Source organism: Dromaius novaehollandiae, chromosome Z (assembly GCF_036370855.1).
Source record: "Dromaius novaehollandiae isolate bDroNov1 chromosome Z, bDroNov1.hap1, whole genome shotgun sequence".
Taxonomy (NCBI): Eukaryota; Metazoa; Chordata; class Aves; order Casuariiformes; family Dromaiidae; genus Dromaius; species Dromaius novaehollandiae.
The window spans coordinates 24,070,533-24,314,916 of NC_088132.1; the positions used below are offsets into that span (position 1 = coordinate 24,070,533).

General features: G+C 38.5%; 3 protein-coding genes and 1 long non-coding RNA gene across 9 annotated transcripts; 2 read left to right on the plus strand and 2 right to left on the minus strand.

The window, feature by feature from the left end:
- The first annotated feature begins 13,799 nt into the window (after nt 1-13,799).
- ENTREP1 (endosomal transmembrane epsin interactor 1) lies at nt 13,800-43,524 on the plus strand. 3 transcript variants are annotated; one of them, XM_064501318.1, is made up of 11 exons: nt 13,800-13,870; nt 17,466-17,522; nt 27,252-27,362; nt 29,129-29,257; nt 30,058-30,165; nt 30,291-30,424; nt 35,330-35,459; nt 36,107-36,182; nt 38,924-39,064; nt 40,839-41,128; nt 42,214-43,524. In XM_064501318.1, the coding sequence occupies exons 2-11, from the start codon at nt 17,511-17,513 to the stop codon at nt 42,418-42,420; spliced, it is 1,338 nt and encodes a 445-aa protein (XP_064357388.1). In that variant the 5' UTR covers nt 13,800-13,870; nt 17,466-17,510; the 3' UTR covers nt 42,421-43,524. The 3 variants fall into 3 exon arrangements, with proteins under 3 accessions (XP_064357388.1, XP_064357387.1, XP_025953676.2); XM_064501317.1 differs by lacking the exon at nt 13,800-13,870 and adding an exon at nt 13,921-14,103; XM_026097891.2 differs by lacking the exon at nt 13,800-13,870 and adding an exon at nt 14,199-14,953.
- A 4,926-nt stretch (nt 43,525-48,450) lies between these two features.
- On the minus strand, nt 48,451-147,754 carry APBA1 (amyloid beta precursor protein binding family A member 1). Of its 4 annotated transcripts, none has more exons than XM_064502453.1 (14): nt 147,472-147,754; nt 146,264-146,449; nt 88,022-89,220; nt 76,219-76,320; nt 72,624-72,663; nt 69,488-69,633; nt 64,249-64,281; nt 63,051-63,137; nt 62,288-62,473; nt 58,258-58,437; nt 57,247-57,459; nt 53,286-53,405; nt 52,492-52,632; nt 48,451-52,120 (listed from the first exon to the last, which is right to left on the minus strand). In XM_064502453.1, the coding sequence occupies exons 3-14, from the start codon at nt 89,165-89,167 to the stop codon at nt 52,049-52,051; spliced, it is 2,466 nt and encodes an 821-aa protein (XP_064358523.1). In that variant the 5' UTR covers nt 89,168-89,220; nt 146,264-146,449; nt 147,472-147,754; the 3' UTR covers nt 48,451-52,048. The 4 variants fall into 4 exon arrangements, with proteins under 4 accessions (XP_064358523.1, XP_064358522.1, XP_064358521.1 ...); XM_064502452.1 differs by having other exon boundaries at nt 146,264-146,485; XM_064502451.1 differs by lacking the exon at nt 146,264-146,449.
- A 10,262-nt stretch (nt 147,755-158,016) lies between these two features.
- Nucleotides 158,017-201,541, minus strand: PTAR1 (protein prenyltransferase alpha subunit repeat containing 1). Its single transcript, XM_026097803.2, has 7 exons — nt 201,319-201,541; nt 193,558-193,727; nt 184,667-184,733; nt 179,433-179,537; nt 175,415-175,628; nt 169,911-170,227; nt 158,017-168,481 (listed from the first exon to the last, which is right to left on the minus strand). Exons 1-7 carry the CDS (start codon nt 201,402-201,404, stop codon nt 168,133-168,135), a joined length of 1,308 nt encoding a protein of 435 aa, XP_025953588.1. The 5' UTR covers nt 201,405-201,541; the 3' UTR covers nt 158,017-168,132.
- Nucleotides 201,542-205,468: 3,927 nt separating this feature from the next.
- Nucleotides 205,469-220,421, plus strand: LOC135325142 (uncharacterized). Its single transcript, XR_010386328.1, has 4 exons — nt 205,469-205,564; nt 206,072-206,284; nt 206,624-206,789; nt 220,365-220,421. It is a non-coding gene; the product is annotated as an uncharacterized LOC135325142 (long non-coding RNA).
- The last annotated feature ends 23,963 nt before the right edge of the window (nt 220,422-244,384 follow it).

Sequence of the window (244,384 nt, forward strand, 5' to 3'; positions counted from 1 at the left end):
GAGTCCTGAGGGAAAACAAATCTCTGCTAGCATCCACAGAGGAGACTTTGGTCTTTGAAAGGTCAGTACATGTTGTTTTCCCTCTGCCACCCTGTAATGCTGAAGGCAAAATAGATCTTCTTTGTTGTCCTATTTTATTGGGTTTTGTACTAGATAACAATTATAATTTGTATCTTATCTTTAATGGAGTCAAACTTCTGCTTATGAGCCTAAGGTAGCAGTTCCTCTGTCCTATTTGTTTTTGTGCTATTTGGTAGCCTAATGTCACTGTTGCCATAAAAAAACAATAGAATTGCACTTGCTTAAGCAAGTGCATTGTATTTGCTTTATTAGTTTCCCTGGACATGGATGTAGGCTGGAATTTTACCAGTGGATTTCAACCCCATTTAATTCCAGGATGTGGAATTTAGTGCAGAAGTGCTCCAATAGTATCCTGTCAGTAAGTTAGCCCAAGTGTACTCAGCTAGGGAAAAGCAATAGAGTTTTACAAGTATTGTGGTGAACATTATTATGAGCCTCAGTGTAGAAGGGTCTAGTAGTCAGGCATTTAATTTCTGTTCATACCTCCTATCTTTTGGTGTAGTCAAAATCTACCTGGGAAGTCTAAGCACTCTCAGAGTATAAACACTTATTTCTTCTTTTCAGGGATATTTTTATCTCACCAGATGCTCTAAAATATCAGACGTTTAACCAAATTACAATGATAGGTGATGAACTGGCACATGGGAACTGGAACATGGAAAAAGGGAATAGGAACATGATCTTCCTTACTTCCTTCAAGATAAGAAACTGGTGATTTCAGAGAAACTTGACTTTATTTCACTGTTCTACTTGACTCTATCACCACCTCTCTACTAGTTAGGTTATTGCATTGCTGGATTGCTGACTTTCTTAAATACTCCTTTCTTTTTTTCCATCTGACTTAAAATTTGCATATTTGCACACCCTGTAATTGCTTAACTACTATCTTTTTCTGGTTAGAAAAAGGAAGGATGTGTTGACTTCTGAGATAATTATCAGGAAGATATGAAGAAGAGTCATAAGCAGAAATATAAACTCTGTGCATGCAACGATTTTTTCTTCAAACAAGTTTTTAGGTTTTTGCCATTAAGTCCATAATCACACATCTTTGCTTTAGGCATCTGTCAGCAGAATGGATGTTGCATTTTATCTGTGGCTTGATATTTTTTCTGGCTTCAAAAAAATCATGATTTTTTTTAAATAGTCTATTGTACTGGTCTGGAAGATTGTACTCCAGCTCTGTGATCTTCCCAGGACTGTGTCGTCCTTGGAGGCATTCTGGTAGGTTGTGGTTCTCTTTTCCCCTCTTATGCTGTTATTGGATGAAAGTAGTACTGAGGTTTAAGTTCAAGATGCTGCTTTGTCTGTTCTCTGCCTCTCTCTCTTTCTGCCTCCTGCTGTCTGTCTCTGCCTCTCTGTCTCACATAACATGTGGAGGACTACAGAGAAAATGTATCCTTAAACTGTCACATTTGCAGCATGCAGATAAAGATTCCAAAACTTTCTACAGCTCCTCAACTCATTTACTTGGGCTAGAAAGAGAATTAACAAACGATAATAAATCTTGATTAAAAAAACTCACTACAGCAGTGGACTCCAGGGCCTCTGATGTCTCAAAGATATTAAAACGCATAGGACAAAACACAGCTCCATCTGCTTTTCAAGGCAGTGGAAAGTCTAAGCTTGATTCTACTTTAACAACTGGACACTATTTTTCAGGCAAAATAGAGACTTTCCTTTAAATTTTGGGGGGGGCTTCTTGTAATGCCTAAGAAGAAGGGACAAGTTTTTGGTATTAAAGTTTGCCTAGTATGACACTACTATTAAAAAAAAAAAAGTTTGCCCTATTTCAATTTGACATACTTGGTATAATGCTTATATGATGATTAAAAGAACTAAAATGTCTGGCGCCACCACATAGCCACACTTACTTTCAGATTACCATGTGGAACTCAGAGACTAGTCATGCAAGCAGTATATCTAGGCTGCCTTAGAAGGTTCAGGTGCAGGTTAGGAGAGATCACTGTAGATAGTGTAGATTTTTTTTTTTTTCAGAAAACTGCAGAAGTAAAGTAATCCCAAGTCTCATAGGATTGTTTTTTTTTAAAAAAAAGAAGTGGAGGAGAGGATACAGCTTAGTCAGTGGGAGTTGAATTCTGCCTGATACAGTTTTTACTTTTGGTAAGGCCTTGTTTTATTTCATGATAGACAAACACAGGGACTTTTTCCATTGCAAGAGCTTTGCAGTAGCTTCAGATGTGTATTCTGATGAATTATAGCTGCTATAAAGGTTAATTTCATAATGCCTAGGCTGTATCTCAGAACCTCAAAAACAAATCCTTTTAGGGTGCCTACATTGCAGTAGCTGAGGAACACTAGGTGTAGCTCATTTTAGAGTATATGGGTGCTCTAGAAATTGCCTGGAAATCCCAGTGGATGCCTATAAAACTTCAAGGTAAAGTTACTGCAGTATTACAGCAGTAATAACTTGTTCTATGCAAAGCCCATTTGTAGGATTATGATCTGTGCTTTTAAAACTCACGTTTGAAGTATAAAAGTTCTAAAAAGTGACTAGCCGACTTAATTACTTCTATTTTAGAGGACTGTGGGAAGGATCTTGCCCTTGGTTTCTTGATTCAAGATAGCCTCAATTGAAAATGAAAGTCATTTATGATACATCTACATTAGCCACTAATGTGCTCCAATAGGAACAAACCTAGAGAGTCAAAGAGCTGATCCTGGGGACCTGATGACCATACTCTGTGCATTTCAGCAATGTTACTTTGGACTAGTCCTAGTCTGGTCCCATGAACTGAAGGCCTGTTAGCAGCTGTAGCATATTTTTTTACAGTTTAGTATCATCTGAATGGAAATCCAGTTCATTCACTCTGCGATGCCTCTATTACAGCAGTCAAAGTACAGTAAATTGGGTGATTAAGAGATTCACTTGAAAACTACAGTGATATGGATGAAGTGTGGGTTTTCTGTCTTTGAAATTGGACCTAATTAAAGGATCTCCTACAGATAAGAGATTTCTGGATAAATTTCTAGACAAATATTTCTAGTGCTTACAGAAGTCACTTCTCACTGCTGTATCTATTTATTTACTACATTTAGGAGCCAAATGACAATGGTATCGTGTGAAGATATGTTCATTTTCCAAGTGTGGTTTCATACTGCCTCAGAGCTCTGCCTTCCCAGAAAAATATGGAGGACTTCAGGACATCAGATAGCCACACCAAAGCCTGGAACAGCCAGGCTTTGTACAGGCAGAGAAACATGAGTACAGAAGTTGAGTTGACTTGTGCATGTTTACACGAGCTAGGAAAAAGAAGCTAGATAGCTGATGTCAAGTATCTCTTCCAAGTGGCTGGAAAATGCTGATATTCTATATATCTAATGCAAGTTATTTTGTTTCAGTTTTAAAACATATGGTTCTGCTTCTAAAGAAATATTGCCTGAGATCATGGGCTCCTTTAAGCTGGCCTATGTTTATGTTTAACTTGAAGACGGAACTTTGGAGAATGTATTGATATTTTCTATTACGTGTTGCTGAGCCTGTCATTGGAGAGATTGCTCTTGCTTTAGCAATATTTGGTATGCTTTTAATTGATATTAAGGGTATTAAATTGCCTCAAAGGTACAGTATTATTGGTTACAGGGAGCAAACTGAATGAGCTTTTTATAGTTTGTTCAAAGTCATGAATCTGGATGTAAAGTTTGGTATTCTCCACTTCGTATTCCACTTGGAACCAGATGTTTAACTTACACTGTACGTAAGACTGTATTTTTCAGAATATGTATTTTTAATTATTAAACAACACCTGACAGATGCTTGAACACACACAATCTTACAAATATTAAAACAGAGGAAGTATCTGTAAAAAGTGTTTCTTGCTTATGCCTCTAAGGATGAAAATGTTTTGTTTTTATCCCTGAATGATGTGTAATTATGCAAGTCCATGCTCTGCTTTTATAACCTAGTCATTTTCCTTCCTGTGAACATTTTACTTCCAAATATAAATATTTTTCAGTTAGGTGGTGTTTTTTGAAAGTGTAGATTTGCTACAATTTCTATTGCATTACATTTCTGGAATACCCTATGTTTAACTTCAGCTACCTCACCAAGCAAAACCTTGTATTTTGAAATTCTCAAAAGGGTAAGAGTCTTCTTTTATCTATTTTTTCAGGTTAACTTTGCTTCTTTTAAACTCTTTGTGAATATAGCTTACAGGTTGTCCAGTTTTCCAAAGTTTCAGAGAGCCAAAAATAAGGCTCTTGATGTAATAAGACCATCTGAAGGCTTTGTCACAAATACTAGTTAGTGACTTTATATGCACTGTTACTGTGACATGGTATATCAAAACTGTATGAATCACACTTTGTTATTGTAACCTTTTCCCCTGCTACCTGTAACTCAGAATAGTCACTGCAACTATCTAGATTTCATTGTAAACTCTTTGGGACAGAATATTATCTTTATATTTTCTGAAGTGCTAGTGTGCTGTCTAGATAAATAACTAGTATCACCCATCAGTTTTGACATTCTGTCTACCCTGTGTCAGCAAGACAGCTCAGCTTCCTCTCACAGGGAAACACTATTCTGCATGCAATCATTCCAACTGTATACATTTTTGCTTACTTAGTTAATGCTTGAACAATAGTCTCTCAATAAAGCAGTGCTGAAATGTCGCCCTTCACTAGTCACCAACAAATTACTGTTACATCAAAGCCTGGGATTATCCATACTCAAACATAATGCAGCAGCTGATATCTGTTACAATTTCTTCCACTAGTGAACATCCATCTGCACGCATATAAATCTTTATTTCAACATGGAATGTCCTTTATCTTACGGAAGCAATATGTCCTGGTCATCTGAACAGTGTAGCTGCGCAGTCTGATTCTCCAGAGATTATAGCTCAGAGAAATATGTTTGGATAGAGATTATATCGCACAGCATTATCTCACCTTGTACTGAATCACCTAAGTAACAGTAGCTGCAGCAAATCAATGACAGTTCTTTGACCAACTGCTTAGGAAGTAGAAATTTATGGTAAGAAATTGCTGTTTCCTCAAGCTCATTAAAAAACAATTCCATAATACAGAAGTTCTGACGATGCACAAATCTGCATCTGATCCATACATCATACAGACCGACAATATTATGGGGTATAAAAACAGAATAGGAAACAATCTTGAAACTCTTACAATTCTTTGAGATGTACCTTTGCACTGTTCTGTTCAGTTCTGGTCTTCCCATCACAGGAAGTTAAGCTAAACAAAGGGCTGAAGAAATGGATGATCCAGATGATAAAAGGCATTTAAATGCTTTGTTGGAGCAAGAGGTAGAAGTTTCTGGACTGTGCTTTGTTTTTGTCACTTGGTAGAACAGCACTTTCTTGCTTTCCCTGATAGTGAAATCATTATCACAGGAGTGAGAGAGAAATGGGAGTGTGTGAGGCAGGTACGCCCCAGAGCTTCTGCAGTGCCAGGAGCCATAGTAGATTGCTCTCTGAGGTAAGAAAGAAAGGACCTCTCCTCTGTATTTTTAGCCCAGCACTGCTGCTATTCAGAATTGTAGAACCGAGGGATCAAAGTGATTCTGTTGGCAGAAAAAAAGGAGATTGGGACAGAAAGGTTTAACTAACCAAACTCATTCCTGTGATTGTGGAAGTCCTTTCTTCTCTTTCTGTCCAAGTAGAACTAGAATTCATGGGTTCTGCTAGCAAAATTGATCTTTTTAAGTATAACTTTTTCTTTTTTTCCTCTCTTTAATGGAGGAAGTCTGGCTATAGCTCTTAGGCTGCATTTGCAAAGCACTTCTCCTTAGTCTCTGAATATGGATAAAGTGCTCCCAGTGTCTTCATGTAGCACTGTACAGACATTGTTGGAGACTGGTTTAATTTTTTAAGTTGCACTGAGTAGATGTGTAGGGCCGGCCTAATTACGCGAAAGCTGCTATCTCTCCCAAGTCTTCAATGCCTAAATCTGGTAGCTCTGCCAAATTTAGACTGGTGGCTGTGTGTGCCCCTTTTCGTTTCCCACACTAGTCAAACTCAGACAGCATCTACCCACTGATGGCAGATTTCCATGCCAGCATTCCCTGAAATTTAGCAATGACCTATGCAGCATGTACCCAATCAAGGGAGCAGTATCTAATTTGACTGTAAGACCTTGCAATATCAGGAAACAAGCTAATTCCCTCTCTGTCCTGGGGCCAATGTGAGAATGTTCTACAATATCCTCTGATCACTGTGAACACTTTAATTGCCTCTAAGCCCTTAGTGCTTTTAAAGGAGGGAACAGGTTTAAATCTTGTCCTGAACCATGAGAATAAGATGACTGTGTTTACTTTGACTTTCAAAAACTGAAATTCAATAAAACTAGATATTTTTAATGCTATAGTAAAGGATACTTAGGTAATCCTTTATTAAGCAATGGGCCCCTGTGCAATAAGTATGAAAGAAACTAGGTGAAGGACTACTTTAAAGAACAGCTAAAATTTGGTGAGTGACTCCTCCTTTGCTTCCTCACTGACAAGGATTTTGTTAAGTTTTTTTTATAGGTCTGCTGACTTCAAGGTCTTTAATCCTGGTAACTAATAAACAAGGTTTTGTTTTGAAAGCATGTTGCTGAGCTATGACTGCTGGATTGCTTGACTGACTTCCCCAATCACCCCCAAAAAAGAAGGATGGGAGGAGAGAGAGATACTGCTGAATGTAGACGTCTGGGGTTTTTTTTGGGGGGGGGGCGGGGGAGGGAATAGCCTTTTTTTTTTTTTTTTTTTTTTTTTTTTGGTAGAGGCCTGAGTAAAGCTAGGGATTCCCAAGTCAAAATGAAAGAGTGAGATATAAAAGGTACCTTTTGGCTTCAAGGGATGCCTAAGGGAGACTGCAAAGGCCAAGGTCCTGAAAGAACTTTCTGCAGAAATCCTGTAGCAGCTAACCTCTACTTTAGCTTCTAGCAAGCTGCAGTTAACTGAGGCAGCAGGAAGAAACAACTGCTCAAGTATTCAAAAGGGTATCTGCCTATTTAAAGATACAGCTATGCTGCTGATTTTGCTGCTTGCTGTTTGAGTTTTCGTACTTCCACATTTCAGATACCTGGGGTCTCTTCCTCTGCATGTGGTGCTGCAAATAAATTTTTCTCTGTCTTCATCATGTTTTACTGAAGCCAGATTCAGTTTTCCTGGCCTAATAATATAACAAACACCTCTATGTTTACTGTTACTGCATCCCAGTGTAATCCTCAGCAGAGACCCAGGGAAGCCACAATGCTGAAAACTGGATATTACAGTGTAATTTTAAAAGTAGCTAATATTTTAATGTGTATAAAATATTTAAACATTTCAAACAGATTTGAAAGAACTTCAGGATACATTCTTCAAGGGTAGGGAAGCAGAACTGTTTAAACTTTAACACAGCTTTTCATGTGACTGTTAACATTCTGTTCGATACTTAAGTGTGTCCATTAAGGACAGCATCTCAACTTTTTGGATATTATTAAAGGAATTGTTCTTTATGACTACCAGTAATATAAAATAGTCACTTAACTCTAAAAATTGCAGTTTCAGCAAATTGTGTCCTAATGTGGCTTACTCACAGACACCTGGGTCCATACTGGGTTAAAAAAAAAAACTGCTGTATTTTTTCCTTACCTATTCAGACACTTGAAAGCATAAAATTGCTTGAACTCAAACATATTTTATAACTTTGTGGTTATTTCTGAAAAATAGATGGGGCCTTAAAGACCATGCACTGAGCAAAAAGAGAAGGAGCAACTGCAGGGCACATTACAACTTTTAAAAGGTCAATGTTATCTGCATAACCAAAAAGTGGAGGCAGAGAAGACAAATTCTTGCTCAGATGCAATGTTTAGAGAAAAACAAAAATCTGTATAGAAATTCCTCAAAAGAAATTTCAGAGGTCTCTTACAGCATGAAGGCTTCCTTCCACTCCAGTTCTTTCAATTTAAAAAAAATTAGTAGTTTTTATATAACATGAAGGTGAATTAAAGATGTATTCTTCAATGAATTTTAACAACTGTATGTTTAAGGGGAACTAAACATTAATGTCATTGACTGTTAAAAGTATTGTAAAAGCTGACTCAAAGTTTTACACTATATGATATCTAAAGTTGGTAACTTAAATAACAACAACAGAGTCTAGGCACTGTGAATGCAGTGAGTTATTACTAGTGATTGTGTTAGAAATGCTACCTCTGTTAGAGCAAGTCTTCAATCTTCTGAAAACTTAAAACAGAAAAGGAGGAAAGAATAACACTGAAGAGGCAAATTTTGCCAGGAGCCAACAGAAACCTGTAGTGAAGGCACCTCAACAATGCAGCAGTTAACAAATGTCAAAGGAGAACAGGCTGGCATAAATCTCTAATGACTTCACCACAGTATAAAAATAGGGATGAGAAAAGGATGCTGCTTCTGTCAACTACAGATTTCACCAGTTTATTTGCAGCAATTGTATAAACAGCAATATGTTTTTTTTCCCATCGAGAACAATAATTTTAGTTCTTCAACTTCAATTTTTTCTTTGATACATATTTTTCCAATTGTAAGTATGAGGTTTTCCCACTTAGTATATATTCTGTTTCCATTTATTTGCCACCACTATGACTGTTTATACATGAGTGAACACATAACAAGCTGGCTTTTCAAATTGTTGCTCCAGTGTCTTTGGTCTTTTTTTTCTGTATGTGTTTTTACACAGGAGAGATATCATATTCAAAGCACTTCACAAACATTTCTGCTGGCTCCTTAGAACGTGAACAACAGTATCTCCCTATTCACTTCCTAGACCATAATGCTCTGTGTGAGAGAGAAGTGATTACAGTCACTGTTCCACAGATGGGGAAACTATTTAAGGAGGGTGCTGTTGTTTATACAAAAGCCAAAGTTTATACAAAAGAAGGAGACTTGGAAGCGCATGACTCTCACCCTTTTGTTCATTCCTGTGACGCTGCTGTTGAGCAATTAAATGCTCAGAATTGTAGCTGCTAACTTAGGATGGATAATAAAAGCTCTACAGGAGAGTGGACAAGTAGGCAAAGCCTTTTAAATTTTCTTCAGAAATAGCAGACTCAAAGAGTAACTTTGTTACAGGTGTTCCAGTAGAAAAGTTATTTGCTTTAAATAAATGAAAGAAGCAACATTAGCCCATAATGTCTAATGCCATTGGTCTTTCAAATGTTTGTTCCTAGTTTTAAGAAGTGCTGCTGCTATTTGATCATTGAAGGTAAGAGTTTAGAAGGTGCCACTACAGATGAGATCTGATGCAGTGGAGACTGTCTTTTAATAGCAACCACAGCCAGATGCTTCAAATGGATCCATAACAAACCTCACAGCAGGTAAATAAAGGAGAGTTTGCTATTATTCCTCTAAATTGCTTACAATTGTTCACAATTAGAGATGGGGTTTGGACACTAAAGAAAGATACTTTCTCTCTTCCAAAGCATTTAGCACAAAAAGCACAGCTGTTCCCATGGCTAAAACTTGAAAATAGGTGCTGCGTTTGAGTGGAAGACGAGCATTTCAGTTTGGGAAACATGTAGGATGTTCCTTCAGTGATCTCCAACACAGTGAGAACCTCCCAGGAAAAGCAGCTGCATTCCAAGATAACAATAATGCTAAGATTTCTTTTTTTTGAAATAACAGTCAATAAACATCTTGAGGTAAAAACATCTGTGAAAGTAAAATAAAGAAGCAGAAGGGAAATCAAATTTTAGAGCGTTAAAAAGGAGGAGGAATATGGGGAGGGAGGAAGAAAAGAAAAATCAGAAAATGTTTTTCACACAGTTGATGATTTTCTGTTGTCAGTTAGTTTATATTTGAGCTTGTATCATCATTAGGAATACTTCTATAGAGCTCTCATGTACTGATTAGTTATATAGCTAAAGTCTCATTTCTATAGCTGATACTTGCTTTCCAGGACAAAAGTGAGTGAAGTAACAAAATGATGAATAGAAGCTGTTTAACTTGTACTTTTTTTTCCTGTTAGTTGCTCAAATGCTACAGCAGTAAGCATGGATATTCTAGATCTGGGTTACAAAGCTAGTTTCCATGCCAAATGACTCTCAGTTCGGTGCTTGTAAGATCACAGGATAATGGGGCCTGGCAGGGATCGCAGGAGGCCTCCAGGCCAACCCACGCCCAGAGCAGGCTCAGCCACGGGGCAGACCAGGTCGCTCAGGGCTGCACCCAGACAGGGCTCAACTGCCTCCAAGGGGGAGGCCAGTACCACCTCTGGCCCAGCCCCGCTGCAGGGCTGTCCCCAGGGGAAACATCATTTCTCCCTATACTGAGCTCTTTCACTTCCCCGGCAGTGCCTCCCGGCCCTGCCCACGGCGCCCCACAGCCACCACTGTTCCCGCTCCTGCCCCACCGCCACCTCCCCCAGCACCTCGCACCCCGGCACTGGCTGGCCTGGCCACGGCTGTGCCCTCATCCTTGTCCTCACCACGTCTCACCACGGCCCTGTTGGCCTCTTTCTCCTGCCCAGTCAGGGCCCTCTTAGCAGCACCTGCCCTCCCACATAGCCACTGGTTCCCCCAGATTCAGGGTCCTTTATAATGGGATGGAGCGTCCTCCGTCCCCTCCTCAGAGCTGCTGACCATGACAAGTTCTGGGATAGACTGCTGCAGGACCCCACTTGTAGAGTACAATCCATTGACCATGACCCTCTGAGCCCAACCCTCCAACTAGTTGTCCTCCCATTCAGACTGCAAGGCTCAAACTTGAATACAAGAACACTCTCCCCACTTCTACAAATCCACAAATCCAACTATTTTATTGTAGAAAATGATGAAGTTGGTCAGGAATGATTTACCCTTGCTAAATCCACAGGGACTGTTCCTGATGCTATCTTCTCTTGCATGCACCAAAACACAGGCTCCAAGAGGACTTGCTCCCTGATTTTCCCAGAGACCAAAATGATGCTGACTGTCCTACAGTTCCCCAAGTTGCCTTTTTTTTGAAGATGGGTGCAACACTTGTCTATCTCCAGTCATGGGGGGCTTCACCTGGTATCCACAACCTGTCAAACCTGATATATAATGGCCTTGCAAGGACATTTGCCAGATCCCTCAGAAGCCTTGCATGCAGCCCATCAGGTCTCAGAGACTTTTGCAGGTTGAAAGCTTGTAAGCAATCCTTGACTCAATCCTCATCCTGGCTGCTGTCTCCTGTCTTCCTTGAGCCCTGTCACTAAGCACAGAGGCCTGGCAGACCTTGCTGGTGTGACAGAGAAGGCAGCAAGCACCTCAGCCTCATCTGCATCTGCTGTCACTAAACCACCTGCCCCATCCAGCAATGGGCACACATTTTCCTTGCTCAGCTTTTTACTACTAATATAGTAGTAGATGCTCTTCTTGCCATTGGCATTCCTTGCAAGTTTCAACACCAGCTAAGCTTGAGCTTACCTGACACCATCCCTACTTGCCTGGACAGGGTTACAATTCTTGTAGCCTGTCCCTGATTCCTGGTCTTGGAGACAGTCCTTTGTACACTGGACATCTGCCTCCTGATATTTCTCCTTGGTTTCCTGAGTATCAGGACAGACCTGGAGGATGTTATTCTTAAAAGCTGACCTGCTTTCCTGAGCTCCTTCGGCCTTCAGAGCTGTCTCCCATGGAATCCCATCTACCAGTTCCTTGAATAACCTGAAACCTGCTCTCCTGAAGTCCAGGATGTGGACTCTACTGCTCTTCTGCCTCCCTCACTCCCCTCAGGACCTTGACTTCCACTATTTTCTGGTCACTACAGCCAAGGCTGCCACTGATTATCACATCCCCAAGCAGTCCTTTCTTATTAATGAATATCAGATCCAGCTGTGCATCACCACCTATGCACCACCCCTAGCTGTCCAATCCAGTACCTGTAAGGAAAGAAGTTATCCTTGATTTCCTCCAGAAGATCTCCTGGGCTGCTTGTGTCCTGCCATGTTACCCTTCCAAGATATGTCAGGGTTCTTTCCGCCATGAGAATGGAGGTCTGTGATAGAGAGACTTCATTGAATTGGTCAAAGATCTTGTCCTCTTCCTCACCCTGAGCAGTGGTCTGTAACACACTCCCGTTACAATGGCATGGTTAGTAGCCTCTCCTCTGACTGTTACCTACAAGTTTTCACCCATCCCATAAAGGAGTCCCAAACATCCTTCACATAGATGACAGCTGCCTCCTTTTTTACCGTGTGTCTCTCCTGAAGGGCTTGTACCCACCCACTGTAGCACTTAGTCATGCAAGCTGTCCCGCCACATCTCACCAATAAGCCAAGGTATTACAGGTTTTACAAATATAGCCACCATGCAAAATGAGTCTGTTTCTGTCCAGTCCTCATCTTCTCTGAAGTTTCAGGTACGTGGGGTGACATGGAGCATGTGGTGAAAAAGGACTTTGATGATTTTTGTCTTCCAGATTAAGGCAAGCTGGTAAAAAGCTACAGAGAAAGTGATGTGCATGTCTGGAAGACAGAGCTCAGAAGATGAGGTAGAACATTGTGGGCTTGCATTTCTGACACATGAAGTAACTTGTTGGTTTAGACAGGAAATAACTTTTTGTTCTAAGTGGTTTTTTTTCAGTTTGTAATAATTAAACTTAAAAAGAAAAGCATGTTCAAAGAAATTGGAAGTAAAGGGCAAGAGTCACAAGATGAAATGCAGATACCTTTTTTTACTTGCTATAACCCAGAAAGGAACCTGCTCTGTGAATAGGGTTGAAATCTGTTTTCTGACGCAGCATCTTTCATCTTTGGCTGCACTCTATAGATTTGGCGTGCAAAGATCAGAGGCATCTGCTCCACAGCCTTAAAATATATGGATGTGTCATTTTCCAGTGGCTTGATATTGGTGATGTTTTCTGTTGTGCTCTCTACATTGCTCCTCATGAGCTCTTTGTACCTTTCTCTTTCGTCTGTATAAGGGTTTGATTGTAGGAGCTCTATGAATCACACTCTTGCTATTCAGTCATAGCAATGTGTAATTGAAGTGGTTAAAGTAGTTGAAGTCTGAACACAACATAAAGAGACTTTCTGCTGTGATCTAAACGCTTCTTGTGGTGTCGGTAGTGCAATAAATCTGGGGTCAGATGGAGCTTTTAGTGTATTTACAGTATCTGCAATTGTATTTTAATTTCACTGCATAAAAGGCAAAATCTCAGAAAACGGCTTGTAAGTTAGCACTAAATTGTTATCTCTGCAATAGTTAAATAGTGGAAGTACATACAGTCAAACGCAGTGGCAGTAGCACTCGCCAAGACCTCTTACACAGTCTCGCACATGAAAATCTTTTGCTTCAAATCCTCATCCGCAAGCCCTAGCATAAGTCTGATCTGTGAGAATTTGATTGTAAGACAGTGGTCCAGGATGGCAGGTGATCTTTCTTTGTAAGGAATGCTCTAAATCCTGAATTTTCAGGTAGAAAATCAACAGAGGTGCCCAAAGTATTTGATTCCAAGAGCAGTATCTCTAACACCGAATCTTTTCCTTTCTTTGGATCAGACCTTACATATTATTGCAGCACAGTTCCAAAAACACATTGTGAGGGCTGGACCTGCACCTTCCTCTGTAGAGAGGTGAGCCAATATGTGCTAGTGGCACCTTTAATGCAGTTTATGTTCCTGTAGTACTGAAAGCTGTTTTTCATATCTGAGAGTCTCTGTTTTTCCAAGGCATGCTCAGACATGCCCAACAGGTAGAGCAGTGCGCTGGCTGAACTGGAAAAGCAGTGCACACGGCTGAATGACACTCCTGTGCCTCCTCGCCGGGAACATCTCTGCCAGCGCAACAGAAGCACAGGCCACTGCCACAACACGTCCTTCCCTGGGGAAAAAGCGGGGGAGGTAAAAAAGAAACTCTGCGACTGCTGCACCTGAAATTGCTGTGCCCTGATCGTTGTTCAGACAACATGGCACAGTGCTTGTGCCTGGACACAGACACACACAGACGCACCATTTTCTCTGCCAAACCTCCTCCTCCTGTCAGGAAAGGTGCCAACAACGCGAAATGCAATCCAGCGACTTCCCCCTCCCTCCTGCCAGGAAGAGTTATTTTAAAACTTCAGGCTTACTCTTTGGTAACAACAGTGACCAACGGAAAAAGGGCACCAGAGGAGGGGTGGGAGGGCACAAGCAAGAGGGCTGGGGGGAAGGAGGGAAAAAAAAAGAGGGGAGGCGGGCGGGACAGCACGATAGGTGCCCACAGGCCCGTGGGGGCCGGGCGGCCGCCGGGGACACCCCCGCGGCCTGGCCGAGGGCCGGCCGTGCCCCCCGGGCCGTGCCGGGCTCCAGCCGCCGCCGCTGTGGGGGCGGCGGGGCTGCGCAGGGCCGGGCCGGGCCGGGCCGGGGGGGCGCCCGCCGGGGCGGTCTGAGCGCGGGACGCGGCGGGCGCTGGGCGGTGAGAGGAGGGGCGGCGCCGCGGCCGTTGGCGGCGGCCGTTGAGGCGCGGGCTGCGGCCGTTGGCGGCGGCGGTTGCCCGTGAGGCGCGAGCGGCGCAGGGAGCCGGCGCCGACCGCCGCCCCCATGTCGCTGCCGGTGGTGCTGCCGGGCTCCTGCTGCCCCGTGACGGGGCTCGCCGCCGTCCCCCAGGCGACAGCGGCCGCCGCCACCGCGGTGGCGCAGCCGCCGGGCTCGCTGGCCGCCGCCGACCCCTCGCTGCCGCCTCTTCGCGCCCGCTGCTGCCGCGCGGGCTTCCCGCAGCAGCGGCCGCGCCCGCCCGCGCTCTCCCCTCTCTCCGCCCGCCGCGCCGCCGCCGCGGGGCCGGGGCCGGGCCCGGGGTCCGGAGCGCTGCCCGCCCGCCCGCTGCTCTCCCTGGGGCTGCTGCAGCTCATCCTGGGCTGCTGCATGGTGGCGCTGAGCTTCGGGGCGCTGTCGCTGAGCGGCTCGGCGCAGGTGAAGAACGCCTGTCCCTTCTGGGCCGGCTCCTCGGTGAGTGCGGGCGCGGGCGGCTCCGCGGGACAGCGGCGCGGTGCCGGCCCGCTGCTGGCGGTGCCCCTGCGTCCGCCCGTACGCGCTTTTGTGGAAGTAAACAAGCTTTTCGTTACGTGGAAGTGATAGGTACGCTTCTGCTAACGGTCTTCCTACGGTGGCAGCGTAAACCCCACAGGGCGATAGGCAAACGTCGAGGCAGCTAGCGTGGCAACATGTTTTCTGATGTGCGCTTTTTCCTAGGAAATCGTACTCTAGTACTACGTGCGATCGGAAGGAGATTTTCTCCGGCAGCGGTGCATGTGCACATGTTGAATATTCTTTCCGTATACTTTATACAGTTAATAAGAGATAAAATAGTAATAGTCCGAGAAAAAAAACATGGGTGGGAGTATGACAGTTTCGTAAAGAGCAGCGAGGGAAGTTACTCCGTCGCCTGTTGGATTCTGCTTTGAACTGCGCCTTTATAAACAGAGAATACATAACAGCTTGTATCACGGTGCTAAGCAGAAGCAAAATTAATAGGAACAGAGCACAGCTGGTTCCTTCAGGATTCACGTGCGGGCGTACGAAAATACAGCAAAATGATTAAAGTCTGTGGGCCCTTGAACAATGAGCAAGTAATGTTCAGTAGCCGATATGGTCGGCTCCTGCTGGTGATCTGGACAGTATCAGCGTAGCCCTCAGTTTTAATTTTTATATTACGTTTCCAGTGTTGATCACAACGTATGAAAATGTGCTCAATGATCTGTGGTTTGGGGATCAAGTCATTTTATACCCATTTATATGTATAATGAAATACTCGTCCTGGAAAGTATACACAGCCTTAATGGGAGAAACAACCAAACCTTCCAAGTGTATATGTTGGGTGTCTCTCTTGTCAGTTTTCATCTTACTGTTACTCTAGACTAAAGTCAAGTTTATTTAAATATGTATAACCTATGGACCTTAGAGGCCTGTACATAAAGCCATGTTTATGCTTTTAAAATGTTTTAGAATTTCTCTTGCAAAATATAAATAATCAATTTCTTTCTTAATGAGAAAATATCTTTACTTTTTTAGTAGCAGCTCTGAAATAGTAATGTATTTGATCAGGAAAAATTACCAAAAATGCATTTTCAGGTGCAAAAGCAAGAGTGAAAAATTTTAGCCCAGAAACATCTTGTAAAGGTACAGGCAATTAAAAGTTGAAATTGAGAATGTGTCTGTTTTTTTGTTTTAGATACAACATCCTGATTGTGATGCACTGATAAAGTGCAGAGCAGGAAAACTGTGAGGAAGGCTTTCTTTTCTTATATTTTAAAGCTTTAACAGGCATAATCAAATCAGTCTTGCTGTCCTTGAGGCAAAATACCATTTCACATCAGTATTGATGTACTTTATTATAAAATCATGTGACTATTTTGCACTTACAGAATTAAAAAAAATATTCTGTTATGAAACTGAAAAGTTATGTATATGGTTTTGCAACACCAGTGGTGATATCAGTAGGTGTTTTGGCCAAGTCATATACGCATGTTATGCTAGACCAGTTAATTACGTCAAGTTAATGTAGTTATAGAAGGGATTTGTTGAAAATGCTAGTGGGCGACTTCCCATTCTAGTGTTCTTGTTTCTTTTTAAGGTAGGAGTTTGCTGTGGATCGATTTAGTCACAAAGCCCCCCATACCAGGAGTATTCCTCCTTGTTTGCAGAGCTTGCTGAAAAACTGACATGTCTTTCTTTTGGGTTCCCATCCTTCCAGTGAGAGGGTGCTTAGATATGTAATTTGCTTCACTTCTCAGTACTACTTTTTCCTTCTTTCCTTGTTTTGCCCTCCAAAGTAAAGTGCTAGTTTACAGTTATGTGATTCAGCAAGTTTGGTCTGACAGCTAACTGCTGCTGAAGGGGATGCTTCTACTTTGTCCTCTCTCCTTACATTAATACTGGCACTCACCAGGCTTCATAGTGAGTCAGTGCACAGAGATTTTTTTTTTTTTTGAAAACTCTTCAATTTTTTTTGGTAGGGTTCCTTCTCTGGGGTTTATTTCACTGAAATGGTCAGAGGAGGGCCTGAGTCTGCACAAGGCAAGTGGCAGGAATGTGTAGTTGGAGACTTGAATGATGTGGTTGAAGTGGGTGCCCAGGAGTGGAGAAGGGATAGCCACTTGTTAGATTTGCTTAGCTGTGTTAAAAGAAACATGTCCTCAGCTGAAAGGCTTATTTCTCGGGTAATTAATGATGTGGGAATTGCTGGCATAGCTTTTCATCTGCATGCACATTTACTGGAATGAAAATAATAACAGAACAGTATATTAAAAAGTTAGTACCAATTATGTTGTTTGATAGGATGCTCTTAGAAGTGAAGAATCTTATCAGTAGAGGCTCTGATTCACTGCTTTAAAGTTCACTTTCCAGCATTGCTTTAGCACTCTGAATTACTTTTTATCATAGGAGTGATAAACGCCACATAACGGGAATTTTGTGTACAGTTGTTTGCTTTGTCATAATGGTATGGTTTTTGATGTTGCAGGTAATCTTATCAGGAATCATAGGCTTAACGACATGGAAGAGACCAATGATACTTTTGGTAAGTATGGATTAAAATTTGCTGTAAGGGAATTGCCAGAAGATGCTCTTGATTTAATAGAGTCATTAGCAAAAAGCTAACTTTTTTTCTCCTTGGAGACTGTAGAGTCGTGATTGTTGAAAGAGAAGTCAAAAACCAAGAAAGGCTATATTCTTGTCTGTAAGGACATGGTCTCTGTTAAGGGCAAAGGAGAACTGCATCTGGAGGAAGTGCTTTTTTTTTTTTGAGCACTTTTTGTGTTTGTGTAGGTATAAGAAAATGTTCATTTAGAATAAATAATTCAGCTCTGTGAGACAGTGCTGCTCAAGCTTAAATGAGGAAATTGGTTTGAAAGCTTAGCTCAGTTGCACTGTATTGGTGCCTGACAGCAGATCTGAGAGCTAACCTTAGCAGTGCTGTATTACAGTATCCAATGCTGTTCTTTCAAATACGTTTGACATTACATTGTTCCAAGAGAAGCGAACTGATGTGTGGGGTATGTAAGCTGTTTCTATTTGTAAGTGATATCTAGAGCTGTGTGGCTTTCGATGTCTCAGAGATGGGATTTGAAAAAAGGATTTGAAGTTTTTTTGCCATACTGTCTCTTCTCAGACTTTTTCCACAACAAAGTAATTGTTTTATTTTTGTGATGCTTCCTGGTGATCTGTGAAGTATTGTAGTTCTGTTACAGCTCCATGTGGTCATCAGTGGGAAAAGTACAAAGGATCAGAGATGTGAGCTCTGGATGAGTTGCTCTTTCTCAACTCAGTTGATACTCATTGATGGTGCATTGGTTAGCATAGGCAGGAGCAAAACAAGTTTTTTACTGGCTCTGTGGATAAATAGAGCAGGTTGGTGTCTGGGGCTCTCAATCTGATAGTTTTTAAAAGCACCATATTTTCATGAAAATAAATATAAATGCCATCTGTCTTGAAGTGTCTGAGCCCTGTAAGGTGCTCAGTGTTTCTGTATTATTTATATTTTAAACTGTTCCTACAGCATTTTATTGCCATAGTGTCCTTTTGTCTCTTCTCTTTCTCTCCTTTGTGTTCTCTTTTATATTAACTTTAAAACTTTGTATAAGCTTTGTGGATCCTTTCTAGTTTTACCTAAATACTAAAGAACAAACTCTTCCTGATCCTTTCATTTATATCCAAATGATCTTTAGGACAGTTGGTTTATATTTCCTGAAAAGGTTGTGCAGCAGTTCGGGAGGTTTTTGAGACCAGATAAAGCCCTGAGCGACCTGGTCTGAATTCAATGTTGACTCTGCTTTGAGTAGGAGGTTGGACTAGAGACCTCCTGAGGTTCCTTCCAACCACAGTTATTCTGATTGTGTGATTTTTGTTAATTGAGCGTGTATTTTTTTCTTGTTTGTATGTGTATTTTAGAGAGGTTTGATTGTTGAGAGTCAGATTATGTAAACCAAAAGTGCAGAAAAGGAAATGAGCATCTGTAAAAGTGATTAAACAGTTTATAGGGCTGCAGTAAAGTAACGCTCAAAGGGAGTCATGAATAGAACCAACTACAGATTATCAAGAAAAGATCATTAGTGTCTATAAATGTATTGATTTGGTCTTAGATTTCTAATATATCCACCTTCTAGTAACTTGAACTTTTTTTCTTGGGAGCTCTGACCTTGTAAGTTGTAAAAACAGGTTTCTTAAAGGCCTGAATAATAATCCTGCTTATACAGCAAGGCTTAGAGTTACAAAATTCATTACTAAAAACCAGAAACATATTTAGCGTTGATACATGCTCCTTTTTCAAGCTATGACTGCACCTCCCCTTTTTACTCCTTATGCAAGGCTCCTTTGCACTTACTCCTTGTAAGTACACTTCTAATGAATTCCTTTCCTGAGACTTTTGCACTGATTCTTTTTCCCTAGCCTGTTCAAAAATAGCATAACACCTCCCTGTTATGAAGGAAGCAGAGATCACACAGCTGTCTTCCTGAAATGCCTTAATTCAAGCAGTGGCCAGGTGTACTGAATGCTTTTGTGTAGCAAATAAACTTTGCAGAAAGGATTGATTTCATATGAAGGTGGTTTTACAAGATTGCTACAGAATCTAGATATTTAGCATATGGGGTACCTGTGCTCTTGCCGTTCCAGAAGTCTGAGGGGTCAGGATTATCCCAAGCCCTTGTTATGAATTACTATGGTTTGTACTGCTAGCATTTTGCCATCTGTATGCGTTGACTTTGGGCTATGTTTAACAGTTACAGCATAAATTTGTGGGATCAATGATGGTTGTTATTCTTTTTCCTATATACTTATGTCTTAATCTTCAGATGCTCTCGTATTATTAAACAAAGGCCTCTTCTCATCTTTCTTTTTAAGCAGAGCTGTTTTCAGTTGCTCAGTTCAGTTTCTTTTGCACTCTAAGTGCCCTTTAGAATTTTTCATGTGCATCTAACCCTCCAAAATAGCTTTTTTCAGCCCGAATTAGGCAATTAGATACAGTTTTTAATTTACCTTGATGTATACTAACAGCTCTCAGATGTAGCAATTAGACTATAAATAAGTGTAGACATTTGGGTTCCATCCTTTTGACCTCTCTCCTTTCAGGAGTTGGGTTTCACCACCATCACAGTGGCCCTGAGTGCTGCAGAATCTGGCCACGAGGAGGCGCTGTTCCTCAGAGTAGTCTGTGGTAGGTTTTAGTCTTCTGCACATGATAATGGTATTTAGTATGTTTTCTTCTAGTATCTTATTTTTTCTTTTAATTGTCAGTTTGCAGTACTTAGAGAATTTTATAAAATAATTCACATTTTTCTTCACCTCATTTAAAAAATTCTAGTTCTTTCTAAAAGAAACCTGTTTGATACTCTGATTCAGGATTTCAGAGCCCTGTCATCTCTGAACCGTATTGGAATACAGCTATTTGCCTACAACTCCTTTTCACTGCTGCAGTATAGTTCCTCCCATAAAATGATGGACTCTGCTTACAGAATGCTTCTCTCCATCTACACCCTTTAGGCAGTAATTTCTCATTGCCTTGGCTTATTCTTTGTGAACAGCCAAACTGTCCCATGGCTCAGACAGTCTTCTTGCAGGCCGGAGGAGATTAAAGGATACCTGAAACTATTTTTGAGGGTCATTAACCTGTCAAGCATGGTGTAAAAAAGCTGCAGCCAGCCTGAGGAAAAGAAGGGTGGGGGGAGGAGATGACATGGAGAGAAGGGGAAGACAGCTGTCACTTTCAATCTGAATCCTTGCAATAAAAACAGTTGGGTTATTTTTCCCATGACAGTAAGTCACTGATGGTGCTCAGGGCAGGGGGAGGCACAGGACTGCATTATCATGAGAGAAGGACTGGGAAGTGGCTGCAATATCGAAGGCAAATAGGACTTGTTAGTCTTCTCTACTGGAGGGGAGAAAGAAGGGGAGAACAGTTAAATACAGCTGGTGACGGCCTTCAGTACCACCAGCCACAAGAGCAGAGAACAGTCTTGAAGGGGGTGCACTGTTGTAAGACCTGCTGTTAATAAATAAAATTTGAGGGCCATGTTTGTTCTTTTGTGCCACCCAGGCTATAGTGCAATGTGGGAAGATAGTGAGTAAATAATAAGTCCTGGAAACAGAGCACTGCAAGACAAAACTCAATTGTAATCAGATAATTGTAATCAGGTCTTTTGAAGGACATTCTTCGCCTTCAGTCATCTCCTGAGAAACCTCAGCACTCTGAAATCTTACCTTGCTTTTAGTTGTTGGAGGTTTTCTGATCAGGGTATCACTTGTCAAGCTACTTTGGAAGTCAGATTGTAACATTTGTGTTCTGAAGCTGATTTTTCTTCCAGTGGAGAAGTTTCCTCCTGTATATGCCTCTCTGAGTGTGTTTATGGGGGAAAGGGAAACTTTTTTTTTCCTCCAAAGTTGTTTGGATATTGGTTCCAAACAGTTTTGGGCTAGATGGTGTTCTCTGCTTTTATAGAAGCTGGTTCCTTCCTGTCTGCTTCTGGACTTTCTCCTGTCACAGGATCTTAGATTTTATTTTTAATTGAAGAAACCTAGCTTCTTGTTTGTTTTATTGCTTATGCACCAAGGGTAATTCACATCTTTGAATTTTGCTATAATAGCCAGTCCCCTTACTTTTATCTTGATTTGTACTAAGTCAATACACTGTGAGTTTATTTTGCATTTTCGGGTGGTACCTGGAGCCATACAGACTCTGGCGAATGCAGAGGCATTTTGCTAGTGAAGCGTCCATTCCTTCTCAGTCATGTATGAATTGGTTGCAGTCCTGCTGAGTGTGCTTGTTAGGAGGCTTCCTTGTCTTTTTCACTAACGGAGCCTTCAAATTAGGCATTTCTCTGGTGACTGTTTAAAAATTTGGTTCTGCTGCTAAAGAGAAAATCAACTAAAGGGAAAATCAGCTATGACCAGATATATGAGGGGGCATGAAAGCTGAAAGGAGTGCTACTATGCAGGAAGGCAGAACCAAGCTGTTTGTCTGGAAAGAGTATAACTGTGGTAACTGCAAGGATTGGGGAGCAGTTCAGTACGCACAAATGCATACTCTTGTATCTGCAGTCAAGAAATTAACAGTGCAGGTGCAGATGGGGTGAATGGAACTCTGACACTGAGCTATATCGAATGCTTTATGGTTCCACTATTAGAAAGCAGGTAAGCTTTTATAGTTATAGTCATTACATGTATCGTCAGCTTTCACATAAAAACAATGGTTTTTTTTTGCTAATGTTGCATGTTCATCCAAGCAGTTCAGTCTGGATTCTCCTCGTGTTTTACAGTGTGGTCAGTAACAGTAGGGCTTTGAAATTTTTATTTAAAATTTTTTTAATGAAAAGTGTTAATATTTTTGTTTTTATGACAAAAATTTTGAGACCTTCATTGGAAAACAGAACAGTTTTTGGAATTAAGGTTTCTTTTATTTGAAAGAGCTTTTGGAGAATAATTTTAATGTAAACCTTTTCTTTAACTGAAAAATTTTATTAGAAGAAAAATGTTTCCTAGCAGCTTTTATATAAAAATTTTTAAGGTGAGTTACTACCTTCATGATACCTGCACCTTAGCTACTTTGCATGGATTTAATCAAGATATAAGGTTTAGACCTAAATACATAGTTCTGGTGCTAGTGAAGTGAACTTCCATAAATTTTAGCTCTGCAGGCTCTTCACTGCTATCAAGAATATAAAGCAGTGTGAACAGGACCTGCAGATCTTCGCCCTAATACTGCAAAACTCACCCTACCAACATGCTTCATAGTAAGCAAAGTCATTTAGCTTCAGTGAGAATTACTGTAGTGGTGCATGTTTCTCTGGATTTTTAAAAGGAGGATAGCTCAATGTTAACGTCTTCATTCAGATACAGATCTCCAACCATTAACGTAAGGAGCTATATTCGTGCAAAGATTTTGAAGTCAGTCTTAAAAAATACAAGGAAATACACTTTAAAAAGTGTGAGACACTATAAAAAGCCTTATCTGTAGCCTAACTCAGGTTTCTTCTGATATTTATATCTTTTATCATCTTATCCTAATTCATTTGAGGAGTTCTAATGCTGCATTTAAAGTATGAGGTGTTTTTTGTTAAATAAATGAATTTGTCTTCTACTTTGATGTGACACTTTTTTTTGAGAGAGAGTTGTATTGGAGATCTCTGTGAGCCACAATAAATGGCTTTCACAACTGATAGAAAATTAGCAGGGTCACATAATTAATGCTTAGCTAGCTATTCCTGCTGTGTATCTGGAGGAAAATTAATACATTGATTTATTTTTTCCTAAAAGGATGCTTATAAAATATATATGTAGAGCATAAAAAGACACATAAGTTAACGAATATGGAGCAAGTGGTTTTTCTTTCGCATGCTATTTAGGTGCCTGTTTGGGCAACAGTCCTGTAATAGTGTGCATGTATTAAAGTCAGAACAATTCCTCTGTGGCATAATAGTCTGCCCATGCAGAATGATTTACAGGGTTAGGGCCTTAATCTTCTAAGTCTGGCCTGCCTCTGCTACCAATGGAGCTAATGGCAAAACTCCCATCAGCTTCAGCAGCAGTATTGGCTTGATTGGCTGAAAGCATTTAGACAGAACCCTCAAAGTGCATGATGATGATCTTCCTGGAAAAAAATTATCCAAGCAAGGCATTAATAAATAATGTGGCTAACATCAGAATACACTTTGCTTTTCTGTAGTTTAATTCATATAAGTGTTCCTCAAGACTTTCTGCAGCTGTCCACAGTGCGTGTATATCTAATGCTGGAAAGATTAAGGGCAATGGGCCAAACTGATGCCATAATTTGACTTGTTTCTATTTTTGTCACGGCAGTGTGGACTAGTTACCTCTGGTTTTGCTTTTAAAATAGCATGTTTGCCATTGTCAGTGTCTTCCATACACTGACTTTTTTATATTAAGCTGATGATACTTTTTTCTCTGGTTTACATATGGGTGGAATCTACTTTCGCTGTGATAGAAAGTGTTCTTACTTGTTTTTACCTGTAGGTGGATAGTCATGGAGAAGGCATTTAAATTTGCATCCGCAGGAGAATATATCTTCTGAAATAAAGCCATGAGAAAAGCATGATGTGTAAACCATGACTTTGCAGGAGTAGCTTCCAAAGGCATTGTGTCATATAGAAATTTGCAATTTCCTTCTCTTTGGATAATTGTCACTGGGTTGTATGGTAAGGTTTATAACCTTTCTTTCCTTGAGCACTGAGACTGTTAGTTCGTCTAGCTACTGCAGAGACTTTTGCTTTCTTTTTACTTTTTTGGCCAAATAGTTCATAAATATTTTATTTTAAACAATTAAAGGATACATTGCTAGAAAATAGCAAACCATAATCTGAATATCCTGGCCTATGTTGAAAGATTCTCCAACCTATCTTTGCCTTTTGTCATTGTCATAACCCAGTCCAATAGGTCATATGTCTAACAAAAGCATAATTTCAAAGTAAGATCTTTGTCACGGTTTCCTGGAACTGATGAAATGAGTGATGCAGGAGTCATTATGGTCTCTGAAGCTTAAGTCCTACCTGCTATTCTGTCAGCACTTCTGCTGTTGTACCTAAAGTAATGATTAATCTCAAGGAAGGGTATTTATCCTTGGAAAGGTACTTCTCAAAGGTACTTCTCAAAGACATGTTCACTGCTTTAAAGGTTGTGTTGTAGTCCATCAGTGATAAGATGCTTTGACTGTGTCATTGGAATACTTGTGAAAGGGATGGCCAAAAATACTAACCACTAAGGGAGCAGAAGCAAAAAACATTTTTACTCTTTACAAATTGTGCTAAACAGTTAGTTCTGTTTGCTAAACAGTTATTTGCTTGCATTAGTGAATGTGATAGTTCTGATCATGCTAGTGCCTGTGTTTCAGATTGTATATAGAAGGCTTGTTTTTAGTTTCTTCATCTCCATTGGGATTTTCTGAGTAATAGGTTCTGCAGGTTCAAATAGACCATACATATAAGAGAACGCAGAGGTTCTTTTGTACACTAGAATTTATTACAACATCAGCAATGTACAAATTATCATCCTGCTTTTGCATCTGTGTAAGAATAATACTACTCTTCTTGCTTTTTCTTCTTTAGTTTTAATATGTTTCTTTAGGAAATCTGTATGTTTTTTATCTAAGATTTTGTACACCATTAGGAGTGCTGGAATTTTTTTCTTTTTATAGAGGGGTATACTGGACTGCTCTTGTTTCTATAACAGTTTCTGTACCAAAAGAGGAAAACTAATACATGAATTTGCTTCTGCCTTTTTTTCGTTCAGTCCACCTTGGCTTATGATTTTGACAAAGTAACTTCAGTACTCAGGACGTCATTTTCTTCATCATTTGAAAGAAAACTTCTCGTTTTCCTTCATCTAGTTTCTTGAGATTTGCATTATGAAGATGTTTTACATTGAAGTGACTTCTAGTTCATTTACAAAGCTGACTAGTTTCAGGTTAGTAACGTCTTGTGTTGAACAGAGAGGAAAAGTATCCCTTGCATGAGATTTTCATGTCCATCTATTCATCAATTTTCTCAGAGTAATTTTGATCAGAAAGGTAACTGAGATACTCTAGATAAGGTCATCAGAAGCGGTATTGATCCATCCAGCGCTGAGCAACAAGTTAATTTCAAAAAATGATTTAATTCTGTGTATGAAAAACAAATGGCTTTTAAAATCCATACTAATGTTAAAAATTGTTATTTATGGTTTTGTGATATTTATAAAGCTACATGAAAATACTGTTTCTCAGTGTATCTAATACAAAAGAACCCTCATCCTCCTCAGGGAGGTACTGCTAGCTCCGTTAATTATTGTTTTTTGAGGTTAAAGCCTACTTTGTGTGATAGTATCATAGTCACTCTTCTGCAATGGCTACTCATAATGGGATGTTATAATTTAAGGAATGGGCTTGCACAGTAATGCTCTTTGGCTCTCAACCATTCAGGATTGATTTTTTTTTCCTGAACTTAAGTAAACAGGATCATAATTGGTACAACAGCTCTGATTTATTTATAGACCAGATATTTAAGCAGTTAAGCATGATAGCTCAGCCAAATTAATTTGAAAAGCTATTGCTGTCTTCGTGTTTACGAACCTCTTGCTGATGAATCTTTTGTAAAATTACCTGGAGCAGAGCTGAGCCTGTCCCTCATGCAGTCCTTCTCTTCCTCAGCTTTTTGTGTTCTCTTGCATTTTTAATTTTGATACAAAGGAACCAGAGTGAACAGATGGCTATTAACAAGGATTCTTTTGGACATGAAGACCTGAAATTTGCTTTGTGGGATTGTGTGCTTGAAATTTAAATGGATCAGGACAGGAACCTGTTATTTATTTATCTCAAAGTAGTACTCTCACCTGTATTGCTTCCTCAATTTTCTCATGAAGTATAGAAAAATTTTGCACATAAGAATTAGGACTGTAAAAGTTCTTGCATGTGTTTAAAATCCTTATTCTCAGTCTCATGTAAGCACAACTGCAGATTGTAAGGCCCTACATAAAGACAGGGCTTTTTTATCTGCTGATTCTGCTTGTCCTATTTCAAGTACTTCGTTACTTCTGACATTGTAGTTCTTTCAGATGTTTATAAAACTTAAGGTATTGTCTGATTTATGAATGGAGATGTTTTGTTTTTAGTAGTCAGGAGGAAATACAGTCTTGTAATTAAAGTCTCTGTCCTCACTGTATTGTGACAAATATTTTTCATTTATTTGTGCTGAGAATAGTTCTGAAAATTCTATACAGAACAAATATTGTCCTAAGGTGTTTCCTCTTAGGTTTCTTACTGATCCAAATGTGTTGCAAGACATACTCAATGGAATGGTATGACATACAATGGAACTCAAAGTTTGCAAATCATGTTTTGCACCTGTTGACATATCTTCCCATTCATTACAGTGCTGGCATTATAGGACAGCTGGATGATTTGGACAATGCTTTGGAAACCTCTCGGTAGAAAAAACATTCTTAGAATATTCAGAAATTTTGAGGTGGCCTGGAAGAGCAAAAAAAAGAAAACAAAACCTTTTTGGGGGGGATGGGAAGGGGACACTTCAGAAAACCTATACTTTTCAATGGTTGAATGTATTTTCTTCCTGCATGTCCTGCAAGAGGAGAGAGAGACAGTAAAAGTGTTAACAGTAACAATTTACTGAGTTAAGGGAGTTTTGAAAATCACACAGAACGGGAGTGTTGTCCCTGACACAGGAATGTGATTTGCATTGTTATAGGTTCCTTGAATCTGTTTCATCATCCTGTTCCCACTGCTGTTAACTTTATTTTGCTGTTTCAGGTTAACCTGTTTGTTCTGCTGTCTGTCATCTGTGTTCTTCTGAACCTGGCTGGATTTATATTAGGATGTCAAGGCGCTCAGTTTGTGTCCAGTGTACCCAGATGTGATTTGGTGAGCAGACATGGTAACTCATGTGTAGTTCTTGACAATATGCCACAAAAGTTCACCACGCTAGGATCACAGAAGGTGCTATATGCAGAGAAAAAAGTAGTACATGTCAAGAGATTGAAATACAGCTACAGCGTGGTGGGGAGAAAAGAAAACTTGCTGATTCGACTCTTGATTCACTTAAAATTGTGAACAGACTCACTGAAATCCATAACAATAATTTTATTATCTATCTTTGTAAATACTTGCTTTTTTGGATTGGGGCTTTCGTAAGCTGTTGACCTCCAAAACTAAAGACCCCAAAAGGTGTGCTGTGAAAGCTTTTATTATTTGTTAGAAGAGCATAGTTAGCCCAGAAATGATTTTGTTTGATTTCACTGGTAGCCTGGGTTCTGTGATCAGGGTCTGACACAGGTGATTCTCTGTGAGGCTCTCTAGTCATTTTTATGGAGTCATAAAGGAAGGAATTTCAAATACATCTTTAGAGAAACCCTCTTACCAGTATTGTATACTGATTTTTTTAAAATAATAATCCTTTACAGAACCAGTAGGAAGGTTTTATATCATTACCCAAAAAAGATAAAACCTGTTGAGTTAACTATTGAGTTAACTATAAAATTGGTCTGTCAGTATAGCCTGTGTGTGGGATTCTTTTTTCTTCTTTGGTATACCTGGTTAGCAAAATTCAAGTTCATCCCTTAAAGCAAGAACTATGAGAAAAAATTAAGGAAGATCAAATCATATTAGATTTTCAAAACACTTTTAACTGACAGAAAGAACAGTCTGCACAAGGAAGGACAGAAGACAAAAGATTTTTCCCATATGGGTATCTGATGAAGTGGAAGAATGTCTATTCATGAGCCAGAAACAGTAGAATAATTTAAATTAAACTGAAGGATACAAGATCATTCAGTAATAAGGGTGATCATGTTTTAGGCATGGATTTGAAGAATGTGAAGGATTAACAGAGAAGTGAGCATCCAAGGTTCACAAGCACTTTGGCAGTCAAGATTGGCCCAGTATCTGAATATATTGAAGCAGTGTTGAAAATTGTTAATGTTAATCCAAACAAGTTGGTTAAATGTCTGAGGAATGTCAGTAGTCATCTGTGCTTGGAAAGATGGGACAAAACCAAAAGGTGTTTCCAAAATCATATACTATTCCATAACCTCGTGTATGCAAGCCTCTGACACTGTGACTATAGAGAGTTTGATAGCTGAACAAATGGCAATATCTCTAGATAGAGAAATGTTGAATTCTACTTGAAAACTAAGATGACAAGATTTATTGAAAATTGCAAACATTGGTGGCATACAAGCGTAGTCATCACTGATTTGACTGGGATGAAATTACAGTTGTGGGTGTCATTCTATCCTTAGAATGCAAAATATGCCTATGATTCACACAAAGAGAATACATATATTCCAAATACAGAGTGGTTTACGTGTCAAAGAAAGAACTTTCAAGTTTCTCTGGATTTGGAGGAGTTTGGATACTAAGATTGTTCAGTAATCAGTGCAACTTTAATTCTAATCAAGTTGTATTCAAATGTTCTGAAATTATCCATAAAATCTATTTGCAGATAGGAAGTATGTATAATACAGTTTTATAATGTGTAAATTACTGGCATAATAAACTGTACAAATTTAATTCTAAAAGTCTGTAATTTGGTCTATTTTGCTGTCAGAGATATAGTTCAAAGCATTAGCTCTATATTATGCAGCTAAAAGTTTTGCATAAAACAGCTAATAAATTAATTTTTTTTAAAGGTGGACATGGGTGAAAACAAGATTTGTTTCTGCTGTGAAGAATTTCATCCCACTAAATGCACAGAAAAGGAGAATGCGCTGAAGCTATACCCAGTGAAGTCATGTAGTGCTGTTCACCTTCTTCTTAAGGTACCTTGCATGCACTGCTCAAAAAGACCTCTTTGATAATGTCCACTCTTGTGCAAAAATGCAGTGCTAAAGTGATCGCCGTTTTTACTGTAGAAAATTCCTTTATCTTGTGGCTTTTTACACTGGTCATGAGCCCCTTATAGTTTTGTAACTTTTTTTTTTTTTTTTGGTCTCTAGATTATTTTTTTGATCAGTCCATTCCTGATCTGAGAAGCTGTCAGCTTCAGTGATCTTAACAGTCCTTTAAGAATTCTAGATCTATGAATGGAATTAAATTATGCAGCTCTTGTCCTTTCTGTATTCTATGCAACAGAAGCTATAGCTGAATCCAGACAGCTTTGCATGGATAAAGATATTGTGAATTTTAGGTGATGATCTGAGACCTTGTCATCTCTTCTCACATACTCAGTCCTTCTTGGATTATAAACATCTAAAATGCAACTTCCAGATAACATCATTTTCAAGTAAAGAAGTGCTGTAATATTTCCTTTAATGGTGTTTATCTCACATCTGGGTTTCCCACAGAAAGGACATAATTCTTGGATGAATAGATGGACTGTAAATCACAGCTGAGTAGTCTTAAACCCTTCTGTATCTCTCTGTCAGTCTATAGGGCAAAAAAGTTTTACAAATTATTCCAATCTTTGAGATGAACTATCCAGAAGACTGCATCACATACATAATTAAAAACTAATTGTCATAGATCCTTGTATTTTCTGTGTGGGCTTTTTTTGCTTTTTGTGATAATTACAAATGCCTTAATTTTATCTTTTAATTTTCATAATTTTCATGTTCTTCAGAAAGTTCTCTTTGCTCTCTGTGCCCTGAATGCTCTCACCACCACAGTTTGCTTGGTAGCAGCTGCTCTGCGTTACTTACAGATATTTGCAACAAGAAGAACCTGCGCAGTAAGTGAGTGCAAGGCACTGCCTAATAAAAAACAGTAGTACTAATAAAATTACAGAATTGTGTAACCTATTAATACGTTCTGTTACAATTGGAAGCTTTGTTAACAGAGGTTGTATTTGATTAGGATGAATCTCAGGTTTCCACAGAAGAAACTGAAGAACAAGGTCATGTTTCAGATCCTGAAGATTTTGTCCCACCTGTGCCACCTCCGTCATACTTTGCAACATTTTATTCTTGTACTCCCAGAATGACTCATAGGTAAAGCTCTATCTTTCTTTTAGTGTCTTTGGGAACACTCCATAATCTTAATTCAAGACAATTTTCACTGTAATTAACTGAAAAATATTGTCTACTTAAAAAAAGGAGAAAAAAGAAAAAAGGAAAATAGGAAAAAAAATCCTTTGGTGAATAAGGAGGCAGTGTAAATACAGTATGGCTGATAGGTATAGTTTTGCAGTTTTCACCTTAGATTTTATAGGAACTGTTTCCGAGTAAGACACATGCTGCAGTACGACATGATTGAGAACTTCTGTGATGCTGCGAAGATTGTGCCAGGGCAAAGGCTGAAAGCCAGGCCTAACTTCTTGGCAAAGCTTCTAGGGCAGAGGATCCTAAATAGCTGTCTGGCCCTTCTGTTCCAAAGACCTTTATTGCCAGAAAAATTCCAGTTTCCCCTTTTTTGTCAGTTAGGGCCGATTGAATGATTGAACCGTGTGTTTTTATTGTTCTGTCAGGCCAGGTAATTACTACCCTTATCTCAGTACTTGAAAAGGCTTAGCGCAGTAGTCAGACTACATTCATACCTGCTATTGCTGGTCTTCTTTTCAAATTGTAGCTGTGGGATTAGAGGTGGAATGAAAGGTAACATGGGAGAAGTTATCAGAATAGGAAAAGGGGATAGTCACGAGTTGCTAGGTTCTTTTCTGCCTTTTCTTTTGAATTCATTATGACAAAAACGAATTTTAAGGAAGAAAGAATTGGATAAAACAATAGCTTTATGAATTTTCTTCTGAGTAAGAGGATGGTGAGCAGAAAATCCTTCTATTGCAGGCTGCTTTCTTTGTTGTAGTTGTCTCATGGAACATTAAAATATAAGTTTGGATTTTGTTTTTCAGGAAGAGAGTTAAAAAAAGCTATAGCTTGTCCATTAAGAATGAAAACTATTATTTTGCACTACTGAGATTTACTGACTTCTATAGTTCCTGCAATTGATTGGTGACTTCTAGGTTTTGTTATCCTTCCTTTTGAAAGTATACAGAGTGGTTGTGCAGTCTTCACAATAATTTGAAAGTGAGCTTTGTTTACTAGTTTGACTCACGTGGGGCTGCATTATTCTGCTGTGAACACCCAATGTTTGGGTAAAATATTGTGATGCTTAAGCTGTCTTTTTAGCATTGAACTCTATGTAAAACTCCTGCTTTTTGCATGGTGCAAGTGTGCAGGACTATTTTGTTTATTTTCATTGTTTCATCGGGAATAGTGTGGATGACCTGCAGGCTTAATTAGACATTTGTGGGTTTACCCAGAAAATGGTAACATGATATAGAAATAGTTTTAGAAGGAGGAAAGTGGTGTAAAATGCAGAAGACTGAGTTTGAATGCCAAGTTTTGTTAAAACCATCCTATTTGAGTCTTGCTTCAAGCCTTTAACATGCTAGTTATGGAGACAGTGTTCTCTTTGGAACATTAGCTATTTGTTCAAATATGTTTGTCACAGTTCCCCTGTTTTAAAATGGGTCTGTCGTTCGTCTGGCATATCATTCTAGATAGTTATCTCTTTCCTGACAGTGGTATTTCTCTTTGTCTATTTTTGGCACAGTGGGGGCTGCTCAACAATATTTAAGGCTTCTGTGGGTTGATAATGGATAACCACCTTGCCTTTTGTTCCATTAAAATTGTTGATAATAATATGTAAATGAAGGTGATGTACTTCCAAAGTCAGGCTACTTGTTTTAAAGTGGTCAAGGTAGGATATAGCAAGGCAGAAGCTGAAAGCAACAGACAGACTTAATTTCCGTTCTTGGCAGATCAGGAAATATGACTCACTCTAGAATGGATCCACAGTGTCCAGCCGAGTGACTTACATGTGACCTGGTCTTTGCTCTTCCAGTCTCCTCTCACATCTCATTCCCCTCCCTGTTTGGTCTGTACCCTGAATGTCAAGCTCTGTCCATGACCGGCCTTTCTGTGCTACACTCCCATGAATACAGCATGCAAAACCTTTGTGCAAAAGGGAGTGTCTCAGGAGCTTCATCCAGGGGACAGAACCACTATCTGCAAAGTGCATCTGGGGAAATTCCAAAACAAATACATGCCTGGGAGAAAGGAAGCATTGCAGTGATCAAAGTATGTGCTAAGGACATGTTTGGAATGGGCCGTCATTCTCCTCCACCCTTTAAATTGCAGAGCCAGAACCGTATGCTAGCACAGCCAATTAATTGGTTTGTCCATTTATTCATGGGAAGCCTTTTACATTTGTCTTATTCAGTGGTAGATAAAACAGACCAGTGTTACAAATGTCTGTTTAACTCCTATCTCTAATCTTATTATTTTATAATAGTAATTAAGTCATTAAGTCATTTTTCTGAATTGGCACAATAGCATGTGAGGTTACAGAAGAGCTTCCACCTGAAGAATAAAATACTAAATAAAGTATTATAAGGCATGTGAGTTTGAGAGAAGAGGGAATCCATTCTGGGCAGCAAACCAATTGCTCACAGTCTAGAAATGTTATCTCAGTTCAATTTAAAATATTATTCAGGGATTAGAAGCATTTGCCAAAATGCAAATCTGTTTATTCAAATCATGTATTCTAAAATATAGCACGTTCCTCATATTAGGCCCATATCCTTCTGACAGTTGTTTCACAGCCATTGTATGTGTTTACTGCTATTGAACAATTAAAGATTCTGGGAGGCCAAAGTCCTGGCACTGTGGTTCAGCTAAGGTGTGGCCATAGAAGATGGGAGAGAGATGCTGAAGGATGTACTTTTTCCCTCCATTATCCCAAATAGCACAGACAGTGTAGCACTGTGTCACAGTCTGGGAGCATTCTACAGAAGCTGTTCACTATGGAGTTCCCTGAAAAAGCTTGAACTTTTATTCTCTCCCTTCCTATATCGTTATCTCAAAAGCTGCCCAATATTTCCTGTTTCCACGTCTGCTTGTCCTAAATCTTATGATCTCTGTAAAACAATACTGAATATGTAATCTGTAAATGTTTTCTACCTGCAGTGACTGAGTATTGATACCATAAACTAAAGTCTCTGAACCTAAGTCCTTACCCTGTGTTACCGTTGCTGGAAAAGGAAAATAATGGAAGGGATCTAATTTGCTAGAGAGGGAGTAACTGCCTAGAGAAAAGGTTAGATGAATACTGCCCACTGTTCCTCACTTAATTTAATTTCCATGACTAATGCATGAATTTCTCTTGCTTACATAGAAAGAGAGAGTGGAAATTAAAGAACAGACTGACAAACATCCATACACTGGGAACAACTTTTATATTAAGGCAATTAAGGGAATGCTTTTCTGGTTGAGTGTTCTCTAATAAAATTTAACATGATACAGTTCTTGGGTACAACGTTACTTCTCAAGCTGTGACCAGATCAGGCATGTTTAAAAATAAAATAAAACTCTAAGGCTCAAGACACATATAGTTATGTAGCCTACATTAAACACAGATTCAGCACAGAAGTGGAATACTTGTAAAGTGCAAAGAGGTAATGCCAATGAAATACCAATCTCCATTCTTCTCCAAAATGATCTTGAAGTTTTTAGGGACTGATGAAATAGCTGGGCTAAAGTTAAAACATGTTTTATTCCCTCCAATTTTAGAATTAAAAAAGGAACGACCAGTTAACCAGATGTTCCCTTTTTTTGCCTTATGCTTCTCCCTCTATTATCTCCATTCTTTGCCAAAAGCCTTTCACAAAAATGTTCCCCTGGTCTTTTTTTGCAACTTGCAAATAGTTTTTATTCCTTTCCTCCTGAAGCAAACTTCCATAGGCATTTCCATTTCCTTTATATTTTCCTCTCAGCTTGCATAAAGAAGATTTTCAGTCACCTTTGTTTCCTTTAGCCAGTGTCCAGACAAGTCCAAAACTCTGGAATGAAGGATTTGCGTTTGTGCTACTTTTTTCTGTAGAATATCCACCAGTGATAGGTGGGAGTCTAAACTGAATCTGGAGAGCAAAACCTGTGGTTTCTGTGTTTTGCTTGAGGTTCTGCTGAGTACCAAGTCAATGCCTGCTCAGGAGCTCCTTTCTGGAATAGCTTTCATGCAGCTTAAAATGTAAGTTTCTGTAGCCTTGATAGAAATGGAGAAGGTGAAGAGCATTTGGAAATTAATAAAAAGCAGAGAAAGACTCAGGCAGTCTGGATCAAAGATTTCCCTGAAGATTTTGTTGGAAAACTCCCTTTGGCAGCTCTGTTGTCAGTCACAGCACTTTGTTCCAATGTTAAGTGGCATAAGATAAACGTGTTGTCAAATTTACCAAAAAGAGTTTCACCAGACAGTGGACTAATTTTTTCTCTTTCAGAGCCACCTCCTAAGAGGAAAATGATACGGAAAAAGCTCTTTGGGACTTCTGCTATATTTAAGATTGCAGAGAGCTCTCTATTGAAAACTGAAAAGTGAGGTTAACAGTAAAATATATTTATCTCACACCTGTCTCTGCAAATTGATTAACTGTAATACTCTTCACCAAGTATCACAAAACTAGACTTCGTTTGGGTCTGTTGGTTGCTATGCAGCTGTATCCGAATGTAAAACATGAGATCAGAAGTACCTTGAATTTCAGTTGTAATTCATAAAGTCAGACGTATGAAAAAGGTTTTTTTTAAAAAAAAATCTGTTTCAAAATCCCGCCCATATTTGAACCTGCAGGTCCCAGCTCTCTGTGAAATAAAACCAAAATCGGTTCCTAGATGCAGTGCTGCCCTAAGATGTTTAAAATCCTTGTGAGCCCATTGGAGAAGCACCTTCTAAGGAGCCATTTCCTGCCATGTTCTGGGAAAATCTCTTACAGCTGTTGGCAATTTCATTAGCTTTGACTGAGATTTCAAAATCTGAGTTGACACAGGAAAGCCAGTGGACTGATCATGTTTTTCTGTAGGTTGAAAGCTGCAGTGACAAAGTAATTCAGTGTTGTTTTATCCTAGGATGCTTGGCTCTGATGTGATTCCATTACCACATATTTATGGAGCTGGAATTAAAGGAGTTCAAGTGTTCTGCCCGCTGGATCCGCCTCCTCCTTATGAAGCTGTGGTGAGCCAGATCAGCTGTGAACAGGTATAGTCCATAGGAGTCCAGAAGCATTATTTTGTTTTTCTGCTGAAAGGGTAAGGTTGCACTGAGACACAGTAAATGTCCATCAGGTAGTTTTTTTCTCACTTAAAAATAGCAGGAGAATGCATTTGGTTACATATCTGGGATCACTGAAAATGTCACTAAAGATTTAAGTTAGTAACTAACCTTTGCAGTTAAGAAGTTGTTCCTAATTGGGTCGTGTCGTGAAAGGTGCCTGGAGGAAAACTCTATCTGACCATGGGAAATGGAACAAACTAGCACAGTGGAGCACACCATTTGCTGGTTATTCTGTAGGACTGCTGTGCTACCTCCTTGCTTTACTTCTCTCCTACACCTACTCTCCTCCCATGTGGGACTATGTCAGAGTTTTTCCTTGCTTTCCGATCCACGTTTACTGGTGTTTTCAGGAGAGGTGCTTTTTCCAGAAAATACTCAGCAGAATAAAATTAGCTGATCTGGGTGATAGACATTAATTTTTAGAAATTCACAAGCCTTGGTGGAATTAAATAAGTAGCATAGACATTTTGCAGTAAGGCAAAGCTGTTCACTTTATAAGGTGGATGTTGTGATTCTTAAAAAGTACAAAGAAAAAGATGACTGTGATCTTCAACTTTTTGGTTTTATTCTAGGAAGATACACTACAAATGGGTGTGGTGGAAGCTGCTACTGATTCTGTGGACACAAGTGATAGGCAGGCCTCTCAAGGTAGGAGAACACTTCAAAATTTGTTTTAAAACAGTTCTACCCAATCCAAATGACTTCATACAGCAGCAGCATTATTATTTATTTGAAAGACAGTCACTATATTGCAAGCCAGAGATACAAAACTGTGATTGTTTTGGGATGGTAGGAACAGGGATTGATCTCTAAAATTCAGAGTTGTTGTTTGCTTTTAAGATATAATATACGGACTTAGGGATAGCAACTGTCTTGTCAATAAATGAGATGTAAACACGTTTTCCTTTTGTAAGAAATAATGTCCGGTTTTGTTTTATGTACATGATGGTGCCTGTTGACATTGTTACTGATGAAAATAAGAAAAGGAAAAAAAAAATAATGCCATGTTGAGCTAAATAGGGGACTTTCTCTGTTATCCAGCCTTCATTGGAAGAATTTTTAATGAGTGTCCACATACTGGTACAGGATATGGCTAGACCACAAGTAGAGACCAGACCAAACTTTGCTCAACATTGGCTTCATGGTTTTTCAAACATTCTGAGTTGTTTTCAGCCTTGCTTTTCCATTTGTTGTGGTGTACACCTGCACTTAAAACATAGTTGGCTCCCAGGCAAGAACAGGCAGCTTTTCCAATACATTCCCGGTGAACAGGAAAATCTGTTCTTCTCTAATCTTCATTTTAACTTGCCATTACAATGCAGATTGTCCTTTCTGCAGAAGATGGCTGTGTACCTATCCTGCACAACGTTCACAACATAAGGATACAGAGTAAAGAAGACAGATACTTAAAAAAAAAAAAAGAAAAAGAAAACCCCAAAACCCAAACCATTATTTGACCATGGCTTCACTTCTGCGACTTTTATGACAAGCTGCAGGAAAACTTTGGTGTGAATTTTATCAGTTGAAATGGCCCTAATAAGTGATGACAGCAAAAAAAAAAAAAAAAAAAAAAAAAGTTGTTTTCCATAAAGCTGTATTTAATCAAATAACAATTCTTTCAAACTTCCCTTATAGGGAAAGCAGTCTGCCTGAAACTCTGAAAACATGCATTTGGATGCTTCTAATTTCCCATCAGTTGTGAATGGCTAGAAAGAAATTCAAAAGGGTGATAGCACAAAGTTTAATCCTCAGAGTCTTTTCATAGACAAAACTGCTGTTTCTTTCTCTGGGCATTTTTGACTACAAACTGAAAAAGAATATCAAACACTGGGTTGCATGATGAGTGCTTAGAAGTTAAGAGAACAGAAAACAGGAAAAGAAAATCACAGAAGAGTCAACTATTATGAAGTAAAGTCTCTTTACAAAGAGAAAAAAAAAGGGTGATGAAGCATTGTTGTATTTAAAAACTTCCTTCCTTCACAGACAGACATAAGCAAGCAGACCTGAGCTCATGTGATAAAACGCACCTTCCTCCCTGTCTTTCAAACTGCTTTGTTCCTCCCTTCCCCCCCACAATGGTTTGTAAAGAGTGATTTAAATCTTAACATGGCTGCTAAATTCAGATTCAATGAGAAAGCAAGCATCTTGATAACAAAAATGAGCACTGCTTTTTCTGAATGCCAAGGCAATGAATTTAAGCAAAGAAAATGCTCTGAACAGTATCTTCCTTTATTTAAGTCCAGGGAAGGAGATAGGAATTGAGGAGGTATGCTAGAATCGTGGCAGAGTAATTTCATGGGTTCTCTCAGTTGGTGGAAAGTAACAGTCTATAAATAAAGGCTGAAATTTGCATGGTTTATGATGTGGTACAACTGCAGTGCCAGAGGATATGTGTAGAACTCCATGATTCCCTTGGCATCATCAGGACTGATCCACTGTGTGTAGCTCCTGATGGAAATTACCCACTGCCAGCAGAACTGGGAGAGTCAAAAGCACTCCTGTCAAAGAAAATGGGAGTTTCCCTGCTGACTGTGGTGGGAACACATCCAACCTTCTATTGATGGCTGATGATGCTTGGCAGCTGCTCTGTATCATCACACACTAGGGATACACAACAGCTTTTACCCAGTTATCCCTCTAACATCTGAAGCATTATGAAGAATTAGTATATGATCATGAAATCTAATTAATTCTTCAGTTTAGCAGTAAAAACAAAAAAATACAGAATAGTAGTACCATTGTACCTCAAGGATGACTGACTGTTAGCATAACTCCACCAGCATTATTGAAGTTTTATTGATTATATCTTCTTTAATCCTGCTTGCCATGCTTTGTTGTTAGGTCCTACTGCAACTTTCCAGGCTAGAAACTGCTTTATATAGGTTATGTCATTGTTTCTTCTTTTTAGAGATTCTAGGTTGTGTTTAAGTAGGAGATAAGGTAACTAAACAAGCACAAATCTCCCAGGACTTAGTTTCATTGATACTTCAGTCACTGGTGTTTTTCTGTTCAGTATAACAGCACAGACATTTTTAATGTTCTGTATAAGAGATTATTTACATTAATTTTGCTTTTTGTTCTTGCATAAGAAAGAACATTTTTTTTCCTTATACAATGCCAGGTGCCATCAGATGGAAGTACAGAACTAGACTTGAGGAAAAATAAGTGGCTTCACCCAGCCACTTCACCAGTGTATTTAGTGAATACACTAAAAGGAAATGGCCTGTATCACAGCATATGATTTCACCTTAAGGAAAAGGAGGAGTGTTTTAAGTGGAGGATTAATTGGAAAGATGAAAGAGATAAAAGGAATTCAGGCAAATCTTTATTTTATGATCTGCTTTATTTTGACTGCTTTTACTTCACCTTTACTATTTGCAATTACTCAGATGAAGAAATTCCTAAGTCTTCCAGCAGAGTGAGCCTTTCACCTTCAAATGCAAACCCAGTGCCTGCAGACAAGAGAGCCTTCAATCCCCTACAGAAACGGTCCAAAAGTGACCCCGTACTGCACTGCCTGCTGCCTCAAGGTGACTTGATTTTTCTGTTTCAATGCTTTTATGTAATAAATTCTAACAAGGACATTATCAGAAAAGGGTAGTACCTTAAACCTACAAAGTGCCAAAATCAACTACTGTCTCCCAACAAAGTACCTACATTAGAGCAAACAATTTGCTTCATCATATCCTTCCCCCCCCCCCCCCCCATCTTAGTCCAGCTTCTCTTTAGGCTTACACAGCTAAGAACAGGGTCTATATTAGGTACTACTTGTTTGGGGGAGGAGTGAAGATGAGGAAGAGAAAACGTGGAATATTTTTATGATAACATCTAAAACCACTCAAGGGCATGTGTTACTGCAAGCAATTGAAAGCAAAATTATCTTAGGTATGAGCATCTAAATTTGAATAACCATTTTTCTCTCCCTTCATAGCACCAAAAAAAAAAAAAAAACCCAACAAACAAACCAAGCCCAAGAAACTCCCACAGTGGACATCCAGTGAAGTTTGGCATAGCTACTTTGGAGGGGGGGGGGCGGGGGGGAGGTCAGTGATCCAATTCAGCTGCTGTGGGAAAACTGCTGGTGTGGTTGCACAGTTCTTGTTTCTGTTGACAGTCTTAAAAATCTAGTCAGAGTCCTGCAGTCTTATTAGAGGGCTTTGGAATGCCCACAGTAGTTGCTAATACATTTTTAGCACTCACAAAAAATAAGTAAGTGGAGAGGGGACATGTTAGTAACAACCATTTATTTTGAATATTGAGAACATGCCTATATGGATTATCACTTACTATTCTATGGAATGTTGTCATGCTTCCCCTGTGTCATGTTTTTTTTCTGCTTTCCTCCTATCAGCTTCCACCACAGTACCCCAGAGAATCTGCTGCTGAAGCAGTAGTTAAATGATGCACAGCCTATTCATAGCTGTGAAAACAGAGCAGGGTGTTGTCACTGTAGACAGAATCCATCTATCAGAAGCAACTGGGCCCTCTAGGCTTAATGTATGATTAGGTCTATTCAGCACTGGACCTGAAAGTGAAATACACAGCTGCTGCAGAAATGGAAGTCAGCTCCTTCAACGAGGGAAGTTGCTTCAAGTTAGTTTGTCCTCTCTTGCAGGGAAGTTTTGGCTCTCCTCCTGGAATTGTTGTTATATGTGGCATAATGCCAACATTAAAGGGCTACTTGAATAATCTATAGATCCTTTTATTTATCTATTTAACAATGATGACTTCTATTTAGGCTAAAGGCAGTGGAATTGACTCCCTGCCACCGCTTGCTTAGCCCTCCCAAAGTCATTTTGAATGGATTTTTTTTCAGTATAACTTCCACTTTTTAATATTACTGGTTTCCAGCTTGAGAAGAAATTATTTCCAGCTAGCTTGTAATGAGCCCTCTTGACTGGTAATAACTGAAAGTTACATAAAGCTTAGGAGAGACTAGCAAACTGTATTCAGTCTGTCTTGTATGACTTTATGTTAACATTAATGCTAAATGCTCATTTCAGCTCTAATCATTCTCATTAGAAGCAAAAGAGAAGGGAACTGATACACACAAATGGCAAACTTCACTTTCACAAAAATAATCCTCCAGACTCTTTTCTTGACATATGATAGGCACTCAAGTTTTTTCTCCAGTAAGTAAATTCAGTACAGAGTGAGCAACACCTGCCACCCTGATTGTGCCAGACTTAAGTTTTACTTGGTTAAACTGTGCACTAAATCACTGAATTAGTACTGAAATCTCACAGGATGTGTTTATCAATACTGTGAACTAAGTAAATTGTTTATTTTAATCTTTGTCTTTAGGTCCAGTGCAAAGCTGTGAAGCTGCAACTCAGACTGAATTAAAACCAGAACTTGATACTGTCACCTTGCGGAAGAGTTTAAGAGCAAGAGCTTTGAGGGCAAGACCCCGATCTTTGATAGACTACAAGTCCTACATAGACACTAAGCTGCTTGTGGCACGCTTCCTAGGGCAGTCCTCCTGCAGCATGACCCCTGACATACATGATTTGGTGGAAAGTATCAAGTCTGTTTTAAAATCGGATGAAGAACACATGGCAGAAGCTATCACCAGTGCCACCTTTCTTGAGCAGGTAGTTTTATCACTGTATTCAGGATGATGTGCAAAACCAAAGCCAAATTCCAAAAGTACACGGTTTCAAATTTTTGAACCCAGTTTAGCCTCACTAACTATTTACCACTATTTTGGCTTCATCTGGGGAACACACAAGAGGCTGTGCAGCCATGATGTCCCAGAGGGCCAGGCAGAGTTTTTCAGAAGACTGAACACCATGCATACTTAAAAGTTGAAGGAGATAGTCCTGTGTGGTAGAATCATGAATTGTAAAAACATGACAATACTGCGTATGGTAGGGGAGAAGGAAGAGATATTACAAAGCTTATATAATTGTAAGCTGGAAAGAACAGAAGCCAATAAAATTTTCATGTAAAATCCACTAGAAGCTATTTTTTACGGTGGGCTTGCAGAATAAAGTCCTATTACTAAAGAAAGCATAAAGTACAAAATAATGTGCTTACATTAATGGAATGAATATTTAAAAGTTTAGATATTGCAGACTTTGTCTAAATGTTTGGGTGTATAGAGCATTTGGAAGGAGGGGTTGATTCAAATATGGTACAAGGGATTTGCTGTAACAGCTGGTTTTGGTTTGAGTTCTCACACAAAACCCCAAAAATAGCAATTTGGGTTCCAGAAACAAACTGAGATTTGCTACTGCTGCCTACTGTCAATGTAAGCATCAACTAATTTGACAAAAGTAGCTGAAACATACTTCCTTATGAGTGTCTTAAATCTTTATCTGCCTCAGAGCAGTTTTTCACACTAGCCTGAAGCTTGTTACAATTCAGTGGCTTTTGCAGGAAGTAACATTTGCATTCCTATTGAACAGTAACTGACATAGCCTGGCTTGAGGTGAGCTAATTCTTGTGCAGCTTCTTTCAAAGAAAAAGTGATGAATGACGACACTCAGTGTCTTTCCCCATAGGATTGGTTTTCCCATACGTCCTTAACAGTCACTTGCCTAAAATTAATGGGGCATCACTTAGATTTTTTTTTTTTTTAATAGTACAACTAGGATAAGAACAACTTGGATAAGAAGCTATTTTTAATGGAAAAGAACCTGAAAACAAACCTGATTTTACTTTTTTCCTTTTAAAGGTGATGGCCCCTGCCCAGCAATCAATGTCATCAAGGGCCCATGTGCTACCTTTTAGACAACATCCTGGATTGCTGCACCTGGAGAGCTGTGGTGATTTGAGTACTTTCACAACAGCTGAAAGTCATTTATCAGAGAGAAGGATCCAGGGACTAGAACATGAAAGGCCTCACAGTCTTATTGGAGTTGTAAGGGAAACTGTACTGTGAGTTGATATCTCTCTGTTCCTCAATAGAGCATTTCTGTCAGGCATACTTGCTGAACAGAAAAATCATCTCTGACACGTAGGTGGAAGAATGTGTCGCTAATCCATACTTTATACCCTCCTGCTCAGACTCCTAAAAGGAAGCTCACTGTACAAAACCTCCTAATCAGTTTCCAAGCTGGCCTTTAAACTGGGCTATTCAGATGGAACTACCATGTTTGTGATATAGTACTGTTCTTTTGCACCTATGTAGTCTGTCACCACTTAGGATGCAATTGTTTTTGATACTCAGTTTACAAGAGATACGGTAGAATGGTTCTATGCCTTGGTTTATCTGAGGTGAGGCAAGAACAGTTATGCATGCGTGCACTTTGTATCTCACTGAAGAATACAGGCCAGAGTCAATGCTTGTGTTTATATGGTGTAAATTACTGTTGCTTCATTGATTTTTAGCAATTTACTTCCTCATACAGGTGCTTCTTATATATCAGCAGCCATCCATGCTGAGAGCATTTACCATTTACACAGCCATCTCCAATCCGCTGCAAATGTGCATATAACTACCCGAGGTGGTTTTGGCAACATTAGCCACTAGGCCAAAGTGACCTGTGAGTTGATACTCTCTGGCAAATATATAAATGCATAAGCCAGTTGACTCAAGCTGTTGACTGCTGCTACTTTGTCAAACTCTATTCTCTATGTATGCTGCTAACTTGGAACACACTAAGTGTTTCCAGAGGCTGGGATCAGGCACACAGTGTTTATTTCCAAAGCTAGTTGTAGCCTTCTGCAACTCAGCAGGACAACTAAATATTCCTGCTATTATTTTAAAGATAAAGCTTCATCTAACAATTATTGAACAGCTTTCCTACTGAAAAATAAAAAGCTTTAAAGTGAACTTGAATTAAACTTGTTCAGAAGGAGAAACTGTTCATGCGGTCTGACTCATGAAAGATAACTTGAGTAAAATAAAATGTTTACTCTAGAATTGGTGTGTGTGGGGGGGTTCCTGTCTGGTAAGGCACATATGTTAGGCCTCTTAATATTTCTGCAGCATAGGCATATTGTCTTTACACACCCAATAAAAACTGTGGGGGTTTTGTCTTGTCTTGTCTTGTCTTGTCTTGGGGGGGGGGGGGGGGAACCACAAGAACCCACTACTCCACTGTGGTAGCTCTTTCCTCAGCTCTAATAAATTTTTCAACTCCATTACAATTAACACTCAAGTTCTTTTTACATGCATCGTCTTAAGTTGGAGTTCTTTTTGATCTTCCATATTAGCTTCCTTTTCTTAGTTCATCATTCCCCTTCTAAAACTAGGTTGTAGAAGGAGAATTATGCTCGCTTCATTAGTGCGAACCATGTTTCCAGTAGCTTTTAACAGCTCATGCCTGGTTTTACATTCAGGATAAATCCTTGTCACTTCCTGGGGGAAAAGTCTGCAAGGTCCCTGGGCTCTAAATCAGGTTGCAGTGTACATTTAAGCTTTGAAAAACTTGATCAGAATTCACTTAATTGTTTATCATTAGCAGCTATTGGACAGTGTTTCAAAAGGTAGGTAAATGCTTCAGGTAAAAGGAAAAAGTAAAATCAGAATTCAATAAATTATGTGCTTACCATAGCAGTTAATTTCAAATTGACAGGGTAATTACTTAAGGACAAGTAAAACACAATTACTTATAAAATCTGTCAATCAAGTGATTGTCTAGGTAAGCTGTTCCCTTAGTGAGCTGCAAAAAACATGAGCTGTTGAACTAATCAGTCATGTGTTAACAGACATTGAGAAAAACAAGATGGCAACAGAAGTTGCTCCATAAGAGGAAAAGTTTAAAAAAAATATATATATTCAGAGTTGTCAACTTCTCTGAACAAATATTCACCACCCATATTTTATTATCATAGACTTCTCTAGAAGATCTAATGTCAGTCTCACTGAGTGCTTCAGAGCCAGCTCTATGTCCAGTGTGCTTTACAAGTTCACAGTCTAGCTTCAGAGACAGAATGCGCAAGTCAAAGCACTTTATGCCAGGTCAGGAGCCCATCTGTTTTCTACATATCTTATGTAACTTACTTGCAGTTTTTTTGTAGCTGAATCAGTGCACAAAAGTAGTACTGGAATTCCCAGATTTCTTGGAGACTGGCCTGAATACCAAGTGGGCTAGCTTCTCTGTCAGGCTGTGCTCAGTTCTCCACCAGTGACTTGACAACCATACCAGCTTTGGACTGGACAATCAGGTTCTTGGTAACTGCAAGGGTTTTCAATACACTGTCTGCTAGCACCCAGCTCCTTGAACCACAACCCCTAACACTGCAGCTTGACTGCCATGAATTTACAAACCTGTTTCTGACAGGTGACTATTACTAGTCTCTGGCAGCAATCCAGAGAATATGAAATAGTGGTAGATAGGAAGCAAGTCTACCACAAAATAATCCTGTTGCAAACTAAATGGTTTTCCAAGATACAAGATAGATTTCTCTACCAGTATTAGACAGAACAATAATACTGCAAGTCTTGGAAAAAAGTGAGTTACCAATAACCAAAACGATGTAGCAAATTTAAATTAAGTTAGTTAAAGGCACTGAGATACACAAGAGTTAGAACCAGCATATCCAGACTTTCTTTTTTCCTCAGTCATAACTGGAAACCTAGGAAGAGATCATAAAAAGTTCACTTAACACATTTAATACTATTTCCACAATTCTAAAACATTCACCAACTTCAAGAGGTACAAGATGTCTAGCAGCTAACTTTAATCATCACAATTTCATACTGTGCCAAACTTGCATAACATGGGTCTTCATTAGCAAGGATTTTTTGTACACAAGCTTTTGCAAGCAAGCTGTTTACAACCTGTGTAAGGCAGGTGACAGAGCAGCCCTTGGCAACAGAAGAATTATTTTCATTTACTTAAGGTTTTTTTTCTCCCTCAAGAAAAAGTTTATGCAAATCTCTTTCATTAGAACCAGTCTCCCACCAGCACTTTCTTTTTTTTAACATTAACTTACCAGCTTTATGAGCTACCTTATGTTCAAAAGATAAACTTCTCCCCTCTAACCCATTTCCAAATGCAGTCTCATTTCCCTTCCAGGTGGCCTTCGGAACCAATGAAAAACACTCTCCTTTCACCAACAGCACTCTCTCACAGATGCCACTAGTCTTCCTCCAGCTTTTTCGTCCAATGAAAAAGCCACTAGTCAGACCAATGAACATTTTTTAGTGGGAGAGAAGCTGCCTTCTTTTCCCCAGACCACCTTATTCTAAAAAAAGGGGACACAACACTCAATGCTATCTGTCATACCATATGTCTTCTACTGCTGTCAGGGCAAGTCCCCCGAACTTCTGCAGTCTCGCCTAAGGAAGCCCTTTACGAGAAGGAGCAGAATAGACACCTCCTCATGTGGCAGAGAAATTGGCAGAGGTCATGGAAAAAGTTGTATGGGATAGAATATGGAGGAAAGAAAATGCAGAAGTCATAGAGACTGTGAGAAGGTAAAGATAAGAACAACATTAGTAAGCGTAGGAATACATCAGTGCAACAAGTGTAAGTAAGGATGGACTTAGAATGAAAGAAAATCCTTATCTGGTTTCAGTTTCCATCTATAAAAGTAATTCTTATGTCTTGTCCCTACTCCCCCTGCCCAAATACACATGTGCATTCAGGCTTATCAGAAATGACAGGGTAGTGGAAGCAGAGGGCACAAACTTTTCAGCCAGTTCCTTAGGCTTCAGAGCCACATTTTTCTGCTGTCTTACTTCAGTTATCTGTAAAAACATCCATTGGGGATGAATACCGCACAGAATTGCTGCTGTGAAAGTAGAACTAGCATAAACCATACATATGTTGTTTGGTTGAACTGGAATAGAAACATTTAAAATAGATATTAGGTTTCAATATTGCAAATAAAAATTCTAGAGAGTTGATGGAGGAGATTTCTCAGAGAAGAGTCACAACAAGGTGTTTAGTGGCAAAGGAAAAGAAGGTATCCAAAAACATTGTACTAGAAAAAGACAAAAAAGTCACTTTTGGAGTATATTTCAAAAACAGCAATACTTAAGGTTGAGCTCTACAACAATAATCAACCTCTAAGAATGAATCATAGTTCTCTTCCTGTATGTGCTGAAGTTACTGACAATACAAAGCTCAGAGAAGAATATCTTAATTAACATGCTAGCCATTAAGATTCTTTGGTTTCTTAAGAATTGCTGCTGCCCTATCTCAGAAAAGTCAGAATACAGATTCATGGATAATCTCTTTATACATAATTCTTCATCAATCTCATCAATACCCTAGTCTCCAAGTCAAAAGTTTCTTCAATGCATTATGACTGTTACAAATAACCTATGGCCTACAGTTCCCTGGTTGTTACATGGTCCAAGAGGAAGAAAAAAAAATCTACCAGGTATGCACATGCACAATCTAGGCATGTTATGCTCCACCTTTTATACAGTTACTAAATGGAAAAAGCTTCTTGGCTCTTAAGTTTGGTAACCTGTGCAGGATTCATACTCATTTCTTGTGGCAGCAGTTTCTAGAAAGATTTAAAGACCTTGCCACTCATCACTAATATGGTTTAAATGAATACAGACACTCAGTTACAAAACAGGCTTTCAATAAAAACTGCTATTCAGTGTTCTGCAACTACGTTTTATAAGATAAGACTCTGTTAGTTAGTAAACTGTAATTAAAATAGAAACTGTCTGGAAGAAGTTTTCTTCATTCTGTTCTTTTGCTCCAGTAACCTTCTCATTTAGTAGTGGGACATTATTCTTGTCTAACTGAAAGAACCAGAAACAAAAATCCAAACAATATGTTCTGCATTGAACATTTAAATCACAGTATTATGGGTGCTCCCATAATCCCAGCCTATGTCAGTCCCCATAGACTATGAGCACCACTTATCCAACCTGCAAGGCGCTGGCACTGGAGTGAGAGCAAGAAAAATGCCCCATATGAAGATAATGATCTATGAGATTTACATCTGTATCTGCTACATGGAAATTCATAATTAAGCTTATCCAGTGAAATGTAGAAAAATTTGCAATAAAGAAATCAGAATGTAAAGTTTTAACAGGAGTGAAAACTACCTTAGAAACAGGAGGAGGATGGAGGTTGGTGGGCAGGGAAACAAAGTAACAGAGTTAAGCCTGTCACTCTGTATCATTTACAGAATATTCTGAGATTTTCCGATCTATCACTTAAGCAAAGAATGTGAAAAGTTAAGATGCACTTCTCTCCGCTAAATTGCCAATGTGTTTATTTCATGATTGGCAACCTGGTGCCTGAAGGTCCAAATTCAGTTTTCTTCTGGATCAAGTGTAGTATATATTTTCTTTTCTGTAGACTGAAAGTTCTCACGACAATCTGTGCTGCACAGAAAGTCCTTTGAGACCTTACATGAAGAAACACACCTTTGTTGGCTTTTGCTGGCTGACTTTCAAATACCATCATGTTTTTTGTAATCAATCTCTGATTATAGAAATATTTTTCAGCTTTAGCACAGGCAGTCCCACAATTTATTCTAAGGCCAGGCATACTGCAATTCTAAGTCTTTTTTATTCAGACTCTGCTAAGTCTTTCAGAATAAATCATACTGATGACCCTGGAAGGAAAATAACAGCTTCGGAAATGGTAATAGGGCAAAAAGTATTTTTAGTAAAATCCCATTTATGAAAAAAGCATATTTAAGATTATTCAGACAATGAAATAATATTTCTCTCATATGGCAGGTGTCTTTCAATAACATATTTTTGGAAGATTCAAACATGGTGATATTTCACACAGTAAAAACTGGGATGCAACCTTAGATATGGAGTAAGTTTCATTTAGGAGCAGCTGTTTCATTTATTACCCTAAAATAATGCTGTTTTAAAAAGAAAGTTAATAGCGTTGGTTCACATCTGCAAACATACATATACTATTACTCCAAACTAAATGACAAAAGAGAAATACCTTCCAAGCATTCATGCATTCAGAACTGGCAAGGCAAATCAAATCCTAGTGTAGTATCAGCAAACTCTCAGCCTCATCTGAGGTATTTTTGTTTTGTATTTTATTGTTGCAAATCTTACAGACATTAGCGCTCTGTTAAATAAAGGAATGTAGCACAGTAAATACATCACAATAAAATAACTGGCCAGAACCCCCTCCCCCCACAACAACAAAAAAAACCCCAACTCCTCTTCCACTCCCTCCCCCCAAATCAAACCAGTGCAGCTTCATTATAGAGGTCAGAGACCTGTGGCAAAAAACATCAGAGGAATTACATTCAGTAGATGTGCAGTATCAACATTCCAGGCTCACATATATTTTTATATATATATTTATATTTATATATAGAGATCACTGAGTTAAGTGTTTACAAAGAACAATATTGTTACAAATACAATACTATACTTTTCCCAACGCTTTACAATAATTTCTATTCACCCTCTTTACAGAACAATAGTACAACTTCATATTCTAGGTACTGTGCTAAATATGTACAAGAGATCTCAACCACATTGCCATCTTCAGAAACATATTATTTAATTCAGATAATAAGCAAAAAAACAGCAAACAAATCTGGAAATCCCAACAAATTTGAGCAAGATTCAAAAAAAAAAAAAAAAAAAAGAAGCATGAAACTTGCCAATAAAAAAGTGTAAAGGATATTTCATCCTTAATGTAAACATTGAAGAGTTCATTAGAATGTATGAAGCAGTGAGAAAGGAAAGAATTTCAGGCCTGTCACTGAAGAAAGAATGTAAAACAGCAGTTTGTTCCTTTGAATCCATTAAGAATTCACATACATAACAACTTGCCGCACTAGTCTACAGAAACGCCAGCTCTTCGTTTTGAGCTCACTCTTCTTAAAACTCTTTCCCTTTACAACCTAAAATGGGATTGCTTATAAGACTGTTATTGGGAGCGTATGCACATTACAGACCTCCCAGCATAGAAATCTTATGTAGATGCTGTGATCGGAACAACTAAGACTCTCTGCCAGGCTCTGAAGCTGCAAGTATTCACTCCCTTAATGCTAGGCACCTATTTGTGATTTACCATGAAGTGAACTGGTTAAGCATTCGAGTGCCAATAGCGAGGCATAAGCTCGACTTCGAGGATAGTAGCCTTGTTTTCAAACACGCAGCTGTGTCATCCGTAAGTACTTTTGCATGTTTAGGTCTCCATCATCACCCAGTGGAGTGAACTAAAGACCCTGCTGCATGAGTTGGACAGAACCACAAAAGCAACAAGTGAAGCTGAGGGCGTAAACATAGCAGGAGTCAGAAGCATGATAACTGTGTCTTCAAGAGTTTGCTGAGTTTCCTCAAACAACTTATGTAAAGGCTGCACTGTATATAATCTTCTGAATTGTACATGGTTATATATCATATTTACATATATTACTATATATATGGAAACTTCTGAAAAAAGTTCAAATGATCATCATAAACCGATGTCTACAGTTAAACAATATGCTCACAAGTCATTCACTATCTATCTGCATCAGTCTGGTAGCAGAGGTGAGCACTAACCTGAAATACTAATATCACTCTCTTGTGCAATCTGCTATTCCAAGATTGGGATTAAATTATTTAACAACAAGAACTGCAGTAAATCAAGTAATTGTACATTAACATCACACTAAAACATATTCACTTACTACAATAGTGTATGCACCATTCCATCATCTCCCTTATATATTTACTGCCCACTAAAATACAAAGTTCATTCTTTCTCTGTGATTAGCCCATGGATTTCCATGGTTTCTGAAAGCCAAAAATGGACCTCTGGCAACAGGTGGAAAGCAAGTGCGCAATGGCTCTCACCAAAAGTGCTCAATGGCTCTCACCAACAGAAATATGCATGTGCACACACACACGCACACAACAAACACACACCCCTGTATCCATGAATCTCTGGAGAATTCTCTAGGTATCATTACTGATCTGCAAGCAACACTTACAGCCCACCTGAAAATAACTAGAGAAACCAATGACTATGACCATCACCGCAGTTTCAGAACAGAGGGCTGGAATGGGTGCACGTATGTGTTTTGTGTGCACTTGTTTGCATCTCATTGAGCCTTTCTATCACAGCAGGACACAGCAGAAACTGTTCATTAGGAGAAAAAAAAAATCAAGGCATTAGCCCAGCCTAAAAGCGTGATTCAATTTTGGTGGAAACATCAGTATGCAGTCTTGGTGAAATGTAACCACAGAGAATAGAGATTTTTTTATCTTGTTTGGAAGAACCACCTCTACTTTTTAAAAAACCAAACCAAACCAAACCAAAAAATCTTTTTCCTCTTTCCTTTATAGCCTGAAAGTTAGAGACCAGTCAAATCCTAGATTTCATATATCCCTACAGTATATCTTCTTCATACAAGTGCATATAGTACACGCAAATATCCTTTAAGTGTCATACATACGGAAAAAAATCACAGTAACTTATATAACAAAATAAATAAATTTATTCCCACCTTACCTCTCCCACTGTTATCTATGTCATGAACTAAAGAAAAAGTCGATACAATTAGACAGGTCTTTGGACAAAAATATATGTTAAAACTGGCTCAGAGAACAAAATTACTTAGAATGGTATGCAGATCTCTTATATTCAAACTTCATAAATAGCAAGCACAATTTAAAAAAATGTCTATATACACTGGCACACGTGGCTGTGTGCACCAAATATGGAAGTAAGAGCCTAGAAAAACTGTAGCTACTCAGGAGAGCCCCTCACTATTTCTCTTGTAGATATTTAAAGATCCTCCCCCCGACCCCATTTCATTTAACTTCTAAAATAGGCAGGGGACTATAAAAGACATGTTGCATTTAGAAACAAAGTAGAAGAAAATGAAGAGATAGAAACCTGGGGTGAGGAGGGGCAGCTGTAAAAAATGCCTCCCTGAATTACTTAGTGTAAGTAATGTAATTGTAAGACATTCCAGCAAGTCTCAGAGTACCTTTTGCAGTTATATTATCCTGAAGAATTGATGATAGAGGGGAATTAAAAGGTGTGCATTTGGACAGTTGGTTCTACCAGAGCAGCATTTACTCATTCTTCATAAGCATGTAATTCTTCATTGAGGATGAAACTTACCCTTTTGGTATTCTACTTTCCCTACAAATAAAAATCTTTAACGTTGAGCTCAGTGCCAGTAGGGAAATAGTGGAAGAGAAGCAAAGTAACAAGCGTGGTGTCCAAGAGAGCACTTTACCCTATCATTGTATCTATTTGGTAAAGTCAGCTTTCCTTTAGCAACACTTACTCATGTTGTCAAATTACAGCCACAGAAATAGAACTGACTATGTAGCACAAAATACAGTTAATCCTTTTTGTGAACCCAGCCGTGAACACTGCTGCTGTTATTTGCCTATTCTGCATGTGGAACTGCATAAAGCTTCACTTGTAAAGGGATGCAACCAAAATAGTCCCATGGATATATCTTCCCCCTTCCCCATAAACAGGGAAGTGGTGGGGAATGGGAGAAAAAGGGAGGGAGGGAGGAAGGGAGAGAGAGCGCGCATGTGTGTGTGTGAGAGAAAAAAATGTCTCTGCAGACACAAAAATGCAGCACTAGAGACACAAGCACTAACGAGGAAAAACATCCTCCATGCACTTTGTGAAGGTGAGGTGTCGGCCTTAGATGTAAACTGGTTGCTCTTGAGCAGTCAACAGCCTGTACATGGCAGCTGGCATAGTCTTCATATGAATCTAGAGAAAATAAGACAAGTTAATCAATGTTCCCACCATGCATGCCCACCTACCATGGCACACTGGGGAGGGAACTTGCTAAGGTCATATAGGACAGAAGGAAAAGGTGAAGCTTAAGAGTTTTTATACCCCTATTAAAGCGTAACAGGTGGCGGTTTTATGAAATATGGAGCATCAACCAACTATCTAAAGTTGTGGGCACTTAATACTTTCTATCAGGGTGTTTCTAGAACATATGAGAACTATGGGCAAATAATAAAAGAAATGGTGTGCTGTCCTTAGTCTCACTTCCACTATTTAAATCTGAACAGCAACAGCCCAGAAGAGAGAATAATGATGACATATGTAATACTGCCAAGGCACACACTTACCTCACCAACAGCGTTTGAGAGAATGTGAACAATTTTCTCATGGGGTGTTGCTACAACACTCTGTCCATTGATTTCAATGATCCTATGGCCGACACGCACGCCTCCTCGCTCTGCTATACCTCCTCGCATAAGGCTACAGATCTGGAAAGAAAAGGACAAATTTATCAAAGCCTAGATCCGGAACAGAGGCTTTAGTTTACCCATTTTTGCCTGCAAATTGTAATTCAGCATTTAAATACATGTGCTTGTAACAAAGTCTACAAAGTCATGGATCGCTGATTCAAAGTAAAATTTGTTAGTGACAGAGTAACTATCGTACATTCTCTTCCACAAGCAAAAGAAATTGTTAGAAGAGGCTGTCTGTGTTGTACTTCAGATGCGTTGTGGTTTGGCAGTTTAAGTGTGCACGAAGGACCACAGTTTAACAATGTTCAGGATGCAGATGCCTTACCTTAAAAGAGAATCAAGGACAGCATCTTTCTTTTGAGGCCATACAATGGCTTGGTTAGAGACATGATGCAGACTGAAAACAGCCTCAACAACAGTTTTGTTTCTCTAACCTAAAACAGCCTTTCTGCTCCTCTGACTGACTCCAAAGCTGTGAAGTAAGCAGAAGACCAAAGAGAAGAATAACTCTAACCAACTCAACTTTTATATCTTAGACTTAACAGGTGTGGTAAGTCCTCCTTGCAGCGAGGAAGGAAACAGCAGCTTTTTTCTCCCCACTTTCTCACACACAAACAAGAAGTTTCACATATGTTAAAGTTTCCCCAGAGAGTCTGGAAGAGACTTACAATCCCATTCTGCACACTGAAGCCCAACTGGTATCTGAGGTCCGGTCTCCTGATCAAGACTGTCGTTACTGGAGGACATCTAACTATGTTCAGCTTAACTCGGGCCTGGTTTTTCAAACCCTGCAAAAACAAATCACTGTGAAAAATGCTGCCAAAGACAGGGCGAAACATTTAACAAGGGCATTGGAAAAAACGATTGTTGAAATGTTGACATGGGAGCAGCCATGAATAAGCAGTGCTTTGTGTGCATTGTAATGGAACAGGATCACCAAATACCAGACACAAGCATTAGCGAAACAAACAATGCAGTATCAAACTTCTCTTGCCAAGAAACTGACACCTGTTTCAAGAAACCTAGTATCCTGTTGGCAATTTCTTCATTTCAAAAACACAAATCATGTATAAGAACAATATGAAACAGGTCTACACAGCTGAGCAAAAAAAATGATTTGTTGCTAGAAAATGGAACTTTAAATACATAGCTAAGATAGTTGCAAGTAAGTAGCTTCCCTAATGGAATATATGCAATTCTGTCAAGCAAACAGAAGGTCCTCCTCATATAACACTTGTAGGAGCAGTGCTCCTAATTCACCTTCCTTCTCCCTTCTAAACTAGATATATCACATTCATTATGAACTCTTTGCTACCAGAAGAAAACTGAGGGAGGAAAAAGCTGTTTTACTGTGAGGGTGGTCAAACACTGGCACAGGTTGCCCATAGAGGATGTGGCACATCTATCCCTGGAGCAATTAATACCCGCAAGCGGACACAGCCCTGAGCAACGCAATGCAGCTGACCCTGCTCTAACAGAGGTCGGCCTAGACAATCCCCAGGTGGCCTCAGCGAACCTGACTGTACGCTCCTGTGAAAAGCCAAATGCAGAAGTGAAGATGACTGCAGTCTGACCCATTACACAGTTTCAAGTGTTCAGAGCTCTTCCTTGTAGATAAATCCACTCCCAATGTTAGACTTTTCTGTCTAACATGGAATTGAACACACATTTTTCTACTCTAAAATGCTGCATTCAAGCTTTCAATAAATAAAATCCACATCAAGAAAGATATGCTATGTAAAGAATACAGTAGCTTTCACCTTCCCTTATATCAACACCTATCAATTCCAATACCTACCTCTGAATTTCCTTTATACATACAGATTGAAACCTGGGTCTCTCTGAAATCAATGGCTGCCTGACACTGACTTCAAAGGTTCATTCAGAAAAATAATTCCTGCTGCAGCTATGGTAATATACTGACGTCCCACACGCTGTTTACCGCTGCTGATTCTGCAGAGCTTAATGAGACTCATCAGGGACTTGAAGCACCAGGCTGGCATCTCGCCAGGCTGAACAGACTTACAGTGTATTTTCTTTGCTTTAAACTGCCTTGATGTGACAGTCACACGGACAACAACTGCCCTCGCGCCCATGCAGAGCCAAGCCCAGCCTGGCTGGTTGCTGAGGGTGGCTGGAGGAGAGCAGGCCCGTGAAAACGAAAGGACGAAACTTGTGGTGGCAAGAAATCCCTCCCCTCCGCTCGCTGCAGTGGCACTGGCTGAATCCTCTCTCCCCAGCCACTGTGTTTAACTTGCTCCTGGCGCTGGCAGCCTATCCCACACGCTCAGGGATAAATATATCATCCCTTTGTGGGTCTTCACGACAACACACGCAGTAAAAAACAGGAGCTAATAAACCAGCACTAAGTGTAGTGGAATGTGTACTCAGAAGTCTGAGGGGCCCTTCTGCATCCAGGAGGGTAGGAGGGTGCGAAGCACTGGAGATGCCCCTCTCTACCAGGAATTTAGGTGTCTAACTCTAGTCATCTGAGTTTTACTCAGTTCTGATGCCTTAAACAGATGATATCAATGCTCTCTTACTTCCCCTAAAGAACACACAATTTATTTTTATTAAAAAAAAAAAAAAAGGTAATATGGTCCCTAACCATTTTTTTTTTAGTTTTAGAGAAAGAACATGTCTTTCAAAAATGGCTAATTTATAGATTGTGCAGATCAGCCCTGAATCTGTTTATGACAGTAGCCAACACCAGATGCTTCTGAAAAAGACCTAAGTAGCATAATACAATTAGGGAATAACCATCACATATGGAAAGTTTCTTCTTAGCTCTGTCAGTCTACAATTGGTTTATGGTAAATTAGTAGCAGAGCCTGCATCTGTAATATAAAAATAATCTTATATGAAGTACTTGCAAGATATTCTTACATACATAGAACTCTCTTCATAGAAGTCCTTGTAGCATGCTAAAGAAATCTGAAATCCTGAGATATTTCTGCCACAATTAAATGTGTGCTTAGATTGCTTCCCTCGGAGGTTCATTCAGTTGTTATCCAGAAGAAGCTCCAGATCTATGGCTATGAAGACCTGCAAACACACAGACTATCTTTTCTTTAGAAAGATAAGATAAATGGCTAGCAGTTCCTATGGCAACAGCCACAAGTGTCAGTGAGGAAGGAGTACAAGGGTCTCTAGAAGCTGGAGACAGCAAAGCTGTCTTTTTGCTTGTTTTTGTTTTGAGAAAGTACAGAATATTCTCATCACTTCATAACAAAAGTCTACCTGAAAAGGCACTGAAAGGCACAGAGGAGCAAAACTCATCACAATTGCAGAAATAAAATTGATGTGGGACAGGAAAGAAGTATGGCAAAGCTCATAACATGAGGAGCCTGGATTTGCAGTCACCTTTGTTTCACTGAAGCTGGTACAGAGATATTTAAGATGATTATTTTTCCTGTCCTTCACAAAAAAAGACTGCTTTGCCATAGCTTTAATATACTCTGCTTCCAGGCTACCATTTGCACCCTCTGAGCCTGCCATTTTAGATTCAGTGACTTGTGCATCTATTACTCCTCAGAGCACAGCAGTCATATTTTTGGAAACCAGAATGGCAAGTCTTTATAGCAAACATCTTATTTCCAATCCATGTTCATGGACAACAAATACGAACTTACTTTGTGAATTACAAAAATACAGAATGCAAAAAAAAAGAAAAAAAAGAAAAGAAAAGGTATTGCAAAAAGGTATTGCAGAATACAACTACCTAGCAGGAACTAGCAAAAATAAACAAACAAATAAATATAAGTTTAATACACATATTCCTAGAAATCAGAGAAGGATTTTTGTATAGTCTGACACCAGCATTACATCACATGTCTACATGCTATGATGTGGAGGAGCTCTGTGGGATTATTTCAATAAACAATCGAGGACTCAATTTAGCTGTATCTCCAGCATTCCCTAGTGCAACTCTCCCCCTCTTGAAGCTTTGATGCTTAAATATCCATTCCCTTCTATGCTGCAGCTACCTCAGGCATTCTTCAGTTCCAGCTGACCTGCTTGCTTTTTGCAGTCACATACTCTTGTGACAATTAGAAGAAATCTCTTCTAAATAAAATATACCATTTAGCCAAATTAAGAAAAACATTCCACTTTCAAATAACTCGGATAGTTTTTGCAGAGGATTAATATGCTCCTTTTTCTTTAACTCAAAGTTAAAAAGCTTTTTAAAATATTAAGAAAAAGAAAAGAGAAAGAAAAAATACTCAGTTCCCTTTGAGACAGATACTAGAAGGCATTCAAACAGCAAAAGTGGCTTAGGGCAATACTAGACATCTGGGTCTCCATTTGTCATGTAAAGTTTTAAGTGTCTCCAGACATACATCTAGTAATATATTCCTTCTCAACCAAATATTCTCCTGGGGCCCAAAGTTCTGCACAGAATCCCTATCTATGCAACTAAAGGCTGTATCACCCTTTCCGGGACTCAGAAAATAGGTGGAGTATATTTGCACTGTACTTTTGCAAGTACACTCATGGTAATACATGAAATGGGGAGTGCTATACAAACATTTGATAGAAATGAATAAGTAACATAGTTCTGTACTTTCTACTTACTGTTATGCCTGTAACACTTTTAAAGCATGTAACATCCAGAAACGTCCACCCTACCTTTATAATGCTCTGGCATGTTGAGAGCGGTAAGCCAACCAGACTGGTCCCATTGATTGACATGATCTGGTCGCCTATGTTTAGCTTCCCAGACTTCTCCGCTGGTCCTCCATGCATCATGTTGGCTATGATAACTGTAGGCAAAATCGATCCCCAGCCAGACTCCACAATAACCACACCAAGGATTTCTCCCTTCTGTTTTTCAATGTAAACCTGCATTACAAGAAAAAGTATTTCAAAGAAAAGTTTCCTCTCATCTGTGGAGTTAACTGCCTCCCCACCAAAAGCATTTATACCCTTTATGAATCAAAAAAACCACACACCCTTTTCTCCTTTCCAACCTGTCTTCCTAATTCAAAGGCAAAACAATATAAGGCATACATTTTACTATATTTTAGTTGTATTTAAACACTAAAACCATAGAATTTGTTTAATGCTGAACACCCCAGACAGAACTCATTTCTGCATGTGAGTGGACGGAGCTGAAGAAGAAGAATCTCCGGTGCAATGGGCTTTCATGGAAGGAGCTAAACAGGAAGGGATTGCATGAGCTTCTGAGTGCAGACTGGAAAATCATTACCTCTGTGTTGCAATGGTGCACTGGTTCATCTTTATTAATAACAACAAGCAGCAAATCCTTTCGGCAAATGCAATTCCTAAATCTGGAATTAAGCACTCTAGTAAATGCTAGTGCCTCTATACATTTTATATTTTTTACTGTATTAACAGTCTGTTTTAAATTCATTCCATTGACATGTAGTGTCCTGTATGTCTGAAAATTGTTTGGTAAAGAGAACACAAACAGATGGTAAATCATTTCACTGCTGATAAATTTTGGGTTCGCTGTTTGCTTTTGAAACAGAATTGCCGACAGGGCATCCTACTGGGAAGGATGTTTTGTCCTCAGTGAGGTCATTTATAGGAAGCACTAATGGTTTTCTGATTTCTGCCAGCACGGGTCTGCAAGTTGTACAGACAAACAGTGTTTTTATGGAGAAAAATGACACCTACATCTTTGCAGTTTTCAGATTTGGAGAAGTGGATCAGGTCGTCATTGTACATGTCCTGAGTATTAAGCAAGTCGCTATACTCCTTCTGGCTAAGGTCTTCTGGATTGATTCCATTTGCCCTCAGAAATTCCTGGTAGGCCACACTAAACGCTTGTCCTATGGACTGTGCAATCAGCTGTGCCTGTAACAGTTTCCAGAGAAGAGAAAAGAAAAAGAAGAAGAAAAAAATCAAACATTCTCATGATCTTGCCTACTGACACTCTGTTACAATCACACTGTAAAATGGTTCCTTCCTACAAGTCAAGTTACTGCAACCATTTAAAAAAATATATTTGTGCATTAAAAATAAAAGACCCACAAAATGTCAATGCATTCACCTGTGTTGTGAATCCAGCCTGGCAGGCAATTATAAATGAGAAGCATGAATAAAGCCTTCCTTTCACAGGTAAGAATTGCTAATATAAACATAAAGGTATGCCCACTGTGTTGACTGGAGCGGAGATGGCAGAATGAGAGCACTAGCTCTCAGGTACCAATCTCTCTTCGAGCACACGCAGCTCCCAGATGGCTCTCCCTTCCAGCACAGGCAGTGCCATCTCTGACAAGCCAGCAGTAAAAATGAAAACGTCTACTAAAAGACACATAGCTGCATTTAAGAGGATATTTCCTCCTCTTTTTCTCCTCCTCTTTTAAAATCATCATGTCTGTGTTTGGCAGCTCATACCTCTGTCTCAGATAAAATAGAAAAGGTTGATATTTACCGGTGGATCCAGCCCTTAAGTGACTGGAAATGCTCATACACAGCTCCTTCTCCATCCTACTACCTCCTTCAGCTTCTCCCCTCAACATTTTGTGTTTCCCACCTCCTCTCCCCAGCTCCAACGACTCTGTTGGTTCCTCACTGCTTTCCCTTCCCAGCCGATCTGACACGGCAGGCTCCTGCGCCTGCAGCTTCCCAACACCTCCACACAGAGTGTCCGCGGCTTTCACTCGCTTTTCTGTGTTGCTACCGCCCACAAGCTTCTCTTGACCCCTGACATCTGCTACCGCAGGAGAGAAGTAGGTGACAAGGGCAGACGAAAGGAAACAGAGTCACGCAAGGGCTGGAGCTGGAAACTGCCTGCTGGAGGAACGCCTTGCCACGAGGCAGTGAGCAAGGGAAAGCCAGAACGACGTAGGTGCAGCAGAGGGCACGAGAGGAAAGCAGCACAGCGTGGTGCAGAGCACTGCGGTGCAAAACCAGAGTGGTGGGTGCGGGAAGCACAGTCCAGTGCAGGGGAGGTGGTCACGATGTGCAATGAAACCGACCGCGGTGCACAGCACTGGCAGCGGGGAGGAAAGGAAGAGACCAGGAGGCCTGCACAGCTTTGCAGCGTAGGCATGAGGGAGCACCAGGAATACATGAACACAGCTAAGGTGCATTTCTGTACAGCTGCCAACTGTATTTTTAAATCCAGTCTGATCCCTAATAAAGGGAGGGTTCCCAACCCTGAAATAAAAAGCAGTTTGTTATCTTAAAACAACTCCAGCTAGCACTAAAGCTACCAAAGGGAATAGCATGATTGTTGGAACTGAAGAGACCTATGTCTGGACTGGCATTATTTTTGCCAATGCTCAGAACAACCTAATTTCGATGTCAAGAACAAGACAGCAAGAAAACAGAACTACAGCTCATTAGCTCAGCAAGCTAAGAGAGGAGATAAATACAGACTGTATGTTCATACACAAACATTGAGATACTTTTCTCCAAGAAGAGATCAGCTCCAATTTAGATGTCCAACATCACGAACACATGAAAGCTCAGATCTTTTGAAGATTCTGCCTCAAATGCAATTGAAAATCCGGTGCTGTGCTCCCTAGATAAGGACCATTACAAGCAGGGACACATTTTGGCCAACACTGATTGGACAGCTTACAGTTTATGAGCCAGCTGCTGGGTAAATTCTTCTAGATACCCAGCAGTCCCAGAAAATGAAAAGGTGACAATGAAATATATGAGATTTATAGCATGACGAGTCTGTACTACTCCACTGGAGGTACAGGGTCTTTGCAGCTGCAATCTCTTTGCTGCTAACAGGTATTACGGTGTTTACATTGTAATTCTGCCCGGATGTATTTTTTCCTAATCATTTGAATTTTTGATACATTTTTCCAAGCTATTTGTGAACTACACCACGACTCAAGGAGAGTTGATGCAATCTCTGAAATTTCTTAGCATATTTTCACACTACTGAATGACTCTTTCTTTGGAACAACAGATATGTACTTTCCAAGCCAGTATCTCCCGATCTAGGGAGGATCACATCTGACACAAGAATGACCTGATCCAACCAACCAACCAAGTAATTCCAGTGATCCCCAAACGAAAGCACAGATTCCAGTTAGCCAAGGTATTAAGAAAAGCCTAGGAAAAAGATCCAGGAAGGCTGGATCATCATCAAGCTATCACAGGATGAAGGAAAACCATACACTGCCTCTGGTGTCTGACAACTTAATCTCCGCTTTTCAACTGGCCATTGAAAAAGTTCAGCCATGTCCAACACTGGACTGACTGGAAATACAGGAATTACAGCCTCAAACTGGGCAGTTTATCAAGTGATATCAAGCCAAAAAAACCCCCACATTAATCTTTCCACTTGCACACCAGTTTCTTGACGGGCTTCGCAAAACTAGTTTATGTGCTCTTTAAAAAAATCACCACTTTTATATGTTCTCTGTCAAAGTTTTGGTAGAGGATTACCTTTATCAGTGGTCTTACTTTTACTCTTTAGCCTCAGCAGTGGGTGATATGCAACCTTGCATTTGCAACCACAGAATTCATCTGAACGTAAGTTCAGAATAGGGTGACCACTACATAAAATCAACTGCTTACTCTAAGAAACCCTTCTGTCGGAAAGTCCTCACTTACTCTCCATGGAGTGGAAGGTATATGAGCTATTCAAAAGAAAATGGTGATTTCACTTAACTTCTGTTAACTAGTTCAATATACACTGAAATGAACTACAAAGTCTTTCTTCACTTTAAGTGGTCTGCTAGGCACAAGAAACAGAAATAAACTATTATCTCCTCATCTGTAGCTTGGGCAGTATGCCTTATTTAACTGACATCACAGCTCTAGTCTGAACATGATTTTCATTTGGGAGCAAATTTCCTTCCACCTCTTGCTATATGAACCACCTGACCAGTAGTAATATGACAGTTGCCATGCAGACCGTTAATACCCTGTTACTTGAAGGGCTGAGAGCTAAATGAGATTTGCTGTCTTCCCAAATTATTAGATAACTGTGTGACATCACTTCATTTTAGAGCTAACTTGATTATGAGACTGGTAACTATGTATCTAGCCACTTTGTTCTCACATATGTATATTTAGTTTTACCTTTCAGTTACTGAGTTTAACAAAATAAATAAAATCAGCAAGTTATAGGCATTGATTTTTCTTCCACAAATACCTGGGTTTTAATTAGTGAGGGCAGGATAGCAAGTTTGAAAACAGGTAATTCAATAAGCCTACACCGTACATATTCACTCAGATGCATCTCCATTTAGCACGCTTTGGGATTGCTTGAATTGCTAACTTTCTTGACTGTTTCCTTGTATGACATCAGCAACTACTCCCCAACTGAAGCCTTCCCATTAAAAAAAAAAAAAATCACCTTTCTAATATGTATCAACGATCCTTGTGGCAACAGTTGGGATGAGAAGGTATGTAGAGAAATAATTGTCTTTGATCGATGGTTACTCTCACAGGCAGAATTTCTGAGCTAGCATACGTAAGCTGTGGGCCTGCCTCTCATTGCCACTGGAAGGTATCATAGGCACTTAAAAATGAGAAGCTTTTCTATAAACACCAACTTTGTGAATAAAATGTCAGGCCCCGACATGCAAAGAGAAGACAAGTTCCTCTGCTGAGACAAAATATTTTTCTGCAGTTAACAAATAAACAGAACCACTAGTGATGGACTTCAAACCTATCAACATGTGCTTACATTTCCACCCCTAGACAATCATGAGACAGAGTAATTCCTTACATCCTCAGACTCAAAGACGTGGCAAATCATTTTGTACTGCCTCTTTCCATCCTGGGAAGGGTGAGATGCTTCCACATTGTCCTGGGAGTTAGACCGTGGCATTCGTCTACGTGCCATCAGAACGACTATATTCCCTATATCTGCGATGTAAGAAATAGTCCGCAGCGGATGATCCATCATGGTTTCCTAGGTAGTAGAAAAGCCAACATCAGCAGCTGTTTTCAGGAAGTTCTTATTGCACTCCTGGTGTTAGGCAAACACATTAATGGAAATTGTAAGACACTCGTTAGTAATGCCCAACCTCTCATGCACAAGAGGAGATGTCAAGAGAAATCAAGCACTTCACTTGCCAGAAACAAACCAAAGAGGTTACAAATTAAAATTATGTGCAGGGCACATATGGGATCAACGTACACAGGACCAGGAACTTCAAATTATCATAGCCACTTGCTTTATATTACTTTGTGGACAATCTACGCTTGCCGTGCTACACTACCAGGCTACCTAGAATATTGTATAATATAAACAACTTAGCTTCTCGTAAGAGGTGGCCTGACCAAATGAACTCTTACCATTTTCTAGAGTAACACACCAGACTAACAGCATGTATGATGTGGTTCTTGAGCATGGATTTCTTACTAGGAAATCCTGGAGGGAAATACAAGAACCAGCACTCTTTGAAGGTCACATTTTTGCAAGTAGGGTGAGAGTCTATTTCAACAGACTATTATTACAACATTGACAATGGCTTCTTTGTCTATACCTGTGTGTCTGCATTCAATACTTTTATTCTCTGTGTAGAAATGAAGAGGTCCACTTCAGTCATGGGTTGAGATTCACCTTCTGAAGCCTGTGAATAAAGGGATCAGAGTTAACAAACACATTAGGTAAAATCCTTAAAGATGATGTTAGATCACAAACAGGGGCACACTAAGACATAGTCACCAGAACAGCAATGCAAAATAGAGTATTAGATTGCAAAAGATAAAGATAAACACAAAGATATGGAAACTATACACATACATATGAAAGTGAATTGGATATTATTTGAAAAATTGTTAATCCCGTAAAAGCGTCCCTGATCACCTTCCTGATCCAGTAAAGTTATACCTCACTGCAACATGAACTGTATAAAGAATCTGTGAAAAATCAAATGATTCTCCCATTTTCCTCACATTATGAATTTCACTTTAAGGAAGGTTTTTCACACAAGCCATACAAAGGACTACAGGTATCTCTTGCTGGAGGAGCTTCTATATGGGCTAACAGTGACTGCTCAAACCAATGGAAAAACGTTTACCACAGGTGGGTGCAGTATAAGCAATTCATAATGCAGTTCTGGTAAGAAGGTCTTCACGGTCAGACAACATACTATTCAAGCACTAACCCACTTCAGAAGTCATACCTCTGCTAACAGAAAGCAAATGCTTGTAATTGTAAAAACAATTAGATTTGTTAAAAGGCATTTAAAAACTCCATAAACAAAACTTATTACTAAAATCAGTCAATCTCAGCATATTACTGTGTGTATATACGTAAACTTTTTTTTTCTTTTTTGCATCCAGCAATTTGACACATCTGTGAATCAAGCAAAACACTCTTTATAGAGGGATTAAAAAAAAGACACTTACTGTTTAATGTACTATTTTACAGAGTTAAAACCTTTGTCATGTCAGGGCTGTTTCTTTAGTATGCATTTTGGGTACTGCCTGTAACCATTTGATAAATCCAATCTTTACCCTATTTCTAACATGAAATGGCTAATGATAAGCAACAAAAAAATGGCCAGTCAGGCAAGTGATTTCTGAGAAATGTCAACTTGTATGGCAGCTTAGAAATAAACCTAAACAAAAGCTTGCTGGATGCAGAAAATAAAAGCACAAAATAAAAAGAAAGGAAAAATCCCTCCCAGAAAACAAAAGAACAGGCATAACATCAAGCTGATGGAGTTTGTACTGCACCTTCTTCCTGCTTTTGGCTAATTTCTGGGCCATCTGCTTAGCATGGAATAAACAGAGACAGGAGAACAGTTAGAGAAGAACTTACAGAAACTCCAAGTCAAGCAGGGATCTCCACACTAATGCCAGGGCTCACAGACTACTAGCTGTTCTAAATCAGTCCCTGCTTAGATTAATTCCCTCCCCCCCCCCCCCTTTTTTTTTTTTGCTTATTTAAAAAAAAAGTTTCACATTTAACACAGTTTAAAAAATGAAAAGAAAATGCACCAGGAAGAATACAAAAGATTGTGTGTTTTCCATTTAAATGTTACTCTAACCAAACAGCTGCTTTTTTTTTTTTTTTAAGGCATTTCTCCTAATTTATAGCACTGCAAATATGAGGAGCTCTTTTGAAGAAACACCAAGTAAAAGGTGATAGAAGCTTAAAACATTATTATTCCAGCTTTCTCAGATCTAAAGCATTTAAATTCAAGTTGCACAATGCTCTCACACACATAAGCAAGCTTAAAAAATAACCCCTCCTAAAACTATGTTAGTCTTTCCTGAAAAAAACAAAAAGACAGATGATAACTGACTGAACCCTTTTGCCCTCCATTTCAATCTCCTTCCGTCCAAATACACCCATGCCAATGTTAGCATCATGCATCTGGACAACAAGTTTTCCTGTGACAGCTGCATAAAGGTCCACACCACTTTCTTTCATGAAAGGCAGTAGACAATTCACTTCCACAGACACCTGAAAACTGTCTCCTATCACTAAGCAGTTTAATTGCTCTATTTCCAGATATATTTCACCTATTGCAATAAATTAGTATCTTATGTGCTGTTACTGTGACAAAAACAATAATATCAATAAATATCATCATTCTTAAAGTCTTGCAATCATTAATTCAAGTTGAAATACAAACCTAAGGTGAATTGAACCTATGGGTCTGCTTACTGAAGAAATACAATACTCATCAGGCTGGCAGACATGCTTTTATTTCCCACAGTAACATTGCCTCTTAGCTAAGAAAATTAACACGTATTCTTGTGGTGGGCAAAGGTCTTATCTTCACAGGTAAAGATTCATAACTAACAATGTTCAGGAAGAATGAACAGGAAGCCTGAATCACAGACACATCAAATACTTTACACTGATGCTTACAACTTAAATTTATCAGTTTCAGTTTAAACCAGTCTGAAAGCAGCTATTGAAATTTTAGACTGTGCTTCTTATTTATTAATATGAACAAACATTTTCACACCAGCTTTTGGTAACCCTTCTCAAACTGAGAAACCTGTTATAGCCTGGTGACAGCAGTCTACTGCAAAAGCAATTAGAACTGTCTCATGCTGAGGGCTCTGCATTAAATTAATTTACATTGGTACTCAGAAATAAACTCATCTTGAATATGACTGCTTGGCATACAATGGTCAGAGACAATCTCGAGATACGGCACTTAAACTGTTCTCCAAAATCAAGTTCCCTTTCAGAGAAAACTTGTACAAACTTTACAGAATAACAGACCTCACAAAAGAGCAGCAGCACAGGTTTAGAAGGGGAAAAGTCCTGGAGGTAGAGGTCTGCAGTGCAGAATCAAAGACGATTCAAAATACCCTGTCACATATTTTCTTCAGAATTCTGCTCCTGAATTCAATGGGAACAGTCTTAGTTTTATTTTAACTTGTTGGAGAATGATTTTTAAATATTTCATAAAACTGAAGTAATGATGTGCCAGTTTTAAGAAGTGATTGACGCTGCACAGAAGTGTCAGGAAAGAAGCTTGGTCCATGAAATTAATTAGGATAATTCTGTGCAAGAGACATTATCAGAAAAATTCTCTTCAAGATAAGTTATTTTGCTAACTTAAATCAGAAGATCTTTTTAATGTTCTTAGAAAAACAGAAACAACCTAATCTAAATGAAATACTATTTCTTAAATATATAGAGTTCAAATAATTCATTTAAGGTAAGTGCAGGTAAGTAAAATGTGACTACGTATCTAGTTGCTATTTCCAAAATATTTTTTTTTAAAAAAAGCAGCAAACTTCCACTTATGCTAGAGGGATGGATTAAATACACGTAACTCATTTAACGTCTACAAAAAATGTACTGCAGCCCAGAGAATTCCAGATGGCCCTTTATAAACAATAATATACAAGATATTAAATGATTTTCACATATGTATTCTATCTTCTATTACTTTCAGTAATTACATCAGCTGGCATCTAAAACTGTTCAAATCTGATGAAGAATAAAAACAAAAGTTAATTGTTGTTTTATATGCAAAACATAACTGCTATTCTGCACAGATCAGTTGTGAACTGTAACTGTGAACATTAACTTTTCTAAACTGGTGTAAGTATTAAATGGATTCAGCCAAAGTAAAACATGGAAAGGTGTTTCTTTCCTTGCTGTTTGAGGAAAAGGAGACTACAGTCAGAAAACAGTGAATGGAGAAGCACATTTAAGTGGAAACATCAAGTCAAAAAAGTTTGATGAATGCCTTCAAAGCACTGCATCTTTTAACTTCGCTGGACTGGACTTCACGGATAAAAGCACCTAAGCAGGAAAAAAAGCCTCAAGTCTCTTTTCTGCTTTAACTGAGGGGATACTCAGGTAAATAAAAAGTATGGAGAAATATTTGTAAAATCTGTTCAAATTCTAAATGGCTGAATGTGCGGTCTAAAGGCTCTGCTAAAAGGAGGCATTACTAGGGATTATTAAACTAAAAAGGAATATATTCAGATGCATGAACCTAACAGTACATGTTGATTTAAATGGAAAGTGTGCATAGCAGCATGCCTTAAACAAAGGCATGTTCTTTTTCATGTTCTTAGTTTCACTTCTGTAAGTTTTTAAATGATCAGTCTTAATTCACAACCTTTGTCGCCTGTAACCGTAGAGAAATGTTTCACATGCAACACCTTACACACTCCATAAACAAACATGAGTAGGATGCAAGTACCATCAGCACTGGGTAGGCAACATTTTAAACTTCTGGGCTAAATGCTGTCTTGAGCAACGGTGCAATTGGCAGCAGGAACTCCATCTGTCATAATCAAGTCATCACTAAGTAAATTTTGTGACAATAACTAAAAAAAATAGCCAAAACCAAATCTAACAAACCAGAGATCCTAAGGCCCAGGGCTATTCACATTTCCTGAAGTTCTCCTAGAAGCTGAAAAGCAGTATCTGTGGAAGAAGTGTGCAGTGGTAATATGTGCCAAGCAGCAAGCAATCAATCTTCTGAAATTTACTCACAGTTTCAGAAAATTCATGTGCACAAGCTAGGGTCTTACCAGGTCAATAATGCAACTACTTGGGTCTCCACCCTGACAACCAAGTATGTGCACACCTGTTCATTTGTTTGGTATATAAACTATCGGTTTGATGGGTGAAATGAGCTAAGCAGATTTCTTCTGTGTTGAGACAAAGAGGTGCTGGGGCAAAATAGAGCCCTTGGAAAGAGCTGTATTCTGTTAATGAAATTCTAAGAAACACAGTTAATATCTAAGAAAGATTCTATGCTCTTCTACCTCACACAGCCAGTTCTAAATCAATCCATTTTTGTCCTGGTTTTCTCTATCACCTTCCTTTAGTCCTTGTCTCTTACTGTTCTCCCACACGTGCTCAGCCTCCTGGATGCAAACCTCATGCTCAGCCCCTGGCCCAACTTTCCTGAGCCTTCCAGCTCCCACCACCAGTTTTCTATCACAGCTGGTCCTAACTGTTCCTTTCACCTTCCAGTCACGCTTCCCTCCTAGATCCAGTCTCATCGAAGTCCTTATTTCTCTCCCTTCCCTAGCTTACCTTTTGTTTCATCTGCATTCAAATCAGGTAACTTCTCTACCATGCATCCAAGTGTCAGGAAAGGAGATGTGGGGACTAATAAACACAGATAGGCACAGCCTTACTTGCACCCAGAGTAAGAAAGGAGCAGACACTGTAAGGAAAAGTCTCAGCTGTAAAAGTGGGAAGAACCACTCAAGGAGTATTGCACACACAACTCTCATTAAGACTACAAGCATCAGACTTGGGAAAGCTTACTGACTGCAGAGTGTTTAAGAAAATGGTACTGAAACCACTGTCACCACTGAGCACACACAAATCACTGTTTTTCAAAAGGCTTATTATTTCTCTAAATGTTGGCAGGATCCTACAAAGGTGGAGAAAGACTTATCTGTAACGGAAAGGCTACTTCCCTGTCAAATGTACCTCCTCTAGTTCCTCCTCTAGCACTAGACAGCTGGTGATTTTCAGAGACAAGGTTATGAGAACTTATATATATTTGAACATGGGCAAAATTACAACTTCTGGAAGTGTTTAAATGGTTCTAGCTGGAGTATCCCTCTAAAAGTTCATGCACAGACTGAAGTGGGCACCTGGCATGAAAAATATGAGGAGGAACAATGACTGTAGGAAGCATCAGGAGACCTTAATAGACAGTGCTATTGACTGTGCTAACATGTTCTCTCCGTTTCTCTCTTTTACATTATTGTACACATAGAGTTTAAGTTGGAGCCTAACAAACTGTGCAAAAGAAAAGCATGTAAATAATAATCCCATGAAAACTTTCAGATTATGTTGGGTAGCTGAATTAGGAGAAGCTACATGAAACTGTAAGCCCACTCTGCAGCAGTGCATCAGGGCAGGGGAGTTTATCTTAAGACTGCAGCATCCTCTGTGATAGCGCAATATTTCAGCCACACATCATAATATCCATTGACGTCACCATTGTCAGCTTACAATACAGGAGAACAGCCATCCCATATCCCTGCCCATACAGATATCAGTGGGCATTTCTGTTTTCAAGGAAGTGTAGTGAATATTTCAGATTTCATGAAAAACGCTATTTTCTCCATACATCTCCATACCATCTGCTATGAGGTAAGGAACTACTATACACAACACGGCCATAAAGAGCACAGTTTTGATCAAATGCTAGACCAGAAGCAACTACAGCATTAGTTTTTCCCTAAACCTGTTTTCTCTCAGCACCTAGGTAACATGTAACTTAGAACACCAGCTGCTTTAGATTTTGGCTTATAGTACAGAAAACAAGTAGCACTGTAGGTAATTAAAGTGATTCCTTATCATTCTGCAGCATAAAACCAGCGCTTGCAGAAAGCAAGATCAGGCACTTAACCTTTCTAAAAACCAGATAACCCAACATGAGAAGACTACCGCATACTTAAAAAAATTCAGATCTGCCACTGTAAGACACCAGCATGAGAAGTAGCAGGAGTCATTCCTCACCTTGATCCTGCTGACAGCTTCCTGAGCCTGCATCATTCTCACATTCTTGGAGGGAGTTTTATCTGAAAGGAGTTGAGTAGAGCCAAGGTAATTGGCAGCAAAAATGATTCCATCAATTAAGTCTTCAGGATCACAAGGTCCAGGAACTGTAACACAGGAAAGAAATCACTGAAGAAAATCATATTGAACCATGGCACAACAGCAGCACTCTGACTACTTGAGCCTGCACCTGATGGCTGTAAGTGCTCTACTGTGGTTTAGCATGACGACATGGCAACCAGTTCTTTCAAAGGTACAGAATATTGAGCAAATGCTCTCAACATATCCCCAGCAGAAGCTGTAATTGTTAATCCAACCCATCTCTCACGATAGCTCATGCTCTTGTGAGGCAGGCATCACCCTTGGGCAAAATAACCTCTGAGAGTTTTTGCTCTTACAAAGAGGCTTGGGTATTCAGTTGTTCCTTCCTCCACTACCAATAGCCTTGTAATTTTGACTAGCATAAACACATCACAGTTGAGATACAGTCACAGACAGAAAGAGGGCTGGAAGGGCGTGATTTAAAAACAGCCATCAGCAACTTGCTCACTTGCTTAGTAGCCATAGCTACTACAGCAGGCAAGGAATCTCCCCAAAGTGCTTTACAGGTGCAACACTTCCCCTTACAGAAAGGGCTGGTAGCATCAACTCCCAATTAAGGAAAGTACTTTTATGCCACAGTCCCTTAAAATTCATGGTTTGTCACAACAAGGACAATGACTGGAAGAATAAACAAAAATTTTGTTGTTAAATATACAGAGCATGGGCTCTCTCGGGCTGGAACAAAAAGCCTATTGTCTTGGTCCTGCAAGATTCTTAATGATTTAACTTCTGTCAGCTTCTGTGGAAAGTTGAAGAAGTATTCAGCATCTAAAACTTTAAGTCTTTATAAAACAGTATTTATGAACTTCAGGTTTGTGGTGTTTGGAGATTGTATCTACAAAGCATTGGGTATTTCTCCCTAGACGTTAACATTGTTATGATTCGAAAGGCATGTTCGTTTATGTAAGAAGCTTCTTCTTTTGTTACAAGTAAGGAAAAAGAATCTATGTTCAAGACCAGTCAAAATGCAAATCATTTCAGAGAATGCTATAAGCATCAATATTTTATCACCAAAAATGTAAACTGTTTTTGGTTTCTTTTTTGCAAAGCAAAAAACCTAAAACATCAAAATGGAGTGTTTATCAGTTCAAGAGTTATCCTCAGACATTTACGTGGTGATGGGGACACAAAGTCTAACACTATTCAGAATGCCAATTTTGTTCTATTTAATAAAGAGATTAACAAGCGCTCAAAATGAGCATGAATAACCACAGCCCCAAAGAAATAAAGGTCATTATTAACTACAGATATATGAAAAAATGTGTAATTTGAGTAGTTAAAATATATATTAACTAACTAGATATTAACTAATTGTATATTAATATAACTATATAACATAACTACATTAATATATGTAAACAATTATATATCTAAATATATTAATAGATACATACTGTGTGCATGTGTGTGTATATATATATATATATGTATATAAAAACTACTCAAACGATACACACATACAAGTACATATACAAATCTTAACATGAGCTTTTCCCTGCTGTGTTCTTTTCTAAATACGAAAATGTACAACTAGCAGTTTTGAGATACTCATCTTGAACGTGCAGAATCTGATCAGATACTATGTACCTGGACACCCCTCAAAATGAACTAGTCACATTCAAGTATATGATCCAAATAAATACATTTTTTCTCTTAGGGAGATTTATGCACCTGGAAGTGCTGCATATTTGTGCACTCTTCCAGTCCTGTAACCCCACAGCATTTTAAATGCTGTTATTTGTTACTCTACATTTAAAGGCCTTATCATTACTTCCATTTCCAAACCCTTTTTAGTACACTTCTTGATAAAACCACAAAAAACAAATGAAGGTTGAAAGAGGTGCAGATAAGACTTCAGGAAGGAACCACACTCAAAAATGGAAAAGGAGTGTTCTCTGCTGTCACTGGAAGTGAACATACACACAGTATGTACATGTTTTTTTAAGCACTTTCCCAAAAGACCAATATCTAAGAAAAGTTCAGTTTAAAAAAAAATTAAGGGGGGAGGATGCTTTAAGATTGCCCTTGATAGAGAAGGCTGCCTCCTGGAGATGAATTTTAATTCCGAGACTGATCCTTCATTATTGTGTATTTCCAAAGCTCACTCAACATATGAAATTTACAGTAGCTGACGATCTGGTTATAGATTCCAAAATGTGCAGCACATACATTGAACACTAAACCAATGATCAATTTTACAGTCTAAAGAGAATGATCATATAATCTTTAAACATAGCACACTGCAAAGCAACTCAGGGAATTCCAAGACATTCCAAATGAAACACCACATCAGCTTTATTTCTGCCATTTTATAAAGCATGGGGCACAACTGCTGTCAGGGCAAAATAGCAAAACAATCTTTGAATTTTCTGTCATGCACTCGTAATGAAGTAACTGTTACAGCATGCAGTCTCTTTGTATACACAGAATGAAGAATCATACAAAAGCTAACAGAAGCTCATGTAGCAGAAAACCTGCTTTTCACATTGTTCTGAGTAAGTTTAGCAAGAGCACAAGTGCAACCCTGAGTCTGAGACAGGAAGCTCTATTTAATTAGAGGATAAGTAGCTGTAAAGCCAGGATGATTTCCTCTCACAGGCTGGCCAATTAGATTTCAATGCTAGAAAGATCATTACAGTCATCTTGCCTAACCTTGTCAGAACAATAGCTCATTGTCCACACACATTCACATGTGCTGTGTGAATTCCATGAAAAATGTTTTAGTGGTGTTTTAACTGACACTGATAAAAACCCAGCAGAACTGGGACAGAAACTATGAATGAAATGCCAAAAAATAAAAGATGTATGTTTCTCAACTTCCAAAAGAGCCTAGCAGGGTTTAGTTCAAGCTCCAGATTGGACTCAATTTAACCTAAATCAGATCATCCAATCCTCTTAGTTTTTCTATTCAACAAATAAAAATAAAATTTCATACATTACAAATACTGGAGTTCTTTGGATATATGATAAAATATTTAGAAGTTCTATATCTTACCTTCAACATAGGTTGGAAATGAAGCCAAGCTTTTTCTGGACTGTAATTAAGACAAACAGGATTTCAAACAGAACAAAGCATGCACCAATATGCATTAAAAATTTCTTCATGCCAAAAAAAAGATTAGTCATAGTTATTAGCAAACACAGACTACAGTTTATTAAGAATTATATTACTCTGACTAGTCATTAGAGGCTATTATCCCTAAGTACAATATATTGCATTAGCATGTTCATCTATCAGGCAATATGCTGCACTCAGTTTTCAACTACTTGCTGGTGTTCAGTAGCATATTTCCTGTCTACCAATCAGTGCTCTGTTTTTACTAACAGCAGAGGTACACAGAAAAATACATCATGTCTCCTAGACACTGGATTTTCCAACTACATATAAACACTTTTAGAAGTCTGTAAGATGACTCAGTAGTCTCATTACTCATGACTGAAACCATCAGCCCAGCCAGTTAATCATAAACCAATTTTTTTTTATTCATTAGGTCTGATCTTAAATGTATCCCTCATGTCCTACAATCTACATATAACTTTCCAAATTTCAACAGGTTAGGCAGTAACCTGTACTCTGTGGGGCAAATGAATTTAGTAACACTACTCCACCAATTATGTTTACACAAAAAGACACATACACATGCACTTGATTTGGACAGTGAAAACTGAGCAAGGGCATTTATATTTTCCTTACTATATCAAGTAAAGAATCTGATAGTCTTAATTTCATAGAAGGTAAACTAACAACAACAACAACAAAAAACTGCCCTGCATTTGTAAATACACAGACTAAAGCAATGCCTTACTTCCAACTGTAACTTCTATGAAAGACTCTGTGGGTAACACATCAAACATCTGAAAACTACAACTTCAGCGAGGAAACCATTTTGTTATAATCAATAACATACCCACACAGGAAATTGTATCAAAGAATATTCCATGTGTCAGTGTATAGATGGCAACAGGTGATTAGAAATATATGGTGTTTTCACACATGTTGCAGATAAAAGTTTTTGATAAACCAAGGATTACAAAGCTTTAAGGAATGTACAGCAGACTGTAAACTCCTCCAATGACTGCTCAATATAGTTGTATTAAAATAGGATCCAAGTACGATCAGGACAATGTCCAAAGTGTTAGGCAAGTTCCAGCTGCATTTATACATTCACATATATGCTAAATTATTTTCCTTTATGGCACATGACTTACTAGGTTCCATGTGTTAGTGTAAAAAATTGGGAAATCAGGAAGGTCACAGTTACGCAACAGGTTAAGTGACTAACCCCATGAGGCTTTTTCATTTATTATTACAAAGATGTGACAAATAAGTAATATTTTTCAACCAATTACACAGGCCTTGCTATAAAATAAAGCAGCTTGTGTCAGAGAAACAAAATGTGCATGATGCAGAGAGCAGAGCCTGCACAGCCCTAGAATAGTTGCTGTTCCTTGTGAAAATGACTAAGATGTACTACAAAACAAGGAAAGTTCTCCATCAGAGAGAGCACTAGCATAAATGAAGTTGTCACTAAACACTGACCTCCTACTGCCAAGGCATTTAATGGAAATCAACCGCTGTGAGGACACAGATAATTATTTTCAAATTAGGAGAAGCTGCTCTGCAGCTCTTCTATCTGCAATGACTATTTTTACTGGACCTCCTGTATAGACTCCAACAATTGTGTTCAATTGCTACTGATGTTCTGCTAGGAGGAAAATTGAATGTCTGGACTGTTGACAGGCCTAGAGAACAAATCCACCGAATGCTTGAGAAAAACAGAGACAACTTACCCACAGGAATGCCCTTTCCAAAGTACACTTTTTACATAAACAGGCTCAAGACCTGCCCAAAGTTTGTAATTACAAGTTTGACAACTACTCAACAATCTGACTAGTTAATACAAATCCCTTCCAAGATAAAACAGTGTAAACTAACATCAATATATGCTTTTATTGCAAAAGCTCTACATACAAACAATTTTTTTTTATTACTGACATCAAAAGACATTCTGCTAAGACCATGGCAACAGCAAGGTAAAGTTACTGAAAAAAATGAAATCTACACCTTCTCATTTTACATACCTATGAATAATGAAATAGCTAGCTCATTAATATTTTATTACTCTTGTTAATCTCGTTGCCTTTCAGCCAAGTATTATAACATCTGTACTTTAAAAATGGTTTTGTTAAGACCTAAAAGCTGTTCCCCAAAATAATGCTTTGTCATTGTTACTTTTGCAAGTGAACTACTAAAGCAGAGCACTATTGCTTATCTGAGGGAAATATAACAGCCTAACACACCCTACTGTGAAATCTGTTTTACTACTTCTAACACTACATGTGGTCACATACTAAAGACTGAAATGAGTAGCATCTTGATATTTTTTTCCTTTGAGTACGTTTAATGATATCTAAGGGTCAGAATATGCATACAGTGACAAAATAAGTAAAGTAAAGAAAGCAAAAGGCTAGAACAAGCTCGGAATATTGCAGACAAATAAGTAAAGACACAGACCACTGTTGAAGGCTTTGGCACAGCAGAAATTAAGAATTTCTTGTCTTAGGACTTTCGAAAGCCTCCGTCATCTTCTAAATGCAAACATAAACTGGCACAAATATATATATGTTGAAAGCTTTTTTACCCCTTGATGATAACAAAAGAAAAAGCATGGACTATTATTTAATGATTGAATTTTAATCAGTATTTCCAGTAATAGTAGCCCAGCTTTGTCATGCTGGAAGGTAACTCATGCATTGCTATCCATAACAATATGGTATCTTGTTAGCTACTGTGACTAATGGTTTCCAAGATTCTTCTCCACTTTAGATTTATTAAAGTTTAAAAAGCAAAAAACTCAGATATTTGCAGCTTTTGCTGCCTACAGAGCCAGCCAGTCTACACTGATCTAAATATTTTTTAAATGACAAATTATTTCCTTTTCACACTGTGAGAAGTTCCACTGAGGCAATCTCATTTTGTTCTGGGGGAACTATTGCAGGGTGAAAAGCTCTCAGATGAGTTTAAAAAGGAGGCGAGGGGGGATTTAGCTTGATTTTGAGGAGCCTGGAGTCAGGAACTGCTAAATCCTGACTGTGAACCACAGTTACCAAATCACTTAGTTCTTCCAACAGGTCAGCTTGTATAAAAGTAATATGGCAAGCAGCAAAAATTACTACCTGATTAGTTTTTATTTAAGCAAGCTTATTCACCTTGCTGAGAAACATTATTTTCTTTGCGGGAAGACATTCTGCAGGATTTAAAAAAGGGCTCCTTCCATTAGAGGCCATTAGGCCTCTAATACAGAGGTCAGGTTGGCTGTTCTGCAGTAAGTCAATACCTCCCAGCCTGTCAAGCGAACTTTGCAGCAGCCAAACACAGGATCAGAAACGCGATGATGAACAGCCGTAAGTATGTTAGAGACTCAGACAGCCAGGCAAGCACATGGGAAGGGAACTGCAAACCCGTTTTTCAGGTTTGTCAAAGTTTTGGTTAGGAGAGAAGGGACTGCACAGACACAAGGGGGCAAGGAAAACAAGCAGGCATCAGCAGCAAGAACAAGACTGCGGCTTTTAGAAAGATTTCACTCTACCTCTTTATTAGTGGAGGGCTCCGTTGTACTGCAGGCATCCTGGTGATGTTGCCTGTTTGATGATTCGGCACCTCGAGGTGAGGAGGAATCTGGAGATGGAGACTAGACATGGCAAGAAAAAAAGTTAAATAATCATTTGAGGGACCAATATAGAAATTCTTCTCTCATATTTTCCTGTAATTTGGCAGTGGAAGTAAGACATGAGAAAAAAAAAAGGAAAACAAAATAGGACAAATGCTTTTTGAAATGTTACAGCTCTGCATTTTTATCATAATTATCACGTCTCTCTCAGTAACCCAGTGGACTTAAAAACTAAGCCTGTACAGAAAAGTATGCTTTTTTTGTCAATAACATACAAAAGCAAGCAGGTGGTAAAATTAAAGTCCGTAGCCAGTGGCAAATACCATTCACCCAAAAAGCGTGTCATAAAACCATATTTTTGGGTGGGGGCTCCAGTATTGGGCTAAATGCTTACACTTAACTGTCAGCAATCCAATTCAGCTGCAGTTGCAGCATTTTCACTTGCACAAGTGCACACATCTGCATGCAGGTAAATTATTCTGAGCTTACTGGAAGCAGTGAGCAGTGCAGACCAACCTCCTAGAACTCTGACATTCCAGAAAAGAAAAGACAAAGTCATCGAGATGGAATTAAGCTGCAATGACAGAAAGGTAAATTGACCATGACCAGGGAACAGGGATTCAGCTGAAGTTCATTTTATTCTCAGCTGTCAAATTGGGGAAGGAGGACAAGGGACTCAAACTGGGATTCCCCTGCAAATACACAGGCTCTCAGGTATCATCATGATTAACCTGAACTGCTAAATTAAATTAATCTAAGCAGAGGCAGGCTGCAGTGGTTGTCCATAAATGTTATCCCATTGTCTTAAAAAACAGCTTTTATAAATTGTACAGGGTAATGCAAATGTGTTCAAGGACTTCTCAGCGTATTCAAAGACTCTTCGATACCAGTATAACCAAGGACTACGATTCCTCATTTTAGATACCATACAACCATGGAAAACATTTCATGGTTCCTGTTATGATCTTAGTATTTCACAGATTCTCTAGACCAGATTTCCTAATTTTTCTCCTTTCATGAAGGGTAATTTCAATAGAGAAATTGTCTTTCAAATAATTTTCTCAGTAACTCCCTACCATAAATTACGACAGAAGGGGAAAGTTCTTATGTACCCTTCAGTAATAGCCTTACCTGGGTGAAAGGTTAAAAAAAAAACAAGAAAAGAAAAAGAAAGAAAAGGTTTTCAAAATCCCAAAACAAAAAAACAGCACAGAAAGCAAGTATCATAAAATTCATATCTCTGTGTGACCCATCAGCAAATATCTTGGCAAGCCAGTATGGGAAAGGCTGTTGAATAATAGCTGATTCCTAATGAATGCTGCTAACACTGCAAAGCCATAGCTAGGTATGTAAAGTTGAGAGCAGGGAGAATTGTAGTGCAAATATGACACAAGAGCATGGAATTAATGAAGGACACCAAGATGTAAAACAGTATAAAGCTTTAACCCAGCAGGTGTTTCAAAAGCAGATCTTTCGGAGGTACTCGCAAAACAAGTCAGTGCACCAACCACACTACGAATTTTCAAAGAAAGCTTTAGCATTTAATTATCAAGCTGAGCTTTTAGCTCAGCAGCCCTGCAATTCTTCAGTCTCCTCTGATGTAGGAAGTTTGGTCCCAGCCTTCCCAACTCAACAGTTTATCACTGACTGTAAAACAATCAAATTGTACTTTTCTAGTTTCACAACACAATATGGCTCTTCTCTAAGCCAACTAGTGTTATCAAATATAGCTACGCTTCTGGGGCTCTGAGCTGGCAGCAGCTCTCATCTAGGAGCTCCTTCCTGCTATGCCTCCACTCCAGCTGGCACATTGAGCTGTTCTGTGAAATACCTGGCTACAAAAATCTAAGTTCTGCAAGTTTCTCTAAACAGATATTCAACAAAACATGAAAACAAAATTACCCCCCCCTTTTTTTTAACACTCTCATTCCTTTACAAGGCCTATTCTCAATACTCTCTAAGTATTAAGATTATACTTAACTATACTTAACTAATAGAGGCTACCAAAAAATTAGGAAGCAACTCCTTGCACACATGTATACTGGGTACAACAGCAGTCCTTGTATCAACCTATGTTTTGAATCACAACTGCAGGTCAAAACGGAGATAGCTACCTGACAGACCTGCTTGCGTTGTCAAGCTGTAGGACTGCTGCTTAGAGCTCCGGCACTCACACAGGAGCTCTGCAAGACCTACGGGCCCCCTGACTTGCTGCATAACCACCTGAGAGCTACGGCTCCACAGTGACTCAGCCACACACAGAGCAGTTCCTATAGTGCTCCCCTTCCCACTAGTTACATAATACCATTGTTAGGTTTAAATATAAAGGTGCAAAATACTACCCACCTATGGCATTAGCATATTCTAAGATTGAGCTTTAAATAGTAAACAAAGAAGCAAGGCATGTGATCTTACAGTATCCAATGTTTCTACAAAAAAAGTTCTTTAAAATGCCTGAAAGCTCTTGCCTTCACACTGAAATAATAATAATAATTTCTCATTTACATTAGCTGCTGATTTTTATAAATTATGCATGGTTTAAAATTTATTAACAGTTACTCCAGTAGCTTTACAAATATCTTTACTAAGCTATTTCCATTTACAAAGTATCAACGTTAAGCAACCCCCTAAACGGACACACAGCAGCTTTCTACGTAGTGTCTGAATGTCTGCTGAAAATTTTCATGAAAAACCATTCTGCCCCAAATCAAAAATACCCACACCAAACATCATACAGGCTACACGGTTTGCTACATGACATGAAACGACAGCTGTGCCCAAAAATGTTTGTACATGAAAGCTCAGTCTTCAAAGAATAAACAGGTTTTTTTCTGCATCAAAATGCAAACTAAGAGGTACAACATAAAATGTACAAGCAATGGATGTAATCAAAATCTGAAAGTAGCTTTTATACCACCAACAAATACTTTGTTTAATGATAGTGGATAGACAACTTGCACAGCTACTCAAAACACTACAAATTGAAGTCTAAAATAAAGGTCCAGTACTGCTTCATTATCCATTAACAAAACAGTTGTAGAAGCCTAACAAAAACTCCGTCAGGACAAAAACAGTAAATGAATGTGAAGTATGCTGTTACTACCCCGCAAAGGTCCATTAATGGAATTACAAAGTGTTTTCTAAAATGCGACAATAATAAAAAGTACCAGTAACCTCGTTTCTCCTCTCTGAAGATCTACTTACATTCCTCTTACGATACTCAACTTGGTACATCCAAAAATTCTCCATCTCAGTTTTGGCCTTGTTTGATTCTAACTAACATGCAACTTGCTTCACCGGAGAATCTCTCGCTGCTCGTGTGCGGTGGGGTTTAGTGGCAGAGCTTGTAATCAGAGAGGCAAGAGCTTCTGTTGCACCTAACCTATCCAGGTCAATGCACCTGGCTACTCAACACCCTGTGTAGACAAACACAACTGATACTAAAACACCTTCAAATACAACCATCTCATTTGCTTCAGGAAAGCACTGTTGTTTTCCTATTCTTAGCAGCAGTGTTTCTGAAAACCACATAATCTAGTGCGTCACACTGTCATAGGCAAGGCTGTGACAGAGAGGATGAAATCAACAAATACTTAAGCAAAACAAGGTTTACTCAAGCCAAAGCCCATTATTTACATGGAAAAAATTCCCATCCTTAGGTTTCTGGGCAGAGAAGTGTCAATGGGGTTATTCTGTCCACCGGTCAACAGAGACAAGGGGATGAAGCTTTTGAATTGATTTGATTTCTGTGACAAGAAGTCTTCTGAGAGGCACCCATATACCTCAGGTACAGGTCAAAGTATTGTGAGTTTCAGATCCCACAACCAAGTATCAGTCAGATCCATGATTTCACAAGCAGGGCCCAGTACAGCACAGCTGTGGCAATAAATCTGTTAAGTTTTAGTCTGAATTTCCTTCAAAGTGCCTCAGTATTTATGTCGTTAGAAGTGCAGGAAAAACAATCTGAGAAGCTCAGGTGCTTTCTGAACAGCACCACATTCAATTAACTGCTTTGTAGTCTCATTTACATTCTAGCATTAAACCATCTTTCTTTCAGGAGGAGAAAGACAAAAGAAAATGCACCTGCACGCACAGCTAAGGTTTTAAGCAAGCAATCCATCATCCTTGTCCTTTCTCAGGGCTTGATCCAAAGTCTGCATCATGGAGGTCAATAGGAGTCAGCCCATCAACTTAACAGATGCTGGACTAGGAGAAACTCATTTACCTGTCATTTCCAGATAAGCAGTATGATACACACACTCTGCTCAGCTTCAGAAGGACACAAAACAAATTCTGTCTGATGAAGAGAAGTAATTACATGATGATATTAACGTATACCTTGGCCTTCCTCAACCATCCCCTCATCTGCTTCTTTAATTCAAAGAATGATACCACAAATCAGATTATCACATTTCGGGAGTATGGACTTTCTTTCGCATTTCCTTTGTAAGGATCCAGTAGAAAAAGTAGCTCTTTGAACACTAAGAGCTATGTGAATTCAAGTCCATAACCTGTGGGCCACAAGTCTGTGACCTGTGGCACCTGTATACATTTATGATATATATTTTGAGTCAAATCTTTGTCTAACTGTCATAATCCAAACATGGGAGATGAAAGTACCAAGAAAGAAATGTGGTTTTACTTCTTATTATGCTTAATGTAGAACAGCTAGCTCAGTCAAAAAAAAAAGATTATTTTGCATATCAAATATGGAAAAATTCTTTCTCTTGTGAAGTTTATAGTACAGGATAAAATGAGGTTTATAAGCAGAGCTGTTATACAGAAAAACATAAATCTCTTGATACAAGCAACCTACCTTCTGCTCTTACTTACCACTAGCTAGACTGACTGCTATCTGGCAGAAGTTAAAGTCTGTTTGCCAAAGCTGCCAATAATGTTGCAGAATGTCCGCCGTGATATGAACAGCTGGCATTTTGCTCACTAAAAACTACAGTGAGACTATTAGCATATGTTCATAGCTGTTAGATGGTGAAACTTAAAAGTTGCATTAAGTTAAACATGGTGTTAAAAATGGAGGTTTTGAAAAAAAACAAAACAGCTCTCAATATTATTATGCACACACATACATATGGCACTATGGAATTTAATTTATAATTGTTACATAAGGACGGCATTCAAGTTTGTCTTGTGTTTAAAATGGTGGTGCAACTGTGCCTGTGTTCATACTCAGTGCACTTGTCCATCAGTTTCCTGGATGGTCCAGGCACTCCCCAGCTAGTGTCTGCACAGTTGAGACAAGGGATTGACTTGAGAGAACGTGACTGACTGAACTCCTACCCGCTCCACAAGAAAGCATGTGACTAGCTGTTGTAGGGAGTCTCCATGCAGGAGTGCTGGGCAGTCCCAAGGATTCCCACAGGCAGCTCCTGCTGCGCCTTTGGCCAACGGACAGACATCAGTGGTTGCTTCAGGGTGCTGACCACCATCCTGGGTAGACTCAGGCAGTCCCAGCAGCTCCCCCAGGCAGTTTCTGCTACAAAAATGACCAAACTGTACACAGACAAGATACTTCAAATAGTCGGTAGAAACTATTCCTGCATATGCAGACGAGGTCACGTATGACCATCTTTTGTACACAGTAAGATAGCTGGGATAGATTTTTTTATGTAGCTTAAGGTATTCTATAGCAATGGATCATGCATGTGCTACAGCGGTCATGTAGAATCAGCCCTGTGAAAGACATGAAAACAGCAGCAGTTTCGGGACTCTCTCCTGAACCAGCTGAAGATGCTGCTGGAAGGACCTGCCACCACCTGGATAGCAACTGATCTCCTTGTTGGAGAGATCCAACTGTCCACACAAGCGTTGTGCTATGAAAAAACTCTGAATAAATTAGCATTTTTAAAACAAATATTTTGTACACGAGTGTCTGTGCAACAACACTGAGTTGTAATGCTTCAGCAAAATTCATTGAAGTTCTGAAAACAGAGATTCTGACCTAAGACATACATGTCCTCTCCCAAAGTCTTCCAAGAAAGATCCCCACTTGTTACTATTCACATTCCTAAATCTCAAATACAAAATAAAAGATATACCGAAGAATATACATAAGTTTAGATTTGACCCGTAAGAGTCTGAGCAAGTGAATAAATAAATGTAACTGAGCCTGTTACAACACGGCCCTTAATTTTGCCAGTTTCAAAAGGTGTCCCTTTGGCCACAGAAGTCTGTAGCAGTAATCACGAAATACCCCAGTGACATGTGGTTTGTAAGCTGACAACTTCTCTTTGAATAAACTTTGGGGTTCCACAGACGCCAGCTGTCCATAAGATCCCACACGCACACATATTAAGTGGGAAGGATCCGTCCAGCCACAGGCAGGCTGGATGGACAGCTGCCAGCACAACAGGGTTCCTGGAAACTGGTTCAGTGCTGTTTCTTGCTCTCACATATGAACTCCCTTCACTGTACTTTCACTTGAACTTGTAGTTTGATTTCAAACGCAGCAGTTCACGCACCAGTCTGAAAAAATTAGTGCAGAGCTCACCAGTGTTTCCAACAGACTTCAAAACTGCAACAAGTGGTGTTCTAGTTTCCAACAGCAGAAAGATCATACAAAATTGCTATCATCTTCCAATAAATTATTTAAAATACAATGAAAATAAAACAATTCAAGGGGTTGTGAGTCCAATCTTCACTATAATTTAAATTTCCATAACTCTTCTGGCGACTGTTTCTGTCTTTAAACACGTCACTTGGTAAATATATTCTCTCTCCTGTATGGTTGACAAATCTCCATAAAGCTTTTTGCCCCAGTGATTAATTTTTTTTATATATAAACTGGTTTGCCATATACTGTAAAGACTGGGGATTAACACAGATGACAGAAAGATGACCTGTATTCTGTGTGTTCAACCAGAAATTTTAAAACCTCTGCTTTGAAAAAGAACACAATATCCTATTAATAGAAGCTCATCTTTATTTCATTGCTTTTCTCTCTCTTCCTCCCACCCTTAGTTCAGCTATTACTGAAACCTGCTTAATTATTTAAAACAGACTTCTCTATTGCCTTATTAATAATAAATTTCTCCTGCTGTGGAAAAAGTGAAACAAGTTCATCTCTGTGAAGACACTCCAGCTTTGGAGTTATCTGAATTGAAAAAACCCTGCAACTGAGAACTTGAAGGCTGAAATACAATATATGTAACCCAAAAGGACAGAGAAGCAAAATACTGCAGGTCAGTTCCCTTTTACCTGAAAGGCTTGTCTTCAACAATCAGTTTCTGCTTCACAAATCCAAGCCATCCATGCATGTGGTTTATCTTAGCATTAGTTATTATTCTGATACTTCACTGTCACAAGTGTCTGCAGAGGAAGAGAGACTGTGGACACCAGTGACAGGACTCTGCAAAACAGAAGTCTTGCAACAGAGGAACAAAATATGTCTTGGAGGGTCAACACCTGGCTTTCAGATCCATAAACCTTTTGATAGGTGATCTAGTTTGGAGGAAGATATTCTCCATTCCTGGAAGTAAGTATCATGGCCTTATTTTGAGGCCTAGATTGTTTTCTCTTTATTATGGCAAGAGGGAAATAGGCTGCCTGTCTCTCTTCTCTGGTCAACAAAGGAAAGAAATGCTCTTTAAATCCTGGCCAAAAAAATAAACTTAAGCTTTTGTACCTTACAGTGCTTTTCTCAGCAGGTCTCTATTTCCACAGCTAAAAAAGCCACCATTCTCAAAGCACTGTGACCTTTTAAAGATGCTGTTTAGACCTTTCATACAATTTATACACCAGAATATTTCATCATATTGAGATACCACACAAAAACTATTCTCTCCAGTAACATGCATTCATCCTTAAGTCCAGATTCACTGCAAATGTCCTCTATTTAGACCTGTAAACACCGCTATTTCTGTGCTTGGCTAGGCACACTCACAGTAGGTTGTTTCTGATGGATAATCTGCCAGGGAAGGTTGATAGGCAAGAGCTACCTAAATGGCACCAGGGCGTTCCCTTCCTGGGAGATAACTGTGTGCATCCAGAAGAACAGCCCTTCCTACAGGGTATCCCAGAGGTGTATGTACCAAAAGCTCCATGCTGGTCTCCAGCTGCAAACATTGCTCAGTAGGAAGTGAGCAGCATCTCTCCAGTTTCACACTCAGAATACATAATCGAACTGCAGCCCCACAGCCTTTTCCAACAACAGTCAGTTTCCTCTTGACACAGTGCTAGCAGCTGTGCAGCTCTCACTGGTATCGTATTCAGAAAAGATTTCTGATAAATAGATTTTGGAAATATATGTCAATCGCTTGTATCTCGCTTGAGTGAGAAATCTCAAAAAAAAAAAAAAAAAAACCCACCAACTGCATTTATTCCAAAGACACTGACAGCATCTTTCCGCTTTTATCAAATACACCTGCTCTATAAAGGAGATGTCCAGAAAATTCAGAAACTTTCTCACTCCAGTGAAAACATGCATCACTAAGTAAGACTGCACAAGGCACATGACAGCATATATTCCACATTGTTAAATATTAAGCAGGTACTTGGATACACTATTTATTTATTCACAAAAGTCTGTTACCTACCTTCTACATCAGAAGACTACCACACTTTACTACAGTGGAATTATCCATGGGATGTCAGCAATACTCTTTTTATACACCTACAAAACATTGCTTTTGGGGAGAAATACATAGGAATTACTGAAATTTCTACGTAGATTAAACCGTGAATAAACTTGGAAACCAGGCTTCTCAAAAACAAATGGACTTTTACTCAACTGATCTGCATCTTTCTCACTTTCATGTTTGTTGCGTAAATCTTTCCAAATAATTCCTAACTAGACCCTACTGCAGGCTGGCTGTTTTGACTGTTAGCTTCTGAAACTTGTTGCTGGAACCCTTTATATTGGTCTTCCACCAAACATCGTATTTTTAATCTACCAACCAAATGCTCAGCACTAAGGAACGACAGTCACTCTCTCATGAAAAAAGGCAAAAGAGAAATTGTCATATTTAATGACTCTGAACTGCAAACCATTCTTCTGACTCTCTGGTTTCATCACTCTCTTTTGGAGAGCTCCTAGCTAAATGAAAAGTGACTGCTATTTAGATATAAAGAGGTCTTACCAGTTTCAGTATCACATGATTAACAATACAAAATGATTATACATACTTCCAAGCACTACTTCTAAAAGCAAAATGGTTTTGTTAAAAAACAATGTGGGGATAATTTTCAAGATAGACCTGGAAAAATACTAAAGATAATAAAAGCACCTAAACTACATCACTCATGTGCAGCTCCTTGATACTTCTGGGGGAGGAAGAGGGTGTATGCCTGAAGGTAGGACAATGTCTCTCAGTCTAATTCTTTCTTATTTAAAAATCAATGTTACAAACTAGACTGAATTACATCTCTGAAATATACTTATTACTCCAAAAAGCTCTTGTCTGAGATCTTTTTTTTTTTTCTGAAGAAAGAAAGAGGAAAAACATATATACTGATAAATAGGCTTCAGCTATATTTTTATTCTAATTCATCCCTCATGATCACTTAGTCAACACAATCCAATTTTATCCAACTTACAAGCAATTCTAGGAATGTTCTGTTAAAGCAAGCAGTCTGCTCAGACCTGTATAAGTTGATATCTGAATTAAAGATCCCAGTAACGCAAATACAAACCTCATTTTCAATGAAAAACAGAAACTTTCCCAATTCCAAATCTCATATTTTATTCTTCTACAACATGTACTCACGTCACTCTGTCACACACCATCTAGACTATTTGCTCAACTTTGTTTTCTCCTTCTGAGAATGCAGATTGCCTGTATGTCTACAACCACCACTTATCTTTGCACTGAGCTATGCTTATTGTCAGTATACATCACTGTTTCAATTACTGCCAGCACTGAAAATCTCAGATTGGCTTCTGCATGACAGGCCATGAGAAATGCTCGAGGAGAAATGAACTTTTTGGTGCAAAATCAAAAACCCAGTGTACTTGTACAATGTACTGTACTACCAGCACATCTTAGAAAGTCAAATTCTGCAAGGTGCAGTGAGGTATTGGAGATTAGCTGCAGCACTTTCAGGAAGGACTCAGTGCTCCAAAGAACCCCAACCTACTGTTGCTTAAGCATTACTGGTACTAAGTGTTTTGAGCAGCAAGAAGTATTCTTTGATTCTCCTGAAGACAGCATTTAGAAGCAGAGAAAACATGGTGGCTAAAATTTACAACAAGAAACACAGTAACACAATCCACATTTGAACAATGAGAGGGAATTAAATCAACACTGCTGGAAATTTAATTTGAAAAGAAGTTACATTAAAAGTAACTGTTTTCTTCTATAGAATCGGCAGGTTGCTTCAGCCTTCCACCTGACTGACAGTCAATTCTGTAACAGGCTTGATTTCTAAAATATTTGAGGGAATAATTTTTGAAATATAATTTTTAAATGAGTTTCAATGAGACTATGAAGAACCTAAAACCAGAACATACTCATCACTATGTGTTTCTGACAGTTTTCAAGGAAAAAAAAATCTGGAAGCCACTTGTCTAGGCTAGCTTGCATATTTTTTCAGCAATTCAAACACCATGCTCCAAAATCTCTTCACACTTGTAAAATACCAGCCTCTTTAGTTTTGAATATAGATGAAAAAGAAGAAGCAAGTCATAGGTCTACACTGCATGTGATCTCATCTGAATTCCTTTTGCTGTGACTGAGGTATTTTGGATAGTTCTGATGGGTGCCTAGAAGGTTACAATAATTCAGTTTAAAAGGCTAAACAATACTCAAACTTCTATCATTCAGCCTTCTTCCAAAAAAAGAAAAAGGTCACCAAAAATGCTGCACAGCAATAAAGAGGATGGAGCAGATGTTTACAGTGCAGTTATCCTTGAAGTAATAGGATGGATCCATATTAGAGATGATGTTGGCCCGGTAAATTTAGCTTACCAGGCCTTTTCACATCAGGCATAAATTTAATATAGTTAAAAGTTGCTTATGAGTTTGTGTTAGGAATAAAGAAAAGCCATAAAATTTCAAGTAGAGATTACTATGACAGGCCAACAATGACAGCTGGAATGACAAACTGAACTGATTCTGATCCAAGCTAAGTCTCATGCCAAGAGAATTTAAGAAATGCTAATACTGTAAATGTCTGGGCAATGACCTTCAATGCTTAGGTCACAGAAGAGAGAATACATTTCGTAGTGATAATACATTATATCAGGGTTCACAGCACATCTTTAGAGCTTGGAAGTGAAAAAAACATGAATCTTTTTTCTGGAATCTGAATCTGTGATACAATCTTTATAGAAATCGTAATAATCATAACGGAGTTTTAACAAAAGCTGTTACTTGACAGAAAATGAAACTTAGAATTAACAGGGACACAGAAGGCTAGATAATATAAGACATTATTTGGTAGCTATTCTAACTGCGCAGTGGCTGTCAGAAAAAATTTTAACAGCAGTTGTTTAAGAAAAAAAGTGAAGACTTTTCTGAATCAGATTGCTGTATAAAGTAACTGAGGTCATCAGTGTCTCATAAAGGAAAATGTGTCTCACTGACAGTGCATGTTTAGTTCTTACGTACCTTCTAGAGCACAAATTTAAAATGCGCTAAGCACTACTTACTTTACCGTGGACTGAACCACAAAGCAAGGACAAAAGCCGCCCTCCTGCACCGCAATCTATGTCGCAGTTAAAGCAACAGGGCAGACAACCTGAGCGCCGAAAGCTCTGCATACTCACATCTCCATCTAGCGGCCTCTGGTCGTCACAGTCCCTCGTTGGGCTGATGTCCTGCCGCATCACCCAGATAGGCTCCTTCGGTTCGTCAGGGGTATAAGGAGATCGGATGGTCCTTGTCTTCACTTCCTCAATAGCCTCTTTAATGTCCTTGATGGCCAATGAAATCGCATCTCTCTTTTCCTTGCTGTACCTCTGTACGGACTCTCCCGAGTTGGACGTGACTCGAGAACCAGCAGGAAGCTGGCCATTGCTTTCATGCCCAGCAAGAGCATGAGCATGCTCCAAACTCTGCTCTGCCTCTGGCATGTCTTCAGCCGCCTTGTCCAAGCTCTGGGAGCTCATGCTCTGCTTCACCTCTGCCACAATCTGATCAATGTCCTCCTCTTGTTCGTAACTATCCATTCTTGGGTAGGGCGCGAACTCTGCCTCCTTCTCAGGGCTGTCAGACTCTCCATCAGACCGTTCATCATAATGGTGAAGGCGGGCACCGAGCGCTTCTTTGCGGTAATTGTCTGCCTCCTCCCTTTCCCGCTCATAGAGCCGGAGCCCATCCCTCCCGTCGAGCTCTGGCGTGTCTCCTATCTCCTCATACACGTGCTCCTGCAGTCCGTAATCGGCATAAGGCTCAGCGTACTGCTCATCCTCCCCTCGGTGAAAGAGCCGATGCGTGTAGACATAACCCGAGTAGGCTGCGTTCATGGCTTCCTCGTGCTCGATGGAGTGGAAATGCAAATGGTTGGGCAGCGTTCGGTTATGAACGGCCTCGCCGTGCTCAGCCTCGGCGTTCTCCGTGTACTCCTCGGACTCCGGCCTATACTGCACTGCGTATGCGCTCTCATCCTCGTTTTCCTGAACTCTGTCTGTATCATAACTGTCCTCCACCGTGGCTATGACATCCCCTTCGGCAGTATCCGTGTGATTGTGGAAACCACTCTCAGTGCTGGCCGACCGAGCTAGCATCCCTTCCTCCTCCTGCCCAGACTGGCCTCCTTGGCTGCTGTCTGCGTGTCTCGAGTAGTGAGTTGCATAACGTTGCTCCTCTTCCACCTCTGAGTGCTCCAGGTCAGCCTCCACTGACTCGTTCACTGCTTCATTTGCTGGCTCTTCACTTACCTCCCCCTCAGGCGGTCCAACCAAATGGTTCATGGCAAGTACTGGCGGGTAGGCCACTTACTCTATTGACATTTTGTCTGCCACGGCTGGAACGAGAGAAGCAAACAAAAAACCCCCCCTGAAGTTACTCTTAAAAAAAGTAGAGTCAACAAACAGAAGCAACAACAGGGACTCTTCCTGCCCCAGCAGACAAACTTTTAACTTCATGAGCTATGAAGTCAGAGGACAGCCAACACAGCAATGTGACCTTCCATGCTAATGACCTCCAACAGCACCAACCACCCACAATCACCTTCACAATTTTATGGACAAATTCTTTGTGGAAGAACCATCTCAGAACAGCTCCTGGGGAAGCACCCGACAGTGAGATCCAATATCCTTAGCGGGATACATCTAGGCTGATGTCTATGATACACACAGCCTGACTCCTGCACCAAATATCCTCCCTAGAATACTGAATAGGCATTACTAATATTCATAAGTGTGACCCCTACCACTCTGAGAAGGGCAAGACATTTTGGCCTTATTGAGTTTGAGTAAAATTCTCAAAAGATGATATAATTACTACAAAGGTCTGCCAAAGATAATAATTATGCAGGCCATGGAAACAGGAAAAAAATGTAAGAATATAGGTCAGCCTCTACAAGTTTCTCAGAGCAGCTAAGCTCATCTAGCTCAGAAGGTTTCATTCCTACCTAAGAGTTTCAGCTATTTTGAACTTTGCCCTATGTTTTAAAAATGTAGTTTCATAAAGACAAGGGCATCTTATGTTTTCCAAGTCAAACCACATACCCATGAGTACCCACACTGCTTTAGCCTGTGGTTTATTATTAGATATTAAGATAAAAGGTATCTGCTGAAAGATTTATAATTTGAAGGAACTATGAGACTGTATATGCCAAACATCAATTAAAAAATTCACATGAATGTAAAATAGAACTTGAACCAAATTTAGGGAACTCAGGCAGGGAGGTTTAGATGACGCTTTGCTAACTAAATGAGCTCTGGCAGTGGGAATACTTTGCTTTGGAAAGAAAGTAATAGCAATTTCAGCTGTCCTCCATTAGAGCTTTTGACAAGCAGGCAAGTGCAAATAGGAGATATTTGTGCTATGCTCCAGTGGGCAGCTTCCAGCTCAACAAACGTTTTTCCTTGTCTATGCCAAACCTAATGTTTTAGCCTTTAAACTTATGGTCCTTAAAAAAGGAGGAAAAAAAATAAATTTTGGTCCCCATTCCACATGGATTGTTTCATTTCCAGAAACAACACATACACAGCTTGTGCAAATCCACCATGCTGTGTTTAACCTCTAAGATGTGCCTTTCCCACCTTCATAGAGGGGGAAAAATTATAACTGTTCATGGTATGGTACAATTGTAAAATAATAAACAAAAATAAATAAAACAAATCACATAAAAACCCATCAATTGAATAGGTAAAGACAGTATACAGAAACTGGGGTCACACATAAAGAAAAAGTAAACAGAAAAGCTCATTACTTTAGACTGTAGTTTCAAAATAATTATGAGAAAATTCAGTTTCCTTTTTTTCAGCTAAAGAAAGTATCTGAATGAGAATCCTTCAGTGACAAGCTAAGGTCTTTTCCAACAAAGATTTCCAAGAAATCAGGAAAGAATGGGCGGAATATGTGTATGTATATGTCTGCTGTAAGTACCAAACCAAATATCCCAACCCTCAAACCAAATGACAACCGTATTATTTAAGGAAACAAGAACAATAGTATCGGAGAGCTTTCAATTTTAAGAACAGATTAAACAAAAAAAGTAGTGAAGGAAATACATAATAGGCCTTTGAAAAATCCACTCCAAGCAAGCTTCCTTGCTTCCACTGAAGACAGCTGTAAAATTTCCACTGCTTTGCACAGAGACAGAAGTAGGCCAAAACTGAGCATTGTTTAAAAATCCTTACAACTGTTGCGCTCAAAGCAGCCCTTGACTCTTACCTAAGTGTCATTGGTCACTCATAGAGAAAGAGTATACTACCAGCAGAAAGAAGTGAAGTTCAACACAACCACAGGATGACGACAAATTTTCTGAAATCTTTATATAACATGTATACTGCCACATCTTTAACTGAATTACGTTAAGTTTGGAAAGAAGGCAAAATCCAACCGCATGAAGGCTATCTATACCTCGGCTCAAAAAAGCTATCAAATGCCACAATATTTACCAGAGCCAAAGTGCAGACAACATTTGAAAATATGTGATCCAATTTTGGAAGTCATAACACAAAATCAATTACAACACACTAACTAGCATACAAGGTACACAGCATTGCTGACATGCACAGCTATGAGAAAAAAATTAGAGAGAGATACAGAGCAGTCAAAATATTGCTACGGACCACTTGAAGGCCCTCAACATTTTGCAAAATGAAAGCTTCCACAGTAAAACTGTTTCACTTGTGAAACTGCCCTCATTTGAAGAATGACCTCTGGTTAATTCCAAATACTGGTATCTTGAAAATGTCAAGGTAATGTGCTTTGGGGGGAGGAGAAGAAAAATGTTTTACTTAAAGGCTTTTACTGAAAAAGTTCCTTTTCTGTTTGCCCCTTTTCCAGTAATTTCAATTTAATTTCATTTCTTAATTTTGCAAAGAATAATATATGGAAAACGTTCTTTCAAATTTTAATTGTCAATGATGAAGAGAAATTTGCTTATAAAACTGTGGATCTGATGAAATGCCCTTTGATCACCTCAGCCCCAATAGCTTTCTGTGAAAAGTAAGTTTCTGAGTTAAATACATGCATCTGACTGTTTAAAACTGGTCCTTAGGAGAGTACTTTAAAAGGACTACCTATTAAGGTGTGGGGGGTTTAGAAACACTTTTCTTACATGGTAGCTGGAAGACTACTGAAAAACAAAGCTTTCTTCTCTCAACAGCACTTCCCTCCAGTAGATACAAGGTCTTTGTGATTATTCTCACCAGGCCTTCAAAAAGCACCTAATCTAAAGCAAGCAAACAAAAATCTATACCCTACGTAAAATGCCATAGGCAGAAGAGGATATAAGCAAGAGAGGTCATCTGACTCTGGAAATAAAGACACAGCACCCATCTGAAAGATGTAATACTGTCACATTAATTACCCAGAACAGCAGCTGTGCTCCAGTAATCAGACACATACAGGAAAGTGCTTTTTAAGCACTCCTAGCTTTGCACTCAGGACGTGATGGATGAGTCTGTCTCCAAAATAGACAAATCAGAGGTTGATTACTAGTGCAACTAGCTGTTCGCTGAAGGTTAAACTACCTTCATGGCGGTAAAGAAAAAAAAAAGTATCTACACATTTTTCAGGCAACAGGAAAAAAAAACAGTTTGAAGTTTGAGGACTTTTTCTCTGTTGCTTCATACTAAAGAAAAATTCTTCAAATAAAACCCTTTTAACACAACCAAAGGGCATGCTTTCACTTTGGAGAAAGACCACAGCATTCATGTCCAGTGCTTGACAATCATGACACCAAATACAACAAGAAAAGGTGAAAATGTGAGTGTTCAGACTCAAATTTTGTTTTGTTTGTTGTTTCATTGCCAAGCCCAGATTTATAATCCTTTACTCTCTTGTACATGCAAGCAGAAATGAAGCAATTTTTTAATTCCAAATGTGTCTTTTAAATAAATATGTCTTACATGACCACATTTCTACGGTCCTACTCTGATTGTCTGGAATAAAAGACTGCACTCTCAATAGGCTCATATACAGTTACCATCTTAAAACAAACTGTGTGCCATAGGCAAGATTTTAGTTCATCTTTTCATGTTTAATAAATCTGTTTACCCTAATTTTGCAGCGCTTTTATAAGAGAAATAACTTAGTAAGCCAGTGGAGCATGCAAACAAAAAATGGTTTTATCTTACCTAAGTAGCTAGCTATTCTTTGGACATATTTACCTGTAACTCCAAATGACATAGCACCTGCAGAATGAATCTGCAAAGGTGTCAACACCCCCAGCGCAGGTTGCCTTGGCAAAGCTACCTATGGATTTTCACAAAGCACCCACACTCTGCCAGACGCCAGCACTGCACCAGCATTTCACTTGACTTACACACATACACTTACTTTTAAAAGGCCTATGTTCGCAGCTTACCTTTCAGAAAAACAAAATAGTCTTCTTTTAGCAAACATATGTCTCTGAGATGCACCCTTAAATTCTTTTTTTCCTCTTTAAAAAGAGACATTCTGGTATACAATAGTTGAGAGTTTTACAGCATATGCAATGCCTCCTTAGACAGAATCCTCCCTTCCGCTGTTTTAGACAATTCTCTCTCTTTGAATTGAATCCCCCTGTTTGGGAAACATGACTGCTTTCACTTCTACATGGTAAGTGAGTTCACTCAAAATAGCTTTAAACAAAAAAAATTGTGAAAATACATGTTTCTTGTCAGTCAGTGAAAACAGCATCTGGAAAGAGACATTAAATCCCCCCCTGTCCCCTTTCCCATTGTTTCATACTGATGAGGCTGAACAACTATGAACCTTAATATTATTATAATTTTAGAGCAGAAAAGTTGCACGCACAAAATTTCTGCGCAGATGGAGCTTTCCACAAGAGCTTGTGGAAGCCCTGTATCCCTGTAAAATTTTTAACATGTTAAACACATTAGTTTAAACACTGTAATTTGCTTTTAATATTTGCTGCAAAGTCTTTTACTCCAATTTTGTTCTTCCTAAAAAACCATGCAAGTTTCCATTTCTGAGCCCAACATCTGTTTCAGAGCTTAGAAGGAGCAAAGTTTAAAACACACAATACTTGGTGTCCAGGAGAAAAGCCTTTTTGTTCCAGCCATCAATAGCTGTATAACTAAACTTTTATGTAGGAAAATATTAAAGTTTCTGTAGACTTTGATACAATGATATATAAAGTGAGGGAGGTAAAGCAGGAAAAAAAGAAAAACGTATTAAAAAGCAAAAACACAACACAGCTGATTATTCAGGGAAGAAAGAAACACAGACACAGAACAAAAGAGATTTAGAAAGTTACATATTAAAAAAATATGGTGTCAAGAGTGTACAACACTTCAAGATAATGACAAAAAGTACTAATTTTTAAATACAGCATGATTGCTTTAGGTCTTAATAACTACAGTATTTGGTAGCACATGTATTTTTCACTTTGGTCAGTAGATTAAACTTTTTTGAGGAAAAAACATCAAAAAGTAATTTTCAACTAGTCACAATGCCATAATCAAAACTATTTTCAACACAGATTCATAATTTTTAAATATTTTCCTTAATTTACATTATTTAATCCTATCTTCAGTTTCATGCCTCCAAGTGTTTCAGATCAGCTGCTAAACTATTCAAAGGACTGTAGAAGTATCTCCTCACTTCCAAGCTCTTTCCCCTCAAAAAAAGTTTAAGTATTTAAGAAAGGTTCTCTCTCGCTCAAGACGAAGCACTGGGGGGAAAAAAAAACCCAAAAACCAAAAAACCTTCCACACATCAACTATTTCACTGAATCAAACTAAAGAAAAGCTGAAGAAACAAAATTTGAAACTTTAAGTACAGTATTTGCTCGTATTACTATCTCTAAGCACTTACACATCATGTATACACAAGTATAGGCTTGTTACCCACATACCTTAAGCCTAGTTCAACAAATGAACAGGTCACCAGCACTTATGAAGGATGGGGAGGTTGAATACAGTATTTCTCTTTCCTGACGTGTCTACTAGATTATAACAGAGTATGTATATTTCAAAAAGGGGTTAGCTTCTTCTGCTAACTTCAGGGGTCTTTTCTAACCACAACTGGCCTAAACGGCTACACAAACTCCTAACAAAAAGTAAGGAAATACTGTCACTAAAAAGGAGCTGTATACTGGCCCATGCACACAGCATCACCGTGTTTGTGGCAACAAAAAGGAGTGCTGTGCCTAGGAACACAGCTACAGCTAGGCAGAGATCAAGCACTGTGGCACAAGACTCAGTGGCTTACCATTCAGGTTTCCCCACACCAAATGCATTAAAAAAGTCCAGTTTTGGCCAGAAGAGAGGAAAAGGACCAAGGAAGAGAGAATTTAGGACCAATGAAACACTGAGCTGCTGTGTCAGGACCTTCAAAAGGTCTGAGACAGAAAATTGAACAAAACCTACCAACTCTCAGGAAGGCAAAATGAAATCTATTGTTTAAACAGATAATTATAAGTTGTCCCATATGTAATACTGTAAATATTAGCATATTAACTCCAGAGATCCACACGGAACAATAAGGAACTGAATATACTAAACACATTGACATGAAAGTGAATTGGATTAAGCTGTAGTATATGCATAAGTGACTAAAAGGCAAATCACATGTCAGATTTCGTTTTCCCACTATTTCTAAATCTCCTTTGGCTCTAAACAAGATACAAAATTCCATGGTGGAAAGTGTAATGCGACTAACATGTATCAATAGCAAACTTCCTAAGACATACCATCTCACACTAACCCTCAGTTGCTTTAATTGATTTGAATACCTGCTTCCAATCCAAAAATTACTGTTTATATCAACTCCTAAAAATCTCTTTTAATTTGAGTCAACATGACAAGCCACACAACTCTCCTGTGGAGTTTGGAAATGTCATGAATTCCTGGGCAACAGATAACAGGATCCCAGGACCACATCATGTTTTTGCCCAACAGCATTTTATCTCTCAGTTTTTTAAATCTGCATATCTATTTTTTGAACTTCTTTTATTTTGACAATGCAATCTCACCCTTACTTTAAGTCTTCGAAAGCATATTTTTATTGTGCAGCACACAAACCGGTGAAACAGAAAGTCAGTTTTTAAAAAAATGACAATTTATCTCAGAAATGTCTCTAGAATTTGCATAAGATTTGAAAAGTATTTTAGGTGGAAAAAATAAAGATATTTACAAATGTAACATGTTATTGAAAACAGAAATTATTTATTGCCGATGAAGTTCACCTATACCACTTTTTAATATGGATTTAAAACAGATAAAGGCAGCATTTTGCAAGTTTTGAATTCACAAGACAAAATTTAGAAAAGTAACAATTACTAAAAAATTAATAATTATTAAATTGAACACCTGAAAAAAATTCAACTTCCAATTCCATGGGACCTGAGCACATTCAACAGCTGGTATTTAACCAGTACGCAATCAATGATGAGGCCAGTGCAACAGATGAAGGATAAAACACCCAACTCCATCATTTCCTGCCCACTGCTGCCCCCATGCAGAAAAGGGAAGCTGAGATAACCCTGCACCTGGCATAAAGAACCCCAAATTTTTGCTATTACTAAACAGACCTAGGATTACCAGCGTTACCTCTCCATAAACACCTCTCCTCTGAAGTCCCAATTCCCCTCTTATTCAAAACTAAACTTTAAGCCTGAGCAAACAACACTCTTCAGACCAATCCTACCAATGCTGGTGGGCGAAGACGACCAGGGCGAGGAGGCTGCTGCCTCCCAGACACCCCAGGGGCACCGGGCTCCGTGCACGGAGGGAGCAGCCTCTTCCCAGCACATCCTATTGTTAAAGTCCTGCCCATGCTGGAAACTAACTCGTGCCAGGGGTACCTGAGGCCGTCCATCTGCTGCCAGACGAAGGGTGACTGATTACCCAAATAGGAGACATGGACTAAAAGCAGTGGAGAAAAGCCATTACAAGAATCCACCTCTAGATCTGCAGAGGCAGCCTCTGCAGATAAGTTTAACAATGGGTTTACGTACACCAGATCCAAGATGATTAAGAAAAAAGACAAAAAATCTGCAAATTCCAAACTAAGTTGTTTAGGGAATAAATGTGTCCAGTCTCACCAAACAGCACGGTTATAGTTTAAGCATCATAAATAAAACTCTTATTACAACTCCTAACCTATGATTTATTTATTTTTAATTTTATTTCTAAACTCTGTGTGATTCCCTGGTAGGTTACTGCTGATTTCTGAACGTATTATGGATTGAGTCTTCAATTAGCTGCCAGATAATCTACAGTTTTGATCAGCAGAATTGCTGTTCCAGGATTTAAATCACTGTTATTAATAAAATCTGCTTCCAAAGAAAATAAGTTAAAATAGAATATGAGCGGTGTCAAACCACAACAACATTTAAGATCAGAATTATAATGTGAGACTAGCTTCAATCTTTATTAGAGATGCAATTACTAAAAATGAATCTGTCCCAAATCTGACCATATGGTTGTTTGTGATTTACCATGCTTTCTCTTCTGTGTAAAAAGGAAAGAGCAGAACTGTCCCAGAAAGCACAGTGGAAAATGCTGACTCTCCAGTGATGAATGCAGAATGCAAATGATGTTATCTTTTCACTAGTGGCATTTTTATAATAATGAAAACTACGTATTTTTCTCCATTTACATAAAGAAGGATTAGCTCTAAACTACCCTAAAAATAAAACCAAACGAACAAGTTTAAGACCCTTTCCCATCTCCTTTCATGTGACATTAATAGTGCAATACAGAACAAGAATGGTGGACAGAGATTTAAAAAGAAATGAACCAATAAATTGCAAGCCATGGCAGGCAAACTAGCCTCATGATGAGTAAGAGTTCCTTAGGCTTCACTCACGGAGACACCAAGAGCTAAGAGGTCCAAGAGGTCTTTGGTTTTTCTCCTCTGCCTACAAATAGAAACGTCATCCAATCCTCCTGATGCCATCGCTCCTATGGTTGACAATCTTACTCGGCTGTAGTCTTGCCTGGTGTTGCACACCAGGCACCTACAACTTTTTGATATAAGTGAGGCAGACAACATATCAGCCAAGAATCAAGACCCAAAACTCTCTCCAGCCTAGTAAAACTTTCGAGACACTTAGTTCTCCTGACTTAACATCCTGAAATGATGTCACGAGGGGAAAATGAGGTATATAAATTTTGTTACGGGAAACAAAGTTTTACGGTTAGTTAAACTGTGGATTTTTTAATTCTTTAATGAAGACAAGTCACAGGTTGTATCAGGCACAGAGAAGCATTCAGATGGTATGGAGGTCATTTCACCAAAAGCAGAAGGCTCTGCTAGAACATGAGAGATAGCTCTTCAGCAAATATGCAGCTTTTATGGAAACCAACTTAAATAGAGGAGAGAAAAACCCAACCAAATACTCTGCTAGATTAACTGGGTTCTTTCAGCTGAGAGAAGCAAGTTGCACAATACTCTTTCCAGAGGAGATTGTCTCAAAGCAAAAAAGACAAAAAAAAAAGGCTAGGGTAGTAGGAAAACATGCATATGCAGGACTAAGAAAGCCTCTAGGACAGCTAAGCAATAACACGTTTACTTCTTAAAGGCATCTGTAGTAATTCTAGTAGCTACCAAGAGAAATGAGCAACACCTCTTGATCTAAGAGCCTCCTGCTTCCTACCCACTCAAACACAAGAGCACAGGAACAGCCCAGAAAAAGTGCTGAAACTCCAGTAACCTTCCAGTTAGATTCTGCGTCACACGTTCAGTAAAAAGATTTGTTTTGAGGCACGTGTTATTACTGAAGAGCTTGGAGCTAAGAGGATACACCCTCATGGGAAGCCACCAGCACTCAGACAGCATGCAGAGAGACCTGATTCTCCTTTGATTCATTTGGTCTAAAAAATGCAAAGGAGCTACACCTGTACTAAGCTGGAAAAGCCAGCGTAACAGACGAAATTATTAAAACCACTAATTTTAGAAAACACCACCAACAAAACACACTCAAATCCTAGTTGAAAACAAGAGCCCTTTTCTCAATTGCTGTTTCAATTTCAATTGCCTGCACTTTGCTTTTCTTGGCAATGACTTTTCCTAGAAAGGTTTGACAAGGGCAGTATATAAGGTGTGGAGGTGTTATTCACATCAGGGCAGGATGAAGAGGACAGAGGAGGTATGTTAAGTATAAAATTACAAAGTATTTGATTATGTTGCGTATATTACCTCTTTATCATCCCCTTCTCACCCTTTGAAACAACTGATTTAACACTTTGCAGCTGCCATATCTGAAGCTCTTTTCAAGGATTGGACATATGCCTGGATTATTGAGAAGCAGATTTTAAATATTAGGCTATTTGTCTCTCCTTTCTCAGGGACGATAATAAGCATCAGAGCCAAACCTGCTTCCATCCACAGAAATTAAATACATAAGCAAATGAATATAAGAGCTGCAGGCTTTCAAAACCTCATGAAGAAACACTGAAAGACTGTATTGAAGCTTTCCAGACTACTTATGCAGCCCACTAACAAAGTGGTTTTCTTTACTAGTATAATCACAGCTAAAAACAAAACCCAATTTACCAAAAAATAAACAGAAAAGAATCTTACAGACTTCAAGCTTCAATATTCCTGGATACTGCTAAATGCTACTACAGAAATATTTGAGCTTATATCTATATGCCTTTTATTCTCAGGAAAAAAAAAATCACAAGAAACAAAAAACACAGATCAAAACAACAGATGCAAAGAAGGAGGAAGCAGAAGATAGATGCAGGTTACAGGAGATTAAACTTAACTTTATTCTCCCTCCCACACACAGAGCTTTCTCTTCTGCTGCATTTTCTGTTTACCATTTTAGTCCTCACTGTGAGTTTTACATCTCATATCCACCCGTCAACTTCTAATAGCATCTGCAGATCCTTTTAATTCTTCTGTTTCAAGGACAAGCTGCTGATTCAGGCAACATTTAGAAAAAACCCAAAGCTCCATAGACCACCTCATAAATTTCCAAAAGCTTGAATGCAAATTGATCTGCCACCTCCATTTTCCTCACAAATTTGCAACGGTGCTACAACACGGCAAAGACAGCCCGCCGCTGCCCTCCCCAAAACCACGCGGACGGCCATCACGCAGGCCGTCACCCCACTGCGCTGGACCCGCCTGCTCTGCCACCCCGCGAGCGAGCGGCACCAGCTGCTCCAAGGCCTCCACCAGCCCAGCCTGCTCCCGGCGTGACCGCACCTGAATGAGGGCTGGCACTGCCCCTCTCCCGCGCCTCCGAGCGGGACCCAGCGGGCATGGCTAACTGCACCGCACACAACTCAGGGTCCTCCCAGATGTCTCTCGGAAATTGCAGCTCGCTCGGAAGTCACAGACGGAGTAAGGCTGGAAGGGAGGTGGCAGGACGCCTGCCGACAGCCACAGGCTCACATCATTAAAAAAATAATAATAAATAATAATAAATCTGATCATCCTAATCACGTTAGCCAGATCACACACTATTGCCACAGGCAGCCAGATTAAGAAAATTAAAAACAGATGCATGCTGTCAAAAACATAAAGCACTCCATACACTTGCCAGCCTCTACTGCCTAAGAAAACAAACTTATAAGAACACATTGACATACGAACGAGTTCAGAAGAAAACAAAGAAAAAGGAGAGGAGTCACTCGAACATACTTTTCATATCCCTATGCAACATTTACAGCCAAAACCTCAAAGCAAACCAGTCAAGTCAAACATGGACAACAAGAAAAAGCAATTCAGTGTAACAGCATTTAGACGTGCAGTCATAAAGGAAACGGAACACAAATAAGATTTTACATTTTTCTTCTCTTTTTACATACCAATACTTAACTTCTACTATGAGAATACACTCAATTGAAAATATTGTTATTATGTATTCGTAACCTTACCAAATCTTTTCACATTATTAACACATCCAAGTAGTACACTTACAGCAGAGAAAAGCAGCAACTAAAATGGTTAGTTGCACAGTAAAATACATTTCACATGGGTAAATATACTGGAAAAACAGTACAATCCTGAAATATTTTAATACTTAAAATACTTATAATATTTAGGTATTCATCTACCAATTTTTTTCTTCTTTTTGTTTGCAGACAGTTTCAGAGTCAACGGCTCCTTTCACTTATCCCCAGAAATTGTTTTCAAGGCAATGTACTTCAAAGACACTCATGACATTTCCCTTCCACGAACTGAAAGTCATTATTATTTTGCTTTGTTATATTCCACAAAGAGAAAATAAGATGCCTCTTAATTGTTCCATGAAATCTAGATAAGAGGGGTTATACAGCCTTGGAGAGTGGTCAGTTTAAAGTCATTTTGCTTTACCTTTTTATTCATTTTCAAGGATCATCCTTCCTACAATAGTAAGGCTTTCTCTTTTGGTATCTAAGCTTCAATGTGGTATTTAAACTTTAAATTTCTACTCTCTAGTGGCATTTAACTCAAATTAAAAGCCATGCTGGTCTCTTCTCTGCCCTACATCATGCAAATGAATTGTTCTGACCTCTCTTCAAATATTTAACCTTTGCATAAGTGACCTTATAAATATGCATATGCTAATTTCAGTTTTCTTCTGCTGTAGTATATACTACAGCATCATTTGGGGGGATTTTTTTAAGTTGAGGACAAAAAATAATGAGGATGTGATCTCTCACGGAAGCATACTTTAAAATGAAGGTAGGGTGTCCTTGAATTAATATTAAATAGAGTTACATGGAAGTGGTTAAACATGTATGATAATAATAAAGAATTATATATTTTTTTCTATAACTCTGTAGACTGCTACAGGATTAACTCAAGATTATCACCTTACTACAGAATTTGACAGTGTGGTTCAAATCAACCATACAGCTGGCTACTGCTTGGTATTGAATTACACAGGCTTCTCTAGACACTTTAAGCTCTTAGCTGTGTAAATGTTGTAAGGAACCACCGTGCCCAGCACACCTGACCTCTCAAACAGCACAAATCGTTCTGACCCCCTACATTCTTGCTTGCTTTAACAGCAGCATAAACCATTTACAAAGACTTACAATTTTCACTTTACAGTTTGTCAACCCACAGCATCCATTCCATTACTCTATGCAGAACTGATGTTAAGCTGTCAGGCTACAATTATCCAGTCATTCACCTTAACTTTTAAAATATTAGCACAACATGAGCTCACTCATAGTCTTCTGGGACTCTAGCACTGTTGCAGTAACTACTGAAAACTGGTAGCCCAAAAAGCTCCTCTGCCCCACCCTTCTAAAATTTTTTGTTGGTTACCTGAACAGAACAATTTCTATTTACAAAGGCAGTTGGTTGATAGTAAGAATTTATCCAAGCCAAGTTTGCAAGACTTTCAAACAGGGCAGTTTCCGCAGACTGTTTTTTGTGCAAATCTGGAGCTCAAATACACAACACACAAGTTCTAGAATTAAGAGTAAGTCAGTGTGAGTTGAAGGAACATTTTGAAAATAGGGTTCAGACAGGCACAAAAAAATGTTCACTACTATACTTAATCACAGTCAATCCTGGGGAAAAATAAAATACTCTTCAGGTCTATGAGGAGTTTTAGACTCCATGAAAGTCTCTAAACTTCTCACTAGCATCCATGTAGCCACGTATTCCAGAAGAAGAAAAGGCTGAAAAAAAGGAAATAGAAAAGAAAACAAAAAACACAAAAAAGTCTCAGGCTTGCAAGAGTGAACAGAGTATCATTTACACCGGTAACAGTCAGTTTCCCAGCCTGGGTCTCTACCTTTGCATTTTAATACAACCCTGAAGCACTTCTGAAATGCATCTCCTAATGGTCCCCACATACTGCACTTCAGTTCACACTGTAAGGCAATCCTGCAGAGCACAAAATAGATTTCTGTCAAATGAAACTAAACTGTAAAAAAAGAATGCTCCAGGCATGCACCTGACTAGTTCAGTCTGCCTGCTGGCACTCAGGCACAGGACCAGCTCAGAGAAAGTGTGATATGCGACTCCTGAAATGTGGGAGGATGTGGAAGATAAGGAGAAGGAAGGAAAAAAAGAAAAGAATGTGGAGAAGGATAAAATATTTGAACAACTAGTATATTCTGGTATCTGTTTGCATACACTAGTGGTGCTTACAAGGTCACAGAATCAGAAAAAAAGTTGACTGGAGGGGACCACTGGAGATCATCCAGTACAACCTGCGGCTCAAAAGTGGAACTGATGCCCGTACTGGATCAGGTCATCTGTGGCTTTGCCAAGCGAAGCCTAGAAACCCAGCATGGATGGGATACTCCACCGTCTCTTTGGGCAATCTGCTCTGGTTTTGCACTACCCTTCTGGCAAAGAATTTTTCCCTGATATCCTATCAAAACGCCCATTAGTATGATGATCTTGATTAGGGCTGTGCTTGCAACACCAGAATTTACAACAGATCTTACCAACAAATCCCTCGTACATTCATGCAATATGTGTGTTCAAATGAGCAAATGTAAGCTTGGGAAAAAACATTCAGGGAATCAGAAACTGAAGATATGAAGAAGTGAAAGGGAGGTGGGGGGACAAGGGAAGAGAAAGGACATTCAACACAAAGGTAAATTAATAGAGCATGAATTGGGTCATATTAATGCCTTCTGCAATTATCCCTCATTCAAGAGTTATCCCTCATTCAAATAGCCACAAGTAATCTAGCTGAACATCTGGCATTTAATTTTAAAACCTTGCCCATGGTATATTTTTATTTGTTTAATTTAAGTGCTTCCTGCACTCCTTATTTGTGTATGGATTCTTTACTCATGAAAAACAAAATTAGAAATAAGATTTAACGATACTTGCTTATTACTAAACCCATGGGAATGTTTTAGTTTCATTTTCTTTGCACATATCCTGATTCTTTCCTCTTCAAAAAATGTTTCCCAAAAAATGCATTAAGAATCACAACAAGAGTGCATAAGGTATTAAGAAAAATAAGGAGTCTCAGGAAACAGAGGAGACATTAGCAGCTAAGTTCTTTGAAGTACATTTGGAAATTCCATTTTTCACTTCCAAATACCTTACAAATTTCATTTTTTGAGATCATAATCAGAGACCAGCTAAGATTTATCTTATTTGGTGGCACCAAAAAACTTTAAAGCATCACAATATCCTAAATCAGTTAAAAACAGGCTTCTGAACACACCCTCTGTTACTTTAGATTGAAACCGATTAGTGAAATTCAACTGCTCCAGCATTTCTTTGCATGCCTTCGGTGATTTCTAACCAAGACTGTAACCCCCCTGCTACCATATTCAAAGAGGCTATTAGCAGATCCAACTTTTACTATAGGGCTGTGCCAGTCTAATACCTTAGGTATGACTGAGAAGGTACTTTCACTATTTAAGAACAAAACGACTTTCTGAGCTGAAGTCTCTTACGCTGTCTTCACTGAAAGGTGGGCACTAGTGCACATGCACGTGCACAGACTTTCTGGTCTGGAAAGGACCATTAAACCATCTAGTCCGAACTCCCACACAGTACAAGTTACAGAATTTCACCCCCCCCCCCCCCCCCCCCGTAAGCCTAGAGCAACTCTGCCAGTCTATGCCTTGTTTGTTTGCAGGCTCTAAGTGTAGTCTTGCACTACTCACCCGGACCAATCCCTCAAAAAATTGGCAGCATGGCATGACCTACCTTCTGCCCACACAGACAATGACTTTTCCACATGCACAGGCCTGCAGCATGGCTTTTGGAGCAGTCTTGGGGCAATTCTCAAAAACCAATCAATCAATCAATCAAGGCTTACTAAGACACTGTAATATGCCAAGAGTCTCATCTAATACCTATCAGCATTGCTATTCTGTTTACCTTTGAACTACTGGAATAAAACTGCATCAAACCATAAAGTTATGAAAATGTAGCAATATCCAATAGACAAATTAATCTCTGAACTAACTATACAATTGCTCTGTCACCCTTACACCCCCACGCAGCATTTGGCAGGATGAAGGAATTTTGCTAGCTGTGAAGAAATTGAAACAATTTATGATGCTCTGTATTGAGACAGAACTACATCGCTCGACTCCTGAAAACTTTCTTAATTTCTTCCTTTTATCTATTTGCCTTGTTCTGACTTAACAACAGTGGATGGGAGTAAGAGATTTTGAAAAAACTTTCCACATAGAAAAATGTCTTCCCGTGAGTTCCAATTATGTATCTCTTACCCTTACTAAGGGTACTTGCATGAAAATAGAATCTATGGGGTCAAAATTTCACTTCTGGTCCTACCAAAATAATTTAACAGGATATCAAAGACAGTCTGCACCTTTGCTAAAGAGTAACAGCCAACATTAGGTGAATCCTTAAAAGCTGTGTATTTTTTCACACACATTGTCTCCAGTAGCTTTGTAAAAAGACCAAAAATTTAAGGAAAAAAAACAAAAAAGCACAAGTCCAAAAAAATTGTTTGTAAAGCTGATTAGGCCTAATGCCAGTGCTTTCTTTCAGTATCGTGTAAAATTCGCCAAAGATGCATCAACACAGTTCTGATTTCTTTTCTTTTTTAAAAATTGTGAAAATTCTTTTTCTCTTCTAGGTGTGGTTTTGAATATTCAGAAACACACACAGATAGCTGCTTTAAGCAATGTAGATATAACTTCTTATCAATCAAGACTATAGTGGTGTGCAGTCAGGCAATATGAACAAAGTAACACTGCCAAGTCCTCAGTTTACTTGAGCCTTGTGACAACATAAAAAACAAGCAAAAGCTAAGCTAAAAGCTGAAGATTTAACTCCTAAATCTCTGTCCCAGATAAGAGCTCTCTTTTCAACCCTGCACATTGGCTTGTCCAGCCATTGGAACCACCATTTTCATAGCTAGCTGCATCACAAGATATTGCTGAAAGATATTTGTAAACCCTTCTCAGGAGAAATGGAGTGATATATTAATCCATATTCAGATTAGGAAAAGTCAACAAAATATTTGTTTACAATTTCTGCTAATAACTAAGAATGCCCACTATAAATACAGACATTTTGTACGTAATTTGTTTGTAAAATTATACCTATCAAAATAAAAACTAAACTACAAAACCATAGGCAAGCTATTTCCTTTTGATGAATATTTTCTGAATTATCTCCAGTAACAAAGCAAAGAAAGATAAACTTAGTCTTTTTTTTTCTTTTTTTTTTTTTAAACTCTGACTTATTTGACTTATTCAGCTATGGAGAACCTCAGTACAAACTTCTGTTCACATATCCATGTACCAATCACCTCACGCACCTCTCTGTAAGATTATCAGCCCCAAAGTGGAAATGAGCAATGGGTCCAATCTACAGTAATCAAAACACATACATAAAAACATCACATCAGGCCGGAAGGGAAATGGACAAACCAAGGGACAACAAGCTCACAACAGATGCATGGAAGACACCGGTCAACCTGCTTGACATCGGAAGTCTGTTTCAATAAAATGAGACAAGAGTCTCAGCACTTACAGGAAAAAAATGGAGGACATTATTGATCAGAGAGTAAAATCAAATTAGGTCATATCCTGACTCCTTAAAAACAGTGCCACTGAAGAAGAATAGGCAAGATCTGAGATTTTCCTGTAATCATTTTAACTGGGACTTCTTGGGTAAAGAGGCAACAGAGGGATAAATCCCCACATCACAAAAGCTCTCACCTCCACAAGGAAAGGCACCTCACAGTGCCCTCCCAGGTTGCTCTCTGGGCACATTTTTGCAAACCCAGCATGTTTAACCAAGCTGCTCGCAGACACAAACATGAGAAATACTATAGAAGCAGGCCCTCCCAAGCTCGAAGGTGGAGGCAAGCATGCAACACCTTCCTCTTGAAAAGCAGGTTAGAAAAAGCCCAAAGGGAAAAACAGTTTCTCCTTGCATAGCTCAAATTAGACCGGCAATAGGTTTTTGCACCCAGTATCATGGTGCCAGAGTCTGTAAGGCATAAATACCAAGTATTTAAACCAGACAATCTGGAAGCAAGCAGCAAAATCCTACATGGGAGTTATATATGTGAGCAAAGTTATTAAGGAGAAGGCACATTAGCATGTATTAGCCCGATGATTCTCTCAAGGGGACCCTGTGTAGTCAAAAATGGAAGCACGAAAAGCTAGAAAAAAGTCAGCAGTAGAAAACTAGACAGATAAACTATGACCTCAATTCTTTCATCAAATACAGAAATGACAGCAAAGCAAGATTCCCAGCTTTGCATAATATTCCAAGCACACCAGAACAAACATGGCATTTTACTTCATGCACAAAGGAAGACATATACATATGCAAATACCTGTACTAGCAAACTAGAGAGAAAACACAGAACAGATATAAAGCACAGGAAAAAACTAATAGCAAAAATCAGGAAAGGAGATCTGTAATGACAGAACAATTACTACTTTATGAAAAGGAACATGATGCAGAAAATCCTTTTCCTTCCTGAAGTTTCACAGGAAATATGATTAATTGTTTGCATCAAAATATTTAATTCCTCATGGCTTGGGAATAACAGTACCAACCACAATTCAGGTAACCAAATGTGCTGAGAAGCTGAAACAGAGATTTATTTTGCATCTTATAGGAATAAGAACATGCCTATGAACATTTTAATGAGCTCTTCCAGCAAACCTGAATATTACAAAAACAAACAAACAAAAAAATCAGCAAATCCACCAATCCAGTTCAAGGCACAACAAAGCAGAGTCATCTATTAACAAGGTCAAGATCAATAATCATACATACTGCAAAGAATTAAATGACAGAAAACATTAAAGGAAAATAATAAAAACAACATTGGTTGAGACCAGACACAGAATGAGAAAATTTAAGTAACAACCAAAGACAGCAGCCAAAAGGCTCTGAACAGTGAGAATATGATGGTTTCTTTGGCTCTAAGCCACCATATGCCCAGCTAAATCCCTTCCTCATAAATTCGCCGCAGGTCCTAGAGGAGTAGGATTCCTAGATGTCAGGCTGCAAAATTTCACAACCCAGGATTCCGCATCTCAGAACCATTCCTAAATTTTAGAAAATTCAGTTGTAGCTCTGCTGAACAAAGCATTCCAAATTAAATCAAACCCTCTGCTGTCTGTTTTGTTCAAAGGAATCTGAACTCTTCAGAATAACAAGATCAAAAAACAGAACAGATCATTTCATTTCATTCCCGATAAGCAATAACTCTTTTAGTCATACGTCAAACAGAATTCTTTCTACATATCTACATAGGTGGGAAAAGCACAGTCTTTTTTGTCAAAATTTAATTGGGCAGCAAATGGAAGACAACAACATTCAGACCGACATTTGCAGAACCTGCTAATTTAGGGGGCATTATCAATCAGAAATGTAAGCAATCTAATAAAGCTATTGCAGGAGTATCTGTGGGCACATTAGCTTCCCCAAATTTTCCTACTTTTTTTTTCTTTTTAATAAATAAATCACATTTTCTACTATGGGCTCCTTTTCCTTACAAGGCTTTCATTTCTCCTGCCACTACACGAAAGCCTAATGCCAGAATCACAGATAACTACATTTCAGTCACTTGGTATCTTCTGAAACCATTCAAGGCCATTGCCATAGGTAAATTTGAGGCTACTTACAACTCTAAAGCTATGCACTGGCATAACTGGTTCCAGAATTCTCAATATAAAATTTTTCCAAGAAACCACTTAACCTGCCCCACTGAGGCAGTAACAGCAGTTGCTCACTTAAAACAAAACAAAGCAAAACAAAAAACAACCAAACCTCATATGAACTGGTAAACAGGCTTTTCTCCACAGTATTCTCAAGGCCATGCCATAGGAACCTTTTCTTCAGTGCACTAGAAACATGCATATAGTGTACAAGCCGCTAACAGGTGCATGACTGAAAAAAATGGCAAGGGGAGGTGCAGAGGGGAAATGACACGAAAGGTTTTTTCCCCCTTCTAAGCTCTTTCAGTACTAGTAAACACAGGTGCTGTTTATAATAATTAGAATTTACAACAGACAAACAAAATAAAAATAAAAAAACAGAAATGAAATTTGAGAGTTTTTTTTTTAATCCCCCAACTGTCTTGGCACTCAAAAACCCATTTAACAGACTGCACCAGAGGAACAAATTAAAAAATCCCTCTCATTTCTCCATCAGGTGATGGAGCTTACTATGTAACAGCAGCATCAGTAACTTTAGCTCTCAAAATTCTTATTTTCACACCATATACTCTTGCTGTGTCTGTTTTTCTAAGGGCTAAGTCTTGACTCAAATAAAATCTAACCAAAGTATAAAGTTCACTTACACTTTTGGGTACTTTCTGCTCTGAAGCCAGATTCTAGCACAAAGCTCTTAAATGCACAGTCTGAGGCCTGTGTGGAAAGACTCAGATCAACCACCCGTCCATTCAGGCACCCCTTGCAACTTCAACAGCTTGCATAAAGCATAAACCCAGGCAGACTTTGTCCCACTCCCATCAACATTCCATGTTTTGAAATAATATGTGCTAATTTTTTTTTTTTTAATCGCCCTACAAATGTAAGGCCTGGGAGCAAAGAGGCATATTCTGCTTTTAAAAAATGTGCCGTTATATGTAGGGCTGTCAGAACCCACCCTCAATGTTTTGTCAATATGGGGACAGAAATCTTGCCTTCGGCCCTGCTTGGTACACATCATCCTCAGCAACAGAATGCAGCCACAATCTAAGGAGTAACCCTCATTAGACTGAAGAAAATTAGATACATCTGTTAACGAAAGCCAATCTTCAAAAAGTCTCAGGGACAAAACCCTCTGTTTCTTTTACTTTTCACATCCAGATTCCAAAATCATTAGCTAGAAAAGGATATACTGGGAAGACAGGCCCATATCACTGACCATCTCATATACATGTAGAGCTACAAGCTGCAAGAAGAGACAGTAATTCCCTTCCACTTCAAAGAAGAATGCTTAAACTGGTAAAGCCATCTGTGCCTTTTACTATACAGTATTCAGAAACAGCATATATGAGCAGCCAGACTCCTACGCTTCTTACAATTTCTGTGACAATTCTCTCTTCCAGTCCATTTTCTCTTAGTGGAAGTACTTCCATACAGGATTGGTTTGCATTTTATAACACAAAATTTCTCTGGATTTTTGATACAGCAAAACACAAACATCTTAATCTTCTGTGCTCTCATAATCTTTCAGGGCTGATCTGTAGCTAATGGTGACCTCCAGCTGCCACAGAAAATAACATATGGTGCTATCTTAATGGAACTGCAAAAAGAAGTCAAAAGATCAATAACGTGAGATTCTTCCTTCAGAGACTTAAAATTAAATAATAATTTTACGCTTAGATTTGTCCTTTTCCTTTTCCTCTCCTCAGAAATGCAACCTTTCATACCAGTTTAGTAAGATGCTGAACTGCAGGTGCCATACACTGTGCTAAAAACAGACATCATCAACAAACACCTTTTAATTTCTTAATGATAGGACTTCTTTTTTTTTTAATAGGACTTTTCTTTTTTTGAGGATACCAAGGATGTTACTTTTGTTCCCAGCAGTTAATACTGATGAAACCAACAGCTTATACTCAAGCTACAGTTAAAATTGCTAAATATTGAGTAAAAATCTCTTGACATCCTTCGGAACTAGGCACAGAATTCCAAAATCATAACTTCTCTGCAGCTTTCTTATAAAGAGATTGTACAAAACATTAAGCTGATGTCCAAATCTGATGAACTATTCAACAATGTCTCAATTAAACTGATTAACACAATATATCACTGGATTTTTGCTTTAACAGTAAATTTTTTGCCAGTCAAGTACCAGTTTGTATACCAAAGGCCAACATGTTCATTTAGAATTAATTTTATGCAAGACATTACACTGTTATGTTTTGAATGTCTTTTACGTATCATCAACAGTGTAAAGAATCATTGGTGCAACGTGGAAATCATTGATATATTTGCACAGCAGGAGCAAACTATCAGTCTGTTTCACTAAAATCCACATATAGGTCATGATGCCAGTATGAATTATCTGATGTACTGAAATTAAGTCAGTATATTAGAATTTCAGAAATAAATATTAACTTATGAGAGAAAAATCAGCTGCTTCTTCAGATCCATTCCTAAAAAGTCTGTTTCTGTATTAAGCAACAAGAAGTTATTAGTTTGTGGCAACACATTACTTCAGAAAAACAAAAAACAAGCAAAGAAGAAAAACCTTCCAAAAAGCTCCAGTTGATCAAATAGTTTCTAGGACACCTCAGAGTTATGCCAGCAACCCTTGCACCAAGATTAAATTGACAGATCCCTACATATGATCCTGTCTGAAACATGTCAATGCTGGAACACATCTTAAATCTCTGCAATTCAAACTAGTATAGGAACAAAGAAACGGCAGCGACCACCAGATTAACCTGAAGAGCACACACCGAGAACATAAAGATAATGGATTTTCCCCTACAGCCATGCTCTGAAACACAGCTGAAGACCACAGACACTTCCAAGAGCACCCATGAGACCATTACCACATAAGGCTCATTTTGAAAAGTGATTTGGGAAGCTTAAATAGTACGTGATTTCAGGAAAGCACAGGTTTTCAAACAAACCGGCAGCCTTCTATCCTGTAATACTAAAAGGCTGTCTACTTCAAAAAGTTTAATTAACTCTGTCCTGCCCGCTTTGGGCCTCTCCTTCCCTATGATACCTAGTCACATGACACTAATGACATTGCCAGATATGGCTGTCACAGATTGAAAAAATCGGTTTCTAGGAAAGTGCTGAAGTCATGAGGGACACAGGTGGCTCCCTCTTCAATCCCCCAGTCAGGTGTAAAGACCCAAGTAGGGGCAGATGCACACGTGGCTGCACAAATGGGATCAGCAGAAGGGCTGTCATTTTCGCAGCTGAGACACCCTGTTCAAAGGAAGGGGGCTGCAGAAAATGCAGAGGTGGAGCTGCAGTTCAGAATCCTAGCTCAGCAACAGCAAAAAGATGGTAATTTTTGAGAGAATTAATGAGAGAAGCCCTCACAGACTAAAACTACCGTAACTTTGTCTTCAAGCTAGAATCAAAGAAGCTGTAGGAAATCATAAGAGGATCATGGAAGAGAGAAAGACAGTACATCCAGATGGTTCAAACACCAAAGATGTCCGTGAATTCCAAAAATACAAAACAATCTGAGATGTTCTGCAGCAAGTCCTATTCAGCACCACAAAAACTCTGTGGGACAGTGCACTGGAACAGTAACATAGAAGGGGACAACTGGTTCATGAAGGACAGCTACAGCAAAGAGCAAAGAGTAAGGTGGTCTTTTATTGTAAATTCAGAGTAGTGCATTAAGTCTGAAATTCAAGAAAAGGTAAAAGACCACCTGAACTGAATTTAAAATGAACTTAACTGAATTTAAAATTTCTTTCCCACCAAAAAGATGGGGAAGAAAACAAAGATACTATACTTGAAACAAACTCCCTAAATTCTGAGGCAAATGCTAATGTTTTTTCTTAACCAGTTATCTCAGCTACCCAAAAGACAGCCTATAAGGGTAAAATACAACATTTCATAAACTCAGACACTCAATGGGAAAGCTATGCAAGACACAGTTACTGGAGAAAAATAAGGATCTTTGTTGTTTTAGAAAGTCAAGAAGGTTACTGGGAAAGTAATTTATGTTTTGTTCTGCCTAAATGGGGAGGAATTAGTGTTGGAAATCTAGATGTGATTGATTGTTGGCTTGAAGTAATCACAGGCAGCGAAGTTCAGTATTCCAAGAAGAGCAGGATTTTGAGTGGGACACATTAAGGGTAACAGACTTGGGATACCCACCAGAGGAGAACAAATAATTACAAGAGGCTTAGAACACAAGGCCTCTGAGAAAACAGTGAAAAAAATGAATTAATTTAGTCCCCTGGAAAAAAGGGTTCCCCAAAAATCATCCTAAATTAGCAACTAAAAGAATTGAGATTAGATTTTAGGAAAAACAAAGACACAAACATACATACCCTTTTAACTTAAAAGGATAGTGAAGCCTTAAAACATATTACTTCACTAAGCTGTGGAATCTCTCTTCTCTTTATCTAGTGACATACGAACAGGTTAGAATAATCTAATCAAGGATGATTTACGTAATTCATCGTGCCTAAATGCAGACGAATGAATGAGATTCATCTCTGGAACTACCTTCTAGCCCTGCATTTCTACATTAGTGATATACAGATTTCAAAACAGTAGACTTTTAGTACTTACTAAAACATTCATAGGCTTCCCTAAGGCAAGAAACTCAAGCGATTGAGCTCCAAGACTTTCACCAAGGTCCACCTTTAATTCCAAGCTAAGCAGAAGGACCATGGATCATAAGTAAAGAAAGCTGTGAGGAAAAGGTCTAGCTGGAGCACAAGGCTTCAGAATAGCTAATGCCCTAAGAGGAAACCGTGACAGTCCAGAGCAGCAGGGTGAAAAATAAGTTACTCTGCTGCTCTGCTAGGGAAGCTATCAGTGCCTCTGATAAGAACCTGCTTGTGCTTAACTGAAACTAGGTAGAAGAATCAAGGCAAAGAAAAATAATTTAGTCTAGTAATTGAACAAGGTAAACTAAATTCGACCACTCAGAACTGGATAATAATAGAGGAACTTTGGGCTGCAGGCCACTCAAACTGAGGTAATCCTGTCAATAACACCGTATAAGGCTAACATTACTGAGATAACAATATCGGAAATACCAAATCTGGGTACGCATGTAGCAATACTGGGACCAATGACAAAAAAATAATTAGGGGAGGGCTGTTTACTTGCAAAGAATTTAGGTGGAGAGAAGGAGGCTGGTGAAAAGGTAGAGAATAAGGTATCAGGTGGAGAAAAAAAGGAAGGTGCAGCTTCCAATGGCAGGAGTGTGGACAGCTATGGATGGCAGCAATGCTGACCTGAAGACCCAAGCCCACTGGGAGGCTGGAGGAAACCATGCTGGACAACCTGCTGGACTCTCCATCAGGTTTATGTTCATAAGACTTGGCATGTTGGGGGAAAATACAATATTTGCACAACTGTAATTCAGTAGTGATCATGTATGTGATTGCTTATAATCTGCATTATGAAACTGCAAATTGGTATATTTGATTGCATAGACCCCCACTGATGTTTCTGCTACTTTATTTCATTGTAGCGTGTTCGTTAATCAATAAACATCTTAATCAGTTCGTATCAGCTATATTTCAAGTCTCTAGTCTAGATGGGAAGCGTCAAAACTTGGCAGTAACAAAAATGCATCTAATTAACAATTTCTTTTGACATTCTTGAAGGATGTATAGTATTAAATCAGATATAGACAAGACTGTTCCTAGCTTATAAACCTGACATGTAAGCAATGCACTACAATGATACCAAGCTAAAACAAAATCAGTTTGAGTTATACATTCACTGGTTAAAAAGATTATTAAATAAAAATAATATTAACAAATATGAAATATTTGCCGATCATCACTGAAAAAGCGTTTTTGAAGACACATTATAAGAGTCCAATTTTCTCCACTAAGCCTATGAAAGCACTAGCTAGTCTCCACGTATGACCGATTTCTATGGTAACTCTTGTTCCACTGCTTTAGGTATGTAATATTTTGATCATGTCTGTAGTGAGACAGAAAGATGTTCTGAGAACATAGCTGGCAGTTAGAAATTTTTGATTTCTATCTAATCCCTTCCTGACAATGGGCAAGTCGCATAAAATCTCTCCTTCAGTTTTCCCATGTGTAACAAGCAAGACAACAAAATCTATCAGGCTACTAGACTATGGGGAAAATCAATCAGTGTGTGTTTGTAGTGAATTCTGAAAATGAAAAGCACGATTTGCATCAGGTAGTCCCAAAATGATACAGCACTGGCAACATGAAGTACAGTGGGGAAGAGGGAGAAAATTTCTTTGAAATAAAATTCCATATGCATAGGGAACAGTTACACTGTATTTCCTTCATTGGTTTTATTTTTGCAGCAGGGACACACATACAGCTTAAAACAAGGCTAGTCTACGTAAACATTCAGTTTATAAATACTGCAACTATGTCTCCCTGAAACAAATCTCCTGAAGATAATCATCTAGGAGAATTTACGAGAAATACGTACTTGGTACATAAGCGCATGCAACAGCAGTAATTAAATCAAACATCTCTCAAGCACATTAATTATATGTGATGTAAATTTTTTCACTGCAAGTTAAATCAGGCATACTGTAGCTGATTGAGATTTAAATATCTATAAATAGAGACTGAATTTAACTGTAAAACATATCACCAAATTCCAGTGCACCCTTACACAGCAGAAGGATGATGAGAAGAGGATTATTTTATTTTGTTTAAATCAAACTGGATAGCACTTGAAATCAGGTACACTTCTAATGTGAAATGAAGAGGTGTCACAAATGGAATAAAGTGAGTTGAGTTACTCTTTAGGATGCAAGATCATAGGTCCTCCAAGTGTTATATAGCTGGCAGAAAGCGTAAGTGGTAAAGCTTTTGGTTTGAAATTGATGGTATACTTACCAACCAAACTGCAGAATTTCTCAGTTTATACAGTTCAGGATTGCCTGGACAGTCATATTTGCTGTAGCCTCACTGAAGCAAATGGGCAATGAGGAAGAGGTCAGACAGAACCTTTGTACATGTCCTTATACATTATATTATGGGAAACATGTTTAAAGGCAGAGTGCTGCCGTTCCACTCCCGCCGCAGGGCAGATCCCGACTCTCTTCAGAGGGCTCACAGGCCAAGATGCAGACTGATCCTCTTAATCCACGTATGCTGTCTGTATCATCCTGAAGCTACTTTGCAAGAAAAACTGCCTCTGGCTTCAGTAAGATCTCCAAGTGTGGCCATAGGCTTTGCCACCTATTTGAGAATACTTTAAATGCCAGTACTTTTTCCCAAAGAAGATAGCTTCTTTAGGAAAAAAAGTGTCAGAAAAAGGCAAAATCCTTCTCCTGGTAGGATTCAGTAATAGTGTTTTATTAAGGCTACTTAGCTCAACGGAGTGAGGTCACAAGGCAGAAAAATCTTCCACACACAAGTTTCACATTAACAACGGCCACCCACAATCCATTAAAAAAGACTGTATAGTTTTCAAGACATAGGATTTAAAAATCTGTCATGTCATAGACCCACTGGCCTCAAAATAATGGCCTAATTTGTTGAATGTGATCAGGAATTAGTGTCACCTGCCTTAAGCACTTATTTTCTAATTCCATGGAAAGCGGGGGAGGGAAGCTTGAAAGAATTTTTTCCTGGAAAAAAGGATCATATCTTTCCTTCAAAACAGTAATCACAGATATCAATCCCAGCTTTTCAACTATGTAATCCCAAGGGAGTGGAATTCAGTGGAACCGTAACAGGCAGCATACAAATTTGTACTAAATTCACTCCCCAAAATAGAGATTTCTGTTCCACAAATCAAACTGTGTGCACTGTGTCCAGTGAAGGCAGGTGACTATTCAAGGCATGAACAACAGCTGGTCATCCACATGTCTGTGTTCTCGGCAGACAGCCCCAGAGCTGAAAGGAGATATCAAAAAAGTCTCATATTTTAACCTGTTAAAGAGGCTCAAAAGTTACAGGTGCAGCTAACAGGCTGAATGAGGAAAGCTCACAAAGTGGTTGTCTATACACTGTACCATTCTGTGAGTCAGGGGAAAAAAAAAAAAAAACACTTTAAAAGGCCAAGACCATCCATTTCACAGTTCTCAAACCTGACGCTCAAAACAAAAACAGCCAAGTGACAAAAAGCCAAACTCCATCCCCAGTCACATCAGTCGTGCAAGTGGATCCCAAGGTCCATGCTACAAGACAAGCACCTTTGAAAGGACCTGCCTACGCACTCAAGGATCTGCTCTTGTAGTCTCTTTGATTCAAGAGTCTAGCCAGGTATGAACCTTACGCTGCACGGCACCTAACTCTACATTAGGCAAAGACATAGAGGCTGGCAGAAACAAATCCTAAATTGCTTTTGCTAATTTTAAATATGCGTCAACAATGAGGCATTTTTGCTAAAGGCTAAGAACACGCTTTAATGACAAGGTTTTGGTCTGAAACACTTTTAATATGAAACAGTTTAAATATAGCATTGTGATAAAATGTCAAAGCTTTTTGTTTTCTCCTTCTTGGCTCCAACCTCATAAATATGCTGAGGATTGTTTTCCTGAATGCAAGAGTTGCTTTACTATTCCAAAGTATAATATTATGTGCTACTTTGGTGTTGACAGCAACTAAAAATCCCAAAAGGCTGAAAGTTCAAATTTCAGGTAAAGTTATTAAGCACAAAGAGAAGAGGAAAGAGTAAAGAGTTTGCAAAAACAGTGAAATGTGAAAATAAACCAGACCTATAACAACAGGATAATCAAAATAAAGATATAATTTAGATAAATAAGACATCTTATTGCATTGATTTCATTATTTAGAGTGCTTACTTTTTGCATGTTTCAAAATACTCCTAAAATGCTTTAACCTTGTGTCTCTCAAAACTTACTGCTTGAGAAATAGGGATCAATTTTAAATGCTGTAAACGTATCTTCAAGGCCTGAGAGGGCAACTGCTATACTCCTGTCTTTGGATAGCTCCTTTTTTTTTTTACCAGCAAAAGGGAATGGCTACATATGTTGAATACAGAGGTTTCACAGGGGTCTGTACAGCTCAGGATTGCTTCTCAGCGGAATTTCAGGAATTGAGATCAGAATTCAAGCAGCAAACCAAACAAATTCAGAAATAAAAAAACCCAAAGAATTAATTCAGATCTCAGCCAGAACATCAGTCAGAAAGAATGAACAAGTACAGAAACTGGAACAGGTATCGAAACAATCCTCAAGAATAACTAGGACAATTCTTCTAGGGGAATTTCCAGTTCCCCTACAAGAAAAATCTAGAAGGGCTGAGGCTTGAGCTTAGCAAAACAAAGACCTGAGAAGTAGTAAGAAAAAAAAAAAAGAAGAAGAAGAAGAAGAAGGCTATTTAAACTGGGGGTGATACTGGCAGAAGAACAGATAGGCATAAACGAAATTTAGACTGGAAATAATGATCGAGTTCTGCAGCAGCTTTCAAATGGGAGTTCTGGTGGAAGCAACAAAGAAGTTTCAACCCCAGCTGTTCCTAAACAACACACCAACATTTTATGTAAGGGATTATCTGAGGCATCAGAGACTGGTGAAAACACATCAAATTGCTCTAGTATGGTATTTCTATATAAGCTTCTCTCCTTGTTTTAAAAAGATGACACTGTACTTCATGTCTGAATAAGGAAGTGTTTGAAATGCTGGGAGGCTGAGAAAGCACCACAACACATCTTTCCTGTTTTTATACTTTTTCCTAAGCATTCAATGTTGGAAATAGGACGGATGGACTTTGAAAATGTCATTCATTGAGTGATTCTTGTGATTTTTATGAATGCAGTTATGCTAGATTTTGCAAAAATGCTACAATATCGTAGCATAGTTGTATATAGCTTACAATTAACCGATCGACATTTTCTCAACATGCAGCCTGGCTCTCCACTAGTAAAAGGCATGCCACAAGCTGGCTTTTCAGCTGTTGCATCTCACAGCTTAACAGACGTGGCACTGTCATAAGCACAACAGTTTTGACTTGGGGAATTTTACCTAATTTAACTTACGTCAATTCACAAACTTTTGATTACTGATTCAGGTATCGAGAAAACAAAAGCAAACAATTAAACAAACAGGGAAACACCTTTCCTCTCCCTCCAGACTTGACTTCAGTCGAATACCTCCTCCCCGCTTCCTCGTATCAGCTCCCCTTGTTTTCACTGCCCTACACTCAGTTCCCCCACAGTTTCTCTAGGGAGGCTGCTGTCAGTGCAGGAGGCTGCGGTCGGTGCATAACAGTTTCTCTGTGCATCTCCTTACTTCTTATTTTCCCCTGCCTGCTCCTTTGTTCTTACTGATCTCCGCTGCCCCACGTGGGTCGCCCATGACCGCAGCCCTGAGGTTTCGGCACACAATGGCTTGTTTTCCTCCATTTCAGAGTGGGCTGGAAGTGGCTGTGGCGGGCACAGAGCAGTTCACGGCCTCCTCCCACGCAGGGCACTCCTGCAGTCCCCTGCTACCAAAACCCTGCCATTTATGCCCAGTACAAGCAAGAACACAATGATTCACAAATACCACTAGCGAACTCAGAGATGCATTAACATTTTAAATCTATCTACCAAGTACAGCATGTCCCCTCAAATGCCCAGAGCTACCATTTCAGCAGCCCAAGGACTTTGTAAATTTTGATCATTAAAGGACTTCTATTTAGAAAAATTTTTCAAACATCTCAGGCCAAATTCACCATGCTTAAGCCTAAATCTCTTTGAATAAGGGTGTTTTTTTGATGTAAAAGAAATTGATATTTACTGATCAACTAATCACATCATAATATTTTTCATGACATTTCAGAGCACAATATAGAATACAGAATCACAGGAGTTGTTTAATTCTCTTCTTGAAAAATATCAAATTAACTGGAAAAACATTAAGCAGTAAAAGCCCCACTGGGGGTGGGAGCATGGAGGGGCAGGAAGAGGGGAGTTTAATGTTAGCCAGATTGGCAGTTCAGAGGAAAGCAGGGCTCCTGGTTTTGGGGATGAGTGATCTTGTTGTGAGTACTCTCACAGAATTTGCCTGGTCACATTTCACACTTGATTCAGTCATCTGCAGGGGGGACAACCTTGTCACTAACCTAGGATAATGGGAAATTCAATTTGGAAGGGACTGCAGGAGGTCTCCAGTCCAACCTCTTGCCCAAAGCAGGGTCAGACCAGGTTGCTCAGGGCTGTACCCATTTGGGGCGTGAAAACCTCCAGGGAGGGAGGCAATACAACCTGCTCCACTGCTGCTTGGGGGGAAAAGTTTCTCTGGATGTCAAACTCTCTCGCTTCCCCCTTTGACAGCTGTCCTGGCCCTGCTGCCGTGTGAGCTGTGCCAAGCCCGGTGGTGTCTCCCTGTCAGGCATCATCTACCCTTGATAAATCCATGTGGGGTGTTCCCAGTCACCACCTTCTCCTTCATGTGTCCTGAAATGTGCTCCAAGGTGACTTGCTCCATGATTTTCACCACAGACTGAAGTGAGGCTAAAGAGCCTGTCGTTCCCTAGGCTGTCCTTTTGCCCTTTTTCTGAAGATGGATGCAATATTTGCCTTTCTTCAGTCATGGGGGACCTCCCTGAATCTCTACAACCTTTCAAAGATGATAGAGACTGGCCTTGCAAGTCCTGCCAGACTAAAACCTGACTTCTGGAACACAGGCAGTATAGATGACTTCTGCATAGTCACTAACCACCCAGCACCAAAAAAAGATGTAAAAATGGTATCTCAACCAGAATAAGTAATTGTTCATTTCCAATACTCATTCACTTTATTTGTTTTGTTTTGAAACATTTATCTTTTATTATTGTCTTGTTTCTGTAGTATGTAAGAAACTGAATTCCAATTTGAAACATTTTCAGAAATTTAACTATATTATCCCCTCCGAAAGCTCTAGAAACTTTATACCACACTGGACAGCAAGATGTCCCAAGGTACAAGTTAGACCAAAATCCAAACTACAGAAAAGCCAAGATAAACTAATTATGCTGCCTATTAATTCATACTGAGGCTCTCTGTAATACTACAGAGACAGGCACAGAATAAGAATCTGAGCAGAACAGATTTGTAGATTATATTTGCAAAATAGCACCCCAAATAATGCAGTTCACTCTGCCTCCCAGCAAAAGCAATTTCCATTTATGTTCTCTCAGGCATACTGTTCTATTTGTGACATGAACCAAATTATATCTCAGTTCTCAATTACTTAGAGATCTGACAGTGCTCTGCACCAAATCAATCTCTTCCAAAATTCTTCATTTCCTCTAGGAATTATCTTGGACATTTTCTGTAATGTAGTATCATTCAGGAAGCAGAAAGGGAGAGCAGAGCAGGTCTCAAGAGATGGCACCTGGGAAAATGAGCAACAGCAACACCAGTCTGCAAAACAATTTCAGGCTTCATTTGGGGGTTTGACATTATTAATTTGCAAACATCTACTCTATTTTAAACTCGAATCCAAGTTCTGCGATGCAAAGCCATGCACGAAACAAGCTATATTTACAGCTTACAGAATAAATGCATCCTCTCCCAATCCACACTCCACCATAAGTCAAAGCTTCTTGTCAGGCTACTGTTCTACCAGCCACACAGTATTCATGTCAGGTAAAAATGCTTCCCATATAGATAACTGCAAAGGCTTCAGATTCTGAAAGACAGAGGCTCAACCAATATCATTTAGCTGAAAAGCAAGAAACCTAGACCCCTTCCACTCCACCCACAGTTCACATGGGTAAAGAGGATATTCAGATATGGAACATGTTCTAACCAACATGGGAGACTGCAAGCATTCATTAAACAGAACACAAATTACAAGCTTAAAACATTAGTATACAAAAAGCTATACAAACACTGGCTTTACAGCCCTCACCTAAAAATCGTACTGCAAACAGCTCCCGTTTTCAGAGTCCCCCTGGGTATATGCCCCAAGACTTCAGCTCAGCATCTAAACTATAGATGGGAAATCACCAGGCACAATACTGACAAAGCCGCTGGTATTCTCCAAAACATATATATATTTCTTATATTGTGTGCCACAGATTATATACAAAATCTAAACAGTACAAAGGAAATAATGGAAAGAGTCAGGAGATATTAAAGCAGTAGTAAAGTGGTATAGTGATGGAGATGAGCTCCACTCATTCTGTGAACACTTCATGTTATTGCTCCATGAATTTAACAAGTAATTCTGCTGCTCAGACAGCTAAAGAAAAGCTGAAATTCCCATGGCTTTCTATTCTTTGCCTTCTAAAGTATCTTCTATTACTGCTATAACATAGTTGATTCTATCACTTGATGAAACTTTGATCAGTCAAGAGATAAAATGATCTATGACGAGTCCAGACTACACAAGCAATAGTTGTTCAATACACACATCCACTTACCCATTTGGCTACTGCCAAATTTATATATAAATCAGTTCAACTTTTCTTCTCGGTGGAGTAAATGAACGCATTTTCCCATTATCTGGTCACCAATTTCATGAAACATGAATGGATTTATTAATTTTTGAGATCTCTCTTCTTCCTCCAAATTTGGCTGAAACTAACAGCAAGGATACTGCTGCGAGACAAAAAGAAAAGGGAGGTTTATACAAATGGCTCTTTTTCTCTGTAATACAAGAGCCATGTTTAACCTCCCCAAGACAGTGGAATTAGGAGTTGATCTTAGCCATGTGACTATAAAAATAATCTAAGTGCACAGTTACGTGTAGCATACCAGAAATCCTCTAATCACAGAATTGTATTTTGAGATATTGTCTGATGCCAATTGTATCAATGTCCCTTTTCCCGAAGTCAGGATCAATAATACTGATGACATTTCTGGTATGTGTATTCACCTATTCTCAAAGCACTCTGAGCATCCAGGGTCACTTGGTCAGATTTGAGTGTTTTAGTATATTTACTGTTAGAAAGATTTCCCAGCATCTAGTCTGACTGCTGCAGTGGAAGCTGGTCAGCCACATCCACGCCTGTCAGCTGAGCAGACTGCCCTCCTTCTCCACTTACAACCTGTGTCAGCCCTCCCTTCTTTGGCCTAAGCAATCTCCCTCCATTCTTCATAGTCTGTATTTTCTGCCCATCTAAGTGCTCCCAGTACCCTCCTTCAAACCCTCTCCAGCTCTCTCTCAAATGCAACGTGTAAAACAGGACACTCTAGCTGAGTCCTCATGGAGAATCCATCATGCGTCTCCTAAGGCCATACTTCTCTACTCTTAGTGCAGCAAATGCATTTTAGTAACCATATGACACCAACAACTCAAGTTACCTTAAGACTATCTACAACCCCCATAGAGGTGTCCGCAGAACTAGTCCTTAGGCAGCAGCTACCTCCTGTACCATCCACCTTGCTCTTGTCCCTGTCAAAACGCACCTTTCCCTCCCTTCCCACGATGACTCACCGTAACTGTTTCCAATTCCGTTCCTGTCCTCCAGCACACTGGTGGTTCCTCCCAGACTGCTGCCATCTGCTTATCAAATTTACATTCTCCCTGTTCTGTTTTCTCACACCATTAATGAAAATGCTGAGTACTGCTGATGAAAAGCTTTATTAAGCTGAATTTTGCAGGATTCAGCTTCAACACTGACTTACCAGTAGTGTTCACTTTTATGCCACTAACCTCCTCAGAACTACCACCCCTAGTCCAATTATGAGAAAAGCAGAGAAAAGTGCTTGTCAGCATGTTTTACTGTACTATCCCTATATACTTACTACACTATTACATATTCATTTAAAGATCACTACCCATTTAGGGAATTTCTGTGGAAATCTGATGTGGAATATGAATTATATCCTATAAAACAGTACTAACTCAATCTAAATCCAGATGTAATGGTACTCTGAAACCAACAAAATCTTCAGAGCTACTCAAATAAAAACACACCAACCCCAGGTCAACAGTACCAGTCAACAGTAGCAAAGTTTAGGACCTGGATTCTTCAAGGTTTTCAGACTCTTTTTTGTGGCCTGTGGAGTATGTCTTCTGGGCTAGATTAAAACACATCTCATGGGAAGCACTAAGTGCAACTCACCCAGCCTCTTCCCTGCCACCCCTGAAAAATAAAAATAGACCAGAAGCACAACAGGAAACTTTATTCCAAAGAGAAGAAAAATACTAAATAAAAATACAACACCAAAAAGTTACTCAGCTTCCAAAACAAAGATACTTACGTACTTACGTACCTCACATTTAACAGAGGTGGGGGATGATGATGACGACAAAAATATAGCCAAAATAATCAGTCATTAAAACAGTCACAGACCTTAAACAACTCTGTCTCAGCAAGCAGAACTGTAAATTTGTATTAGGTCACTCATCTTTTAAAAAATGTAGAAGGGATTAATAAAATCATATTGGCAAAGCTTCACGTTACTTAAGGAAAAAAAATGCTACAATTAGATTATCTTTTTTGTATCTTTAACCTGCTTTTCGAAACAAATGTCTTGATCCAGCTTTGACAAAGAACTTAGGCATCACCTTAAGCTACTTAACCTTTTTCAGTGTTCCACAACCTCTGAAAGCATCATGTCATACCAATGTAAGGCCCATGTAATTTTACACGATGTTAAATCTGACAGAATATGATAAATCCTATGCTAAAACTCCTGCAGACTGAATCAGTCTTTTACTGTAAAAACTTACGGAGTTCTCATTATTTTAGTACACAGGCACTTAACAGAAAAACAAACACTAATCTATAACTGCTAGCAGCACACTAATAAAAAACCTTCTTCTGCCACTAACCAACGAGTTTTCAACAAGTGAGAAAAGAGAAACAAAATGCCCCACTTATGGTTCAGCTAGTAAACCAGGCCATAACACATTACCTGTATGTGTTCCAGCAATAAAACGACAGCTATTTACAGAGTAAATATCACCAGTACGTGATATAACCAAAGGGCACTGTTGCCTTCTAAGGTGTAATGAAGTAACACCACCCCCACGAATAATACTAGAAAGCATCTTCTAAGAAAGAAAGACATAGAACCACTGAGGAAACCAACAAGACACTCTACAAATCAAACAGGAAATTCAGCACGACCACCCAGTGATGGTAGCCACTGCTTAATTTATAAGGACCACCCTCCCACAAAAAAAAGTCACTTTACTTCCTGATTTTTGCCCAGCAAGTGAAGTCCATAAATTACGTATCCTGATATACACCATGCACCATCTAGATGCTAAGACGAGATAGCTGAAATGCTATGAAACTCAGAGAAGATGATCCATTGCATGAACTGAGGAAAGCTTTTGAATGGGGCTTGTGAACATTCCCACAAAGACAGAGTGGAACTATGATGCACCACTCAAGTTTACTGCAAAAGCTGTGTTAATAGTGATTGTCTTCTAAAAGAAAATTCACCAACTGATAAAGAATATTGGGAAATTGCTGTCATTTTTAACAAAAGATCAAAGTGCAGGCTAGAAAATTAAAGAATTTCCAATCTTCTGAGATCCAAAGAATTTAAATCGAAGTCTGGTAATAAACTCACAAAAAAAAAAGTAACTAGGCCCAATAGTAACTGTATTTTCCAATACAGAAGAGTTGACGGAAATGAATAATGTTGGCAGAAACAATATTTTCTCTCCATCCTGTCTGGAGAAGGATATTTGAAACTGTTGACATTAAAAAAATTAAATTCCAACCTTTTTGCTGTTTAAAGCAGTCACATAATTCAAAATCACAAGGGAAGGAAAGGAATAAGGGAAGAGCAATCAAGTCTGCCCTTAATCTCCTCATTTGTAAACAAATATCAGAGTACTTTATATAATTCACACACAGATCTGAAAACTCAAAAGAGAAGTCAGAAGAAAGTAAAAATGTCTATACCCAACTGATATGTGATTTCAAAGTTAAAATTTCTCCCTCTTATAAAATCTCTGAAAAGACTATTAAAGCTTCCTTTCCTCCTTTACCTGAGTAATCAGACATACAGAGCTGAAAGTGCCATCTATTTTAGGAAAATGATAATACGGAGAAATTGTGCTAGTTTATTATTCTAGGGTGGATAAAAATCCTGGCAAGAAATGCAATAGTTGTATCATACTGCACAGAATAATTGATGTCCATTTTATTTTCACATGCCAATTTGGACAGTATCTGAAATATCCAGAGAGAAACCAAAATACAAGAGTCTAAATCAAATCCCTTTCCTGATAAGCCATGTTAATACATTCATTCTGATCGTTTAAGTTCTGTTTCACAGGAGTGAAAAGGTAATCCACTAAATCAGCCATTTGTCTAGAAAATCTATATCCAATTGAGTAACATATGAGTTTTGTTTTCCACAGTCCACTATTTTTGATTATGTAGCAGTTGGTAGACACATGACCACTACTGATAGTAGGGATTCAAAAATTATTTCAAATTTCAAGCTTTCTGTTGAAAAATGTCAGAAGAAAATGTTTCAAACAAGCATAAGTATGATGATCACCAAGTTCTATATTTCTTCAAACGTAATACCAAATATTATCCTTAAGTTCATTTGCAAGAAGTTGCTTGTGCAAACAAAAATATTACTATTAACTGCGAGATTCTTTTATAAATGATCACTGCAACTGCAAAATAACAAGAACTGAAACTAAAAGAGGTCAAAACTTAAATTTTGTTACAGTCTTCAGTAATTTTGGATTTGACTAATTATAGCTGAAGCATCTGTGTGAAAGAAAAAGGGAAGCAAGAAAAATGTAGTCATGGTCTGCAATATAATCAATTCAGAATTACAAAGGAAATTTTCTTTTTTAAAAGCATGACATTTTTAATCTACTTTTAGATACACGAATACAAGTTCTATTCTTCATATAACATCAGTTCTTCAAAGATTCATACCAAACCCAAACAAACTAACACAAAGAAGCGTTCACCAATAATGCAATGAAGAAAGAGGTCCTTACAATAAAGATGAAAGCTATATTTAAGCAGCTTTTTTAGAGAGGCTATCACATATGCAGTGTATATATAACTTCTTTTTAATACAACTTAATGGTTGTCAAAAAAATGCACAGACAACTAAAACTTCATTAAATAATATTATGTTGCTGATTTTCAACTACTATTTACCAAAAAAAAAATGAAGAACCATATAGGCTTATAAGATTTACAACCTATGCATCCCTGTGATCAAATGGCCTGGAAGATAGGCTCTTTCATTAGATGGATAATATACAAACAGTAGTTTAGAAGGATTACATACTTCTTATCCTTAACTTTTTAACCACTGTCTAATTTTAAATTCATTTCAGAAGTGCAGGAGTCTCAAAGATAGCGCACTTCCTTTAAGTTTCATGGGCAATCCCAACCAGCCTTCCCACCAAAGGAAAGACACAGAACTTGGCCATTACTCAATACATGTGGCAGCTGCAGGCAGACCACCCAGCGTCAATGACTTGACCAGCAAGTTCAGCCCTACATTATCCTCAGCCTACTCTGTTTCTTGACCAGTTACCTAAGGATTTCTCAGGGAACCTGGAGAAAGGATATGGGGAATGGAACAAGAAAGTAATACAGCAGTAGTAGAGACATGCCCTCACCCTGCAGCCAGCTGTGAAGTTTTCCTTCCCTCTCCCAGATTCCCCATGATACACAGTAAAAAGTGATAGGCACACAAGAAAAAATGAGGGAAAACTTGCTACTTATTACAAAATGCACCCCACAATCCTATGGAAAAAGCCATGAAGAAGTCCTGTTTACAGATCCTGCAGCAGTTCTGACTGCATAGTGCATGCAAAAGTCATTTGATGTCCTCTGGCAAGAGAAGAGGAAAGTGATTACTCCCATTCTCTAAGTAAAGCTGTGACCAGACACTCTTGTGCCAATTCTAGTTCCATCATCTTCAAACAGAGACCAACAGTATTGTGAAAGTGAACAGTCCAGACAGCCTGCTGCTTTCATTTATACCAATGAACGTGAAAGAAACTGAAAAGGCTGTAAGGTTAAGATACTCAGAGCTGACCCAGTTTTAAACCACTGTAACAGAGACCAGAAGATGGCTCACCTCTGCTTGACTGCTGCACAAACCCCTGGGCAGTAGAGGACGTAGACAGTGTGGGAACAACCAACAAGCCAATTACACAACAGAAGATACTCCATTTGTCTACTATAATCTTACCCAACAAAGTTTTAAGAGATTCTACGAAAACATTCAAACATCATACTACTGAAAAGTTTCACTCCTTCCTAGTGTACAGAATCCACTCACTTAGCAATTTTTTATTTTTTTTTTTAAATAAATTATCCTGCTGCTTGGCTTTACTCCCAGACTGATTTCTTCTAAATTTTGCTAACTGCCTGCTGAACTTTGCTTGGTTTTAGCAATACAATCAAATAAGGACAAGTTGTGACAGAAAGCAAAAGATTAAATACAGGAATAACTGCACAAGAGCACTTCTCAGGAAATATATAAATGTAGATCTAGAAGTGACAATTTCTTAAAAGGGCAGTTTCCCATCTCCTGCCTGTTCCAAGGAGAAGTTAAATATACAGCCAAAAAAAAAAAAAAAAAAAAAAAAAAAAAAAAAGGGCTGAATGGAACCTCTTCCCTCCCAAAAGCGTATGTGGGATTTCATTGATAGCTTTTATATTAATCTACACCTTCTGTCAATATGGATGAATGAGCCAAGAATCTCTCACAAGAGACTCTCTCTCCCAATATTTATATTGTCAGAACCACTGACTAAATCGTGTGGAGACCTGGAAATAAACAAACAAACCAGTAATTAAGAGCTTTCAGAAGGTTCTCCACATTACCTGAAGAAACACATCCTCACTGTTAAAGGCAGGCAACTTAAAACACCTCATAGTCTTTTAGGTGGAAATTAGTATGGCACTTCTGATTTAGAACACTCTTTGCATCCCATCTACTTCCTCATAAATCTGATATAACTAGGAAGTAATATTTCCTGAATTCCCTTAAGCTTCATAAGCCTGTATGCTAGAAGAGAATAATTTTCAGCTGTTCCTACAAGAATATCTTATGAATACCAAAATTTTATTATAACATCTTCCCAGAATCCAAATCAACCAGTTCGTGTTTTAAATTACATTGCTCGATACATCTCCTGCCAAAAATCAATAGCAAATTCACTGACTTCCAGCAAGAACAGAATCAAAACTATGTGAGGAAAAGAGAGACAGAACACTAATAAAGTAATTTTGCCACCTGAAGCCTACTGAAAGATTTAGAAAAATGGTACTACCGAGAAAGCAGTCTACTTATTCAGCATGGCTTTTCTCTTATAGATTTCTTCAAATGGATTTTTTCCCCAGCCGCAGGCAAGTGTACTGAATAGAAGAAGTTATCTTTGCTTGTGAGTTCATCAACTGCTGAAACTTCTTTTCTGCACCTCAGGTTGTAGTTTCAAAAAATACAAGATTAGAATCCAAAATTAACCATAAGCACAGATGGTTACAGGTCACAACTCATTCTTAGCAACTTCAATGCAAATATTCAGTGCAAAAGCTCATTAGTCAACTGAGCAAATCTGGATTTAAAAAGGTGCAAGTATGAGAGGAGTATAGTATACAGCTTCCAATATGAATGAACAAGGAGTTACTTAAACAGATTATGCATAAGGACAGCAGGAAAAAGAAATGTGGAAACTCAGGAAGCAAAATTGCTTCCAAACAGAAAGTGGGAATATCCTTCAGAGAAGGCCACAAAGCCTCAGTGCCACTTCAGCTAAGCTCCCAAGTAAGGCTTCTGACAGTAGCAAACAAAGATCATGGATTAAACACGGAGGGTCGACCCCCAGTTGATTCTAAATCAGTGCACCTCCACAAAATTCTGTATAGCCTTGAGTCACCAGTGTGATTACAGCAGTGATTTACGTTAGGTGTCCCTAGCTTCAAAGACCATTTTCTCTTCAATAAATCTGGGGGTTTTCTACATTTCTGGGGCAAGTGAGAAAACCACCCCCAGTGATTTTCTCACCTCAGCAGAGAGTTGCTCTACAACAGGGCACACACCACAGAAGTTCCAAGAGCGCGTCAGTAACAGCCCCTGCCATGCTAGCATGGCAATTGCAGATACACAACTTTACTAACTCCAAATTATTATCTGGGACTTGGACAATTATCTTAAAAGTAGATGAGTGAAAGCTGCAAGTCAAAGGATCTTTCAGCTTCTCAGTCCTTTTCTATTTTTCAGAGGTACTTCTGCAAATTCCTCAAAATTTGTAATCATGGAATCACTGTGAAGAAAATCCCACTTAGGGAATATTTAACTAAATTCAGAAATAATGCTGTTGATAATTTCCTTTGCTTTCACTAATTTCCACCTCAGTGATTTTGTATGTCAGTGCTTAAAAGCATAGTCTCAGCTGCTATTCCGAACTTCCACAACGTTGTACTATACTGCTCTATTCATTGCTCTGAAAATGCTAATGTACTGAACTCTGCGGGGCATTTCTAGGAGCTTTTCTAGAGCAAGCAATTAATGAAAATGTAAACAGAAGCATGCTACATATCAGAATCAAAATAATCTAAGTGTTGCTTTAAATAAAAGAGGTAATCTCCCACATCTAAAGAGGATTACCAATTCATTACTTCTATCCTTACTCCCCCAAGATTAAAACAGCAATGTCACCTTAATTTTTTGGTTGCTCTTCAGAAAAAGAAACACTGCATTGCAGCACTTTGCATATGATACACACTGAAGTAAATTTTTGCAAAAGCTTCAGTGAATTTAGCTGGAAGTCAGGGAAGCCTGCAAGTTGGCTTAAGAACATTAACAAGCCCTGGGCATCAGGCAGTAAAGTTATTTAATTTCATATTTTCTAACTACTGAAATAAAGGCATCATTAATCTAAAGCTTCATATGTTCCTAGAATTCACAAACGCTTCACCTGAGTCATTCTCCCATTCCACGCAATAAAACTAAAAATGCACTTCCTTCCATTGTCTCAAAGACCTATAACCTGGGTTATATCTGCAACAACAAAAATCATTACAACAACAACAACAACAAAAATTACAACAACAACAAAATATATTATCACACTTAAGGAAAAAAAAGATGACAGTTCCCTAGCAGACTTTTCTGGTTAAAATCAAATTCACAGTAAAAGCAGCTATTTCTATATTAAGCTCTCCATGTAAAAAATAGTATTATATATATAGAGCTTCATGTCTCTGACTTGGAAATTTCCATTATGTTCACACCAAAATTTAGGCCACAAAAACTACAGAGTGTCTTAAAACTCAAATGATCACCACAATGCAGGAAAGGTATGGCAGTCATGAAGTACAGCTGAAAGACATATCATCAATACAGCAGATAACAATGTTGTTTCAGTGAGAAGGCTTCCACATCAAAAAACATCACTGCAACAGTCTTTCTGGACATCTCACTGGAGAAAACAATCCCTGCGTATGGCTATGGAGATGGAGTTATCTTCTCCACTCTGTGAAAAAATCACTCCAACGCTTACAATAAAGAGAAGAAAACTTCATTGCTGCACCGATTCTAAAGATTTGGAAAAGTCTGGCAAATTAAGAGATTTCACTGTTTTAAAAAGCAGAAAAAAATTTAAACAAAATGATAAAATATATCTTTATCTGCTGCATTTCTCCAATAGATGCTGCTTTACTGTAGACTGCATGCTTTTTCAGCTCTGACTCAAAAATCAGCATCTTCTTCAGTAAAAAAGTTGAGGGAGGAAGGGAAGGAGAAACAGTATTTAAAATCTCTTAGATTTTTAAATACTTTCAAGCAAAAATACAAACCATTCCATTTTTAGTACATCCAGGGAATTAGCCAATTCAATGACATGCTGTACAATGATTTTCTCGGTTCTGAGTAGCACTGAAGCCACAACAGTAGTCCTAATCAGTTGCAATCAGGCCATTTGTGATGGAAACCTCACCACCCGAAAGAGCTGGGCTTAACGCCTAGTTATTGGTTTTTGATCCTGGACAAGTAAGGGCGTGATTGCTCAATGGGGAGCATCCCCTGCTTCCCATGTTGATGGTATTACAGTGATGGGCAAAAAGCATAGATGTGGGTGCGCTGGAAAGAACACCGTAACATTGAGGATGAGCAAAGAGACAGCAATGGCACCCAGAAATAATGTTACTCAGTCTTCAATTACTAAAGAGCAGTTGCCACAGTGCCAAATTTTAAGAGCATGGGGAATAAGCTGCAGCAACAAGCGACAGCGGGACTCCTCAGGGTTACAACAGAACCACCAGGACCACCTGGGCTGAAGGAGCACAGCAGAAAACCTGAGCTAGCTCAGGGCACCTTGCAGCCATAATTACTCCATATTTTCAATGAAAACAAGTTCACGTGCAAACACACATCATCATCTTATGACAGCCAGCAGTGGCAATCAAAGAGACATCTGCGAGACATGGCACTGTCCCCGCAAGGAAAATACTCTGACAGTCAAAGAGCACAGGGCCTGCAAAACTCCTCACTCATCTACACTGACTCCCCTCCCTACAAATCATTTCCCAACATAATCTAGTACGTCAATCAATTCAGCATTATTATCACAATTTCTCCTCAAGTTCAGTATGATTGTTTCAACACCTTTATATTCAGACTACCCTTCCTTGTTTTATCACTTTTGAAAAACATAACTAACCCCCTTCCACCCTGGATGTTATTTCATTCAGGGTACCTGCACAAAGTTACCATGTTTCCCTTTAACCTCTTCTTTCCAGCCTGCATTAGGCTCCCTCTGTCACTCACTGATCACTACAATTTAAGTTGTTTTTTTCCTACAAATTTTACTTTTCCTACATTATTTAAAGAGGAAGGCAAGCAGTAAAAGGGAGATCATGTCTGCAGTTCCATCAGATACACTTCTTGGTACAGGGCATATTTGTTAGAAGCATTCAACTGTCCATTAAAGGAATAGAAAGATCACTACAAAACATAATCTTACATAATTACACTACAGTCATTTCAGACTTCTTCTAGATTTACCAATAACTTTTGATCTTTCGTGAGGACAAAATATACTGCTGTCCATTCCTAAAGTTTATTATATTTTATTCAAATATAAATATCAACCTAAACATTTGACCACAGAAACAGTCATGGAACACTCCTTCAAGGGCAAAACTAAAATGGAAAATAATTTACTACATCACAAAAAGGTTATGCTCATGAAAAAAACTATATCAGAATGTTATGTTTGATGACACCAAAAAAAAGAAAGAAAAGACAAGAAAAAGAAAAGAAAATCTGATTACAGCAGTTTTAGGGATGAAATTTAGCCTGATCACTAAAAACAAAGCCAGGTCAAAATCCTTCAGAATGACATTATTCAAGTTGAGGATTCCTCCCTGCAGTATTTTTGAAGTCCGCTGTACCACCAAGTGTTCAATTCTCCATAATGTATCTTCTCCCTAGGAGACAATTTCACAGTTTAATTGACCTCAGTCTTATAATACTTTTTCAAAGTTTAGTCTTCCTTTCTGAATCTCATCTCCTCATTCACAATTAAGTCTTCTTTGTTGTCCGCAGTTTTGTTTCCCACTACTTTTATCGGGGGGGGGGGGGGCCTCTGACTTTTCACTTAGGAAGTAAAATTCTTTCCCTTTATTAACAAAAGGGAAATAACAATACAGTCTTCTCCAATTTTCAAGATTCATCCCTACCCTTTCAGCATCCTTGTGATATTCAAGAAAAATAACTTATGTTGTAAGGGACACACAACTACAGCAAAAATCAAAGTTTTAAATTTCTTTTCAAGAAAAAAGCACTACTAGAAGGTTAAGCTCTAAGATTAGAAACTTGCTGCTACAATTAATACATTACTGTTAACTCAGTCCCTGTACTCCTCAGTGCCTCAGTTTTGTAAGTGAAAATATTGCAAGAGCATAATCTTTTTCTCACAAAGAGATTGTCAAAACTGCACTCATCTTAGACTTCTGACATGTCTGAACTGAAAGAGTTAAAAAAAAAAAGTGGTTTTATTGATGTTACAACTAACTTTTACTCTTCTACTGCAAGAGGAAATCCAGGTTACCTGGAAGGTACATTCACAAAAGGTTATCTGTGGAGCTGACCTTTAAACAGTATAGTAATAAGGAACTTTTCAATCATTCTTCAGAAGTCCAAGGAGACCTAAAGGGGTACTCCAATCCATGCTGAGAAAGAAGAAAGAACAGGGTGGGCAATTTTCCAAAGCAATATTATAGTGCCATTTTACAAAAATTTAGAAAAGGAATTTTTCATACAATTGGTTTGCACATTGCTTGGCCAGAAACAAATGGGGGAGTGTTTGTTCTCACTTCTGAATCCTTTTAATTCACCTTTCCTTCCTCTGCAGTTACTACTTAACCTTGACAAAAGTAACAAAGAGTTTAACTAGTTGATAGAGCAGGAGTTGTGGTAAGTAGGCAAGCAACAGAACAGTACTTAACAGTCCCTAAAAACAGATAAACGTTCAGAAAATAAGATTAACACAACAGATCACTTTCCGGAATACTCAAAAAAGACCTTGACACAAAGTCCAAAATGGAAAGAAAAATAAAGAGAAAGATGGAAAAAATGGGCTGATGACTATAGCTATCAGCTGCCAAAATATAAAAGAAAAGTTGATACAAAAATCTGTAGATACAGAACATAAAAATGATTTAAAAATAGCATATAGAGGGTATATATACGCACACCCACTATCTAACACTTAGCGGCTGTTTAGAAACAAGTTTCTAAATATTAAAATAAAATGCTGTTTTCACAGGGAAGACTAATAACCCAATTTCTGCCCCAAATGACTATCACTGTGTTCTTGACTGTGGAAACTATGCAGAGAAAAGCCATGAAGGGGTTCACTTCTGCAATCCAGGAACGCATCTGTCCCTAGCAAACCAATAAAACCACACAAAGCTCCGTGTAAAGCAGCTGTACAATCACAATAGCAACAACGGAGTATCTTCCTTTGCTAATCAAGGACTACAAAATTGCATGTACTTATTACGCAGTGACAACAAGAGAAACTGTGTCCGCATTTGTCACAATGAAGTCTTCTATGTCTAGAAGTCACTGAGCATCTTTATTGTTGATGTACAGAAAAAACAAACACCATCTTACTCATTCTACATCTAAGCATGTGCAAACAGCATCTTAATATTATATTTATTCATCATTATTAAAAAAATTCAAACACAAAATTGAGAAAGTTTGATTTCTTTGACAGTAAATTCATTACAGCCACAGAGAGTGGAGAGGCTTTCCTTTAGTTTGGAATATCAAAGCTATGCAGAGTAGCTGCCAAGTCTTTAGTATAAAGAGACAAATACTTATTTAGACCCTGTAGGCCACTGGATCCAAACTGTGGCCTGTGAAGCTCTTTCTGTCCCAGCGGTGAAGTCTCTGCCAGTCTTAAAGCTCTAAGGTTATCCCATTAACCCAGTCCAGGATTATCCTAGAGTTTCCAAGAGATAAAGTCATTTTTCTGAAACATATGTTCCCAGATTAAACACACAGACTCGCTCTCTTTAGATGTGTCCTCCACAGGTTCATCGGATCTTCTGTAAAGCTGTTTTTTTCTAATCTCAATCCCCAGCAGACAAAAATCCTTCTTTTTTTTTTCCATCTTATGAAATATGTCACACGTATGCACCAAGAACTAAATAAAATGAAAAAGTGGAAGTGATAATGTAATTTACAGACCAGATACAGATGGGTGGGAAAGGAAAACAGAAAAGGATCACCACATACAATTCCAAGGCATTTAAAATACACTGTACCTACTACAAAACTACAGCAGATACAGTAGATGCAAAATAAAACACAAATATGAGTTTACTTTCCAGCCCTTGTCACAAGGATGCTTCACATGCTGATGAAACTGAAGGACTATAACACTACGCCTTACAAGAAGGAATGTAATTCTCACATGCTTCAGTCAGGGACAGAAAAAAAAGCCAACACTCTCAAAACTAGCACACAGGAATATCTCCTGTCAAGTACCTGGGTGTGAGACTTAAGCAAGTGTGAACATGAAGATAATGTTGTAAATACAGATAAAAGCACTGCTTGCCATCCAGAGTCCCCAAAGAAAACCTGGCATTAATAATACCTGTGCCATCTTACAAAAAGCAGAATGAAATAGGTACATTTTTGCTCAATTTTCACTTCTGACACTCAAATGCATCCTCAGAAGCAAAGGCGACAAAGATCTCATCAATTCTCTGTGTCAGTGCTTGGTAAGCTATAAACATCAGGACAAACACATCTGGGAGCTATTAAAAGAGAACTCAGATAGCAGAGGCTGTGGGGAAAGCATCTCACACAGCGATATTTTCCACTGATGAGCAATAGAACAAGACGACTAAACCTCTAAGGTTTTAGCCTCTCCTCAGTAGAAAACAGCTTCCAGATTTTCATGGCATCCTTGCACCTTAACACATAACCAGTTCATTTTCTCTTTAGACAGGACTGCAGCTGGAAGATTTGCCCTTTGAGTAACAAGAGCATGGTAGAGAATTTTGTGGGGGATTCCTTCCTTTCAGCAAAAAAAGTTCATATTCCACAAATTTTGTTCTTAAACAGCTACGGGCATGGGATTTTACACTGTCCTCAAAAGATTCAGTTAATAAATAAGAGTAAAACAGTGAACAAGTGTCAAACTGTAGAAGTCTGAATACATAATATTCACTAGCAGGTATTTTCTGCACTTTATGCAAAGTCCTGGTTATGTTTTTGGCATTGTACAGCCAAACAGTAAATATCACTCAACTCACTACAATGCCGTGACATCAAAATGCACCAGAGAGGTGTTCCAGTTACACAAAGTCACTTCCCCTCCCCATCCTTCTTCTCCAAACACGACGTAATTTTTAGGGAGCAGTGACAGATGCCAACACAGAAACACCTATTTTGAAAGTTACTTGCTTACCAAAGTGTAATCACTGCTCCAATTATTTTGGTCAAAACTAATCGTAAAATTTGGTGCTGATTTTGAAACCATTTACAAAACTGTCGTGCTGCAGTATATGTAGGGCCTCTTGGGGAAGGGGGTAGCATTATTTTTACCATGGTGAACATATAATTCTATACAATGAAAAGTTTCATGCAATTTTTTTTCTAAATAACTTATCCCTGCCACCAACCTCACACAGCAACCCTAAGGCTGGCTTAACAGATGACTTACATTTACATCTAACATGCCAGTTTGCTCTTTCTAGGAAAAAAAAAATTAAATAGACTGCTCCTCTTCCCATATGCTTTCCTTTATGCTCACACAGAACTCTTCACATCATCTGTAAAATGCTGCAGACAGACAGACCAAAACGTGACCCTGTTTTCAGCACATGACAGCGGAGCAGGGCCGTCATTTGTGTCACCAATGGGGAACTTTTGGGCTAGCGACCTACCTGCAGGTTGCCAACTGAACTGCAGCAAGAGATCTCTTTTACTTTTATCTTCTCTACAAGTAGTGTTCTCTTTCCTAAAACTGTTTAGGATTTCAACTGATTACTTCATGCTGTCCAAATAAGGATAAATGACTAAAACTGACTTCACAGTGCAGCACTTCATTCACTGCATATGGATTTGAAAGATCTGGCAACAATGCGTTATTTACAAATGCATCTGCTCTTTCTACAGATACCAGATCAAGACCAACGAAACTCACAGAAAGACTATGCAGACTTTACTGAATTGTGACTCAGAGCTACTAAAACAGCAAGTTTTATCAGATACACGCACTATTCAATATGCTATTATTTCTATAAAGCCAATACAAAAACCCTGCCATTAGGGTTTATATGTTACTACGCCATAATAACGGTGTTAGATATTGCAAAAACACATAAAGCAGCAGAACTCCTGTACTAAATTAGAGATAGAAAAAGACGGAAACAGGTGGAGTAACTGAAGTAGCACAAGATGTGTGTCTAGTTGGAGGTTAGTTATTAAGGGGGGGGTGCACATGTGTGATTTTTTTTTTTTACATTTTAAGTCTTAATAACTGAAGAATATTTTAAACTGAAGGATATTTTAAAAACAAGAGGTTAACAGCTTTATGTGTAACCCATTGCTGTTCATCTGATTAACAAACCTTCACTGACTTAAGAAGTATCTTAACTGACTCGAAAAAATATCTTCCTCATATCACAAAAAAGCCCTGAATTATTCATCTCAATTCTGTAACCTCTTGCCCAGGAATTCAGCCATCTGATTTCTGGTGCAAAATACCTATGAAAGAACAGTCCGCATCCTTAAGTGTTTCAACTGTCCAGTGATCCAAAAATTATTCTACAGATTCTGCCATTTGAAGATACAAGGCTCTAGGACAGGAAGCTTAAACAGTCCTCCTTTTCTGAATAAATGAAGTATTTTTTCTGAATAAAAAAGAACCCTTACCTTAAAACTAAAGCCGTTCTGCTATCTGGAGTGTGTCTAGTGGATGCATATAAGCCTGCACCACAGTACACGTGGAGGCCACACCTTAAAAGACACAGAATTTAACACTTTGGATCCTAATTAAGTTGTGAACTGCTGAGGTTTCAATACAGTTATATACTGGAAGAAAAAAAAAATCAAAAATATCTTTGTGACCTCTGCTTAATAAGTCATAAGAAATGAACATGAATACAATGAAAACACTGATGTTACATTAACATACCAGACAGCCTTTTCTTCCTTCTTGAAGCCAGTCCCTATTACAAGATTCACTCCAGTGTCTCCAGGTATCAAAGTAATGTCACCATATATCCGGCTAGCAGGACTACACGGAGGACAATCTGATGCTTCCATGTTTGATCATATGAGGCTGTCAGGAGGCACTGCTATACAAACTACAGAGTAAGCATTACAAATTATAGCCAAAAAAGTAGTTTTTCTTTGTGCAAGTCAGTAATTCTTTTATCATCTATTACTGTCTTTCCATGTGATATAAAGTTGCTTCACATATTAAATTCTTCTTTTTTAGTGGGTAAAAAGTTTTAAAAGAATTTGCTGAAAAACTCTGCTAAGGAATTTAATGGATTAAAAAGTTAACTTCAATTATATCAATGATTATATTTCACATATCTTTCAACATTTACCTTATATATACTCTTTAATAAAATTGGGTAACCTGAACACACTTTTACTTACACAAGTGCTATAGGGGAAAAAAAAAAACACAGCAGAAAAAATCATGTAGGAAGACCCCTGTCTGATAGATAACTGTAAAAAACAGCTCTGATTTAGTTATAGACTCCTCAATATTAAACAGTTGGGAATTTTTTATAATAGCTTCCGAAAAGGATCTGGCCAATTATTCTGTTTCAAAGAGCAATGGACCTTTTGAAGCATTCACTACACAGAGTACCGGCTAGCATGAACATTTATAGGACATATTACTGAAGCCATTATAGATCCTGATGATTTGCCATCTTGGGAGGTCCCTCAGCAATTTGATTTTTCCTCCTTAATATCACTTCTGCCAACTGTACTTTGCCCTTCCCCACACTCAGCAATCTGAAAGGTTTTTAGTTTAAGAGAAAGAAAGCACATATAATGTTGCAGAAAAAATTTCTGAAAATGAACAGTGACTCTGGCATGATGTCTTGGCAAAATAAAAACATGAAACACATGGTAGTTCTTCCTCCAAAAACAGATATTCCTTTGCTATTAAAAACATAACTATAGTTTTTCAAAATAAGTCATGGTTGTTAAGTTACCTGTCCTTTTCCCCTACCGCAAAATAAAAAATTACCGTCATGTATGAAAACTGCCCACGCTTCACGCACAAAAATGCTGTCCATAAAACCTAGTATTTCAATTGCATTTTAATTCCAAGGGAAACAACAAAATGCAATACTTTTTCAGAGTACCGAACCTATTATTTTTTTGAAAGTGGACTGTATGAATATTTACCATGTAAAGGCTAGGGTTGCAGTTCTGATATGTACTTTTCATAAAAGCTCATTTCCATATTGCTATTTACTTCAAAATGCTACTAACTAGCACACAAAAAATCAGGAGGGTAAATTATCCTAAGGGGTTTTGACAGAGAACCAGTTCTCTAAGAAATGTTCTGTGATTTCCCGCTCATGAAAAACTAGCGACTAGATCCCAGTAACACAGGCATTCTCATAACTAACACATCAGAAGACATGGGATAACGCTTCATGTCACCTACAATTACCCCAAGAGATATGTGATACATTATTTTGACTTCAAATTTTTTTAGTTCTTCTCTTTTGTAGGGAAGGAGGATTGGCTATTTTTTAAAAGGCTCCTATATGGTTCATTTCAGTCAGTCCTATTTTTTTTTTTCCTGGAACTAAATTTTGCTGAAGAATTAAACTGCTTATGAAAGCTGTAGCTTTTCTGCATTTTCACAAAGATTATATTTTTGTCTTGAGTTGAAGTCAGTTCAATAACTAGTTTTTCCAGAGTTCAGAAAGTGAAAGTTTTTTTTTAAAAAAAAAGAAAAATCACTTTCCTTTTGGCTTTCCATAAGCCAAAATTAAGCTCAAGAGGCTGACATATCTTGGCTCTTGTATCACTGACCAGAAATAATCAGATCAGTAGCTACTTAGGAATACTAGTTCATATTAACAAGGTAGTTATATTTGCATGCAGAACATGTTTTGGTGGATTATGTATCAAAGTATCAAATGAGTGCAACTCCTGAAACATAGTGGTCTTCTGTACTCTTAATTACACTTAAATTTAAATCCAAAAGCAAGTTGACCTAAATCAAAATAAAGTCATTTATTTTCTACATTATCCTTAAATAAAAAGAAATCTAAGGATGTGTTAAGGTACTTAATTTTGATTGCCTCTTCCCAGTGACAAAAGAGACAAGAGTGAATTCATTTTAGCAGCTAGAGTTAGCTAGAAAATCAGCAATTCAAGTTACCAATGAGAGGCAACCTCTCCAGAAAAACAACTGAAAAGCATAATCAATTTTAAGCTTGTTTTATGTTTATTGAAACCAAGGGTTGTATGTGTCAATTTGAACTGAGATTAAAAACTGTCAATTCAAAAATCTGTGCGACTCAAAAGGTATTGCACACAAAATTAAGTGAAAACTGTGTAAATTGTACAAGATGGTAAACTACGGTGAAAGAAATCAGACTAATTATCACGAGGTCATAGGCTGATGTCTAGAGAGTCTGTGCGCTAGAAGCCATTACAGACCCAACAATTTTAAAAACAGAGCATCACTCTCAAACTGATGCCCAACTCATTGTTAAGAATGCAGCACGCTCAAACAGCTCTCCCTCTCTTCTCGCAGTCTTACTACTTTTCTGTAGGAAGAAGCTTTCAAGGACTTTGGGATTTGCTCATTTTGTTGGTATGAAACAAAATTAAGCATGCCAAAATCTGAATGATGTCACAGCAATCTTGTAAGTGCATTACATTAATCATTTATCAACAAGGCAAGACAATTCTTGCGTGAGAACAGAACCTGAGTTCATCCCTATTTATCACTCCTAAACAAAATGTGCAATACCTCTGGATATCAGAAACACAAGGAAAGTACAGGGTATTTAAATATCCACTGAAATACAATGAAATTACAAGGCTACAGACTGTTTTTACACAGGATCTTTTATTTAATCCAAACTTTTAAAATTTGCTCTAGGTCAGATCAAAAGAGGCAACCATAGAGATCTTCTTCATTAGCCAAAAGGTAACTGTACAACATATAATTCCTGGGATAACTGCTTACCAAGTCTTTCATTTTCCAAAACTAGTGCTCAAGTTTTAAATTATGTTGTAACAGTTTTAAGACAAAAATGTTTTCTACAGTTCTGGAGGTTATTTTTCTTCCTTTTGAGAGTCTAAAATTTTTCTTTTTTCTTTTTAAGATTATTGGTTACCAGCTAAGGTAATACAGCCAATACACTCACATTTCAGTAATTTCCTGGGAGAAGTGAATACAGTAAGAAGGATTTAAGTATAGAGCCCACCAGAAGGCAACCACTGCTTCCTTCACAGAGCACGCACTCTCTGTTACAACATTCCCATCTACCTCAACAGCAGTCAGCAAAGTGAATTACTCTTTATGTAAAAATTTCTGTAGGCAGACAGCTTTAGTTCAGAGAAAATCTTACCTCTACCAGTCATATTTCATACTGGATAGACTGTACACAAAAACCTTTTGCACACTGTTCAATATTTACGAAATCCACTAGAGCAGCAGCACTTTGGTTTCAGAATTTCATATATTAGTAGTTCAAGGCCTACATATATTGAGTGTGTAGCTTTTTTTTTAATCACCCGATTTGAGCAGGGTGAAAGATCAGATGGCATTCAGGGATCCTTTCCAACCAAGGCTTGTTTAAGACAGGTGTTAAAAAAAGAAAAGGAAAAAAACCCCACAGCTTCCCCACACATACACACAAAATGTGCCAATTTCCTGTTCCAACAGTAGAGCTAGTATTTATGCTCCTAAAATTCAACCAAGTCAGGTAATGTCACAGAATATAACTGGTCTCACCTATCCGTCAGATTTAAGTGTGTTAGTTGAAACTCTTTTTTACTTTAGCCTATGGAAGTCCTAGACCAAGAACTTGCACCCTCCACTTCCTCTCCCATCTGTGATTGAAGCTCTTTCAGATGTTACTGTCTTTTTTTTTTTTAAATGCTTTTCTCATTTAAATTTACCTAGTCTAGGAAGAGTTATATGTAATATTACAGAAGCTAAGATTTCTATACATTACCAAGATTTCTAACAAGATCAAAGTTCTATCAGAATAGGTATTATCCAAGTAACAGTAACATTATCAGCAAAAATTGCAACTCATGTATCAGAATGGGTTCAAAAAAAAAAATCAAAAATCCCCAAGCACATTAGAAAAAAGATCATATTCATGTAAGTTTTAAAATTTCCATTATGTTGTGATTTATTTTTGCTCTTACTTCTGCTTAAAATTACCTTCTTTTACCCAATTTCTAACCTCTTGCCTCCTCAATGCCCACCAAGTTTCTAGCAAAAGGCGTTTCTTGTCAGGAAAAAATTCTGACTGACCCATAATGGGACAAATGGACCAAAAGTTGAATCAGAAACCCTTCCTGTTATCTGCAAAAATGAAAATAATTGCAGAGAAACCAAGTGATTTATCCAGCTCAGTACAGGGACTCAGACCTATATCTCCTAGACATCAGTCCAGTACCTCAACCCCCACACCCTCCTCCATCTCAGAAAAGCAGTTCTTGGCAGTTCTTCCCATTGTATACATCCTGAGCACAGAAAAAATAAAGTAACACTGAGTTAATTTAGGGTAATAGCTCAACTGAGCTTGGTAGCAGATGGCCAAGTTTTTTAAATTTGCTCTCTCTTCTCCTGATGTTTTCCTGATCTGTGCTCATTTTTCGGAGTTCAAAGTTTGAATACCAAATTCAGCAAGGATGCTCTTGATGCTCAAAGAGGGTGCCTTGAAGGTTCAGAAAAGCTTAATTAGTTGAGAAACCAAATAACAACTTAAAAGGATTTAGTTAAAACTTTAGGGATGTGTTGCTCATCTGGCATAACACTGACCCACAAGTTTTATCTGGAAGTCTCTTACTTTCTACTCACACGTTTTCCTCATCTGTGGGATAAGGTGGTCTTTGGCCTACGGAAACTAATTTTTACTAACATGCTCATAAAAAAAATAATGCAAGTGCTGCTTAATCACTGGCTTCTGAGCAAGATTGTACAGACTAAATAGATAATCCAATAATAGATGACAGCATGGAGGGTTAGGGCATATGTCTTAAGTTTTTTCTTTTTAAGCATTCTGAATTCGTGGTCTAAGTTTCACAGAACATCTCCTCCACCTTCTGCCAGCTGACAGCAAAAACAGAAGTTCCTCAACTGGTCTGTCGCATCTAGACCTCTACTGCGTTGTTTTATTCCTTTCATTAGCATCCTTTCTGATGTACAAAACCACACTAATTATCAAGAAATACTTGTTTATATAGACTTATTCTTCCACTCAGTATTTGAAATTAGACAGAACACAGTATAGAAAATATCCTGTCGGACATAACCCTATAACAACCACAAGGTAAACTAGACGAATACAACCCAGCCCTTTAAGTAGCAAGGCCTGGATCCCATTTTCCCAGTAGTGATAGTGGCATGTCCCTGTTGACCTCTTGGAAGAAGATTTTCACTCCCTTTTCCACCCCTCTCCTTATGTTAAGGCAGACTCTTTCGAACAGAGAGTGTCTAACCAAAAGATATAATCCTATGGTCCACTCAGCTACAGTATCCTTAAGTCTTCTGCCATCTACAGTTGGTATTTTCCCATTATACTGTTGTTTCACTTCCTGTGCTTACTTATTTATACTTGTTTTTTATATATATATAATGTATATTTATAAAATTTATTTATTCCTGTATTTATAGGAAATATTCTTAAGAATTAGGATAGATATTATTATCATCATCATTATATGTCTGCACATGTGGAAGTAGCAAATGAGGATATTTACCCAGGCCCTCTCAGCAAAATAACAAACATACAGCTCTTTTGGAGAACACAGTCTCATGCAGTGCAAATAGGAAAATACTATCACACTGCTGGCTTATCAAGTCAATCAATACTATCAAGCAAAAACAATCAATCTCTCGTTTTCAGAAACCTTTAACCCCTATACAACATGCATTACACACAACCCATTAGAAATAAATGAGCAGAGGGTTGCTTGTCAGAGCTCTCATTATGTAGAAATCTTCAGCTTCTGTGAAATGAAAAAAACATATTTAAAAATACATTACTAGAACATCAAGGTTTGACTTAAACCTAGAGTAATAGGATCTTGTTTAAATTTCAGCCTCAGTTAATCAAGCTGTATTGCCTACAGACAACATACATTAAACTATCTGAAGCATCTCTTTTTCTTTTTTTTTTCCCCTGAGAGGGGATACACAGAAAATATCTAATTCTTCTCATGCATAATCTAGTGTAAATCCAGAACAGCTGCAGCCAACAGTAGTCAACTCATGTGCAAAGGGGGGAAAAAAAATCTGAATTTGGTCTGAACTACCTAGGCAGACAGAAGCAAGTTAAAAGTTTTAGCGCTAAGTTTGATTTTCCTTGATTTTGTCAACTTGAAGAGCTCAAAATTTAATCTGCAGCAATCAGCTTTCTTTAAAAGTGGTTAAGTTTTAGATTCTAACCCTGACTTCACATGCAGTAACACTGCAGAACCAATATAGCATATATTTTCTCAGATATTATTTCTGGGTTTACTATCCCATTTCCCTGATTTTGTTTGCCATAAACATTAAGGCACATTTACAAAACCTAAAACCAAGCAACACTGCAAACGACTTAGCAGGCTGGCATATTAAAAATACAAAACAAGCTGCTGAACAGTTCTCCCCCCCACCGCCTCTCATGTCAGCTGCAGTGCTGGCAGGCACTGCTTATAACAGCAGAACGTTAATGTTTCAGATTTGTTTCAAAGATGCACATAATTCTCATGCTGCTGGATCTTACTTCTTTAATTTAAGAATGTAAACATTGTGTGTGACTGTAGCATAAAATAATACCAAAGAAATCAGAAGACAGTTAAGGAATTAAATTAAGATTAACTCCAACTAAAATTCATTCAAACCTTAAACACAAAGAATTCTGGCTTCTGATTACTGTCATTTATTGGATAGATTCCCACAAACTTTAGCCTCGAAATCAGCAGTATGATTTTTCTTATTTAAAAGCATTTTATGGGCTCTTAACATTCATATACTGCAAATAAGATGTTCACGTCTACCTCCAAATATCCATACCCACTCTCCCTGCCCCAGAAGAACGGTGGCACAACTGACTACACCAAGACTTTCACCTCCTGCATCCATTACATCACCACATCCAACATAACAGAATTTCTTCCAAAGCATTACTTCATATTGTTTTAATACACATGAGGACAGCTTTAACAAATGAAAAATTGGGAATGTACTTACACTCTTCCCAAAATGTAAGGCCTTACCAACTTATCATACACAAGTGTTTAAAAATTATATTATTAGCATAAGAAATTACAAAAATTATTTTACATTAAGTAACTTTCAGTATTGTAGTTATACTAGGAAGTATTTGTCTCTCTCCCTGCTCTCCAACACATCAAAACTATTACATCTAACTAGCTGTACCAAATCACTTTTGCAGCATTCTTCCATTTTATGATCAAAGGACCAATCTATGAACGCCTTTATTTTAACAGGCTTCTAAAAGACTGGCCTTGCATCTGTTAGAAGCCAGAATAATAGATAGAAAAACGTTATTTTAAGTGAGGACAATGCATTAACGCAAGTCAAATGTATTGCTTTGAGCTACAACTAAAAACGTCCAAGAAAACTTAGACCAGTGAACTATAGGATTCATACTATACAACTAACCTTGAACAGCCAGCAGTGCATAAATCAGTACGGCCTCAAAGCTCATATATTTCTCAAATTCAGATTACAATTTTTCCAGTGAACACAAGGTGCTTTTCCTTTCTTTCAGTCAAATTCTGCTTCACATTTCACTCATTAGAAATCCATAAAGCCCTTCCCAAAGTGTATTAGAAAGCTGGATTTGCTGGTTTTGCAGTTCCCCATGATCTTGTGTTCTTATTTAATGGACACTTAACTTTTCAGTATAAATATACACTAATGCACAGGTGCAGCAGAATTCCATGTGAATTGTTCTCCCTCAGTCAAAACACAAGTTACAAACTAAAAAAGAATCAAGTATTTTTAAGACTGTAGCTCCTCCATCCAAGAAGATTTTCAATAACCTCTCACCAAAGTTTAAAGAGTTGAGAAACTGAAGAATGTAAGCTGTGTTTTGAACTGACTAGAGAAAGGCTGTATGTGCACCATTAGAAACCACTACAATTAAAAATAGTAACAGGTAAGCAGCCCCTTTCTCCTCCCCCTTCAGATTAAAGTAAAAGGTTAATATGCACCTAATTTCTAGTTATCTGCATATCACTGAAATGTAACAGCTAGAAAATACATATATTCTTTGTCCTCACCAGGGTTTGGGGAAATAATGCATCACACACTTGATTCAGCCACAGGCTGCAGAGACAGGGTCGGCCAGTGCAGATTTTGACAGCAATGCAGCAGAACCTGAAGTATTGTGATTGGAATATTTTCCAGGGCACGTCGGTTGGGACCTAAGGGCCACGTCCACACAGCAGAACCAAAACCGCAGCCACCTGGATACAATCTTGTAAGCTGGCGTAAGGCAAAGCCTATCAAAGATAAGAAAAAATGCTACACGCCCGATCTGCCCTACACCCACGTTAGCTCACTCTTAATACATGTAGAGTCAGGCAAAAGCATCCATGCCTTCTGTCCCCTCAGCAGCAACGAAAACAGCCAGCTCCGCTGTGCGCCCTCCCAAACACACTGCAACCTACAGCCCAACAAAGCCACGAAAGGGGGAAGCACAACGATGCCGCAGCTTCCCACCTTAGGCCCAAGCTCCCGGTCTCCCCGAAAGGCCGATTTACACATCACGAGAGCAAAATGAGTCCTGGTGCCTACTAACACTGATGTTTCCAGAAAGAGGACAGAACATACATGGCTGCACTGGCCAAGGCCGCGGTTCAGGCAGCGCACAGCTGCTTTCCCAGGAGGAAAGGAGCAGGAGGTTCCCCTTCTCCCGACACCAGGACCGACCGCAGCAGATGCTGCCTCCACCTCGCAGCCCACGGACGGAGGGCAGGGAAGGGAATCACCAAACCCTAAAATAAGGGGGGGGCTGGGAAGGTCCAGGCCCCTTCTGCACGCCGGGACCTGTCCAGGGAGCCCAGCAGACGGCTCTGCTGCTGCCGCAACCGCGAGGCGCTCCACCGGCCGTCACAGAGCCGCCCCCGACCCCCAATTTCTCCTTTCCCCTTTAATCGCGGAAAAGGGGAGGGGGGGTCGGGCAGACGCCGCAGCGCCGCACGCCTCTCCCCCCTGCACCGCAGAAGCCCCAGCGCCCACCGCGGCCGGCGGAAGGCGAAAAACCAAGGCGTTAACGCGTTTCTGCGCCCTCCGCCGCAGCGCGAACGCGTCGCTCACCCACACACGCGCACACGCGGGGGCACGGACACACGGACATGCACCCGCGGCGCGGCCTCCCCCCCCCCCGCGGCGGCCATGTCGCCCCCCGCCCCGCCGGCCCCACACGCCGCCCGGCTGCGGCTGCGGCGGGCGCCTTCCCCCCGCGGCCGCGCAGCCCGCTCCGCACCTGCGTGCGGGTCCGCGCCGGCCCCCTCAGCACGCGGGGCGGCTCCGGCCGGGGTGGCAGCGCCGCGGGGGGCCGAAAGCCCGGCAGCCAGCCTCGCCGACCGCCGCCAGGTCCACCATCTTCCTCCTCCTCCTCCTCCTCCTCCTCCCGCCGCCGCCGCCGCCGCCGCCGCCGCCCCGGCCCCGCCCCTCGGCCGGATCCCTCCGCCGCGGCCGCGGTGAGGCGGCGACATGGCGGCCGTGGCGCGCGGGCGGCAGCGGGCGTATCGTGGCGGTTGCGCCCGGCGCGGTGCTGCCCCCTCCCGCCCCCGGCGGCGCCCCAAGCGGCGTCCCGCGCTGCGGCGGAGGTCGGGCCGCTCCGCGGGGAGCGCCGCGAGTTGGCCTGGCGCGGCTGCGGCCGGGGAGAGCTGCCTGCTCTGAGGCGTTTCCCTCACAGAGCTACGGGGTTTTTTCCTCTATTTGTTTCGCAGTTCGTCGTTAGTAGGTTTGAAGTGTCGCGCTCAGTTTTATTCGAGGCCTTTCCCAAAACGTAGAAACGCTTTGTGAGTTCTGTAGACCACGCTTGGCATGAAACTAACTTTCGGACGAATGTGAACTGCCATTTTTCGAACTGAACACATTTAAAAACAGTAAATCAACCAACCAACCAACATCACAAGCACCAACAGTAGTTCGTAAAATTTGTAAAATGGACTGAGCCTATGAATGCATCTATGCTGTCTGCTGAACATTAAGTCAAAACCCTGTGACGGTGACATCTTTCCAATGACATTGTTTGTGGTAATCAGTAAGAAACGCGGATCAGCCAGCTTCTGAAATGCTCAGACACTCTCACGGTGTAAATAATGCTGTTTACACTGAGCTGATTTCTCAGCGTATGTGCTTTTCCCCCTGCGTTTCAGCCTGAGGATGGGCGTTTACCCCGTCCCACCTAGCAATGGCCCCCAAGGCTGAGTGCCCGCACGGTGCCCGCGCCGTGGTCCGCTCAGAGGAAAGCGGGGACGAACAGGCCTTTCCTCCCAGATGCTGTGCGCGGGCGACGAGCAGGCTCACTGCCCCACGTACGGCCTGTCGCTGCGCGGCCCGGCCGCGGCGCCGAGGAGACAGCGGGGCAGGTGGAGGCCGTCGCACCTCGGAGAAGCCTCGTGGCCGTTGGGACCTGCTGGACACAAAGCTGGTCCTGCGTTCACGGACGGAGTCACACGAGGTTTCCGAATCTGTTTTACGGGGCCACGAGCCCCCCTCGCTCTTGTGAGGTTTTAGGGTGCTTTGGCGCCAGCTGCCCTGAGTACCAGTCTGTGAAATCACAGGGAAGCATCTGGGCCAGGTTTCACGTTGGCATCTCATAACTGGGCCTGGGTATGTGTCTACGGGGAAAACGTCACATTGAAGGTTTCCCTTTTCAGGAAAAAATGATGCTCTGTAAAACACATTAACGGGACTCAGCATGTCTACGTTCTACCTCTATTCATACATCCGTTAGCCTAGATAAAAAAACTTGCCATGACAGCTCAGACTTTTTTTTTCTACTACATTAGTCTACTAAGCTTGTATGTATTTTCAGAGATTTTCATGGCAATTGCAGTGGTCTTAGGTCTGTGACTTGCTACTTTCAGCCTTGGGCCAAGGTCAAAGGAGCACTTCTAGACTGAAAAGACCAGTGTAAGCTTGACATAGTTTTAAGGTCAGATAGCTCAAGGTCTAGTAGGGACAGAAAATAATGCCTTTTTACCATCCGAAAGCTTGTAATTACAGCTTTTGTATGTCATAAAGCATTAATCTCTGACTCTACTGGTTTGCAAAATATCTGCAGCTGGAATAGACTGTTTCAAAGATGCTTCATGATATTTAAGCAGGAACTTAATATTCAGAATTGGAAATGTTTTCAAACTCCGATACTAGCTGGACTAGCAATCTGAAAAAACACAGTTTTATTAATAAAGTGTCATACACTCCACCATCTTGCTTATTTTGGTCAGAAATGCTATGTCAGGAGCGCAGAGTCAGATTTATGGATTTCAAACCTGGAGGCCACCACTGTAATCACCTATTCCAATCTGCTGAATAGCGCACCTGTAAAATTTCACCCACGGTTTCTGCATCAAGTCCATGACTTACTCAACTGTCACACAAGAGACAATTAGGTTCCACCAGCATTTTTCTTCATGAAAAAAACTTCCCATGTGAGGGAGTGATATCTTAAACATATCCCTAACTACATATCCTGCACACTTGAGAAGTGCTACAAATCTTGTTTTCTTATGGTCTCCTCGTTTCATTGGCCAAACTTTGGAGTAGATATCACATATATTAGAATGGAAAAAATTCACTTCAGTTGGGTTGTGATTATTGTAGTCAGCTCACCCACAGCTTGTAAAGAACAGGTTGTTCCTTTTCTAATATTTTAACAATCTGAGGGACAGTACCTCACTAGTTATGCTTTGAAGTATTTATTTTGCCTGAGGAACTATATACATAAATTTTTAATTAATTAAAATTATAAAAACACAGCATAAACCATGAAAAGGCCTTAAATATGGATCTTGGCTGGCAAGGAGAAAGCTTTTCAGGGTACAGTAAAGGAAAATTACTAGACATTAGATTTAATCCAAAAAATAAATTTAAAAATTAGAAAATTTTAAGTGTAGTAAAAGAGAACACAGTCAGTAATCAGCCGTATGGATGATATCATAATGTATGTTTAGTGTCTGAGGAATTTAGCAAGAACATATCAAAGTAGGCAATTTTGAAAGTTTGGAGATATGTTAAAGGAGTGTAATTTGTTTGAAGGCCACCTTCAATTTACTGTCCTTTTCTTACACACTGTATAGAGTTTTGCTTCATTTCTCCTTCACTAGTGAATCAGTCACTTTTTCCTGCTGTTCAGACACTGCTTTGAGACATGAACATAGAAAAGCAATACCATTCCTTCCTCTTTTTTCCGTGTTCAAATTAAAGTTGATAGCGGCCCTTTGTAATGAATTAAGTGAATGAAAAAAGTGTGTGTTTTTCAAAAAAGCTGTAACAGTTTAAAGACTTAGCTTGAGAAAACCTCCTCTGTATTATACATGAAGTCTTCAAGAATTTTAAGGACCACAGTGATGGAAAGTAAAAGGCATTTTTCAGGTACAACATTCGGAAGAACTACTTGTAAGTATAAAACACCTTCATTTATAATCAGATTGAGAAATATGTCAATGTGACAAATTTGTCACCTACTTTGCAAAATACCTGGCTTTGGACTGTTTTTGCTTTTTTTGGCTGTTTTTTTCACAGAGCAGTGTCAAACAGCACAGGAAATTTACTGAAGCCAATGAATTCAGAGATAGTACGTTGTGTGTAATACACCCAGCTGGGCTTTTTCGTATTTCTCCCACAGCTTTAGAAGAGAATCTCTAGTGGAACTTACACATCAGGAAGCTCACAGAGGGAATAAAAAGGTTAAATTAAATAGGATAGCTGTACTTGCAGATTTACCCTTCTAATTCCTCAGTAAGTTCCACTAGCCAGCACTTACTAACAGTGGAACCGGGAGCCTAGGGAGCCTGAGCAGGACTGAACTGATTTACCTTACACTCTCCCTCTGACTTTAGCCAGCTGCCTTCATGTGTGGGATGTCCTTAGGCTGCCTGTTGGCTACGTCCTGATTGTTTGCAATCGGTGTAACCAATCGTGAAGTTTTAGGTGATAAGCATTGTCACTGTCTTCCTGTAATTGTGTGATACAGAAGGCATTTTCAAACAAGAAGTAGGTTCTTACTGAGGATGACTTCACTTTACCCTCACCACATGCTCCTTTGCCATGGGCATTTTCCTTCTGAATACCATTAGTTTTGGGCTTATTAGCAAGAACATTTCAATGCCTCTTGTATTTCTTTGACTTCATGTTTTCCAGGCCTTTCTTTTCAGACCCTCAAATGCCAAGAAGGCTGCATTATTTCTGTGAGCAGTCTTCTCCAGCACAGTGCCAAAGTGTGCCAAGTAGCTCCATTAGGTGCTATTGTACAGGTGATTGTGAAACATTAATTTACCTGCCTGTGAGATCAACACAGGAGATGGGTCAATTCAACACTACCTTGTTCTTTCCAATCTAGGACCTATCAGCAGATGGAGTTGGGCCATTATTAGCCCACCCAAAAGACCTTCTCAAACAATGATTCTGCAGAGTCCCAACGTGCAGTCCAGGTTAGTCTGTCTAGTGATCCCATGTTAAAAAGGACAGAGAGACATTCTGGGCTGCATAGGTTTAAGCAACGTGATTTTTGCTGATAGCTTCAGGTCTGTTTTGTCTTTTCAGTTTCCTAGGTATCTCAGGGAGAGGGAAGTGAGTGGGCTTAAAGCCTAATTTTGGAGAAGGCAGCAGTAGTATTGTGGTTGCCGAGGTCGAAAGAAGTGGAGGATATGGCAGGGTCTTGCCTCTTCCATCTGTTGCTGAAGTAGATATAACCCCTTGCCAAAAACACTTGCAGATAGTGCAGATTGTAGGAGTGTTTGTTTTACAGAATAAAAAAATCAAATTTATAATTAATTAGGAAATTGGATTTCTTTCCTGATCGAGATTTTTTGTGACCTCAGTAACAAGCCAAATAGTACCCTCACTTCTGAGCTGGTTACTGCAGTCAGGTACGTCTAGCACTACAAAGGGTGCTGCAGAAACCAGTCACTGCAGCAGCCCAACTGCTTGGCAGAAAAGGCTAAAATAAGGCACAGCTCCAGTTTTTTAATCCATAGCCTCCTGCCTGCAATTCCAGGTTTTGAATTAATGACTTGGCACCAGCATCATTCACATTAGTTTTCTTTTTTCAGTTCTGTCAGTGGAAAGAAACACAGCTGAGGCACTTCTGCCGGTGTCCCCCATGAGTCTGAGAGACAGTGAAAGAAAATATTCACAATAAAGCAATGCTGGAACGTCAAACTCCCTTCTAGTGATCTGTTGGGTCCAGTGGATCACCTGTACACGATAGCCTTCAGAGTATGCTGCAAGGCTGATTTTTTCAGGGTGAAGCCCTGCACAAATACACGGTGTGATCTTTTACTGTTTCTTCTTCGAGGCACTGACATGTCACAGCAGTAGCTGTCCTATGCAAAAAACATATCACATTGTATCACACGTGCTGGTTGAAAAGTACGTATGAAAGTGTTTATGTCTTAAGTCTCTTAACACTGCCTTGGAGGACAGGAAAGGACAGAAAGCCTTCCTTTAAACACTATTTGAGAGAAAAGTGCCAGTGAACATGCCCCCCCACACACTTTTTTTCTTTTTAAAATGGCCACTAATTCTATGTGATCCCTTTTAAGAGCCAGACTCATACTAACTTGTGATACTTGAGCTTTGCAGACCAGAGGTATATGTAATATAAAGGAGGGAGTGAGTGTGTCACTTGAAACTATGAATATGTAAAAAAAAAACCTCAAAGCCTAGCCATGTCTAACTCACTCACTCAATAGTCAATGAAGAAATCATTGGTCTAGGTGGGGGCCTGCATTTAGACCACAGGTGAAAATTTAAGTCAACAGTCTTTGCTGAAATACAAAGTGAGATACGTGAGAGTTAAGCACAGACCCAATACTAGAAAAGCTGTGATTTTTAATAATGAATACCATTGGATCATAAAGGCACATGGAAAATAGAAATAGTCTTCATAATCTTTGAGAATACAGAAGGAACACACTAAATGAAAAGGAGTCTCATCTGTCTAGTCTCTTGTTTATATTCATATTTGCATTAGTTCAAGTTCTGAGAGCAACTAATGCATCTGAAGTCTGTTATAGCACATTTTTTAGGACTACGGTGAATTATAGAGGTAAATCAATCTCTAAACGTTGAATGGGTTCATCTGTATCCTTGAAACAGAATATCTTCCTTATCAAAATAAATTAGCCCAGGAGGGTGCCTGCTTGTTTAGAGCAAGTTCAAAGATGTCTACTGGATTCAATATAAAAAGATCCAATTGGAAAAACTTCACTTTATCAGGACTATGCCTAAATATTGGTCACCAGATAGTAGGTGGCAACAATGAATGAGATGATACAAATTCTAATAGAGTCTAAGGATGATACATTTCAATCACAGTTACTCTCCACTTCCATTTTTTTCCTCTTGAAGATTAAGATCATTGAGTTAGGACTAAGGATTACTATCATTTGGTGAAGTGAAAAACGTGGGTGGCATAAATGAGTGAAGGGAGTCAGTAGAGGGCTAGCGGAGATTTGTTCTGTATAGACTATGTGGCATTAGCACATTAGCCACATTAAGGTAAACAGCAACCTTACGGCTTTTGCTAAAGAAAGGGGATCTTCGATTTTTTTTTTTTTTGGGGGGGGGGGGGGGGCGCGGAATTTCATCCCTGCTTGAAGGATTTCTTTCTGGGTGTGCAGCTGTACAGATACATAAACCTATGTTGACATATAACTCCATCTTCACAAAGAAGGAAGACAGCAGGAAAGAGAAGATCCTGACTCTTATTATTGATAAAGACCTATGTTTTACTCCCCTTCGGGACAAAGACAGGAGACACAGACCTGCTTACAAACCAGTACAGACAAGAAATGGAAAATATTAACAGCGCAGTTCCTTAAAAAAATAAAAAGATGTAACCTCCTATTAAATGGTTACATGTACTTTCTTGGTATTACCTTAGACTAATTTCAGCTGAAGATAGGCTGGTAATCGTGACCTCTCTTGTGATGTGTTTTGTTTTATAGTATGCCAACATAAGAATGATCTGAAGTATATTTAAACAGTGAAGGAGGAGGAAGGACTTTTTTTTTTAAGATTAGCTTTTATTAAAAAAAACCCTTGTTTTACTGATTTATATTATTGCTTTTTATTGAACAACATGGAAAATAATATGCTTTGTAGTCATTTAATGTATAGCAAGACTCAACTATTTGTGAACTGTTTGCATATTAACTGTTACAATACATAACTAATGACATGAAAAAGGAAATGTTGTTTGAAATCAGAACCTTTTGGTGTTAGAGACCCTCCTAAGTAAAGGCGATTGCGTGAGGAAATTAATTTCACTAGCAGCTTTAAAAGCAAATTGTGATGGGTAGGATTTTAAACAGTTAAACTCTTAAAAGTTTTTATATATGCAAACAAAAAAATATCAATACTAAGACTAAATACTGTGGTTCCTATGTGGTATATCATAAAAATGCCACAGATTCTTTGCTGCAGTTACAAGGTGATATTTAATTTTGCAATCATGGTAAGAAGGAAAAAAAAAAAAAAAAAAAAAAAAAAAAGAAGCATTGCTCTTTTCTCCAAGCACCTTCCAAAAAAAAAAGCATTGCTCTTTTCTCCAAGCACCTTCCATTTACTGTTTTTGAGGACATTAGAAACTGAACGGAAAAAAATCTATTTTTATGTATATATATTTTTGGTATTATTGAAAATACAGGAGTAGTAAGATGACACAATCAAACTAAGGTTTGGAACTACCAGGATGAAAACTTCCCATATAAACAGAATTATTCTCCTTCGTGTGTATACCATATGCCACATGGCAAGTAAGGGCCACACCAAAGCCGTGTATTGTAGGTGCCTCCTCTACAGAATTCTTATGTGATAGTGCTTTAACAAATTTGTGGGTTTTTTAAGCCCATATGCACTCAGTATTCTTCATTTTTGGGTGCTCAATAGAAACTGTGGTGTGCTGAGCAATGCAGAGCACTGCCACTGAAAAAAGCTGGGTGCTAAACACTAAAAGCACTGGGTAATACGTAACATTAAATCTGTATACAAAGGCCCCAGTTTTTTCCAACGCAGTAGTCAATTTTGACAGATTTAGTATTTAGCTTTCCTGCATTAATAGCCTATATATAAAACATGATCAGTATTACCCTATTTCAAAGGGAGACAGGGATAACTACAAAATACTGAATTAAAGCACTAATAACTCTAAGTTCACTGTCCTTAAAAGACAGGTATCTAAATCCCAACAGATGGAGACACCAGGCAGACTGAATTAGTACATGTTTTTAAACAAGCAAGTTTATAATGAGAACAAGATGTTTGAAACTCCGTGTGCTCTGCAGCTAAGAAGTCTTTGTTGTCTGCCTACTGCTTTGAGCTGTAAGCCACCAAGAAAGCTTACTACAGCCAAAGAAATGCCAATACTGCTGGGAATGTAAGAGTTGAGATAGCATATATGCAAAGGAAATAAAAAGCTGTCCCACAGTAAAATAAATTCCCTCCATTGCGAGTGTTCCACTTCAAGTGATGTAATGCACTTGCCCTCAAAAGGCTGCCTTCATCCTTTACACACTGCTTTACTGCTCTCCAAGCTTGTCAATATGTCTGCACAGTAACTTACCCTCGCCTTTTGTACGTAATGATGTGAGACTGATGACAAAATTGCTTTTTTCCCCCTGTGCTCCACCAGCATACTCTTCTCTACTGGGATATTTCCTGACATACACATTTTCCATTTCCTTTCTTTTTTGCTTCTCTGTTGGATACCGTTGAAAAGCAGTTCTCAAATATGTTTCAATTGTTTGATCACAAAGGAAGCAGTGAATCCACAGCTTTTTTTCTAAAGGTATAGTAACCCCAAACAAACTATAAGGGAACAGCCTGGGGCTTCATACTTTTGAAGAACCAGCTTACTAACCAATGAGTTAGTAAACTTTTTACAGTTTAAGATACAACATACATAAAAATAAAAAGAAAAGAAAAGAAACCAATAGAGAGATACATGTCAAGAGATCAGCCGGGTGCTTTAGTGTCTTGTTTTTCTTGCTGATGCTTCTGTAAAATTCTATTACATTGTACCCAGCTTCAAACAATTTGTTTGTCCTGATCGTTCAGCTGACAGTTCTACAGCCTGTATGATGAGGATGAGAGAAACAGATCTCCAAAGACCACAACGGAGCTCTAAATATCACAAGAGGAACGAACGCTTTGTGAAAAGGAAAACAAACAAACAAAATGCCCTCCAACCCTGCATCATGTGAGTACATCTACGGACAAATGATAGTATCACAGCTTCCTCAAGAGCAATCGCTATTCCCTTTACCAAAATGGTTGCATGGCTTCATTGCAGGGTTCTTAAAGGCAGCAAACATGAAAGGAAGGACACCAGAAAGACTGGGTATGAAAGGAGGAGAAGATATCCTGAAGATCCCTACTACCTTTCCAAGGTACACTTTCTACTTCAGGCATTTATAGTATGCACTGCAGGGTTCCAGGGAGCAGAAAGGAGAACTCCCTTTAACATAGTTTTTGAAGTTTAATGGAGTTTTCCTTTATAAATCTGCATAAGCAAGACTGAAACATACCAAAACACCTGGTAGATTTAATTAATTATTTGAAATATCCTGCTTGTCACAACAGAAAGTTTCCATTTCCAATCTTTCAGAAAAGAGGCAATGCAATGTATGGATTCGATATACAGGTACTTTGCTTAAAATAGGATATTTGGTATTTAACTCTTGTGTAGAGTATGAAAAAACGTCGGGATGAGGAAGCTCTGCTGATATGCCTGAATAAAAGGGCAGCAGCAACACTAGCTTCATTCTTCTATTAAAACGCTGCAGAATGCAGTTAGATATGGGGAAGAAAATAATTAATCTCTACGACTACATGTAAGTTGCTAAGTCTGCAAAATATGAGTATGTATTACACCAAGAGTTCTGAGGAGCTGACAGTTGTCCAGTATAGCCGATAACTCGTATTGCATGGGCCAAACAGCATTCTGGTACTGATAATTTTTAATGGACTGCGGCATATGCTGACTTTACACACCACCTAAAAAACTAGGATGGTCTCAGCAGTACCCTAAGTCATGCAGCCTTCCTTTGCTGTTTCACATGGTTTTGTTATTAGCATTAGAGTTTTACACTTAGACTTTTGCACAGTTCAAGTAGCTGTGCATCAGAAATATGACTCCTTCGATACATATGGAACGATGCATATTTATATACAGCAGTAGTTCCCAAAGCTCTGGCCCTGCAAGGAGGCTGGAAAGCAGACCCCAAGATGCAGTAATTTCTCATTTCACACTGTTACCCGTAAGTTATCAAATCCTAGGGACCACTAGTCTAGGTAAACAGACTTTGAACAATAGCACAAGGTATTATGTATGACTACTTTGGTCAAAATAATGAAACATCTCTTTGTACTGAACATGTAGCCTTGTCCAAATTTTTTTCTGAATTTTGTGGTGCTTCTCTAAGAAAAAAAAAAATTAAAAGCCCTCTATTTAATGCTATATGGATGCTTGTTGTTGCTTTGAAATATGTATATATTTAATGGCAATCAAATCTGCAAATATGACAATGAGGGGGTAGTGAACACAAAAGGCCTACACAAAAAGGGCACTAACCTCTTAAAGTTATTTGACAAGCAAAACCAAAAACAAATGCCCCAAAGCCAGTCTTTTCTGACATCAAGGAAGGAGTTCTAAGGTTTTAATACGCTTATGAGTTGCTGAGGAACATTGATATTTATTAAGAATTAGAAAACAGTGGAATATTTGAAGTCCTATAACAGAGAACAAACAAGTGTTATAAACTGCAAATAGAAGAGATGACTAAGCAGACACATCACATTATTTTAATGCCATCCATGACTTTTCACATGTATCTGATGATCAAGATATTAAGATAAGACAATTCAAAAAACACGCAAGTAAACTTAAAAATGATTGGACCTAGGATTCCAGTCATGTCCTATAAAGTATCTAAAATATGCAACTGATTAACTTTATACAAAGCAGCTTTTACATACACCTATTATACTAGAATAACCTAATACAGTCACGCTTTAGGTGGAATAAAAAAAAAAGACATTCTGCTAGTATCAGTAATTTTGTAGATACTGTGAACCTCTGAGTTATGTGGATAACAACCTGGAATGAAAGATCTTTAACTATTGATTGCCCTGATAAACAAAGCATTGGAAAGATTTATACTGCAGCTTTACCTTAATCTATGAAAGACATCTTAACATAGGATTTTGATAAATAATAATATTCAATAAATGAAAACTCAAAATTATACATAAGATAGAATGTTGCTGGAGAAGCATAACCGCACATCTAAGAACTCGCACTGTGGATCCAGGTGTTAATGCATATATATTTGCATAATTAGGAAGTTAAGAAATTTTTTATCAAGTTCAGTTTAGGAGTAATGCAAGGATTCTTATCAGGTAGCTTCACATTTATGCAGCAAAAGTTTTGTCCTAAAGAGAATCAGCTGCGATCAAAGTACCACACTTCTATATTATCTCTATCTTTAATCTGAATCAAGCAAAGCATATTGTTTGAACATAAAAAGGCAGTTACCTAGCTTCATAATTTTAAGATGTGATATGTTTTCTATCCAATCTATAATTATAAGCACAGGGAATTTTATGAACCCTAGGAAGACTGCTGTCCATGTGGCATAAGCTATTACAGCTGACCCTCCAGATTTAAAAGCAGCAAGCACTTTAATACACAGGATGCTGAAAATCAAGGACATTAGAGAAACGTGAACTTCATTCAGCTGTCAAAATTTTACAACTCTAGATAATGCCAAATTTCTTAAAAGCAAAAATTACAGTTCTTCATCCCTGTGTAAGCTATGCTCAAACCAAACATGCAGGAATGCATCTGAAAATATCGTAACTGTTGATGCTTAAACAGCCCATGAACTAAATCTGCTGACACTACCTTATGTTCATACAAGAAGATGCAGTTCCTATTTAAGAAGCAGCAGAAAGGAGATCAGCACTAATTAAGAAGAATATCTGTTTGTAAACAAACAATGAATTTGGACTCTAGGTTAAATAGGTTGCCACACAGATTTTTTAGGAGATGAAAAGTTTATTTAAAAACTGCTAACATTTAACAAAAACAATTTTACACTATTTTCCATTTTCTACAGAAATACAATAACTTACAGCTGTGCTTAGTACATTCTGTCACTAATACATATAAAAACAAGTCTGCTGATAAATAAGTGGAAAAAATCCATTTACCAACCACCACCACTAAAATTGTACCTGTAAATTTTGGAAGACATCTGCATAGAATGGTTAGGACTCAAGGGATGTTTTTTTAAATATATTTTGCACTATTAGGATATGTAAAAATATAATTAACATGCAATACAAAATATTTGAGATAAACAAGGTAAAACTCAGTGTGCACAACTAGAAAGCAATGTTAGAATGCCCTCCTATGTTTCTAACTAGACAGCAGAGAGCTGAACAGTTTATATGGTGGAATTTCAACTTCCCTTCAGAGCAAAGCTAGGTTTATAATCATGTTCCACTGGAAAAGTATTAAAAGGAGTGGAAGAAATGAGCTAGTACTAGACGACAACAAATAATTCTAGAACATCTCAAATCAACGTTAAGTAGCTGCATTTAAAAAGCAAACTAGCTGTTACCTAGGTATAAAAGTTCGTGAGATGACCAGGATGACAAATGTGCAGTTTCTTGTTGCACCGTAAATGTTTATAGCACACTTTGAGAACAGTAAGACTTCAGCTACTTGGTATTTATTAAGACTTCCTGCCTTCAAGGTTACATCAGTTATCACCTAAAAGCTGACCATCTCTCACTAAATATCTGGCATCAAGCTCAGTCATCAACCTACATTCATGTCTTGATATGCAATACTTTCCAAACTTCTCATGCTTTACCTTGGTTTGTATGCATGTACATTGTACAAAATCTTTTCCATTGAAAGAAAGAAAAGTTTTCCTACCTGTTTATATCTGGTAGTACTCATATTTCTCTCTAGCTATCTTTTTAAACCTGTAACATTCCACAATCCTAACAGTCTCTTCTCAATAACAGTGCTAATGAATAAATACTACCCTACCAGCTTTCTTCCATGAAGCCATAAATACAACCATTTGTATAAGACAAAGAAGTCACTTACAATCTGTCACACTAACTATGTCAAAGCTACCATGTAGTGACTAACATCTTTTCTGCAGTAGAGCCTGATCCTATGTGAATCTGGTGGCAATTCTGTCACACTTTTTAACAGAAGTAAAATCAAGCACACAAAGTGGTAACAAACTAATGACCAGATCCTGCAAATTGTTTTGTACAAGTACTCGGAAGGATTTATTACTTGCTCACACTAAGCTCTCTGATTTAATGGACCCCAAAATTGTACCTACCCACTCACAGCCTCCTATAAATCCTTTCAGCCTTCCATCCCAGCAGCTAGTAAGATAAAAATGAAACAAGCCATATTTCCCATATAAGCAGAAAATGTCTCTGCTTTTTAAGTTTTGCATTTAAAATGACAAACAATATTTTCATTAATGTCCTGTGATTTCAGGTGCTCATTTTAAGACATTCAAAATGAACCGCATTGTCTAGCAGAAAAGAGGAAAGGTGCTAGAACTTTCCAATAAAACTGAGGCCTTCTGGGAGAAATTTAAAACCCAATAATTTAGAAACAGCACACATTCAAGATGACGAGTAACTTCAAGAATCTTTTAATGTCATCTATCTTTATAAAAAGAACCACATGAGAAAAACATTGAGAATGAGAAAGTACCAAAAAGACTACTTGATGTTTGCATTCAAACATCACTTTCAGTTAGTTTAGTTTGTGTCTTACATTCTTTCCTCTTCCTAGTCTCCTGAGGTGCTAGAGCACTTCATCTATAGTGTGCCTGCCTGTTCCTTCCTGGAGGACTCTTGAAAGGTATCCTTCAGGGAGGACACTGACTGAATGCTTCCCAGTTCTCCCAGCTAAACTTGTAGGACCTTACAAACTCGTTCACTGTCTCAAACACACCCTCCAAACACCGAGAGTAGGCCACCAGTAATTTGGCTTGCAGGTGAACAGCATTTACCCAAGGATCATGGAATGAAGACAGACTGAGCGGCAGAGGGGAAGCAAAAGATCTCTCTGCTTTCAGCAAACCCTGATATTGGCAGTGATCTAGGCAGATTCAAAGACTTCAGATACATCTTCCACAGAAAAAGTCTGTTCATAGATCACCAGTGTTACATAAAAATAGCCATATATGGGAGATTTTGTCCTTTTACAGAACATTACATTAACACAATACTACCATCCATCCATCTGCACATACACACACACACTTGTTGTGGGAGAATAAATACAGATCATTTATACCTTCTCAGATAAGTTCGCCTACTGATGACAAAAAATATTCTCTGAAATAAATTTATCCTATAACAAAGTAGAACCAGTGAAAGACAAACTTAATGCTTTATATTCACTATGCTGTAGAACACTGGTCATTTATTGGACTGCTTTCCAGTGTCTTACTGTTTTGTCATCATTTTATTCTTTCTGCTACAAAACTTACCATTTATCTAGTTAATCAGCACTAGAAATCTGCATAAAGTTCACAATAGTCACAACTGTGTATCTGAGAATTCTTCATAAAATGCAAAATATTACTATGGTTAAAAGGAGCTGTTTCTTCCTAATATAAAAGATGTGAGAATTAAATACTTTTTCATGTATCTTGATAAAATAAACATTTTGTCCTATATGGAATAGTACTCTGATGGAGATGATGATGCTACAGAATTAGTGTTTAATGGCTTACATAAATACTGTAGTGCTGACCTTCACTATTGTGGGTTAGAGTGCTACTTAAAACCATTCAAGACATCTCCTATTTTCTGCTACGTGAAATTAAAGACGACTATTCTCTTGCATGCTTTTACAAGATGATTATCCAGTTTTAAATGTAGCCACTACAAAAAGAAAGAACTGAAACAAATGGTAATGATCACAGTAGATACACATGTATTTTGTCTTGTATAAACAAATACTGGTACCTTATGTCATTTATGTGATTTTTCAGTTACAGGCAATAGCATAATCTATATGTTAAAAAAACATTCATCTGTTCATTCATCACAGCCATATAGGGAATGTGACTATTACTGGTGAACAAAATTACGAAATTGGTACATAATGAACGTACAAGAAGATGTCTTCCAAGAAAATTTCTTTGTTTTACCATAATTATATTCTATTTGGAAAGCATCACGTGAACAAACTATGCACCTTGTTTGCTGTGAATTCTTTTTCCTCCTCCTCCCTCACTGCCTATATGTAGGATTAACAGTGGTTTCCAGATGCTACAGATAAGGATGCTTAATAAACTAGACTTCAGTTAAGAGTTCTATCTTTAGCATATTTGTTTCATGCATAAACATATGCTGGCTATCGAAAACTAGAAGTTCTTGTAATTCTAGTGTTCAGACTCCTAACAAGACTTAAAAAAAAAAAACACAAAAAAACCCACCAAAAAAATCCTAAGCTACATAGTGTGTGAACACAGATACAGAGTAAAAAACCATCCTGTAGCTTTACAACATATGACCTTCTGAGATACCAAATGTCCTACTGAATGGCACTAGGGAAATTTCAGATGATACCCAGCAACAGTTAGGAACTTTCTGCCAGACTGCAACAGTAATTAAATATACAGAATAAAATATGTGTAGAGAAGATGAGTACCAGTGGCAGATAAAAGTCTAAAGCAGATAACTAGGTACAGTATTAGCTAGTGGCTAGATATAAAACACTATTCTAGACAAAAAAAAGAAATCTTAAAAGCCAGTTATTATATGTTTAGCTTTTTTTTTTTTAATTAATGACTATAAACTCTAAAAATGTACCCTAATTCACTATGATAATCTATGCCCTGAGAAGTAACGTTACACACTAAGTAAAAGCCACAGGGAAGTGTCAGGTTTATAATTTTCCAAAAGCATAAACTGACTACAAAGAATTTCTTGGAAGCACGTATTTCCTCCATCTTTCAGCAATACATTGCTTTTTCAGAGGAAAAGCCTAGTGAAAGTTAATGCAAATTACAGTTTTCACAACTTTAACCATGACTTGAAGGTTTTCCTTTATTTTTTCTTGTTTGAACTCTTCTGGGCAAACCAGATGGCTTCATAAATAAAGCTCTTGCTTTTTACCTCTGAAAGAGGGTCTAGACCTAATATGAGGTACCAAAAAAATTGAGTCTCATGAACTCCATTTAAGGACATTAATCAGAGCACTCTTCAGGAGGTAGTCAGAGTTATCTAAATATTAAAGGAGGCCACCTCTCCAACACTTTGCTACATTCTTCTTTGCTGGCTGGAAGAACAGACAGTAAGTTTGGGAGGAAACATGCTTCTGTACATGTTGGGAAAAAAGGAAAATTATCCTTGACAAGGACACTGGCCTTCCTTTGAAACTAACTTGAATATTAAGTGCATTTAAGAATAGGTGATATCCCCTTTCTCTCCCCAGTAAATTCTAAGTGTAAAGAACTCTCATCATCAAAAGAGAACTGGACAAACATGCATTTAGAAGTCACATCTACCTTTCACTTCACTGCTTTTTTCAAAGCCTATGTAGAAATCTGTAGAAGATACAGCCAAATAGTTTTTTCCCCCCATTGTAAGTGCAAAGGTTCACTTTCTACTAAATCCAAAAAGCTGAGGACCATTCATGTCATGTAGAAGGTAAAGCAAAACTAGGAAGAAAAACCCTTGTCTAAAAATTCACTCATCAAGCCTCTGAAGACTCGTTGGTTAAATTACTCTCTGGTAGTCACATTGTGTTCACTGTACTGTACATTATTCTGAAAAGGTTTGCTTGCTCAGCTGGCTATGCAGACAAGCCTTTTCAAGACCCTTTGTTTCTGTTCATCATTATTATACAGTACTGTTCTAAAACTTCATTAATTACCTAGAGTAAAAAAGTTACTCCTGTCCATAAAGTCTAGCTACACATTCTGATTAGGTAGCACTAACACAAAACTTGAAATGCCTGTAACTTTGATTGCAAAAGACAATCTAAGCTTTCTCCCTATATTAACAAGTTGCTTATTTCTCTTAAAACAAGTTCTATAAAAGATAATTAATTAATCAGTATAAACTGAAAATTTACTTTTCCACATATTAAACAACACAAGGATGTTGACTGCATAAAAAATGTATAAGAAGTCAACAAAACACTTCAATATGCAAGCATGAATAGATTAACAAATATTAATCACAGCAAATACAGGGATGGGTTCCAATATTAACTTTATATTAGTTTGTAATTGTAGCTATTTTTAAGGCTGCACATGTTGCTCCAGTGGTTATAACATACAAGATGATAAACCAAATGCCAATGCAGTAATAGTTAATGCACGTAACAGCACAGAATTTAACACATTAAAAATATGATCCTTTCTGTTCTCATTTCAGTAGTTTCAAGTTAAATAAAAGATTTTGAGGAACAAGTGTATTTGAGGAACAAATGTATTTCTAGCACAAAGAAATTGCTCAAAGACTAATCCAGTGAATAAAAAGTTTGGATCAATTTAAATGGCACATATTACAGCAAAAGATAAAATCAGTAAAGATGCTGAGCTTTTTATGAAGATGTTTACAGATGTACAAAGTCTGATTGTGTCTGAAGGAATTTCAGAGAGCAACAGCCTTCTACGCTACAGCTTCAGTTGGATGTTTCCTCCACAAGAGGGCCAAAGTAAAATGCTCTGATCTCTGAAACATGAAATGTCTAACATACATTACTTAACACTATGGAGCTTTTCGCAGTAACCTTTATGTATGTTAATTGCCAATGCCCTGAAGCTACTTTTTAAAACTGCTATTTAAATAATTTAAGGAAGGAAAAAAAGTGGCCAAATGAGGCTCTGAACAAATATTGAATGGTTAAGCAGATTATGTTACAAAGCTCATGGTTCCAGGATATCATACAATTCTGAGCTTTTTATAATCTACTGGAAATATATCTTCAATCATGTCATGTAAGAGGCCTCACATAAGAGGCCTGACAGCTTTGAGTAATTTAGCTATATATTTTCATGTTTAGTATCATTTATACTGTTAGGATGAAAAAATCAAAGCTATTTACTAAATACATGTCTTTCAAAATGGAAAACATGACCTGTTGCAACTAGTATCTTTTTTTTTCCCCCTACCGTTTGGTTTTCTGTGTGGCAAACTGTGGTCTCAAATACTTCTTAAATGTAACTGTTCTCATCGGATAAAAAAAGGAGAACGTTTCCATCAGATGTAGATTTTAAAAACCTACACTTTGGAGTCATACTATAGCCATCTGTGTTTTATAATTGTAATAAATTATTAGCACTCTCTCTACTCAGAATTATCAGAATGTTTTCCAGGTATGAAAACATAATCCAACTCTATTCAGCTATGTAGGATCAAATCATGTATTCACGCAAGCATGCATAACCCCTGCTGACAATCAACAGGGGCTGCAAACATGTATTTGAAGGCAGCAGTTTGATCTTATGTCCTCATGATGGAAGGATTGTCAAATTTGACAGCACAGAATTTCTGTGACACAGTTCTAAGAAAGCCAACTAAGATTCCAGATTATAGTCTAGAGAAAATATATAATGGATTTCAAGTCAGATTCTGTTGTAATTCTTCCAAGTTTCTCTAAAAATCTCAGTCATTCCAATGCTAGGAGAAGAGAGCATTTCTTCCCTTCCACAGTTCAAGCAGTATTTCTTGTCCTGCCCCAATTCCCAGTCTGCTCCTTCCTCTAATACTTTTCTGATGAACAAGTAAGTTTTGCAAAGGTAAACCAACAAAACAACTAAGTTACTAAGTAACCTAGGAACAGAACATGATCCATAACAAAGAACATCAGCTGACTTCACACTTTCCAGGTATACACTAGTCATTAATTGGATATCTTTACCCAAGTTGACAGGCTGTTACATTTGGTTTTTAATATGTCTTTTGTACACAGAAAACAGCCTGCAGTCTAGTATGGATAAAAGTTCTTGATCATTTTTCAATGGTTATAGAGACAACATTATATAACCTAATAATCCTCTCATTCTATTCTGACACCACCTTCCCACATGATTACATTGCTCTGTAATTAAAACAATCATTGAAGAAAGTATACCAGAGCATCTGAAAACAGACAGCCATGTATATCCCCGCTATAAAGTGGCAAGTACAGATGCTCATACAGACAAAGCTTTGCCATGAAGATGCTTGAGTCTTATCTAGAAACTGTAAACATTAGAACGTATGTTTAGAAATGTCTCTGTTAGCTATTCTGTGGCTGAAATGGGTTTATGAACACACTAAGACCAGAGGTAGTCCATTTTCATTTTGAAATGGAAAGAGCAACTCCTATCCACCAAATTATTTAGAATTGCTGGAATTCCACGTATTTCAAGCACTTCTTTTCAAGTGGTAACTTTTTGAGTGGGCTACCTCTGTTTGTTTCTCCCTCATTGTTGCTCTCTGCCCAACAGAAACAACAGCTTGAAACTTATAGTCAAGAGGCACTTTCGGCAGGAGAAACATACAGCATTTTGGCAAAGGCTTTAGCTTGATTATCTAATCCCCTCAGCAAGTATGCTCTGTTTTAAACAGAGGTAATGATGCCATTGCACAAACTTCTACAGCTGTACAATATTTCTGCACCGGGTCTTTGGATCACCACAACTCCATTAGTGTAAAAGTCCCTTAAATAGGTAAGTTCTAAGGAAATTACAAAATAATCCATTCATATTTAATTCCACTGGAATAGAAATTTGTGTATCAGATTCCCTTAACATTTACAGTTATGTAAACAGAGGTGTATGGTTGGAGAAGAAGTGCTGTCTGAAAGAAGAGGAAAAAAAAAAAAAAAAGAGAGAAATCCAAAACCCCAAACGGAAGCCCTGTAGAAGAACAAAAGGGAAGAGATAGCTCCCTCCTGCCTCCTTTTTTAAACTGTATAGTTTCAAAGACCAATCAGCAGAATTACTTTTTGCCTTATCATCTATTGGACTTGCACAGTCTTGGCCCATGTACAACTTAGAAATGTGTGATTTAGCAGGCTGCGATTCTGTAGTGTACACAATACATTCAGAAATGTGTATCAAGTGTCATTAACTCTGGATTGTTAAGGTAAAATAAATAAATAAATACAAAGTAGGAAATGAATGTAAAGATATCCGTTCAAAGAAAAATGTTTCCAATATAGTTCTGACCGTGAATGTGTGTGCACGCATGTGTGAGGAAGAAAATTAGTTCATTTTCCTGCATCAGCTTTTAAGAATTTTACCTCCACAGACTTTTGTATTAAACTTATGTGACAACTAACAAGCAAAAAAACCCAAATAACAATAATAGCAAGCATGACTCCAACACTGTTAATGGAAACTGGAAGAACAAACATTGCAGTCTGGTCTTCTACCAAAGACTGTACTAATACAAAAGTAATAGCCCTCATCGAATAAAGCCTGAACCCAATAAGCTTTTGTAAGATACTAGCAGGATCTACTATAGTAAAGAGGAACAAACTGGAAACAGGTTAAGCTGACACGTGTTTCAAAAGCATTTCAAACTCTTTAAGCCAAATTATTCAGAGTCCATCCTAATACAGAAGCTAAAAAAAAATAGGAAAATAGTATGATAGGAAGCTGCCACAAGTAGAAAGAGAATGATTGTTAAAAGGATTAAAGATAGCAAAGTATATATGCTTAATAAAACAGTATGCCAGTTCTTTAATAAAGTGACAGACATCTACTCTGAATATGAACTTTAGCACTGACCATTAAAAGAGTGAGAACTACATGGTTAGCTAACACTTGCAACCAAGACATGCATTTGTGTGTGAAAAGGGAATATTGCACTAAAAGAAGAACCCTGCAGGCTTTGAACTTTTCCTTCACTGACCTAAAAATGTAACTAACCATTTTCGATACGCAGTAGCAAATCTGACTTGTTCCACATCTCTACAAGTTGATAAAACTTTGTCAATGAACCTGTATTCCATTTCTGGGCCAAGAGTGTCCTGCACAGGGGCACGCTTCAGACGTTTTGTTTCTTGGGTATAACCTTGCTTGCTGCTGGATTCATTCAAACCATCAACATCCATAGCTTGTGCCATGTGACTGGTCGCAGGACTGGGTTGTGAACTAGTCAAAGTTTCATCACTGCTGTCCACAGATGGTAACACCACATTTAGAAGAGGAATTTTGTTGCTTAGGTGGTGCTGAAGGTAGAACACACGCCTTCTTCAGAGAAAAAGAAAGGAAGAAAAAAAAGTCATATACTGAAAATAATCTACTGTTGTTGCTGAACATGTTTATATCAAATGTCAGTTTGCCATCCAATCAGATTTCCCCACAAACAAGTAAACCCCAGCTTACTGAAAGCAGATAGTGTGCTAACTTCAATTTTAACAAAGGGAAATGAACCTTTGCACTTCTCTATGTCCATCTCAGAAGTAAAAATTGTACCACCATCCAACCAATGGTATCTCAAACACCTTTTAAGGAACTGTAAAGTTTACTGCTTTTCCTTCCAAACTGATATCACTGCACAAAATCTGCTGTCACAGCTCACATGCTACAGAACCAGCTCATCAGAGGCATCATGCACTGAGTTACTTTATGCCAAGGTGAAGATAAGCTGCATAGGCAAAGGAGAGGGACATGCGCTGTTGCTGGCTGTGTTATATTGGTTCCAAAGCTGAACAGGAAGATCTTTTATCTATTTTCAGAAAGGGTTTAATCTAGGATCTTCAAAAGCATTATGCATCATGTACAGATGCTTGCTATCTCAGTGGGCCAGTAACCCCAGGATGTCTGATCTCTGACTGAAAGCCGTATCAAAAAATACACATATTTTGGCACCGGAAGTCCTCGCTGCAGCCCCTCTGTCCTGCCTAGACAACACTTGGCAAAGAGAGATTTAACTGGGGAAAGCAACTGTTGCACGTATATAATAGCTGTTTCCCCCTCACAGTTTTTTTCTGTATTTACAACAGTAGAAATGTATCCTATAAATGACTAGTCCAGAATGTAAGAAACGTAACAGATTTTGTACTTGGAAAAGGTACCAAACCACTTCATGCAACGTACACTTTTTATAATAGCTTTGGTTACCATATCAGCACACATCCACCCTGTCTAGTTATGTTTTGTCACTGTGCTTTCATAGTGAGCCACGCCTCCTAGGTAACAAAACACTGCACTGAGAGAGGATCAAACACAAAAGTATGTTATGTATTCATTTATTTTGGTGGAACGAAGCAAAAAAAGGCTCAGTTACTTTGACAATGCTGCTGTTACCCAGTCAGGCACAAACACCCAGCTGGCAATACAGAGGTTTTCTGCAGCTGATCCACCTTTTGTCTAAGTTTTGCACTTTTAAACATTAAGTGTGAGGAGGCTGATTAACAGTAAGGATGTCTCTGGCAACAACTGCCCTCTGGAGGGACACATGGAGCTTATGCCTACAAGGTGCTTAAGCCCAATGAAATTTTCCATTCGATAGCCCTGAAAGATGTTCAAGAGAAAAATCAAAGGCTCAGGACAGATTAGATTGGAAGTCTGTTACTGAGCAGTACATTTTAAGTTCAGAACAACTATTTTTCTGGAAACATTAGGCAAAGAACAATCCAATAATCAGAACAACACTCTTTTGACCAAGTCCTCTTACCTATGACACCACAAAGTTTCATGCCCTGGGTAAGTATCAATCAAATCAGTGCAGAGTTCTAACTCTTCCTTTAAATGACGGGGAAGATCCATGCTCTGTTCTTCTGCACAGGCAGCCTCTGCTGCTTCACTTTCTTCCTCCTTTTGAAGGCTAGGGTTTTGCTCAGTTACCACTTGTTTTTGTACTACTATATTATTGTCAGGCATAGTTCTGCCTATCAAGGACTTCAGTAAGAACTGGCGGTAATGAAATCCGCTATGGTCTGAAACATGCGTGGACACCCAATACTTAGTGGAAGAAAGTTCATCAAGAAGAACCTGAAACAAAAAGCAGTAACAGTAATCAGTCAGTATACAGGAGGAATTTACCAATACTCTTCCATACTGAGGTTATCTATCCATTGGACTTTCTCAGAACTTACAGTCACTGTGATAATAGTTTTAGAACAGACACAAAAAATTAAATAATCCATCATCCTTGTCTACTGTGCCCTGACAGACACCTAGGCATCCCTGAACAGAAGCACTTACACTTTCTCCAAACCCTGAAAAGGTAGGAAACCTTCCCATAGGATCAGGAAAAAAAAATACTTAAGAGGAGAAAGAGGTACTGGTTTAAAGTCTTAAAGGGGTTAGGAATAAAGATTATTTTGAGAGAAGTAGAAGGTACGCCAAAGTACATGGAAGATACCAGGTAAAGGATTTTGCCTAGTGAATCATGTGTGTCAGAGTGCAGAGGCTGTTTAGAAAAAAAAAAAAGATTTAAAGTAATTTATACTTTCACTTTCCAAGAAGAATTTAAACCCATAACATTGTGTTTTAAGTCCTAGAACCTGTGGAATACAAGACTGTATGTCCTTCATTGAGTTGCTTGACTTAAAATGGCCAATGGGTAAACTCCCAGAAAAGCTTTCTAGGATGAATTTGTACCATTTTGCTGCTGCTGTGTTTATAACATATGTGGTACCAAATAATTTTCATTCTGAATTTAAGTCTTCAGAATAACTAGAATTTATTTCTAGAAAGACATACAAGTCTGGCTACTGGACAAAGCTTATTTTACTTTACTTTCTCTTACTAGAGCTCGTAGAGGTACTATTTAAATGACTTAACCTCTTTCTTCATAGCGCTTCTTCTCTGGAAGTTTTAAACTCTCTGAAGAGTTTAAAACTGTACCCTTTTCATTTACTTCTATGGACTCTGGACATAACCTTACTGGCATAATCTCCCTTTTCATCACTTTTTCTAAGCTGCCTCCTTCACTTAATAGGTTTGATTGATACAAAGAATGTTTCATAGGTAGAACATAGGCAGAAGAACTTTTTTTCTCCTGAGGACAATAGAAACAGCCTTCTGGGAATAAAACCATATCTATTCTAAAAGGTATTAGAGCAAATACAAACAGTATAAATAGCATCTTCTACCCGAGAAACTCAGCAAGCTTTCTTTATGTTGACAAGTGAGACCAGCACAATCTTCCTTTTACAGATCAGCAAACTGATGCGCACTGTCAAGTAAGACACCACACATGGTCTCCTAAGGAAGCCAAAACTCTCCAATTTCAGTCCTGCACTTTAAACCACGTGACCAGCTTCTCTCTTCCCAAGTGATCTGAAGTTACTATCTTAAGTTACTGAACACTACTATTTTAAAATTCTACTAAAAACAACATAAGGCTCAAGGGGTATATGAGAAAAACCAAACAAGCATTTATTCAGCTGGAACTGATGCTAAACACATGTGCAACTCAGATACTGGAATTATCTGATTTAACTGACATGTTTTAAGCTACAAAGTTAGAGGGGAGCATTGTGATTATGTATTTTAATTACCTGTATAAAACAGGGCAAAGGATTCCCAGCAGCACCCTTTATCTGAACTAAAACACCTCTTTTAGAAAAGCAAGACAGAAAAATTCCATCAAATCTCCTGAGATCTATTAATAAAACAAAAAGCCTCCCTCTGGGAAGCTCCGAGGTTTGGTAACAGTGAAAGATGCTTTGAAGCACTGGAGATCAAAAAAACAACTAATGGCTAACATAACAAAAAAAAAGGGGCATTTTAATTGAAGTCAACAGTTATCTCCATTTCAACACTAAATAGAGCAAGTCCTTGGTTACTTTTCCAGAATCAAAGAGCAAATAACATGAAAACATCTCCCTCTCCATTACTGACACCTCTCCCAAGGACCCTCTTTTATCTTAGATGGTAAACAGAGTATAGTGGAATCGGTACCCTGCTGCAAACTGTACTCAGTATGACCTTCTGGATTTTCGCTCCCTCTCACACTCTCCTTCACTCTCCCCCTTTCTTTTTTAATGTGGTAACCACCACAAACTGCAGCCTAAAACTTCCTCTTCTGTCTGGGACAATGGGGAAATGAAACGGGAGCCCAGTTAGAGGAAAAATGTTCATAAGTATAACAAGATAGGTATGCCAGCCTCCTCTCACATAAAAGTCAGGAAGCTTTGGTGGTCCAGTCATTCCAGCAAAAGCCAAAGCCTTACTGGGAATGACTACAGGAAAAAACTTACTTTGTATCTTACGGCATACCTGTGTGTTCTGGGTGGCTCACAAGATGGGGTATTGCCTTAGTTTGAAACAAACAATAAAACTTAGATTATTTCCATCTAAAGAAGAAGCTTTTTTCACATCCTTGCTGAAGTGCACCCTGTTTTTGTCACTGAACAACTTCTCGAACATGTCAAGATAGGCTTGAATTTTCACAGACTATACTGATACTACTCTCTTAACTCTGGTTCTCCAATTAATTGTGTGCCCACGTATCAGTAGGTTCTTCCAGCCCATGTTTCCCCCATTAGCTAATGGCATTGTCATGTAGACAACATAAAAACTTAACTGAAGTCAAGTGTTTTATCCTTTTATGATGCATGTACTCCAATAATAGAAGGATTAGACTGATGTGGAATAATCCATTCTTGACAAACACAAATTGAATATTAATATTATTCAAAAACTATGTAAATCTGCGGATATGGTTGAAACACTGCAAGAAAAACAAGTTGAGATGTCTATATTTAAACACAACAGAACATTTTTTTACTATTTAGTGTAAGAGTGAGAAAAAAACGGATTTTGTAAGAAAATCTTCATATAGGGCCTAACTTTCCCTCCTTTATTTCATATATTTTTCCTAGAGGAAGAGTCCCACCCAGTCTGAACTGAGTTTCAAACTGTTTTAGTTCCAGAACCACTAGGATTAGAAAACCAAAGAAAAAACCCTCAAGCAACCTTCATAAATAAAAGCAAAAAGTCCTCCTCTAAAGCAAGCTGACAGTTTTATAATTGATAAACCTGTTTTGAGAAGTTTCAATAATTATACCACATATCCATTTTTTTGGGGGGGCATCTATTTTCTTGTGCACACGTAATAAAAATGCCTACAGAAAAAGAAATCAGACTATAAACAAAAGTTTGTATGCTGAAGAGAATACAGACTTAAATAATACAGGGTCCTCTAATTTGAGGCAAACTTTAAAGAACTAAATGGCTGAAGAATCGCAGTAATTGTTTTATTGACTTTTTTTAATCACAGGTCTAGTTTTTCATCTCAATGAAATTTACAGTTCTTTTCAGATATTTAGACACACAACTGGCTGATGATGCAAAATGAAATGCTAAGCAAGAAACCATTATATTTTTGTGAAAATCTGTTACGTCCTTTTTCCCTGTTTTCCTTAATTCCTTTTTTGTTTTTCCCTCTCACCAAATCATGCAAATACTCACTTTCTAATTCTGTCTTTTAAAGTTCCCTAGAAGAATATTGTAACTTAAAATTATCAACAAAATCATCATCTTTTATGTTCCACGCTGTTTCCTAGTTTTCCTGCATCCCAAGCACGTAATGCAAGGTTGCTTGAGGAGATGCATCAGTGTTGTTGTGGAAAAGTGCGGAAGCAACATGGGGGATCTGCCCAATGGGTTAAACACACTATTCTAGGAGCAGTGACACTAGTGAAATATTGCGAAAGGGTATGAAAGCCAGTTGGATGAAAACAGACAGAACAATCACTTCCTTAGTAACCAGGACAAAAAGGAGACCAGTAGGGGAACTGGGATGGCTGCCAAGGCAGACAGACTTGGGAGTGATCTAATAAATTTAGAACATTTCCTTCACAGCCATGCTTGGGACCTGTCATTATACAAAGCATTCACAATTGCCAGTGAATAAAACCACGAGTCTAAGAAGAGTTATTTCTATCAAGATGCAATTCTTTCCATTTACTTAAATCATTAAGCAACAGCAAACGCAAAAAGCACTCAAGGTGTTGTCCTCATCTTCAAACTACTGTCAACTAAAAGATAAAACAATTGAATTTTAATTAATAGTGCTAACATTTTTTCTGTTCTTCTTTTTTTTCCTTTCTAATAGAGCTAGCAAAGATTAATGCGAAAGTTCCTGTTTCATACAAATAGATCTCTAAACCCTGATCTCTAACCTTCAATCTATCCTGATCCTGTAATTCTTCTGGATTTTCCGGAACTACCTTTTCATACAAACTTACTTTGTCGATGAGAACTGATTCTGGGCTGTCTCTGTCAGAGTCTGGAACATACTTTCCATTTACTACTGAACTCTCAGCATTTTTTTTAATGTTTGTCAGGTAACAATTAACAGGAAACATCAGCAAAACAACATCCATCCCTAACAGTAGCTGGCCCATAACACACAAAAATAATGGCTCTATAGACTCAACAACTCCTCCCTTACTCCCACTATACATTTATATGATGACAAAAAGCAATGACTTCTGCTAAAAGTGTGAGTGATGGCCTCAGCCTAATACAAACAAGGAATTCACTTAACAGCTTAGAAACCATAATATTATAAAACTGCCTCTGTAATTTTAGATCATGCCATATCAATTAATTCTACTTACAACAGGTGTCTGAATGTTTTAGATGTTACCAATGTGACTTGAAATTTTCCCCATTGCATAAGACATCCCTGCTGAAGCTGAAACAGCACTCAGTATAAGCTCTGCCAAAAGATGCTCCTGGAGCTGAAGAAACCTGTTACAAGCACAATTATGTTTTCTCTATAACTCCAACACTTTTTTCCTAACATTCAATATTCTGACACCATAAAGAAGCAGAATAAAGGTAGCACAGCAAGAAATCACATTACACTATGAAAATAGTATGTGTCACCTATTATCTTTCCATTCTACTACGAACTTCAAGTTCACCACTAGAGATTTAATCTTCAGCTGTCCCTTCTTTGTTTCAGCTCCCACAGTCCTATCTACCACCTACCAATTCATTAAGACTAAGTACCAACAGCTGGGCAGAAGCTATATTGGCAAGAAAAATCCAAAATGGCACTCCCTACTGCAGTATTTTGCCCAGTCTTTTTAAAATTCCTATCTGCCCATGCTAACTTAAAAGGATACTCTCCCTCCATGTCATAGACCTGTTTGGCAAACCACTCTTCTTTTTTTAAAAAAACAAAAACTTAAAACTTTATTCAATATCATATTATACCTTGACAGTCAGCTTTCCCAAGTGCTGCAAAACCCAGATGCGATGGGACCAGGCATTGTAGTTGCTTGGATATCTCCCAGCAGCTTCAGAGCAGACATCCATTTCTTCCTGTACTAGCCGGTGAATTCTCTCCACAGGTGCTGCTCCCAAATTTCCTTTAGTCACAAGAGTGGGCAAGGAGTTTTCCTGAATTAGTTGTTGCAGCACCCATCGTCTGGTTAAATAGTGTACAACGTTAATGATGTGAGCGGAATTTTAAGGAAAAAAAATGTTTTTTCATTTATATTGATCAAGCAAGCTTTACTGAGATTTCCTTTATTTGAGCTAACTTCTAACTAGAGGCTGAATAAAAAGGAAGTAAATCATCTGAGCTATTCCCGTACTGAAAGCTATTTCTTTACAATCACATTCCACAGTAATCTACATTTCCAGCTGTATTTGTTTGTTCACTCACTCTAAGTTGTCACAGCTACTTACAGCATACTAAAAAAAAAAGGAAATAGCAGCATGTTTAGGAAAAACACTGCTAGAACTGGCTGCATGAGATTTCTGATAAACACCTCTTTCAGAAACTTCTGTAGCATTAAAACAAAGTTTAAAAACTGCACTTCATGTTTCCTTTTAACATCTGTCAGTACTACTCACAGCAAGCAAAATTAACTTCTGTACATTAACAGGACAAAGAAAGTGCAACAAGACTGAAGGCTTTAAGGCTTATGGGCATAAATGAAACAAATATTTTTATTACCTAATTATATACATTTGATTTGAAGTCACCAAGACAAACAATGATTCCTATATATGGCTTTTTATTTTGGATTCATTTTTAGTTGAATTTTTAAATGAGAACTGCATTTTGAGAGTTGTCTTCAGTATTGCGGAAAATGTATATCTGGAAACTCTTCAGAAAACTAGAAAGGATCACAGTTGTTAAGACTTTCATGCAGTAGCATGCATCAGGAAAATGGCTATGGGACCCCCAGGAACCCTCTGGAAAGCTGGCCATCCTTAGGACAGTGAATCTTTCTTATCTTTTTTTTTCCCCTCCCATTTGGTACTAGCTCACAGCAGTTTCAAAAGCAGCTAACAGATACTTTCAGAAAGGTGGCAACCTTTAGGAAAAAAAATCTTAAAATTAAGAGGAATTATATTTAAAAAAAATTTGGCACTCCATCTGCTTTTTCCTCTTATTTGAAAGCATATATAATATTCCTGTTTGCTAGTATTATTATATATTTATAATGTGTTTGTCTAATTTCAGTTATTATAAGCAAGATATAAACTGGAAGACAATAGTGAGGATAATTTACTAGGATGTAATTTTTCAATTGACTGTGAGTCTCAGCAGAAATAAAAAGCGGTGCATTCAGCCTGCATTCATACACTAGATTCCTGTATAACATTCACTTGAACTAAAGATGTACAGCCAAACAAACCATGCTCTTTGACTGTTATATGATTTTATTTTTTGAAATGAAGTGTAGTAATTTTGCATATGTAATTTTTGCCCTTTAAAAATGTCTGATTTGAACTCGACCATTTAGTGTTTCTGAACTTGAATCAGCAGATATGTAAGAAAAGGGAAGTTCTAAAAACATTTAAGCAGGAAAACTGAATGAATAGAAAGTCACTCCTTAAAAGAAGGATAAATATTATTTCATTAATATTGATTTCTTGGTAAAATCATATACTAAAAGAGACAATGAAAGACAAATTATCTTAATCCTAAAATTATTTGTTTCTTAAAAGGAGGATTGTTTATAAAACAAGGAATTTGGATAAATGAGAAACAGAAGCGTGTGAAAAAATATAGACTTCATAGTCTCTGGTTATGACAAAAAATAAAATCAAGTCTGAGCTATTCTCTAGACTTTTTCATGGGAAAAAAAGAAAGTCAAGCACTACCTCAGAAGATCTGTAATATATATCTTCAGTACCTACCTACTGAATATCATTGTATTATTGCAGAGGTTTTAAAGAGATTTTTTGCTCTAACAAATTTGGAGAAAAGAAACATCTGATTTTTTCTTTCTCTGTATATATATTCCTATCACTATTATTTAAGATATAGCAAGCTTGAGAAATGTCTTATTTAGGCAAAATGTATCTAAAAGGTTCAGTTTCTGGAATTACAGTAAATGAATGCAGGATTACTTGATGACAATTGTGCAATCAGTAGATATACTGATGATATATGCACAAGATCTATATAAAACTCCCCAAAAGTTATGAAATGAGTTGCAAAATGCAATGCAAAATGCATATGGCAAACTGTGGGAGAGATGCTTTGACAGCGATATTTAGTACATATGCCACGTATATGAAAAAAAGTTTTGAATATATTTTACTGAACTTAATTGCTCCATTCAATTCTTTTGGAGTTGTTTGCAATTTCGTAGCATATAGTGACACAAAATACTAAACAGACCACTACAACGATGCAGAAAGAAAATTATGGCACATCTTGTTTTCTAACATGTACTATTAATCATGGTCAGGACAACTAAATCTGAACCAAACATTTGTGTAAATCTATTCTCAAATCTCCTTTTTTGTATTGATCAATCATGAGAAAGAGCAACTCATTACAACAGGAGTAAAAGTATTCCTATTTTAGGATTGCATTGAACTTACAGACAGAAATTTTTATTATTTCTAAGATGTAAAGATATATTAAGAACTTACAGTTCTGTTTAATTTCGTAAGAATGTATTGTTCATCAAAATAAAACACATGGCACCAGGTTCAGCATGAGTTACATGCTGAAATTAGTTTTCCAACATTGGCTACTATGTAGGTAGGACTAAACCATGGCAAACGGCAAGATTTTTCCCCCCTCATTATTTCTACATGCTCCTTTTGCTCCATATAATGCAGTCAGCCAGAGTGAATAAAATGGTAATGATGAAAAGCAGTTGGAGAAGAACAAAATAAAAAGTCAAGATTGCAAAAATTCATTAGCTTTGTTGCTACATCAACACTACTAAGAAAGAAATTAACAAATTACGTGGGTGCTTATAAGGTAGATAAAATTTAGTAATATAAAATGTATTACATTCTATGTTAAAATTCAGGATTTTATGTCTATGCACACATAAAGAAGAGTTTACCAATAACTCCCACTTCCAAGAATTTGTATGTTATCAGTAAGACTGAAGCTTTATTTAATTCTTGATAAAACCTGAATCCCTAAATGGGATGGTATCAACCTTTTGTTGTTCTAACACTGGACACACAAAATGTAAACATTATGAACTGCCTTCTAATGTGTTATATTCAAATCTCTTTAAGGCTGTCTATAAAAGGATGAATTATCATGTTAAAATAAATATATATAAATATGCATATACGAGGAATTTTTATTACAAAATTAAGCAATGTATCCATATTTTACTCATTTGTGCTACACATTATATATACACTCAATCACAACTGAGTTAGCCTCGTGCATTTGAGCAATAATGGAGTGATCTTTTCAAAAAAATGTGCCTTGTTATTTCAATGCTCAGTAATGGCGATGACTTAATGACACTGCATAAGTTAGACATGACAAAAATAAATTCACCATGCCAAAAAGACCATAATGGAACAGAAAAGAGCCCAACTTCAGTTACAGGAATTAACAGTTTCTTGTCTTTCTAGAATGCCTGTAAGTAAGCAATATGGTACTAAATTGGGGGGGAAAAAACCCAACAATGCTCATATACTCACTGTTATTTGAATCAGAATTGTCAAACAGAATTTTAGGTGCTGCAAGAAATGATAAACCATTAGGAAAAGTAATCCCCCCATCCAAAGTTGTATTAAAAATATGCAACATAAACTAAAATCATTATGCACCTTTTTAAGTACTAAATATAGAAAGGTGTCTTCAAAAGCCAAAGCACTCAATTTTATGGCTGGATCAAAGAATTTGCTATATTTCTACATTTCCTTCATCTATCACTCTCCTTAACAGAAGAAAAACTGGGAAAAAGGTTTAAATTTTGGGAGATAATACAAGGCAACAAAAACAAACCTATGAATCCACGTTTCTGGACTCTTTGGAAACTTGGTTAACGCCAGTTTTCCAAGATGCAAATCTTTAAGTGGATTTAAAGTGCCAGACAGTATTAATTCTTTCCTACAAGAGATAGAATAAATTTGTATGAATAAAAGATGTAACCCAAAAACAAAAGACAAATCCCAGTTACAAATAGAAAGGCATTTCCTTTGTAGCATAATACAACTTCACTATCAAGCTACAAGACTTTAAAAAGTCCTCAGTGGATTAACCCATTCCATTCCATCATATCAGGCACACCCTATTTAACAAGGCCCAAGAAAAATAAACTCTAATCAAAACACTGTATCTTAACCTGAACACACAAAACCTTTTGGTTCCCAAACCTAAGCAAAAATCAAGAGAGTCAAGTGTATTTGAGTATTTGTGTTTGTATTATCTGCATGCTCTAAAAGCATCTCAATAACACAAGCTACCTTTCTTTTTTTGGATAAACAACCTGAATATAGGGTTGTGTATGTGACTAAATATTACTTGCAAGTAGGGCCTTAGGTCACTCTGTACACCTGAAATGCAGTCATTCTTCCATGCAGCCTCCTCCTTCCTCCTTCCCTCTTTTTTTCCTCTCTACACACAATTTTTAAGTATGGTCCAAGATATGGTATCAAGGATTCCTAAATTTGAGGAAGGGGAAAATATATTAAATGTGTGTAGAATGTTTTAAACTTTACCAGAAAAGCAAAGGTACTTACATGTAAAACATAACTTCTGGATTTAATAAAAATAAAACAAAGATTTTACCCTAACAAAACAATGTTCATCCAGTCCACATTTTCTCTTTCTTTTGGCATGAAACTCCCTGCCCTACATCCTCTTTGTCTTTCTAGGTTAATTTAAAACTCTTACTGCCCTTCGCAAGTGTATTTTTAGACACTTTCCTGTCACCATGCACTCCAAAGACATTAGTCTCCATAGAGTAGATAGCTACTGTGAAGTGAAGATGAGAGCTGGTGCAGCAAAGTCCAAAGTTACCATATGTAGACAGGGAACGTGGAATTCCCAGAACCTCCAGAAGTCAAAACAGAACATGTAATATGGTTTTACAGTTATGGACTGAGTTGCACAAACAAATTGAAATAGTCTTTTGATGTGAATATTTACTGGCATTGCCTGTTTCGGACAGCCATGCATGGTTCATTCATTTGTTTTCAGCAGGAAACTGACCCACTCTGTTAGGTTTGGCTTTGCATTGCTTTACTTGAACTATCACTTACCCACTGACCCAGGAGCTAATGGAGGTAATGGTAAGCTTAAGCAATGCCTTATCTCAATGCAAGGAAATTGGTTACGTGTATACAATGCCTTTACTGACTGAAAGATGATCCCAGAGAACAAGGAGGGCAGTAGCCTAGACACATTTGTTGCTTCTGAATGAACGGTTGAACAAATCTGTAGGTAGGTTTTGCTCCTGATCTCCAGTCAGTAGAGAACTGCCTGAAGAGATCAGAGAACATAGTTACTGGGACATTTGTTTTCATCTGAATCAAGTACCAGTAGACTGATGTTTTTAGTAGGTACACGATAGATAATCCAGGCATCAGTCAGGAATTGCAGACTGGCCAGACTGTTCAGGCACGATACAGTTTCAGTGCTTTGCCTTTGCAAAATAGCCTAGAGAAAGACTCGGTGAATGGAAGTACTGAGGGAGGAAGAAAGAACTGACCCATTACTGCAATGCAAAAGGTGACATTTTGCTAAAAATCATCAACCACATAAACGAAGAAAAAGTGGCCTACATCATTCTAAAATTTAAAACAAATGCATGTACATATTTAACACAGATTAAGATTACCAGGCCAGCTACCTCTCAAAATGTAAACTCTTGGTGGGAATACTGTTCTCTCTATACTGAAGTATATTACCTGATAACAGGCTCACACATATTCATTCTTCAACTTCCCAAAACTTAGAGCAAATTTAGGAACATTATAGACAAGATTAAGTTTCACTGCCGCAGCAGAAAAAGCAGTTTCTAGCTTAACAGGTCTTTAAACATGAGACCCTCCCATTCACAAGTAAGGGGTTTCAGGCACAGGCATGACTAAAGTACTATATATCCCCAAATAAACTTTCAGGCTCTTTAAGTGAACATCTAACTTGGGATATATAATTTCCAGCTCACTTTTTGCCATTTGAACCATGGATAATTGTTCAGCCTTCAGAATTCTAGCTTACAAAGAAGATAATCTGAAATGCTTTTCAATTGCCTTAAGATATCAATGACTTGGAAGATGTCAGTGAAAACTCATGGGAAAGATAATATGACTTTCAGAGCTTCTTGTTATCTGACATTCTTTGACTTTCAATCAATTGTGCATTTCACCAAGTATATCAGCAAGAAAAATCATATATGTAGTTCTCTGCATTTCTGTGACAATTCCTTCACAGTCACTTACATAAAGATTTTGGTCATTTTAGCTTGGAAGATTTTTCAACTTCCAAAACCAGAAGATAACTGAAATAATAATAAATGGCTGCAAATGTTTTTTCCTCTTGTTGCCCATTCAGTATAAACAGGTTATTTTGTTGACTAAGCAATATTTTCTATTTCTTTTTTTCCAAGTGGCTGTTAAGTTGCCTCCGAGTTCTAAAAAAAAATTACATGTCTCATATTCCTTAGCATGCTTTGCTATGCCAAACAATTAGTTCTTGCTTGGTTCTCCTGGTTCCAGTTATACTTGCTGCCCTCCTATGCCTTCCCAGTTATTTTTAATTAAAATAAATAAATAATACACAAACCTTTACAGGCATAGACATTATGTAATTCCTAGTGTTGGAGTATCACCAAAGTCAAGATAGGTTATCTCTTCCTAGAAGGCAACACAGTGTAAGTTTTACCTTCTGCTGTGCATCATTAATCAGGTAAAACCTCCTGAGATTGTTAGCCAAGTCCAAGTGATCATTAGCCTGCCCCCCCCATAGTATTCCAGTCCCTTGCTCTGCTGAGTCCCATCTCCACTCCTATGAGGAGATTTCCTTTTCCTGCTTTCCAACAACTTTTTTCCTGTCTCTCCAAATTCAATGCTGTTGGGTCAGTTGCTACCTGTGAAGCTCTCAGCCATAAATATCTAGCAGAGAATTCAACACAGGAAAACAGAGACTATCTCAGCTGAAAAGGAAACAATACTATACCCTACAGGCAGCACTCTACAGGAAATGCTGCTGTTATAGAATTTTGGTAAATAATTATTACACTCTTTGTTTTTAGGGTTCCTAGAGTCCATAACACTTTTTTCCTCCCCAGACAAAATGAGGAATTTGTGTGTGGAGAAGATAAGATAGATCTGATGCAACAAAGACCTGTTAAGCAAAACGAAATCAATCATTCTACTGCAAGCAAAGTGCAAACTGAACACAATTATGCTCCCAGCTTATTCTAACTCACTGTAAGGTCATACCTTGCACATCTGTGTGGAACATAGTCTGTCTTCTACTTTGTGACCCTGTATGCCAGACACATCTGGCTAGCTTGATCTCTAATCTGGTGATAAGTAGCATTTAGTAGGTATTTCACAGAAAAGAAGAGAGGATGTAGTGTTTCAGCCGAGATCATGCCACTTAACAGTGCCTAGCTTTCAAAACTGTCAACTCCCAGCAGCAGCCTAAACCAATGTAGGTTTAGATTCGGTGTAGATTTAGATTCAGCTACCCTAACCTTGGTCAGGGTAGACTAAATGGAACATTCCACAGCTGTTGATGAATGGCTGATACAACACCAGGTTCTCTCTGAACACTACACAGCTGTTTCAAAGACACTTTAAAGGTCACAGAAGAGAAAACAATCCTTATTTATATCTCTAAGCACTTTTATTCCACGTGCAACTTTAAACTATTCATGTCATATATATCCTAGCAAACTCTTTCATCTGTCAAGCAGAAAAAAACCCACCAACTAATAAGGATGGACATATAGTGGATGCATTTTCATTTAAAAAAAAGTACTAAAACAAAAACCTGGATTCAGTTTTAAGCACCAACAAGGTAACATTGTTACAGTAGCTCTAGTATTTACATATGCTGCTGATTTTATTCTATCACTTTATATCTACACGGCAGTGTATCAAGGGTACACTTTTTCATGATATTAAGTTCTTTGTTATCACCTTCACATGCTTTTTCTTAGACCTGAGACAACTAAAAAATAAGGTCACAGTAGAATCCTTGGGAACTACACCAGCCGTGAAAGAAGAGCTGAATTTGCTGTATCTAGGGCTGATCACTTCCCAGAGATAACACCTTTCTAGGTCATTTTGTTCATTTTTCCAACTGTAATAGAGCATCTTAACTGCAAAAAGTCTATTTTTAATATTGAGAACACTCCCAGACACTAAGATATAATTTCCTGCCAATCTTCCAACCCCTCTAAAACTGTTCTTTTAAGACTGTCCCTAACCTTACCTATGCAGGAGAAAGCAAATATTTCCCTACCTGTGCTTGCTACACAAAAATAAGGTGCTGTCACTGGGATTACAAGGATGTAAGGAACTGTTGCTTCTGGGCATGGACAAGAGCAGGAGAGTAAATTCCTGCTCCTCTTCCATACAGAATCCTGAATAGCAAGATGCTGCAGCATGAGCAATAGTGAAGCTTCACTAACTCCAACAGGTACAAAAAAAGGAGAGGGGCGGGTGCAAAATGTGTCCAGGATAAAGCATTGCATCTTTCTCCCCTTCTTTCACAGTGTATCTACGTTGCAGAGCACTATGGAGTGCTATTTAGCTTTCATGAGCTGCAAGGATAAGGGCAGTAAATAGAACAGTTATCTCAAAAGGACTCAGGTATAGTATTAAAAGACAGCTAAAATGAGAACAGTGAGAAAACACAGCAGACATCAGTTGGGTGCTACATGATTTAGGGAAAAGGCTATGTCCAGCTAAAGGTTACAAATTGGCTTCCTTAACTGACAGGAGAGGAGCAGCCAGGCAACTTATCCAAAAAAACACAGACCAATTGTGTTTTCACATGCAATGATATAATCTTTAGCCTGCACTTCAGAGAAAACAAAAGCAGTGTGAATTATCTGAGAGACATACAGTACAGAATAGATTTTTTATAACTCTTTCAGCACTTACTAGCTGAAAAGCTGTGGCTGTGTCATCCAATACCACTTAAAACAAAGCTTACGGCTGACTCATATTTAAGGTGGTTGGCCAAAGTCTTTAGAATGCCGTCTGCTGAGGGCAACATACCTTACATTCCAAGCAGTGGTGAAATCTGGGTTCAGTAGCAGCAGCGTACATGTGATATCTATCAGTTCTAAGGGATTAAACAAAAAACCACAACAATTAGTAGTGATTCACACATAGCTATGGTGTTCTCACTGCATTCCTGCAGTTCCTGTCCTTCCTGAAAGTCTCTTCTCCACTGGCTCCCTTATCTAGGATGCCCACCTATACAAAGTATTGCTCAGTCTCATTCCAGAAGAAATGCTAGCTTAATTGAAGAGGAGCATGTGACCAGTTTAGCTCCCCTTTCCTTGTTTGAAATAATGAACTTCTATTGTGCTAACAAAAGTCATAACTAAGAAGTTTGCAGCTGGAAGTTTATGACCTTTACCTGTAATGCTATAGTCAAAAATATAGCATGTTCTCAGGGACAGAGATCACACAGAATCTTTGAGAACTCAGTGATTTAAATTGCAGGCACGCAGTTTAAGTCACAAACACAGAATTATTCAAAGAAAATTCAACAACTTTGGAGTGACAGTGACATAAAAAAAATACTATTTCATTCCAGTCTGAGCTGCAGATGGCTTCTCTATGCTGTACAGTTACGAAAAGTATATATACTATAAGAACTACATCTAGGCAAATGAAACACTGTAACCATGAATCAGGATCATGGAGTAAATTCAGCTATCTGGCTGCATAGCTATGTAACAGACAATACTTTCCATTCATTCTGAAATGACTGCCTTGCTTCACACTGAGGTACTATGACTAATTCACTAAATAAAGAACAAACAGAGGTGTCTATAATATTTGTTTATATCCCTTTAACCATGGCACAGTGTAGATATACAATACACAAATTTTAACAGTGTCTTAAAAACCAAGAACGAGGTATGTGGCAGCTGACAATGGAGGAGTAATACCATTGTAACCTAGTCTCTCCTTCTCCCTTTGCATTCCGCTGCACCAGTCAAGCAGTTTGATCCCGAAAGTAAAAAGCATAGTGCATGAGGCTTTTCAACATAAAACACACTGACAACCTTCAGTATGTCAAGTTTATTTCCTTAACCTCTACTCTCAGGAGACAAAAGATCAGCTCAGCTAATCTGTCTTTACAGTTGCAATTCTTAAGTTTATATGGTAATTTTATGATTAAGTAAGAACAAGACAAAGTTTTCTTCAAAACTGAATACAATTATCCAGGCTTTTACTGCCAAGAATGTTTGGTCAGATTCCCTCCTGCTAATCCTACACTTAATATACTAAATAGACCACACTAAATTCCATGCAATTTCCAGCAAACAGGAGTCACTGCACTACTTTTTAAGGAAAAAAAGGAAAAGGAAGAAGGGGGATGTCTCATAGAACTAAATCTCTGTTGCTCTGTTAATATGACTGTAAAATCGAAGTAAAAAAAAATCCACTGATAGTATAAAACAACAATGGAGCATATTAATGCAAAATGCACAGAGAAGTGACATCATATATCTTTCAACTGAGATGTTTTTCAGGAAAATAAGCTGTTAGCCAATATTTAAGAAATGGGCCAAAAAGTGTAACACCTTTCCACTTAATATACTTACAGTATATTACTGTATGACTAATTGTTCATATATATCCAACAAAGTAATCTGTGTTTCCCATAACATTCCCACTTAGGAGAACATGTTATGTTATTATATTACTGTAGTGGAAAAAAATCTTCAGGGCGCTTGGCAAATTTTACACTTAGCTTTTATGGTGATATTTGAAAAAATTATCTGAAAGAATTAATTCTACTTTGTATTTCATGTTTTGTAGTTAAGGGCTTTTCCTCCCCCCACAATAAAACGTTCCCTTTTGAAAATCTCTTTGTTGCCAGGGCATGAATGTTTCTAACCTGATAGAATACCTGTAACTTCTGAAACACTGCCTAAACAAACAATGAAAATTCTTTGACTTACCCATCCCTGAACCAGCGAAGTACCTAAACACCTACTAAACAGATTAAATACCTATCTAAACAGATAAATTGACCAAATGAAAGTTCCAGGATTACTCACATATTTAAATTAAGCATCTATTAAGTGTTTTGCTGGCTACTGTTTCAATTTTATACAAGAAAAGCCTGAGAGGCAACATGTAACAAAGCAGCACTAATTTTATAAGGAAAAAAATATACTGCATTGTGAGCTCTGGTTGTTCTGTGTACATTTTCCATTTCATCTTCTCAAAATATTAGTAGTTATTCCATCTTTTTAAGATCTCTCAATGGCAGATATGCATATATATAATCAAATTCTCTGAGTATGCCGCTATTATTAACCTAGTGTCACAAACAAGACATACACATAGAAAGCTTCCTGCCTTTCAAAATGCAGTGGGGCAAGAACTAATAAAAACTCTTCCAAGGTAATATAAATCTTCCCCTTTACATCAAATTCACAGTATTTACAATATGGCAACCAACAGTTTCTTGTAGGGAAGAATTCAGGGATTACAACCTTTGTTGCTAAATGGAAAGCAAGGCTAAACAATGTGGGCTATTCCATTTTTACCCTATTCAGCCAATTGTCTCTCCAACTGGTGATTATTTAAAATACAAAAACAAAAAAACACCTTTAATATTAGCTTTTCCCCAAGACAAAAGTCACATGCATCTTAAACTTATTTAAGTTATGTTTAACCTAAATTACTAGCAAATTGCTGGCTTAATATACTTTAAAACAAATAATAAAGCATTTGGAACACCAAATCTATGCTCATTAACACCTCCCATTATTGAAGAATATACTGAACTATATTTTCAGTTACTTTTTACATTGGCAGGAAGTCCGTAAGCTGCACCTAAAGGCTCCAACGCTTCTGCTCAACCATGGATGTACCTACCCAACAGGACAGTAAAATAAAGGAGATCTGTCTGCAGGACCTTTTCCATTTATTACAGCTGAAAGGTATGCAGTCAATGAAACTGCAAAATGTAGGATAACAAAAAAACAGAGGAACAGCAGAATGCTGAGAAAAAGAATGGAATTAGAGCACAGAGACTCTGACATAAAAAAAATTCTTAGCTTTTGAGAATTTGATTTTTAGTAATTATTAGTTACTATCAGTGTCTATCCCATGGCAGACAAGCTATGTTAAGTGAAACATTATTACAGCCTAGTTCAATGTCTTTCAAATACTTTTTAAGAATAATTTTGATAGCTTGCATGACTCCACTTTGAAGGGTACAGTTTGTTTATACTACTACATCACGACTCCCAGTTTACATGGTTATTCTGGTAATGTCAAAGGTCAGGAAGAGCATCAAACTGAACTCAATTTAAACAGAAGTATGTCTACCATTTTTTCTGTTTTCCCACTACAGAGGTCTAAGAAAAAAAATTCAATGTATCCTGAAAGTTATCAAAGGAAGGAAGCAGACAAAAGGAAAAACTCAAAACAATGCCTTGTTCTTTCAGTTTTATTATCTTTGACATTATCTGTAACAAATAACGGATGAAGATTTCATGAAGTGTGAATTCTGAGCCAGAGATGTCACAATGACACAATTTTAGTAACCTCTGTACCTCTGTAGTAACCTTTTCTGCAGAAAGTCATATGTCAGATATGGCACACAACAGTAGTAGCTGCCAGCTAGTTCCTTCTGTGACAGTCACAAAAAACTGGCATGTATCTTGTAATTACCAAAGCACTTTCTGATGAATCGAGTTTAAACAAAATATACCATCACGGGTGCTCACAGCACACAGATCCTTTGGTACATCAACATTTCACCAATTGCAGAAGGACACGTATGCCAGTATGCTTTTAGCTCATTTTCTTTTCAAATATAGTTGTATTCAAATTTTTGTTTTTGTAGGTGTATCACACTCAGATGTGCTTTTCAGAGAAATGTTGTCAAAAAGGAACCACAGATTTACAGAGAGTAAGTTGCTCAAAGGGACAAAAGGGCTTAACACTTCTGATGTAATATCACAAGGGTGACGAACCTACCAAGGCAGATCACGGACATATAGAATCTGGGCCAAGGCCATTAGGCTGCCATTATGTTGTTCCCCTGCTATAACCATTTATTTCATTTTTTCTTGAGCAACTGGCACTTGCAGATCCCCAGCTGAACCATATTAGCAGCCTGAAATTATTTTTTACACACTAACATTTCCAGTGTCAAAATCAAATTCTTTTCATGTTGTCAGAGAATAAAGCAAATTAAAAATAAAGTGGCAGTGAAATATGTAATTTTGACAATATGCATAACAGAATACCCTGCATCAAAAAAATGAAGATATCTGAACTGATTTCAGACAACCAAACAACTTGTAATAATACAAATAATATATATGCATAAATTTAAAAATGTTGGAGAAAAATTATTGTGAAATTAGGATTTCTAAATTTCTTCAGTTCAGGCTGATGGGAACAATAGCAAGAGGAATTAGTTATGATTCCGGATTCCAACACACCTTCTTATTGAAGTATACAAAACAAACCATGACTAGATTAAACATCTGTCATGGTAAACTATCAATGGAAGACTATAAATCACTTGCTTTTTCTAGGATCCTGCCAGAAAAATATCAAATGCCACATCTGAAACCATATGCTTGAATCAGGACCCTGTTTTTCCTCTCTTTTGTATTTAAAATGGTTTATGGTAACTCAAACGCTGCAAAAGAGTTGATGGGAGACTACAGTTGCAATCACTGGCAGTTACAGGTATCGACAGAATATGCAACTGAGTTTGGCAGCAGTGATAATCAAATCTATCTTCTCATTATATTCAGAAAAATACAACTATCATGTAAAACTCCAAGTACACAGGAGTTATGTCTATGAAAAAAATATTGAGGAAAATCCTTGAGAATATTATATTCCAAATGTACGAAAAGGTAGTATCTCTTAGCAAGCTATGCCTATTTAAACTACGTTAAAAACAATTCTGTAACCTCACCTGAGAAAAACTTCTGCCTTCATTCCCTCCACCACTATAGTTCAGTTTCTGCAAAAACTCTCTATCAAATGTGGAACTCATTTAAGGCTAAGGCATACTAAATGCTATAAGCTATACATAGCCTTACAAAGAGGTTATCAACATTGTGACATCCTTACAATATTTTATAGTAGTGACAAACAGAAATGTCAAGAGACATGAAAAGGTTATAGACCATCTCTTCTCATATGTTTTACATTGGCTTTTGTAATTAAAGTAACAAACGAGAAAGGAGTTTCTCTTTAAAAGAAGAAAGCCAAACAACTCTCAACAAATCTGGCAGAAATCTGAACTTCACACCACTCCAGTATTTATGTGACACAGTTCTGTGATCTGCATTTTGACAGGAAAGCCTCTGAGAGGCTCTGGCCAGGTGTAGGAGGAGTGAAAGATCTTCCAAATAGTTAAAGCATGCTTGCCATTCTGGCTGAACAGGCAGGTGCTGATTGCTGCAGTCACTGCTAGTGTCACAGCAACGAAGTACCCCAACCTGAGTAAACAGACCAGGGTGCCAGGGAATTACAATCCAGCTGCCTTTTTACTAAAAAAAGAACTACTAGTTGCCTCCTTCCTCTAAATGCAAGAATGCAACAAACTTTGACTCAATGGTTTAAACTTCACCTAGAGGCAAAGAAAAGGTTTTGGCTGTGTGGCAACTTCTAGGGCAGGACATTCTTGTAACAGTTCACACTTAAATGAAAAATTTCCATGCAGATCTGCAGCATAATCAAAATACATCTTGCCAGGTTCTGTATTCTACCTTGGATGTGCAAAAACAACTGTATGAAAAAAAGCAAGTTTCGCTTTGTAAATGTTAAAATTCGCTTCTGACTACTTATCAGAGTCAACATAATTTCTATTCCCTATATTAAAGGTTCCATTGAATTTTATAATTGTATGCATCACAAACTCTGAATTTGCAATTGGATCACAATTACTGGTTTCTATCAGAACTGAGTATATCAGCAGTAACTTGGTAGCAGTTATCAAAGAGATTCAGGTCTTACTATGTCTAAACATAAACCACTGTATCTATAGACCAGGTAACAAACAGGAGTTGCTTGCATTAGAAATACACATCCCTAAGAACAAAGACTTCTAAAGAAGGAAGATTTTTATAATGGGAAAGAATGCTCAATAAAATAAATAATATGAAAACAATAAAGGGACAAATGTAATATTCACAAAGTCCAGAAAACACTTTCCTTAAGCCTAAGGGCATGATGTAAACCTTCTCTTGTGCAAACCACATGGGCAAACCCAAGAAAGATATTTTGTTAGGCATAAAGAAAATTCAGACAATCAATAGGTCAGTCATATGACATACCACATGAAAATACTTCAACTTTCCTAAACTACTTTTTGCATACAGAATCAATTCCAAGTATCAGGACAGACCCTTGTTGCTCCAGTAACTCTCAGGCACTCAGCACCCAGCAGGCACTGGTAGACGGTACATTACCAGCAGTACGGGTTCCTCTGTATCATAGCCTGGCTTGCAATCAGGTTATAAAGTTTTGATGTATGACCTCTCCCTGCCCACAGGAAAGCAAGCATGCTCATACTCATATTCTGAGCCTTCTCTGCCATTCAGCAGTATTCTTTGCAAAATGCTTGAGTTGTGTATCCTAGCGGTTGTAATAAGGAATTAAAGTCAGTTTAATAACCATAGGCTCTGCTCTCAGGCAAACTAAAGCAGACAACATTACCTTAAGAATGCTCCCCTGCCAAGATTTACTGAAGACCCCAATCTTCTTTCTTTCTTTGTCCAGAATATACAAGATGCTCAAATACACAAGAAGCCTCTAGCAAAGTTTTTGTCTGCAAATAAATTAACATTCCCAGAATAGACTAACACCATCTGACTGTCCCTTATACTACACTTCAGTATTGGAAAGTGCACAATTGGCTTTATCCACTTACAGTGAGGCAGGAGAGTACGCAAGAGTATGGCACATGGCATTTATATCAAGAAAAAGATGTTACCAAACAGGCCTCTTTTCCTAACCTACACAGACCTCTCCTCTCAAAACCCATCTATTGAAGGTAATACAGCATGTTAGTTGTATGAAGATGAGATTCATATTATCAGTGTTTTCAAAATTACATCGGATATCTGCTAGCGTTCCATCATTTAAAACATTACTGTTTAACCTACAAATTCCTCCTGGAATCCAGCAACTAAGGAGGCTGCCTTTGGGCCAATACCATTTGCCATGGTTGCAATCAATGTGACCTAATGGATTATAGCTGTTGAACACATTCCAAGAGAGGAATCAGAACAAAAATGAGTGTAACAGTTTGGCATCTTAAATTCACTGTTGCATAGCATTTACATTTTCCAAGATTCTGGAAGAAACACACACACACACAAAAGCGTAAAGACAAATACTTGTTGGTAGAACGGTGCACTGTGCAGTTAGATTCTCAGTTTCAGTGTGTGCATAATGCAAACAAAAAGCTAAATAGCCTGAGACAGACATTTTAATGTACAATGCAACATCCAGCATTCTATGCATTAATTTCATGCAAACAGAAAAATATAAGGTATGGTAACAGCCTGTAGTTAAAATCCAAGTGCATGTAATATACTGAAGAGCTGAACTATGTGCGCTGGTTTCTGGATATTCCTTGACATAACAGATGCCCCTATTTGTGGGACACAAAAACAGGAGGAATGCTCTAGCAGCTGAAAGACACTAGAAAGAAGCTTCAGAAGGAACATGAACAAACACTAGAAACATGAACCTGAGAGAAGTCTAAAGAAAGAATATTTTTTTAGGCTGACTGCTGCTTAGAAGAGACCTGTAGCCATGAGCTAAGAAACTACAGCTATCCTTTTTCATTCCTACTTTAAACAAAAAGAATATCATGTAAGCAGTCAAATATATCTGATGTCACACTTGCTTATAATCACTTTCTTCTGCAAATGGTGTGTCCCAGAAACTGAGGTTCACAATTTTTTCCACTTAGCTACTTCAGATGCCTCACAAATAATTTTGGTCACTGCTACATGAATTCCTGCTTTTCCTGCAGATTACTGTGTGAACACCTATGTAAATGTCTGCACTGCTGAGGTTCTCTTCCTCTTAGCGGCATTAGATTTTTTTTTTCCCCTCTCTCTCTCTCAAGATCCAGGTCACTAGTCTACCTAATTATTTTACTTTCAGTAAGCAAGCATTATGTGCATCATGAATCAAAACTAAAAAAAACTCTCCATATTGATCTCTTTTCTTTCCTGGTTCTCATTCACAAGTACTCAGCATGATCTTGTGACTTCATGAAAAACTTTCCAGATAAACTATTAACTGTTTTTTATCCACAGAGGAAATTTTAATAAACGATCTATCAATTCCTCCTGAGAAAAACCTCCCAGCTTTTTTGTGATGCTCTGCAAATGAAGCAGAACTTCTCCATTCTACTTGCATGAGCAACATTTCTCATTAAATAACTTCCAAAATATAAAACATATACGGAAGTGTTTTCATGCAAGTAAAACAAATGAACCCCCCCCAAAAAAGATAAAGGTGAAAAAAAAAAAAGCTTTACAATTACCAAATTGCTTGGACACATGATTTCTGGGACCCCTAAATCAGAAAAACGTCACACTTGTTGCTCACTTCAGATTCATACATCACCAGAGCTGTCCTTCTGACTCAGGAAAGTAGGACAAAATTCCTTCTTTAGACAGAAATGTTATTTTCCTAAACCACTCAAGGGAAAAATCTCTCTTTAGCTATTCCAACTTGGACAAGAAAGAGTAGATTTGCATTTTCAGCAGAGCAGCACTGTAACATGTAGGTCGACATTCGGTCACCATAATATCCTGCATAACAGGTTAAAATGACCTTAAGAAGGGCGAGTGTAGTATCACAAAAAGTAAAAAAGATTGTGCATGTAGAATCACATAAGATTTTGCAACTGAGTAACTTACCATCCTTGTTCAGCCATTGTTTTCTTTGTCTGTAGAGGAGAAGTTTATTGTGGACATATGGCAAAAGAAACTTGACACACCAGCTCTCCACACCAAGCTTGTTTTCCACCAGGACTATAGGGCTCCGGTTATACCTGGCTTCAGGGCAGGGTATTAATCCAATTTCATCTCTTCAAAAACACAAAGAAATATAGTTAAACTTATTTGCAGTATTTATCAAGTATTTTTCTCAACATAACAGTGTCAGTTCTTCCCGCCCCATTGGCCCATCACCTTTTTCCTTGCCTTTACCTAAGGCTCAATCATTATCCTCAATTTATCCTTTATTCTTACTGGACTGCAGGTGCTATAAAATACATCTTCAAAAAAGCCTTCTGCAAAACTCATGCAGTAAGTTAATTTGGCAAATAAATAATTCACGTGTTTTAAAGCATGAATAAAGATTTAAATTGAGCAAAACTAATGTGTTTTATATCTACAAGATTTATTCAGATAGAGTATAAAAGCCAATTGTGCTTTTCAGTTCAGAGTCATTAGGACAACTTATATCAGCCCCCCAATGCTCTGCTGATAGAAAAAAACAGGAATATTTTAGGATATGCTGAAAACTCTAAAAGTAATTGCCACAATAGATGTGCAAACATAAATTTAAATCCTTTACATGTTTTCTAAGAAGACTGCTTTTGCTGATTCCAGCTCTTACCTTAAAATTAATTAGAAAAGTTATATCACATTTCCTAAAAGACCCTGTCAGGTGAAGACTCTTTTTTGTATTTTTAGTTTATCACCTAACTACTTTAACCTAGCTGAAATAACATGAATAATTCATTTTGTGAGGTAGATGTGATGGAGCTGTAACAACTGCTACCACAAGGAAATGGGGCACATTAATTGATACAGTCATCTGACTGACAGAAGCTATCAAGATGTGTTCAATGAAGCAGAGGATGTGTGACAAATTGCTCTGAAACCAAAGTTCATGCAAAAGAAAATCACATTCTGTCTTTCATACTGTTAAGAACACACAAAGCAAGGTGTGCATTCCCACATGTACACATTTCAACTCCCGTTTTTCCTTTTCCTATGCAAGGCATCCGGTTGAACAAGTAAAAGATTTGAGTCAGAGAGGCCACTCTGACTAGATTGTGACTTAATAAAAGGTAATGATGTTCTGAGTTTTAACCAGCTTTAACAGACAATGATGGCCACAGAAATTCATACAAGCAAACAAAGCAGAAGAAACTCAAGCTTTTTAGTTTCAAAGTAATTAATCTTTTTTTTCACTTTTTCCTTGCCTTTCTCTAACACATGAATGTTACAGAAGCTTTCAACAGCTTCTTAAAACCAGACAGGGACTGCCAGTTATTCACATTCATTGAGACAAAATGCAACATTATTCTGTACTTTCTATTATGCATGATTTCACCATCTCCTCTTGTTTAGTGGAAAAATTCTGTTGCTGAGGAGGGAGATTATCAGATCTCAGAAAAAAAAAATCTGTTATCACCTCAGCTAGAAAGACACTAAATTCTCCACCTTATACTTTCTTTGTACAAGGTCTAGAAATACACTCCAAGTGTCAACCCCATAATCTGAATTTGATTTTATGTTGTTACTGGATAATCTAAATGTACTGATTGAATTCTGTGTCCTCATGACTAAGCTAATAAAAAATAAACAAGCGCATGGTGTCACTTTAAAAACGTATCTGCCTGTTCAGAAAACTGATTTATTCTGTCAGACTGCAACACAAACCTTAAGCCACAAAAAGCAAAAGCAACTTCAACTAAGGTACATAAAAACCACTTGGCCCTTTCTCCAAATGCTTATTAAGTCCCTTACCCATCTCTTCTCATCCAAGATCAGAAAGGAGGAAGCAAACATTTCACTCCTCCACCAATTATAAGCAAATGGTATCAAAGCAAGACCCTCACTTCTGCAGTTCCACTCAAAATAATTTCGGCTTTTCAGAAGGCTAGTTAGGTTAGATCTAAAATGAATTCCAGACTGCCTTTTTTCAAGAAGACAGCTTATATCCTGAGGTTTGTACTCACTGTTGGCTCCATTTTCTTTTCTGAATGTTAAACGGGGTCCTTGAACAAACTGTCTGCTTATGCATACAGGGACATACAGGTTCTCAGCTATAATGAAGATAGTTACCCACAACTTTGCTAATTAGCTCTGCAAATGATCATGAAAATTTACCAGCCCAAGCTCATACACAGACACACGAGAGAGAAACAGTGAGGAAAGGGAAAAAACAAAAACTATATACCCACATCCTCGCTTCTTTCCAAATGCAAGAAGTCTAACTCAGCAGAGCTAGGTTTCACAAGACTACTTCATATATGCCATAATGACAAATAGGTAGAGTTTGTATAGAGCTGACAAGTCAGTCCGAAACATCCCAATTCTTTCAGTAAATCCAAACGGACAGAGGATGTAGACTGCTGGACAATGAAACTTGTATTTGCACTGAACTGTATCTGATAACTATTCAGCTTATCCCAAGATGCAAATCAGGGCTTGACTTTAGGCAGACACATTGTCTAGAATACTTTGGTATTGTTTTTGATGATATGGGTAGCTGAAAAACCATTTGTTGCATTCAGTTCCTGAGAAAGGATAAAATTTGTGATTTAAAATATCTGAGGAAGAACAGATTTATTTAAGGTGAGGTGCCTAATTTCTGGCTTACCAAAACAATTCATCCAAACCACCACCTACTCCCAGCTGACTGCTCCTGAAGGGGCCTCGGTCCTGCAAAAGTTGCAAATAATGGGGTAGATCATTCATTTTTTCAGCTGAGTAGCCACAGCTTGAGAGTACCTTCAGCCTCTCCCCCATCATGTACCCAAAAATGTATCTGCAGCAGGATTGGTATGCAGGCACCCCTAGCCACACAGTTAGCGTTTGTAAAATTACGTGACTGAAATATGCTTAATTGTGTGCAAAAAGCCTCTGGTCATGTGACAGAAGATATACAATCCTGTCATATGACCAGGCACAAACCTATTGCAGGATGGAAGATGACTACATCTAGGTCAAGTGACAGATCCAAGCTGCTCACATAATGCTGAAGGAGACAACGATTGACAGCTGCTTTCTGGTATTTTCTATTAGCCAAAGCACCATCTGTTGTGAAAATAAGGTTTAATTTCTCTCCCTGGTTTTCTGATACTGCCTCTTGAGTTTTAGGATGGTTTGGGTGTTTTTACACTATTTTCCAAAAAGCAAGTAACACAATCATATTCCAAAATCTGCATTAATTATCTGCAGATTTTCAGGTGATCAAGATGCTACTCTAGTTCATGTTTCTAAAACACATCCTGGAGGCAGCCAAAACTAAGAGGAAGACTTTAACTAAGGCTATCCTCAGAAGAACCAGCTTGTCATGAAGACTACAGTACTCACAGAGCCTTTTCAACCTGTGTTGAGATTGGGGAAGATGAGAACATGGAATCCACAGACCCTGGAGCTGCACAATCCAGACCTTGTTCAGTCAGTCTTAACCATGCAAACCAATACTGGTAAGTTGTTGCAGTATATGCTTCAAGACCCCCAGTATGATGACCCACCCATTCAGTAGCCCATCCAAAACCAAACTCTGGCCAACCTACTTTGAACTTTTAAAACCCTGATGATACAAAAAGTTCCCTCTTTCACAATAAACATAATACTACAGTATTGTTAGGGAAGGAGGCATTTCTAGTGGTTATCATGATGGGTCCTCAGCTTTTGGGATCTCAGCATTAAGGGACACTGCCTGTTTTTTCGAGAAGATCATCTTTAAAATAACCCAACTTCCCCTCAAAGAATAGGCAAGAGGATATTAACTAATGGTCAGGAGATAGTTAAAATGTGAATGAAGTATAACCAACTGACACAGTTCAAATTGTACTGATAAGAATGACTGAACCTAGGTAGTTAAATATTCCTGAAATGAAGAAAATCTAATGCTGGAAGACAATCCAGAGCATAGACATTTGAGAGGTTTATATCTCTAATTTAAAATAAGTCTCATGACAAAACTACACACCTAATGAATTTTCAACACTTGAGAGGAAGAGGGGGCCTAAATCCAAACTCTGAAACTTTCTTCCCATTATTGTATAGCGCATCATATAATAAACAGATTCGCAAGTTATGATTAGTGATTATCTTAGTGGGACAACTACAGTTTCTTCCACAAATGAAACAGTGAGATTCTACTGAAATCCAAAGTACTTTTGCCACTATTTGTTTCTAAAGAAGCTGTAGCTACTAATTCTTCAGTCTCTAAAAGATTACTGTTGATTGAGAATTAAAGGAAGATTAATATGACAGCAAACTTTTGCTGTAATAATAAAGCTCTGCACTGACGAGCCCTATCTAAGTATTGTGAGCAAATTATTTTTTACTTAGTATTGCTATATTTTGAAGAAACAACGCATTACAAAGCTGCTCAACAGCCTCAAAAAAGTAAATTGGCAAGAAGAATTTAATATTCAGCCACAGTAAGAACTTAAGAAAGCAGTTACAGTATTTTTCTTTCTGAGTCCCCAACAAAGACATTTATAATCAGACCAGGAGACATGCTGATTCACGGTTTCAAATCTAAACAAACGAAGTGTGGTACTTCTACCACATTAAGTATGTGGTGAATTCAGACAGAAAAAGTGAACTGAACCAAGTTGACATCAATAATTTTTGGCAAACTAGAAATGGTGTCCTCTGGTTTTGTACTCTAATGCCAGGCTATCATTTAAGAGATCATCTTTCCAATTACATGTATCAAATTCATATGCTTTTATGACAAACAGTCTGTATTTCTGTTTGACCCCACATGCAAAAGAAAAGTTTAAAAACAAAAGCAAGAACTAGCCAACAACATGCTGTTTTTTCTTTTACAATTGAAAATACTCCCAGTTTCCTGGGACAGTAATGGCATTCTGTAATTTCTGGAACTGTGGCACCATTTTCTAAAGGTGGTTCTGCTCTTGAGAACACAAGTAAGTACTGATCTGCTCACTGTTGGCAATCCATTTAGTTGCAGTGGGACACCTCATGTAAATGATTTCATCAAGATTTACACTTCTGGAACTGGGTAAAAACATTTTGCAAAAAAATTCACAACCTTACAAAATTGAAAACTAGCATGCTGACACTATTATTCCTCTGAAGAGGATGGAGCTATCAGTGAGATAAGGCAAAATGAATTTTGTATTGTATGTTTAAGAAGAAGTAAACTTGCCTCAAAAAGATGCACATTCTTGCTCCATATTTAACTGAAAGCAAAAAATGAGGAACAGCAACTCAATATTCTATTTAACCTAAAACTGTATTTTTATTTGCTTTTTAGTGCTGATGAAAGACTACACCCACTCTAAACCCTGGAAAACTGACACCTTGCCAGAAGAAAAAGTCCATTCCCTCAGATGTAAAAGGGGCAAGTGAACAAGGAACGAAAGACAAGAGACAACAAATGCTGTAACAGAGATGACAGCAGGAGACAAAAGTAAGAAATGAATAGGAGCATCATGCACCTGGCAAACCACTCTTTTTCAGTGGAGTCAGGTGCATGCAACATAAAAGAACTCAAACTTGGATCTAAGACACAAACCAGCCACTCAAGAAGATTATATTTGCCAGGAACTGCAACTGATTACGACCGTCTTGGCCAACAGCAGGAAGAGAAGATGCCTCTCAGATGCAAGAAAACGTGTGGCCAGCAGTGCTGCAACCTAGAGCACAATGGGGCATAATACTGGAGGGCCTGTATATATCCTGTGTATAGACCACACCAGTCATGCATAATTTCAATTCAAAGAGTCAGTTCAGTAATCTAACAGACAGAATTCCCCTATTTTTTCTAATTGAGGGATAAACTAACAGTAGTACATGCTTCCTCACTCTGAGCATGACACAGTGAATCAGCCTCAGAGCACGTAACTCTTGCAACCTACTTTTATCATCTATGTTGCATCTGTGAAAGAAATCAGCAACACATTCTTCAGCATATTCTTCAGAAACACAAACTCAAAACCTGCTACCAGCAAACAGTGTTTGCAACTGAGTAGGAACTAAAAAGAGTCAGGATGTTCATTCACAAATTCTGGCTATTTACAGAGCTTTATGCCTCAAAACCCAAAAATGAAACTTCATGGCAAAATGCAGTTCTTTTTGGACAGCATCCACATGCTGTATTTTAAAACCTGACCACCAACCCAAGTTGCTAGCTACATTTATAGAAACGGGAGGGTATTCATTCCAGTCCTCTCCTTCATGAAAAGTGTTAAATTAAAAAGTGCCAGTAAAAATTCTCTAAATAATTGCTTAGCACACCACTTTATGTAACAGATAATAGGCTACCACCTCAGAAACTGCAGCATTTTTGCCCAACACAAATATACTGCACTTACATTATGAAGTTATTATCTGTTATCTGCTATCTCATTTGCCATAACCAATAGGGAGTCTACATATACACTTGGAAAGTCGCTTCTCCAAACAGTTTACGTCTTGAAACAACAAAGGACAGGAACAGACACAGAAATAGGGGAGGCAGCTAAATGAAGGACTCACAGCTGATCAGTAATAGAACTGAAAACAAAATGCAGACCTTCTGACTCCCAGATTGTTAAATAAACCTGATTCTCAAAGGACAGTAACAGCAGTTCCTATTTACACAGTCATCTTGACTCCTTCAGAAAGATCCACAGTGAAAAGCACCAGAATTTTCATTAAGAGACACAGCACAAAGATATAACAAATTTGACAGTATTATTCATGAAAGTGCACTATTTGTACAAAGATGCAATTCAGTGGGTTTGAATTCTGAGATTTCCTTCCATCAGTGCTAATCCTGTGACATATAGTGCACACAAATTCCTGCTGTCTTCAGGGGCTTTGCATGCTTGATTCATCTACATGCAATATCAGCCCACTTTCAGCTGCATTATGAATTTAACAGTGGTAGACCTCAAATTCTGGTGAAATTCATTTAAGGATTTGTGTTTAAAAAGCTACTTATTGCTTCCAAATTTTAAAGACTGTGCAGGTTTGCATGACCAAAAACAACAAGCAATCACTCTCCTGTTTTATTTACGAACCTCATTTCGACAGTATGGTGATCAAACTACTTCAAATCTTTTAAGCGTAATTCACTAGAAACACCAACACAGCTACGGTTTGCATAAAGTGCCAGTCATACCAGCATCGGAGAGTTACAAAAAAATTCCAGTACAAGCATTTGCTTTTATCCAGAAGAATAAAGACAGCAAAGAGCACATTAGCTATTAACAGCTTGCCCTGCTTAAGCACACACGTCAAAGGAGACATCTCAAATTAAAAGCAACGTTCATTTAACCCCAGCCCTCCCCAAATATGCCGTAAATTCGGCAGCAGGCTGAAGGGTGTGTGCCGGATAGAAAGCATGACCAGCTCCTGCCCCGGAGGGTCCCGACCCCCAGCACGCAGCCGGGTCCCCCGGCCGCCGGTAACGGCCGTTGGCGCCTCAACGGCCGCGCGGCGGGGAGGGGGGGGTTAGCTGGGCGTGGGGGCACGGCGGCCCCGCCCGGGGCGCCAGTAACGGCCGCGGGCCCCCAAGAACCAACCGAGACCCAGCCGAGACCGCCCCCCCTCGCCGGGGGCAGCGCGGCCCCGCGGCCGGTACCGGCGGCCCGGGCGGGGCCGCCCCGCCCCCCGCCGCGCGGCCGTTGAGGCGCCCAACGGCCGTGGCGACTCGGCGGGCGGACAGGGCTGCTGGCCCCTCGCACTCACATGTGGGGGTTGCGCTTGAAGGCGTTGCGGATGTCCTTCACCACCCGCTGCACCAGCACCGCCACCTCCTCGGGGGACTCGGCCATCTTCCGCGCCGCGCCGCGCCGCGCCGCCGCCGCCGAGCGAGGCGGGGCGGGGCAGAGCGCTTCCGGGTCAGCGGCCCCGCGGAGCAACCAGACGCGCGCGCGGCGCCGGCGGAGGCGCCCCGGTGCCGCGGGGGGCGGGGCCTAGGCGGGGGCGGGGTCTCGGAGGGGCGGGGCCCGGCCGGAGGGCGCCCTCGGGTCGGGACTTCATGTGGCGGGCGGGGCAGTTTATACTTGTGTTATGATATAACATTCACCACCGATGTTAAGGCACTTAGCTTAAAAAGGTATATATGCATCTATATCTTCCCCTGAGTTTAAAGAGAGATAATCTGCAGGCAGAACGTGAAGAACAGATTCTAATTCTGAACCCAGTCATTCTGCTGTATTTGATCATCGTTTGAAAGATACTGTATTATTGCGAAGCACTTTTTTTTACAAAGCTTTAACTTTGCTTAATTGAGTTGTCTCTCACTTGAAAGCTTGCAATCATCATCATCTGCTTCATGAGCACCAGAAGGCCTGGTAGACCCACTGTATCTTCCCCTTCAGAGAAAAAGAGGAGGAGAAAAAGTCCGGAGAGAATAAGGGCCCAGTCAAAGATAAGTGTAAGAGAACAGATAGGAAGGTGGATGTCCCTTAGAGAAACACTTAATGTGTTCTCACATACTGAAGTTGCCAAGTTTTGCTGGATTTTTAGGTAAACCAGGTATCTTTATCTAAAGCAGAGGTGTGTTTCACAGTGATTCTTGTCTTGATAGTTCAGTTTTATCATACACTTTTAGATGCAATGACTGTGAACACCGAGATGGTGTGTGCAAGGAATCACAAGTGAAGCAAGAAGCTGATGGAAGGCCAGAGTTAAAAGCTGAACAGGATGTGGCAGAGACCTCTTAGCAGCAACTCCTGAAAGGTAGCTTCTTATTTTCTGTGTTGCTTTCAGTATAGTCCCTGAAATAATAATTTTAGGTGTTGATGAATTTCTGTTTCCGTCTGCTGCAGAATTTTTCCACATGCATGCTTTGTTTTTATTTATTATGAATGCAAATTTAAACTCATATTTTCCTCTGACTTGAGGTTACATAGAGCACATATTCCAGGGCTAGAATCAAGGATTTCCTGCGTTCTCATTCCTGTGTTCTCTCTTTTTTTTTTCTCCAGTATATTACCCTTTATTATAAGACTGATATATGCAAATAGTCAGGATCTCTTGGCAAAGCCAGATGGCAAGTCATGATAATTGCAGTGCCTTGAACAACTGAATTCCTTTGCAATTTAAGGATATCCAGAATTACATTGTGCTAGCAGCTCCAGTTGCCTCCAGTGCAGCATACTTGCCCAAATTTCTTTGGGATTCTGAAGAATTTACTACTTTACTACATAAATGTTCGATTGAAGTAGTTTTTTCATTTCAGTAGTTCTCTTTCTTCCAGTGCACATCCAGAAAAATGACAATGTAATGGCATCTGACAGGCATCAATGGTATCATCTAAGTGTTGAAAGATTAGTCTGTTCTGATGCATTTTTGAGAAAACGGATGATGCTTTAATTCTTCTGGTTTGGGCCTTGGCTCAATAACATTTTTTATTATTATTTTGTATAAATGAGGAGAAGACAAGGGTTTGTAGAGTCATGTGGCACCCAAAATGTGTTTGTAATATTTCACAAATCTGGGCTCCTACAGGATTATTTTAGTGTTCACTATGTTAAACTGCAGTTAGAAAAGTAAATCTACATGAGAAATTGTAAGGGCCCTTCTAAACAATACTAGTTTTGGTTTACAGGATTATAATTTCTTTGTGTGTTGCCTGATCCATTGGTCTTTCACACTGTTAAAGGCCAGGTCTTACTTGAGATACCAGCTTCAGCAGTTCACAGACTATGCAAGATACAGAGCTAAAAGAGTGTCAGAACTTGTGTGAGTTTATTGTATAGATAGCAGAGACCTAAGGTTCTTCAGTAGAAGTTACAGTACTATTGACTTCTCTGTCTTGATTTATTTCTGTTAATCTTTCACCTTCATAACACTTTGAGCCCTTGGTTGATTGCTTGGAAGATTCTTAGAAATGTTATTTATGTATATGTACATACTGTATTAGATGTTTCATTTTTTGGCTGAATTTATTTGCCAGGTTACCTTGTGAAGACTTAAAGGAAGAATCTATAGGCAATTCAGGGGAAGAGTCAATCAGTGATAAAGAATATGATCTTTCTAAAGGTAATTTGGTATGCTATTGAGGTTTTTAGATGTATTTAAAATTATAGACTATTAAAGACTAATTTTCATAATACAGAATCTCTAATAACTTGTTTACGTATGTGTGTAAAATCATAAATCTGTTAGTTTTTGTCTAAGAGATAAGTTTAAAGTATCCCATAAACATAATTTTCTTAGGGTATAAATATTTCAGGTTTAAATTGCTTAGTGAATTTTGTTTTTTTCTGTTTGTTTAGTATTCCTTCAATTAAACACTTCAAAAATGTGTCGATAGCAGAGGATATATTGGGTACACAGATGAATATGAGAATGGGTCACAGGATGAGTTTATAGAAAGCTTTGAGGAAATGTCTCCCAGTATGACTTTGGAGGACACCCAGGGTGTTCCTCATGAAAAAAATCATATTGTCTATGATCACTGCCTTCTCCAGCTAGCCAAAAAAAATGTTATTCCAAAATCTTTGTTTTGTGCTTGTGAAGTTGATGTTTCTATATAGCCTATTTTTGGCTGTTACGTTACTCTGATATTTTCTTAGTTCATTTTAAGTGGCTTTATTTGATGCAGACAATCAACCCTAAATCTTGCAGAATCTTAGAAGTTTAAATGAGGCTCTGCCCAAGTGTTTTATCCCCCCAGAGAAACCTACTGAGGCCAATTCAACACCAAAACTTCAACTACATAAGTGTACCCTCAGAACTGAATTTTGAATAAGTTATGTTAATATGGAAAGCCTCAAATATACATACGTATTTGCTTACTTCATATTTACTGATTAAATAATCTGGTTAATCCAGTGTGTTTGATTACTTTAATAGAGATTACCATGAGGCGTACCTGTTTGTATGGTAGATCCTCCGGGTTTAAAATGCATTTGTGTTTATCTATATCTTCAAGTGACATATTACTGAAGGGACACTGTGTATTTGAGGTTAAACTGGTATCTTGTAAAATCAAGTTTACAAAGATTAACACACTTTATTCAAAGTTTAAAACAGTTATTTCCCTGTCAACTTCTGAAAGTCAGACCTACCAATCCAAAATAGGGCTATCAATGTACATTTAAGCTACAAGAGTAGTTACTTAGAATAATGCAGTTAACTGATATCTATTCTGTGTATTATATCATGCATTTTTTTAAAAAAGAACTGAATATTAAATTGCTACTCTTTTTTAAATAGCATAATAAAATGTAGTTAGAATAAATTGTTTACCTTAATCAGGTACCTAGATTCCATGATATGTGTGTAAGACAGGCATTAGTATTCAGCAGACTTAAGCTTAATACTGCATGCAGTTCTGTATGCTAGACTTCTGCAGTGATCACTTGAGTTTTAAATCAACCATATTTATTAGCTCTGCCAACATACTTTTGGGGCAAAATTACTATAAATGAGTTCAGAAATTTCACATAGGGTGCATGAATGAACTGTAGAAACTATACCAGCATGAGACAATCTAAAAATTATATATATGTTATCCACAGAACAGACATTTCCATGGGTAATCCATTCCTATAACATCTGGGGAGGTGCCAAAAATCTTGGAAAGAATTTGGTTGAGGTCTTCTGTACTTCTCTGATGAGTGCAGAATAATATACTTCTGTAGTTATCTACAATGGTATAGCAAACTGTTTCATTTTATAAAACTTGCCTTAACCACATCTAAAAAACTAAAAGGTTATAATCTTTCAGTTTATATCCAATTCACCATGTGCAAAATATGATTGTTAATGCCATAGTTACTTTTGTGAAATGTACATGATGATCTTGGTTAGTTTCTGCCCCCCTCAATAATTGTAATTTGTTACAGCTTCATGAACAATAAATCAGCAGGAGCACTAAGGTCATTTAAGTATGATATTTTGCACCGAACCCCCACTCAGCTGGAACTAACTGACTTCTGTTTTGGCAGTCTGGAAAGAAGTGCACAGAAGAATGGGCATGGTAATCTTGCTGATTTTCAATAGTTTAAGATGATTCCTCCAAATAGGCCATAATGCAGAGCCCATAGGAGGAAACTGTGTAACCACTGTCCTTGCTTTGATATTATAACAATGCTTGTTTGAGGATTTAATAGCCATGTTACAAGTGCAGGGAGAAACAGTATCCTTGTCCAGTACTTTTTTCTTTTTTCCTCAGAAGGCTATAGAAAGCATCACTGTCAGATTTTCAATGAAATTTCCTTAACATCAAAAAAAAAGTGTGTATATATAGTTATATACTTAGTAGTTATACATACATTTGCTTTTCAGGCTGGCAAACAGAAAGATTGTTGCTGTCTGTTATAGTGGTGCTCAGATATTGTCAATTATTTCTGGTTTTGCTGCAAGGAATCTTATACATATGAAAAATTCATTGTAAGTTATCATTAAGAGTCACAAATTAATACTTCAATAAAATGCTTTTACTGCATTAAATTACATTGTATTATCATGGTTTCTAACATTGTAGGGAATGTAATGTGGCTTAGTTCATCGTGTGGTCAATGATCATCAGTGAGATAGTGGAAAATGGCATCATCGAGGGACGGTGCAAACGTGGCCCTCAAATGGATGAAAGAGAAAAGGAATGGCTAGAAAAGGGAAGCAGACCTCACACTGAAATGTGCAGAATAATTTTGGATGAAAAGTTTCTGAGAAACATCCCAAACTTTCTACAGCTTAGGTATAATGAACTTGAATTGTGAATGTGAGGTTGTCTATGTTTCTCCAAATTTATTCTCTTCCCTTCTTATTAAATATAATCTGTATGCCAAGAAAAAAGTAATCAGTCACCCACATGCTAAATCATTCATTCTCTGTTTTTCAGTAGTATTAAGCCATGTAACAGTTGAAGCTAAATTGATTTTAACTTCAGTATAACCTTAAGGGGAAAAAAGTATTAAATTGCTAAGAATATTTACTTGTGTTTTATTGATATGTTTAATATGTTGACAGTGTCCTGATATTTTAAGTAACCTAAAAATGTTTCTGAAAACCAAGTTATGTATATATTCTTTTTCAGATCTACATTTGATCTGGAGCAGTTCCAGCAGTACTTGTATATGTATACTACCAAGATGTTGGAGTACACCTACCCTGTCTACAGGGCAAGATGTTTTTTTGGCAACAATTGATTACAACATGGATTTGAACCAGCAAACTATGCACAGTCAGCAAAATCAGTTAATGTAAGTATCACTTTATTTTTCTTGTTTTAAAATATAATTGATTTATTGTAATTTCTCTGAAAGAAGAAAATGGTTTTTAGCACTAGGTGCATACTACTGGGCACACCATCATTGCAGTATTATCTAAGAGAAAGTTAAGAATGCATTACAAGTTCCTTATTGGCAGATACACATTGTAAACTGTTTCCCCACCTACCTAGGTAGGTAGGCTATCTCTAATTGCATTTAATATCATGCTGTCTGTGATCTTTAGGAGCTGATATGAAAATTAAAATGACTATTTTGTCTTTCTTCTTATTGTACTAGGAAGGTGGAATTTTTTTTGCTTTGTAAATCAGTGCATTTTATGTTGTCTTTAGGTCATGTTGACACCCTTATACTTTTGCTAAGTTCCTCTTTTGGCTACTTTCTAGACTGTTTTCCCATTTTTTAAAACAGGTCAATTTCAGAATATTTCCTTGAGAAGAGTTTGTAAGAATATTAATTTTCTTTTAGGATTAGGATGATAGAGAATGGAATGCTGTGAATACTTCATTGTGTTATACATTTTCGTATTTTAACTAATGCATCTTCACAGCAGTCTTTGCAGTATCAGCAAGTAATGTATGATCAGTGACGGTGGGCCCTATTCTTAATTAGTTTTAAAAAAGGCCTTTTACTCTTCATCTGAAAACTGAAGGGATAAGGATCAAATTCCTTACTGATTTCAAAATGTGTGTAATGAACTGCCAGATAAGGATTGAAAAAACAAAGTGCAAAAAATTACTTTTTTACAGTGAACTAGTATGTAATTTTTATTAGATTGAATAAATGGATTTTCTTACTTGACAATATTTTCTTCTGACTTCAACTCATAGATACTGTAGGATATACCATAGGGAATGTGGAAGATGAACTTTGGTACCTAAGAAAGAAGAAAAGCAGTATGTTTATATTGATGACATTCATGTCATCCATGGAGGAAATATTTCAGTGCTGTTTGGAAGGATAGAAAGGGGTCACAGTGGAACAGAACACTTCAAAAATGCAAAATAATGTGTGCTCATTCATCCATTCCATCATCTAACGCCTCCAGACTTCTGCCTATCGTAATTGCTAACAATAGCGCTTGGCTCTGTAGGAGGATATAGTTAACACTTATTCTAGGTGCAAGGAGAGGAGGAGGTGATACTCTGTACTAATAAAAACAAAAGAAATTGGAAATACTGGTATTTTAATTTGTTTGCTAATCTGCTTTTGTGTTTGTGTATGACGTGCATATATACACATAGTATATTACTATTTAATTTTGAGAAATGTGTTTCTCAAAGTTTAAATACACTTTTTTGATAAAAGTAATATGCACATTTTTATGTGTGATAAATTGTTTCTTAAATGCTATAAACTAAGCCTATAAAGTTTTGTATTTATTTTAAATGAAATTTCACTAAATTGAAGATTTTGTTTAGGTCCATTTATCTTACTATTTAATAACTGTGTTTTAAATTCCAGTGGGTTTCATTTTCTTTTTTGTTTTAAAATGTTAATTGCTTTTTGTGATGTAGTTCATTAACATAGCCCTACCATTATTATAAATTTTGGTACAAACACTGTTATATGTAAGATGTTTTATATTTTTAAGAAAGCAGATACCAACAGATTTGTAAATGCCCATGCCGTACAGGTCTGGAGTTTGTGACAACTCAGTTTATCAGTTTGGAACTCTGCATGTGTGTTGCTTGAATTAAATGGAATCCATTATAGCTCTGAAAAGATGTCTGTTGATAGAGCTTGTAGACACTTTGGAAAGTCTGCACAAATTTATAGATACTTACATATCATAAAGGTAAATTAAAACCTTTTTAGGTAGCAGGAAAAAAGTAAATTTTCATTTAAGAAAGGTTTAACTTTATCTAGCATCAAACATTTTCTGTAAAAATGTCCTTTTACATTAAACAAGGTGAATAATAAGGACATATTAGCCCTACTATTGCAGTTATTAATTATAAAGTCATAAAGAATTGGCAATTACCAATCCTGTAATTGCTACTACTATCTTGCTGGCCAAGGCACCTTTTTGCTGTATTGGGAACAACATGCATAAGAACATGCAATTTTAGCGCTGCTGCTAATGTTCTATCTAGCTTTCAAGTTTCATTGTAACGGGAAGAAAAAATAACCAATTTGGGGAAAAAACAAGTAATAAAAGTTGTTTGAAATCCTATTGGTATGTAGCATGTTATTTTCTCTTTTACTTGTTAACTGGTGTTTTACTAAAAGCTCAGAATCAAAAAACATAAGCATCAATTGAAGACTTAATTACAATTGTAAAGGAGCATAATTGGGCAGCTGACTTCAGTCGTCCATAAAACTTTATAGACATGCTGAAACTGAGCACCAGCTTAAAAATACCCTTTTAGCAGTTTAAGTGCAGCAAACTAAATGTTAATTAAGACAGTTAAAACATGTCTATGTATTTTAAAGTGCCAATCAAATCTGAAGAGTGACTGTTTAATAATAAATGATGTGATTCTGCTCCAGATGTCTTATTCTAGAATGCAATTGTAGTTTAAGTCTAGCAGTTTTAAGGGGAAAGTCAGTTTTTCCACTACTTTTTCTGCCTATCTCTTTGAAACAAATGCAAGAAAGAAAGTAAAAAAGACTGAGCTAGTTTTTTGGGTTTTTTTTGTTTTTTTTGTTTTTTGCCTAACAGTTATGATAATAAGGGACTTGGATCCTTCACAGCATTTAGATTAAGTTATCTTATTATATGGCTAAGTCTCATCAGTTGTAATGGGAGCTAGATACCTACTATTTAAATCAGTGAGACTATGAAGGCTACAATATGACTTTCAGTATCTGTATTACATACACTGTTACACTTAAAATCAAAGTGACTTTTGGCTGGGTTTGTAGAGTCAAGTAGGTAATATTCAGATTAAAAAAATATATATATCCAGAGGTATTTAGCAAATAAATCAGGAAATAGATTGATGTCTCTCTGTCTTTTTTGTTTTTTGCTATGGCAGTGCAAGATGCATTTAGGTAGAAGTGAGAACAAAGTATTTCTACTCTAAGGACTAGCCAAGACTTTGTTGTAGGACTTTGCAGTACTGTCAATATTTTAAGTGAAAAGACAGATAGGTAACATAAACTTTAAGTAAATGATTAAATTGCATATGAGAAGTAGTGCTAACTGTGCAGAATTACTAAAGGAAAAGGCTGGTGGGACTGATGTCTAAATAGCATTACGTGAATAATATTTAGGATTTTATTTCATTTTAATTTAATTTTAATTTTATTTACTGGAGCTAACTATACTGTTCGGTAAGCATAGCTGCGTATATTAAGGACAGTCAAAAGTCCACAGTGTTTTGGTTTACATACTGTTCACGAACGAAGCGGCCGTTGGAAGCGGCCGTTGGAGGTGCCACGCCCAGCCGTGAGGGGCGCCCCCTGCCCCGGGAGAGGCACTCGCTGCGGGCTCCTCCGCTGTCTCTCCGCGGCATCAGGTCCGCCAGGCCTCGCGGGCACCGGCAGCGCAATGCGGAGGCCGCCGCTGTTCGGAACTGCAGTGCCTCCGTTTCTGTGTGCTGCCACCGCCTCGCTTTTCGTGATGCTGTGGCAATGCCGTGTGTTTAAAGAGCCTTTTCGTAGTGGGAGTGTGGTTAGGGAAGGGGTTAAATATATTTGGTTACCTGAATAGGTCTTCAGACACAAAGAGGGAAAGGTGTTCCCCCCCGCCCCCCCCCCCCCTTTTTCGGTGTCCAAAACTTCAGAAAGTGCAAGGAAAACTTCTAGGACCTGCTTTTGCCTTGCTAAAGCTACTTGCCTTGTCTAAAAGCTTGCCTAAAGCTTGCCTTGCCAGCTACCATATCTGGAGTGAGCAGAAGAGATGTTTTGGCTTCTGTGAAGGAGTGAAGTTGAGTGTAACTGGGTACATACACTCTTTGTTCCTCAGAAAAATGAGTAATATGTAACAGATCTTGTATGAGAACTTAACTGTCAAAAAAGACAAACCATGGATATTTGCAGGTGAGGTGAGACCGTGTGTTTAAGAGCAGGAAGTATACAGATAAATAAAACCCTAACCCTATCAGATAGAGTAGTCTGCAGACAAATGCAGCAAATTTGTACTCTTGTCTTACGTGCTGCCTCTTGTGGTGTAAATCTATGCTATCTTCAGCTCATGTTAATGGAACCCATCTAGTCATCAGTACCCCAGAGGGAATATATGCCTTCTTTTAAACTAATGCCAGGAGTCTGACCACAAAGAAGCTGATACAGGTCCTAACAGTATAGTTTCTGATATTCTTCTGCTTTTTCTGCTTTTTATTTTCTTCTATGTATTATGATTTTCTTTCAAGTCTAGACCCATTTGTTTACAAGCAAGACACTGAATGCAGAATGAGGGCTCGATGTTTGAGGAGAAGAGTGAAACCATCTCGGAAACAAACTCAGAAATGATTGTACTATGTGCTTTTTTCCCTTGTGTCTGTCTTTCCCGAATGATAAAGATACATAATAGCAAAGCCTATGGGTTTTTGTTTTTCCTTTTTTTTCCCCTGAAAATCATTGGTGTGACTGCTTCTGTTTTATGGAGTGTGAGTTAAAGGAGAGCTGACCATAGTTAAATATTTTCAGTGTCAGATACCATTTTGGAACTTGTACACTTGACTATCTCAGGTCGAATAGTGTTTCCAAGTTGCTGAGAATCTTAAACTTAGTCAGGTGGCATCTTACACACTTCTATTCATTATGGCCGAAGACTTAAGTCCACTGGCCTCCTCCATTCAAAGGAGTTAGCCTGTCATGTCAACTCTCCGTGACCTACTGAGCCCTCCTCTAAAAAGGCATTAATTATTTTCCTCATTGCTCTCAGCCAGCTACAACTCTGGTCCTAATCCTAAGCTTAATTTTCCTGTTGCATTTATTCCTAAAAACTCTCTACTGCCTGTGTAATGGCCCTCATTTGTACCTGCATTCACACTGGCACTTAAGAGGCTTCTAGACTTTTTTTTAAAAAACCTGTTAAACTGAGCTCAAGTCTGCCTTCCTAGACACAAGGTAGTAACTGTATGCAGCTTAGGACCAGGAACTTCTTGTTGCCAGATTTTCTCAAATATCTGTTTCTTTAGGCCTCTGCATTCAGCTGTCCCCCAGACCTAAATGGAAATTTGGGCCTTCTCCTTAGCCTTCTTTTTACAACAACCTGCCACGCCACAAGTAAGTAGCCTCATGCCGTAAGCTAACAGAGGTACTCTGCATTATATGGCAGTGCCTCCTGAATCCCTTTGCTGTTTTCCCTTACTTAAGTCATAGTTGGGACTGGAAAAATCTAGTTCACAAACTTCTAGCACAGCCCATAATTCTGCTTAGACCTTTCTCTGGCCCAGCATGACTGTTGTGTCCCCCCGCCCCGCATAAACCCACATGTTAGTTTAGTCTTAACCTTTAATTGCTGCCAATGACCTGAAGATGTGTGGCAAACTGAGGGCAGCATTTGTAGTATGCCAGGGCCTAACGCTGATCGTAGCAGTCAGTTTATCTTGTCAGCTTTTCGCTATTCCTCGTGATGATTGCTACTTAAATGTAGTTTTAGCAATCTGTTCTGGTACAAGATGTAAAGACAGTGAGACGGTTAGCACCTACTCCTTTGCTTAGGTTTTTGTTCACTTAGTGCATCTTTTTTCTTTTCTCTTAGTTGAACCATTTTCCTATACTGAAGTCTGACCTGATCTTGAATCTGTGGTGGCACAGCAGATTTTCATAGTCCAGCGAATGATGGCAACAGCAACAATCAGTTTGGGTGGTCTTTTTCTCCTGGATTTGCATGTTAACTCTTGTTAGTCTGAATCCTTGCCTTACCCACAAGATCAGTTCTAGCCTATTCCAGTAATCTGTTCTATTACTGTGAACTGGTACTAAGAGTTAACCTATCTCCTTTCTCAATTCCTTTGTTATGCTTGGGTGCTTTTTTCTGGTATGTAGTAAGTAGATGGGAGGAAGCAAGCATGTAGAGAAATAGATAGATAAGGAGTTTCACTCATATATTTCCAAGGAAATACCTTTTTCTTCCCTCCCCCCAAAATGAGATATTTTGCTCTGCTTAATTTAACCATTAAATCCTACCTTTTCTATTCCTTTTCTTATACTAGTGTTTATGATTTCTTAAAGTTCTTCAGTAGAGAGAATTCTTTATCCAAAACTTTCTATATAGTAGGAATCACATTCAACATCCACTGAAATTACTTGTCTGTGGAATAAAGCAATGCTTCTTGCTTAGAGTATAAGCAAAACTCGTCTCTAGCATTCTCAGAAAACACAATTCAGGATGAAAATCCATGGGTGAATGTGCGTTATCAGTCTGTAAGATCTTATTTTCTCTTCACTAAGAGAGTATCAGTGATAGCAATGGTAGGCTCCAATTAAAAAAAAGAGCTCTGAATTCTGCTTATAAAACTTCTGTAATGATGTGTGCAAAGATGAACTGCATTTTTCAAAATAAATTATGCAGCTTATTTTGCATGCATGCAAAATTAGACAAGTGAATGTGAGGAACTGCATATGTGAATTGTAAATTGTATATTCTCTTGGTAGCTCTGCATATTTTGGAACTTCTCAAAGTTCTTCAGGCAATGAGTAAATTATTACGCAAATAAACCTCTTTTCAATCCATTCACACCATGCATAAGGTTAAATGATGAGTCCTTAAAAATAACTAATAAAATGGAGAATTACTGGCACATAAAAAGTAACTTTAGGTTCTTTTTGTTCAGAAGTATAAAACTAATTAAAACAGACAAAAAATCAACCCTGTTTTTCAAATTAACAATGAAATTACTTGCACTTTCAAGTAGAAAATGTATTTCAAGACTACTTGCTATTTCTGTCACATAAGTGTTTAAAATATATGCTATGTGTTCAAACTTCAAAAAAGTCACGTACATATGATTAGTTTCTTGAACACACAACTGAGATGCTACCACAAGCAAATATAAGTAAACTAACTGAGTAACTAAGGCTATTTTAGTCGGTTGTCATGTACATGAAATTTCACTGGAGAATGGCCTAATGTATTGTCATGCTCAAACATTATGAAGAAATAGCATGAAGTCTACAGCATTGCTTTCCTCATTCTGTCTCTTAGTACTTCCTTGCATTGCATTTTGGCCTTGTGTTCTTGTTAAAATGGTAATATTTCATATTGTATAGTCCGTTATCCTGATGAGGATAAATATCTGACTGATCACATGTAAAATTCAGTTATTACTGCTTTTTAATGAAAGTTTGTTCAGCCAAATATGTGGACAACTTCTTTTTTACAACTTATAATTTCTTGGGTTCATTCGGTGACCAGACATGTTACTTGTTAAAACCTTTCTGAAAGGTTAGATATTACAAGTTAGAACTTCCTTGACTTTATTTTCTTCCAATGCTTTTCTATTCCTATTCTTATTTTAATGCCTGTGTGTTCTTAGTGTTATCAAGGGAGACCCGGTACTAACAAGAAGCCAAGTTATGTGTTTCTTCATTTAAAAACCTCCTGTAGATTTCAGTGAGTTTTGGTCAATTGATGTTGACAGGGTTCTGCTTTTCCAGACAGCCTTGCTCATGCACAATGGCTGCATATGCTGAAAATACTGATGTCTGGTTTTTTACTTTAATGAAATGAAAATTCTGTGAGAATGTTTTTAGTTATTTGATTCCAATATAAAACACAGAGATGTGAAAAGGGCAAGCAGTAAAACAACGCAAATTCATGCTTTAAAGATTAAGATTATGAGTAAAGACTAAAGTTGTTCCAAGTGTCCTAATATAAAATATAACTGTCAGTTTCTCTTCTCTTCTTGTCCTGATGTGCTTAAAGAAGAAATAAAAGAACACCTGATACAGCCCTGTCCCTTGAAACATGACAAGGTGGTTGCATTGGTGTGTTCATTAAGGTCATCTTGTTGACACTGGGATTTTGGAGCAGTTATTGTCTGTCGAGTGTTAGTTCTGAAGCTGTGGTAATATTTTTATCTTAGAAATACTGTTTGTGAACCAGCATCCTCCTCCAGCAGTTAAAGTATAGCCATGATGTGTATGTAAATAGTTCCCTGAAATTCTCCTCCTGTTCTACCTCACTATCCCATGAAGCTCGAGTTGTTGCTATGGTCAGTAAGGACCAAGCTGAGTTACCTAAACCTTGTGGGTGCCCAACAACTGGACACAGTATGTGGTCTTTAAGTGCTGAATAGAGAGGATTAATCATTTATTTGATTTCATTTGGCTTCTTGAATTGTTTTAATAAAATGCCTCAAACAAGTCCAATTTTAGAATGAAAATTAGATCTCCAGTTTAAGCACTTACCAACCAGACTGAGGTTGTGAGGTATGTGTGGACCACCTGTTCTGTTTTGGGTAAAAGATCTTTTTCAATATCAAAGCTTAAACTTGTGAATCAAAAGCTCTCAGAAGTCAGAGAATGTAGTTCAGATAAGATGTCAATAATGAAAGAAAACTATATTTTATCAAACTAAATACTTGTTCAGAAACTTGCTTTCAGTGACTACAAATTAAGCTTTTTTTTAAAAAAGTTTTTCCCACCCTTTGCTAAGGTTTCCCCTCTTAGCTTTTCAAAATATATTAACCTGATCAAATCTGATCAAATAAAACTGTTTTCTTTTACGGTGAAGCAATCAAACCTCAGTTAATTCCATCAGCCTAGATAACTTAACAACACATATAAGCAGAGGGCTATTGAGCTGTTATCTCTGAGGCCTTCAGATCCAGCAAGGCTCAGTCTTGGTACTTACAACTTAAAATGCCATGTTGCTTTATACAGATGTTAACATGGATTTCTAGAAATAAGGAGATGATACCCAGATTGAAGTTTGCTTTAAATCAGGGACTTGTTCGCTCCTTTGTAGTATAGATTGTGAAATTATGGTTTTAATTAAGTTGATGGCAAAATGCCCATGGATTTAATATGAGGGGATGATGTCTGGATCATCTTTTACAGGACGGGAAGAAAAAGGAGATATTCTTGGAATTTGCATTCAGTTTTGGTATCTGCAGCTGCTGTTGCAATTTACATCTTTTTCAGTCATGCTTTTGTAGTGCTATTGATGACTTACATGCAAAATATCTCTTCTTAAGAAGACGAAGTAGCTTTAAGGTGGTGATTGGGAAATGGTAATCATTAATCTGAAAAATGTTTAAGGGATGCTGCTGGGGAAGAACTCTTCTAGGTACACATTAAAATAGATAAAAAGGAACTTTTGATAGTTCCAGCAATATGCTATATGGGCCTACATCTCAACAAGTTTTTTTGCTGTAAAGTGTGGTGATTAGGAAATAGTCGACCTTTTTTATTTGTTAAAGTCCTAAATCTTTCTTAGTATTGTTGCTAAACAGTTTTGTTTGTTCTCTCTGGAGGGGAGGCATGAAGCTTAGTGAATTAAGGGACAAAAGCTGGTACAGTTCTATTAGCTACCCTTTTAATGATGAAACCAAACTCCAGCAGAGTAAGTCTAAAGTGAAATGTGTTCTGATGCTATAATCAGCTATACATTTTACTTTACTTGTTAGACATCTTCAAATAATCTAGCTATGCATCTTTATTCAGTTGGTTACAAGGTTATGTTATGTCATGATGTTTTTATTTATTGGAAACATTCTTACATCTGAAATATATTAACATAAGAAATGTCAAGCTTGGACAATCTTTTAAGTGTTTTCTATGAGAAACAAAACTGAAAAGCACTCTAGTGTAGAATCAAGCAGAACAGATTATGGTTTTACGTGAATGGTGTGGGAGATTTTACAACCCTTCTTCCAACTTGTTTTCAGAAACCCAACTCTTTTACACTCGTGGGGTGAAAACTTAAAATCAGCTACATGTGTGAATAAGACTTTACCTATCCCTTAATTTGCAGTAATATGAGTTAATATATTTGATTTGGTTTATGTTCACTTTATAGTTGTCACATAAAATAGTTGTATAGTAAGTATGAAGAATATTGGTAACTCTGCAATAGGTGCAAGGGCTTTCAGAGGTGCCAGATTCCATATTGCCCTACAGCTGTGTAATGTGAACATAAAACACAACCACTCCTACTTGATGTGAAAAGATTTCACACTAAAAAACGCTGTAAATATAAATTACTTACAGTATTAGACAATACAAGCTTAAAATCACTTTCTACTGATACGACAGTGCTGTCATTCTTTACTGAGGACTAGCATTTAAATCACAAGATTATGGAGTTATGTTAGTCTTATTTAAACTTATTGATCTGAAATATTTAATATCAGTTGATTTGAATTAATGCAGTGGTGTTCTTCACTGTGAAACTTCATATCAAATGTTTTACTGCTACTATGTGCTAACAGAAAATGCTTGAATATGTAAGTGACGATAAAATGTAATAAAGGAGCTCTTTTTTATTTTTCTTTCCTCAGTAATGGAGACAGTGGCAGCTTTTCTTGATTTCACTTCTCAGGTACTGAGACAAGGCCCCACTTCATGTCAAGCCATCTGGCTTGCAGAAAGATTATTTGATGTTCTTTGCAGGAGGGAGAGATTAAATATTGCTAAAGTCCAGTGCCAACAAAGATAGCACATAAATTTTTCATGTATGGCTTCTCCTATGCATTACATTCCTTCTTCATTAAACTCCAGTAATATGCTGCCATTCTAAACATGAAAAAGAAGAAACCGTGTACCTGTTTTCTAGCAGGAATGGTTCTTACTACAACTGCAGAAAAATGATTTCTTTTAGATCTTAACCTCATTTTTCAAACCCTTTTGAACTTGATCTTAACTGTATTGTGGGACTTTCAGAGTAACTCCTTCTCTGTACTTAGTTTCTGAAGTAGTCACTTAGACCTTGTAGCGGGAGTACTAAATGCTGTTTTAATAGTTTGAAGAAAAACGTGAAAAGTGAGAAGGTTTTTATGGTAAACACTTGCACTTTACATTCTGAATTCGGCTGTGGCTACTGGAAAAATGATTTCCTGTAAAGATGATTACAAGAGAATCACTTTTAAACATATAAACTCTCAGTTATATTTTAAGATGTTGTGGAGGAATCCTCAGACACAAGGTGGTGCACTAATTCTTTATTGTTAGTATCTTAAGAGACTTAATTCTACCATGCCTTGGCTTGAATTTTTGGTGGTAGACTGCAGGATTGTCCTTATGTAATTGTGCTAACAGAGTGCTGTGACTATAATACACTCCTCTCAATAAGAATTTTCTCTAGAAAATTTTGGCTTACAATACAGAATGATGTACAGAATTCTAATATTAAATCCTAAAGTCAAAATCCTTCTTCAAAACAGAAAAAATAACAAGAAAAAGGCTAAGCCTTTCCCATATTGAAATCATTATTGCATATTTATCTGCACCTGCACTTGCATATTTATCTGCATCTGATCTTTGGTATCTCATTTACTAATGGATGAAGCAATGATGAAGATGGTATTGGAAATACTTCTTTCTCCATGTCTTAAGGAACTGTGTGTTAGTTAGGGAATACTCACCTGTGTCTGAAACATAAGTCAGTTTTCAATTAATGGTGAAGAATCTCAGACTGAGTAGGCCTCACTTTGCCAGTGTTTCCTGGTGGTCTTACTTGCAATAACTACTAAATTTGGTGCATAATATGGAGATGGGCCTTATGGAAGGAGGACAAAGAAAAGCCTTCTGTTTGTCAATATTAATGACCAACTTCTACAAAAAGGCAGTCAGCTGACACTTCACTTTTAGTCTTTGCAAAGTATTGGTGTTGAGCAAAAAATTTCTGAGTGCTTCCATGACTACCTCATGTCTGGTGTATATTTCTAGACTGTTGCATATTAACCAACAATACACTGCTATCTTAATTCATGAGTTGTCAGGGGAAAGGCTTTCTTGTGTCATGCTCAACTGTAAACAAAAATTCGTATTGTTTAATGATCTGTTTAAAGGTTTTAGCTAAGCTGTATGTTTTCAGAATATATTAAGAACTGCTTTTATATTTCTTTTTTTTTTGTCCTCCTCTGTATGAGTTAAGACTTTTATTTTGCCTTACATTTTGGTATTTCCGTATGTTTTTTTAAGATTGTCAGTAATGTTTGTTGCAATGACTAGTTTTTCTGCTACTCTACTCTTTTGAACTTGTGTTATGATAGGTGGACAAGTTAGCTTTTTTTTCCCCCCCCTCCTACCTTCAGCTGATAACAGTGTACTGTTCTGCAGAGCGTGTGTAACAATACAGGCTGACCTTGCTCCATCTCAGTTGTTGCATCCTGTTCACAGCTAAAGTATAGCAGCATCAGCTAAAGGATATCATCAACTTATCATTGTAGTTTTAATCAATACATAACTGAACACATATGGAAGTTCTCCTGATCTTTCTTTCATTTAGAGACAATGAATAAGTAACATGATGATGAATAACAACAATAATGAAAAGAATACCATAGATAATGCAGGACAAATGAGTGTATTTTCGTAATACATTTGAAGGGCTATTTTAGTACCACTGTAAATTCTAGAGCTTTGCTCTGGTTAAATTAAGCTTATACCATTGCTGAAAGTACATAGTGCACCATTGCTGAAAAACACTTCATGCTTTCTTGAGCACAGAAACTTCCATTAGTGATCTCATGATCTGATAGCTAGCTGCTCTCTGATATTTAGAGAAAAGCATAGGTCGTCTTGTTCAGGAAAGGTAGTAAAATTATAAAAATAGTTCTAGAAGCAAATAATATAGCATTCCTCATAATAACTTCTGCCTAAATTTTGGACTACTTCACTGGAAGATTATTGTGTGGGTTTTCTTCTGCTTTTTTGCGCCTTGGATCATCACATACTGACTTCATCTTTCTTAGTCCCTCACAAATAAGGAATAAAAGGAAGCAGAGTTCCCAAAGTCCATGTTAAATGAAGATAACTTTCAAGATTATATTTTTGATAGACATAATAAGCATCAGTGTATATTATAGAACTCTGAATTAGACCTCTCAAACTATATAGTGAAGGATGATGAACTGAAACATCCCTTTCAGTCACATTTGAAGGATTTTTTCATGTCTAGATTTTTCCTGTGATCAATCCAGACCTTTAACCCTGACCTAAAACCATGTTGTTTTGTGTGTGGGGGGATATTTGTTGTTTGATGAGACTGGTATATGGCCTGAAAATATGTATATCATCGTATGATATAAGTATGGTTAAAATTTAAACTGTGCATTCTAAGGCAGTGCTTTAGTATTTCAATTGGGAGGAGCATCTTCAAACCTGAAAAACAAAAAAAAGCTTTGTAAATAGTAAGTAAGATAATGTATGCAGAAGATGGAACCTACTAATTTGTTTTGCTGATTTTTATACCATTTTTAGTTATGGCAGAAGAAGCAATATTTTATAATAAACGCATATTATTTTGTAAGTCTTTCAGCAAACACCTCCCTGAATGCAAGAGTACCTGCACCTCTTTTGTTTAACAAATTATTGTAAATCTGTTTGACCCAGATCAGATGTCTGTCATTAATTGGTTACTATTTAAACATTTCTTCAAACAGAATAGATGTCTGAAAACTTGAACTAATGGTGATTGTTTTTCAGGAAACCAACAGAATGTCTTTCAGGGAGATGAAGCTATCTGCAACAGAAACTTGATTTCTGAAGATGTCATCCAAATCACTTTAAAATGTTCATGACTTCTGTTTTTCATCTTTAAAACGAAGAACTTACTTCAGGGATCTGTATGGTGGCAGATACCTAGTGCAGAAAAAAGTTTGGAAAGATTCTATCTAAGTTCTACTTAGTGTAATTCAGAACTGCTTCTTGATCTGCTCTTGGTTGTCAATATGTATGAGTTTCACTTTCAAGACTGGAAAAAAGCAGCAAAAGGGGTGTTAACTTCCAAACAGTGTTCCCTCAGATACCTATACTAGGAAAGCATAGCTGAAACATAGGAAAACAGTACCACCTTTCTTAAAGAATGTGTTTTGCTGAGGATATTTTCCACTTTTAGCTGCTTGAGATGACCTCATATTGAATTTTACAGATCAAGGTAGGTTTTGTTTTTCTTCTTTGCCTTGAAACAATATATCCCATTTAGGTAAATAGTTGTCAGCATGCTATCTGCATAGCATATTCAATGTTCAGATCTGTTGGTTGCAGAACATACCAATACTGACAAAGATTTCTGCTAGTCTAAATATATGGATTAGCAGAACTACTACTATATACTACTTCTACAGTATTAAACTGTAGATACAATAAAAAATAAATGTTATTGGCTGTAAGTTTGAAAGCACTGTCATGACCTTGAAATAGAGAATGGACCTTGAAATAGAGAATGCTAATGGTGATGTCTGTTTAACTCTTGGTAGGAAATCTAGGATTTCTAACTTATTTCGGGGCATTTTATATGCCATATATCTTAAACTTTTGATGGAAGGCCTACATGCATCTACAATCATGGAAAATAATTGGTTATATTTTAGGATTATTCTTTAACATTTTGCTCTATCCCCAAATCCAAAAATGTCATTCTAAACATTTTAACTTTAGCAAGGTAAAGCCCACTCTGGAGAGCAGAGGTACTGCATGTGTGATTGTGACCTACCCGCATGAGACCATTTGTACGCAGTGGTGTAGCTTTGTGGTGTCACTGATGTAGGTACTGTAAACCTATTTAAGGCACCATTAAGCTGTTACTCGAAATATATACATATATAGCCAAAATGAGTGGTTTAGAAGTTTTCAGTCTAGAAGGTGTAGGTCCATTCACTGAATTTTAAAAGCTTTTTATACTGAAGCTCTTTTTTACATAGGTCTGGTGTCCGCACTGAAATTCTTAATCTCCCTCTCTGCTGTGGCTGATGTGCACCTGGTGTTGGCAACAGGGTTTTGGTTTCTATGACCATGGGACCCTGTCTGAAGATCAACAACTGATTGGAAGAGATGGGATCCACCTCATGAAGTGGCGCACATGCATACATCTTTGCCAACAGGCTGGCCAACCTGATAAGGAGGGCTTTAAACTAGGAAAGACGGGGGAAGGGGAGAGTTATAGGGACCATGCAGTCAGCAAAACAGGGCTCAAGTGGGGATACCTCAAGCGTTTGCATGCAGCCATGCAATACCTACAAGACAAGACTATGGGTAAATCTCTTGCATCCCTCCTGGGAAATCGGCACACTGGGATGCCTCTCTGAAGTGCCTGTACACCTCCATGCAGCATGGGTAATAAACGGGAAGAATTAGAAGTCTCTGTGCAGTCACAGGGCTATGATCTCACTGTGATTACAGAGACATGGTGGGATAGCTCGCATGACTGGAATGCTGCTATGGTTGGCTACAGGTCCTTTAGGAAGGACAGGCCAGGAAGGCGAGGTGGGTGAGTTGCCCTTTATGTGAGAGCAGCTGGAATGTATGGAGCTCTCCCTAGGGGTGGACAGTGGGCTGGCCGAGAGCTTGTGGGTGAGGATTACAGGGCAGACTAACATGGGTGACACTCTTGTGGGTGTTTGCTACAGGCCACCTGGTCAGGAAGAAGCAGATGAGGCAGAGATACTGAATGCCTTCTTTGTTTCAGTCTTTACCACCAGAACCAGCCCTCAGGAATCCCAGACCCTGGAGATCAGGGAGAAAGTCTGGAGAAAGGAAGACTTCCCCTTGGTTGAGGATCATCGGGTTAGAGATCATTTAAGAAAACTGGACACACACAAGTCAGTGTGATGCCTGATGGCATGCACCCACGAGTGCTGAGGGAGCTGGCCAATGTCACTGTGAGGCCAATATCGATCATCTTTGAAAGGTCATGGAGAACAGGAGAGGTGCCTGAGGACTGGAAGAAAGCAAATGACATTCCAGCCTTCAAAAAGGGCAAGAAGGGGGAGCCAGGGAACTACAGACCAGTCAGCCTCACCTCGATCCCTGGAAAGGTGATGGAGCAGCTCATCCTGGATGCCATCTCTAAGCATGTGAAGCACAAGGTGATCAGGAGTAGTCAGCATGGATTCCCAAAGGAGAAATCATGCTTAACCTACCTGACAGCCTTCTACGATGGAATGACTGGCTGGGTAGATGAGGGAAGAGCAGTGGATGTTGTCTACCTTGACGTCAGGAAGGCTTTTGACACTGTCTCTCATGACATCCTCATAGGCAAGCTCAGGAAGTGTGAGCTGAATGAGTGGACAGTGAGGTGGATTGAGAACTGGCTGAAAGGCAGAGCTCAGAGGGCTGTGCTCTGTGGTGCAAAGTCTAGGTGGAGGCCTGTAGATAGCGGTGTCCCCCAGGGGTCAATACCGGGTCCAGTATTGTTCAACTTATTCATCAGCGACCTGAATGAAGGGACTGAGTGCACCTTCAGCAAATTTGGTGGTGCTACAAAACTGAGAGGTGTGGCTGATACACCGGAGGGCTGTGCTGCCATTCAGAGGGACCTGGACAGGCTGGAGAGAGGGGCAGAGAGGAACCTCATGAAGTTCAGCAAAGGGAAGTGCAGAGTCCTGCACCTGGGGAGAAACAACCCCAGGTGTCAGCACAGGCTGGGGGATGACCTGCTGGAGAGCAGCTCTGTAGAGAAGGACCTGGGGGTGCCGGTGGACAACAAGGTGACCATGAGCCACCAATGTGCCCTTGTGGCCAAGAAGGCCAGTGGTATCCTGGGTTGCATTAGGCAGAGCGTTGCCAGCAGGTTGAGGGAGATGATTCTTCCCTCCTACTCAGCCCTGGTGAGGCCACATCTGGAGTACTGTGTCCAGTTCTGGGCTCAGCAGTACAAGAGAGTTGTGGCCCTACTGGAGCGAGTCCAGCGGAGGGCTACTAAGATGATGAAGGGACTGGAGCATCTCTCATGAGGAGAGGCTGAGACAGCTGGGACTGCTCAGCCTGGAGAGGTGAAGACTGGGGGGGGGGATCTTATCAATGTGTATAAATATCGGAAGGGAGGATGTAAAGAGAATGGGGCCAGACCCTTTTCAGTGGTGCCCAGTGATAGGACGAGAGGCAATGGGCACAAACTGAAACACAAAGCTCCATCTGAATGTGAGGAGAAACTTCTTTACTGTGAGGGTGACTGAGCACTGGCACAGGTTGCCCAGAGAGATTGTGGAATCTCCATCCTTGCAGATATTCAAAAGCTGTCTGGACAGAGTCCTAGGCAGCCTGCTGTAGGTGACCCTGCTTGATCAGGGGGGTTGGACTGGATGATCTCCAGAGGTCCCTTCCAACCTCGACGATTCTGTGATTCAATTTTGTGTAATGATTGATTTCCAGGTAAGTAGGCCTGGATAATAAATCCAATGTTCAGCCAAAGTAAAACAGAGATGTGGGACCTGCACTCTCTTGGGACTTAAACTGGATGTTCTTTGTGGTAAATCTTACATGGGCAATCTATTTCCACACAGTTCATTAACTACACCCTCTCTCTGACTGGGAAATGAAAACTAAGGTCAACCTTAACAAATACAATTATTGTTCAGAGATTTTTTTTTTTTTTTTGTAATGAATCATATGCTTTAATGAGTGCAAATGCATTGCTTCCTGTTTCCATGCAGAAATGAGTGGCCAGTCATTCAACTGAGAGCCTGCAAAAAACAAGATCTGTGTCCCCTTTTCCTCTTTTGCATAGTCAGAGATGTTGAAGGACGGTTTTCAGGGATCTCTGGAAATATATTTGAAGTACAGGGCTTTAAAGAAAGGGCTGATAGGACTGAAAACACACAGTTACGAGGCTTGCTTACTTTTGAAGAAAACAAGTCCCTCTGCTAAAACAGATGGTGGTAAATATGGTTTGCTGACCTAATGCCACCAGGACCAAAGAATTTGACACTGTTTAAAAAGGTCAGGCCTTATCCTCAGCAATATCTCAGAGGAACTTTCCATCTAACTAGACTTTTTTCTCTGTCCCATTTGAACATTACAGTTGTTCAGATTTCCTCATGTTGTGGTAAGTTACCTGTCACACTAAAAATGGAAAAGCAAGACTGTGTGCAATTAAACTGGAACAAATCAAGGTTTATGCAACTCAAAAGAGAATGTGCAAGGGGAAAAAGAATCCAACAAACTATATCATAAATAGAGACATTTGGGGGTTGAGAGTTTCATCTGTTATGTGTGGGGAGGGAGAGGGGTTTCTCCTGCTCTGCATTCTGATTTAATAACAACATCTGTCTGTACAGCATGTTTTATGTCCAAATGAGCGTACTCCAGGTACTCATATGAGGCCACTAAATGGTTTGTTGATGGTTTGAATGTATAAGTGGCCAATTTTTGGGCTATGTTGGCCCAGTTGTTCAAGCATATTACTTGCTACTTAGGGTATCAAAGAACAGGTAAAAGCTGTATTTTTATTCTTGTGCACTGCTCTGTTAACAAGCAAAATCTCAAACTTTTAATGTTTTATCTGATGTGTTGAAAAGTGATAACTGTTTGGAAAGATTGGTATACTAGAAGCATCACTTTTTTTTTAGGTTGATTTTTCCTTATGGGAAGTTCATCAAATGGATCTCTGGAAATCATGTATACATATTTTCAAAAAGCGGTAACATAAAACAGGATGCTCTTTCTGATTTAATTTACACTGGTAGCCTTTTGGGGATTCACACAATAAAGCCAAGTCACTGATTAGAATGAGCCAGAGTACCTGTGTTTGCCTGTTAATGAATAGCATGAGTGACTAATTTTGATGGCTGTAGATTATTCTGCAGATTTCTTTCTTGATGGTCAATGACTGTTAAAATAGCAGAAAAGGAAATGTCCCATGATTCCTGATGTGCTTTTAAACAACTGAAGTTAAAGGTATATTGTCATGTTTGATGACTCTCCACAGTCTGTGAGAAGGCAGAGCTCCACTTACTCAATTCTTTAGGATGTCTTGAGACAGCAACCCAAACACAAGCCTGATCTTGCTGTGTAGAGGTAATGACATGAACAATTCTGGTCACTGCTAATCTGAGGTGTCCTATTACTTGTGACATAATGTTTGTCCATAAATAAATGCAAGGTGCTTAGTCTTCAGTAAAAGACTGTTCCGGAGCTTAACTGCAAGAGTTTGTGCAGGAGCAGTTACTGTCCCAGGGTGCCCTGCAGCAGATGTAACCATGTAGTCACTTATTTCCATGTCTACCTCTTCACTGATTTCAGTGAGGCATTTCCTCTGTGTACTGCCTAACACAATAACTGAGTTAAGACCAGGACCAGTGAGAATGCAAGGCATGGTATTTCCAATAGTCACAGGGATTGCTACAGAGGTAGAAAAACACAGGATCCGGAGGCAAAAGTGGATGGCACTGTCAGGCATGAGTAACTAGAAGATTAAATTGTAGGTACAGAGTAACATAAAAACTGGTTGCTCAGCATGCCAGCACAGTGACTTGATAAAACTGGGAGGAGAATCCAGTGGTGCCCAAATTTTTGTTGGCTTCTGCATCTCTTTCAGTTGTACGTCCTGACATTAACTGAAGACAATTTATTAGAATGAGTGGTTTTGCAGAGGTCTATAATAGCCTAAGCTTGTGTAGTCCTGTGTTGCCTTTGGCTACTTCATTCTCTTAATTATATTCTAGTGGTGGAAGATACCAGGATGACTTTAAGTACTCCTCCATATTGGGTGAAGAGTGGACAACTCTGGGAGGAATTTTGCTTCCTTGGTTTCCCAGTGTGGCTGGGAAATATTTGTACTATGACCTTAAGTGTAGTGCACCGTGCACCATTCTATCAGTGACCAGTTGTATGGCCTTATGTTAAAGAGAGCAGGACCAGGAGCCCAGCTTCTCCCTTCCTGTTTTTGTTACATTAATGCAAGGTAGTTATTTCGATGTCAGAATGCACCATGGCTGGCTGCCGCAGAGGTGTTATCAGTGCTTGGCAGTTCTTCTTTTTGTTCTCTTCATGTGAACCTGTTTAGAAGCTGGCCACAGTCTGGCCCTTTAACATTAGGATTCTGACATGAACACCAAAAATTCTGGCCATGTTCTTTTTCCTCCAGTAAGCAGAGCTCTTGAGACAAGCTGAGTCATTTTCTTTTTTGTATTAACTACAGGCAGAAGACCAGACTAGATGGCAAAATAGTAAAGGAAAATTAAGCTGGAGAGGTTCCCCTTTTGATGCTTAAGAGGTTGTCTGAGTTGGTATAAAAGCTTGCTGCACTCTTGCTGAGGGTGTTAATCCAGTTCTCACCATCCTGCCAACTGAAGACCAGCACAAGCAGGAACAGATTAATTACTATGTCACTTTTCATTCTCAGTAGCAAAAATATGTATCCATTTGTACCTGCAATGAATACCTAATTCCATTCTACTGGTAGATTTCTGCTTCTGGGAGATTAGATGTTTATGAAGTGCTGTGATTTTTCGACAAATATTCCAAAGAAAAGTAATAAGAAATAATGTTCAGATCGGTGTTTTATGCGCTTGAACAGATTGTATTTATGTTTTTGTGATGGCTGCCAGCTCTGCATGTGGTCTTAATGTTACATTTTTTTCTCTTTTTTTTGCTTTCAACTTGCACCAGGCAGGCATGAATTTAGCAGTGCGAAGAATAGAATAAAGACGAATTCATAGAGTTTGCTCTTAGGCTGGAATTATGTCCGCCTGTCTTGATGGTCCCTTCTGACTTCAGTTATTAGTCAACATTCTTGTGATTCTTGGGAAGAAAAGCTGACAAAGATAAATACTTACAAAGAATATGCTTGGCTTTTATTCCCTGCACAATGGTTTAAATACTGTTTACTAAAGAGGCATTTAACTGTTCCTTCACTTAAGCTGAATGGAAAGTGGAAAAGAGGTATTGTGCTCAGCAGTTTAAACATGGTGATGTAGTCACATATCTCCTGGTTCACATCTCAACTATGTGCAGTCATATGTTAAAATAACAAGACAAGTTAACAAGTAGTGGATACTGAAAATATCTGCTTCTGGTTCTGAGTTCCCAACCCAAAGAAGATGTTGATAAATTTGAATACCTTGTAGGGCCACCAAGATGGTTGGGGGAGATGAGGAATGGAGCACAGGCCCTATGAGGAGAGTGAGCTTGGTCAACCTTGAGAAGAAGTGTCTTTGGGGACCAACTTGCAGCCTTCCAATGCCTGTGAGGAGCTTATTGAGAAGACAGAGCCAGGCTTTTCACTGACATGCACAGCAAGAGACAGAGACTGTAAACCAAAATGGGAGGTTCTGACTGGATATGAAGAAAAAGAAGTCATTATAAGGATAATGAAACAGTGGAACAGATTGCTCAGAGAGGTTGTGGCATCTCCATCTTAAGAAGTTTTCAAGACCCAATTGAACAAAGCCCTGAGCATTCTGGTGTGAATTCAGAGTTGAATCTGCTTTGAGCAGGAGATTAGACTAGTCATCTCCTGGGGTCCCTTCCAACCTGAGTGATTGTGTGTTCTCTATGATAAGTAAAGATTTACATAGACAGAAATGTCTCACTCTCCTTCTCTCCCCATAGAAAAAAAATTGAGTGGTCAGAAGAAGTTGTTATGAATGTTTTAAAAGGCTTTAGAAGTTTGGTGTGTAATTCTGTGAACTAGATTCAGTCAATCTACAAAATTTTAACTTTGACATTAAAGTTACATATGATTTACAAAGAAGCCATGAGAAAATGTAAGGTCTGTGAAAACTTAAGTCATGGATGCCTGCTATAGCTGGCATATCCTTACTTTTTACTTTTGCTAGTATTCTGGGTTTCCTTCCACTACAATTGAGGTAGATTCTGTTTTCAGCCTTTTGTATAAAACTCCTTTCAGAATTTCGAGGGTAAGAAAGAGTTGAATCATTTCTTATCACAGTTAAACCCCAAATCAGTTTATGAGTCCATTGATAATTATATATAGACCACTGAGCTAAATCTGAGAAGTGTAAATCTGATACAAGTATTGATGGCTATGTGTGAAAACTATTATGACACACTGATATTGTCTTCGAATATTATCAAAGTAGTTTCACTGAAGTCAACAGAACTACAAAGATTCATCTTAGCTGTGTATCAGTGGCAGACATAAATACACTTTGGTCTCATTTGACAGCTGTCAAGATTTCATATTCTTGTTTATTAGAAGGTCTTGAATGTCATGTTCATGAATACAGAAAACTTCACAAAACCTACGAGTGGTGCTGTCATTACCTAAACGGACAGTCATGAGCCCATGAACATGGACTCATCCATCTGTAAAAGTCAGCAAGAAAATTGCTTGTTAGGTTTCTTCATCTGCAAGGAGCCACAAATCTTTATTAGGAATGAATTTTCAAAATGCATTTTTGGGAAACTGTGTAGTCTTCTTGGTTTTTTTTCTTATAATGTCTCAATCTTTTTATAGTGCACGTCAAGGAAACAAATTCATAACCAAAGCCAGATAAGGTTGATTTCTTTCTTTTCCCTTCTGTCTCATCTCAGAACCAAATAGAGATGTTTAAGTGTTGAGTCAAAGATAACAAACAATACAATCTTTTCTCTTTCCTCCTCCCTGTCTCCCCCCCCCTCCCCCGCCTCTCCCCCCAATGGAATATTTTCAGGACTCCAGAAATGTTTTTCTCAGTGTTTTTAGTATTTTTAAAGTCCAGATGGATTAAGCTCAGTTCTACAGAATGAAAGTAACTATAACCCTCATCCCAGATACAACTACTCTGAGTTACAAATTGTATGGTTTTGGGGGCCATTTTCATGTAAACATGTTATTGTGTTGTTCATTACTTGGTTTCTTTTCCTGCAAATGAAACCTGAAAGAAGAGAAATAATTCTGCCATTAACAACTTAAATAAGGTAGCATTTGAACTTTGTATGTATTTGGGGATTTGAATGTTCTTATGTCCTTTATTCACTGCAATATTTTCTGTATGAGGCCAAGGTGTGCAGCAATGCACCTCTGTGAAACCTAGAGAGCTCTAAAAGTGATTATCTCAAATTAATGGAGTCCTTCCAGCCATGGAAGCTTTAAAACTCAAATGAGATTTAATCAGAGGCTTTCCATTTTATGTCAGCACTGATGCTACTATCCCTGAATGGAAAGGATATCATCCTGAGCTTGAATTACGGCCATGCTTCACAGGCTGTTCCTGAAAGATAAAAAGACTAATTACTTTCAGTTTTTACAAAAAAAGCATAACATTTTAAGTGGAAGATTTTTTAATCATTCCTGCTGCTGTATGTCATCTGTCCAGTTACCATCAAATATGCCCCATATATGAAACATTTTCTACAGTTGCTTATGAACATAGCAAAAACAGAGTAAAACTTCTTTTTAAGCATCTCATTTGTATTAATTAGTCTGGGATTTCTTATAGTTGAACTAGTCACAGTGAACTCATCTGGCAAATTTATGCATGGCATATATCTGTCCCAGGGTATTTTACTGTGTTTTAGAGACAGCTGAGTTATCATTAAAGCAAATTATTACTGAAAGCAAAGAAAAAAAAAAAGCTAGATGGAACACTTTTTGTTTCACTTATATTTATTTTCATACTTTCACAGTTTCTGTGTCTATGGAAAACTGATGGTGTTTGAATTATCCATTACTTTTAATAGATCAACTAGAGGTCATGATAAGATGTGTAAACAGCTTCTGTTGGCTAACTCATTAAGACTGAACAAAGTGCTTACGAAGAGCTTGCAGTGATTGCTCTGCAATAACTAGGTGTAGCAGAAAAGTCTTGTTAAGCTAGCATGGGGAGATAGGGGGACTGTTGTTTACCACCAGCCGGTTCTCAAAAAGAAATTACCATCTCAAAAAAAACAAGGAATGTTAACTGCCATGTATTTGTTATGAGCACACCAGAAAAAATAAACTCTTACATACCGAATACTGTTATATGGGTGTTTTTGGAGGGTGGTGGTGGTGGAGAAACCCAAGAAGAGGAGAAAAAAATTCTATGGGACCCAGTAGCAAAGCTATGTCTGGATCCACAATTTAAACTCTCAAAAGTTCTTTTGGGGCCTTTAAATAGCAAGACTTTCTTATTTTCAGAAATGGCTGTTCTTGGGTTGTACTTGCATTTGATTCATACTGTGGCAAAGACTATATTTTCAGTGCTTTATCCTGTTTTTCAGATCAGTTTGTAAGGTTTTAAGCTGATTACACTCTGCTTTGTGAACACTATAGAACAGGGGAAAGTGTAAGGTGAGTTTGCCCTGTGCCTATAGTATATACCAAAAAAAGGGGGGTGGGGGGAAATCATGTGCCTGTCTCCTTTTCCTACCCTTCCCTTTTTTCCCTCACAAACAGATTCAATGGCCTAATTCTGTTGGAGCATCCTAGTAACAGAACTGCCATTCATAAGTCATCAGACTAAATCAAACACACCAGGAGAAATGGCTGATGTTTTTGTTCTTGTAAAGTGTTTTCTTATAAAAACATGATGGCCAGTTGAGAGCCAAATCTTACATACTCGTTGCTCAGCAGTGACTGAGAGTGAGATCACACAAGGGAGAAAGGTTATAACTACTTGGGTATAACCTCTGAAAGTTACTACCTGGCTTACTGAGGCATTTGATTTCAGTGGGAGTTAGGTACCAAAGGTCTACATCTATTAAGATTTAATATTGGCCTTATTTTTCTTCCTTTAAAATCAATGGATCTACAATAAAGGCTTCAACAAAATCAGTTGTAGATCGTCACTGAAGGCCTTTGACAATCCTGCTTAAGTATTCATTTCAGAAATTCATAACTGAAGAAGAAATCTAGCCATTAATTTTTTTAAGTGACATAGCTGCAGAAAACAGTATATTTAAGAGAATGATTGCTCTTTGAATGCTAATGTTTTAGCTCTGGTGATCTAGGTACAGAAAGAAAAAGGTTGTATGTAGACCTTATGTCTGTAATTAGACCAGATAATTTAACCGGAAAAAATAGGCAAACTTATGAGCATGTGAGCCCTTCCTAGGGATCATTTTAATTACAAGAGCAAGATTTAGAGGACTAGGTGCTAACTTTTATAGGATCACATAATATAGTTAGGGTGCAAAAACAAGTTTTCAGATATGTGAGGGCTAATAAAGCACTTAGGATGATCTGTTTAAGCCTAGTAAGGAACATGCTACTTCTGAAAAGGGCATGTATTCCTTGCTCATGTGACTGCAGTTTTGGATAGTTTTATGATGAAGATCATGAAGCCAAGTTACTAATTACATTAATTGACTAGACAGATTTCAGTGGAAAAAGTAAAATCAAAGGGAAATCTCTGGAATATGGAGTGCCATGAGGGAAAGAGATGAAGCCTGTTAATCTTCTTGGTGCAAAGAAATATATAATTAGAATCTGTGAAACAGAACTTGGCAGAGGATGGATAAGGTATGGGAAATATTGTAAAATATTGTAAAATAAATCTGTGTCTTGGCTGAATTGGTATATTTTGTTTTAGGAGATTTGTGCATTTTGTTTAACTGGCTCATTCTTTGGAGGGGTTTTATATGTCTTCCTTGAAAACCAGTCTGAGAGATAAAAAATAGAATGCTCATTTGAGGGGAATATAGCATAGGTTTAGGATATAATTATTTAAGCCCCCAAGAGGGGCAGAGGATCCAGAAAGCCTGAGCAGCTTCACCCAAATCCCTGGGAAGGTAATGGAGCAACTAATCCTGCATATCATTTCCAGATATGTGACAGACAAGAAGGTGATCAGGAGTAGTCAGTATGGATTTGCAAAGTGGAAACTGTGCTTGACCAACCTGAAAGCCTTCTACAATGAGGTGTCTGGCTTGGTGGATGATGGGAGAACAGTGGATGTTGTTAATCCTAATCCTACTGTTCAGCACTTATCACTTGAGAGAGAATTGTGCTTTAAAAGCCAAAGCTTCTTGTTCAAAGGGATATACCAGAGTTATTGAGCTACAGCATGTCGCAGTGGAACAGATACAGAGCAAAATACTTCAGTGGTGAAAGGTCTACCCTCTTCTGTGTTTCCCTATTAATTCCCCCCCCCCTAATTCAGTAGCTTGAGGAGAGGTTAAAGGGAAGTGGTTGTTATTTCATTAACCTATTTTTAAACAACTTTTAAACAACTCACTAATAGTCTTTAAGTTGCTGGGAAAACGATAACAAAGGAACAAGCCATAGAAATGTTTCTTCGAATCAGTGTAGTGTGTGTGTAAAGCCTTTTTATTGTTCTGATGTTCTACTGAGTCATGCCTGAGTTTTTCAAGTCCTGGAAGATCCTTTAGCTAGAGTTACAAGTACGATTAGAAGCCAATAAACAGTTATTACATGTAAGAGTTATCTGCTAATAAGGCTCATCTGAAGTCACAGACCACAAGAATGTGAACTGAGACTTTTACTGCATGTCACTATAACCTCACTGCAGGCATCTCAGACACATCTAGTATCTAAGACAATATTTATTTTGACATTTGAAAATAGTGGTGAATAAAGCTTTTAAAACACTGTTATCTGATATTTTAACAGCTGCATCAATTAGCAAGAGAGGCCTGAAATAGGTCTGCTGGTGATTAAGGTGACTGCTGGCTGAGGAGAAAGCACCTCTGGCTGCTACTCCACGCACAAAGAGCATCATAGACTCCAGCACAGGAGGAGGCTTTTCTTCAACTGGAGCACAACAGCCTAAGCAGCAGACATGCCTAGTGAAGTTATACTGACATCGTACCCCTCCCGGCACACAAAATAGCACAGAACTAGTGAGAGCAGCATCTGAATAGGAAAACGTGTTGTGGCCTAGCTACTTTTGTTTAGCTGAGGTAATTGTTTATGTGCATGATGTGTCCTCAGAGCCAGTGACCCTTCAGGATGGACAGGTCCTCTTGGTGCACACTGATAATACAGATTTTTGGGGGGAAAGTCAGCTAGAGGAATTGCTCTGCCCGGTGGGCCATGGGCCTGCAGCATGACCCCTGCCTGGCTGAGGCTAGAGCACTGACAGCTCTGCACCTCCCAGGCACGCAGCGGTCACGCGGTGCTGTTTCGTGGAGAAGACTCTGTGCCTCCAGGGAAGTGAGATTTTATGCAGCTGCAGCTTCTGGGATACTTCACTGGTAGTAGGAGCGTGAATCTCCATTCGCTGCATAGCCAAAGTTTCATGTATGAAAAAGCAGGGGTCTGCTTCATGTTTGTTCTTTGGCTTATCTGTATGTTGGTTTTGCCTGATGTTTGAATGTTATCTGCTGATGTTTTGAAAGACCTTCACATAGATTTCCCTAAGACTTTCAAAGAGTTTCTCTGGACCTAGTAACAACGTTTTAAAGACACATTTTGTCTACACTGTGGCCTACTATATGTAGTAAGTATTATTTCCAAGAAATCCTGTCTGCCTAAATCTTCTGTTTCTTTTGCAAGAATTTCATTTCTGTCTGAGACACAGGAGCCTGAATTGTCTTGAGCACTGGCCCAGGAGACTGAATAAACCATGGGAAGTAACTGTTCTTAATAGGAAAGAAATCCATAATTGATCCTGATTACAGCATGCAACTGTAGAAGCCACCCAAGAAGAAAGACACATGGCTCCCAGCCTTGGAGAGTATACCCTCCCAGCCATGAGTTCTGGGTTTTGTGGGGAGACTTGAGCATCGGGGGGGAAAAAAATTTTTTTTTGTGAGCTAGTTACAGAGCAGACTAGTATGGGAGAAACAAAAGCACATAGATGAACTTCTGCTTCATAGAAGTATTTGTAGATGAACACGGCTTCCTCTGCCATTTGGGAGCATACAGGTGCATCTGTGCTGCCAGTTTGTCTTACTGCCTGTTTTGCTGCAAGGCCTCATCCCATGATCATTCAGCATGTACATGTGCTAGTTTGCTCTGAGACAGAACAACCCATCAGCTCTCTTCCAGAGGAAACCTGGGCAGAGCTGGCAGGATATTTCACTCCAAGACCTTCACAAACAGGCAGCACAAGTACATGTTGCACCAAATGTGGCTTCTCTTACCATATGCAATCTCAGGAGGTCAGTGTGTGACTTTACGCCCTATGCCAGGACATGAAAAGCACATTACTAGTGTGATGTTTCAGTAATACTGCAGTGGCTGGCTGTGCTCTGTGTGTCTCAGTATTGTGAGTACTTAGAACTAATAATAATAATTATTAACTACTATAATAATAACAAATAATAATAATTATCTTTAGGACCACAGGGACGGTGCGGAGCAGGTTCAGGCTAGCTGCTGCAGACTGTGAACACAGCCCTGCCCTTCCTTAAGATGCTGGCCCCGAGCAGGGTGGATAAAAGCCAGTCCTCACCAAACTGACCTGGAGGTGTGGTTCTCTCCCTGATGCAGCGCCCAGGGGCTGCAGACACAGTCACTGCTGTGGCAGAGTTCTTGTTCAGTTAAGGAAGTCCGTAGCTCTGCCTTGGTCTCTGACCCTGGCTAGGTGGATAGGGGTAACATCCTTAATCAGCCTCTGGCTTGTGGGAGAAAACCATGTTCCTACTCTTATCTCATAATTGCTGGATGCAGTCAGGCCCAGGTCCAGAGTCGAATCCTCTTTTCTTTCCTTTGTTCTCTTCACTTTTGGAGTCAGAGTAGAAAAAAGCAAGCCTTTTGCTATTATCTCCCAAGATATGCTTTCTTGCAAGAATGTTCAGCAATTTCTCTTAATACCAAAACAGTTGTTTTAGTTACTGCCTGGACCACTTCACTCCTTTTCTTGTACAGCTAGATTTCAACTGCAGATAAACAGACCATCTATATCCTCTGACATGAGGTTAATGCCTAAAAATACTATGCATTTCCAAAATAATCAAAGACAGAGAACAACAGTTACCTGTTATCTTAATGGACATAAAAGATTTCTGAGTGTGTGAAAAGGAGAAGTCTCTGGAATAATGTGAGGTATCCACTTAGCCTCACTTGTATTGTTGACATGACAGACAAAGCTGATGCTACTGATAAATCATCTATGGAATACGAAAGGAGATTAAGTGTTTGACTAGTTAATTGGAGGAATATTATGAGCTTTTTACTTGAAAATTAAACTTGTCTGTTGATACTGCTGTTAAGGAAAATGAAAATCACAAATCTGGATGTCCTTTCAGTTAATATTAACCATCTGCCTGATTTAGCCTACTTATTTTTTGGCAGGGATTTTATTTGTGTGGTTCCTTTTCTTTTCTTTGTGATTATGAAGGAATCCTCAGTGGCATGTTAAAAATCGGTGCTGTAAAAGTGGACAGTTGTTCTAGGGTTAGCTTCAAAGGCTTATAAAACCCACAAAGTTAAATGTATGTCTGAAGCTGGCATAGTAGTCACTCTCTCCAAATGAGTAGTCTGTGTGCAAGTTGCCCTCAGTTGGGAACACCCTGCAAATTCGTTTAACACAGGAATGCTTGTTCAATGCAAATCCAAAGTCAGCCTTTGGGAGACCACTTCTAACCGGGCTATTTGCCAAAGACACAATTGAATATAATGCGGTTGGCTGGATTTCCACAACAGCAGATGGTTAAGGTAGAGGAAGGCAGAGGGTCTTTGTACTACTAAACAGTTCTCCTGAAGATAACCAGTGGAAGGAATGGTAAATGGTCATCACAGCTGTACAAGAAACTGATTGGGATACAAAGGAAAAAATGTGCAAGGCTACTTTGTGGATGCAGTAGGGCTCCTGCCAAAAAGACCCGACTTCATGTGCATGTTATTCTGCTGACCTGGATTTCATAAGTTTGCTGTAGTTTACCTCTGATTGATGAGACTAGAATTTGACCCACTGCCTCTTGTGCATACCTCTGAGTCACAAAGAACGCTTATACAGTGTGTTTAGGAACAGGAACTGGACTTAAGTCTGCATTCCTGTCAATGAGCAGCTGCTTTGCCTACAACTGAAGTGATGCACTGAATGCAAAAGTGAATCCATATACCACTGAAAGGAAAAGGAAGAAAAATTTTTATTCTAGTGTTATGTTTTTTTAATGTATATTAAAAAAAAGTGCACTGAACCTATTCACACAATAATGCATTTAAAAAATATTGGCTTGATTCAGTTCTGAAACTACAAATCTTTATCCATTGCTGTAATGGGAAGGAAGAGCTAAGATGCCTTTCATAACTAGTATGCATTTATCCCTTATGCATACTTTGGTGTATTTTGGGAAACAATTCCCACTATGCTGTCCAGAGCAGACTTTTTAAATACAGGTTGTCTATGTTATGAACATCTATTGTTTTTCGGTTGCATTTTCAGTAGCTACATATCAACTGAACAAGTTTCTATTCTGCCCTCAGGTGAAAGAGTGGAATTAAGAATGCGTTCAATAATTTGGAGTCGCTGGACCTAGTTCTGATCTCATGCAAGTTTTCCATGATGTGGCTCTAATGATGTTAATGTTGCTGCTTCCGATCTACAATGGAAGGTGCCCCGAAAGTCTGGCAAAATTCTTTAAGAAGGGAAGACAGCCTTAAACTGTGTTTTCAAAAAAAATAGCCCCTGGGTTATCCACTGATTTCGTTAGTTCAGATCCAGGAAGATTTTGTGACACTGAACGAGCAACATACTGAGCCAGGTTCTTCTTTGGCATAGTTTTGCTGAGCTGCGAAAAAGGAAAAATTTGGTCTTTTGGGTGTATAGGCAAATTAAATTGATCTGAAAAGAAAGCATGGTTTCTTAAGAGGCATCCACACTTTGTAATTTTTCCCCCACAGGTGTTCCTTCCTAAATCTTGATCACCTTTTCCATCAGAGATGTGGCAAATAATTCAGTGAGCTGTTCAGAGGTCCTGGCTGCTGTTGCTTAGGATAAGTCTCTTCTGGATGCCAGAGAAAAAATTGCTAAGTGTTTTTATTACTGTGTTCAGATGCTCTAGTGGCCAACTGAAAGTTTTTTGTGCTATTGGGACTACCTTTCTTTCTATTTCTAGTGCCAAATAGTGGCAAACAAAGATATGATAAAGTACAATAAAATGTACTTATCTTTTTGTTTCCCCAGTAGTCTTCAAGAATATGCACTTCAGTCAGCAGCATTTCCAGGCAGCTGAAGTCCTTCTCCTGTTTCCTTCAGTATCAACAAAACACCTGTTCCTTCCTTCAGTGGGAGTGTAGCTGAGTCATTAAGTGTAGTTTTTTGTAACCAATGTCTGATCCTGTTTTGATTTTCTTTTACCTTTTCCTCCTTATGGCTATTATTATGGAAATTAAGGAAGAATTAGTATTCTGCTATTCTCTGGCCTTTTACTATCTTCATGTTCAATTTACAATGTTTAACGTGTTGTTTTGGCACACTGGAACTGTCAGTGGAAAGACTTAGTTAATACTCAGAGAAGGCTTATAAACAAAACCAGGGGAATATATCACTACGAGACACACTGAAGTAGGCTGGGTACCTAATTCTGCCTGTGCCACCATTTTCGGAAGTTACAAAAGATGTCTGTTGCAAAAGTGGAGCAACTAGGGATCTACAGTGTTCTCTGTTGCCCTGCCCCAGGTTTCATAAGGGGGCCTAAAAGCAGCATAGTTATTAACTGTTGCTTTCTTGTCCATCCATCTGACCTGAATGCTGGCTGATGTAGCTGCTGGGGTTTGGGATGTAGAATGGGAGGGTCTGTAGCTTCCAACTTATTCAGAGCACAGCAGAAAGCAGGAGTCTGCTCTAGTGTGCATCTCTTATATTTCATTATATGCCCTTTAATGAGTTTCAGAGTCATTATTCTTAAAATGCTATAATAGGGTCCTAAGTCATAGTTTTAGTTCATTCATAACATAACAATGAATTCTTTATGGGTTTGCAGCTCTGTGTATAGCAGGTTTGGTCCAGTTCAGTTCTCCATTAAAGCATAATTTAAGTTCTAGGTGTAGATTTTATCAGTATCATATACTGTAACTTGTATAAAAGTTCCAGTTATACTTATTGTAGAACAGCTGTATATTCCCACTTTTAATAAGAATATGAGGAATGCTTCTGTACTAGGAATGTGGGACTATTCACTTATTTTAATACATTTTTAGGTAGAATATGTAAATAGATAGTACTGGACACAATATATGACCATAGCAAAGTTAAATGTGACTCTGTGTAGTGCCTGACACAGTATAATAGGCTTTCTGTTATTTAAGTAGGTCAAAGTTTCATTTCCAGTTTTAACAAAATCATGTAGTTCTGGTGCTGCTTTGGATCAGCGAAAACCAGAGCTTTCAGTCCTGGTCTCATTTGGTAATAGCACTGCCAGTTAAGATATAAGACCCTAGGCGCAAAGAAAGAAGCCGCTCCTGCCTTAATACGTCTGTGGTCTAAATTCAACAGGCCTGATGTTCATCAGCTGTTTTACACCGTTGTCACTTGTAGATCATGATCTTCTTGAATCTCTTGAACTTCTTCATGAACTGAATTTCCACTGGCTTGGGAGACTTCCTCCCAATTTTCATGAGTGTACTGGAGATCAGAATTAGGATCCTTATGTTGTGTTGTATCTGTAAACATTCATGAAGACTCAGTTACTATATGGCTTCTGTACATCCTGTTTGTCTTTAAAACCAGATGCTTTCAGTTTTTCTGTCCATGCAAGTCTTTGCTTTTGGTCATTGTTTGGGAACTCCTCAATTTGAAGAAAACTAGCACAGGTAGTTCCTGAGTACAAATAATTTAAATGAAGAATTTTGTTATGTTTTTGCAAAAAGTCTTTCATAAAAAAATGATATTATGCTCTGATGGGTGCCATGACTCCCTGAACGTCTGAAGAAAGAAGCAGCTGCTGTTTTCACGCTCCTGTTTTGTGTGAGGCTGTCTATAACAGTAATGAGTAACTCCTGGCAGGACTGAATCTCAGGACTCCAAGCAGGAAGACGTTGTTGATCATGGCATATACCTTTTGGCATAGGCTTGCACATGTCTTTTCCACTGAATTTCTGGCTTCTTCAAAATGAGACAGCTTGTCTCGATAGAAATATACTCACTGTGTCATAGCTTTTCAGAACATTTTTACTCTACTGCTGCCACATCCACCCCTGCTACTAAGTTGCCCGTGATCTTATTGAACTCTGCACCACAGCTCAGTCTTGCCAGCTTCTTTACATGGCATTATACCTTCAAACACTGTTAACTTTTGTTTAGGTTGCTACTTATTTTGGAAACTGGACATTTTATCTCTGATTCGTTGGAACACTTATATGATCAAAGCATGCAAGGCATTAGTAGTGCCTATTATTACAGTGAAAAAAAACCTGTGTATCTCCTTTAACACATTTATTCATAACCTAATAGGAAATCACAAAGCATATTCATTCCGTGACTTTGAAGAATGGGAAGGAAAGGGAAGGAAAGTTTAGTATCCTCAGAGCTTGATGCAAACATGGACCACACGTCCCACATTTTCTATCCCTGTATTAATACCAGGAATGCACTCTAGTACTCCTTTCAGGTTGAGCGCGTGACCTTCAGCCCATCTAGCAGGGAGATTATGGTACAGGAAGGTACTCTGACATATAGCAATAAAAGAAGTTAATCCAAGCCTTTTTATTTTTAAAGGAAATTTGTTCCTTGGGGTTTTTGGTTACACTGAAACCGTTCTCCTGGTTTTAGTGTTCTCCCTTACGCTCCTGCCTTGTGCTCCCTTCCCTGCCTGTTGGTCCACCTGGCTTGCCAGGGTTGCTTTGCTGAGACTTCCCACTGAACAGTAAGGAAACTGTGAGGACCGCTCTTCAACAGTAGCACCTAGTGCCTTCGAAGCCCCTGTCACGCCATGCTGTCAATGCCAAAAAAAGGCTGGTGTAGGGAAATAAGGTGATGATTGCTAATTTCTCAGAGTCAACCTCTGCAGTCCTTGCTCAGGTCCTTATTCGCTTCCTCTTTCTGCTTGGACGGTGGTTCAGCTGGCTAGCATAAGCAAGAAGAAATGAAGTTCTGATATATTCGTGAAAGCCCAATGGCCAGTGGCACAAAGGGGCCCTGAGTCTTCCTTCACTGCGTTGCCCACTGTGGCAGAGCAGGATGATGTGCTGCTCTAGGGTTTGGCTGTATGTGACACTCCCCTTACAAGAGGCCGAGCGGTGAGATGCAGCACTAAGCGACAGAGACACAGAGGCAAGCGGTCACTGCCCCTGAAACACCGGGGCCCAGAGGCACAAAGGCATATAAAGGGCCTAAATGGGAAGTAATCACCTAAAGTACCTTTTTGGTTTTCATCTTCAGGCCTTCAGTGTTTGTGCTCAGATGCACAAACATTAAACGTGTTTTAAACCCACGAATCCTGTTGCACTGTAGTTTCCCCCAAATCCCTAATGCTATTTGCCCATAATTCAGTTTCCATGAAAAATTAAACCTTCCTAAATTTGTAATGATCTTTGTTTTCATCAGTGCAAATGAAAATAGTGTTGTCCATAAAGATAAACTTAATAAAAAATATTTATTTGAACCTCGTGAAGGATTAATTTCATTTTTGGAAAAAGTTACTGTGAAATACAAAGCAATTAGTGATGTAATCCCTTAACTAGACATACCTAGCATAAAGAGAAAATAAGGATATCTCAAGCATCATATCATTTTCTCTAGCAGTGAATAACTTATTAACCTAAAGATGATAATGCAGACATAACCAGATGCAGGGAGGCCTAACACCCTAAGCAGTTTAAAAACAGATCACACTTAGTAACATATTGAAGTAACAGAGTATTAAGTGTTTTTAATTTCACAGATATACCCATAATAATAATAAGATAATGCTAGGCCTGCCTCTGAAACTACTTTGAGAGAAGTAGTATCTTTTCCAGATCACAAGAATTTAGTAACTGGATTAAAGAACCTTTTTGTGCAAGGAACCTCCTGTTGAATGGCAGCAGGTTGCTCCTCTGCTAGTGAATTCAGTTCACTGCTGAACAGATGAATATATTTGCTGCATGAGTTTTTATTAGAACTTTGCAGTGTTGACAAGGCTCAGAAGAAATACATATTTTTCTCTTTTAACCATCACACTTGTGTTCTGGAGGCTGTTCCGATCTTAAATCTCACATAAACATTGGGGTTGTTGATCCATGATAATCGAAGCCAAAGACATTACCGATAGGCATCCCTGAAACGTGAAAGTGCTAAGTTTATCCCTTGTTCTGACAGTCATTCTAGTGCTGTGTCCAAAAGCTGATCTCGAGCAAATGGACTGGTGCTGTAGCAGCAGTGGTCTAAGGACACAAGCGGGACAATCACAGTTTTTTCTACTATACTGGTTGGCCTAATGAGAGACAAAATCTCTACCTCCACATCTTCTTCCTACAGAAATTCATGCTATATAGTCTTAAAAATTTATCAGATGTATACACCCGGTGATTCTCCTTCTGATTTTAACTTCAGTCACAGAAACATTAGCTGCACTTAAAAATGGATAGCTTTAGCTTAGAATTTGCTAGATTTTGTCATTACTAAATACATGGAAAACTGCAAATAATAATACACTTGTTACAGATGATAAACATGTTTTTCTAAGCTGGGAGTTGTCCTCAGCTGTAAATGTAAAAAGTAAAGCAGACAAATTCCTTCTACAGAAACTAGCTGCCTTCCTAGCTCCTATATCTGGAACTTTGCTGAACAGGAATTAACAAAATATACTTTGTTTTGTGCCTTGTATCTCCTTTCCAGGATCTTCAGTGAAACAGAGCTCCAGTCACTGGCATTTTGTTTATAGAATCAGTTTACAGAACTGTCCGTGACTGTCATTTACAAGTTTGAAGGGATATCTTAATATGATATTAAAAATATAAGATAATTTTCAAGTGAAAAGCATACAGATGTGAAATTAGAGATTAACAGATTAGCAGAGAGGGGAATGATGCAGCATAACAGCAAATATACTGAACTGACAGCTGAGGTTGGTTGCAAAAGCTTTGACGGATTAAGTCACTGTAAACACGAAGTTAGTATATTATAGAAATAACCAATGTGTTTTGATTTTTAAAACTTGGCATTGTCAAATGGCCCTTGTAGTTGTCCAAGACACTTTAACTTCTACTGGATGCATGTAGGAAACATGCCTGTCAGGATTATTCTCCATCTGCTTTTGCTCACAGTTGCTACCGTTGTGCTGCAAGTTTATCTTGCAAGCTACAGCTTTTCCATCAAGGCTGAAATATCTTAATTTTCATATTTACTCAAAAGCCAACGTGTTTCTTTGCAAGCACTATAATGCCCCAATTAATACAAAAAGAAAAAAGGAGGTTGCTACACGTGATTCTACCCTGGATTCTTTGGATTTCTTCCTCCTGCAAGAAATGGATTCTTGGATTTCTTTGCTGCTGCAGCCAGCCTCATCTTCCCCTTCTGTTGCCCATACTGTGCTGTACAGATAGACCTCCCTGCCCATCCTAGTACTTCATATTCATCCCTTTTCCTAACACTTTTCTTTCAATCTGGCTACTCCCTTTTAAATGCCATTCTACTAATGGCCTAATGAACATGCTGCTGCTCAGACTTCCACTGAAGAATATACAGCTATCTGGAATACGGCTTGCATAGTTTGGGAGGGTGTACTACAAATCACTTTTCCAGGGGAAGGGCTTGAGGAGGAATGGACAGATCCTGGAGGTCAGTGGCTGGTTGTGCAGCTGCTGCAGGTGGCAGGGATTTGGCCTTTACATCTTTGAGGAACGAGGACTTCTGGGGAGAGCTGGGATCCACCTGACCAAGTGGGACAAATCATCTTTGCCTGTAGGCTGGCCAACCTGACGAGGAGAGCTTTAAATTAGGAACGACAAGGGAGGGAGACGACAACACACAGTCAATTGAGGAAGTGGCTGACTAGGTTGGCAAGCAGAGGGTGCGGGGCGATGCAGAGAAGAGAGACCTTGTAATCAACAAAACAGGGCCGAAGGAGGCCCAGCTCAAACATATGCACACAAATAAGGACGTGCCTATGGGACAGCATTAAGGAGGAATCACTCACACTTCTTCTGGGAAATCAGCATGGCTGGGTGCCTCTCTGAAGTGCTGCACACAAATGCATGCAGCGTGGGGAACAAACAGGAGGAAGTGGAGGTCTGCATGCAGTTGCAGGACTGTGATCTCATTGGGATCACAGAGACGCTGGTGGGATAGCTCACACAACTGCAGCGTTTCCCTGGGTATCCATCAAGGCAACAGGCTCTATAGGAAGGAAGGGCTGGGACAGCGAGGAGGGGGAGACGCCCTTTATATGAGAGAGCAGTGGGAACGCCTGGAGCACCGCCTGGGGATGGTGAGGGGCCAGCTGAGAGCTTGTGGGCCAGCATAAATGGGCGGCTGCATGGGTGACACTGTGGTGGGTGTCTGGTACTGACTGCCTGATCAGGAAGAAGAAATAGATGAGGCCTTCTTCAGACACCTGGAAGAAGCCTCACATGCATAAGTCCTGGTCCTCACGGGACACTTTAACCACCCTGATATCTGCTGGGAGGACAGCACTGCAGTGCATACATGAAGTTACTGGAGTGCCTTGATGATAACTTCCTGACACAGGTGATCAAGGAGCTGATGAGAGAAGGTGCTTTCCTGGGTCTCATATATACATACATGGAAGGGATGGTCAGGGATGTGAAGGGCAGCGACAGCCTTGGCTGCAGCGACTATGAGCTGGTGGAGTTCAGGATCCTGTGAGGAGGGAGCAGGGCAAAATCAGGATTACAGCCCTGGACTTCAGGAGAGCAGACTTTGGCCTCTTCAGGGACCTGCTTGGAAGAATCCCATAGGAGACTGTCCTGGACAGAAGCAAAATCTAGGAGAGGTGGCTGTTTTTCAAGGATG

Bases quoted from the DNA above. Each gene is read 5' to 3' on its own strand.
- ENTREP1 (XM_026097891.2), top strand. From the start codon at position 14,549: ATGTCGCTGCCGGTGGTGCTGCCGGGCTCCTGCTGCCCCGTGACGGGG. The intron at 27,363-29,128 runs GTGAGCAGACAT...TTTTTTTTAAAG, and splicing joins GTGTACCCAGATGTGATTTG to GTGGACATGGGTGAAAACAA. The intron at 36,183-38,923 runs GTAGGAGAACAC...GCAATTACTCAG, and splicing joins TGATAGGCAGGCCTCTCAAG to ATGAAGAAATTCCTAAGTCT.
- APBA1 (XM_064502451.1), bottom strand. From the start codon at position 89,167: ATGAACCATTTGGTTGGACCGCCTGAGGGGGAGGTAAGTGAAGAGCCA. The intron at 72,664-76,218 runs GTAGAGTGAAAT...TCTTAATTACAG, and splicing joins AGCCCTCCACTAATAAAGAG to TCCAGAAAAAGCTTGGCTTC. The intron at 57,460-58,257 runs GTAGGTGTCATT...CTTGTAATGCAG, and splicing joins AATCTGAAAACTGCAAAGAT to GTTTACATTGAAAAACAGAA.
- PTAR1 (XM_026097803.2), bottom strand. From the start codon at position 201,404: ATGGCCGAGTCCCCCGAGGAGGTGGCGGTGCTGGTGCAGCGGGTGGTG. The intron at 184,734-193,557 runs GTAAGTTACTCA...TTAATCCCTTAG, and splicing joins ACAATGGCTGAACAAGGATG to AACTGATAGATATCACATGT. The intron at 175,629-179,432 runs GTTTGTTTTTGT...CTATTTAACCAG, and splicing joins CCAGAAACGTGGATTCATAG to ACGATGGGTGCTGCAACAAC.